This window comes from Boleophthalmus pectinirostris, unplaced genomic scaffold, assembly GCF_026225935.1.
Source record: "Boleophthalmus pectinirostris isolate CB_2022bp ecotype Guang Dong unplaced genomic scaffold, ASM2622593v1 HiC_scaffold_9, whole genome shotgun sequence".
In the NCBI taxonomy this organism is placed as follows: domain Eukaryota; kingdom Metazoa; phylum Chordata; class Actinopteri; order Gobiiformes; family Gobiidae; genus Boleophthalmus; species Boleophthalmus pectinirostris.
In genome coordinates, this window is record NW_026571541.1 from 6,099,765 (window position 1) to 6,388,122 (window position 288,358).

General features: G+C 38.5%; 9 protein-coding genes across 16 annotated transcripts in view; 5 read left to right on the forward strand and 4 right to left on the reverse strand.

Annotated features, from left to right (window-relative positions):
- Positions 1-1,106: 1,106 nt before the first annotated feature.
- LOC110162867 (vascular endothelial zinc finger 1-like) lies at positions 1,107-20,308 on the reverse strand. 7 transcript variants are annotated; one of them, XM_055166830.1, is made up of 8 exons: positions 20,179-20,308; positions 16,011-16,443; positions 13,687-14,035; positions 13,014-13,083; positions 11,565-11,742; positions 8,959-9,000; positions 7,598-7,663; positions 1,107-7,471 (listed from the first exon to the last, which is right to left on the reverse strand). In XM_055166830.1, exons 1-8 carry the CDS (start codon positions 20,209-20,211, stop codon positions 7,101-7,103), a joined length of 1,542 nt encoding a protein of 513 aa, XP_055022805.1. In that variant the 5' UTR covers positions 20,212-20,308; the 3' UTR covers positions 1,107-7,100. The 7 variants fall into 7 exon arrangements, with proteins under 7 accessions (XP_055022805.1, XP_055022804.1, XP_055022808.1 ...); XM_055166829.1 differs by having other exon boundaries at positions 13,687-14,056; XM_055166833.1 differs by lacking the exon at positions 7,598-7,663.
- kcnj13 (potassium inwardly rectifying channel subfamily J member 13) lies at positions 19,639-40,714 on the forward strand. Its single transcript, XM_055166834.1, has 4 exons — positions 19,639-20,326; positions 23,971-24,244; positions 37,073-37,590; positions 38,167-40,714. The coding sequence occupies exons 3-4, from the start codon at positions 37,104-37,106 to the stop codon at positions 38,733-38,735; spliced, it is 1,056 nt and encodes a 351-aa protein (XP_055022809.1). The 5' UTR covers positions 19,639-20,326; positions 23,971-24,244; positions 37,073-37,103; the 3' UTR covers positions 38,736-40,714.
- A 1,053-nt stretch (positions 40,715-41,767) lies between these two features.
- Positions 41,768-82,425, reverse strand: efhd1 (EF-hand domain family, member D1). The gene is made up of 4 exons (XM_055147986.1): positions 82,032-82,425; positions 52,756-52,903; positions 50,783-50,917; positions 41,768-48,795 (listed from the first exon to the last, which is right to left on the reverse strand). Exons 1-4 carry the CDS (start codon positions 82,373-82,375, stop codon positions 48,661-48,663), a joined length of 762 nt encoding a protein of 253 aa, XP_055003961.1. The 5' UTR covers positions 82,376-82,425; the 3' UTR covers positions 41,768-48,660.
- Positions 82,426-84,390: 1,965 nt separating this feature from the next.
- Positions 84,391-108,218, forward strand: nlrx1 (NLR family member X1). The gene is made up of 13 exons (XM_020927775.2): positions 84,391-84,559; positions 85,808-85,849; positions 89,782-89,897; positions 90,836-91,232; positions 91,633-91,864; positions 93,535-94,277; positions 97,551-97,975; positions 99,275-99,458; positions 101,566-101,661; positions 102,324-102,410; positions 102,899-103,150; positions 104,650-104,851; positions 105,688-108,218. Exons 2-13 carry the CDS (start codon positions 85,833-85,835, stop codon positions 105,850-105,852), a joined length of 2,916 nt encoding a protein of 971 aa, XP_020783434.2. The 5' UTR covers positions 84,391-84,559; positions 85,808-85,832; the 3' UTR covers positions 105,853-108,218.
- An 8,279-nt stretch (positions 108,219-116,497) lies between these two features.
- LOC110162874 (Na(+)/H(+) exchange regulatory cofactor NHE-RF4-like) lies at positions 116,498-132,960 on the forward strand. Its single transcript, XM_020927788.2, has 11 exons — positions 116,498-116,560; positions 118,917-118,944; positions 121,128-121,189; positions 121,617-121,846; positions 122,943-123,014; positions 123,978-124,110; positions 126,207-126,343; positions 128,034-128,241; positions 130,411-130,607; positions 132,160-132,252; positions 132,872-132,960. The coding sequence occupies exons 1-11, from the start codon at positions 116,500-116,502 to the stop codon at positions 132,899-132,901; spliced, it is 1,251 nt and encodes a 416-aa protein (XP_020783447.2). The 5' UTR covers positions 116,498-116,499; the 3' UTR covers positions 132,902-132,960.
- Positions 132,961-135,533: 2,573 nt separating this feature from the next.
- LOC110162875 (interleukin-1 receptor accessory protein) lies at positions 135,534-203,364 on the forward strand. Of its 2 annotated transcripts, none has more exons than XM_055166776.1 (12): positions 135,534-135,757; positions 147,454-147,536; positions 163,613-163,808; positions 167,976-168,059; positions 176,530-176,755; positions 181,443-181,611; positions 182,648-182,716; positions 187,736-187,862; positions 188,072-188,220; positions 189,671-189,814; positions 191,820-191,963; positions 197,303-203,364. In XM_055166776.1, coding segments are annotated over exons 1-12 (1,830 nt in total). In that variant the 5' UTR covers positions 135,534-135,755; the 3' UTR covers positions 197,740-203,364. The 2 variants fall into 2 exon arrangements, with proteins under 2 accessions (XP_055022751.1, XP_055022752.1); XM_055166777.1 differs by having other exon boundaries at positions 182,654-182,716.
- Positions 203,365-203,922: 558 nt separating this feature from the next.
- LOC129412646 (uncharacterized) lies at positions 203,923-209,437 on the forward strand. Its single transcript, XM_055166778.1, has 2 exons — positions 203,923-204,962; positions 206,509-209,437. The coding sequence occupies exons 1-2, from the start codon at positions 204,848-204,850 to the stop codon at positions 207,633-207,635; spliced, it is 1,242 nt and encodes a 413-aa protein (XP_055022753.1). The 5' UTR covers positions 203,923-204,847; the 3' UTR covers positions 207,636-209,437.
- Positions 209,438-246,071: 36,634 nt separating this feature from the next.
- On the reverse strand, positions 246,072-251,401 carry gmnc (geminin coiled-coil domain containing). The gene is made up of 3 exons (XM_020927790.2): positions 251,270-251,401; positions 248,167-248,283; positions 246,072-246,784 (listed from the first exon to the last, which is right to left on the reverse strand). The coding sequence occupies exons 1-3, from the start codon at positions 251,309-251,311 to the stop codon at positions 246,110-246,112; spliced, it is 834 nt and encodes a 277-aa protein (XP_020783449.2). The 5' UTR covers positions 251,312-251,401; the 3' UTR covers positions 246,072-246,109.
- Positions 251,402-286,876: 35,475 nt separating this feature from the next.
- LOC129407254 (uncharacterized) overlaps positions 286,877-288,358 on the reverse strand; it is a 5,659-nt gene continuing 4,177 nt past the window's right edge. The window contains exon 4 of the mRNA XM_055147851.1: positions 286,877-287,383. Coding sequence (XP_055003826.1) covers positions 286,953-287,383 — 431 coding nt within the window. The 3' untranslated portion in view covers positions 286,877-286,952. The remainder of the gene's footprint in view (positions 287,384-288,358) is intronic.

The following is a 288,358-nucleotide window of genomic DNA, read 5'->3' on the forward strand; positions in this document are numbered from 1 at the left end:
GAAGCTCAGCCCGGCCCGGGCCTGGTCTGAACTTGGATGAGAGACCACTGGGAAAATCAGGTGCCACAGTTGGGCGACAGTTCCAAAAACCGTCTGTGTGTCCATAGGCAAGACACTTCACCCACATTGCCTAGTATGAAAGTGGTGGCAGGGCAGCTGTGGCTACAATAGTACTTTACCACCACTGAGTCTGGAGTGAATAAATAATGCTCTGTAAAGCGTCTTTGAGTGTCCAGAAAAGCACTATATAAAACTGATGCATAATAATAATCAGAAAATTTTATTCTAGATTTCACAAAAATATATATATTTAATCTTCACTGTGGGAGTGTAATTGATATTGAGGGAATTCCATAATATCAAAAACCAAATTTGACATTTTAGTATCATTTTTAAAGAAAACTCCTGCCCACTGTCTCACTCTTGATTTTTCTTTTATTGGTACAACGTTTCGGTCCCTCAGATCTTCTTCAGGTATGAGGACAGCCCCTTCCACTCCCCTTATACAAGAGCAATGATCCAATCACAGCACTGAAATATAACACATTTACAGTTAGACTCCAGTAAAGCTATACACCAATATTTTAGTATCATGACAAGACTTGGGCCCATATTATACTATTTTCTGATCTTTGTTATAAAGTTTCCTCATCACAAACATACCTCGGCTGCGTCTCTTTCCTTGCTTCCTTCTTCTTGATTCCTCTCCTCGATCCTGCATTTTCTAGCTGCCAATCAAGTGCGTTATATTAAGTTGTGTCCCAAAGAAAATCACAGAAAGGAGTAAACATGAGGGAGACAGACACCAGAGAAAACAATCAAACTTATCAGTCTCAGTGAGGAATTTAGCTCTTCTCTCCTCGCCGTCTCCCCTCTGTGGGTGGGTCCTATTTCCCGCAGATTCGAGGAGAGGAATCAATGAGAAGGAAGCGAGGAAAGAGAAATAAGATACAGCTCTGGACTTTAGTTTGTTTGGGAATATGGTAAGTGCTCCACTGTGTTTTTAATCTCCATACACCTTCACTAGAATCATTTGGATAACTTCAGTCCTGGGATTGCGTGTCTACTGAATTAAATCTTATGAAGAAAGTGACAAGAATCTGTAATCATGTTTTATTGTTTTCTTTTATTTAGACAAACCCAAATAAAAGGCACATAAAACATTGCGCATATGTTTACATAATTATTTTCAATGGACATACATTTAAAAAAAATGTAGGAATGTTTAACCTTTCTGCTAATCAGAAAGCCTAACCTTCGTATATACAAAAATTACCATCGATAATGTTCTAATACAAAAAGATGTATAAAAGGTTACTTATTTCTCCTGTGTCATAGCTAACATCCTCTAACAGTTTGTACAAAGATATTACATTCAACTGCCTTCACGTTTTCTGCCAAAATCTATGGTAAAAACTTCACAGAAAATAAAAGTCTAATTATTTGGCCAAATAAATGCAGGTTTTTTCACATTAGACTTGGAAATCATAGAAAAGAAAAATGGATGTCACCGTCAAAAGATACAAAAATAAAAATTCATTCATTCAAAGGCGGATAAACAATGATAACGTTTTTAAAAATACGAGTCTGTGATGAAGGCTCTTTCCAAACCTCACACGCACAACAGGAAGCATTGGTTTTCTTTCAGGCACGCTGTTAAAACTGGGAAGGGCCAAAGACGCAAAACGAGTGGAGCAAAGGATGCAGGGGTTTAGATTATCAACAAAAAATACTTGGGATTTTCTAGTTTAAAAAAGTTCTCTGTGTAACTTTTCGGTTGTCAGTCCAACGTGAATGGAGCCTGAAGTGCCCCCATTTTCACTTTCTATTTGGAGCTACCAGGTTAGCCATGTCCTTTACCTGCTTGTTTCTATGGAGATGTCATTGCTCTGCCTGGAATGTTCCACAGTATGACATTAAACACCTCTACATTACGTTTTTCAATTACAGGTGGTTTTAGAGCTCAAAAATACATACAAAAACAAAACAAAACAAAAAAACAGGCATTCTGACTCATTTCTTGCTCTCGCGTGGGTTCGCCTCTCCACAGATCTGACCTGTAATGTGTTCTAGTTTGGTCTCCATGACAACAGAAAGGTTTAATCCCATACTGTGGAACGTTCCAGACAAAAAAGCAACAATATCTCTACCAGAAATGTGACACAATGCACCTTTAAAGATGCATTACATTAATTTTCTGAAGGATCTGCCAGCTGCTTGACACCTTGGGACATTATCGCTTTGCCTGAAATGTTCCACAGTACGGCATTAAACTTATCCATCTATCTGCATTGAGTCAAGCAGGTGACACAACCAAGACAAGTTTAAAAAGGTCAGATCTGTGGAGAGGCGAACCCACAAAACAGCAAGAATGCATGTTTACCGAGGCTTGTTTGATTGAATAAATGCGTGATAAGCAAGATTAAAGCTACACTGCGGAGCATTCCAGGCAAAGCATGACCCACCAGAAAACTACACGGTGCATAAGAATTTCTAACCAATGAAAAACTCCAAAATTAAAGTGTGTAAAAGCTTAAAGTTGCCTTGTGTAGCTTTTCTGGTGGAGGGTCTGTCAAATGTTTTTCTCCATGGAGATGTTATTGCGTCGTCTGGAATGTTTCACAGTATGGCATTAAACCTTTCTATCTCCATGGAAACCAAACCAGATCAAGTTACAGGTCAGATCTGTGGAGTGGCAACCCCACTCACAGTCAGAATGCTGTTTTTGGAGTTATTTTTGAGCTTTAAAACTACCTGTAATTGAATAAACGTAAAAAAGCAGACCTGTTTAATGTCATACTGTGGAACATTCAAGCAGAGCAATGACGTATCCATAGAAACAAGCAGGTGACACAACCGGGACAAGTTTAAAAAGGTCAGATCTGTGGAGAGGCGAACCCACAGAATAGCAAGAATACATGTTTTCCAAGGCTAGAAAACACCCAACTGAACAAATGCATGATAGGCAAGATTAAAGCTATACTGCGGAACATTCCAGGCAAAGAATGATCCACCAGAAAGCTACACAGTGCACCAATTTCTGAAAAAAATACCTAAATTTAAGTGTGTGAAACCTTAAACGCGCATTGTGTAACTTTTCTGGTGGAGGGTCCATCAAATGATTTTCGTTGTGATGTTATTGCGTCGTCTGGAATGTTTCGCAGTACGGCTTTAAACCTTTCTATCTCCATGGAGACCAAAGCAGACAAAGCTACAGGTCAGATCTGTGGAGAGGCGACCCCGCTCACAGTCAGAATGCTGTTTTTCGGGTATATTTGAGCTGTAAAACCACCTGTAATCGAATAAACGTAAAGAAGCAGACCTGTTTAATGTCACACTGGAATATTCCAGGCAGAGCAACGATGTATCCATAGAAACAAGCATTTGACGGACTCTCCCGAACCAAAAAGTCACACAGCGCTCCTCCTCTGATCCTCTGATCCACTTCATTCGCCGTCTGTGGACTTGACATCACTCATTTGACCTATTTTTTAGTGTTTTGCTTTAAATCACTATAGCATTCTACTTTCATCATTCACATGCATCACTCCATATTAAAATCAGGTTAATGCCATTTCGTTACAGAGCTACGACTCCCCCTACAGGACGCTGCCGGCATGCATTCGACGTCAGCAAGAGGCACGAAATTTTGACTGAAATGTTCCGAAAGAAAAACGTTAACAAACCGACATTGCCGACTCAAATGCCCTTAAAGTACCGCTCTCGTGTAGTGTGCACATGGTTATTCTAGCTGCAAGTGCTTCGATTTCGACAGTATATATAACGCGAGCTTGGGACGTGGGTGCGAATTTTTGTATTTTAGTATTTTTGTCGCAGGCTGCTCCATACAACTTCAACGCGATTCCAAGAGGGTACGAGAAAGACGGCCGTTTTGGACCATGCGAGTACAAAAATAGAAATCTGATGAACACAGCTATAGATTCTTTGTTTATTTTTGACATTTACTTAAAATGTGACGTAGAAAAGTAAGCGTGTAAAGTAAATTCTACGATTTTAAACTTTTAAAAGGCCCTGTACCTGATTTTTTTTTTTCTTTTATTTGAGCAGATCTTGATATCTACACATCTGCATATCATTATAAAGTGTTTCGTCAGCCAAGAATCAGGAAGTGTGTGTTAACATGCTAGCTGTTAGTCGTTAAGATTTACGGTTTCATGTAAAAATCAGGTACAACGTCTTCATTTTTCATTATTTTTTCCTTAAACGGCACTGAAGTTGTACGGATTTTTGTACAGTTTAGTTAGGAAAAGCAGCTTGAGTCAACTTGAATGGACGGCAAAAATAACGTAAAAATCATCATAAAATAAAATTAAAATAATAAACTTCTCATTACAGGATTTGGCGAGAAGATTTTATAGTGTTTTTCTCTGTAAATTAAATCGTAAAATGTAAATGAAAAGGGTGTTCTCAGTAACTGTTCCTGAGTTTGCGCGACAGTGATACGATGTGTTACAGTAAATCAAGTTTTTGACTTTAAAAATAATACAAGTTTATATTATCAACTCCCTCTGGATAATACTGCCACCTACTGGGCACTTTTAACATCTTCAACACAGGCAATAGAAAGTAGTGAACACTAATTCGGAAACCATCTCAAATCAGTTCACAAAATGTATCTGAAATCTGACAAACAAATGTGTCAGATAATTGGCACCTAGTTTTAACGCAATTTGTAATCATGCGAAATTGCGACGTTTTTGGAATTTCCCAAGTTGTCCACAGAAATTGATACTTTGCAGCTGATGTTATTGAGATAACCCTGGGAGTGTGATGCCAACTGTAGGCTCAGCTCTGTCTTTAGACTTTAATCTGTGCTTTATTTTAACTCTGTGTGAGCAAAAACAACCGACTTATCTGGAACTCCAACAGGTTCCACAGAGCTGATTTGTCCTTTTAAACACGTCCCTCTCAAATAAAATTACAGTCACAACTTTTTTTCCCCACTTTTTTACAAAAATCAAACTCTGAAACAGGACTGATCACAGGCTCCTGAAAGTGTTTTTTTTAATCTGTGTTTTATTTATTTGATCTTTAAACTTTTTTTGTCAGTGTTTGCTCATGTGTGGACCGAGTCTCCATAGCAACTGCTGGACATTCTTCCGTAGAGATACGCGTAGAACACCCCCAATGTGACGTCACTGCAAGGTATCAATTTCATTATCCATATCAAATTGAAATCCAGTTCATAAAGATCTTTCTTACTTCATGATTACATTTTTTTTTGGTGACGTTTTCGTTTTTTCGTCCATTATCGTCTATTGCCCATGTCTCTACTTTCATACATCATTATCCTGATTGACATTTGAGAAATAAAAAAACAAACTACATAATTATAAACAAATTGAAATACATTTGTGGATGAGCAGTAGTGATGACTGACTGTTTTCTAACAAAATAATACAGTAAGGGAAGTATTGGGTTCAAAGCGAAACTAAAACTAAAATCACAATTGAACCGAAATAGAGTGAAAAGAACATAACTAATTCACTCACCTTCCCCACAATGGAAGCGTCGTTTTTTTTGTTTTTTTAATACAAAATACAAACTATTAAATACTGATAAAGTCCACTAAAATAATATAAAAAAAAAAAAAGAAAAAGAAACAAAAACCTGCTTCGGGAACAGGTTAAGACTCCAGCAACACATGTCATCAGATTTTGTTAGCAATGTCTAGTTTTGAAGTCAGAGCACTGTCATTCAAAAGCTAAAAACCTATTCGAGATTAGGAGAAAGGGCGCTAAATAGGAAAACTGATCTGGCTCTCTCTCAGCTATGTGTAGTAGTAATAAAAATCTATGCAAATGTCTGAATCGATGAGAAATGGAGACTATAAAGAGACTAAAGACTGTCCAGTGGGTGAGACGCGAAAGTAAAATTGTCCTTCGAGTGGGCAGAATAATTTCCTATGACGAAATACTTGCCTAAACAAAGTACTAGTAAACGCTTGAGCAAAACTGAATACTTATACCGTATTTTCCACTCTATTGGGCGCACTTAAAAGCCTTTAATTTCGTCAAAAAACGACTGTGCGCCTTATAATCCAGACGCCTTATATATGATAGTCAGGAGCATCGCGGAGTAAAACATATTGTGATTCCTTTTAATATCAAAATGCACCTGTCAAGAGACATGCTTATAACGCCCATTTTAAACTCAATTCTATTATAAAGTGAAAGTGCGAGCTGCGTGGGAGCAGTGGATGAGAGAAGAGGGAGACTTCCTGCCAATGGATCATGGACGCCTGGGCTAAGGATCAGTATCAACTGTGGTCTGAGCTTTCACCAAGACCAGAATCATCACTGAACTGCAGGGAACAGTAACCACACTGACTCGGATAATGACGAGAGGGATGTGGACGTGCTGGACGCTGTAATCGCCCAACTGTTTGAATTATTATGAGTTATTGTGAATACTCTAACAATTTAGCGTCTCAGACGGTATTTTTTTACGAGTTACAATTGAACAAATTTGAGAGTTATTGTGAACGCATTAAATAAAGTTTGACTGACTTATCTAACTGTTATGTTTAGTTTAATGCGCTTTATAGTCCGGTGTGCTTTATATGTGAAAAAAGTTCAAAAATAGACCATTCAATGACAGTGTGCCTTATAATCCAGAGCGCCCTACAGTAGAAGTACAGAAAATACGGTACTTCATGAAATCATTTTTAATCCAATGAAGAAAATGGGAAGAACACACTTTTCTTGGCATTTTCGGTTTTCAAAATGCGGCCGTTACAAACTTTTTTTTCCTTGGAAGCAATCATTACTACACACATCTTTTTTTGATGTGTCCTTGGGCAAGGCACTTCACCGGCCTAGCCCAGAAACATAGCTTCTAATCCGCGTTATTTAGTCCGTCGGTAAATAAGGCTACGGTATCGATTTGTTTGAGTGAAGAATAAATGCAATGCAAAGTAAAGCGTCCAAAATATTGCTAAAAAAACGACAAAAATCGAGACTTAATTCGCTTCTACACGCACGCGTTGTATAATTTGAGTTCTGTTTTGCCGTGACACCCACTCGAAGGACAATTTTAGCCCGGCGTCCGCCCAAAAACCTGCCCTGCCCGTCCCCTCTCTACCAGGGCGGGGAGGAGGGCAAGACTTGGGACAAGAATGGCATGCTCTCCATCGGCCTCATTGCTATATTGAGCGGACCGGCTATATTCATTGGCATAGGGGTCGTTATGGCGACGGGGTGCGCGAGGTTCATGTGCGCCGTCGTGGGGATGTTGACCGACGCCAGGTTGACGGGCCCGGTGATGGTGACGGCGGAGGGGTGCTGCAGGTTCACCGGGGCCGTGATGTTCACCGTGTTCGTGGTGATGTTCATCTGCGCCGCGATGGTCACCGGGTTGTTGGCGTTTCGGTTCACAGTCGACGAGGTGATGGCCGCCGAGTTGGTGACGGGCGTGGTGCTGGCGGAGTTGTTGTGCACGTTGTTGGCATCTGCGGGCGGGACAAAACAAAAAAAAAGGGAAAGACGCGTTTTGAATTTTCACCGGTTGTGGAATGGAGCGGGTTTATAGCGGTCCAGGCTCTCTGTGGCGCTGTGGTGGTGTTGGAGGGACCTACCTTTTTGAGAGTAGTCAATTAGGAGTTGGAAGGAGTTATTTAAAACCTCTCCTACCGTCAACTCACCTGAGGGGTAAATTCAAAAAGCAGGATCAGTAGACTCACTCGGCTACATCAGTACTTTGCTAATATTACTACTTTAATTTACAACAGTCTACAAAATCCACGTATGTACACCAGTGTCTAGATGCACACTACAGTTACAGTGTCACCGAGTCCTGGTCATACAATCAGCCAAAAATCATTGCTTTGTGTTGGATTGGCAGCCGTGTTACTCCCAGTCCGCCCCAGGGCACTTGCGGCTATTCATGGGTTTTGAGGATAGATCATAATCCGTGTATCATTCGTTCATTTGTTTTTCAATATAAAACCAAAAATAAGAAAATGAAAAAACAACAGTTTTCTTCATTATTATATCTCCAAAACCAAAATCAATAAACAGATAATGATTAGTTTTTTCAGTTTTTGATTTTATGTTTAAATGAAGAAAGGAAAAAAACGGATTCAGTCCTGGTTCAGTCTGTATGCAGCGCAAAAGTTCGGCATCGCAGTCATGGAAGTCACGTAAACGGGAAACGGCTGTTTTTTCCATTCTTCATTTAAACACAAAATCGAAAACTGAAAAAATCGAATCATTATCCGTTTTTTCATTTTGGTTTTGGAGATAAATAATGGAGAAAACTGTTGTTTTTTTGTTTTCTTATTCTTGGCTTTATATTGAAAAACGAATGAACGTATGATACACGGATTGATCATCTTTATTTTTGCCATGACAACGGTTGTAATTTCTAATCATTCTGAAGTCCGTGAATAGGATTTGCATGGGTGATGAGTGATAGAATAAATATTGGACGTTTTCCCAATCAAAAGACATCATATTTCCTTTTTAAATGATTAATTGCCATGACAACGGTTGTAATTTCTCATCATTTTGAAACCCATGGATAGGACTGACATGGCTGATGCGTGACAGAATAAATGTTGCGTTGAAAATCTGCGTATGGATGCCACAAAATAATCAAATCCATTATTTTTTTATTAGAGAGTTGATGCAACGTGAAATCGGTTAATTCACTCTTCATTTTAGACGTGTTTCTGGCAAATCTTGTGAGGAAATTTGTGTTTTTTAAGGATTCTTTTAAGGATTCGGTTCAGTTCGTGCAGTGTGCATCGAGCCGGGGGTCCTGCTGATCCTGCTTTGTGAGATTTAGCCTCTTTAAAAATGGCAAACGCATCCTCTTGTGAATGTAAGGGCTACCTACAGCTGGCCTTCACAGTGTAGAGAAGTGCAGTGGCAAAAAAACAAAACAAAATGGGCACTTTGTGTTGATCGTGAGTTGTTTCTACTCGCTACGGTTTACCTCTTCTGGGCCCTGAGTGGTTCCACTGCCAGTCACTTTGGCCTATTCAGAGATAAGGACACAGGGGTTACACAGAGCAGGGGGAGAACTGGGGCTGGATACTACTACCGCTACTACAGCTATACCTACTACTACGGCTACTGCTAAAACTACTGATAGACCCTTTAAAATCCTACATCGTCAGAATGGTCAAAATTCTGGAAAAGAGGCAGCTAGAGGTAAAATGAAGCTAACATAATATATTCACAACGATTAACTGATGCTTTTATGACATTACAGCAAAAAATATAGAACACTGCTCCTCTTTTATGAAGGATGGAAAAATCTGCTAATTTATAATGAAATGTGAAATTATTTGTAGATGAAATGACAAAAGATTTGCCCACTAAAATGTCCCGTAATGTCATTAAATCAACAAATAACATAAAACACAATTGTCAAGGTTTAGCTGATGTCACTCACAAGTATCAGAGTGGACTTCATTTGCCATTAGGGGTGTGCAAAAAATATTGAAAAATCAATATACAGTATCATTTAATGTGAAGATACAGTATCAATATCGTGGGCTGCTGTATCGATATATCGCCAAGAGTACTTTTTGGCATATTTTACGAAATTATATTGTTACTGCACTACAGTTTTATTGCTTGTTTAGTGGACGGAAACTTGTTTATGCAACACATTTGAGATTTTCACTGTTTTGATTATTAAAATGGGCGTGTTTCACATTCACTTTGCACAAGAAGTGGTTTAACAAGGTAACACAACCATGATTTTTTTATTGAACCATACTCAATCAAAATATATCGCACTGAATTGTATCGAATCGTAAGATCGCTATATCAAAACATGTATCGTATCGTGGCCCATGTATCGAGGTATGTATCATATTGACAACTTCTTAATGATACCCAGCCCTATTTTTCCAATTCAGTTAAATTTCAATTCAATTCTTTGCCATATTTCTCTTGATTTTACATATATTGTGATAGTCCGTGACTAATTGTGGTTTCCATCACTGAAGTCAAATTATGTTTCTCTTCACTTTTGCCTCCAGCTGCCTCCACTCTTAAATTTAGACTGTTTTTGTTTACAGTTTCTTAAAGGGTCTATGGGGGTAGGCGTTCTGTGGCAAGCCTTTCACTGAGGGGACAAAATCAGAATGTGTGGATGAAGATAAAGCCTCAAGAATCTACACAACACTAAAACATAAAACTTGTTTACAGTCAGTGTAATGAGAACAGAATGTTGTTACCTCATCATAAACAAACCTGGAGTTGTTTTGTTTCATTCACACATTTGAGTAATCCTGCATTATTAAGAGCTTTTACGTATTGTTCAGTAGAGTGCTGAAATCATCTAAATGATTCTAGTGAAAGTGTATGGGCTTTAAAAACACATTGGAGTAGACATCACAAGGTGGAGGGTGAGTGTTTTCCGTTTGAGAGAAAACCTCAGCCTAAATATGCAGGGTTTGTGTGTTAAACATGTGTGAATGAAACAAAACACTTGTTCAGGTATGTTTGTGATGAGGTAATGTAATATAGGCCCTTTAAAGGTCTTGTAGTCAAAGTTTTTCCACTGTACTTTTGGTATCTGGCTTTTAGATCAGTGCCAGACACAAGCCTGCTGTTCTGCTGGCCAACTAGGGATGGAACAAGATTTTATGCCACACGGTTTTGCAAGTTAAAATATTGTTGAAATTTGTTGTTTGTCTTTTTTTTTTTCCCCTTTTTTTTTGTAATGCGAGAAAGTTCTATCTTTTGAAAAGCAGTAGGAAGCAAAAAAGGAGAGTTACGATGGCAGCAGTTACGTACACACACAAAATCTGAATTTTTAAAAAAACTTTTGAATTATAAAACTATTAAAATGACATGTAAACCACAAAACCATTAGATTTCGGAGCGCGTGTAACCGCAGCCAGTCGCCAATGAAATATAAAGTAACAAACAATTGTTTGGCCAAAACTGTGAACTAAACAGCACAATTTCTTTAGTATAAATGTGACTAGGCCTGTCACAATAATCATATTTATTTGATTTGAACTACTGAGAATTTTTAATTAGATTTTTTTGTCTATATGATGAGATTTGAGTTGGAAAAAGTTGAATAAATTACTTCTATGACTCTGTTGTTGTTTAAATCTGCTCTTGAGTTGTTCTGTCAGTGGCATAAATTACTTTCAATATTATCTCTTATCGTTTACTTTAGTGATATATCAAACTTGAAAAAGGTGTTATCGTGATGAGAGATGACTGATATTGTTTTTTTTCCATATAAAGAAAGCGATGGCAAATAAACTCTGAAGATATTTTGGGCCGCTTTTGATTATATATGCAATTTTTATTCACTAAAAACTCTCCTGAAACATTTTTTTTTTTTTAACCACATAGCTATAAGAGCTGTGTAGTCACGTCTGTGCAGCTATCGCTTCAAAACAAAATAAGACGATACGTTTAAAAAGTCCAAATCAAGACAGGCTTTCTGTTGCATATTGTGGGGATAGAGTCTTGTCCCATCCCTAACACCAACAAACGTTTTTTCAGTGGTCTCTGAGTACATTTGAGTTTGTACATGTGTAATTTGCATATAGTGCATGTGCTCACCTATTTTGTTACACTGCTGGTTGTTGCTGTTGAAGTTTGCCTGGCCGTGGGTCTTGAGGTGACTGGTGATGTAGGCGGCGCTCAGCATCTTTCCGCACACGTTACAGGTGACCTTCCCCTCGTGTCGGATCATGTGTGAGCGCAGGCGGTCTTTGGTAGCGAAGGCAGAGGTGCAGGCCTGAGGGGCAAAATGAGAGGCTTAGAGGGATTTACTGGGTTTATACGAGGGGGAAGGGTCATCAAGCTTAGTGAGTTTGAATGGGCAATAAGCCAGATTTTTTTTTAAATTGATTTGATCACAATTCATGTATGCAGGAGCTTGAACACATCTGCTTGGCTGATTGGTAGATCTAGCTGTCACTCACTCAAAGCATGACCGAGGTTGACCAATAGGAGGAGTGGGCGGGGATATGTGGGTTTGAGCATAAAGCTGCAGGTAACAGAAGCAATGAATCAAAATAGTGACACAGGGATAAACTTGTGATTAGATTTTTATCGTCACAGTGCTATGCCTCATTTGTATTCTTTATTTAGATTAGTCTGAATTTATTTTTAAGGTTCTTTGAACAAACTATTCAATTGTTCAGATAAACTCGTTATTATTGGGTAATAAAGACCTACAGTATAAACCAGGTTTCTCATCTTGATTGTTAGATTGATTGATTGATTTCGGTCACAGGTATATTCTGACATTATTTCACAGTCATATTTAACATACACAGACCGAAAAGGTGTGGGCTGAAGCTTGATCTTATTCTGCCTACACTTTAATCCTTTATCAGAGCGTCATCTTGACACCAGTTCAAATTCATAAATACAGCAAGAGGAAACTAACAAATCAGTAACAGTACAACAAAGTACTACAGCACAAACTAAGTCTCATAATTCATTAGGGGTGTAACGATATCCAAGTCTCAGGATACGATATCGTCACGGTATGAACCTCATGGTACAATATTTATTGCGATATGGTGGGAAAGCTCATGATTAGAGATGTAACAATATCCAAATCTCTCCGTACGATATTTTTACGATATACATCTCATGGTATGGTATTTATTGCAATATTTTGTGGAGGCAAAACAGCTAAAACTGTTCATATTCTACTTTTTTACTTTTTTTAACAAGACTTAATCCAACATTAACTAAGACTTAAAAGTGCTTAGAACGGTTATTTCTTCTTGTAGTTTACACTGAAATGGAGCAAAGGATCATGGTCTATGTATTAGTTCTCAATGTCTTTTTTTTTGCCATTGCAGCACCATAACTCTTAATTTAATTTGATATATTGTGATGGTCCACAAGAACTTTGACGATACGATATCGCGATATTTCAGTTATTGTTACATGCCTATAATTAATGTATCTTCCCAGAGTTAAACATTTAAACTTCTTTTTAAAATGGAAGAGAGTGGTGCATAATTTTAGGTCTTCAATCTCTCATCTTACCGTTACTTGGCACTTGAAGGGCCGCTCTGAGGAGTGGACGTGTTTGACATGACAGCTGAGATGATCCGGTCTGTGCAAGAAAAGAGGGATAAAAAACTTTTAAAAATTGTGCAATGGTATTTTATTATATAGACAATAAGAATAAATACCAGTAATAGTTAGAAAAATGTCTCTCATTTGAAACCTTTTCACACTTAATTTATGTTTAAATGTTTAGTTATGAAAATATTTGTCGCTTATCAAATGTAAACCAGGTCTCTATCGGAACTGTATAGCACATCTAAGCAAGAACTACACAATATTCCACACTCCTGGACCAATGAAAAAGAAATTATCTGATGAAAGCTTTTTAATGAAATATAGATTTGAAATAAAAATGTTGTGGACATCTGCTACCTGAGTGCACAGTGCTATGCTCTTTCAAGTTTCTCCTTGTATTTGCACCTCTGTTGGTGTGTCTTCCTTTACTACATTTGAAAAAATAAGTACTAACCCATGAATAAGCAGTTCTGAAGAAGGCCTGACTAGACACAACTACAAGTCTCAAAGTTGCACCATTTCACATTCATGACTCTAAAGCAATTTAAATACTTATCTTTTCCCCTGATGTCTGCAGATGCCACTTTAACACACAACACATCTCACATTATTATTATTTTTGAACTGTTCTGACCTGGAGAAGCCCTTGCCGCAGACAGAGCAAATGTACGGCTTGTGCACCCCTCCGTCGTGGGAGCGCACGTGGTAGGTCATCCGGTCTTTTCTCTTGAAGCGCTGCTGGCAGATGGGGCATTCGAAGGGCTTCTCGTCGGAGTGGGAGAGCTTGTGCCGGTTCAGGTGGTACACGTCCCTGAAGGCCTTTCCGCACATGTCGCAGCCGTGGTTCTTCTTCACGGGCTTTGGGGGCTTCTTGGGGATGTTCTGCTGCTGCGGTTGGTGCTGCTGTGGTTGGTGCTGGTGGTGCATTGGGGACATGACGCTGGTGCCCGTTGCCGTGGAGGTGGTGGCGGTCGTCATGATACCTGAGGGGGATATTATATGTCCTTAGACAATACAAATACTCATTAGAAAAGGTTGGAAATTATGACATCATCACAGTTAAGTCAGTTTAGACATACAAGACCAGTCAAAAGTTTGGATACACCATCTCATTCAATAATTTTTTGTTTTTCTTTATTTGGACTACTTTCTGCATTTGTTTGGCTGTGTATAACTGAAAGGTTTTTTATTCAGCACTGTCCTCTTTTAATGTTAGCTTTATGATCATTTATGTTTTGATGTATTTGTATTATGATTTTAATGTGTATCTTATTCTTTGTATAGTGATCTTAATGTCGTTCTTATTCTGTAACGCACTTTGAATTACTTTGTTTATGAACTGTGCTATACAAACTTGCTGTGCCTTCATACAGAAGCCATAAAATAGTAAGATGTATGAAATTATGTTGAAAAAGGCAAATAACTAAAATGTTTTTAAAATACATATTTTATATTCAAATCCTCAAAGTTGATAGTCAGGCTGGTGCCACCTAGTGCCTCCACTCAATTTCATTTCTCTCCAGCAACTAGGTCAGGAATCGTAACACACTAGATGGTTTGCTAAAACCCCAAAAGTGCAAGTTCTGGCACCAGCCAATCAGCAAAGAGTCATATATTCAGTGTTGTCAACGATTCCAGAGATCGAGGATTTAAAGTCGGAACAAAGAGAATGTTTGGTGAATTTTATCAAGGGGAAAGACTTTATTGTCCTTCTTCCTACAGGATTTGGGAAAAGCTTAATAAACCAGTTACCCCTGTTAGCAGCGCATTACATATGTCAAGACCAAACAGCAGCGATTGGTTAAATGATAAAAAGTACCCGCCTAACGTCGAACGAACGAATTCTGATGCTGCGAGTTCAAACGGTTTCTACGAAGTGAAACCGGCTGATGAGTCAGGCTACAAAATTGTCACCCTTTGCCTCAAAAAATATAATAGTAGAGCTATTAAAATTTTTCTTTTTACTAGACCATTCCATACATCTTATTTCGTATATTTGATGTCTTCTGTATGCATATAAAATACAGAAAGTAGTAAACAAAGGGAAAAAAAAAAACACTGAATGACAGGGTGTGTCCAAACTTGAACAACAGCAATAATACACATTCAGACACAAGGCAAGCTCATTCAAATGGAAATAATATAGCCATATAAATAGTATAATAATATAAGCATATTACTTATACATGCTACTAAACTACAGCTGATGTCATCAACACTCACTGGGGGTGTGATGCTAACTGTAGACACTGCTGTCTGCAGCTTTGTTACTCAAGTTAGACTTTAACCTGAGCTTTGTTTTAACACAATCTGACCAGAAAGAACTGACCTAAACTGACTCGAACACCTCAACAGGACCATGAATGCTCATACTGATATATTAGGTGTTTAAATAATTCCTTGAGTTTTCAGACAGACAAACTTAAATCTTCTCAGCTTGTGTTTGCTAATGTGTGTCATTGTGGAAAACCCCCAGCATCCCTGCAATGTGTCAATAAAGCCAATACCAACAGGGAAGCTAATGATTTCAAGTTAAAGAAAAATTTAAACATTTAAAGACTTGCAGATTCAGAGTCATGTGTTCATCTTATAGACAGTACAAAAAGAGGCAATACAGTGAATAAAACGTTGTAATTTAGTACTACTGCCCAGCTTTTAGTCTTTTGATTTGCCAATTTTAATAAAAGGACTGTAAAAACAGTCAGGATTCATGAACAACTTTAAATGCGATGTAAATCACAAATGGAAAAAAACAGGCACAATGATTCCATTGGTCATGTAGTTTCAAATACTCAGGAAGGTAGAAGATTGTTATGTTTCTATTTTGATCATTTGACCATTGTTGGTACCTGGGCATTTATTTTTTCTACTCCTGTTATTACAATGTATTGTGATGTGTGAGCTGCTGTGTCCACTATGTGTCCAAAATACACGCTCATGATCTAAATGCATTTGTACCTGCCACTGTGGTGATGTAGGACTGGTTGGCGTTGTTTTCTCGGGGGACGGTGGATATTAGCGGCACCATGGTGGGCGCGCTCTGTGTCTTCTTGGGCCTAGACACCATCTTGATTCCTGTGTGGGAGGATTCGTGTCTCCTCAGATGGTAGCTGTCTCGAAACGCCTTGCCGCAGTATCCGCAAACAAATGGGGTTTTGGACTTGGGCTCCTTTTTGACCACCACCGGAGGACCCCCCGGCGCGACAGAGTTCATGCCCGCCCCGCTCGCCACATTGTCTTTGAGGAGTTCGGCGGCGCTGACCGGGGGCTTCTGGTCCAGCGGGATGGGTAACACGGGCTTCTGGTCTGGAGGGTCGGTCCCGGAGTTTAGCAGTGGGAGCAGGCTGTTGGCGGACACTGGGTGCTGGTGATGGAGAGCCTCGTTTGCCTGCTGCAAGAAACAAAAGAAGTGTACAGTGTTAATAATCTCTCTAAAGGCAAGGCAAGTTTATTTGGATAGCACAATTCGTACACAAAGTAATAAGTGCTTTACAGGACAAGAAAAACATTAAAATCACAATAAAAACAAATCAAAACATTAATAATCATCATAAAATTAACATTAAAGAAAGAGAAGAGTGCGCAATAAAAACCTTTCAGTCATATATGAGTCTGGATTTAAACATTGTCAAAGTAATGGATATGAATAGAATAATACTAATATTTTTTATTTATTATTACCATTTATTGCTGCGCTTTGTCATTATAATATAGACTTAGACAAAGAGGAAAGTAAGAGAAATGACTTGGACGCAGTAGCTCACACATCACAATATAATTATAATGACTAAGAGCAAAAATATAATAAATCAGTGTCAAGTAATGCATAATTATATAATTGTATATGTACAAGTAAAAATAAAATACTAATAATATACTGAGATGTGTGAGCTACTGTGTCCAAATCATTTCTCTAAGTCAAAGTTTAATTATCAAATCACAAACTGCAAGAACAAAATACCCTGTCTTTTAAAAGTAATATCTTCTACATGTTGCATATACTTAGACCTACAATCATGCTCTGAAGTTCATGGAATTCTTGTATTAGTTTATCAGTTCTACTTCAGTCTTTACTCAAATGTCAACGCTACTGTGAACAAAATAAACATCGCAAACCTAAGCACAATTGCTGTACTTGTCAGAAAAAGATTAACAAAACAAGCACTCTACCCAAAGTGCTTTACATGTTAGGTATTAAGTGTTTGCATTATCAAAAGTCCCACATTTGCTTCATTGTTTGAGTAATTTCTTGTATCATATTAAGTTTTGGAGCCACACCAATCATTCTTAAGCCTAATTAACTTTTTAATATGCACTAAAGGCTCATGCAGGAATTTTTAGAGTGCCAGTATCTTCTCACCATGTCATTTGATCATTATGTCCCCAATTAAATGAGTTTTACAATATAACACCGACCTAAAAATAGCAACGTTTATATTACATTTTTCAAGTATGCAAAAGTAAATTATTCTTCAAAGTGTTATTGACCCCTTCACATGTTTTTATGTTTTCATATGAAGCCCCTCAGATGATTTGCACGAAACTTGCACAAACTGTTGCATGTAAAACAAAAAAGGGTCAGACCAAATCAAAATTTTAAACATTGTAAAATATTATAACAGAAAACTGCTCTAAAATGTTTCAAATCTCAATCAGTGCGTTGTGTCCAGTTGAAATATTCATAATCCCTGAGCCTGAGTCCCACTGGGGCCGGGCCGTGACCAAAGGGACAATGGCGGCGGCAGCTGCAGACTAAAGATGTGCTGTTTTATCCTCTGCTGCTGCTGCTCACTCTTTACTCGTACGTTTGCTCTGGGTCATTGTCCCCAGATTTAAGGACATTCAATGCACCATTGTCTCAGTTTATGTTCCCTTCTGCTAAACACCTGCTCCAAGTGCAAATCCAAAAAGCATACGACATTTCAAGTTCAACTGTACCCTTTGGAAATTAAACTAAACTGTGTCGGTTTATCCGCAGCAGCTCAGCGTGCTTCTGTTCAGTCTCTGTGCAGGTTTCACCAAAACAGACCTGGGCTTAGATCTCAGTCATTCAAGTTCAAGTCATCATGTTTAACTTTTTGTGTAGCATTTTCTGTGAGATTTATGTCCAAATGTAAATAAAACACATTATTAGTGTTATAAAGTTAACTAACCATAATGTTGTTCGATATATAATAACAAAAAGTAGCACTATAATGGAAATAATAAATTCAAAATAAGTAGTGAAAATAAATAGCTGAAAATCATGGGTTGAATCTAGATAAAATTAGGTTAGTCTTAATTTATCTTCACCTTTGTAACAGTAAAACAGGTCAACAGTTCTCAAATAGGATGAGCAGAATTTGAAAACTGGTCTAACAAATGTATACTTTACATCAAAACTATGCGGCACTTGATGCTGTAAATTAAACTGAAATGAAACTCCTTCAGATACAGCTAGTACAGAGACTTCCAGCTCACTCCACAAAAAACCTACTAGTATTCCAGCAACTTCAACATGGCTGTAGCTTTGGGTAAATGGCGAATCAGTGCTTTTAATTCTTCCAAAAACCCACTTCCACCAGACCACACAATAACAGTGACTGAACAGAACCACTCATGCTGAATAATGGACGTCTGCCACAATTAGGGAGAAGGGAAAAACATGCAACAGCATTCAAATCAACCAGACAAACACTTATAAAGCAGTTATGTGTGTTTATATAACTAAATACACACATTATAGAGTACAGGAGGCTCATCTCGAAAAAGAGGCCAACTCATCCATTGAAAAAACAAATATGAAGCCATTCCAGAGAAGAACATTTTTAGAAAGTTAGAGTGACCAGAATTTCAAAATAAAAAACTGGGACATCTTTGTTTTTAAGGTGGTTGGTAATAATACAATGGTGAAATGAGTAGGTAATTAAGAAAAACTGTTACGCAAAGACCATTCAGGACTAACATGTGAACCAGTATAGTCACACTTTTTTGTGTTTTGTTGTTTTTAAGCAGATTATTTGTATTTTACCTAAACAAATTACAATGTATGCCTCTCTTTATTGTTTACAGTTATCAAACTGGTCAAAAATAGGGACGCCTTGGAGATTTCTTGTATAAAACTGGGACAAATCACTTGTTTTTGATAAATCTGCTGGGACAGGGGGACAGGGCTCAAAACTGGGACTGTCCCGAATAAATGGGGACGTCTGGTCACTCTATAGAAGGTGTTTTAGTTTTTTGGTTACATGAAGCAAACAGGTGTTAAAAGGGGAAAAATACATAAGATGCCTTTACTTTTAAGTAATATGAGATCTATTATCGTCCAGAAGTAAATTGTTTTGTTGACATTTTAGGCGCATCCTTGTTTACACTGCGGATTAACTACTGAAACTTTCTCATGGCGCACACTTGCAAAAACCTGTGTGTTCGCAAAACTGCAAAGGTTTACGTATTCCAAGTCACAAGCGTGGCGCAAAATCGTTTCAGCGATCCAATATATAACCAGTATAGTGATATATTTAGGGTACATCTCCTAATCTATGTTCTCGTGTGTGGAGTATCGGTTACAGGCTGCAGTCCGCGTGTGAGCCACTCCAGTTAGCATCGGAGCTAATTCATCGAACTTCTTAGCAGAGACAAGTTTCGTGCGATCTTTCCAATCCCGCCGATCTGTACGCTACATTCCACAATAAATCTGCAGCGTGATTAAAGAAGGATTTGGAAGAAGAGCTGAGAAAGCACAGGTTAACCAACAAGATATTTAGGCAGCCGCTGACCAAGCAACTAAATGCGCTAGTACTAGTTAGCATTAGCTCCAAAATGGCTAACGCGCGCTTCCAAATTAATAGCAGTGAAAACCTGTTTTAAGGTGATTTTATTCATTTACACTAACGCATATTACTTTAGTCTTTACCAGTGCGTGCGTGTTACTTGTGATCGCTGCTTGCTGCGCGTAAACACTCCCAATTAATCATTAAAAAACAGGTTTGCGCTGAGCTAACAAGCGAGCTAATGCTAAGACCATTGTTTTGCTCGGCTAACGCGCATCACTCCAGAAAGTGAAATAAAACAATCAGATGGCGATTTTGACGCCGCGCAACGAACACGGTGGTAGATCTGACTCGTGCACGTCTGTTTCACTTACTTGAAACAAAAATGTACTCCAGCTCGGCTCCATTGCGAGAGTTAAAGGCTAAAATCTGCAGGAAACCAACAAGGACCTAAAACAAAGCAGCTAAACATGGCAGATACGACTTCCGGTGACGCTCATGGCGCAACTGTGCGTGCAGTGGGTGAGTTCACTTCTGATAATGTATGGATTTTTAGTTTCTATATGCATATTTTAGGTCTGTGGAGGCAATCATTTATCTAGCTGCTATTATAAAATACATCTATTCTTTGGGTGACCAGATTTTCAAAATAAAAAACTGTGACGTCCCCGTGTTGGTGGTTGGTAATAATAAAATTGTGAAACAAGTGCCTAATTAAAGAAAACTGTTACGCAGAGAACACTAATGACTAACATGTGAGTCAATATAGTCACATTTTCTTTGTGTTTTGGTCATTTTTAAGCATCTTTTTTTACTATTTTACCTAAACAAAGTGCAATTCATGCTTCTCTTTACTGTAGGCAGGGATCAGATTGGGTAAAAATAGGGACACGTGGGATATTTCTTGTATAAAACTGGGACAAATCACTGGTTTTGGATTAATCTTCTGGGACAGGGGACACAGAGGTCAAAACTGGTCCTGTCTAGGGTAAATAGGGACGTCTGGTCACCTGAAGTATTCTATCTTCTAGGTAATCTCAGATATACATTGTACTGGTCAGAGTTAGACTAAGTTTATTGACTCCACAAACATACAAATAAATAACAATACCTGATTTTACTGTGAAATATTAAGTCGTCGTGTAACTCAATTAGGTCATGCTATATCTGTAATGGTTTCTTCATTCTGATCAACAGAGGGCGTTGTATTTCTATTTTCTTCCCCTCTTCACTCTTCAGTCCATAATGTTAATAGACAGCAGTCTGCAGCACATTGGGCAGTCAGGATTTTTGGGCTTTAAAACCTCTTCATGTTCCAAGGGGCTGATACTGGCTCTTGTGCTTTTTCTTCATTCATTTCTGTTTGTTCAGCTTCTGATAAAAGAGAAGTCTTTATCTCATGAACAGTTTGCACTCCAAACCCACAAATAAAATATATATATATATAACTCAATCATATTTAATAGGAATATTATATGAATTCCGCTTGGACTATTTTGCCCAATTCCAAGTCCCTAAATCTCATGTTTAGTGAGCTTGAGCTTGGACATGGAAATTGTCAAAACCCAACAAAAGCTCAATCTACTGTCTCCCATCCCCAGAGACACCAGGTATACCTATTCTTATATTTACTATTTATAATAACAAATAATATTTATATTTTGAAAATGTAGGCAGAAATTGAAATCTGATTTTCCTCTGTGTGGAGCTTGTTCCTACTTATAATGAGAGTACAGAGACAGTTAGAGGAGAGCAGAGGCCAAAACTCCAGAGCCTCAGCTTCACAAAGAATCCAGCTCGTTGTGTGTGCCCCAAAGGGTTCAGAAAGTCAGTCATTTTCACCAGGTGTTTTAGGAAAAATAGGCCAAAACAATAAGGAGCTTTTAACTAGTAATCCACATACACATGTCTTCAACCTGTCTCAGTCAAGCAGGCAAATCGAAACCCCACAAAAACATTTAAAGAGCCAATGAAGTTGTCAATGTTTCACCTTTTAGTCAGGAAACTGTGGACTTTTTTATTGACAGAATAAAGGATTTTGGCCTAGCTCTAGTCTCCTCTAAAGGTGATAAGAACATGACTTAGAAGTTCACTGTAAGTTTATCTTTTGCTTCAAGGTGCATTGTGTAACTTTCTGCAGGGTAAACCACATTTTCTTTTCTTTAGAGAGATGGTATTGCTTTGCTTGACATGTTCCACAATATAGCATTAAAAGTCTATTCAGCTTTTGTTTCATTAGAGGTGATTTTATTGTACGGAAATACCTTTAAGAACATGCACTGTTGTGTGAGCGGGTCAGCCTCTCCACTGAACTGATCTGTACCTTGGCCTGACAGATTTGTTTAATGCCTTACTGTGAAACATTCCAGGCTGAACAGTTCAGTGCATCTACATGGAGACAGACTAGTTTATGGTGCACCCTTTCCAAGAAAAGTTACGCAGTGCACCTTCCAGTTTAGGTTTGACCCCGGTCCCAAGTGTCTATTGTTTATCTTTAGTTTGTGGACGTGTTGTTGTAAGTTTGAGATTAACAACAGGGTCGAAATTTTCCAACACGTGATGAGTAAAATACTTTTTACTTAAATTACATATTGTGTTAGAATATGATGATTTACCAAGTTAATGGTGAACTTCACTTACAAATCTTCAATATTAACATCTGATTCCTACTTACACAAGCACACATTGTTTATATTTTCTTATACAGCGAGTGTTATGGGCTGCTCTGACCCGTCTTGTGCATGTGTCTGTCCTTGGGCAAGACACTCACAATGAAAAATCTAAATGTAAAGGGACTGCTGTTGTACAGTAGTGGAAGAAGTACTCAGTTTGGTTACTTAAGTTAAAGTACAGATACCAGAGCAGAAAAATACTCAAGTAAAAGTGTCACATGAAAACAAGAGTGAAAGTATTGAAGTATGTGTTTTAAAATGTACTTAAAGAGTAAAAAGTAAACGTATTTCACACAGATTTTGAGGTCTCATGAAGCGTATTGATTTTGATACAGATTTGTGCTGAATGTTCTTCAGCAGAAACAAGTGAATCAGTTATTTTTTTCTTAGCTGTTTTTATTGGTATATTTTTATTTGCTCGAACATGTTAACAATAAACCCTTAGACTTTTCCATAGATCTCAAACAGTAATGAAAAATACTTTTACTTTTCAGTGCAGTTAAATGTCGTGAAGTCTAAAGTACAGATGCCTGCTCTCAAATGTAAAAGTAAAACGTATCCACTGTCAAATGTATTTAAGTAAAGTACAGATACCTAAATATTTAACTTAAGTACATAACTTTACTACTTTTACTTTGTTACGTTCCACCACTGCTGTTGTAACATGATCTTGTTCAAATATAACTTGTACACAGATCAGCAGACCAGATTTGGCTCATAAAACTAAGATTATCTTCAATATTCTTTGCAAGGGAAGTTGATTCTCTGCATGTGACCCATACTTCACCCAATGCCACTGGGTTAAACCTGTCTGCAGCAGTGAGCTTCTGTCTTACAGCACTCAGGACTCATCTCCATATAAATAGATTTTTCCATTGGAGGATTTTACTTAAAGGTGCATTGTGGAACTTTTCATTGTGTAGCATTTTCTTCAAATGCTTTTCTCCATAGAGATGTAGTTGCTTTGTCTGAAATCTTTCACAGTATGGCATTAAACTGGTTAAAATGGTATTTCTTTTTTAGAATATTGTTGAAAGTAAATGGATATTGTTATGTTGTGACTATTGTATATTGTTGCGTTGTCATGTGATGGTGAGGTTGGACTTGCATAACCAAGTTGCTTCAGCCCAGTCCTTATTTGGTTGTAATCAAGACAAACAGAAAATGTACTGTTTTGCAAAATGTGAACAACTAAAAAATACATTTCATTTATTCATTCAGATGAAATAATGGACACAGGGTTATCTGTTACAAGGCCTATCGTTTACCTTTAGTTTGTGGACCTGCTGTTGTAAACTTTAAATCAGCAATGAGGTTGAAATTTTCCAGCACACTATGAGTAAAATACTTTTATCAGTTACAGTTACATATTGTGTTAGATGATGTTATATGACGACTAAGGTAGTGGCATTATAAAGGTGAGTTGCTGTAAATGTAAAATGTGTAATGTAAAAAGTCAGTTGGAATACCTGCCTAAACCGTCATTTTCCTCAGGGCGGTGCCAAAGAGACAGCAGCGGGAATCCAACCCACAACCAGGGCCCGTGTGAGGGTGAAGGTGTCCGGGCTGCCCCTCCCTCTCCTCCTCTCTAATAGGCCTCATGCAGAGAATGTGACCGAGTGAATCATCTCAAGGCCAGATCGTCACAGACACAGACTCAGGAGCAGCACACTTTTACACCAGTGGATTTTAACTTCCTGAACCAACAACGTCTCTGGCTGGTGGTTCACTTTAGGTCAGAAAGGTGAAGAGGTCGTGGTTGACTTTGGTGAGTACAAACTCCGCTGATGGTTAAAGTGATGTTCCTGCAGCCCCCACTTTACTGCTTACTGCCTTTTTTAATGTTCAGCTATGTAAAGCGCCTTTAAGTTACTGTGAAAAGCGCCATATAAAACCATTATTTTATTATCATTATTATGTCAGAAACTTTCTTCCAATCAGAACAAGAGATTCTTCCGAGTTTTTCGACTATGCAGAACGTGCTACTGGTACTGGAAACTCTCTACACTGAAAAATGCAAACGTTCTTCAGCTTAGAATATTATAGTATTGTATTTTGAAGACCTTTTCCCATTCAAAAGATCAAATATTTCATTTTAGATTGTTAATCGCTATAGCAACAGTCCTAGTTTTTCATCATAAACCCATTGATAATATAAAACGTACCAAATATTTGAAGTATTACATTTTGTAGCCCACTTTTTTTTACTTATACATAAACATTGAGTGTTAATCACACAGACCTATGAGAGTATTTGCAGTTATCAGTTGTGACATTGCGATACAATAGCACAGTGATGTAATCAAAAATGCCTCTTTAATGTGCTGTAACTCAGTCTAACATTACCAAAAGATGAGTTCATACCTGCATTTTAATGTTTTTATATGTATCCTTTATATGTATTTTTGTCATACATAAATAAATATAATTACAAGCATAAATACAGCGATATAGTAGAGCAGTAAATATGAAGTTATTGTCATTTTTTTAATCCCAGGCCTCTCTCTCTTTCTCTCTGCACTCACGAGAGCATCATTTCTGTGTTAAACCATTGTGATGTGATTAATGATTATCTTAATTGACCGAAGAAAAATAAACTCACTAATAACTAACACAGTGGCCCGCAGTCAGCCACATATAAAAGTTTGATTAATCTGTAAATGAACCGTCAATTTTCTAACTGCTGATGAGTGAAATACACAGACATGAGCCCCAAACCAGAATGATCTAATCAATCAATCACAATACTGAGCAATTTCTAACAACTACTGAGTTTAAGGAAGTCACCAGTTTCTTAGTAATCAGTTGTTAACTCCTGATAAAGACAGAGTTCTTGTTTTTATGGTAATTATCCTGTATTCTTAAAGCAAAGAGGTAAAGGTGCACTCTGTAACTTTTCCTCTACCTGCTTGTCTCTATGGAGATGTTATTGCTTTGCCTGGAATGTTCCATGTTATGACATTAAACATATTCATCTTGCATTTATTCATCACATGTGTTTGTTCCTCAAAAATACAATCATTCCTTCTGTGAATAGGGGCGACTCCCCACAGATCTGACCTATAATGTAGCGTCGTGCTGTAACCTGCTCGTCTCCCTCGTGATAAACAGGTTTAATCTATACTGTGGGACATTCTAGACGAAGCAGTAACGTTTCCATGGAGACAAACAGAACCGAAAAGCTGCGCAGTGCAACTTTAAGCTAAGAATTTAAGCTCTTTGTGAGTGCAGGTGCTTTCTGTAGAGTATGCTGCAGTTTGAAGAGAGTGCACTTGTGGGTTTGAACGCAGTATTAGAATAAAATCAGTTAGTGTCAGTTTCTCATGACGCTTTATTGGAAGTGGTGCAGTGGTGTCAAACATCTGCGTCCAAGTGTGAAAGTGACAGAACTTTCCACAGCTGCACAGGCTCTTAGTAAAACATGACGCTTAAAGGGACAGGCTCATTTTAGGACAGGCCCCAAGTCCAGTGTTGGGAACTCACTGAATACACGCACCGAGAATACGTACTCTGAATACTAATTTGGAGAATAGAGTAGTTACTTTTCTTTAATTTAGAATTCAAGCTGCGCAGAATTAGTGAGAAAAATAGAAGACTCTGCTCTTGTGGTGAGGCATGTGTGATTTTTACTTCGCCAATCAGTGATGGAAATGCTTTACAAACTTTTTTAATACTATGTCACCTTTTTACGCTATAATTTAAATGCAACTCAACAGTACTCTGATTGGACTCATTTTCATTTGTGTATGCAGTATTCTTTAAGTCAGAAAAGACCCAAGGAAACCGTTGAAATTGTGAGAAGAAGAATGGTGCTATGGTTCAGGCTTTTGATTGATTGTGTTAAGTTTTTGTCACCTTAGATAGAGTTATTGTGGACTTGTGATGCAGTTAGGAAAAAAATGAAAACAAGAAAAAGAATATAACGGACATGCAATAGAAAAAAAAAAAAAAACTAACATCACAGGAGACAGCTATACCAGTGTTTCAACAATGATACAGTTAGAGTTACAGCGAGACCCTCTATAGAACTTTAAGAATTTTTTTCACGTTTTTACGCTATAATTTCAATGCAACTCAGTGTAAAAGTATTCAAAGTATTCAGAATACAGTAGAACTACCTCTCCTCAGGGTCACATTGACCCAAAGATTTTTTTTCCTTCCCACTCTCTTGGGGCAGTTCAATCAGACCCAAAAATTTATTTTCAAATAAATTCTCACCAGGAGAGAAAATACATTTTTGGGTTTGATTGACTCGCCCCAAGAGAGCGGGAAGGAAAGAAATGTTTTCTTCGGGTCAATGTGACCCCAAGGAGAGCGTGAGGGTTAAGAATTTGTTCATGTTTTTACACTATAATTTAAATGCAACTCAGTGTAAAAGTATTCAAAGTATTCAGAGTATAGTACTCTGATTGGACTCATTTTTATTTGGGTAATCAGTATTCTGTAAGTCAGAAAAGACCCAAGGAAACCACTGAAATTGTGAAAAGAAGAATGGTGCTATGGTTCAGGCTTTTGAACGCTTGATTGTGTTACATTTTTGTCACCCTAGATAGAGTTATGGTGTATTGTGTGTAGATATTGAGTTATTATATGACAGACATGCAATAAAAGTAAAAGTAAACCCCCAACATCGTAGGAGACATCTATACCAGTGTTTCAACAATGAGTTACACTTACAGCGAGATCCTTTATAGAACTGGTACTCACATTTAAGACATTTTTCACTATAATTTAAATGCAACTCATTGTAAAAGTATTCAAAGTATTCAGAATATAGTACTCTGATTGGACTCATTTTAATTAGGGTGTTCAGTATTCTGTAACTAAGTACATGAATATAAGTCAGAAAACACCTAAGGAAAAGAAAAGAATAATGGTGCTATGGTGCTTTTGAACACTTGATTGTGTTACGTTTTTGTCACCGTAGATAGATAGAGTTATTGTGGACTTGTGATGCAGTTAGAAAAAAAAGGAAAACAAGAAAAAGAATATGACGAGCATGCAATAAAATGAAAAGAAAATCCCCAACATCGTAGGAGACAACTATGCCAGTGTTTTAACAACAGTTACAGTTTTTTCATGTTTTTACATTATAATTTCAGTGCAACTCAGTGTAAAAGTATTCAAAGTTTTCAGAATACAGTACACTGATTGGACTCATTTTAATTTGGGTAATCAGTATTCTGTAAGTCAGAAAAAACCCAAGTAAACCACTGAAATTGTGAAAAGAAGAATGGTGATCTATTAAGTTAAGTTTAATCTTTGTGTTAAGTAAATGTATTGTGGACTTGTGATACATAGTAAAAGACAAAATCAAAATCAAAAAACAAAATGACTGACATGCAATAAAATTACAAGAAAACCCCTAACATCTCCGGAGACAAGTATGCCAGTGTTTCAACAGTGAGTTACAGTTAGTTGTAGCTAGTGGCTCAGTGGAACTGGTACTCACATTTAAGGATTATTTTATTAAATCATTCCTAACTTCTGTGTAAAAGACTGTATAAAGAAATGGACTAGGGGAGCGTGACGTCACCATATCGTTCAGCTCCAGGCAAATAAAGATCACAAGGCTGATGGGGAGGTTACGGGGAGAATTTGGAGCTGATATAATCGAGTTGAAACGATTAAAGCTTAACAAAAGTTATTTTGAGGGTATTTATTTTAACATAGAGACTGTAGAACAACTGGATATATAGTTTATACATTTATGTTTTTCTATGCTTTGTTCAAAGTGTATTTTATTTTATTTTATTTTTTGTTTTATACATTGCAAAACTTCTATAAGGTAAATATTTGTTAGTCAGGTTGGCACCACCTAGTGCCTTCGCTCAATTTCATTTCTCTCCAGCCACTAGGTCAAGAATCAGAATACACTAGACAGTTTGCAAAAATCCTGGAAGTGCGAGTCCGGGCACCAGCCAACGATTCCCAAGATTAAGGATTTAAAGCTGGAAGAGAATATTTGGTGAATTTTATCAAAGGGAAAGATGTTATTGTCCTTCTTCCTACGGGATTTGAGAAAAGCTTATATACCAGTTAGCCCCGTTAGCGGTGCATTACATACGTCACGACCAAATAGCAGCGACTTGTTAAATAAAAAAGTACCCGCCTACCATCGAGCGAATAAATCCTAATGCTGCGAAGTTCGACAGTTTCCACGAAGTAGATGAATTAGGCTACATATTTGTAGCCTATATTTATTTTCAATTTGAAAGTTTTGCTTAAATTATCAATAACAAAGTGTTTTTTGTGAGAGAAATGCTGAATAAATGCATCGTGTAAATAAAAAATAATCGTTTGAATAATCGTGATTTCAATTTTAACCAAAATAATCGTGATAATGATTTTTTCCATAATCGAGCAGCCCTAAGCTGAGTTCGATATTAGGAAAAGAAATGTATTTATGGACAAAATAGCAAAATAAAAACACCAGGATCATGTAGAACAGGTACATGTGAACATTTTAAGACCAAAATGCAAAGGCAGTTACAGGCTATGTTTTCACATAGTATGTTGAGAAACGAATATTTCCCTAGCATTGTTTTCAAAAAAGTTTTTGTTTACATCAACCCGCATGAATACTCCATCGAGCGCCGTCATAACTACACCAAACCTCTGGGCGGATTAGATTCAAACCTGCAGCATTTATTTCATTACAGTTGTAAGAATTAGTCAAGAATACCTTGAAAAACATGCATTATTGAGCGGGCTCGCCTCTCCACAGATCTGTTAAAGAAGTGTCAAAATCACTGACCTCCGAGCCTCACTGGTCTCTGGTCATGGATATGATCCATCAGCTGTGTGTGTAAATGCAAACACGTGAAAAGTGTTTGCACCAAAATAAATGTGACTGCTGCTCTGAATGCTTCATCATCATCAGAGCAAAAGGGAATAGGCCAAGAGGTGCAGTAAAGTGAGTGTACACAACTGACCATATCCCACATGACATAGAATAGATGGGTAAGTCTTCGTACAGACTGAAGCATCTCGTCAGTAGGAGCAGCAGAAGTATGCAGTGAATGAATTGTATTGGTTTAACAGAGAAGCTCCAGCACACGACTCTCATGTGATGAAGCCACAAAGACCAGTGTCTGAGCCCGGTTCACACTGGGCCCATACAGACTCCACTAACTCCACTCCGGGCTGGACTACCTGCTACGCTCAGCACTTCTACATCCAAGGGCCCATATTACTCTGTTTTCTGTTTTCTCTAGTTTATGGTGTACTCTTTCCAAGTAAAGTTATGCAGTACACCTTCCAGTTTAGATTTGACCCAGGTCACATCTTTAGTTTGTGGATCTGTTGTTATAAGTTTGAAATTAACATTGGGGTCGAAATTTTACCACGTGCAATAAGTTAAATATTTCTTTTCTAGGTTTTATTTACGATTTTGTGTTAGAATATCATGATTTACTAAGTTAGTGGTGAACTTCACTCACCAATAGGGATGTAACAATAACTGAAATATCGTGATATCCTTTCGTCAAAGTTTACCCAATAATACCATTACATTACCCAATAATGTAATGGACCATCATAATACATCGAATCACAAGTCTCTTTGCTTCAATTAAGAGTTATGGTGCAGCAGTAGCTAAAAAAACAGAGGGAACTACGTAGACCATGATCCTTTGCTCCATTTCAGTGCAGACTACATGAAGAAATAACACTTCTAGGCACTTTTAAATCTTAGTTCTTTGGATTAAGTCTTGTCAAGGCATTTTAAGAGCAAAAAGTAGCATATTCAGTTCTGTTCTCCTCCAAAAAATATCAAAATAAATAACGTACCGTGAGATGTATATTGTGGAAATATCATACAGAGAGATTTGGATATTGTTACATCTTATAATCATGAGCCTCCCCACCATATCATGAGCTTTCCCACGATATCGTAATAAATATCATACCGTGAGGTTCATACCGTGACGATATATCATATCATGAGACTTGGATATCGTTACACCCCTACTCACCAAGCTTCAGTACTAACACCTGATTTCTTAGTATACAAGTACACATTGTTTATAGTTTCATATACAGTGAGTTTTAACGGGTTGTTTTAACCCGTCTTCTGCATGTGTCTGTCCTCGGGCAAGACACTCACAATGAGAAATCTAAATGTAAAGAAAAGCCATGTGGACTGCTGTTGTAACATGGTCTTGTTCAAATGTGACGTCCATGTAGATTGCAAACCAGACCTGGCTCATAAAGTTAAGGTTAACTTTATAAAAGAGTTCCCACGATCATGGAAAACGTGGAACAGTCATGGAAAATGAATATTCCAGGTGGAAAAGTCATATAATTTTGTAAATTCAATGAAAGCTTTAGAAAAGACATGGAATTTTAGTATCTCTTTCACACAACAGCTTTTTATTAAGTTCTTATTAGGCTATTATGAATATTTCTGAACATCTGCACCTTTTATTTAAGAGACGATAATAAATGCACTGACAGGATTTTGAATGTTAAAGAACTATAATCCCAAGCCATAAGGTGAGTGGAAAGAGTTAACATTTCATATTTAGCCCTTAAAGTCTGATCAATTCTACACATGTAGGTGCAGTAAATTCATGGAAAATTCACTTTAGGTCATGAAAAAGTAATGGAAAAGGTTTGAAATTTTGTCAGTGAAAAACAGTAGGAACCCTGTTATAATGTTTTGTGAGGGAAATTCAGTCTCTGCATTTGACCCATGCTTCACCCAGTGTGTCTCAAGAGCTCTGAGCTTCATGCTTCAGTTTTATGATTCTAACTAAGCCCTGATGAAGACTGGGTTAAGGCTATGTTCAAAATATGTCAGCTTTGACCATTTAAATAAAGGCCTTTTAGCTATACTTTTTTTTTTTTTTTTTTTTTACTTTTATGGAGATCCTGGATTTAGTTTTGTCTAAAGTTTTGATCCTTTTTCCAAGAGCGCCCTCTACCTGTTATCACTGGTTGCTGCAGATGCCCCAAACAGCCTCATTTGAGTTTATTTACCAGTGAGCTTCTGCAGTACAACACTCAGGGTCCATCTTTAGATCATTGAGCTCAGCCTGGTCAGGACAACCTCAGCTGGAGGATTTGACTTAATACTTATTGTGTATGTTTTAGTGAGAGTGCTTTTGCATTTTTGTATTGTAAAAGAATGAGAACTTCGCACCAGTTACTTGTGATGGGTGCATTGGAGGAGAGGGACTAACTGAACAACATAGAGAAAAATCCTGCATACCGTCTTACCTGCCCGCTTGCCTGATGATGGCCTAATGCCGAAATGTTGCATGGTTTGTCCTAATAAATTTCACATTTTCCAAGTAAGACGGTGTGTGGCATTTTTCTCTACATTTTTGTATTTTAAACAATGTGTGGCTTCCAAAACCAATCCCACACCACACATTTCACACACCAAACATCTATGGTTAGATTAAGTGGATTCAAAAGTAAAAACAAGCACTTCTACATTGAAGGTCTTACACTATTATTATTACTACACTATTTTTCAGATTTACTGTATGTTATAATGTTGTTTCCTCATCACAGACAGACCTGGAGTTGTGTTTAGTTTCATTTACACATGTTTAACACACAAACCCTGCATATTTAGGCTGCATCCTTTTCTCAAAAAGACTCTGTTCCACTTTGTGATGTCATGTGGTAATACAGGAAGTGCTCCATTGAGGTTTTAAACTCCATGCACCTTCACTGGAATGATTTGGATAATCTCTGCTGAACTAAATGTAAAAGTAGCAGTTAACTTGAAAACTACTGCTTCATGACATCACAAGGTTGAACAGAGCATATAGGGCATTGGAAAAGTAGTAATAATAAGAGCTACTCAACCATGTGTAAATGAAACAAAACACAACTCCAAGTATGTTTTTGAGGACGTAACAGCTTTATAATGACTTAAAGCTCATTAAAATCAGATAGATCCGTGTTTCCCAAACTTTGTTTCTGAGGACCCATATTTTAAAAGTCACCAACCTTTGCGACCCAAGTCAATAGACATTATTTGTAAATCACAAAATAAAGGTGGATTTGACCATTATTGAACATTAACGAGGATATTTTATTGTTGACTGAGTGATCGTGTCTCTGAACAATTAGTATTACTCAAGTTTTAAACAATGAAAAACAGTCACTGAAGCAGCAATAAAAGGATCCATAAGTGGCCTATTTGGACATTAAATGTAGCCCAATATATTACAGACCGACATGCAGATTGTGACAAGGTGACCCACTTTAGGGTTGCGACCCAAACTTTGGGAAACACTGATATAGAACCTTTAAGTTACTATTAATTACACAAATTTTCAATGACAAATGAATGACATATAAATGTGTATTCAAGTTTTGTTTTGTTCACATAGTCATTAACATTTATGACAATGCTCCAGTAATGCTCTTCTCTGATGATGTAATAAAGAACAGATCTGCACTCTTACAGCTTATATGAATTGACTATGGAGTTGTCTATGCTTCTCGAACCTTTTTTTTGTTGTTTTTATTTATTTTTTTGTCCTTTCCTCAACAGTTTTTTATTTAATTACTTAATTTATTAGAATTGATTGAATAGTTTGATCCTATTCGATTATTCTGTTAACTGTCAGCTTCATGATTATGATTATTATGCTAAATTAATTGATGAAATCGCAAATACAAGGCTCCACCCACAAACCTATGGCACCTATGCTCCCACTCAGCAAATTTCCATAAATATATAACAGCAGGATACAACAGCACACTACAACTTCACAAACCTGATGTGATGTGCAGTAGTTTCACTAGCGGGATGCCCACGGATTTTTTTGCTCTGACTTGGCATTAGGACTGGGTATCATTAAGAAGTTGCCGACAGGATACATACCTCGATACATAGGTCACGATATGATACATATCTCAATACAGTGAGCTTTTGATTCGATATGATGTATTTCAAATGGATTCGATATGGTTCAATAAAAATAATGGCTAAGTCATGGCTGTGATATTAAAAGTCTTTGTTAAACCACTTCTTGTGCAAAGTTCGTATGAAACACAAACATTTTAATCATCAAAACAATGAAAATGTTAAGTGTGTAAACAAGTTTCCTTCCACTAAACAAGCAACAAAACTTTAGCACTGTAACAAAATAATTGAGTAAAACATACCAAAAAATACTCTTGGCGATATATCGATACAGCAGCCCACCATATCGATATTGTACCATCACATTAAGCGATTTAATGTATCGATATTTTGATATTTTTACTCACCCCTATTTGGCATGTCAAAAAACTGGAACTAATTGCACATTTTAGTAAGTTGTTTTTGGTTTAACATGGTGATCTAAATATTTTATGTGTCAACAACTGATACTGCATAGAAGTGTAACACCCCGTCTCATCCAATTATCATCACATTTTAAAACTTTATAACCACAGATTCAGTTGCAAATATGTCAGAACTGCTTCAGCGTCAGAGTTTTGGACTTTTTGTGATTTTTTTTTGTGAATGAATGCTTGAAAAGTCAATGAGCGCATACCATCGGCATTGTAGTACTCGCAATTGCATACAGAACTTTTTTTATGAACCACAATCGACATTTACTGTTCAGATTCTGGTAAAACAGTGGTCCAAGTCTCTCTGAAGCGGGACTCTGGGGGGAAATAGGTGGAAGTTTATCAAAACAGCTGCAATGTTGTGTCTTGGGGACATTTTCTATCACAGTGCACCCATACAAATATCAAGTGTAAGAACATGTAAAGGTATTATACAGACACACAGAGTTAAGCCTGGGTTCATTAGAGAGACCTCTTGAGGACAGAGCTGTTTTCAGAGGGAGTGTGTCACCGCCGGCAACAGCCCCAGGCTAAACTGTCTCTGTGCAACAAAGATATTCTGTCATTGTAAACACAGAGAAAGGAGGTTTTTGTTGGTCATGTTAGTATACTTCAAGGTGCATTGTGTAACTTTTCTGGTTGAGGGCCTGTCAAATGCTTTTTTCCTTTCGATTCAGCTCCCTCTTCACCACAGCGGTCCGATACAGCAACCGCATCACTGCCAACACTGCACCGATCATCCTATCAATCTCACGCTCCGTCCTCCCCTCACTCGTGAACAAGACCTTCGAGATACTTGAACTCCTCCACTCTCAATTTACCGGTCAGTCTTCGTTCCTCCCCTCACCTATGGTCATGAGCTTTGGTTAATGACGGAAAGGACAAGATCGCGGATACAATTGGCCCGAAATGAGTTTCCTCCGCAGAGTGGCTGGGTGCTCCCTTAGAGATAGGATGAGGAGCTCTGTTGCACGGGAGGAGCTTGGAGTAGAGCCACTGCTCCTCCACATTGAGAGGAGCCAGTTGAGGTGGCTCGGGCATCTGTTCTGGATGCGTCCTGGACGTCTCCCTCAGGAGGTATTCCTTGCATGTCCCACCGGGAGGAGACCCCGGGGAAGACCCAGGACACGCTGGTGGGACTATGTCTCTTGGCTGGCCTGGGAGCGCCTCAGAGTTCTCCCGGAGGAGATGGAGGACATGTCTGGGGTGAAGGAAGTCTGGGAGTCCCTCCTGAGACTGCTGCCCCTGTGACCCAGCCCCGGATAAGCGGAAGAAAATGGATGGATAGATGGATTTTTTTTTGCTTTGTCTGGAAAGTTTCACAGTATGGCATTATACCTTTTTATCTTCACGGAGACTAAACCTGACCAAGTTACAGGTCAGATCTCTGGAAAGGTAATCCCGCTCCCAGTCAGAATGCTGTGTTTTTTCAGTAATTGAATAAATGTAAATATTATTTAATGTTTAATGTCATACTGTGGAACATTCCAAGCAGAGCACTGACATATAGTTAGAAACAAGCAGGTGACTGATAGCCAGGCTGCCGCCACCTAGTGCTTCTGCTCAATTTCATTTCTCTCCAGTGACTAGGTCAGGAATTAGAACACACTAGACGGTTTGCAAGAACCCCGGAGCTGTGAAGCCATGACGTCAAACTCATCGCGTCTGTCTGGGTCCCTTTTGTGAAACAGCACAACAGTAAACAGAGTGGTCGAGATGGATGTAGACGAAGACAGACATTGAGTGCCTCAGCTTTTTTAACTTTGTATTTGAGACTGGTCCCTACACTGAAGAGCACCAAAAAGACAATTTTGCACAATCTCTACATCCCCCTAAAGTTTTGTACAACTCCAGGTCTGCTTATGATGAGGAAACATTATAACATCTCTTAAAGCTCACAAGAGTCAGTTTTGTGTTATATAGGACCTTTAAGTCTGTATTCTGAAACTGTATTAAGTGCTCATGTAGGATGAGTTTTGGGCATGTGTCTCACAAAGGTCAGAGTCATGGATGCTCTGGTCATCTTCGCTCTCATGTCAGAAGAGGCCCTATAACACCTGTGTAATTCATGTGTGATATAACTTCATGATATGAGTCTATATGTCTTTACCAACTCCCCCTCTCACTATTGTTGTCTTTGGGCCCTATATCTTGGTGCTCCCGCTGGTTCCTCCGTTGTACAGCTGTGTTCATGTGAAAACAAAAGCCCATAGAATGTGTGCACATGTCACTGGCCTGTCAGGAGCAGGGTGCAGGGTAATTGGTGCAGATTTGGGCCCAGAGCAGCGCAGGGTCCCACATGAGAGGCACATTCCTAATCGGACACCGCTGTTCTCGGATCTGCTTCCCACTGGGACACTCTCTAATCTCCTGGAAACAATATTGACATAGAAATACAAACTCGGGGGACAGGGCAGCGCTGGTCACACAGGTCCAGCCTGAGGTGCACTGAATGAAGAGAGTCTGAAATACTTCCTGACTTTGGCAAAGAGATGAGGAGCATGCTTGTGGGGTTACTACTTTCTGTTTGACTTCAGCTTTCAGACAAAACAAAACAAAACATCTCCAACAGCATCATAATATAACATTCATTGTCAGTATGAGACGATGGTGACACAGGTGATGTTGAATCGACCATGATGCCCCGCTCCTTCATGTCTTCATCCGAGCGTGTGTTGTTGTAGTTGTTGCAGTTCCAGATGTGTTTCAGAAAACAGAGCTGGCCCTCAGGCTGTATGTGTCTCTGTAGGGGCCTTTTACTCTGGGACCATCACACCGCCAGCAGAGACCAGACTCAAGTTCCTCTCCAGGTCATCACATTGAAGAATATAATGACAATCTAATGACAGGAAGTAAAACACTCATCCCCTAACCTTGCACAGCAAGACGGTTCCCACGATACTTGTGGTTCACAAACTCATGAGAACGTGTAGAACACAGTCCAGTGTGACACACATGTCAACTGACGTGTGCCAGGTTACCCCATGTGTAAAAGACACTGGAACAACCTGCAGTAGCTGTGGAACACCAAGGTGCCATGAAGATTCTGCAGATTTTATGCCAGGATAGAAGTATAACCCGAGAATGTTTCTATTGCACATTTGACCTATATTCTCTAGGCAGTGTTGCTGAGGCAGATTTTCAGTTGGGACAACAGGCCTAAAGGCTATTGTTGACCTACATGCATTTCAACAGTGTGTCAGTGCCACCATGTGCTAGAGAGATGTGCACACAGAGAGTTTAGAGTTTGTTGACGTTTGTGTTGATTTGATGCCTCCTGTTTTCATTGCAGGGTTGGCTTCACCATTGCACCCCACATCATTATGACCTCTAAGTCGTGCAGCCTGGCGGTTCTGGGGGGAAAGCAGTCTCTCCTGTCCCGTGCGACCTGCCAGAGGCTGGTCAGTAAAAATGGCCATTGCTCTCTGGGCTCCGGAGCCGTGGGGCAGGGCCGCTGGCTGTTGGCGCTGCAGGACATGTGGGGGCTCATGTTGGGGCTGCGCTGGAGGTGGGTGGTCCTGGCCTTCTGTCTGTCCTTCCTGTGCCACTGGCTGCTGTTCGCCTGCCTCTGGTACCTCCTGGCTCACTTCAACGGAGACCTGGATGTCCCGGACCACGATGCCCCTCCAGAGGGGCACGTGGTGTGTGTCAAGTACATCAACAGCTTCACTGCAGCGTTCTCCTTTTCTCTGGAGACTCAGCTCACTATAGGATACGGCACCATGTACCCCAGCGGAGACTGTCCCAGTGCTATTGCTCTGCTGGCGGTGCAGATGCTGCTGGGGCTCATGCTGGAGGCCTTCATCACAGGTGAACCACACAAACATCTCACATGACATTGTTCATAACAGTTTGCAACAAACATAAGCCCAGACTGAGTTAGACTTTTATGTATTCTCAGATGGGGAAAGAGTTCTATATGTAAAATACTGCAGCAGTATAGCAATGTGAATATATCCTCTGTTCTGTTTCTATGCTCATCATGAGAGTCATGGTAAACAACAGTCATATAAACAGTAAACAACAGTCATATAAACAGTAGAGTGTTGTTTAGTTTCAATGTTTTGGAGGATGATGAAGCCTGGAGCATCATGTGTTTAACACAGTCACAGACCATACAGTCATGAATACAGACGCTCTGGGGGTTTAGGATTCCTGTTACCGCATTTTCTTAATGTTTTCAGAGGAGACTTTTGGTTTATTTTATAATGTGTTTGTGTATTTAGTGGTGGTCAAAGGAATTTGCCCATTGGTGCAGACAGTCAGTCACTGTTCTGTCAGTCTGCCTTATGCCAGCAGTGGTCACAGAAGTAGTTCTCTCTTGTAAAGTAAAATATAAGTTTAATACGTGAATAAAGATGAGTTAATGATATTGTCTCATTATAGGTGCATTTGTAGCAAAAATAGCTCGTCCACAGAAGCGAGCAGGTGCCATCCAGTTCAGCCCAGAGGCGGTTGTGGGACAGCACCAAGGTCAAACATGCCTCATGATCCGGGCCACCAACCTTCTGCAGCGCCCCCTGGTGGACGTGAGGCTCAGCGCGGTGCTGTATCAGGACTGTGAGGGGCAGGCCTTACACCAAACATCTGTGGACTTTTACCTGGACCAGTTAGGATCCCAGCCCTGTCCCCTGTTCCTCTTCCCCCTCACATGGTTCCACCCTTTGGATCACCGCAGCCCACTGTTCCCTGTCCTGTGTGAGAGCTCCACAGCTCACTTTGAGCTGGTGGTGTTCCTGTGGGCGCAGGAGGGCAGTGGGGACAGCTGTCAGAAGAGGACGTCCTACCTGAGGCCGGAGGTGCAGTTTGACCGCAGGTTTGTGCCCGCTCTGGGGGTGGACAGTCACGGGAGGTTCAAAATCAGCCCTCAGCATTTCAGCACAGCTCACTCCAAACCTCTAGACAAAGACTGTGTGGTGCAGATCAACGGGGACGGAAACGACCGGACAGAGTAGGCGGGACTTAAAGGGACTGTTCACTTCTGTTAGCTGTCAATCATTAGCTCTTTCAATGTTGATCTTGGACTCAGACCTGAAAGTGGACTCAGTGCAAGACTTTTCTTTATAATATTCTGCTGTTTAGTGAATGATCTGCTGAGGATGTCAAATGGTAGAGTTGTATATCTCTGGCAGATGCTACACTAAAGGCAAAATGGTACACGACAGGAAAAGGGTGCAGTGCATTCTCAAAACAGTCACTTTAATGTATAACAACTTTAACTAATGGCCATATATTCCACTGTACTTATTTTATAGAGTGAAACATTTAGCTGCAGGTTTAAAGGTCCTATATTATGCAAATTTCACTCTTGTGAGTTTTTAGTCACATTATAATGTTGTTACCTCCTCAAAAACAGACCTGGATTTGTGTTTTGTTTTAGTCTGTCTATTGCTCCAAAGGCTGTTCCACCTTGTGATGTCATGAACCTGTAGTTTTCAACTCAACAGCTACTTTTTACCTTTAGTTCATCCAAATAATTATAGTGAAGATGCATGGAGTTAAAAAAAACACACAGTGGAGCACTTCCTGCGTTACCACATGACATCACAAGATGGTCTTTTCAGTTTGAGGGAAGAAGTCAGCCTAAATATGTAAGGTTTGTGTGTTAAACATATGTGAATGAAACAAAACACAACTCCAGGTCTGTTTGTAATGAGGAAAAAACATTACGTTTTAAACTCTTTTCTGATCTATGTTGAATATTATAATTATTATAACTACTTTTAATTGATAAAATCACATTTGCAAGACTGGCCATGTTTCAGAATGTATATCCTTCCCAAAGCAGCTTGGATAAGTCAGTGAAGTTTCATTACTTTGCCTACTGCACACTGTTAGACAGGCTGGTGCCAGCTAATGCCTCCGCTCAATTTCATTTCTCTCCAGCAACTAGGTCAGGAATCAGAATACACTAAACAGTTGGCAGGAACCCTGGAAGTGTGAGTTCGGGCACCAGCCAATCAGCGAACAGACATACATTCTGTGTTGGCAACGATTCCAGAGATCGAGGATTTAAAGCTGGAACAAAGAGAATGTTTGCTGAATTTCATCAAGGGGAAAGACGTTATTGTCCTTCTTCCTACAAGATTTAGGAAAAGATTAATATACCAGTTAGTCTTGTTATTGGCGCATTACATACGTCACGACCAAATAGCAGCGATTGGTTAAATAAAAAAGTACCCACCTACCGTCAAGCAAACAAATTCTAACGCTGCGAGGTCAGACGGTTTCTGTGAAGTGAAACCATCTGATGAATCAGGCTATCACACTATTGAAGTAATATTCAAAATAAAATATTCACTCTTTTCCAGACGCACAAACTGTTATTGTTACTAAAAGAAGTCATAGCTTTGCATTGTTCGTAGTGTTTGCATGCTCCACACAGTCACAGGTCTGTTTCCACTGTTTCAAAAGGAGCTCCTGTCCTGTGTCTGGTGTAAAGGGCATTTCTTCTGCTAAAGGCGCAGTGGTCATCTCCTGGACTCTGTAAAGGCTTTAGAGGAGCACAGCCTGTCTCTGAATGTGGAGATGCTCTGTTTTGATTTATCTCAAAGTATCACATCACAGTCTCTTCATAACACTCCACATCACTGAGTTCTAAAAGAAACCATTGAACAAGTGTCTTTTTATTGTGTAACATTGTGGACATACCAACTGTAACCTCGATTCTTTTTTGGTCTCTACTCCACAGAATGAGTTGTGTAAAAAGCTGCTAAAGTCTAGAATGAATGTATATTTTAATTCTCATAGTATGAAACTGATTTGTAGCGCTTTTATTGTAAAACATCATCTCAATAATTATGTCATTAATATTCTGTACAAGTTTTAATTTTCAGAAAGGAAGTTGAACAAATCTTAATGAATGTAATAACTTATAGGTGTATATGTTTTTTTGTTTTGTTTTAAATAAATGTTGAAATCATGAGGTGATGAGGAGAGCTGTGATTGTAAAAGTGCCTTTGTACAGTGTACAAATAAATATTTTCTAAGCAAAATCTCAAGTTTGTGGAAACTTCATGTTGATTGGGGCGAGCAAACTAACAGGGGAATGGCGGTCTCTAGTGGCAACATGGAGTACTGCAAGGAACTGTATTAGAAGAGCATGATATCATTCATGTAGTCCAGGGGTGTCAAACTCAAATTTACAGAGGCCAAAATTAAAAACTGGGACTAAGTCATGGACCAAACTAAATATTTATTGAAAAATTTCAACAACATCTGCATCTTTTCTTTTCTTTTGAGATATGTAATGTTAAACCTTTTCTTATTCAAATAAATGTTTAATAATAGTTTTGCTTAAACATTGAATCCAGAAAAAGCAAAATATAAAAGAATATCTAATATAAATAATGTTTCTATAGTCTGTAGCCAGCAAGCAGCTCTAATACATATTTGTTATGATCTCGCAGGCCAGATTAAATTGATCTGTATTAAGAAATAACAGTTTACATCACCGAGCATCATTACAGGTCAGATCTATGGAGAGGTGACCCAACCCGCTCACAGTAATAGGTATTTAATAGGCCTAGATATCATTAAGAAGTAGCCTATGCGATACATATCTCGATACATAGGCCACTAGAATGGTCAATGCCCCTTTCATAGCACATCATATCCTAACAAAAAATAAAAAATTGAAACGGCAGCCACAAATTGTTCAAAATGAGTTTACAGTAAAAACAGTGATACCATATAAGCTTTAAAAACACTGCATTTAACATTTAAACTGGTTTAAAACAGCATAGGTGACATGCTAGGGGATAGGAGTATGCGCCATTGTTTTTTTCTCCATTGGATTTTTGATTGGGGGTCCGTCACCTGCTTGTTTTGATGGTTATTTATTTATTTAGTTATTTATTTTATTCAGTATTTTACCAGGTAAATCAGTTGAGAACTAATGGAATTCAAAGCTAAAAGTTTATGATAAAAAGAGCATATATTAAAAAATTGTACTTACAGTTACGATAATTCAAAGAAAACATCAAAATTACTGTTTCAAGATGTTCTTTTTATTGCAGTCAGTAACAGACTCCATTCAAACTGGGAAAATAACACCACACATCTTCACAAGTGCCCAAAAATAGATATTTCATTCCATGTATTTTTCGATTTGGCAACTCATTCTTCAAATCTCTGCTTGAATAAAACAATGTACAAGACTCTAGATGAAAAACACATGTCACAGGAATGAACAGTAGTTTGACATGCGGAAATAGGCAAGATATGAACTGGACTTGAAATCCAGGAATAAAACTAATCTCTCAACTTGTATGAATCTCTGGGACATTTAAGCAATACACAAATACACGGAAATGGAAAAAGCAGTACTGAGAAATATACAGGTACAAAGTGTGCCATTAAGTAACTAGTTCAGCAGTTACTGTTTTGTTGTTTAAAGGTCACATATTCTGCAAAATTGACTCTCGTGAGCTTTAAGCCGTGTTATAATGTCAAAACATACCTGGAGTTGTTTTATTTCATTCACACATGTTTGAGTAACTCTTTATTATTAGTCTGTCTAAATCTCCAAAGTTCAACATGCTCTGTTCCACCCTGTGATGTCATGAAGTGGTAGTATTGTACATATATAGGCTGCACCTGAATATAAGCTGCAGGTGTCCACATCTTCAAGAACGTTTTCAAGTTCGGGTCATCTGCTTTTATCGCCTCTGAAAGCTTTTGTCGTTTTTTTACTTTGAGTCAGTTTGTCACGCTGTTTCCTTTTTGGACAGCCACATCAGTCGCCGTTAACTTAAAAGCTGCATCATCTGTATTTCTCCGAGTGTTTTCCATGAGGAGGGTGTGTGCATGAAGCGCAAAATAACTGTTCAAAACTTCCTCGGCGCATCACCCCCATCTCTCCCCTGCATATGTCTCCTGCAGAAAGAGTCTCTCTTCTGTCTGTATCATGTCAGTGTCTTGGAGGATTTCAGCAGATTTCTGACTCTCTCGGGGGCGGGGCTAGGTCTATCAATCAGGTATGAGTGGATGTCCGGCTACTGACGTTTGAGACGTTTCTTCTTGTCATTTACGCAGACGGGTAAGACGTATCCTCCTCTCTAATGTTCATTTAGCATCATAACTTCTTTTATCACATGGCGATAAACTGTTTGAGTACGCTGACAATATACTTGTGTAGCAGCTTCATGTTAACTCTAGATCCATATGTAACCGCACAGACAGCTGCGTTTTCTGCATTCAGGCATCTGCTGTGTTGCCAAACCATACACTGTATTTATGAATGGACAATGTGCCAAACAAAGAATCCGCCCATATATTCTCTGCATTGTTTTATTAGCCGCAGGGTTCAAAGTGTGAGAAAAAAGTAGCGGCTTATAGTCTGGAATTTACGGTAGTTGAATAGAGAGAGGCTGAAATCATCCAAATGATTCTAGTGAAAGTGCATGGAGTTTAAAAAGCGCTTCCTGTATTACCACATGACATCACAAGTGTTTTCAGTTGGAGAGAAGAACTCAGCCTAAATATTCAGGGTTTGTGTGTTAAACATGTGTGAATGAGAGACAACACAACAACATTATAACAAAGAAAATAGCGTAAAACGGGCCCTTTAAATAGAGAACTAACGAAACACGGAAAAGCTGTTAAAAACTGTACACTGTGACAATATTTTTTTTCCATTACTGATCAATATAATACGTTTTTAAAATAATTATCAACTAGAGTTTAAAGTGCAGTACAGCTTTTACTGCCAAATATAGGCCAAAAGTAGTGCAGTACTCAACCCAGACTGTAGAGGGCAGCAAAGCACTTGTATGTAAGTAGTCTGCCTGTCATTACATACTTGTGAACAGATTTAACAGATTTGTAAGGAATTTATATTGTGAAAAGTGCTTTGTGTTGGATTTTTTGTATGAAAAGTGCTCTATAAATAAAGTTTGATTGATTGAAATGAATGTTTGTAGTTCTTTGCGTAATTACATTGGAATTTGGAAAAACATAAAATATCTGATAATGTGGCCTCCTTAAAGGTGCACTATGTAACTTTTCTCACAGAGGGTTCACCATTTACTCGTTTCCATGCCGATGTTATTGCTTTGCCTTGAATGTTCCACAGTATGGCATTAGGCGTCTTGCATTTATACAGTTACAATTGTGTTTATGCTCAAAAATAGATTGAAAAACCAGCATTCACACTGTGCCCAGGCTTGCCTCTCCACAGATCTAACCTGTAACTCTGCCCGGTAGCGTCACCTGCTATACTGTGTAACCTTCAAGGCAAAGAAGAGACAATCAGGTCGCGGACTCTCAAACAGAAAAGTTCCAAAGTGCATCTTTAACTGCTACATATAATCTCCATGTACGTTGTATTTGCAGACACGTCCGCAGAGTGAGATGTTTGAGAGATCAGAGAACAGGAAAAACACAAGAATGACATTAAAAATCAACTGCATATACTTTTAAAACATCACAGTGAAATAGCTTTAAAGTGAACTTCAGAATTCGACGACTCCAAAAAGACGGAGGCTGGACCCACAAAACAGCAACAAAGTAAAATGGTCCTTCATGAAACATAGAAAAGTTATACAAATGGAAGATGCTTTGTACTTTGCTGATCTGGGGTCAGTTTCACCATATACGGTCAATAAATTTACACCAATCAGGCAAAACCACGGACAAATACAAGATAAGTCCATAGATTATCTCTTCATATTGGCACCTTTTGCTATGTGGGGAGCAGTGGACTAAAATAAACAATACAATATAAAGTTACAAGAGGATTTTATCATGGGAAATAAAGTTTCATTAGAGATTAAGTCACAATCTTGTCATATTAAGACCATAGGCTGTATAAAAAAGTGGACTCACAGTGCTCAGCTCCAGTCAAATGAAGTTCACGAGGCTAGCGGTTACAGGAACGAATTTGGAATAGTAATAGGAATTTATTTACAGACAAAATAATGAAATAAAAAGCCCAGAATCACGTTGAGCGGGTTAGTACGAATGTTTTAAGAGCAAAATGACGAGACTCACAGCAGCAGTTACAGAGAGAGGACTGACAGTTTTTCAATATAAAGTCAATTAGAGCCAGAGTCAGTGGAGCAGGAAGCGCCCCCATACTTACTTCCTATTTGGAACGCAGCGGTGAGCGGGTTAGCTATATCTGTTTACAGTCTGACGTGTCAAAAACTAATTTCTGACTGAATGATGCCACATTTAAACTTGATAGTAAACAAACAAATATAAACCTAGTTCATCTTAGTTGACAGAGATGTTTAAGTTCCAGTAATTCCCAAAATTACTGAGCATAAACCATGTCTTAACATAAGTATTTAGACCATAGATTGTAGGACGCTTCCGGCTCCATCGACTCTGGCTCCAATTCACTTTGTATTGAAAAAACGTCACCTCTCTCTCTGTAACTGCTGCTGTGGATGTTGTCATTTTGGTCTTAAATTTTCGTATTAAAAAACTCTACATGAGCTATTTTGTCTGTAAATCAGTTCCTACTTGGCTCCAAATACACCCTTATAACTGAAAGCCTCAATGAGCTTCATTTGACTTGAGCTGAATGCCGTGGATGACATCACACTCCCTCAGTCCAGGCTATGGTTTCGACTGATAAAAGCAAATTCGACTCAAGAATCATCCCAGTTCGAGCTCCACTTTTGAGCAGTTTATTTGGGATTATTCCGATCAAATATGAACGGCAAGGTTTGAAAATTTTATGTAAAAAAAATAATAATAATGGCAATGCGGTTTAAGATTCTCCAAAACTTCACCTTCCGTGTTTGAGTTTAAAATTGTCATCATTTATCATAACAAAATATCTTGAGAGTCTTAATGGTTTGCCTGATTGGTGTCTATAGAACTTGAAGCTGCACTGTGTAACTTTTCTGGTCTAAATGAAGATATTTTAGTTTTGCTGGTGGTAAAATAACTCAAAAATTATTCTCCACAGATCTGACTTTTAACTTGCCCATGCGGCATCACCTGCTTGTTTCCATGGAGATAAACAAGTCCAACACCACACCACACTGTAGAACATTACAGGCAACGTAATAACATCTCCATGGAGACAAGCAACCAGCAGAAAAGTTCCACAGCGCGTCTTTAAGTGACACTAACCCCAGTCACGATCGACGCCGCGGGAATACACTGTCTCCGTTTGAACGCTTCTTGTGCCTCATGCATCTGTGCTGTTTTAACACCGGATATGAATCACACACGGGTCACATGACGGGTCACATGACACTTTGACCTTTCACCTCAGGGTCACAGAAATCAGCTCGGACAAAAACACATGCAGGAGTTAACAAAGGCTGGAGGTTTAACACTGGGACTATTAAGAACAACAGACTTACGAAGAGGACCTTGGTTAGCGTTTTCCAGCAAGTTTAAATACTTTTACTGACAATACTAGACTTAAGGTCCTATATTACGTAATTTTTTAATTTTTTTTGAGTTGTGCTTCATTCACACATGTTTGAGTAACGCTGTTTATTTAGTCAAAACAACATTAAAGCTGCATTGTGTAACTTTTCTAATGGAGAGTCCGTCAAACGCTTTTTTAAATGCCTGTTTTTCTAGTTTTAGTTTTTTTTTTTTGAGGCATAAAACCGCTTGTAATTGAATAAACGTAAGGTAGAACTGTTTAATGTCATGAACATTCCAGGCAGAGCAATGACGTATCCATAGCAAAAAGCAGGCGACGGACCCTCAAAACCAAAAAGTTACACAGTGCGACGAAGCATTAATGAATGAAACCACAATGCTGATGTGTTTTTGCATTTTAAGTTAGAATTAAGTATAATATTGGAGATTTTTTTTTTCCAGATTTGACCAACCTAGCATTGATTTGCATATTTATATAATAGGCTATAAGTTTTACGTCAGATGCCCTACCTGACAATAATCTCTGTGTTTATTATACTGGCTTCAAACTGGCTCTTGAAGTTGGCCATTTTGGGGACAGAAGTGCAACATTTAAAAGGAAAAGTGGACAGCCAAAAAGATGCACTATGGAACTTTCTGTTTGGAGATCTGTCGCCTTCGTGTTTCTATGGATATGCCATTGCTCTGCTTAGAATGTTCCACAGTATGACATTAAACCACTCTACCTTACATTCATTCAATTACAGGTGGTTTCATAGCTCAAAAATGCCTAAACAGGTATTCTGACTGTGAGCGGGGTCGCCTCTCCACAGATCTGACCTGTAACTTGACCTGGTTTGGTTTTTATTAGGGCTGAACGATCTATCATTTTGGACTGAAAATCGTATAGTAATATAAATAATAATGATGATAATTTTAATATAAAAATGTTAATTGATGATTAATCGAAGACCTGGTTTGGACCTGGTGTAGTCCTGATTCAGTCCTGGTTTAGTCCTGGTTTAGTCCTGGTTTAGACCTGGTTTAGACCTGGTTTAGACCTGGTTTAGTCCTGGTTTAGTCCTGGTTTAGACCTGGTTTAGACCTGGTTTAGTTCTGGTGTAGTCCTGGTTTAGACCTGGTTTAGAACTGGTGTAGTCCTGGTTTAGTCCTGGTTTAGACCTGGTGTAATTCTGGTAGAGTCCTGATTTAGTCCTGGATTAGTCCTGGTTTAGTCCTGGTTTAGACCTGGTTTAGTCCTGGTTTAGTCCTGGTTTAGACCTGGTTTAGACCTGGTTTAGACCTGGTTTAGTTCTGGTGTAGTCCTGGTTTAGACCTGGTTTAGAACTGGTGTAGTCCTGGTTTAGTCCTGGTTTAGACCTGGTGTAATTCTGGTAGAGTCCTGATTTAGTCCTGGATTAGTCCTGGTTTAGTCCTGGTTTAGACCTGGTTTAGTCCTGGTTTAGTCCTGGTTTAGACCTGGTTTAGACCTGGTTTAGACCTGGTTTAGTTCTGGTGTAGTCCTGGTTTAGACCTGGTGTAATTCTGGTAGAGTCCTAATTTAGTCCTGGATTAGTCCTGGTTTAGTCCTGGTTTAGACCTGGTTTAGACCTGGTTTAGACCTGGTTTAGACCTGGTTTAATCCTGTTTTAGTTCTGGTACAATCCTGGTTTAGTCCTTCTGATTCAGTCCTGGGTACGATGTAAGTTTCTGTGATGTTTGCAAACGTTCATGTGCACTGAAACTTGATTTGAAAAAAATCGTGGATGAAATCGCAATATCTACCAGAAAAATCCCAATTCAGTTTTTTCTTAAAATCGTTCAGCCCTAGTCTCCATGAAGACAGAAAGGTTTAATTAGTACTACACTGTGAAACATTCTAGACAAAGCAATAACATCTCCATGGTGAACAGCATTTGACGAACCCTCTACCAGAAAAGTTACACAATGCACCTTTAAATGTCATTCATTATAAGAGCCAATGGCCAGTTTAAATCCCCTCATAAACAGAAATGCAAATTATAATTTCCTTATTATTACACTCTTATTCTAAGGCTTAGTATTTTTTAGTTGACTTGTTTAGTTGCGCTACTTCATACGCCAAGATCATCCGACAAAACCTGTAACATTTAACGTTTAAGAGGAAAAACATAAAATGGTGGTGTTGAAAATGGTTCTTACGGAAGCAGAGAAATAACATGTCTTAAAATCCTTACAGTAAAAGTGGTTTGCATAAGGCTTGGTTAACCACAGAAACACGGTAAGTTCTTCTGCATATCTAGTCACTGTTTGCAGCTATTGAACGCTATAGAACATTTAAAACAACATAAAAATACTTACAAACTCAACACTGACCGTCTCTAAAAAATCAAAACGACCGGACTGACCAGACTTCGTTATAGGCGCTTAAAACCTTCCCACATTTAGTGCTGTTTCTCGTATGTTGTGGCATTGTGAACTAAATGAGGTATTCAGGTGAGTTGTATTTTGAAGGTAAAGTGCCAATTTGTGCCAGATTTAACCTACGTTGAAGTGACGCCCGCGGATTCACGAGCAGAAGGCGGACTGCAGCTGTTTGAACGCTGCTCTGCGCTGTTTCTTGTCCTCCTCTTGCCTCTTCCGCTCCTCTTTCTCTTCTCGGATCTCCGCTTCGAACTTGCTGCCCTGAGACAAAGCCTGTGCCTGGAAAACACAATGAAAAGGTTAGTGCTCGAAATAATAGAGACAGACTGATATCTTGAGCCAATATTTGCCCTTTTTCGCATGACGGCACTGTGTAACTTTTCTGGCGAAGGGTCCGCCATATGATTGTGGCCAAGGAGATGTTGTTGCTATGTGTGGAATGTCCCGGTATGGCATTAAACATTAAATATGTTGTTTTTACTCAATAATATGGGTTTGTATTGACTTAAAAACTTGCATTTTTACTGTGAGTGGCAAGCACATAGGTTTTGTCTCAGGTTTGGCGGTGACATTATCAGCTAACCCTGCCCCATTACCAGTGTTGGGAAGGTGACTTTTAAAATGTATTCCCCTACAGATTACAGATTACATACCCTAAAATGTAGTTTGTAACGGAATCCATTAAGTTACTTAAAGTGAGTAACGTAATCTGAATACTTTGGATTACTTGTATTGTCATGCTTTTTAAAACTACATGAATGTAACAACCACATCCTGAAAATTCTTGTTTGTTCTCTTCAAACTGGCTGTTGAGCCCAAGTCTCCATGAAGAGGCAGTTGTTTGCTGTAGAGAAGCAAAGACTTGGATCTTGACATGAGAAGTTTTGTCTGCTAATAGCAATAAAACGCCCAGTCTTTCCTTAACTATATAAAAATATTATTGATAGAGAAATGCTTTATGCTATATGAGATCACCTTAAATTATGTCCACCCTACTTTTAGGTGTCATATTGTTTAGACCTGGTTTAGTCCTGGTTTAGACCTGGTTTTAGTCCTAGTTTAGTCCTGGTTTAGTCCTGGTTTTAGTCCTGCTTTTAGACCTGGTTTAGTCCTGGTTTAGTCCTGGTTTACTCCTGCTTTTAGACCTGGTTTAGACCTGGTTTAGTCCTGGTTTTAGTCCTGCTTTTAGATTTGGTTTAGACCTGGTTTAGTCCTGGTTTTAGTTCTGGCTTAGTCCTGGTTTAGCCCAAAATGTGAAAACAGGAAAATACTGCCATGTAATCCATTTATTTTAACAAAGTAACTGTAATCCAATTACCACTCACTGAAACATTAACTGTAACTGAATACAGTTACTCATAATTTGTACTCTGATTACGTAACACCGGTACATGTAATCTGTTACTCCCCAACACTGACCATTACACAAACTGATAGGTTACTTGATTAACAGATTCATTATATGAAATTGTTTACTTTTTATGTGATGCACACAGCAAAAACCAAACAGCACATCTTTATAAGAAAGGGTAAAATGGGATAAGAAGTTGCGTGTATATTTTATGAATGCTTTCCGAAAAACACACAGAGTCTGGGCAGGTCCAAAATTAGTGATAGTTGGTTTCATTTTCCATTGTCCTTCTAAAATGATTGTTTAGCCGATAACAGTGATGTTGAAGTTTGTAACAGATTTCCCGTTGCTTGTTGGTGATGAGATATTTGTGAGGTCATGTCCAAACATTTTTCCATGGAATATTGTCAGTAGAGTCGAGTTGCTGACACTGCACGACTAGGGCTCCGTTTGGGAGGTGCACTTGTGGTGATAGTCGCTTTTTTTTTGTGACGACTCATTAAAAGGCAAGTTTAATTGAAGATGAAGCCAAGTAAGGTCCATCACCAGCTTGTTTCTATGGATATGTCATTGCTTGGCTACAGTATGACTTTAAACAGCCCTACCTTTATTATTTTTTATCTACATTTATATTTATCTACATTTATTCAATTACAGGTGGTTTTATAGCTCAAAAATTCCTAAAAATACAGGCATTCTGAGTGTGAGTGGGGTCGCCTCTCCACAGATCTGACCTGTAACTTTGTCTGGTTTGGTCTCCATAAAGATAGAAAAAGCTTAATACCATACAGAGAAGCATTCCAGACAAAACAATGGAGAAACTCCATGGAGAAAAGCGTTTGACGGACTCTCCACCAGAAAAGTTACACAATGCACCTTTAAGATTAGGAGCAGAGTTAGAAGCTGTGTTGTTACCTTGGCCTCAAAGAAGTCCTTGGCCCCCATGACCCCCTCAGTGGAGACGTTTATCTCTGAAAGTCGAGCCAGAGCCATGAGGCCACTCTCCTCCTGCAGCTCTCCAGCCGCCGCACGACGGAAGATCAACAGGAACTGAGGAGAAGCAAACACAGGACAGTGTAAAGATCGTGTATCATGTATCCACCTGGAAGAAACAGGAACAGCTTTATCTTATCTAAACTTGATCTAATATGTTTTATTGTTTATTAGGGCTGGGTATCATTAAGGAGTTGCCAATACGATACATACCTCAATACATAGGCCAAGATACAATGCATACTTCGAGACAAAGGCCACAATACGATACATATCTCGATACAGTGTACTTTCGATTCAATATGAATTGAAATACGAAATTATTTAATATGGTTCAGTAAAAATAAAGGCTCAATCATGGCTATGATACAAAAAATCTTTGTTAAATCACTTCCTGTGCAAAGTTCATATGAAACACAAACATTTTAATCATCAAAACAGCAAAAATGTCAAAAGTGTTGCACAAAAGAGTTGCCTTCCTCTAAACAAGCAACAAAACTGTAGCTCTGTAACAAAATATTTGAGTAAAATATACCAAAAAACACTCTTGGCGATATATCGATACAACAGCCCCCAATATCGATACCCCTTCATCACATTACGCGATAAGGTATATCGATATTTCAATATTTTTGCACACTCCTATTATTTATGGTTTGTTATGGAGTTAGAGCAAGGGTCTCCAACCTTTTTTTTTTTCCAGTGAGCTCCTTTAAAAAATGAAAATGCCAGAGAGCTGCCAATTTCAGCAGTCGCAAAGAAACTGAGTAAATATAAGAGCCACAACAAGTCTTAGATGGGAGTTAGATGCTTATAAAACATAAACCATTCTCCATTTATAATAACATAATACAATGATGTAATTAATCAAATTTTACTTAATATGCACAATACATAGAATTCCGAAATCCCTTAATGAGCTATATGGAAAGGTGTGAAGAGCTACTGATAGGTCCCGAACTACACGTTAGAGCATCATTACCACTTGGCACCATCACCATACACCAATAAAATCTCATACACTTCATGAAATAAAAACAAAATGCCCATTCAAGAGTGACAGTCAGCTTTTTCTTATCAATATGGTAAACTACGAAATTCATAACCACCTGAACTCAAGTACATAACAGAGCTTCAGCTGTTCACCTTGAGCCTCAAGTCCTGGTTAAAAACAAACCAAAGCTGTACGCACCTGTCAATACTGTATCGTGTGTGTATGTGAATGTGTGTTTGAATGTGAGAATGTCTGAAATGAGAAAATATGTTTAAAGACTGTGCTTTTCTTAACCGTTTTGAAGTGTTTATGTAGGGAAAAGCCCAACCAGGGACAGGAGGTGAGAATCAACACTATCTCAGCATCGCATCAGCTGCATGTTCTGCCTGTGATTGTGTATAACTGCACTGTCCCTGTTACATAAATAAAGTAAATAAAATAAGTGATCACAGCCCCTAATCCTTTCTGGCTTGACTTTATATGCACATTGTGAAGCACGGACTGAAAAAGAGTTTAACATTGTCAGTGTCAAAGTCCATTACTTTTGATACTGACCACTAAAGACCCACATAACCCGACTACAGCTGCAGTTTGGGAGACGCTCTGAATCTCGTCTATAGTCATCACAACATGGTCCCTTGAACTCACCTCTTTTCCTTTGAGATTAAAATGTTACTTAGCTTAACATTTTTTTCCAAACACTAACAGATGGAGAGGTTATGGTTGTCATAAGTATTAAAAATCAGATACGAATCAAAACTAGATACTCAAGTGCAAATTACATTCTATTATCCAAATAATGAGTTGGAATCAATATTGAGTATCAACTTTATTACTTGGCATTGAATTTGAGTTTGAAGTTTCAGTATCGTGACAACACTAGCTGTCATTCCTGAATTACCTCTCTGAAGCTGAGTTTGCCGTCAAAGTCCTCGTCCACTTCCTTGATCATATTTTTGAGCCCGAGGTGAGTCTGAGGAGCCCCCAGCTTCTCCATCATCAGCTTCAGCTCCATCAGGTCGATGAAGCCATCTCTGCCTGTGTCGTATCTGCAAGACAAAATACAACAGATATTAAGTAAAAGGGACAGAAAAACACACTTTAAAAATGCAGGAACAGAAAGAGCTTCAAGGATTTTTCTTGGAATACTGCCACTATAGGGCTGGTATTTTTAAAGGTTTAGAGTGAATAAAAAATCTGTCACAGTGTTTGATTCTGTCTCATTAAAACAGATAAAACTGTTTTCTTTATTGATTTCCTAAACATAACCTATAGATTCTTTTAATTATTGCCATTTAACACAACAAATACTCCAATTTCTTCCTCCAAAGTTTGAACTTGCTATACCAACAGATTATTGACTGTACCTAAGCATTATATTCATCAGAAATCTTGATAAAAATCTGATTAATTGCACATTGTTTTAATCTAATCTGTCTGAGAATTTACACTCTGACTGAGTGACAGTGGATTTAACCAAATATAGCAGAAGCTGACCAAAGCATGGGTTCTCAATTATTTAAAGTATATACACGAAATTAAATTATATATTACATGTTTTGATAATGCCTGAGCAGAGCAGTGTCAGGTATTTTTTTTTTTTATTTATTTATTTGACAGGGACATTGCACAGTAAATTGTATGGCACAGACCAGTGTATTCCCTGAGCAGAGGCAAAGGGACAGCAGGGAACAACGTGGAGGTACTTCATAAAAATACAGCTAAAAAACAAATACCAACAACCCATCACCAGCAGAGGGTGCAGCTCATCAATGCTCCAAATACAAATTTACAAATATTTACATGCATTAGTGCTGCTCGATTATGAAAAAAAATCATTATTATGATTATTTTGGTCAATATTAAAATCCTAATTATTCAAAAGATTATTTTTTAGCTACACAATACATTTCATTCAGCATTTCTTTCTCAAAAAAAACCAAAACACTTTGTTACTGATAATTTACACAAAACTTTCAAATGGAAATTACCGTATTTTCCGCACTATTAGGCGCTCTGGATTGTAAGACGCACTGTCATTAAATCTATCTATTTTTTATTAAGTCTATTTTCTAACTTTTTTCACAAATAACACCAGACTTTAAACGAAACACAACAGTGTGATGGGTCAGTGGGACTTTGTTTGTCACGTTCACGGTGACTCTGGGCTTTGGTCAGTTGTGGCGTGTAGGGAGGGTGCTGTCTGGGACCGCTGGATTGTCGGCGTGTTCGCAGTGACTAGAAGTGGCACATTGCATTCGCTTTTTCGGTTCGTTCAGAGTGATGAGTGTGGCTGCGGGTGTTTTTCGCTGTGCGGTCGCTGTCTGCTCCGTGTGTGTTTGCGTGCTCTGCAATTGGTGCAATTGGTGCAGCTTTGTAGTTTACTGAAGTTGTGCTGGGACACCTGAGTGGATTCGTGTATAGGGCGCACTGGATTCTGGGGCACGCAGTCATTTTTTGATGGGGTTGGAGGCTTAAGAGCGAGCCCTATAGCCTGGAAAATATGGTAAATATAGGCTACAAATATGTACCTTAGAGAAGTTTTGCGATGTATAAAACATAAAATGAATAAAATATACATGAATAAGGCATAGAAAAACATAAATGTATCCAAAATAAACTATATATCCAACTGTTCTACAATCTCTATATTTTAAAAATGAAATATTATATTTATTTACAGAAAAAATATCCCAAAATAAACTTTGTTAAGCTTTAAATTGTTTCAACTCGATGATATAAGTTTAGAGATCGTTTGACACACAAATCAAAATTGCAATCAAAATTCAATTCATTGCACGACCTTAACATATTTACATTATTCCTACAGAGAGATGTCACTAATGGCTACAGCCTTGACTCTCTTTAAGCTACACTGGATTGTGCTACACTCCCTCACAGATACATGTAGGGAGTTCCAGGCCTCTGCTGCTTTGACCGAGAAGCAGTTTCTGTCCAAACGTGGTGAACCTTTAAGTTAAGTTCACGTCACAGTCTCTCTGTCAGCCCTCCTGACTCCTGCTTCTTCACACGATCTCACAAACACTTTTCACAGTCGGGGCGCCTGATTGTGAAAAATCTTACACACAAGATTAAGAACGGCCAACAGCGTGACATTCTCAGATGTTAACATTTTATATTTCTGAACAAAACTGCAATAATGATGTGACATGGGTTTCTTATCTAATATCTTGAGTGCTTGTTTGGATAAGCTCTGAAGAGGTCGCATTGCAGAGTGAGTTGCCAGGGACCATGTTGTAATGCAATAAAATAATAAAATGTGAAAAAAGTATACGTCTGAACTCTGGAAACACTGCTCACATGGATCGCAGAATTATTATATTATTGTTGTGTTTGCCTTCTGTCTGTTTTTTCAAATGTTCCATGTGGACCCTCTGGAGTGTGAAATAAAGCTCGGCTGATTTGACTGAGCATTGACTCAGAGAAGAACTGAACGAAGGGATCACATGTAAACCTTTAAACGCTACAGACTATTGTTCATGCCGGTAACTCCGCTTACAGCCATAGATTGTGCATTAGTCACGTAAAGCAGAGCGTATGTGGGGGCTGAGAGGTGAGCTCTGTGTGTGTCGGACTCTCCTCGTCTGTGCCAAGATATGCATGTTTAAATGAACTGGCTCTTTCATGTGTATCCATGTGAGAGGGAATGTTATCTAAGCATGTCTCACTGTCTCGTGAGCAACTTGTGATTGTCCAGTTAAAAACAAAACTGGCACTCAAGGAAAAACAAAGTAAAATGTGATTTATTTAAAGTGCCTATATTACAATATTTTCAGATTTACTGTATGTTATAATGTTGTTTCCTCATCACAAACAGACACTACTGGTCAAAATTATTAGAACACCACAATTTTTCCTGTCTTTTACTGTTTACTGTTGACCAAAATATATTATATTCTAAACTTTTGATTCATGAAAGTGTCCACCTTTGGCAGATATAACAGCTGAACACACTCGTGGCTTCTTCTTTTTACAATAAAAATCAAATATTGTTCATAAAGTTCTTCCCAAGTCTGTTGCAGAAGTTTCCATAAACGTGTGGCACTTGTAGGTTGTTTCAATCGTCTGTCCAGTTCATCCCAAACCAGCTCCATGGGGTTTTCTGGACACTGTGCTGGACACTCTGCGTTTTCAAGCGTTATCATCTTGTTCTTTTTTCCTGAGGTTGTTTTGGCAGAGCTTGGACTTGTGTTTTGTTCTTTTATCTTTTTTTTAACCTCTGTCTGTTCAGTTTTTACCTTTGTACCATTTCAAGTTCTTCATTGGACTTGTACGACATGAATTGCAATAAATAACTGGAAAAAATAGTGTTCTAAAACTTTTGATGTTGTGTTTTGTTTCATTCACACAAGTTTAACACACAAACCCTGCATATTTAGGCTGAGTTCTTCTCTGAAACTGAAAACACTTCCACCTTGTGGTAATACCAAAAGTGGTCAATTGTATTTTTAAAACTCTATGCACCTTCACAAGAATAATTTTGATGATTTCAGAAGTGGAATTGCTCATGTCTATTTAACAAAAGATATAAGGGAGCTGTTAACTTGAAAACTACTGCTTCATGACATCATAAGGTGGATCAGAGAATTATGAGCTTTGGAGATGTCGACAGACTAATAAACCAGGATTACTCAAACATTTGTATAAAACACACCACAACTCCAGGTCTGTTTTTGAGGAGGTAACAACATTATAACATGACTTAAAGCTCATAAGAATACATTTTGTGTAATATAGGACCATAGCTGTTCATGGATTTCAGTTTCCCATTGTTGATGACATTTGTGGTGAAGATTGCACTGAGAGAAGACTGAGAATCTCAGCCGCACAATCAGTTAGAGTCGTCTGTAGCCTCCAGTCAAATGAAGCTCACAGAGGCCAGCAATTATATTGGCGAATTTGGGGCAGAAGAATTTATTTATGGACAAAATAGCAAAATAAAAACACCAGGATCATGTAGAGCAGGTTAGTACAAACATTTTAAGAACAAAATGACGAGGTTCACAGTAGCATTTACAGAGAGGGATGACAATTTTTCAACGTAAAGTCAACAAGGGCCACAGTGGATGGAGCCGGAAGCCCCCACATACTTACTTCCTATTTAGAAAGTGGCGGCCAGTGGTTTACCATTGTCCATTTATACACAGTCTATGTTTTAGCCAGGAAGCATGGATGCAGTGTAATAACTGTGATATTGTTTCTTTTGAGCCCCAAGGAAAAGGGAAACATTTGTCTAATCTAAAGGTTAAGGCCGAGCGTTGCCACACAATACAAAACATATCCTGATAAATATAGCAATAAAAAGGGCTGCCAAAATGAACTAAATGGCTTTTTAAAAAACAGTTTTTTATGTTCTCCATATCTTTAATATCAAAACACAACATTGTAACATTGACTCTTGTGAGGTTTTAGTCACGTTTAGTCATTTTGAAACCTTCTCAAAAACAGACCTGGGGTTAAAGCTGTACAATTAATTGAATTTTAATCGCAATTTTGATTTGTGTGTCAAATAATCCCCAACTCATATTATGGAAAAGCTTTAAAGCTTAACAAAGTTTGTTTTGACATTTTTTTTAAATATAAATGAGTATATTTATTTCATTTTTTAAATATAGAGATTGTAGAACAGCTGGATATATAGTTTATTTTGGATACATTTATGTTTTTCTATGCCTTATTTCATGTTCAAAGTATATTTTATTCATTTTATGTTTTATACATCACAAAACTATATTAAAATTCATATTTGTAGCCTTTATTTATTTTCAATTTGAAAGTTTTGTGTAAATTATTAATAACAAAGTTAGTTTGTTTTTTCTGAGAGAGAGAAATACTGAATAAATGCATCTTGTAACAAAAAAATTATCATTTGAATAGCCATGATTTCAATATTGACCAAAATAATTGTGATAATGATTTTTTCCATAATTAAGCAGCCCTACCTGGAGTTGCATTTGTGGTCTTTCAACTTTCGTTTATATGATGACGATTTAGAACAGAAGACGCAAAAATTGAGTCCCGTCTTCACTTTTTATTCCGTGTTTAGACAAGCGTTTTTGGGGAGGAAATCTGCGTGCATACGGTGATGCAAAAGTGTGGAAGTCGATTGGGTATGCATGCCAGGAAGCTAGACGGTGACACCAGGTGGTGATGTAAGTGACGTAAACACGTACACAAAGTGAGCAGATCTGACCAGAGTTTTGCATCTTGGGCAGTGTAGACGGAAACGCTACAGTGGAGCGAATTCAACTTTTCCACTCTGGAAGGTGGTTTCAGATTTTTTAAACCACAAAAATGCCTTCACCGTCTAAACGAAAGGCACTTCTGATAAAATATTCTGGCGTTTTTACCTGCACCTCGTGTAAACAGACTCTTTGTTATTAGTCTGTCTACATCTCCAAAGTTCAAAAGTGCACTGGTCCACTTGTAATGTCATTAAGTGGTAGTTTTCACATTAACAGCTACCTTTTACCTTTTGTTTAATAGAGATTGAAATTAAAACTGAAATTATTCAAATGATTGAAGGTGTATGGAGTTTAAAAAGCAGAGCACTTCCTGTATTACATGACATCACAAAATGGAACAGAGTGTTTTCAGTTTGAGACAAGAACTCAGCGTAAATAAGCAGATTTGTGTGTCAAACATGTGTGAATGAAACAAAATAAAACCCCAGGTCTGTTTGTGATGAGGAAACATTATAACCTAGATCATAAAATTGTGTAATATGGACCCTTTAACTATTCTTGTGATATGAAAATCTGTTCAGTGTCCAGACCATTCTTTAGTATCAAAATCTAGAGTGAAAATGTCATATTCCTGTAACACAAGCCCTACGAGAGTTTAACCTATTTCTGTAACCTTTATCTTGACCTTCTTGAGCCTGATTTACAGTAAACCAATAGAAAACCCTGTTAGAGTGTCTTTGCTCACAGTTGGTATCAGCAGCTGCCTGGGCCCTGATAGAGCCTGTATTTATATCCTCCACAGCAGCTGCCAGAGCGCCCTCACCACTCTCTAATCTGCCCCACACAGAAAAAAAACGCTTTTGTTTTACTCAGGGTCAAGTGGGAGAGATTGTCTGAAAACTGTGTAACGTCATCGCAAAACATGCTTAAAATCTCACTAATCCACATTCAGGAAATGCACGCGCCAATTAAAAACAATGAGGTTAAGACCGACTGACCCACTTTTACAAAACGTGTTGGAGATGTGGAAAACTGGCTCACGTGTACAGGCCAGCGTGAAGTTTTCTGATGTTTGTTATAATGTTTTTTCATCACAAACATACCTGGAAATGTGTTGTGCTTCACTGTGTTTTTAAACCCCATAAGCCTTCAATAGAATCATTTGAATAATTTCAGCCCTTGAAAGGTAAAAGTACAGTATTTTTCAGACTATAAGTCGCACTTTTTTCATGGTTTGGGTGTTTCCTGCAACTTATACTCTGGTGCGTCTTATATATTAAAATGGTCTCACTGACAGCCAGAAGAGGCTCTAGTTTTATGTGTCAGTATCTGGCTGCCCCTATGACTCCTCTGCCACTGTCATGTAGCCCTTACTATGCATGTCTCCTGCAGAAAAAGCCTCTGTCCTGCTGCAAGTAGTGAAATATTCAGCCGAAAACGATAATTGAGCAGCAGAAATAAAGTATGGAGTGAGGGACTGGCAGAAAGCAGGGATGGAGAACACAGATTCACGGCAACCAGGAGGGTGCACCATGCAATGACAAAACGTGGACTTCAGTGAAAACTGAAACCATTCTGTAGGGATTTAGAAAGGCTAGAATAATTCTAACTGGAAATGATGCCGACTATGATGACACAGAAGAGGAAGTGACGTTCAGTTTACCTCATGAATCTATGGTTTACCTCCGGAGAGCACCGAGTTGCTCAGAAGTGACACCGAGAATGAAGAATTCAATGGATTTAGTGATTTGGAGTGAGATGGAAAGTTTGGTCAAATTGTTCTGTTCTGTTGTTTATGTTATAGTTTATCTGAAGAACTGTTCATATGTGACGTTAACAGTCTGTTGATCTCTCTTCTATTGTTGTTACTAGAACTTGACATTCAACATGAAATGTCGGTTCCTGGTCTCTGATTTTATAAAATAAATTTCCCCCATAAAGTGTCACTTCTGTCTGGTGCAACTTATATATGTTTTTTTCTTCTTCATTACAAATTTTTTGGCAGGTGCGACTTATACTCCGGAGCGATTTATAGTGCGGAAAATACAGTAGATATTAACTTGAAAACTACTACTTCATGACAACACAAGGTAGAACAGAACATTTTGATCTTGGGAGATGTAGACAGACCAATAATAAAGGGTTACTCAGGCATGTGTGAATGAAACAAAACACAACTCCAGGTCTGTTTCTGAGGAGGTAACAACATGATAGCATGGCTTAAAGCTCACAAGAGTCACTTTGGTGTAATATAAGACCTTTAACACAAAAAAAAACATCTAATTTCTTCCTCCAAAGTCTGAACTCTGCTCCAAACAACATGTTTTACTGACAGACGATTGCCTGTAGACAACTCAATTAAAACACCAAAGCTGATAATTGACAAGGAAGGAACAGAATCTAGATCTCGATTCAAACCAGATTTGTCGCACAGCCCTATCATTTCTAAAAGCATTCAACTGTCTTTTTTTAGTAATAATCCTCGACCATTTGTTCCAATTATGAGTAGCAGGTGGACTCTGTTATCCCCTACATGACATGCACACCCGGATTGAGCAGAGACTAGTTTTGATGAATGAAAACGTCCACATGCTTCTGGCTGAAAGAGGCAGGACCAGCTGTGCATAAGTCCAGAAGATATTGAACAGTTGGCCTTTCATTAAGAACTGGTAATCATATGACTACCTGGCTCACACACTGAGCAATTTTTGAGACTTTTTTGTTTTTTGAGGAGTTTTTAACATCCTATCATGAGATTTTAACCAAATAAGAAGTGCAGTGTGTTGCGTTCAACGGACACGAGTAAGAGACTGCTGGATTGTGAGAAATTAACTATTTGTTTGGAGACTGCAAGAAGTAGCCAAAACACTAGAGGGGAGTAAGAGCGAGACCATTCCTGTTGTGTTCACCTGGTTTCTCCTGGACGCTGTTGTGATGCTGCAGGACACAGAGGAGGGACACTTTTGTCTCTTTCACAAAATCTGCTGACCCTCCCTGACCAGTCCTCCTGTTAAACTGCACTGAGACTTTTGACTGGACATGTTGCTGCAGCAAAACTTGAATTTCCCTCGTATTTCTCTCTCTAAAAAGGGAATACAAACCTATAAATGTGTGGTGGTAAACCTAGCCTTTTCCATTTTAATACATGTTAAGATCGTTTGGTTAATCTGTAATTGTGGTTATTCAGGTAACAATAAGTGAGTAGAAAGTAAAAACAATTATCAATTCAACCCAGAAAGTAAACTAAATGTGGACTGCGCATTTGGCTGTGTATGCCACACATAAATACACTACCGCCACCACCACATTTGGATAAGTTTTGTCTTATTTTAGTTTTGTTCTAAGGAAATAAGTGCTGTTTTCAGTCTCTGCACCAGTATCAGTTGATATCGGGTATCGGCAAGGACTTAAAGCTATAGTATCGGCACTGGTACTGGAATCGAAAAAGCTGGATCAATGCATCCCTAATATTAAAAAATATACACTACTAAAACTTTTAGAACACCCTCATTTTTCCAGTTATTTATTGCAATTCAATTCGTGCAAGTCCAATGAAGAGCTTGAAATGGTACAACGGTAAAAACTGAACAGACAGAGGTTAAAAAAAGAGAAAAGCTACAAAGTCCAAGCTCTGCCAAAACTCCCTCAGGAAAACAGAACAAGATGGTGAGCTTGAAAACATGGAGTGTCCAGCAGCACAGTGTCCAGACTTAAACCCCAAAAGAACGATCCACGAGTGTGTTCAGCTGTTATATCTGCCAATGGTAGACATTTTCATGAATCAAAAGTTTAGAATAAGTTTCGGTCAACAGTAAAAAGTAGAAAACTGAAACAAGTGTGGTGTTCTACTTTTATTCTATAAAGCAGTGCCATGTAAGACAACTGAGATTATAGCTTTTACATATGACAGAACTAGGGAGAAATGGTCAAAATTGACCCAATATCTCGTGTTAAAAATAGGTTATAGAGGTTATCGGTCATCAGCTGCTCAAGAATTATTGATCTAGCTTTTTTAATTCCAATACCAGTGTCGATACTACAGCTTTAAGTACCGATACCCGATATCAACCTATACCTGTACAGTGACTTAAAACAACATTTATTTCTTTAAAACAAAACTAAATAAGACAATACTGATCCAAATGTGGATGGACGTGGCTGTTATTTATCCCTCGAGTAACTACTGAACAACAAATAAAAGTTCAAACATTATGAGGCTTTCTAGGCCGACCACGACCAGGATATCGGCTGAACTGATATCAGATCCAGCAATTTTTTCAGTATTAGCACCAATATCGGATATCAGTATCAGATCAGCGCATCTAGAGTCAAAAACATTGGTATCGGCAATAGAAAAAAAACATATTGGTCGATCTCTTAAAATAAACTAAGTACAATAGTGGATTAATTAAAATTCAGAGAGTATTTTCAGACATGCTACTACTCGGGGCTAGTAAATGTAATTAAAATGCACTTGTTGTTACAGTGAGCTGGGATGAACCAAGTCAGTCCAAACACTTCTCCCTGAATTCCTGTGCTGTTGTGCTCCTCATTGGTATGTCCCGGGCATCTCACACGGGGCCTCTGTGCCAATGAACTGGGGCACAGACAAAGCCCTCTGGATCTGTGCCACAAAAACTGTTCCCACAAACTAAACCTGCAAGAAGCCACAGCGGCCGCTCAATGGACTTCAGTGTGTGGCTCTTATTTTTCACATGGTTTAAATCCGGTTTAGTCCTGGTTCAGTTCTGGTCAGGTCATTTGAGTCTGCACGATCCAGCTTTTTATGTGTTCTGACGTTCTGCTGTTTACCTCTCAAGAACAACTTTGTATGAATAAAATTTCAAACAAACAATTTTATTCATAAAAAAAATCATGAGTTAAGTATTGTGATGTCAGGGCCTCACATAGCAGATAAAATAATATTCATCCATATATTGTTCTATCCATTTACAAACAGCTAAATCGTTAAACTGAACTTTACCACACAAGCTTTAAAGTCTCACAACAATCAAAATACAACAGGATTACTCAAACATGCAAGAAAGAATCTGATCTTTTGTATGATTTTAACAAGAAAGTCATTATATTATATTGGTTAAAACTAAAACCACTTTAGCATTAAGTGCCTATGACTGGTTAGACTATTCATTTTACTAAAAGACACTTAAGAACTTTATATTTAAGATTTTTGCAAAAACATTCACACTTTTTCCCAATTTGACCATTTTTAGGTTTAAAATTTCACTTTCTCGTGGGAAATTGTTAGTCAGCCTGGGGCCACCTAGTGCCTCCGCGCAATTTTATTTCTCTCCAGTGACTAGGTCTGGAATCAGAATACACTAGACAGTTTGTAAGAACCCCAGAAGCTGTAAACAGTGCACCAACCAATCAGCGAAGAGCTGAACCAACCCGAGTTGCGATAGCAGACTGCATACACTGTCCTCCTTTGGACTTCCTTTGACAAATGTAAATGTAAAAGCATTTTTTATTTCACCTTTAATTTGCAAGTTCACCTCGGAGAAACGACAACAACCACTGAGCGTACCGGCGCATTACATATGCGATTGGTGCATTACATACAGCATTTGGTTAAATAAAATATGTACTCGCCTACCGTCAAGCGAACAAATCCTAATGCTGCAATGTCAGACGGTTTCCACAAAGTGAAACCGGCTGATGAATCAGGCTAGGAAATTGTGACACCATACTAGGGAATTCCATAACTGTTACCTAGAAAAACTGCTCTAATGTACACAGAAATTATTTTCAGACAAATACAAATATAAGAAAATGCCTTTATTTTGTTGAAATCCTGTTCCGAGTCAGAAAAATGTGTTTGTTATTTGTAAAATGTGGCAAAATTTTGGACAGAATTCTCCACATGATGATGTCATCAGTGTGTACTGAACTCTCTACTTCCTGTAATTTTCCTGTATTTTTAAACTTTTCTTTGCAAATTGCTTCTAGATTGGTGTAAAACTATCATTTATGTTCACAATAATAGCAATTATAATCCCACCAAATTAAGTCAAAATTAGAGAATCATAAAAATCTGTCATTTGCACTTTAATAAAAATAAAAAATAGAATAAAATGCCCAGCTCCTCCTAGTTGTGCATATTTTCTTTTCTTCGTCTTATGTCTCTTGTCCAACAGTTTGGCAGTAAACAGAGGCTCAGATTTAAAGGGACCTAACCCCGGTGCGTTCAGTGTGAATTAAACATGAGTCAGCTGGGCTCTGGCTCTCTCCTCTTTCTCCTCTTCAGAGTCAACTAGGTCACTTCCTTAGCCAAGACAAAGGCCTGTTTGAGAGGAGCAGTCTGGGATATTCTGAGTCCAAGATAAGACCCGGTCCAGTCCCGGCTTCATCCCGGTTTGGTTCTCGTTTGGTCCTCAAAGTCTCGCTTAAGTTTTAGTTGAGTCCTGGTTTAGTCCTGTTTTAGTTTTGATTCAGTCACTCTCGAGTTCCTGTTTAGTTCTGGTTTGGTCCTGGTTTGGTCCTGCTTTAAATCTTGGTTTAGTCCTGGTTTTATCACCTGTTTTTAAGTGCTCTTTTATTTGATTCTGATTAGCCCTGGTTCAGTCTGACTTTAGTCCTGGTTTAGTCCTGTTTTAGTTCTGATTTAGTCAGTTGCATCCTGATTTATTTCTGGTTTGGTCCTGGTTTAGTATTGGTTCAGTCTTGGTTTAGACCTTGTTTAGACCTGTTTAGTCCTGGTTTACTCATGGTTTAGTCCTGGTTTACTCATGGTTTAGTCCTGGTTTACTCATGGTTTAGTCCTGGTTTAGTCTTGATTTAGTCCTGGTTTTAGTCATGGTTCAGTCCTGGTTTAGACCTGGTTTAGTCCTGGTTTAGTCTTGGGTTAGACCTGGTTTAGTCTCGGTTTAGATGTGCTTTAGTCTTAGTTTAGTCCTGATTTAGTCCTGGTTTAGACCTGGTTTAGTCCTGGTTTAGACCTTGGTTAGACCTTGGTTAGTCCTGGTTTAGTCCTGGTTTAGACCTGGTTTAGTCTTGATTTAGTCTTGGTTTAGATCTGCTTTAGTCTTAGTTTAGTCCTGATTTAGTCCTGGTTTAGTCTTGGTTTAGTCCTGCCTTAGTCTTAGTTTAGACCTGTTTTAGACCTGGTTTAGACCTGGTTTAGACCTGGTTTAGTACTGGTTTAGTCCTGGTTTACACTTGATTTCCCTCTTTCCATTATAGCTCGATATACATTTGATTGCCTCGCTCTTGTGCTGGTGTAAAGTGGGTCAGAGTCGGTGGATGCCCCAAAGGGTCTCTATAAACCGGATCAACAGGACTAAACCGAAACATAATCCAGTCTGGACCGGCCTTTTTCAGCCCTGGGACCTCCGAGGACCTGGTTTGGACCTGAATGGGGTCTTATCGAGTCCCATCTGTGGATAAAGGCTCCTGGGGGAAAGCAGTGGAAAACCAAACAAAGGGTCAGACTCAGCAGCAAGACTTTGATCTGAGTGAAACCAAATATAGAGACCACAGGAAGTGCCCTGAAGAGCCAGATTAAATGCGCTCTTTAGAAAAATGTCAGCTCACACAATACAGCTGCATTCACTGGTAAAGGCCATTAGCTGGGTGGTATCTTAAAGGGGCATTGTGTAACTTTTCTGGTGGAGGGTTCGTCAAATGCTTTTCTCCATGTCACGTTATTGCTTCAATAAAAGAATATTATATGATTATCGAAAAGGAATGTTTAATTTTCCTAGATTAAACAGGGATTTACTGGTATTTTTGCACCGCAGGATTTAACTGGATACAGACAAAAACAAATACACCAAAACTGAAAAACAGATCAGATTTAGGACTAAAAAAGGGCTAAGTAACTGTCAACACGTCTCCCAGGAAGTCTTTAACACAATAACAATCTCTGTTATTTACAACAAATCCATCATCTCATTAAAAAACACATAGAAATTGCTTTCAGTATTCTCATTTTCATGGTATTGTTGAAGTTTAGTTCTAGTTTAGACCTAGTTTAGTCCTGGTTTAGTCTTGGTTAAGTCCCCGGTTGAGTCTTGGTGTAGTCTTGGTTTAGTCTTAGTTTAGTCTTGGTTTAGACCTGGTTTAGTCCTGGTTTAGTCACTGTTGAGTCTTGGTTTAGTCTTGGTTTAGTCTTATTTTAGTCTTGGTTTAGACCTGGTTTAGTCCTGGTTTAGTCCTGGTTTAGTCTCGGTTTAGTCCCGGTTGAGTCTTGGTTTAATCTTGGTTTAGTCCTGGTTTAGGACAGGTTTTGTCCCAGTTTAGTCTTGATTTAGTCCTGGTCCTTAATTTCATGGTATTGTTGAAGTTTAGTTCTGGTTTAGTCTTGGTTTAGTCCTGGTTTACTATTGGTTTGGTCCAAGTTTAATCCCAGTTTAGTCCCGGTTCTCTCTCTCTCTCTCTCTCTCTCTCTCCTCGTGTAGTCTTGGTTTAGTCCTGGTTTAGGCCAGGTTTAGTCACAGTTTAGTTTAGATTTAGTCCTGGTTTAGTCCTGGTCCTTATTTTCATGGTATTGTTAAAGTTTGGTTCTGGTTTAGACCTGGTTTAGTCCTGGTTTAGTTTTTATTTAGACCTTGGTTTTAGTCCTGGTTTAGGCCTGGATTTGTCTGAGTTTAGTCTTTGGTTTTAGACCTGGTTTAGTCTTTGTTTAGACCTGGTTTAGTCCTGGTTAGGCCTGGTTTAGTCTGTGTTTAGACCTGGTTTAGACCTAGTTTAGTCCTGGTTTAGTCTTGGTTTAGTCTTTGTTTAGACCTGGTTTAGTCCTGGTTTAGGCCTGGTTTTGTCTGAGTTTAGTCTTGGTTTAGTCCTGGTTTAGTCCTGGTTTTGTCTGAGTTTAGTTTTGGTTTAGTCCTGGTTTAGTCCTGGTTTTGTCTGAGTTTAGTTTTGGTTTAGTCCTGGTTTATTCCTGGTTTATTCCTGGTTTGATCCTGGTTTAGTCTTGGTTTAGACCTGGTTTAGTCCTGGTTTAGGCCTGGTTTTGTCTGAGTTTAGTTTTGGTTTAGTCCTGGTTTAGTCCTGGTTTTGTCTGAGTTTAGTTTTGGTTTAGTCCTGGTTTATTCCTGGTTTGATCCTGGTTTAGTCTTGGTTTAGACCTGGTTTAGTCCTGGTTTAGGCCTGGTTTTGTCTGAGTTTAGTCTTGGTTTAGTCCTGGTTTAGTCTTTGTTTAGACCTGGTTTAGTCCTGGTTTAGGCCTGGTTTTGTCTGAGTTTAGTCTTGGTTTAGTCCTGGTTTTGTCTGAGTTTAGTTTTGGTTTAGTCCTGGTTTAGTCCTGGTTTTGTCTGAGTTTAGTCTTGGTTTAGTCCTGGTTTAGTCCTGGTTTTGTCTGAGTTTAGTTTTGGTTTAGTCCTGGTTTAGTCCTGGTTTTGTCTGAGTTTAGTTTTGGTTTAGTCCTGGTTTATTCCTGGTTTCATCCTGGTTTAGTCTTGGTTTAGTTCTGGTTTGATCCTGGTTTAGTCTTGGTTTAGTCCTGGTTTAACCCGGATATAATCTTGGTTTAGTCCTCACCAAAGCTGAAAAACAGATCAGATTTGTCAACACATCTCAGAGGAAATCTTTAACACCACAAACTCTGCTATTTACCACAAACCCATCATCTCAGCTCATTATGTTTTCTGTATGAGTTGTAAGAAATCTGTCATTATTCCTCCAACTAGGGGCTTTAGGCGGGGTGACCATGATGGACAACAGCCAAAGGTCCCTGGAGCACCTGAATACATAGACTGTGGACGCGGCATTCACTCTCACATTCTTGCTTTTATCTGGGGTTATTTCAGACCAGAGCCTATCTACATTTTTCACGGTTTAAGTCAAAGATATTGCACAGTTTATCTGAGGTTGTGAAAGTACAAAAGTATAGATTCATATTCTGTTAAACTGACACGACTGGCACAAAACCAGGATTAAACCAAGACTAAACCAGGTCTAAACCAAGACTAAACCAGGACTGTACCAGAACTAAACCAGGTCTAAACCAGGTCTAAACCAAGACTAAACCAAGACTAAACCAGGTCTAAACCAAGACTTAAACCAAGACTAAACCAGGTCTAAACCAAGACTTAAACCAAGACTAAACCAGGTCTAAACCAAGACTAAACCAAGACTAAACCAGGTCTAAACCAGGTCTAAACCAAGACTAAACTCAGACAAAACCAGGCCTAAACCAGGACTAAACCAAGTCTAAACAAAGACTAAACCAAGACTAAACCAGGTCTAAACCAAGACTTAAACCAAGACTAAACCAGGTCTAAACCAAGACTAAACCAAGACTAAACCAGGTCTAAACCAAGACTTAAACCAAGACTAAACCAGGTCTAAACCAAGACTTAAACCAAGACTAAACCAGGTCTAAACCAAGACTAAACCTAGACTAAACCAGGTCTAAACCAAGACTAAACCAAGACTAAACCAGGTCTAAACCAAGACTAAACCAAGACTAAACCAGGTCTAAACCAAGAATAAACCAAGACTTAAACCAAGACTTAAACCAAGACTAAACCATGTCTAAACCAAGACTTAAACCAGGACTGAACCAGAACTAAACCAAGACTAAACCAGGTCTAAACCAAAATTTAAACCAGGACTAAGACAAGACTAAACCAGGACTTAACCAGATTCAAGACTAAAACAGGACTAAACCAAAACAAAACAAGATTTAAACTAAGACTAGACCAGGCCTAAACTATGGGACCAAACCAGGACTAAACCAGGGTTAAACCAGGTTTAAACCAAGACTGGGACCAGGATTAAACCGTGGGACTAAACCAGGACAAAAGCAGGACTAAACAAGGACTAAAGCAGGACTAAACCAGGACTAAATGAAGACGAAACCAAGTCTAAGCCAAGTCTAAACCAAAATTTAAACCAGGACTAAACCAAAACTAAACCAGCACTAAACCCGGTCTTAACCAGTACAAAACCAGGCCTAAACCAAGACTAAACCAGGACTAAACTATGGGATTGAACCAGGACTAAACCAAGACTAAACCAGGTCTAAACCAAGATTTAAACCAGGACTAAACCAGGTAAACCAGGACTAAGCCAAGACTAAACCATGGGACTGAACCAGGACTAAACCATGGGACTGAACCAGGACTAAACCAGTACTAAACCAAGATTTAAACCAGGACTAAACCAGGACAAAACCAGCATTAAACCAAGACTTAACCAAGACTAAACCAGGACTAAACTCAGATTAAACCAGGACTAAACCAAGACTGTGGCGCTGTTGTTACACTCTATTGTTACACTCTTTCAAACTGCGTATCCTTGACTTTTTTCAATGTTTCTGGGTCAGGAGTTGGAAAGAAGTTTCAAATTATGGAGTGTAGATTTTGCACTAAAACTGTCCGGTATGACTTCCTGTTTGCATTGGGATCCAGAGCTATATTTTGAGTTGGGAGTGAAGAGGGAGGTGAGATAAGCAGCAGTCTCCACTCAGTGTCAGCCGCAAACCACCAGTCCTCCATTTGAGAATTCCTGTGGGACATAAAGAGACTGCTCCATCATAACAGCACGGAGACTGGGGATGTGTCTCTGCAGAAGAAACTCATTGTTATAATAAAGAAAGAGTGGGCTGTTGTGGGTGCTTTTCGGTTGAGTCGGTTAGAATGTTCCACAGTATGACATTAAACAGCTCTACATTACATTTATTCAATTACAATTGGTTTTATTGCCCCCAAAATACTTACAAAAACAACATGTGAGTGGGATTGCCTCTCCACAGATCTGACCTGTAACTTGGTCTGGTTTGGTCTCCATGAAAATAGAAAAGTTTAATGCCATACTGTGAAACATTCCAAACAAAGCAATAAGAGCTCAATGGAGAAAAGCATCTGACAGACCCTCCACGAGAAAAGTTACACAGTGCAGCTTTAAGGATAGGGTCAGGTGTCATGTAAAAGCGATTATGATTAGATTAGCGATGTATGTTTAAAACATGGATCCATAATAAAAACTGGATAAGGCATTCCCCCTCTGTCCCGGCTCAAGACCGACTAGTGGCCGCTCCAGGCACTGCAGCTCCCCGGAGCTTGAGCCCAGAATGAATTCTCTCATAGAACGCAATGCATTTTGTAGGAATTCAAACTGCCCGTGTTCGGCTGACGGGGCATTGGCAACTTTCACAAAGGTCATTTTTTGTAGGGTTTCTTTTCTATTTTCACAACATAAACTTTTTAACATTTTTGAATCCTCAAAGTGCCTAAAATTGATCTTTGTAAGACTTAGCCTCACTCTGAGCCCACGATAGTTCCACTTTAACAGCTCTCGCTCTGATTGGTCGAAACACTCCACGCCATGCACGTTACAGACGTCACGTGGGTGGGAGGAGATCGCCTGTATTGAGGAAGTAACGCAAAAGAGAAAATTATTTTTGGGCCCATGAACCAATGAGTACAGACCACTGAAAACAATACGACGTCATCTTGGGTTCACCTTCCAAATTGTTTTATAGTTCTATGGTTTAAAAGCATAACTCCAGAAGCATCAGCATTAAAAGAGTAAATTTCAAGACTGAAATATGCGTCGGAGAAATGAATACAAGTATCCTAAGTATTTCCAGATATGTTTGTAGAGGTCTGCTGTACAGGTATAAGACATTTCTATAAAAAGACAGGGTATTTTGTTCTATTATGTACACTACAGGTCAAAAGTTTTAGAACACCCTCATTTTTTCAGCAATTTTTTGCAATTCAAGTCGTGCAACACCAATGAAGAGCTTGAAATGGTACAAAGACAAGAATCGAACAGCCAGACAAAAAGATAATAGATACAAAAGACAAGTCCAAGCTCTGCCAAAACCACCTCAGGAAAAAAGAACAAGATGGTGATCTTGAAAAACAAGTCTCCAGACTTAAACCCCTCGAGCTGGTTTGGGATGAACTGGACAGAAGAGTGAAGCAACCTACAAGTGCAACACATTTATGGAAACTTTTGCAACAGACTTGGGAAGAACTTTCTGAAGAATATTTGATTTCTATTGTAGAAAGAACGAGTCACCAGTGTGTTCAGCTGTTATATCTGCCAAAGGTGGACACTTTCATGAATCAAAAGTTTAGAATACATTTTGGTCAACAAAACAGTAAAAAACTGCAAAAAGTGTGTGTTCTAAAATCGATAGTGTATATTTTGCTATAACAGCTTGAACTCAAATTCAGTTGTGATAAATTATGAAACCTTACTGGCAACTGTCTGGTTAAAGAGACTAAGTTCTGCTTCTGAACCACTGTCTTGTCCACAGCACAAGTATGAGCTCCAGCAGCTCATCCCCAGGGTGTGCCGAGAATCAAATTCCAAAAGAATGAGACAGTCTTATATTTCTGTTGTCTTTTACTTTTATACATGTATTGTTTTCAGTATGAACTCAACATTGGTTTCCATTAGTTGATAGAAACAGAAAAACTGAAAATCTTCCATTTTAATTGCTTTTTTTTTCTTTGACTTTGTGAAACAACAAACAACAACAACATGTATCCAATCCTATGATAAAATCCCATTAAATATGCAGCAATCGAAAGGTGTGGTATTAAACCTTTCTATCATCATGGAGACCAAAATAAACCAAGTTACAGGTCAGATCTGAGGAGAGGCGACCCTGCTCACGATGCTCAGAATGCCTGTTTTTCTAGGTATTTTTGAGCTATAAAAGCACCTGTAATTGAATAACTGTAAAGAAAAGCTGTTTAATATCATACTGTGGAACATTCCAGGCAATGACATATCCACAGAAACAAGCAGGTGACGGACTCCCAACCAAAATGTTACACAGTACACCACTGCAGGAATTCTGACCAACACTGATGTCTGGCTCAGTTCTCAGATGACACAAGGGAGTTCCTGGAGTGTTTTTCTTTGCACAGAAGAGTCTGTACTTGTGTCCATATTGCTTGCAGATTGGTAGCAAATTCAATTTACAGACAAAATCATTACATTGTTCTCCACTGGGACAGCAGATTTTGTGGTTTGCCGACACGAGATCCTCTCCTGGCTCTATTGTTAACATACTGTACATTTAAGGGGCCATATTCCATAATGTCTGACCATTGTTATAATGTTGGTTCCTTTGTTGTGTTTTATTTCATTCACACAAGTTCAACACACAAACCTTCATATTTAGGCTGAGTTCTTCTCTCAAACAGAAAATACCACCTTGTGATGTCATGTGGTAATGCAAGAAGTGCTCTACTGTGTTTTTAAACTTCACCTTCACTAGAATCAATTGGATCATTTCAACTGTGGAATTGCCAATCTCTAATCTGATTTATCAGTCGGTATCACTTCGTAGAAACTGTCTGATCTCGCAGTGTTAAGATTCGTTCGCTCGAAGGTATGCAGGTACTTTTTTCATTTAACCAATCGCTGCTATTTGTTCGTGACGTATGTAATGTGGCTCTAACAGGACTAACTGGTATATTAAGCTTTTCCCAAATCCTGTATGAAGAAGGACAATAACTTCTTTCCCCTTCATAAAATTAAAATTCACCAAATATTCTCTTTGTTCCGGCTTTAAATCCTTGATCTCAGGAATCGTTGCCAACACAGAATGTCTGTCTTTTCGCTGATTGGCTGGTGCCTGAACTCACACTTCTGGGGTTTTGCGAACCGTCTAGTGTATTCTGATTTCTGACCTAGTCGCTGGAGAGAAATTAAATTAAGCAGAGGCACTGCACAAAAAAAAAACCTTGATAAACTAGAACAGAGCATTTTGAGCTTTGGAGATAAAGACAGACTAATAAAAGATTACTCAAGTGTGTGTGAATGAAACAAAACACAACTCCAGGTATGTTTTTGACGAGGTAACAACTAGGGCTGGGTATCATTCAGAAGTTGTCGATACAATACATACGTCGATACATAATACATATCTCAATACTGTGCACTTTCAATTTGATGTGATATATATTTCAAAATTGATTTGATACAGTTCAATAGGCTAAATTATGGCTGTGATACTAAAAGTCTTCATTAAATCACTTATTGTGCAAAGTTTATATGAAACACAAACACTTTAATCATGAAAACAGTGAAAATGTCAAATGTGTCGCATAAATGAGTTTCCTTCCACTAAACAAGCAACAAAACTGTGGCGCTGTAGCAAAATAATTTAGTAAAACATACCAAAAAATACACTTGGCGATATATCAGTACACCCCAAGATATCAATACTGTATTATCACATTAAATGACACAATATATATTGGTATTTTGATATTTTTACACACCCCTGCACTCCACAGTCTATGGTGGAGACTAGAGTAAATGATATCTTGACAGTACAGATTCAATATGTTTCAATACAATATATTTCAGATCATGCAAAGTTCATATGAAACAGGTCCATTTTAATCATCAAAACAGTGAAAATGTCAAATGTGTTGCATAAAAACAAACAACAAAACTGTATCACTGTAACAAAATAATTTAGTAAAATATACCAAAAAATACTCTTGGCAATATATTGATACAGCAGCACACAATATCGATACTGTATCATCACATTAAATTATATGATATATCAATATTTCAGTATTTTTGCACACCAGTAGTAACAAGTTTTGGCATGTCTTAAAGCTCACAAGTATCAATAATCCGTAATATGGGACCTTGAAATCCAACAGTTTATTTATGTACAAAGTAAAGAAGTGTCTGTTTCTAATTTGTACAATATAATACGCACAAGCTTCGTATTTACAAACCAGTGCAAATGATGAACAGGCAGGCCTCGTGTCGTCACTCACATTGTTTGTTTGTTGCATCATCTGAACAAAGCTCCACTGTCCTGAGCCACAGAGGAGACTCCCATGAGAACTCCATCTGACAATAGGCCCTTATGCTCCGACCACAAATCAACAAAACAGTAACACACATCTCTCCGTTGTACACAAACAATGCAGTTATAATAGGATCTCAGCACACAGGAGTGATTTGTGTACAATTGTAACTGAACTGAAATATCGGCTATAAAAATCACAGTGGACAAATCATCGTTAACGACTTTGTGGTAGGAGGGTAAACCGCAAGCATCTACAGGCCAAGGGCAGAGTGCATTCTGGGTTGTGGGCAGTCGGTCACAAGGCTAACATTGTGACTATATTGTTGTAAAAATCAGATGACAATCGATACTAAAACTAATATTGAAACTAGATACTAAGGGTGTAACGATATCCAAGTATCACAATACGATATCATCACGGTACGATATTTATTGCGATATTGTGGAAGAGCTCACTATATGGTGGGGAGGCTCACGATTAGAGATGTAACAATATCCAAATCTATTGGTACGATATTTTCACGATATAAATGTCTCAGTACCATATTTATTGAGATATTTTGTGGAAGCTGCAAACAAAACTGTGAATACACTTTTTTTTCCTCTTAAAATGTCTTGACAAGACTTAATCCAAAGAACTAAGACTTAAAAGTGCTTAGACCCTCCACAAAATGAGAGATTTGGATATTGTTACATCCCTAATCGTGACCCTCCCCACCATATCATGATATCGTAATAAATATTGTACCGTGAAGTTTATTCCATGACAATATCATATCGTGAGACTTGGATATCGTTACACCCCTAGTGACTAGGGTTGTAAAAATCAGATGACAGTCGATACTAAAAGTAATATTGAAAATAGATACCAGGGATGTAACGATATCCAAGTCTCATGATACGATATTGTCACAGTACGATATTTATTGCGATATCGTGGGATAGCTCGCGATATGGTGGGGAGTCTTATGATTAGGGATGTAAAAATATCCAAATCTCTCCCTAAGATATTTTCACGATAAATATCTCACAGTACGATATTTATTGTGAAATTTCATGGAGGCAACAAAACTGATAATATGGGACTTTTTCCTCTTAAAATGCCTTGAGAAGACTTAATCCAAAAAACTAAGACTTAAAGTGCTGAGAACTGTTATTTCCTCTTGTAGTTTGCACTGAGATGGAGCAAAGGATCATGGTCTATGTAGTTCCCTCTGTCTTTTTTTTTAGCTATTGCTGCACCATAACTCTTAATTTAAGCAAAGAGACTTGTAATTCGATATATTGTGATGGATATTATTGTGAGAACTTTGAAGATACGATATCACGATATTTCGGTTATTGTTACACCCCTGCTAGATCCTCATTTGAGCAGATATCGATACTAAAAAGTCACATTCACAGGACAGAAATGAAGCTTTCCTGAATAGCTTTAGAATGTGCTGGAGCTGTATCAGAACAAGTAAAGAGCACATAGACTAGTGTACACCCATCGACCACTATGGAACCTACCTGAACCACTGAGGGATTACATAAAGCCACATGGGAATAGAAAAGATTAATGTTGTTTGTGTCCTGTTTGTGCTTCTTAAATCTTTTATTATCAAGTATTAAGTCCTTAGTATCAAAACTAAGTCTGAAATTTTAGTACTGTGACAACACTATTTGAGATTATATGCAAAACACAAGGATGATGTACTGTTTAAGTAGTGTTAGCTCAGCTGTGCATCTGCGTGAATATTCTACAAAGAAACAACAGGGAATTCATGTGATTCCTTTCAGATGGCCACATTTAGAGACATAAACATGGTCATAAAACAAAAAAACATTACATTAAAGTTGTGAGTCATAATAATACTTTTGATTTACATTCCTAGATGATCCTCAGAGCATTCAGTGGACCATTATTCATTCACTCTAGTCTCCACCATAGACTGTGGAGGGGATAGGGATGTAACAATAACCAAAATATCATGATATGGTATCATCAACAAAGTTCACACAGTAACATCGTGGGCCATCACAATGTATCGAATTACAAGTCTCTTTGCTTAAATGAAGAGTTATGGTGCAGCAGTAGTTAAAAAAGACAGAGGGAACTACATAGACCATGATCCTTTGCTCCATTTCAGTGCAGACTACAAGAAGAAATAACAGTTCTAAACACTTTTAAGTCTTAGTTCTTTGGATTAAGTCTTGTCAAGGCATTTTAAGAGGAAAAAGTAGCATATTCACAGTTTTGTTAGTCTCCACAAAATATCGCAATAAATATCGTACTGTGAGATGTATATCGTAAAAATATCGTACAGAGAGATTTGGATATTGTTACATGCGTAAACGTGAGTCTCCCCACCATATCGTGAGCTTTCCCACAATATCTCAATAAATATCGTACCGTGAGGTTCCTAGTAGGGGAGTACAAAAATATCAAAATATCGATATATCGTATCGTTTAATGTGATGATGCAGTATTGATATCTTGGGCTGCTACATTGATATATCGCTAAGAGTATTTTTTTGGTATATTTCAGTAAATTATTTTGTTTTGTTGTTGTTTTGCTTGTTTAGTGAAAGGAAACTCATTTATGCGACACATTTGACATTTTCACTGTTTTGATGATTAAAATGTTTGTGTTTCATATGAACTTTGCACAAGAAGTGGTTTAACAAAGACTTTTACTATCATAGCCATCATTTATGTTTAATTTTTTTATTGAACCGTATCGAATCGAAAGTGCACTGTATTGTGATATGTATCGTATTGTGGCCAACGTATCAAGGTATGTATTGTAACGGCAACTTCTTAATGATATTCAGCCCTAGTGAAGAAAGAATACTATCTGCTGCAGTCTTAATAGGAAGTGAGCATGGTGGTGTTTCCGTTTTCATCGACTTTCCAATTGACTTCAAACATACTGAAACATTGACACTCCTCTCTCAGTGACAGTCATTTTGGTCTTAAAATGTTTGTATTAACCCACTCTACATGATCCTGCTGTTTTTACTTCACTATTTTGTCCTTAAATGCATTCCTATTTTTAATATGGAACTGGCTCCAAATTCGCCCCTGTAACTGCTATCCTTGTGAGCTTCATTGGACTGGATGAAGTCAAACGCTGGGTGACGTCACTCTCCCTTAGTCCACTTCTTTATACGGCCTATGCTCTTCATACTTGGTGGTGTTATGCTTTTATAAATGTTGCCACAGCTGCCTGGGTCTGGATCATGGACATGTGGCCGCTAATCTGCAATAACACCCTTTCCCATCACTCACGCATATGCCACATTCACACTGCAAGAAGGATGAAGTGTATTGCTCATCAGCACTGACTGCAGGATTGAACAGTCAACTCTCTGGTTTTAAGGCAACAGCACCACCAAACTGTAACAAGCATAGTCTAAGAATTACTAAACCTTTCAACTGTCCACTTGACAGTCCATTGGGGGTGTGCAAAAATATCAAAATATCAATATATCATATAATTTTATGTGATGATACAATATTGTTGTTGAAGTTTTCAGCTTGTCCAAGAAAGGGTGGAAGTAAAAGGCTGGAGACCAACTGGATGTCTTAAGCAGGAGAAGTTTATTTACCATCCATAATACGGGCCCGGGGGGACGTGAAAAGTCAACATAGTATAATTTTAAAAGTGAACATAGTGTGATCTTTGAGTGTTCAAGGCCCTTGACTCTGCTTCCAGAGGAGGAGGTTTATAAAGCAAGTGTGGTGAGACTATGAAGGCCAGTAGGCACCAGTTAGACAACAATATGACACAATTTAGATAATGGTATGCCAATGGTATGCCAAGGAAAGATCATGGTGTAAATATAGCTTTTGGGAGTCAATGTTAAACTGAGATGTACGTGGAAGATAAATTACTTAAATTCTCTTACAAATATCAGTACTGGGGGCTGCTGTATCGATACATCACCAAGACAATTTTTTAGTATATTTACTAAAATATTTTGTTACAGTTTTGTTGCTTGTTTAGAGACTCGTTTATGCAACACATTTGACATACCATAATATACCAAATAATGGTCGTGTTTCAATTAACTGCCGGGTCCCCTTTAAAATGTGCAGGTGTATTTTTTGATAAATAAGCATCAGTTCCACATAAACGCAGACTAATGTATTAAAAAAGGTCAGATCAGCCTCACCTTCACTGAAAAAGTGCTGGAACAGATGACACTGCTGTGAAATCTCTATTTTGAAGTGACGTAAAAAAGAAAGACAGTGCAACATAGCAGGCAGGAAATTTAAGCACTTTTCAGGAGTTTTGGTAATATTACTTCAGTTTTACAATTCGTAGGAAGCAGCAATGTCATCGTAGCTGCTGTGGAGTAAGTTGTGGCAAAAAAGTGAGGAAAGGCAGGGGGTGAGGTGGCAGGAATCATGCCAACAAGGAAGGAAAAGTAGTCACCAGGCCATCGTATAATGGTAAAACTGTAAATTATAGTCATGCTGGTTAAAAGAAATTGAGTACCATATTTTCCCAGTTTTGCTGAGCAAGATTTTTGTGAGGAAGGAATTAATCACCTGCCCCAAACTGCCACCTGGTCTCAAATAAAGGCCTGGTCTGTTAAGTGATTGAAACAAATAAACACCCAGGCTATTATTCGGTATTTTATGGTATTCACTGTTTTGATGATTAAAATGTTTGTGTTTCATATAAACTTTGCATAAGAAGTGGTTTAAAGACTTTAAGTATCACAGCCATGATTAAGCCTTTATTTTTTATTGAACCATATCGAATCATTTTCAAATATATCATATCGAATTGAAAGTGCTCTGTATTGAGGTATGTATCGTATCGGCAACTTCTTAACGACACCTAGATCTGTATATCCCAACTCCTGTCCTGTCTGCAACTCCAAATTAGACGTTATGTGACAAGTGAAGTACTGAAAATCAGATACTAATAAATACTAAAACTAGTATCAAAACTATATACTGATTAGAAGTGACAATCACTTCCCTGAATAACTTTAGAATGATTTTGAGCTGTATCAGAACAAGTCTAACACAGTTTTTTATTATAATCATGGTATTGGAAACGGTATTGAGTATGGAGTCTATTCCTTAGTATCGAAACTGAGAAATTTTAGTTTTGTGATAATGCTAATCCCAAACAACATCACTGGACTGCTGCTACGTCTGTATCACCAGTAAAATCAATACCAGCTCTTCAGTAAGTGAGAGCCCTTTAGTTTTTATCGCCAATAAACACCGGACATCTGAGGCTGGATGGATCCCAATGGCCCTAGCTGACACTTCATTCTCTTTTCATTTAGACAAACAACACCGCCTGAGCTACTCCTTTAAACGAACACACTCCAGTACTAAAGAGAAAAGAGAGGAGAGGGATCACCTGTCGATAACTGTCCCAACACAGCGACTACACAGCCAATAATGACTAATCTACTGACTAATCGGGGTGGGACGAGGCACAATTTTCACGAGACCACACAAACCATGAGATTTGTAATAAATGAATAGTGCTATTAATTTCACAGTTTTTACTTTAGCTGTCATTGTAATACTGCTTTTTGGAACTACAGCTTCTTAAATTGTATAACTCACCAGTTCTTAACTCTTTTTTTTATCCAAGCCAAAGTTGAATTCAAAGGGAAAAAAATCTCATGAGATCATTTTCCTCATGTGTGCACGATCATATAGCAATTTAAATGTTCATATTAACGTGCTCTACATGATCCTGGTGTTTTTATTTCATAAATTCCTATTCCTAATATGGAACTGACTCCAAATTCGCTCCAATAACCACTAGCCTCTGTGAGCTTCATCTGACTAGAGCCGAACGCTATGAGTGACGTCACACTCACTGGTCCAATTCTTTATACACACTTTTAATGATTACTGAAAGCAAATATACCATATGGATGTAGTTTATAGCCTCTTTTAAAGTAACATAGTAAAGTTATGTTTTCTATAACCAAAAAAGGGAACGCAACCAAAATATATTCTGTTTTCAGTTAATCAATCAAACTTTATTTATAGAACCCTTCACAGTATTCAAGGTGACCAAAGTGCTTTCCGATAAAACCAACACAATTTAAAGAAAAATCTAAATATTAAACGACAAAATAAAACAAATTATATAAAGTGTCACTACATTACTTAGTGTTAACAGCCAGTCTAAATAGAGTCAGTTTTGAGGTAGTTTTGAGCCTGTATCAGACCGTTGTGCTGAAGAGGGAGCTGAGCCAAAAGCGAAAGCTCTCGATTTACCACTCAATCTACGCTCCTGCTCTCACCTATGGTCATGAGCTTTGGGTAATGACCAAAAGAACAAACGAAAGATACAGATGGTCGAAAGGAGTTTCCTCCGCAGACTGGCTGGGCGTTCCCTTAGAGATATAGGGTGAGGAGCTCAGTCACACAGGAGGAGCTTCGAGTAGAGCCACTGCTCCTCCATGTAGAGACTAGCAGCTGAGGTGGCTCAGGCATCTGTTCTGGATGCCTTCTGGGCACCTCCCAAGGGAGGTGTTCCGGGCATGTCCCACTGGAAGGAGGTTCCGGGGAAGACCCAGGACATGCTGGAGGGACTATGTCTCTGCACTTTTTTGCATATCGGCTATGGGCCTTAAATCTCCAGCAGTGCCCGATATTTTGTTTGGCCCAACCAGCTGCCTAAATATGCATGAAAAATATTTGCATAAAGCTTTAGTCTAAAGAGGGAACTGCAAAAAATTTGACTAAACCGCTCTCTACACATTTCGTAGAAAACATGTTTGCGGTTGAGTTTGTACTGACTTTTAATTAGAGAAATTGGGGAAAATGACCAAAATCATCACCATATATCAGTCTAAAAATATTGGTGAAGGTCCTCAGTGATCGCTTCCTCTGGATTCTAAACAATCAATATCAGCATCGGCTAAAAATAACATTTAAAAAACACAATATATGAAAAAACACATATCGGTCAATCTCTAGTTAAACCCAGAAGGAATAATATCGTGAAATAAGTTGTTTTTTTCAATCCAGTTCTTGAATAAGTTCACAAACTTACTTGCGTAGCCCACAGATCTGCTCTTAACCTACTTTTTTATTCATTTTTGGCATCTGACATTATAAGCAACTGCCTAAACCAGGGAACGCCTAATGACAATAAAAGTTGTCAGCGAGCAAATTCAAATAAGGCAACATGAATGATGACAATGTGGTACTTTCTGTGTCCCACCCGAAAATGAAATGAAAGATCCACCCACAGTTTACATGTCTTAAATGTACTACTTGACCTACTCCTATAATCTACATTCATCCCAACTATAACTCGACCCAAATGCAACAAAATATGCCACGAGTAAAACTAATAAAGATGTACAAGATTGTATGTAGCGTTTAAAAGGTCACACTGTCTTCTCTCACTCTTTCTCTTTCTCTCTTTTTCTCTCCTCTCTCTCTCTCTCTGAAGTCGTGATGGGCAATCAGGGGACAGTAATGCAGCTCTTTTACTACGCAGCATGCACCTAATTCGACCTCAGTATAAACCAAAAGAGTTAAACAGCAAAAACTGTATAAAAGGGCAATTCTCGTTTATGTTGTGTGTAGAAAAGATGCGTTTTTGGACCTTTATTTTCACTCACATATTCGCAAGGTTCTTAATAGCAGATTAATAACACAATAGCAACAATATCTAAACAAAGGAAGCCAAATTTAACGATATTTTGTTCGTTAATATGCAAGTTCTGGTCAGTACGGTGAGCATGTGGTGCATCATACGGCGTGACTGTAAATTCTACGTTTTGGACAATAAGTATTTGAGTGAAACGGCACGTTTAGCGTAATCTTTGGCCTATTTCTAGACCTGGGTAAATCTGTAATGGTGTTCACGTCGATATTTTGTTCGTTACTACACAAGTTCTGGTCAATATGGTCGGCATGTGGTCCACACGGTGCGTCATACGGCGAGACTGTAAATTCTACGTTTTCAACAATAAGTATTTGAGTTAAACGGCACGTTCAGCGTAATCTTTGGCCTATTTCTAGATCTGGGTAAATCTGTATTCGTGCTCACGTCTGTAGTAAACCTTTTATGAATGAATGGAGCGATCCGATAAGCGCTGCTTGCCCGAGGTTCACCTGCGCTCACGTCGTCACGCTGCAGCTTAATCCCCATCAGCGGCACGCAAACAACACGGATTCTCCAAATAAACAAATAAATACACAATAAAACGTCTTACCGCTTGAACATGGCCTCCATATCTTTGATCTGTTTGCGGGAAAACTCTTTAAATTCGGTGTAGGGGTTGAAGACGCGGCTGAGACGGGGGGCCGCGTTGCCGTCGTTGATGTCCAGTCTTCGGTTCAGTTTGGCGGTCAGTTCGCTGGGAGAGTCGCCCCCGTCTCCTCCGCCGCCGCTGGCCCCCTGGTTCGTGTGATGGCTCGGGGAATCCATGGGGGTTCTGGGTCGGACCGGGCTCTGTGGAGGAAGAGGCTGGCGCTCTGGAGATTCTTGGCCCGGTTCTCCCGCGGAGGTAGCGGCGAGGCGGGATTGGAGTTTGCGGGCCAGCTCGTCGGAGGCCATGGTCGGTGGTGCTGTGATGAGGAGATGGAGCCTGTGAGCCTGACACTGGAGAGTAGCACCGTCAACTCTGCACACACGTAAACAAAGGTCAGTGCGCTGCTTCCGGTACAGCGCTGCCTTCAGAATAAAAGAAGCCAATTCCTACCACCGGAAATGACAAAATTGATGCAATAAAAGCGCTTTGTTTTTCTAAACTTGGCTTTAGCAGTGAATAATTGAATTTAGTCCAATAACACATTTTTGAGATAAATTATTGTTTCTCCAAGTCAGTTAAAAGAGATTACATTCTTAAAATACATTTTGAAAAGAAAGAAATTAAAATAATTGAATAAAAAAATCTTTCCAGTTTCTAAAGTGAGGAGATGCAATTTAAAATGTTTAATAAAATTTATCTTACCAATGAATTTCTAAAACAAAAATTAAACTCTGAGACAGGTAAATGTGTGTTTTGTGACACAGGGCAGGAGGATTTGGAACATCTTTTATTTTTATGTGAGTTTGTGCAAAATTTTTGGGTTGATTTTCAGTCGTGGCTTTAGTCCAGGGGAGTTCAGTTTGCCCCTCTAACCATAAAAAAAAAAAATAAATAAAAAATTATTAATATATGATAAAAGAATGGAATTTGGTATTAACAATTTATTGATTTTGGGTATTTCATTCACAAATGTCGTTTTTTTTTTATTGTTTTTTTTTTTTTTTTTTTTTTTTTTTTTTTTTTTTTTTTTTTTAGATTAAACCAAACATAACACACTTGAAGAATGACCTGAAACTTTTTACTCGCTCATAGGGCCTAACTGAGAGAAAAGAGGCTGGTTTTCGTAAGTCCTTTTTGAATGATTTAACTGTAGCCATTTAAATTAGACCTTTGAAATTTCCCCTTTTATATGTGAATATGTTTTTCACTGTTGTGTTTTTTATGCATTCATTTTATTTTCATGTGAACTGTTTACTTTTATAAGGTGCCTCTTTTGTTTGTATCTGGAAATCTGCAATAAAAAAAAAAAAAGAGTTTAGTGAATATTTTATAGTTGGATTTGTTGTCTGCACTCAAGTCACGCTTAGAACCAAGTAATAATATAGTGATCATACAATTAAACCTATGACGGCCAAGTGTAGGTCTACCAAACCACCAGCAGATGGCCCTGTTTGTCAATTAAGGGATTTCAGCATTGTTTTCACTGTTCTATCAAAAACGTTGACGAACATTTTTATATCATAATATTATAAATTTCTACAATTAAACTTTTTTTCAAGTACAAAATTAAGGACATATTATTAAAAATAAAAAGTCCTGTAAAATACTCATATTACATGCAGTTTCAGCCACCTTATGTCTACTATAAATTGTAAAATAAAACTAAGCTTTTTTTTTCCCTCAACATTTTCTTAATAAAATATAACAACAACAAAAACAAAAACTAAAACACCTTGCTGTATAAATAAGCCTGTTTTGTTTAGCTTTAGGCTGTATGTAGCTCAAATAGGGTGACTAGACGTACCTATTTACCCGGGACAGTCCTAGTTTTGAGCCCTGTGTCCCCTGTCCCAGCAGATTTATCTAAAACCAGTGATTTGTCCCAGTTTTATGCAAGAAACGCCACAGGTGTCCCTATTTTTGACCAATCTGGTCCCTGCCAACAGTAAAGAGACTCATAAATTGCCATTTTAATTTAGCATTTAGGACTATACTGAGTCATATTTGTGCAGAATGCAGAACAAATTTCCTTAAACAATTTTATTATTAGCAACCATCCCAAATCACTTGACGTACCAGTTTTTTTATTTATTTTGAAAACCTGGGTCACCGTAACCTTAAATGTTGAATAGTTTATATGGTAAACACCCATGCTTATGTACAGTTTATGTGTACAATAAAACATTTGAAGTACACTGTTTGAACAAACTCTATAAAGCTAGATTTATTTTATTTTTTTAATAATATATTTTTATATTTATATCTTATTTTATTGTGAAAATCATTAACCGGAAGCGCTCTACAGTACCCACTAGCGGAACCTAGCGTGGGAATTCACCATGTAATATTTAACAGCCGCATTTGTCAGCGTCTTTTTGCCTTTTCCAGCCAACAGATGGACAACGCAGCGACAGAAACCACGGTCTGAGGACTAACAATGAGCTAACGCCAAAATCCGCTCACATAATCGGGAGAAGGACGCGCTTTGGGTATTTGACACTTGTAATTTCAATGACACAGTTTTTCCTCTATGGCAGCCTAAATAGAACAACTGTCAGCGGCGTACAGCATGTCCAAAGTCTACTTTTTGCGGGATTTTATTAGTGGGTTTGTTGTTTTGTGTTTGCAAAATGTAAATCGTTAACAGTATTTTCCGCATAAAGATTTGGGGAACATTTGCACTTGGCAGAGGAAGTTTGGCAGTGTCATACATCTCTTTTCGCTTTCAGATTGGTTGCATCAATATTTCCAGCACCATGCAACTGAAAGAAAAGTTAAATAGTGATAGCATTGCATAATATAGTATAGCTGTTTGCATTGAAGGAGAGTTTAGCGTCATATATGAGTAAGATATGTAGAAAGAAATTGTTGACATAGTTGCCTCTGGCCATGTATTTGCATAAATGGACAGGATGTAAGTTCCAGGCTGAAAACGTGCACAGTTGTTGAAGTGCCTATATTGCACTGTTTTCTGATCTCTGTTTAGTCTCTTATAATGTTGTTTTCTCATCACAAACAGACCTGGAGTTGTGTTTTGTTTCATTCACACATTTCTAACACACAAACCCTGCAATATTTAGGCTTCTTCTTCTTCTCTCAAACAGAAAACACTCGTCACTTGAATCATTTGGATCATTTAAGCCTTGGAATGTCCAACCTTTATGACATAGTTTTTTACTGATGCTGTTTGGCAGATCGATTCTGTTTTGTAGCCCTGACACTAATGTACCTTACAGATACAGAATAGCACTGACTTGGAAAGCACTTTAGAAAATGGAGCTGGGTTGGGGCTGTTTTTTTCAGACTGTATTTGACATACAGTATTTGAAACTATTTATTCTTATTATTTGTGCTGCTGATGACCTGGACATGAGTGCATGTTTCATTTCTGTGTATTTTTTATACTGAAATGACAAATTAATTCTGAATAATAAAGGGTTTCATAATTGAATTCATAATAATAAAGGGTTACTGAAACATGAATGAAACAAAACACAACTCCAGGTCTGTTTTTGATGAAGTAACAGCATTATAACATGGCTTAATGCTCACAAGAGTCACTTTAGGGTAATTTCACGCTAAATCTCTGAATGCAAAAATAAGGTAGAACACAATCACAAATGTTCGATATGTTAAAAACAGGCATCTAGACTTTCTAAAACAGTCCATTTTATGTTGGTGGGTACTGTCATTTTTTTGGTTTAACATGGTAAGTTTATTGTATTTCTTCTTCACAGAGCGCTCCTTGATTGAGACGCCGTCATGGGTCCAGTGCAAAGGTTGGTATTATTACTATTATTCTATATTATGTAATTCTTTCACAGCCACTTGAGACTGTACATCCTGAAATAAGAAACACAACCAACACCTATGCTAATTAGGCGTGTCACAGTAATTACTGTATCAACTTATTGCTTAATATTTGCAAGCCAGAACATCACATAACAGAACACAATATGCTTTGGGGGAACATTTTTAGTTACTTTTTGGCTATAAATATAAGTGTAATTTTTTTAAAAACGTTTATTAATTTATTATTGACAAACTCAAGGAGGTCAGGCTTCACACATCCATGAGGAAAGAATTAGTAATTATAATATAATAAAATAATAATAAAAAACACAAACCAAAATCCAAAGGTTAATTTAATGACCTCTATGATTTATTACAAATGCAAACTATGTACTAAAATCTTTTCTTCTGCTATTTATATACTACAGCTCATGATATTTTAACAGTATTTTACATTTAGAATAGTTTTTGTGGATTAAATCTGCTTTTTGGTGATTGTGTCAGTGGCATAAGGCTAGTTTCAGTGTTATAATTTATTGTCTTTATTTACTTCAGCAATATATCACTATATCGTGACATTCCTAGAGCTTCTCCTCTTTCTCAGATGTGTTATTTTGATAATAGGGATGTAACGATATCCAAATTCTCGGTATGATACTTTTACGATACCCATCCCACGGGACAATATTGCAATATTTTATGGAGGCAACTTTGAGTGCACTCCTTTTTCCTTTCAAAATGCCTAGACAAGCCTTTGGTTCTGCCGTAATCCAAAGAATTAAGATTTAAAAGTCCTTATAGCAGCTATTTCTTCATGTAGTCTGCACTGAAACAGCAAAGGATCATGGTCTATGTAGTTCCCTTTTGTTTTTAGTTATTGCTTGGGATGGTACAAGATCCAATCTCGTAAGACAAAACTGCCAGTATATCATGCACATAAGAGAAAACTTATCTTGTGATTGTTTAAATTTAGATTGGGAAAAAAGGGGATATGTCTCTTACAGGTCCAAAAAGCAGTACTAGAATGGAAACAAAGGTATGAAATTAAATAAATAACAAAATTCTGAGGCCAAAACCAGAAACTGAACCGTGAAATGTATATGTTTGGAATTATGTTAAAATCTCGTCTCGTTCCTGTGGACCCAATCTCGAATTTCGTCTCATCTTGTGGAAATTTTGTCTTGTCCCTTCGCTATTGCCGCACAAAAACTATTAATGTAAGTGAATAAACTTGTAATTCCGATATATTGTGATGTCCCAGGATATTATTATGAGACTTTTGTCGATATGATATTGCAATATTTTGTTTTTTGTTACATCCCAATCCCAATTACCTCATCCTCTTGTTTACACGTTAGGCAATTTTTATTACACAGTTCAATTCAAGTTTATCCTTAACCTTTGAATCGGCCATTGCCCACTTGATACTTGTTAACGTTACATTTACAATATGTGGTCACTTTCTCTCAGCGCTTTGACTCTGACCCCCACAGTAACACGTGGGTATGTGGTCTGACACCTGTTGAAGCACATCTGCTGGTTTCAAGACTTCACAGTGTCGCTCTAAATGTGGCCTGAACGTGGTTATATTTACTTAAAAACACCTGAGCACACATAAAGAAAGAAAATGTGAAGCATGTAGTAGATTTGAATGACTTTTTACAGTTAACGTTGGTATGACTGATTGTTTTTGGCTCTAGTAAGAGAATATATGTGGAAATTACTTGGACACTACTCATAAAACAAAGGCGCATTGTGCAACTTTTCTGGTGAAGGGTTCGGCAAATTTTTATTTATTTTTTTCCATGGAAATGTTATTGCTTCATTTGAGATGTTTCACAGTGCGATATTAAACCTTTCTATCTTTATGGAGACCAAGCCAGACCAAGTTACAGGTCAGACCTGTGGAGAGGCGGCCCCGCTAACAGTCAGAATAACTGTTTTCAAGGTATTTATGAGTTATGAAACCATCTGTAATTGAATAAATGTGACGTAGAGTTGTTTAATGTCATACTGTGCAACATTCCAGGCAGGGCAATGACATATCCATAGAAACAAGCAGGTGACGGACCCCCAAAGACTGAAATATGAACTCAAACCAATACAAGAATCACATTTCAGAGCATGTTTGTACAAATCTAAAGTGCAGGGTTAGCAGTTTTTTTGCCGAGGAAAAATATTTTTGTTTGTGGGAAATTACAGTATTTCAACAATTGCATCCTTTGCGATTTCCTAATTGCATTCATACATCTTGATTTTCATTCCAGACAAAGCAATAACATCTCCATGGTGAAAGGTGGTTGACAGACCCTCCACCAGAAAAGTTACACAATGCAGCTTTAAGCCAGTTTGAGTGATGTAAATGAGAGTTGTTATTGTTAAAAAGGTAAATAGGATTGTCTATATTGTTCACAAACTGTCCCTAAAACGTAAGTAGGTTGGTAGTTTAGAACTGGCTTGGTGGAATGGGGGATACAGTCTTAATAGCTTTTAAAAATGTGCTCTCGCTCAAACCGGGACTCCGTTTGGACTTGTTTAACGGCCTAACTGGGAAAGAGAGAGAAAAAGTCAATGTGAATTATTGCGGTTTCCCAAATAAACAAATCACTTGACTGGTGCTTTTGTGGTGTAAAATCACGCCACCTCAAAAAAAGGGAAGTTAAAAGTTCAGTTTGCTTTGTTGTTGTTTTAAAATTTTCATACATATTACATATTATTTTAACTATACTACTACTACTACTACTACTACTACTACTACTACCTACTCCTACTACTACTGCTTTCTTGTAAGTCATCCAATTTTTTTGTTAAAAACGTTTCATTTTAGGGAAACATAAAATATTTCAAAACATAAAATCACTTTGTACTTCCTCGTATAACCAGATGGGAAGTAAAATTTTCTTTTCTTTCTTTTTTATTTTTTTTAATTTTATTCAGTATTTTGATAATGTGCAATTATATTATATTTTTTATCATTTCAAATTCCTACTTCTTCCCATTTTTGGCTATTTTTCCCACATTTTTGACTGTTTCTCCAATTTCACCCGTAATTTCATCCACATTTCTGGCAATTTCACACAGATTTTTGACTATTTCTCCCACATTTTTCACTATTTGACCCACATTTTTCACTATTTCACCCAAATTTTTGGCTATTTCAACCCATATTTTTTGCTGTTTGACCCACACCTGTATCACTTATTAAATAGGATATATTATATTTTTTTGGTATTTAGAACTCTTAACATCTTAATAGAAATGGTTCTATTGACTTTTGGTTTAATTGGGTGGAGATGGGTGCAAGTGCAGACTGGAATTTTCTGAGCATTCAAGATTACTCAAATATGCATGAATAAGTCCAAATATGCTGACTAAGATAATGACGAGGGAACAGCATAATAAGATTCACATAACTTTAAGAGGCAAGGCAAGTTTATTTGCATACCAGAGTTCATACACAAAGTAATTCAAAGAGCTTTGCAGAATAAGAAATATATTAAAATTACAATACAAACAAATCAAAACATAAATAATCATAAAATAAAAAAGAGCGACATTAAATGAGAGAGAAGAGTTCCAGATTTAAACTCATTAGTGTCAGTGTAACCACATATGTTTTATTATCTAGCCATTTGAAAACCGTTCATTACTTGAATGTGTTGGTAAATTATTGACATTAAGAAATAATTAGAGGACTACTTTTACTGCAGTGTTTTTGGTTTCTCTGTTCTTTGGGCATACTGCCCGAGGTGTTACAAACTACAGCTTGTTTTTACACGTTAGCAGCTCCATCAGCAGATCCTGGTTAGACTGAGCGGGGCCTGTTGACTCTGGGATTAGGTTTACCTTTACAGTGGGTTAGAGCCTTTAAAGGTCAGAACAGTGGATGTGTGAATGTTTGTGTATGTTTTTTGTGCAGAAGTCTGATTCGGCTGATGGGGCACTGCAGGACGAAGCCCTGGGCAGAGATATGTTTTTGTGCTACAAGTGGAGCACGCTTCAGGACCTACTGCACCTCCACCAACCCCCACCCAGGTACAGCCCCCTGCAGCATGGAGATGTACAGAGAATTCAAGTCAGCACCTTAAGTCAAGTGAATGTTACTGTGGACTTTTCATTTCAAGTATTTCCTCAGAAATAACAATTAGAATTTTTTTATTTTTCCCAAGGCAAAATTATTTTCATAACAGACGTGTGTTGCAGACCAGAAGAAATGGGGCCGTCATATCTGTGTGTGTACAGTGAAAAAAATGAATAAAACTATAGATTAAAAAAAATTACCTAATATATTCAGTAGTTTCACTAGATAAAAGCTTGAACTGGTTTAATGTTTAGTGGTTGAGTCTAGGTTTGTATATTCACATGTATGTGACTAAATGTGACTAAACCATAAACCAGACTAGTGGATGTCAGGGCGTGAGCTGATGTCAGGGTGTAAGCTTGAAAGCTTAACATGGCAAAACAAGAACATATGAACAATATCCATTTGTTTCATATGATAATTAACTGTTTTGGTTAACTTAATATATACAGTTAAATATCCAAGTTATTTCTTATAAATGTACAAAAAAGGCTAGAAGAAAACCAGATTTCACATGTTTGTAAGTGTCATTTTTCCACTACACCCAGATCTGTATCTGTCCTTTGTTCAGTGTAATGTGACCTCTGGTATAAAATAGGAGGGTGACAAACTACACTTTTTTATTCCTCAAAGGAAATGAATATATTTCACAGAAAGCTTGGTGTTTTTTCCAAAAATATATAATAATAATAACAATAACTGATATCTGTCAAAGTAGACTTATCATTCATATGCAGAAATAGTAAGTCATAATGCCAATTCCCTGCAACTGACCTCTGTTCCGGTAACAGACAATTAATGCATAGTTGTATTGGTAGGATATTCTTCAATGATTAAACAAATAAAAGCAGTTTATTAAAATGTTGTCAGTAACTTATATCTTATCCTGTAGCTGACTTGGACCCTCTGGAGGTGCACAAACAGCGGCTCCTCATGTGGTTCAGTCACTTGCCCCAGGAGGAGAAGCAGTTTGGGGGGTACTTCAGCCCGGAGACCATGCACGTGGACCCCCTGATTCTGGAGAGGAAGCCAGAGGAGCGGGCAGGTCTACTCTCCTCCGCCCTCAGCCTCCACTCCCAGCACCTCTCCAAAACTGTGGAGCAGCTGTTTGAGCCCAGCCCGTCCTGGGACTCGTCCAGGGGGCTGAACGTGCTGCTGTACGGGGCAGTCGGCACCGGGAAGAGCACGGTGGTCCGAAAGCTGGTGCTGGACTGGTGCAAAGGCAGGATGCTGGGACAATTCAAACTGCTCATCCCCTTCTCCTGTGAGGACCTCAGCCAGCTCTCCAAGTAAGAGCGGATTATTCTGCATGTCTGTACAATTTTTATATATATATATTTTTTAACACAAGTTAAAACTGGTACTATAATGTCACCTTAATTGGATTTTAATTCACAAAGTAGTTTGAACTGTGTTAACAGAGAAGTAGTTGTTGACCAGTTAGTGTTTGTAGATATATTTAACTAAACAAAGACAAATGTTAAAGCACTACATTCAGACGTTAAATGCAACCTATTTCAACTATAGAGCAGCACTAAACATTTTACAACCTTAAAACTTTGTGTAAAATGTTGTGTTATTTCCATTTCCATTTTTTACAATAGCCATGTTTTTTATTTTGAACATTATTAATAAATGACTTGTACTGTGAACTATATTTTCCATAGTATTTTCCCTTGACTGTTTCAGAGTGTCTTCTCTGCGTGACCTGGTGGGCCGTAAGTACCTGCACCTGCGCAGACACCCCCTGCTGAGCGGAGAGGTGGGCCAGGCTCGGGATGTCCTGTTTCTGTTCAACGGTCTGGAGAAGATGAACCTGGACTTTAGAATCGGATCCACAGAGCTCTGCAGCGACCCAAACGAAGCACTGCCCCCTGGAGTCGTGGTGGTCAACCTGCTCCGTAAATACCTGCTGCCAGAGGTGACAATGAATCATCATACAGAAGAGAATCTGCTTTAATTAAATACTATTTAAAGATCTTGTTGATTTGATAGATTGTGCATTTTAGTTTTTTCTGCCCTGTGCATGATTTTCTTTCTCATCTGTTCACTCTTTTTGTGTGATGATTATAGATAGAGCTGCACAATATATCACAATGAAATCGAAAATGCAATTACTAAATCGTAAACTCAGCAATCATTTTTGTAATGGCATGTCTTTTGAAAACAACAAAATTATTTTTTATACATACATGAACATTCATACAGACAGTGGCTACCTCTTTTCTGTATCACAGGAAAAACTAAAACTAAAACACAACACTACCCACACCATACTAATATAAACATGTTCTCAAAAGTATTACAATTCTTGTATTAGTTGAGCAGTTCATATTTCAGTCTTCTCTGAAAATGTGCATTGTGAACTGAATCTTGATTTGAAAACTAAATCACAAATCTAGTCTATAGTCTATAATCAGGCAGATCAATCAGTGGGTCTAACTTTACCAAAGTAATAACCCAGTTTAACATTTGGCTTAAAGGTACAAGGTGCATTGTGTAACTTTTCTAGTGGAGGGTCTACCACCTGCTTTTCTCCATGGAAATGTTATTGCTTTGTCTAGAATGTTTCACAGTATGGCATTGAACCTTTCTATTTTCCTTCCTAAACCAGACCAAGTTGAAGGTCAGATCTGTGGAGATTCAGAGTCAGGATGCCTCTTTCTGAGTATTTTTGAGCCATAAGATCACCTGTAATTGAATAAATATAAAGTAGATCTGTTTAATGTCATACTGTGGAACATTCCAGGCAGAGCAACGACATCTCCACAGAAACAAGCTGGTGACTGACCTCCAACCAAAAAGTTACACAGTGCACCTTTAAATATCACACAAAATGAACTTTTAACCATGTTAGAATGTTGTTATCTCCTCAAAAACATATGTGGAGTTATGTTTTGTTTCATTTTCACTTGTTTGAGTAATCCTTTATTATTAGTCTTTGTCCATCTCCAAAGCTCAGTGTTTTCAGTTTGTGAGAAGAACTCATCCTAAATATGCAGGATTTGTGCATTAAACATGTGTGAATGAAACAAAACACAACTCCAGGGATGTTTTTGATGAGGAAAAATTATAACATAGTTCAGAAAACAGTGTAATATGGGCCCTTTAATTCAGGGTAGTCATGGGGTCTTAAAAGTCCTAAAGTTCCTAAATTAAGGCCTTAAAAAATCTTAAATTATATTGTCCAAGTCTTAAGGTCACAAAGGAACATGGGGAAGTGTAGGTTTAATCCACAGTGGCTCTTACATTCTAGATATCGTAGTTGGTTGGTCTTTATTAGAATTGGATCTGGGGTTTTTTGCCCACATAATTGGTGCAATGTTGGTCTTAATTTCCATTTAAGTGGTCTTAAAGTGGTCTTAAAAAAGTCTTACATTTGGGGTAGTCAAACCTAGGGATACCTTGTAATTAAAGTTCCAGCTCTGTCTGTATTGTTTATAAAAGTAACCACTTACGCTAACCACATATTCTTTTATTTAAATGGATTATTGGAGTATGAAACCTGGATTTTTCATCTATTACTCAAGTTTATTTATTGATCTCTACTAAATCGGTCAATCACATGTCCTCCTGTCCTCCTCCTCCTAGGCCAGTGTTTTGGTCACCACGAGGCTGTCTGCTCTGGACCGCGTTCCTCTGAAATACATCAGCCGTCACGCCCAGATCTGCGGCTTCATCGACCCCGACCGCCAGCGCACCTACTTTGCCAAACGCCTTCTCCAGCAAACCGAAGACATTGCTGTCAAAGAAGGGGCCCAGGCTCTCGTGGAACTGCTCTACCTCAACCTCCAAAGGGAAAGCCAGTTAGCCACCGCCTGTTTCTTACCATCCTACTGCTGGCTTACCTGTGCTACGTTACATTTCCTTCATTTCACCAACGCCAACACGCCCATACGAACTCTAACCGGAATATACACCAGCTTCTTGAGGTTAAACTTCGGAGGGGAAGTTTTGGGAATGGGCACGGGAGCGGGTATGCCGATCCAAGAACCACAGAACTCTCTAATGCTGTACGTCGTCCGGACCGTTGGGAAACTGGCCTTCGACGGGGTCACGAACAAACGCATGTCATTTTCAGAAAAGGAGTTGGAGCAGTGGATCGGAGGGAAAACCAAGACGGATGAGGAGCTGCGACAGTTGGCCATGTTTAGGACGGATGTTTTGGATTTTTTCTTGGCTCCGAGTGTTGAGAAGAACAAGCCTTTTTCTTCAGAACTGAGTGAACACGAGGAGCAGAGATACGTGTTTGCAGCTCCAGCCATGCAGGAGTACCTCGCTGCTCTGTACGTGGTTATGGGAGAAAACAAGTCTGCGCTGGAGATACTCACCAAGTAAGTAATAGCCCAACAGCCAAGGGAATTTCTTAGATGCAGTACCTTACATATCACAATATATTAAACAACAATAAAGAGACAAAATACAAATGGTAATAATAAATTCAAAATAAGTGGCAAAAATGGCCTTACGCAACAAAAGAAATTGGAAAACATTTGGAAACATGCGGACAACTTCCTTTGGGCTCTGTTGGCGATACTTGTAGAAAATGACCCAGTTTTCTTCATCCTTTTTTCCTTTGTAAATTGCCTATTACGGTATTTTTTGGACTCCAGAGTATAAGTCACACCAGCCCAAAGAAAACAAATAAGTTGCACTTTTTGGTGGAAAGTTATTTTATAAAATCAGAGAACGGGAATCGACATTTTATCTTGAAAGTCAAGTTCTAGTAATAACAATAGAAGAGAGAACAATATGAACAGTTCTTTAGATAAACTATAACATAAACAACAGAACAGAACAAGTTTACCAAACTCTCCATCTCACTCCAAATCACTAAATCCATTCAATTCTTCATCCTCTGTGTCACTTCTGAGCAACTGTGTGACCTCCGGAGGTAAACGGAGCGTCACTTCCTCTTCTGTGTAGCTGTCGTCAAACTCAGCATCAGTTCCAGTTAGAATTATTCCGGCCTTTCTGAATCCTGACAGGATGGTTTCAGTTGTCTTTGTTTAATGTTTAAATTTTCAGTGGTACAGAAGTAATGGTGTGATCAACTGACATGATACAGACAGGACAGAGGCTCTTTCTGCAGGAGACATGCGCAGTAAACTGAAGTGACAGTGGTACAGGTGCATGTACAGGAGTAATAGGAGCAGCAGATACTGACACACAAGCCTAGAGAGCCCTCTTGCAGCTGTCAGTGCTAATATACATTTTAATATATAAGTCACACTGGAGTATAAGTCGCAGGAAACACCCAAACCATGAAAAACAGTGTGATTTATAGTCCAAAAAATACGATAATCTGTGTATTATAATTTGTCTAACTTTTTTTTTTTTAAAGTTGTCATTGTAGAGTTCTGTTACTTTCTTCAGATCAACAGTTCCAACCAGCTGCCTGTAAGTGACATGGATTAGAGTCTCGTCCCCTGTGGAAAGCTTTGGCAGGTTGTAAAGACGCCGCAGCTGAATACAGGGTTTTATAGTTTTATCACATGCCCAGTGTCGGTAACTACACTGGAAGTCATCATCCGCATGTTTCCAAACATCATCAACCAGTAACAAGTTATAAAAATATCTCAGCTATAAGATAAGAGGTTGTTAGGAAAATCAAGGTGAAGATTATCTAATAATTGACAAGACATTTGGTTATCTGTGCCATAAGGGTGAGTTGTTGTACAGTTGTAGGGAGTATTATCTGTTACATAAGGGTGAGTTGTTGTACAGTTGTAGGGAGTATTATCTCTTACATAAGGCTGAATTGTTGTACAGTTATAGGGAGTTTTATAGTATGAATATAGTCCTGTATGTTTGAGTGGAGCTGTAGGAGCCTGTTGGAGAATGAGCTCCTCTGTCCCTCTATAGTCTGGTGCAGTGGGTGAGTTGTTGTACAGTTGTAGGGAGTATTATCTGTCCCTCTATAGTCTGATGCAGTGGGTGAGTTGTTGTACAGTTGTAGGGAGTATTATCTGTCCCTCTATATAATCTGGTGCAGTGGATGAGCAGGAATGTTCATGATGGAGAGTGGTTTGTCCAGTCTCCTCGTGTCCCTCACTGTGACAAATGTCTCCAGCTCACAGCCGATCACGTGACCAGCTTTACGGATCAGTTTGTCAATCCGCTCAGTGTCCTTTAGCGTCACTACTTCTGGTCCAAAAAGTCTATGGGACTTTTACTGAGTCATACTAAAATTAATAAAGATTTAAAGATCAGACAGTGAACAGTGAGCTGCAGGTGAATGTGCACACATAAAATAAATACTTCACCAAAGGACATTTCTGTGTTTAGAAAAGTAGAGATTTGTGTCTTGATGCTAACGCTAATTTTTGAGGCATAATAAATATTAAAACAACTCTACAGTACAAACTGAAGTATACATATATACATATAAAATCAATTTGGTAGTCTTGAATTTTATTAATTAGAAGTTTAATAGGCTTTTTATTTCATATTTTATGATTTTAATAAAAGTTTCGCTTTGAGACGCAGAGAGCTAGTAACTTTTATAGAGACTTTTATAGAAGCACATTATTGCTTTAATGATGTTACAAAAGGAGGTGGGGGCAAATAAATGTTTGTCTCTATGGAGATATTAATGCTTTGATTTAAATGGTCCACAGTATGGCATTAATCTAATCTGTCCTGCATTTATTCAACTCGAAGTGTTATTTATGGCTCAAAAATATCTTACAAAGCATTACTGGTAATTCTCACTGTGAGTAGGGTCGCTTCTCCACAAGTGTAAGGTGTAAATTGGCTTGCAAGACTCCATGGAGATTTTTAAGTTTATGGGAATACTGTGGAGCAAAGGTCTCCAGCCTGTAGCTCGGGAGTTACCAGTAGCTCTCCACATCCTTTCAAGTAGCTCACTGAAGGATTTCTGAATTATATGTACTATACTAATAACTACAGTTTAACTAATTAAATTCTTATTGCCATTAGAAATGTATCATTTTCAACTTTGTGCACTAGACGCAGATGTCCCTATTTACCCAGGACAGTCCCTGTTTTGAGCCCTGTGTCCCCTGTCCCAGCAGATTTATACAAAACCACTGATCCAACTGTGATTTGCCCCAGTTTTATACAAGAAATCTCCCTGGTGTCATTACTTTTGACCAATTTGATGCCTGCCAATAGTAAAGAGAAGCATAAATTGTCATTCGTCTAGGTAAAATACAGAAAAGCTGCTTAAGACTGACCAAAACACAAAGAAAATGTGACTACACTGACTCACGTTATTCAGGAATGGGTCAAGTGCAGAACAATTCTCCTTAACTACACACTCGTTTCACAATTTTATTATTACCAACCTCTCTAAACCGGGAACGTCCCAGTTTTTTTAAATTTTGAAAATCTGGTCACCCTATCCTAGGCACATCTCAAGTTACTCATATATCAAGTTACACAGCACCTTTTAAGTAAGAGTACAGTACTGTTACTTCAATAAAAATATTACTGAAACAGGAGTAAAAGTACGCTGCTAGAAAAGTCCTTTGAAAAGTACAATTTCTTTAAAATGTTACTGAACTAACTGCTTCAGCTACCTAACTCTGCTTATGTAAATTATGTCTCAAAAAACAATACTTATACGGAGTCTTTTCTAACAGGCAGGTGTCCAAAGCCATCGGTCAGGCCAGTGAGGACATGAACGCTCTCCTCGCCATCGTCTCAAAGTTCATCCCTCTGCGCATTTTCACCATCTTCAACCTCCTCAAACTCTTCCCCAAACTCTTTGAAAAGTTCAGTGTTCAAAACAAGGGTCGCATCGGTCGCACTCTGGCCACAGAGATGTTTCGCACAGAGGACAGTTATAATGAAGATGTCCTGGACCAGGTGGAGCAGAACCTTCTGGGGGTGCACGGTCCCCACCAGCCCCTGAAAAACGATGAGCACCCGTTTGAGCTCTACCCAATCTTTATGGGTGGTTTGTTAAACTACGGAAACAGAGTCCTGCTTCAACAACTGGGCTGCACCATCCACAACGACACAGTGGCACAGATCACCAAGGCTCTGCGCAAATATCTAGTCAGAGGTGAGGATGTTCTGTTTTTTATGATGTTAAAGGTGCATTGTGTAACTTTTCTAGTGGAAGGTCTGTCAAATGTTTTTTCTCCATTGAGATGTTATTGCTTTGTCAAAAATGTTTCACAGTATGGTATTAAACCTCTCTATCTTCATGGAGACTAAATCCTGCTCACTGGTTCTACTGATATTGGTACAGGTATTTTTGAACTATAAAACCACTTGTAATTGAAATAAATGTAAAGTAGAGCTGTTTAATGTCATACTGTGGAACATTCCAGGCAGAGTGCTGACATATCCATAGAAGCAATCAGGTGACAGACCCTCCACTAGAAAAGTGACACAATGCACCTTTTAAGTGTACTGTTTGGTTGTCCTACTACACGCGGTCCCTTTAATACATACTATGCTACAATCTATTACCGGTACCTTAAAACGGAGGTAGTACTTCTAGACCAGGTGCTCTCTGTCTGTATCCTGTGGCCAGTGGGCTTGAAGACATTTTTTTACATATTTTATTTTATTTATTGTTCATTGATTACTTAGTTTTTTGTTATGTTATGTTTTGGTTTTTTTGCAAATACAAAATATGATTTCTTGAATTAAGCAGTTTGCACAAAAATTTTGATTTATTTTAAAATATATATATAAATTAATAGAAATATATTTTTTATTTTTTAATTTGCAACATACAACAAGCATAAAGACATTAGAAAGGAAAGGATATAACACAGTACAATACAGTACAATACTATACAGTACAATACTATACAGTACAATACGATGCATACAACGCCACAGACGACGTGTATGTGTACATGTGCATATGTGCTATAGAGTGTGTATACTGTATAGAGTGTGGGGTTTCTGTGTCAGTGAATGTAAATGACAAATTTATGTATAGTAATCCGTATAATTGTTTCAACAGTATACTGGAGGGATGAACTTCAATGATAATTGTATATTAGGAACTACATAGTACTATTGAAATAATAATGGTCCATATACACATCTATATAAATACAAGTGGGAAGAGGAAGAGGTGGTGGAACATAGTTATGTTTGTTAATGAGTTGTTCAGATTGGTGTTTAAGTCTTCCATTTATTTGAGTGTCCAAAAAGCCTTACCTTAAATGACAGTGTGAAGTGTATGTGAGGTGAGGTGCAGTAAAAAAAGAAGAGATTTGAGCACATGAGAAGTGGGATAGGTCCTTGTTTTGCCAAATTAGAAAGCTTTTTTATTGATTTGTTTTTTTTTTATTATTTGTTATAATATCCATATTCCATGTGCCTGTGTGTTGTTTCTCAGAGCTGAATAAACCACAGCCCCCTGAGGAGTTGATGGACCTGCTGTTCCTCTTGTACGAGTTCCAGAACCCCAGACTCACAGCAGAGGTGCTCTCCACCATCCGCTCCATCCGCCTCAGCAACATCAGGATGACCTCACTCAAGTGCTATGTGCTCAGCTCTGTGCTGTCCTGCGCACCGCCCAGGTAATGGACTACAAAAGTGTCAATATATTGTGATACAGTATTGTTATTGTGGTTGGCTGTTCCGATACATCACCAAGAATACTTTTTTTGGTTTCTTTTAGTAATTTTTTTTGTGTGACCGCACTACAATTTTGTTGCTTAATGGTAGGAAGGCAATACACTTATTAACTGTTGTGTTGATTAAAATAGAGGTATTTCATATGAACTTTGGACAAGAGGTGGTTTAACAAAGAAATATTGTTGTTAATATGTATTTGGTTCTTAAAAAACGGCAATCTATCACAGAGTATCGTGCCATTTATCAGTTATTGCATGTATCGCCATATCATGATAATATAGTATCATGAGCCATGTATCGAGTATTGTATTGAATCATGAGGGACCCTGCGATTCCAAAATGAAATTAAATTTGATAATAAGGCTCGATATTTTACAAGTTTCAATACCACAATAGTAAAAAAATTTTAGACAATAGAATGTAACTTCCAACACAAAATAAGTTTCTTTGATATTATCATGTGGTCTTACTATTATCCCTTTTTCTAAACAGAATGCTTGACCCATCCTTGTTATATTTTCACATTCCGTAGCGTGATACTACCTTCTAACTCACTGACAACATGACATAGCATATGCAATGAAAACAGTGTCAGCAGCAAAAGCCTCTGATTCACTGGTTTATTACTTGGAGTTGGGACTGGACTGCCCATGTGTCCTTTGTATTTGTAAAATAATAACAACATTACTGTCCTGAACTGGACAGACAAGTTTTTGTAGCTGTAGTTTTGTGTGACCTTTCATGTTGTAAGTCCTTGGCTTCTGAATGAATATGATCAAGAGGCTCAATTGATTGTATTTTTGTGAGCTATGGACTGAAGTAATAGTGAAATGTAGAAAATGCTATTTTAATATGTATTTTATAAGATGAAATGTGTGATTTGTCAATATCGATTGCTTTGCTTTAATGTGGTGTGTGTCTGTGTGTGTGTCTGTGTCTGTCCACTCTCAGACACAGACAGACACAGTGTGGTTCTTATTGTTGACTATAATTACATTGTATAATTTCTGTAACTCAGGGACTGCAGATGGAAATTTGCTAGAACAATGAGTAGTAGATGTAGGTGTAGTGCTAGTATTAAAAAAAAAACTTTTTTGAGTGAATCATATTCAACAGAATGTGATGTAATGTACAAATAATAGTATGAAATACTAAAGTAGTTAGTTTGTACATTAACCAAAATTGAGTCTTATGAGCTTTAAGACATATTGGAATATTGTTATCTTCTCTTTCATTCACATATGTTTGAACAACTATTATTAGTCTCCAAAAGCTCCATCTCCAAAGCTCAAAATGCTCTGTCCCACATTGTGATATCATGAAGTGACAGTGTTGAAGTTAACAGCCACTTTTTACTTTTAGTTCAGCAGAGATCGGTGATTCCAGGGTTGAAATTATCCAAATGATTCTAGAAGCTGTGTGGAGTTTGTAAACACAGGGCACTTCCTGTATTACCACATGGCATCACAAGGTGGGACAAAGTGTTTTCTGGTTGAGAAGAACAAAATTTGCAGGATCTGTGTGACTGAAACAACACAAAACTCCATGTATGTTTTGTGACGAGGAAACAACATTATAGCATAGGCAAGAGGATACTGTTATATGGACCCAGTAAAATATAATTCCACAACATCCTATTCTTTATGTCCGTATTTGGACACCTTTACTTGAATATAATTTACGGTTATATAGTATTTAATAATAGCTATTTTAAATTTAAAAATATGTCTTGTTTATGTTGATGAAATCATGATTGAATTAATGTATAGATTTTTTATAAGAAAACAAAAAAATAATAAATAAATAATGAACAAAAATGTGATGAATTAGTTTTGCCATATTTCCCAGCCTTAAATAAAGTCATACTGTGTTCACTCAGCCCTCTTGCACTTTACCTCTACACAAATTTCTTTGGCTAATCCCTAAAGTGCCTCTGCACATGTGCTGCACTGAATGTGTCTAAACCTGTTCTGTGCTCTTGGGTTTTGTGCAGTGATTTCATGCATGTTCATAATGACGGTCATTACTCTTGACTTCTGTTTATTGCAGTTACCATCTGGAGGTGTTGGACCTGTCTTCCTGTTTGCTGACTCCTGACATGTTAAGGATTCTGTTACCTGCCTTCAGACACACGCACCACCTCAAGTAAGAGTTACTGCTGTTACTAATACTAATACTGCTCCTGCTGCAGTGTGTGGTTTGAAGTGAGGAACTAAAAGATGGTCTTATTATGAATTGTAAAACAAAGTAGGCAGTTTTACAACTGCACTTTAGATTCATTTCATTCATTCATTCATTAAATTAATGTTGGCATTTCTCCATGAGGAGACAAAATAAAAGAGAACCCGAAACCAGTTAAACTGCATGACATTCCTATTGCCATGATGCATCTTGTTACCAGATTTGGTTTGGCTACGCCAGTGTTTTATCACTCAAGTTTGAGTGGAAAAACAAACAAAAAAAAGTTCTCTCCTTGCGACTAATAGGCCCGCTTCTGGTGCTCATCTAATTAAAAAGCAAAATCAATATTGAAGTTCCACCATTAACTGTCAAAAGGTAAAGTAAAGTAAAGCCCTGATGGATACTTGGGGCATTACAGCCAGATAGTTAAAAACAAAATCTACATCCATTGTCAGTTTTTCATTGTTTATAGAACATTACAGTACAGAATCCCTTGTGCGTCTTGACTTTTTAAACTGTACTACTCTAAATAATAATAAGACTTTTGCATTACTTAAGCTGTGTGTATTTTGTGCCTCACTAACCTTTAATAACAGTGCATGATGTGATGTGTGTTGTGTTTGAAGCCTGCAGTTTAACAGCCTGGGCCCTGAGTCGTGTCTGCTGCTGAGGGACCTGCTGAGAGACCCCAAGAGCTGCATTAAGACTCTGGAGTAAGGAGCACACTTTTAAGATTTCAGGGGAATATGTACATTAGGTTATGGTAACGGTTACAAAGGAGGAGGAGGAGGAGGAGGAGATTTGGTCAGTAGCACTTTACCAATCAGCAGTAACATAGTATGAAAATACAGCAGGCTAATTACTTTAAAGTTTATTTTATTGTCCCTGTAGGAAAATGTGTCTTCTGTTATTTGACCCAGTTAAAAGTGACAACATAAATATGAACATATATGTAATACTATTGCAGTAATAATATTGGTTCATTTCCATAATATTTCATTTTGAACTAGCCATTTTGATCATAGTCTAGTGAAACATTTGTAATTACACGTGAATTTTTTTCTTTTTTTAATCACTTACTGATTTTCATTTGAATGTTTAATATTTAATAATTCATAATGACAAATAGCTGCTGAGGCTAGTGTAAAATTGTTACTCAAAATGATGAGTTTTGATCTGACTTAACCCTGTCTTCCTCCAGACTGTGTGATAACCCGATACTCGACGCCGGTGCTGTGTCTCTTTTGGAAGCGTTGCCTGAAAACCAGTCTCTGCGTCACCTGTCCCTGATGCACACGGGGCTGGCAGATGGGGGCGCTGTGGAGCTTGCTCAGGCCCTGCACACACACAGCAGTCTGGAGGAGCTCAACGTGGCCTACAACAACATAGGGGACAACGCGGCACTCAGCCTCGTGGACACCTGCCGAGAGCACCCTACCATCAATACACTGCAGTGAGTGTGATGCTAACTGTAGGGCACTGCTCTGTCTGAAGCTCTGTTAACTAAATTAGTTATCTTTTAGTTAAAATCAAACTCCTAAATGTGCTGTTTAAATCCATTTTGTATTTTTTTTTCTTACTACCACTTACCATGCACACATTAGCAGACACAGAAACATTTTAACATGATCTGAAAACTGTACGATGTGAGAAATGTTGTAATTTTCTGTAATTATGTTTTGTATTACAGTAAATATATTATTGCAATATTCTAAAATACTTTTGGTTAAATACCTTCAGTTAATATAAAACAAAAAATGCACATGCCTTCGGACTGTGTCAAAATGAAAGCTTAACAAAGACTAAGCCAAGACTAATGTACCAAGACTAATGTAGAAAGTCATGAATCAAATTTCCCTTTTAGTCTATTTCACTTTCTAAAATCATTGTGTAAAATGGAGAACTTTGTGCTGTTGCAATTTATTATTTCCTTCATACGACTAAACTTTATCTATCCACAAGGGAAATGACTTGGACACAGTAGCTCACATATCACAATATATTATAATAACAACAAAAGAAGCAAAAAATATAAATGGTGATACATTCTAAATGAGTAGCAAAAAATATAGCAAGAGAGTGGTGTTAAATAAGGTGTAATTATAGAAGTGTATATGTACAAGTGCAAATAAAATAGCTTAGTTTGCCTAGTTTCTTTGGTCAGTTGACATAATGAGTGACTGATTTCACAAAACACTTCAGTTATTGTACAGACCAAAGGGGTTTAGACTAAAGTTTGACACTTAATTTGACCCTAACCCTCTTAACATACAGATTAGAATACAATACAAGACAGCAGAAAATCTATGTGCAGGCAAAGAGGAGTATAAGTATAGAATGTATGGATATTTTTCGGTATACACGCATAGCAGAGTTCCCGGGGTGGATTAAAAAGTCTTAAAAGTATTGAATTTATGAATCAGGTCCTTTTTAAAAGACTTGAAAAAGTCTTGAATTTTTATTTCTGGGTCTCAAAATGTCAACCACCAATATGTGGTTAAATAACGTAGCCTAAAGAAAGAGTGGCAGAACCAATAATTGAGAGCCCTTGGCCAAAATCCTCCGAACATGTCACTGAAGATCACAGCACCACAAGCAACAAGTTCAGCAGAAGAAGAAGAAAATCTCAGCAGAACACAAAGTTTGATTAACACAGTTGTGTTGGTTTTTAATATTGGTTTTACCCATTTCATGCTGGGGTTATGAGGAAGAGTTTCTACTCCCCATATTCCTTGAACACAAATTCAAGGATTTTGTTTTTCTTTGCCAGTAGGTCTATGAAATAGGCTGTGAAATAGGTATTTATAAGTTTTTATATAAATGGTCTTAAAAAGGTTGAAAGACTTGGATTTAGCTTGAAGAAACCTGTAGGAACCCTGACATACACTCATACAGTTGTCCTTTTTATCTTAGTTCATCCAGCCGTACTAACACGTGTCCTTGTGTGCGCAGCTTGTACCTGAACCCTCTGACTGATGTGGGGAAGCGTTCCTTGTACGTACGCGGGGACGCACTTAAAAGTGGGCGTAAAGTCCGAGTCCTGGCCTCGGTCACAGAGGGGTCCGACCTGTCCGAGGACTGGCACCCCATCCTCAGCGTGATCCGAGAAAATGCAAAGACCTGGGACCGAGAGAGGGTCAAGCAGCAGCTCAGGGTAAAATATAAGTAATCTGTTTAAATGATCCTATAATGACATAAGTACAGTTATTCTTTTGTTGAAATATTTACCTGATACATTATAGGCATTTAAAATTGTATTATGTTTAAAGGTGCATTGTGTAACTTTTCTGTGGAGGGTCTGTCAGATGCTTTTCTTCATGGAAATATTATTGTTTTGTCTGGAATGTTTCACAGTATGGTATTAAACTTTTCTATTTTCATGGAGACCAAACCAGACCAAGTTACAGGTCAGATCTGTGGAGAGGCAACCCCATAACCCTCACAGTGCCTGTTTTTCTAGGTATTTTTGAGCTTTAAAACCACCTGCAATTGAATAAATATAAGATAGAGCTGTTTAATGTCATACTGTGGAACATTCCAGTCAAAGCAATGGCATACAGTCCCTGATGTGCTGAGGTTCTTTTTATACACACCCACTAATTGATTGATCAGTAACTGATCACAGGAGAGGCTGTAATCTAGGATTGGGTGCATCATATGACAAGGCGACAAAACTTTTGTCTTGCCAAAATCTGACCTTTCTGTGTTCATTAAATGATCAATCTTTCTTCAGTGAAGCAAATTAATTTTAGTATATTGAGCATAATTTGGGAGGGTTTTAGCTTTCATATGAGACATTTCTAAAACCAATCGATTAATTTAAAGTCAGGTTATAAGCTTTTGTTTCTACAAAATGGATAAGCAACAAGACTTTTGTCAGGGACTGTATTCATAGAAACAAGTAGGGATGGACCACCAACCGAAAAGTTACATACCTTTATTGAAATGACTTTCATACCAAACATGAGTCTTCTTCTGTGTGATTTTTAGGCTTTCTTGCGTGATCTGGAGTGGGGCCGACAGCAGCAGCCGACTTTCTGGAAAAGACTTCACTTCCGGCGCGTGGAGAGGGGAATCCGAGAGACTCTGAAAATGTTGGAAAAAGATGACGTGTCCCATGTGTGCGAAGCGTGCAACCAACCACAAGCAAAATAACTTAAACTGATACGAAACAATTACTGTTCAAGGTGCATTGTGTAGCTTTTCTGGTGGAGGGTCTGTCAAATGCTTATCCTCATGGAGATCTTATTACTTTGTCCGGAATGTTTCACAGTATGGCATTGAACCTTTCTGTCGTCATGGAGACAAAACCTGACCAAGTTACAGGTCAGATCTATGGGGAGGCGACCCCGCACAGTCAGAACACCTGTTTTTCTAGGTATTTTTGAGCTATAAAACCAAATGTAATTGAAAAAGTGTAAGGTAGAGCTGTTTAATGTCATACTGTGGAACATTCCAGGCAGAGCAATGACATCTCCATAGAAACATGCAGGTGAAAGACCCTCAACCAAAAAGTTACACAATGCACCTTTAATAAGGTTAGGGCGTGTTTTTAGGATGTTTAGGGAGACACGGGTAACACATAGGAAGTATTAGACCATAATCTGTGCAATAATATTTTTTTGTAATTTATGGAGCTCGACAGGGATCACCCACTTTCCGGTTCCAGATCTAAATATTTCGTTCATTTTTCTGTTGACTTTCTGAAAAAAAAAAGTAATAATAATAAAGTGTGAAAGCTTGCTCAGGTCTAATCAGTGACGTGGTAACTAATGACCATAAGACCTATTTAAAATCTGTTTCTGAAATGTTATAAACTGCGCAGTTATTAAATTATTTTGCAGAATCTTTTAACTTAAAACAAAAGTATTCTGGATATTAGTTTACCACATAGCTGCTTAATCTCCGCGATGTCTTTGAAGTCTTAATATTTGAAATCTATGGGAAAATGAATGGGTTTTTGACTTCTTGAACCAGAGCAGGTGGTCACTGTGCAGCTCCATTAAAAGCAATATTTAACTGTAGGTCTATGTTTTTTATGATGTCTTTAATATGAACAAATAGTGAATAAGCAGCTGTAAGAGGCATCTTCCAGCACTTTTGAGACACAAGGGACAAACTAAAACTACCATCAAAGAAACTATGCAAAAATATATGATGTGATTAATTCAAGGAAATCTAGAAGTCGCGGTTACTGGGTTTGGGCTGTGGAATGAGTCATGGTGCTTAAAGTGCAATATGTAACTTTTCTAATGGAGAGTCTGCCACCTGTTTAACTCAATGTAGATGTTATTGCATTACCTAAAATATTCCGCGGTATGGTTCATGAAAACAAAAACGTGACAACACCAGACCGAGCGAAAAGGTCATTTGTGAAAAAAACAAGTTTTTTAAGGAAATGCAAATATCCGTAACTAAGTAAATGCAAGAGAGAGTAACTATAGCAGACGTCCCCAATCCCCGGGCCAGGGACCGGTACCAGGCCATGAAAGTGCGAACCCTCGCTTCCATACACCCATGCGCCACGTCTCTAAACCAGGTCTAAAACCAGGACTAAAATCAGTATTTAACCTGGACTAAAACCTGAACTAAAACCAGTCCGCAAAGTATTGTTGGACATAAAACCGGTCTGTAGCGCAAAAGGTTGGGGACCGCTGAACTGTAGAACATTTCGGGCTGAGCAACAATATTTCCATAGAAACAAGCAGGTGGCGGACCCTCCTCCGGAAAAATGACAAAGGGCACTGTAATGTCCTTCCAAAACACAAAAACACTTTTAAATATGCTCAGATTGATATGAATGTTTTTGGAAATAGCTGTAAGCATTGATATTTTGGCTTTTGAAATGAAACTTGTAAATGCTGTTCAGATCTGTGCGGATAAACGTACTCCAGTAATGTGATCATGATCTGATTTCTGGAGACAGTTGTCAAGAGGTGTCAAACTGGCTTGTAAATGAGGCCTGTGCATGAGAGTAAACGACTGTAATATTCACAAGAGGGCGCTGTACACTCCCTTTTCCAGGTATCAAGCTGCAGAAATAAGAAGCTCGCTAAAAACAAGTATTGAATCTGCCATTTGAAATTAATATTTGTGCCTTTATTTACTCAAACAGGCCTAATTTCCTGTTAGTTACTAATGAATTAACTTCCAGTAAGCAAACTAAACCAATGCATACAGAAAATGCCACAATGCCACTAGCTGTACACAATGTAGTTCAAATGGAGCTGATAAAGAACAATGGGCTGTCTGACAACCCTTGTGAATCATTTTTGCACGTTTTAGAAACATATCATGTATTAATATTTTACATTCAAGGTCTGTACATGTCATTTTGTCTTGTTTCTGTCTGCTTCTCCTTCTGAACTCATGGATTCTCGGACTTTTAGCAAATTAAGGAATATCAAAAGTGGAGCACAGTTTTCTTAAATGTACTGCATGTCTGTGGAACGAATGAAAAAATGATGTGCCTTGTCTTGTTAAGTGCTGTTTGAAAATTAAATGTAACTCTGTGGTCCCCGTTTTGGTCCTTTGTTTTCTGATCGGTGTTAAAATGTTTTTTCCTCATCACAAACAGACACAGAGTTGTGTTTTGTTTCATTCACACATTTTTAACACAAACCCTGCAGATTTAGGCTCGGATCTTCTGTCAACACAAAACACTCCAACTTGTGATGTCACGTGGTAATACAGGAAGTGCTCCACTGTGTTTTTAACTCCATTAGAATAATTTGGTTCATTTCAGCTTTGAAATTTCCAATCTCTAGTGAACTAAAGGGCAAAAGTAACAGTTGACTTGAAAACTAAGGCTACACAACATCACAAGGTGGAACAGAGCATTTTGAGCTTTGGAGATGTAGAAAAACTAATAATAAAGGATTACTCAAACCTTTGGGAATGAAACAAAACAACTCTGTGTATATTTGTGAGGAGGTAACAGCTTTCTGACATGACGTAAAGCTCACATGAGTCAATTTTAGTACCACACTTTAAGAAACAATGATGTACTGAACTTTTGTAAATGCTGTATGAATCAGAGGCCCAAAACTGGAGGGGCCCCAAACCAATTTGCCCTCTGTGCCACTAATGACAGAGGCCTCAGAGCAATTTGATTTTCTCTTAATATAACTTTTAAACAGTAATCATAAGAAAAATAATAAGTAGTCATATGTAATGGATGTAAACAAAAATTTAATTGTACTAGCAAAAAAAAACAAAAAAAACTTTCAGTTCTGGTTATCTAGTAGGCTACCTGAATAATAAGACAAGTTTCCAATCCACCACAACCCAAATAAACAGATGTGCATGTACAAGAACAATGGGGAAAAATAGACATTAAATATGAATAAAAAATATAGTTGAAAGCAGCAATACGTAGGCCTTGCAGCGGCAGAAGAATAGGCAAGAGTAGGTTACTCATCTTGGCCCAAAGATTCCAACGACACCTCATTTGTGAAAATCAGACAAAAGGGTCAATAGTTATAAGCATGAATGCATGTCCAACTTTGACCTGTTGGTGGCGCTAGATCTCCTGACCTATTGATCCCAAATTGGCTGTGAGGGACCATGAGCCTGTCCTGAACCAATAATAATATCGGCTTCTAAAACAATGGAGTCCTGCAGCTACGCAAGGCCTCCAATTATTAATAAACTATAAATACGTATTTCCAGTCTCAAATAGGCTAAGGCTACTTTGAGGAGATTTTTCCTTTCTGGTTTTGATATCCCCACCTCTGTGAAATAGTTTTAATATCTGGTGCGGACAAGGACCTCATAGTTTATTAACGCAACTCCACTGATATTGCTTAAAATCTTACAAAATATCCCCCGTTTTTCCATCAAATCGCACATAGCCAATATATTGGACCGTGGGTGACGAATCATTTGTTAGAAAATAATTCACTTATTTACACTTAATTATTTATTATAAAGGATTAACTGAAGAATGACAAATAAAATGATTTACAACAGATAAACAATGACAATGTGGTGGCTTATTGTGCACCTAGACTAGTGGGTAAAGGTGTAAAGTCATTTTATGGTACGTCAGTTTGGAACCAAGCCTTAGGGCAGGGGTGTCAAACTCATTTTGGTCCGGGGGCCGTATCCAACCAAGTTTGATCCCAAAGGGGCCAGATCAGAAAACTCATGGCATATAAACCCCAAAAATAACAATAAGTTCAAATATTTGTACAGAGAAACGCAAATCTATTACAGAAATCTTTTTTAATTGATGAACTCTTTCTTTTACATAATATTACAATATTATGAACAACCTGAAACTTTAAGAAAAATTCTATTTCAACACAATGTGTTAACATGAACTTGTATGCAAATAGGAATAAGTCAGTTTTTCTTGGAAAATCCTGCACTCAGCATCCACTTTTCTTATTTTTAACATTTTGCTGATGAGAGTGTCACAGTCAACAGTCGAAACGATCGTTCTTTAAGAGTGTTTGGAAAGAGCCAAGTGTTCTTTTGTGCTGCTCTGGTGGGAGGGGCCACGTACAGAGGCTCTGGAGACGCTGCTATGCTCAGCACCACTGAAAATTACCAATATTTTAATAGAAAATATAATTCAAATATTTAAATAGAAAATCAGCTGAGGGCCACATTAAAGGTCTTGGAGGGCTGGATCTGGCCCCGGGGCCGTATGTTTGACAACTGTGTCTTAGGGCTATAATTTTTTCCCCAAATAATTCATAAAAATATAAAAAGAAAAATGGTTTGGGATATTTTTGTCTTAAATTGTACTATCCATAAGAGTACAAATATGAAATAAAAAATGTCCAAGACACGATTGAGGAGTAGGCTATATGCCACTCACAAGTCATCCTGCTTTACATCAGCGCAGGGGCCGTTTGAATAACACAGGATTATATTGTTCTTCATATAGGCTAAATATCTCATTAATATCTAACCTTTAGGCTACACGTAAAACGACGCATGGTCCATTCCTAATTGAATGATTATCCTCTGAAAATGAATTGCCTGTTAGGCTATGGAGGTCAAATTATTACAGCAAAGCGCCTACCCTTGCATTTGTCAAATATCTGATCAGATAAAAGACAAGTCAGAGGAGTAAAGACGTACGGTCAGGAGGTGCGTCGTGCGTCGGGGCCATAGCAACAGAACGTCTGGACGCACTATATAAGCGGCTGCGCGCGCTCACTTCTTCCCTTCTCACCTGAGAAACCTCTTGAACGCTCTGCTCACGCTTGTACGTAACTTTGGTATTCATCTCTTATTAGCTCATCAGCGGTTATAAAACATTGTCACAACACTCACTAACTGTTTTTTTAACTCTTTTTGAAGGTTTGAAAACGCTCCAAATCGCGACTGTACTTCGCCATGGCTGCCTGGCTGTACGACCGCTTCGCCTACATGCCCGACCTCCCGGAGCTCGTCCCTGGAGGTAAGATAAATCAAATAACATTCAAACATGATCGTGATGATAAATATTCATAACATAGTCCATATAGTTAATATAAGAAGTTTTGTCCACATGGGTGTAAGGTTTGGCTAACACAGGTTTATGAAAGTTGATAGTTTGTCACGTTTACTCAACGATTTCATTTTGGGTCATGATAGCTCGTGAAACTGCTCTAAATGTATCAACACGAGTGCGTAGTGAAAAGTTATCGTCACATTTATAGGAAATAGTTTGTCTTGTATTTTCTGAGCGTCGAAATTCATCAGGGTTGAGCCATGCTAGCCATGCTAAATTGGAATCATTAAAAAATGGACATTTGATCTCCATAGAAACTCCGGTGTTTGGTTGTAATTTGAGCGTTCCATTTGAGGTTTGGTTTAGGAGGAGACTCAAATCACTGCAAGAAAACCTATAGCACCCACCATATAGCCTATAAACTATAAAAACATGCTTAATTAAAGGGTTCAACTAATAATCCATAACTATATTAATAATTATGAACTCATTTATCAAAGTATCAAAACCAAGAACCCAGCAAAATATACTGTAGCCTAATGTTTGGTTATATTCTTTAAATTACAATTATGCAGTTAGAATATTATCCAAAATGCAATGCAGCCTACTCAAGTATGACACAAGTCCAAGGAGAAATTCACAGTAAGAATGGTGTGTTCTTAGCCCTGTACGTCTTTACGTGCCGTCCACCTGTAGTAAGCGTAATCGTGTGCAATGCTGCAACATAATGTGAGATTTAGGAGGAACAATTCACCCAAGTCACTTGATTTAATTTGTCCATATGCTGCACTGTAGATAATACGTAGTTATAGCTACTTATTGTACAAATAATATAGTATACTCAAGTCACTTTATCTACAGTTTATTCTTGTCCATCTGCTGCACTGTTCATAACTACAGTCAGAGCCACATATTGTGCAGTTTTGTAGCCTTATAGCTTTACTCTGCTGACAGTGTTGTGTCTATTGTATTTCTTTATAGTATCATTTATCTTGATTTTGATGGCATGTTCCTGTTTTCCTTCTGTTCTTGAGCCATGTGTTGCAGTAATGACGATATCATACACAACCAAATGTATTCAGCCAGTCTGTATTGCACCATTTGGAATACACCATAATAGATGTAACAGTAAAATTAGGCCATTTGAACTGATCAGAAGCAATTCATAAACCTACAGTTAGTTTAGACTCAAAAACAAGTTTTGTTTCAGTTAATATATTGTATGACAGAATTTGGTAGTTGCTTAAAACAAATTTTTCATTCAACAGTGAATTCATTTCTGAATAAACTAAGAGGGACAACCTGGATTTTTTTTTTTTTTTAATGACAAATGATTAACATGATCACTATAGAATAATTTTGCTTTGGTTGTAATATAAAAAAGCACTTCTCCCCTATGGACACATTAAAAGAAGTATGGAGGATGATTTTTTACATCAGATTTTGAATTTTAAATACCATTTCTTACTTAGAATTTTTTTAACTCTTAAAAACATCTTTGAATTTTTTTTAAATTCTATTTCAGTTGATGAAATTATATAATATATATAGATATTGAGATAGATAGATAGATCTTGTAATGGTTTACTATAAATAGTTCTCCCGCTTCAAAACACATAGTCCAGAATTTTTTATTTATTTTTTTAAACGAACATAACTGGCTTCTACACTCTTATCTTTAGATAATATCTAATTATGTAAAGATAAGAGTGCTTGTCATGACTAAGAATTCAAGTGGCCTGTTGAGAAAATTTCTTTTAGATGTGGTGCTTTTCCATTTGAGTTTTGGAAAGATTTCACAGATGTCTTGATTAATGGTACACAAAGCAAATTCTAGTTTGACTTATTTGTATTTACATTTTTAATTATGCTATTGTGCACTTTACTATCCACCTACCATCTATTTGCCATGGTTTCATTTCGTGTTAAATACCGGTACTAATAAACAGCACACTTGTTACATGGGCCTTACTGAACTGTTGACAAACTTGGTACAATATACTTGTAATAAAAGTATAGAAGTAACCCATTTTGTATTTGCTTTTTTTTTTAAGTCCAACCTAACATTGTTAATTTAATACTGATTCAAAATTGTTGTATTTTTATATAAGATTTATTGTTTAAATGAACATAATATTGTTGAAATTCCAAAACAGTATTGTTAATTGGTAAACGAGAGCTTTGAGTAGTCTTGAAGCAATATTTTTACTTTGGATTTAATTAACATTATTGCTTTGACTTTAGTAATAACCTGTTGCAGTTAACTGACAAAGTCTTTAACATTAAAATAGGCTTGTGTGGAATGAGTTGACAAAACATTTTTAATTAAATCCAACATCTCATTTCTTAGAGTGTAGTTCATTAGTGGTCCAAACATAGTACAGTTTGCAGTGGTCCATAAACGCTTTTCACAACTCTGAGAAACCATGGCGGAATGGCGGAAAATCCGGTATTGTGGGAAATGACGTCATAAGGTTTGGTCAACTCGTCTTGGCCCAAGTATTCCAACGACACCTCATTTGTGAAAATCAGACAAAAGGGTCAGTAGTTATAAGCATGAATGCATGTCCAACTTTGACCTGCTGGTGGCGCTAGATCTCTTGACCTATTGACTCCAAATTGGCTGTGACGGACCATGAGCCTGTCCTGAACCAGTGTGCAAAATTTCATAACTTTTTACTAAGGCATTCTATGGGCTGCCATAAACACCCCAGACATATATTTTATTAAATTATTTTGTTACAGCGCTACAGTTTTGTTGTTTGTTTAGAGGAAGGAAACTCGTTTATGCAACACATTTGACATTTTCACAGTTTTGATGATTAAAATGTTTGTTTTATATGAACTTTGCACAAAACAACAAAGAATTTTTAACAAAGACTTTTAGTATCACAGCCATGATTTAGCCTTTATTTTTATTGAACTGTATCGAATCACTTTGTAATATATCGTATAAAATCGAAAGCACACTGTATCGAGATATGTATTGTATCGTGACCTATGTGTCAAGGTATGTATCGTATCGGCAACTTCTTAATGATACCCAGCCCTAATAAATGTATATATATAGAAAAAAAATCTAACCAAAAATCTGTGTTATAATGAAGGCCCACAAATTGCTGACTGCCTTAAATACAGGATCTTAGAAGTAGATTTACCACTTCACCAAATGTCTGTACACCTGCCTATGACCATGCAACCCTTTGTAACGTAGGTTTTGGTGCCCCCTAGTGGAAGTTAAAGCATAATACATCATAGTTAGGGCTTCAAATGACCTTTATCTTGCAATTATGTATCACATTTTGTTGTTGGTGTCTTGTGTCTTCAGAGTAACACTGCTTACTTCACATTTCCTGTATGTGGTGGATGGGAGTAAATCGTGAAGTACCATCTGTTCTACATGAGTGCAGTTTTGAACTAAATGTGGGGTACATTTGAAGTACATCTTCCATCTTTGAGGTAAGTTGGCTGTACTGAGCTGGACATTTATTTGTTTATTTATTGGATTAGGAACTTGTTCTACCACCTGATTGTCTCTTTTTTAAACCTATGTATACATGGGTACGAGTTAGACCTGTGAGGAGGCAAGCTCTGCACTCTGATGAAGAATTGATCTAAAGAATGCTGCTTTTGTAACTTAGTAAAATGCAAGATAGATACGGCAGACCATCCACTAGAAAAAGTACATAGTACACTTTTAAAGGGCCCATATTACGCTATTTTTTGATCTGTTATAACGTTTACTCATCACAAACAAAACCTGGAGTTGAGTTTTGTTTCATTCACACATGTTTAACACACAAACCCTGCATATTTAAGATGAGTTCTCTCAAACTAAAAACTCTTTTCCACCTTGTGATGTCATGTGGTAATAATAGGAAATGCTCAACTGTGTTTTTAAACTCCACACACCTTCACTAGAATCGTTTGGATGATTTCAGCCCTTGCCAATTTCTGCTAGGGATGTAACGATATCCAATTTTCTCGATACGATATTTTCACGATATGCAGCTCACAGTACGATATTTATTGGGATATTTTATGCAGGTTAACAAAATTGTGAATATGCTGCTTTTGTCTTGTCATAATCCAAATAAATAAGAATTAAAAGTGCTTAATAACTGTTTTTTGTTATTTCAGCATGTACACTGGACTGAAACAGAGCAAAGGATCATAGTCTATATTGTCCCCTCTGCTTTTTAGTTATTGCTGCACCACAACAATGAATTTAAGCAAATAAACTTGTGATTTGATATATTTTGAACGGCCACCATATTATTGAGACTTTTGACGATACGATATCACGATGTTTTGGTTATTGTTACATCTGTAATCTCTACTGAACTAAAGGTAATCGGAGCTGTTAACTTGAAAGCTACCACTACACAGTTTTGGGAGTAACGCATTGTAAAAGTAACAAATTACTATATCCATTGCTTTTTACTTTAACGGCATAATGTGGCATTATAGGTGTAAAAAATGTCATAGTTGACTCAGTACAAATGTCTGTAAAGTGTGTTACAATGCTATTTTTAACCTACATTGAAGTGGTGGCTTTTCCGGTTTTCTTCATACAAATTAGCTAAAATCATATCGGGCTAATCGCAGCAGTTGCCCAATCCACGGGCTCGGGTTCTCAGGGGTGGTCCTAGATTCCAAGTCCCAGTCCAAGTCCTGGTTTGGTCCTGGTTTGGTCCTGGTTTAGACCTGGTTTAGACCTGGTTTAGTCCTAGTTTAGACCTGGTTTAGTTCTGGTTCAGTCCTCCTGGTTCAGCTCTGGCTTAGTCCTGGTTTAGACCTGACTTAGTCCTGGTTTAGACCTGGTTCAGTCCTAGTTTAGACCTGGTTTAGTCCTGGTTCAGTCCATAAATGGCACAAAAGTTGGGCATCTTCGCAGTTATTTTGGTCAGAGTAACTTAAATGTGCTGCAGTAGTCGTGTAATGTCTTACATTACAATATTACTGCATTGAAAATGTAACAAATTACTTTGAAATGACAGTAACAAGTAATGAATAACGCATTACAGTTTTGAAGTAAGTTGCCCAACAGTGCCACTTCATGACATCACAAGGTGAAACAGAGCATTTGGAGCTTTGGAGATGCAGACAGACTAATAATAAAGGGTAACTCAGACTTGTGTGAATGAAACAAAACACAACTCCGGGTTTGTTTTTGATGAGGTAATATAATATTTCTCAAAACTAAAGACGAGCTCATTTCCTGCAGTGTTTGTGTGTGTGTGTGTTTCCTAAACAAACAGGAGGCGAGGAGGAGGAGGAGGGGGAGGAGGTATTTCAGGTTGAGTGCGTGTGGACACTTTTATTAACCACTGTCAATGTTTAACTGTTTCTTTATGGTCCTTGCAGGAGTGGACCTTGTGCTGCAGCAAGACGCCAGCATGAAGACTCACGCAGGTAAAACTAAAACACATTTTGCTTTTAAATCCACTGTTTCTGCTTAGTTTTGATGAGAATTTCTTGCATTGCTACATAAATACAGTAGACAGTAGACGTGCAGATACAAACTTCACAAAAAACCTATGACCAGACTAGTTATATTCTTTGCAAACTATCTTTTATTCAAGTCTTAAATTGGACTCTTGGGCTTTTTGCCATGTTCTAATGTTATCTCCTTAAAAACAGACCTGGGGTTGTGTTTTGTTTCATTCACACATAATTAATCATCTTTCTACATCTACAAAGCTCAAAATGTTCTGTTCCAACTTGTGATATCATGACGCAGTAGTTTACAAGTTAACAGCTACCTTTTAACATTTGGTCTGTAGAGATTGGCAGTTCCAGGACTGAAATTATCCAAATGATTTTAGTGAAGGTGTGTGGAGTTTAGGGAAGAGCTGAGCCTAATATATGCAGGATTTGTGTGTTAAATATGTATGAATGGAATGAAACAAAACACACACTCTGGATATGTTTTTAATGAGGAAACAACATTACAACATAAATTAGAATAGTGTAATATGGGCCCTTTAAGCAGTTCTGTTCCCAGTATTGAAACTGTATATTAGATGTGAGAACTCCTCAAAATAATGCAGTTTCAAATGAGATAAATATAAATAAGCTCCCTGGTTACATCGGTCTTATTTTGTCTTAATGTAGATCTATGTACACACCAGTCAAAAGTTTTAGAACCCCACACTTTTCCCATTTTTTTTAACTAAAAATTATTCAGTTTATTGTGTCATTGCACTCTGAACAAATTAACAAATTTGAGTTAAAAAAGAAACCATGGAATCAATGTATAGACCAAAACATATTCTAAACTGTTGATTCATGAAAGTGTCCACCTTTGTCAGATATAACAGCTGAACACACCCGAGGATTGTTCTTTTTACAACAGAAATCAAATATTGTTCATAAAGTTCTTCCCAAGTCTGTTGCAGAAGTTCCATAAATGTGTGGCACTTGTAGGTTGCTTCACTCTTCTATCCAGTTCATCCCAAACCAGCTCGGTTTAAGTCTGGACACTGTGCTGGACACTCCATGTTTTCAAGCTTCACCATCTTGTTCTTTTTCCCTGAGGTGGTTTTGGCAGAGCTTGGACTTGTGTTTTGTATCTTTTATCTTTTACCTCTGACTGTTCTGTTTTTACCTTTGTCCCATTTCAAGCTCTTCACTGGACTTGCACGACTTGATTTGCAATAAATAACTGGATAAACAAGGATGTTCTAAAACTTGACCATTAGTGTACATAAAAGGAAAAGCTTTTGAAAATAATACAATGCTTTGCTTGTTGTTTTGTTTTATTGTTTTTGTTTTTTGTTTTGTTTTTGTCTGATAAATGCTCTCTTAAACAATCTTAAACAAAAGGAAGCACTACATATTTATTTTTTTCTTCTTAAAGGTGCACTGCTTAACATTTCTACTGAAAGGTCCACCACCTGCTTCTCTCCATGGAAACTTTATTGCTTTGTCTAGAACAGACATGTCAAAATCAGGCCAAATTTGGCCCGCGATATAATTATATTTGACTTGTGAGATCACATCAAATATGCATTATAGAGATGGCTATAGAGGCATTATTTATTTAAAATGTTATTATTTTATATGATGCTTGTTCTGGATTCAATGCTTAAGCAAAACTATTATTAAACATTTATTTTAATAAGAAAAGGTTTAACATTACATATCTCGAAAGAAGAGAAAACATGCACAGGTTGTAGACATTTTTCAATAAATATTTATTTGGCCCACGACTTCCTCCCAGTTTTTCATTTTGGCCTCTGTGAATTTGAGTTTGTCACCCGTGGTCTAGAATGTTCCACAGTATGGATTAAACTTCTTTATCACAGGGAAGACGAGCGGGTTACATCTCTATGCTACATTACAGTTCAGATCTGTGGAGAGGCACCCCTATTCACAGAACGAATTATTGTATTTTTGAGCAATAGAAACCCTCGTAAAGCTAGATGGAAATGTTTTAATGTCATACCATGGAACATTCCAGGCAAAGCAATAACATCTCCATGGAGACAAGCACTTGCGCAATGCACCTTTAAAATGTTTTGTTATCAGTTTCAGTTTTTGCGCTCAATTTTATCTCCAGTTTTGTGATTGTAGATGCCAATGCTCGCCAAAATAATACAATGTTGTTCCATATCAGATAAATGTTCTAAATCTCTTGTACAAAAAAGTAAACAAAGCACTACAATTTTTATTTTTTATTTTTTTCTGCTTCAGTTATGTTTTTTTTTTAATTCTCAAAATCCGTGAGTCAAACCCTAATCCTATACCTTTTAAATTTTGTTCTTAGCCTCCCCGGATATTTTGGACTTTCCTCGGTAAGTTTTAATTTTTTTTGTGTGTGTGATTTCATGAAACTGTTTTCTGTTTTCTAAAGTACACAGAATTACTCCGTTTCCTTTGTGGGTTTTATGAGGAGACAGTGACATAAGCTAATACTTCTTATCAGATCATTTCAAAACAACATGATCTTTATGGCCGTTCCATGCTGATAAAACTGAAGCACAGTCACTCTGCGTGTCTGGCTCCCTGCTTTGGTTTTAATTGCTTTGATAATCACTGCATGGACAGGGACACCACACCACTAGACGTCAGAATTTACTTCGTGGTATTTACTTTTTTTGTTTTTGTTTTTTTCAAGTCAAGACTGAATAAAAAAATCTGTTCTCGGATCCTCTTCCTCTGTATATTTTTATGCCTTTCTGATTGTTTTTTTAACCGAATTCTTTTACCTATGTATATTTATTTCAACTGTAATAACAGTTAACTACAATTAACAAATTAGAGGTGCATTTTGTAGCTTTTCTTCATGAGGCTGTTGTTGCTTATCATTCCACTGATAGCTTACATTGTTTTCTGTTTCTCAGAACTCGCCTCTCCACAGATCTTTTTTGTTTATTTTTTAATTACAAAATGTAAAAAATATATAGTAAACAGATTAAGTATAATTTAGCAAATGGAGTAAATGGGACACTCCTAATGTTGTAGAAGTTTTCAGCTTGTCCAAGAAAAGGTGGAAGTAAAAGGCTGGAGACCGACTGGATGTCTTAAGCAGGAGAAGTTTATTTTCCATCAAAATACGGGCCTGGGGGGATTTGAAAAGTCAACATAATATGATTTCAAAAGTGAAAAAGAGACTATGAAGGCCAGTAGACACCAGTTAGACAGCAATATGCCAAAATATAATTGTGCACCAAGAGAAGATCATGGTTTAAATATAGCTTTTGTGAGTCAATGTTAAACTGAGATGTACATGGAGCATAAATTACTTAAATTCTCTTACACCTAACACCAACCTTGACTTATAAATGGGCCCATAGCAATTTAAATACAGTCAATACATGTTACAAATGACCTGCATACTGTTACTTACCCGTTTCATTCATTATTCAAACACCTTTCCTATTACTGTCTTTTTCTGACTATAAGGCACATTTAAAATAGTTTCAAAAATCAACAGTGCGCCTTATGTTATTATTTTATATTATGTTATATATTATTGATATTGCACTTTATTATCTGGTGCACCTTATAGTCCGAAAAATACATTACTACAAGAGACCAAGAGATAAAATATTTATATTCAAATCTCTTAGGATTTTACAGGTAAGTCAACAAGACATTAAATTATTTTTTAAAAGCCATCAGCTGAACAGGGTTTTAGTTGATTGTATTTTTCTCAAAGATCTAATCTGACCTGTGACTTGGCTTCTTTTATTCATGGAGGTAGAAATGTTTAATGCATTTTCCTCCAGAAAAGTTACACAGTGCACCTTTGACCCTGTTCTGTTTTTGCCGATAAAATATTTGCATATTAAAAACAGAGTATAATGTTTCACTCACACACATTTTTTCAAATGTAGATCTGTCTCTCCTGCAGTGGTGGAAGAAGTACTAGATTGTGTTACTGATACAAGGGAAAAGATTAGTCAAGTAAAAGTAAAAGCATCGTATGAAAAAATCTACTCAAGTAAAACTACTGACATATCTGTTTAAAAATTTACTTTAACTGTAAAAAGTAAAAGTACTTTGTTTTTTTTTAAACAAAGCATCAAGTCTAGTGTTTTTGTTAAAGAATTTTACAGATTTTAAGTCATTTCAATTATAAATTTTTCTAGCTGTTTTTGTGTTTTTGTGTATTTGTTTTGCTCATAGTTGGGACGTTAACTCAAATTAAATATTCTGAAAATAAGTTTCAGTCATTTCAGTAGCTCTCAAACCATAAAGAAAAGTACGTTTTACATGCTCAAATGTAGTTAAGTAAAAGTAAAAAGTATCCACTGGAAAATGTACTTACGTAAAGTACAGATACATAAAAATTGTACTTACGTATTGTATTTTCACTTTTGTACTTCATTACCTCCCACCACTGCTCCCCTGACCGTTCTTTATTACAGTTATCAACTATTACTACTTATCAGTTCATGCTTATCTGGTTGTTGTATCAATATATTAACTCAAACACATGTCGCCGTAATAAAACTCTTGTCATATGTTTTAGCTTCACATTCAATCCAAAAGAAGGCATTGACAACCCAGCTCTGAACATTAATGATGATGATGGTGAGTTATAAAACATGTACTACCAAGTCATTGATTTAAGTTCCTATATTACACCAAAATGACTCTTGTGAGCTTTAAGTCATGTTATAATGCTCTTACCTCATCAAAAATAGACCTGGAGTTGTGTTTTGTTTCATTCACATGTTTGAGTAATCCTTTATTATTAGTATTCCAGGGCTGAAATGATCCAAATGATTCTAGTGAAGCTATATGGAGTTTAAAAACACAGTGGAGCACTTCCTGCACTTCAAGAACTCGGCCTAAATAAGCAGGATTTGTGTGTGAATGAAACAAAACACAATTCCAGGTATATTTTTGTTGAGGAAACATTACAACATATATCAGAAGTAGCATAATATGGGCCCTTTAAATCCTTTCACACTGTTTTAGAAATAGTTTTGAAATTCTCTGTGATGTTTGATTTCAGAGGAGGTTGTAGTTCCCCGGCTGCTCCACCTGCACCGTAAGGAGGGGCAAAGTTTTGGCTTCTCTCTGCGATGGGACAGTGGTCTGGGGGGTCCAGAGGGGGGACCAGAGGGGGGTCTGGAGGTGAGCACGGTGCAGCCCTGGGGTCAGGCTGAACTGTGCGGGCTGAGGCTCGGAGACAGAGTCCTGGAAGTGAACGAGGAGGACGTCTCCAACACGGAGTTCAACAAGGTGAAGACTTTTACTTACTTTACCAAACATGTTAATTTTATCTTCTTATATACTTTAACTTCTTGGGTTCTTTTTAAAGACAATACAGTAAAGTGTATTTACCTTGTTGACATGTTTCGGCTGCTGCTGCTCACTGTCACAGTTCTGAAGATAGCGTGCAGCTAGCAGCTGAAATATGTCAACATATTTAGTCACTTTAGAAAGTTACTTTTACTTACTTTCTTACTTTACTTACTTTATTTACTTTACTTACTTACTAATTACTTTACTTACTTATTAATTGCTTTATTTACTTTACTTATTTAACTTACTTACTTTACTTACATTCCTTTCCTTTACTTTTCATCACTAATATTATTACTCATGTAGATGTGGTCCTGTATGGTTTGTGTTTAGTCAGCGATGGAAGGGCACAAAGTGTAAAAGTAGAATACTTAAGTACAATTTTTAGGTATCTGTACTTAAGTATTTTCCAGTGATTACTTTTCCTTTTACTTAACTACATTTGAAAACATGTATTTGTACTTAAAACTGAGAAAACTGAGACTTATTTTTAGCACATTTATTTTGAGTTAACGTCCTGAGTAATACCAAATACACAAAAACAGCTAGAAAAATTTAATCACTTAAAATCAGCAAAACTCTTTATCAAAATCTCTTTAATTGCTCTAAAAAAATCTCTGCAAAATACTTTTACTTTTTACTCTTAAAGTACATTTTTAAACAGCTACTTCAATAGTTTTACTTAAAGAGATTTTTTTTTTCATGTGATGCTACTTTTATTTAAGTAACAATATTAAGTACTTCATCCACCACTGGGTTTAGTTTAGTTTAGCTCCAATTTTGATATGGCGGGTACTAAAATCTATACTCTCATATCATACCTCATAAAAGAATAAATCATAAAAGCATGTTTTAAAGTTTCGATTATAGTTAGAGTTTAGGTTAAGTCTAAGTGTGACAGTCACTTAAGATTAGGATTGGTCTCAAAAAAGGACTGGTTGTATTTTACTGGAGTAACTGTACCTACTCTTCCCACCTCTAAAAAAAACTTAGAAAATTGCTGCTTACTTGTAATTTTGTGTTTCGCCTGCAGGTGGTGAGAAAGATCAAATTCTGTGGTTGTCATCTGTTCCTGCTGGTTTTGAGGAAAGAAGAATATGAACAGGTGGAGCATCAATATTTGGTTCATTTCATTGTCTTGCTTTTTTAACACAACAGATAGGTGCTATTTTAAAGAGGCACTATGTATGTTTTCTGGTGACTGCTCCAACTGAATGAGCCTCCACCTAAAACATTCACAGTGCCCCTTTAGTCTGATACACAAAAAGAACAAAAGCATTCAGCAGCATGTGTTGTGAGAGCTTTTGACCTGCTCTCTCTGACTTTGTCTCTGGTCTGATGTCTTGTCTTTGGTCTCTGGGCTTATCTCTGGTCTTGTCTCTGATGTCTGGTCTTTGGTCTCTGGTCTTTGGTCTCTGGTCTTTGGTTTCTGGTCTGGTCTCTGGTCTGATGTCTTGTCTTTGGTCTGATGTCTTGTCTTTGGTCTGGTCTCTGCTCTCTGGTCTGGTCTGGTCTTTGTTCTCTGGTCTGGTCTTTGGTCTGATCTCTGGTTTTGTCTCTGATCTCTGGTCTGGTCTCTGTTTGGTCTCTGGTCTGGTCTCTGCTCTGTTCTCTGGTCTCTGGTGTCTGGTATCTGGTCTCTGGTCTGGTTTTTGATTTGGTTTCTGGCTGGTCTCTGATCTCTGGTCTCTGATCTCTGGTCTCTGATCTCTGGTCTCTGATCTTTGGTCTCTGGTTTGGTCTCTGCTCTGGTGTCTGGTCTTTGGTGTCTGGTCTTTGGTGTCTGGTCTGGTCTCTGGTGTCTGGTATGGTCTCTGGTGTCTGGTATCTGGTCTCTGGTCTGGTTTTTGATTTGTTTTTTGGCTGATCAATGGTCTGGTCTCTGGTCTAGTCTCTGGTTTCCGGTCTCTGGTTTGATCTTTGGTTTGATATCTGGTCTGGTCTGGTCTCTAATCTGGTCTCTGATCTGGTCTCTTGTCTGGTCTCTTTTCTGGTCTCTGCTCTGGTCTCTCTGATCTGGTCTCTGGTCTGATCTTTGGTCTGATCTCTGGTTTGGTCTCTTGTCCAGGCTGTGTCTTCAGGTCTGGATTTGAAGTCTTTGGTGAAATCGTTTAAAGGAGAAAACTGCTGCAGACCGAGACTGTGCCACATCAAACGAGACCCTGAACGTGGCCTCGGATTCAACCTCATCTCACTGGAAGGTATTTTGTCATGATAATCGAACTAGAACATGTTCATTATAAACTATATTACTCAAAATTAACTCTTGTGAGCTTTAAGCCATGTTAGAATGTTATTATCTCCTAAAAAACAGACCTGGAGTTATGTTTTGTTGCATTCACACATGTTTGAGTATTTCTTTATTATTAGTCTGTCTGCATCTCCAAAACTCAAAACAGCTCTGTTCCACCGTGCTAGATAGATAATACTTTATTTATCCTGAAAGAAATTAATTTTTCAGGCAGCAACAATACTTAATGACAATAACATAAGTAATTCAGTTTATAGAGATGCATTGTACTTTTTCTGACAACTTCACAATGTTTCTAGTGAAGCTTAAGATTAAAACACAGTGGAGATCATCATCACTACAAAATGGAACAGAATGTTTTCTGTTTGAGAGAAGAACTCAACCTAAATATGCAGGATTTGTGCATTAAACATGTGTGAATGAAACAAAACACAAGTCCAGGTCTGTTTTTGATGAAGAAGTAACAATGCAACAAATCAGAAAACAGTGTAATTTGGGCCCTGTAAGTGGCTTTATAACAGAAACGGCTCCATTGTCTTCCTGTTCAAAACTGCAGAACTGAAAATCCAAGCCTCTTCATCCTGATATTTAGCCTTGTTTTTTATGTTGATACCTTTACCACTACATGTATGACCCAGAGTCTGAATTTTTATAATAATCCAACATGAGCAGTGGGCGAATATAGGAGATAGGTGAAAATACACATTTTTGGAGCACTCAAGCTTTGAATGCAAATGCATAATTCAAACATGCATGAATTGAAATACAACCCTGAGTAATCTAATTATGATGGAACACTGTTATAAGATAACAACAGATGACCAAAAAAACCCAATATGACAAGATAAATCTCCTTTAAATTTATAGATGTGGTGAGAGTGATTGTCAGTGGTCTTGAGTTTTGCTTGTACAGTAGTTTAGACCAGTGTTTCCCAAACTTTTTTTCTGGTGACCCATATTTCAAAAGTCGCAAATCTTCGGGACCCAAGTCAATAGACATTATTCGTAAATTTGTAAAGTAAATTTGTGACCATTATTGAACATTAATGAGGATATTTTATTGTTGACTGAGTGATCGTGTCTCTCTGAACAATTAGTATTACTCAAGTTTTAAACAATGAAAAACAATCATTGAAACAGCAATAAAAGGATCCATGAGTCGCCTATTTGGGCATTGTTTTTCTTTTCAATATTTAATTGAAGCAGCAATATTGGAACAAAATAGTCAATAAAATAATTAAAAAAGACTAGAAATTATACAAAACATGTCTTAACAGTTCAACATTTCTAATGAGATAGGTGGGCCTGTTTGCATTTTTGTAGCATGTTCCAGTCCGGGGTGCAGGAGGAGAGAGCAGCAGCAGATCAGGTGCAGGATTCAGTCTGTTTCTGTGCTTTGTCTTCATTTTTGTGAGCACAGAAAATCCAAATTCACACATATATGTAGTAGTGAAAGGAATAAGCATAGAAAGTGATTTTGATTTTGATGTAATGCTTATCCAGAATGACAATAACTTCACAGAACTGTACATTGCAGACCTACATGCAGATCGTGACAAGGCGACCCCAAAAAATCTCTTGTGACCCACCTGAAGGTCGTGACCCAGTCTTTGGGAAACAATGGTTTAGATAGCCATGCTTGTTTTAAATTTCTATATCTGTAAACCTGAGCTGGTGTAATCCCTCATTCGTCCTGGAGTGGTTCAATGTAGAAACATTTCCATCAGTGGTCATCTGGACACTGTTTTGTGCGATTGAGATGTTTTGGCTCTCCTCCAGAAGCCGTTTCCAGTTTGATGGAAGAGCAGCTCTACGGGCCAGTCCCATCAAACTGGAAATAGCTTCTGGACGGGAGCCGAAACATCTCAATTGCAAAAAAACAGCCACCAGATGATCACTGATGACTGTCTCTACATTTCCTGATAATGATAATGTGCTTCACAGGCTCAACAAAGCCTCTTATAGTGCACATTCATACTCTACAACACTCAAACCACTCTTGCCCCACTGTTGTGTTGTTTGTATAATAGCTGAGTGTCTTGTTAGGTCACAGAAGGGAGTTCATGGTGAGCACAGAGAGCGGAGGTCCTGCAGAGAGAGCCGGAGTCTGCAGTGTAGACAAACTCATCTGGATCAATGGGACCAGAGCCTCTTCACTGTCACAGAGCGCCCTCAACAGAACGGTAAGCACACAAACATGTACACGACCACGTACAACGCACATCATTAAAGACTTTAGGAATCATTATTGCTTTTACTGACAGGCCTAACTATTTTAATGTTAATTTAATTACAAAAAAATGTATATGTTGGACAAGTTGTTGATTTGTTCTTAAGACAAGTATCCAGTCACAAAAAATAAGCAGACAGAAAGAGCTCCTCACTTTGGGTTGCCAGATAAAACAAATAAACCAGCTATAGAGAAGCTTAAGTTGATTGAATCCTCATTATGTAAACCCCACAAGATCGTGCACAACACAGTTAATGCAGTACATTATAAGTCTTATAGTTTTTTTGTTTTGTTTTTTCCAGGTTTCAGATATAACCTCCAAAAAGTGACTCAGTGCTGTTCATTACCCATAATCCACCACGGTCAACATGTGTTCCTGTCAGGTTTAGCCAAGTTGGAGGAGCTCTGTAGGAGCGACTCCACAGAGCTGATTCATAATATAGCGTGGTGGTGTAACCTGCTTGTCTCCCTTGTGATAGACAGGTTTAATCTGTTCTGTGGAACATTCTACACCAGAGTTTTGCACAGGTGCATTTATGGAGACCCACACCCACCCATATCCACGCAGTACAGCACCACACCGCCCGTTAACCTGTGATTATATCAAAGTTAAATCCGCACCTGCCCAGACCTGTTAACATTCCACTCGTTACCCGCCTGTGCCCGTGATAAATCCGGGTCAGCCCATTAGTCCAACAACCTGGACTGAACCTACACCATGTCATTAGAGGATTATAAATATATACACGCTGCAAACCGCCGAGCAGATCATCAGGACTGGACTGGACCAGGACTGGACCAGGACTGGACCAGGACTGGACCAGGACTGGACCTGGACTGGACCAGGACTGGACCAGGACTGGACCAGGACTGGACCAGGACTGGACCAGGACTGGACCAGGACTGGACCAGGGACGCAGCCAGTGAGTTGATCTCCTCCGCTGATGGTTTAATATAATAAAAACACTAAAGTATCTCTCAGCTTGGCCCATCTTTCCAGGAAAAGACCTGGAAATGTCACTTGTTTCCAGGGCAATGGAGGCCCTGGACACATGTCAAGTATTTTTTTTCCCATTCTTCGTTCATTTGATTCACCTGACCCGCCCGTGTGTAATCACTACTCGCCTGCATACCCACCCGCAAAATTCAAGAATGTTAAAAGCCGCCCGTTCCAGCAACTATTTGGCAGGTACCTGACCCGGTGCAGGACTCTGTTCTAGACAAAGCACAGGAACAGGGGTCTCCAACCTTTTGCCTCTGGTGAGCTCCCTTAACAAAATGAAAATTTCTGAGAGCTAATCATTTTCACCGTCACAAGAAATGAAATCAATATAGAGAGGCAAGAGGCAAGCCTTAGATGTTGTACAGTTAGATGACTATAAAATATAAAATCATTATCAATTTATTAGTTCAAAATAAATTGATAATGGTTTCAAAATAACAAAGTATAAAAAAAAAACACATTTACAATGGTAATTAATCAAATTTGAGTTATTCAGTATAATATATATAATTCATTAAATCATTGTAAGGGAGTGGAGTTACAGGCTGGAGACCCCTGAACTAGAATATTTAAGTACTGTTACTTCAAAATAATGAGTAATTCAAACTGATGAGGTGTGTGTTTGTGTTTGTGTTTTCAGATGAGAAAAAACCCAGACTCAGTGACTCTGCTGGTCATAGACAGTGTCAGCGAGAAGTGTTTTATAAAGAGGAAAATGCCCATTGTCCCTGATGTGGCCGAGTGTTGCAATTTCCCACACAAAGCCAGGACCATGAACCTGTCCAAAGGGAAAGATGGATACGGGTTTCTACTCAGACAGGAGTGGGTTGCCATGAGGGAGAGAACAGGTAAGAAGTATTACACAGCACTACCTATAAAATACTATATGGTGCTATTGATAGTTTGCAGTGACATTTCAAAATAAAAAACTGGGACATCCCCGTTTTTTTGGTGGTTGGTAATAATAAAATTGTGAAATAAGTGTGTAATTAAGGAAAACTGTGATACAGAGACCATTCAGAACTAATATGCATTTGCATTTTCTTTGTGTTTTGGTCATTTTTAAGCTGATTTTTTGTATTTTACCTAAACAAATTACAATGTATGCCTCTCTTTACTGTTTGCAGGAATCAAATTGGTCAAAAATGGGGATACCAGGGCCACTTTTGTATAAAACTTGTAATCACTGGATTTCTAGTTGCCCCAGTTACTAACGCAGCTGTAATATGTAACATGTTCATCTAAAGTCAATAAGTTACACATAACACCAGATGATTTGTTTATTCTCTTGTTTGTCTGTGTAAAAGTTTAAATATTTAGAGTGAAAAAAGAGTGTAAAAGGATGTAAATAATTCCAAAAAATGGCAACACCTTCTTTCATCAGGGCGTGTTAGGGTCACATATAGTATTTGTCCACTGGGCACTCTAAGCTCTTAACGTAAAGAAATCATTCACACTCTGTCTGCAACTGTCTTGCCTAAGGACACAACAATAGACTTCACACAGGTGGGGTCCATAAATAACTTCCATCCTGGTTTATCATTACCCGATCTCAGAAGCTCAGCAGAACAGGGCCTGGTTAGGACTTGGAAGTGGGTGTTACAGTGAGGCAGCGCTGGCTCTAGTTGAAACTGTTGTTGTGTCCTTGGGCAAGACCCTTCACCCACGCTGCCTGTGACTGCTGTGTCCTTGTTTTGTCTGATAATGCGTGTGATTAATACAGAGCTTTCTGGACACTCAAGGACGATTTACATTGCGTTATTCATTCTCTCCATTATCGGTCACATCCACTAACCCACAGGTTGGCGGTGCGATTCCTGCTCCCACAGATGAATGCTGCTGTTGTGTCTTTGGGGCAAAACACTTCACCCACCTCGCCCCCCAGTGTCTGTGGTGTATGAGAGTGTGTGTGAATGGGTGAGTGGTTCCTTATGTAAAGAGCTTTGAGAGTCTTTAAGATGGAAAAGCCTTGTGTAAAAATTTGACCATTACCGTATTATTATAACTCTTTACAGGAGGTCAGGGGTCTTCAACCTTTTTCCTCCAGTGAACTTCTTTTACAAAACAAAAATACCAGAGAACTACTAATTTTAGCAGTCGCACGAAATTGAATATATACAAAAACCACGGCCTTAAATGGTTTACAGTTAGATGCTTATAAAACATAAACCATTTATTACTACACAGAGTTCAGCATCATGTACAGTGGTAATAGCCATTTAATTAACCAAAATTTTGTTATTCAGCACAATGCATATAATTCAGAAATCTCTTGGTGAGGTATTTGGAAGGGGTTAGAGAGCTACTGGTAGCTCCCGAGCTACAGGTTGTAGACCCCTGATGTAGATTATCCTCCTAGGACCCAAACTCTTGCATGGCTTTATTGATTTCTTTTTGTTAATTCTCCTGATTGGGACCTGATGAGTGCAAAAACAATTATATTTGTATAATATTTGTATATTTTTTATATTTATATGTCCACATATGATAAATAAAACATTCTTTGATGTTTTAATCATTTTGATGGAACACAATAAAGTCACAATTGAATAATAATTAGCAAAAAATATTTTTTAAGTGTCTGAACAAACCAAAATGTGTTGGACATATATGACCACATATGTGGTTGCCAGCTCTTAGGAGGCTACAAACTTACTTAAAGGTGCACTTTATAACTTTTGGTTGGGGACTCCCCACCTTCTTGTTTCAGTGGATATGTCATTATTCTGTTTAGAATGTTCCACAGTATGGCTTTAAACAAATCGACCTTGCATTTATTCAGTTACAGGTGGATTTATTGCCCAACAATACCTAGAAATTCTGACTGAACAGATCTGACCTGTAACTTGGTTTGGTTTGGTCTTCATGAAGACAGAAAAGTTTAATGTCATACTGTGAAACATTCACGACAAAGTAATAACATCTCCATGAAGAAAAACATTTGACAGAAAAGGTACATGTTGCACCTTTAATGCCCAGCTTTGTACTACAGCTGTACATGTCTCTGCTCTGTCCAGTGCACGTGCTTCGAGAGGTGGAGAGTGGCAGCCCAGCGGAGGAGGCTGGGATGGAGGATGGAGACCTGCTGTTGGCTGTGAACAGTGAGCCAGTGGAGGGTCTGGAGCATGAGGACATAGTGAAACTGATCAGACAGAGCGGAGACAGGGTCAGCCTCACTGCCCTGTCTGTGAGCGGCAGGGACTTTTACAGACAGGTGAGTACATTAGGTCAGATTTATTAAAGGGCCTATTTTATGCTATTTTCGATCTGTTATAATGTTGTTTCCTCATTACAAACAGACTTGAAGTTGTTTTGTTTCATTCTCACATCTTTTAACACACAAACCCTGCAGATTTAGGCTGAGATCTTGTTCCACCTTGTGATGTCATGTGGTGATACAAAAAGTGCTTCACTGTCTTTGTAAACCCCATGCACCTTTACTAGAATCATTTGGATCATTTCAGCCCTGGAACTGCCAAATATCTACTGAGCAAAAGTTAAAAAGTAAACTGTTAACTTGAAGACTGCCACTTCATTACATCACAAGGTGGAAAAGAGCATTTTGCATATAATAATAATAATGCAGGATTTCTCAAACATGTGTGAATGAAACAAAGCACAACTTCTGTTTTTGATGAGGGAACAACATTATAACATGAGCATTACAACAAAAAACCTCACAAAAGTCAATTTATGACATTTAAATTGTCAAAGGTATTAACAAATTAGAGATTAATCGATACTAAAACTAATCAAAACTAGATACTCATTTGAGCAAGTATTGATTCTGCAAAAAATCTAATTAACAGGACAAAATTTGAGCTTTCTTGAACAATATCATTTTTAGCTTTAATTTTAACTTTCATTTCATTTAACTTCCTTAAATTTTAGTTTTGTGACAACACTATAAAAGCTTGACCTGGTAGGAGACAATATTACATGCTAATCCTGAAATGTGTCAGTCACAACCAGGCCTGTCGACAGAATTTTGAGGGTCCAGGGCAAGAAGCCTCACATGGGCCCCCCCTCTAATATTCATTAATAGGAAGAGGGTTTAATTCTAGGCCCCGGGACAACAGAGCCCTTTGTCACCCCCTGTCTACTGCCCTGAGTACAACGTTTAAAAAAAGATAAAACAATCCCATATACAAAACAATAAAATACAAGAAAGCAGTGTGTACAACAGATAACAAAAGGGCAATGCAAATAGTTTATTGATTTTAACATTCTACAAAACACAAATAAGCACACATTTAAAGGTATAATTTTACCTTTTCTTTTGTCTGCTGGAAGGTTCACTACCTGTTTGTCTCCAGGGAGATGTTGCTTTTTCTGGAGTGATCCTCAGTACAACATTAAACTTATCCATCTTGCATTTAGTCTTTTTTTTTTTATTGCTAAAAATACCTGGAAAAACATGCATTACTTTGAGCAGGTTCACCTCTTCAAATGTAACTGTGTCACCAGCTTGTCTCCATTGCAGATAGGCAGGTAAAATGCCGTATTGTGGAACATAAAGACTTTTTTGTTCAGCTGATTTTATCTCCAATACCTGCCTTTTATTTGTATTTTGCCTCTGTTGTTTTTAACGTTTTAATGTTGTGTAGCACTTTCAGATATTGTTGTAAATGTAAAGTGTGTTATAAAGAAAATTTATTATTATTATAATTACCTTCTCAAAGCAATACAATCTCCGTGGAGACAAGCAGGTGACAGACCCTCCACAACAGAAATGGCCAACGCTGAAATCCTGTTTTTGTCTTTAGTTGGGTCTTCCTCCCCTGTTATTCCATCAGGATGCTGAAGAAAGCTGCAGTGAAATCACAACTGGACCAGCAGACAAACTTGGAAAAAATAAGGTGATCTTTTTTCCACAAGTCAAATGCTCTCCTGAATAAACAGAACATTTAATAGTGCATATTAAAGTGCGTTTGACAGGTTTTGATCATTCTCTAATTTTGACTTTGTTTGGTTGGATAATGCATGTTGTAAATATAAATTATAGTTTTAGACTGATTAAAAAAGTTGAAAGAAAAGTTGAAAAATGTTTTGAAAATTACAGACAGTAGAGAGTTCTATTTCAGTAGGAGAGAAGAGTACAGTAGTTTTCTGTTACTTTAAAAATCGTTTCTACAAAATAAAGGTGTTTTGTATTATTATTATTATTCATTTCTGTGTACATTTAATTTAAAGTTTTGGTATAGTGTGCAATATGTCGCAATTTCTATACAGAAAGTCAAATTTCAAACCTGAAAAAATGGCCAAACCAGTGAAAAATGTATACAGTTTTTAGTCAAATCTTAAATAGAACTTACAACTTACATGTGTTTTAGTAAAATGAGTAGTCCAATTTGTCATAGGCACTTTAAGGAAGGCTATTTTTTCATCTGTAGTCCCATGACAGATGTTAATGTCGACCCAAAACAACAACAGAAAAATTCTGATGTATTATTGATCATATTGTTTTTCTGTTTTTAGACGACACCGAAAACTGAAGTCTTTTTGTGATGAGAGTGTGACGAGAGGAAAAGAGGAACAAATCAATTTTCTTCGCAAGCCAAGGAAGTAATACATGTCAAAATTGTAAAATAATAAGTTAAATGTTTTACCAAAATATCAGATACCTATAAATTGTAAATAGTATATATGCATTTTACTAAATTAAAAAGAAATGTCATTCAATGCAGCTGAATCTGTGACATTTATTTGTGCAATGCTTCCCTCTAGTGGCTCGATACTTGAATGACAAACAAGTGCTAATTGGTTGTACTACAGACCTAATGTTGTAATCATCTGTGACCGTAACATTTTGGCAGAGCATTTTACGTCACATTACAGACGGTGATCGCGTGACAACTTTCTAACACAGAGGAAGTTAAAAGTTCACTCTGTTCCAAGTAGTTGCAATGTTGTCTTGAAGAAATCAGGTTTTACCAAGGCCTTTAATATTGGGCCCCTAAACAGAGCCCCTTGTCCCCCCACCAGTCTACTGCCCTGATCAGAACATTAGAAGAAAGATAAAACATGCCCATAAAAGCTAGCATTCTAAATAAATCTAGATTCAAAACAATAAATACAACAAAACATGTGTACAAATGTGTGTACAGCAGATAACACATGGACAATGCAATGCAGATACTGTAGTTTATTGATTTTAACATTCTATAAAACAGTCAGAAACACACACATTTAAAGGTATCATTTAACTTTTTGTTCTTATAAGGCAGGGGTGTCTAAATTTTTTCATCAAGGGCCACATATCTAAAGAGGGCTGATCGAGGGCTGTAAACTGGAGTTCTGTACAGTGAATAATTGAAATATGTGCAGGTTTAACACGTTAGAATGAGCCATCAGTCTTTTATTTATGCTAAGATCCTTAAAAGCACACACTAAATATTAAATATTAGCTTTATCAAGGTAGATTTTCAAAAAACTAAAGTAACTAAGTAAAAAGTAATTTTTTTAAATTGATGCAAGGCAATTTGGACCAATTCACCTGAAAGCCTGAGGGCCAAGAAAAATGTGTCTGAGGACCACATTTGGCTTAGCAAGGTTTAGACATGCCTGTTATATGGTCTATATTACATTTTACAGGCTATTGTTAAAGTAGTCTAAAATGCATAAAAGTTAGTCCCACACACCACATGAAATATAAGGACTAAAGTGTGACTCAACGCAGAACTAAATCAGCGACTAGATGAGGGCGAAACCTAGATTAATATATTCTGAATGGGCAAAAGTCCTTGACATATGAAAGCTAAAACCTGATGAATAGGCCCTATATTACACAAACTCTTGTGAGCTTTAAACCATGTTAGAATGCTGTTCCCTCTTCAAAAACAGACCTGGAATTGTGTTTTGTCTCATTTACACATTTGAGTAAAACTTTATAACTAGCATGTCTACATCTCCAAAGCTCAAAATGCTCTGTTCCACCTTGTGATGTCATGAAGCGGTATTTTTCAAGTTAACAGCTACATTTTACCTTTACTTGAGCAGACATAGGCAATTCCAGGGCTGAAATTGTCAAAATGATTCTAGGTGAAGGTGTATGGAGTTTTAAAAAAAACAAAGGAGCTCTTCCGGTATTACTACATGACATCACAAAGTGGAACAAAACAAACATGCCGGGTTTGTGTAAATGAAACTTACTTAGTCATTTCCTTACTTACTTAGTAGTAGTTTATTAGGTCATTTTGCAGCACTACAAAACAAAACAAAACAAAACCTAGACTGCAACCACGTGGATCATGAATGAAAGGAATTACTCTGAAGTAAAAAGTACTTCTAATGCCAAACCCTATTAAACAATGACAGAATTCCAAGAAAGAAAAGCAGCATTTGAACAGCAAGTTTGCATTTACAGTTTCACTTGTGAGATACTGTATATATAAGAGACAAAATATCAGTTAAAACAAGCAAAAATTAATACATAATTCCTTAATAGCTTTCAAAACATAACGCTTTATACTCTTTTTTTTTTCTTAAAGCTTCTACAGTGTTAGACTTTTTTTTTATTTTATTCATTTCTGAACATATATTGCGCTGAATTACTTAGATTTGATTAATTAAATGCCTATTAGATGCCTAACTTTGTGCACTAATAAATTGTTGTACATTGTATTATGTTTTATAGACATCTAACTGTACCTCATCTACAGCTTGCCGTGACTTTTATTATATTTACTCAGTTTCTGGCAACCTTAAGATGAGTAGCTCTCTGGTATTTTCGTTTTACAAAAAGTAGTTCACAGGAGGAAAATGTTGGAGACCCCTGCACTAACCCTTCTAACAGAAATACAATCACTTTTTAAAATTCTTATAATTTTTTTAAAGATGCCAAACACAACTCCAAGTACAGTATGTTTGTAATGAGTAAATAAAATTATAACAGAAATCAGAAAATAGCGTGATGTGGCCCTTTAATACACTGAGACTGCGTGCCCTCACTCGTTCTTTCCAGTTCACGCTTTGCACGTTTACTTCTCTTTGGAGTTAACCCCGAAAAGTCACACTCCTCGTACATACCACTATCTTTTTGTTTATAATATTAGGAAATGATCCATCGTCAGCTCGCAGCGCGTGGAGGCGGAGCGTCTACCGGAATCCACTCCACTCCCACTTCCTCCGTTCACAAGCCCAGAGCGAACTTCAGCCCCGTGTCTGCGCGCACTGTCCCCGCGTGTCTCCTCTCACAGCCCGGGACCGTGGCACCGTTTACCCCGCGGAGGAGAACAACGCACCGGAGCTGGCGTCCGTGCGTAAAAGTGCCCATGTGCGAGTGTGGGAACCGGCGCTTAGTTTTGACAGATTGGAAAATACCTGAAACATCTGGCAAGTCCGTGCAGCTACTTCTGCCCCCATGTAAGTGACAGCTTCTGATTGTTTGTTTGACATTTAGTGAACGCTTCTGTTACGATTTGTGCGTGATCGTGGGAACAGTTTAACCTCTGCGTTTCCTTTACTGGCACGTGTTTCAATTTTCACTGTAATTTATGACTATGAAAAAAGTTAGTGGTTGATTTTTGCTTAATTGGCAGCTCTGTGACTGCTCGTTTTGGTTTGTAGCATTAAGAATGTCACTATAGCACATGTCGCTGCTACGATCATTTATCATTTATTAGGCTCTTTTCTGATCTGATCTATGATATAATCTTATTTCTTCATCACAAACAGACCTGGAGTTGTATTTTATTTTATTCACACATGTTTAAGACACAAACCCTGCATATTTAGGCTGAGTTCTTCTCTCAGACACCTTCACTAGAATGATTTGGATGATTGTAGCCCTGGAATTTCCAAAGTCTACTAAACAAAAAGTAAGGTAAAGATAGGTGTTCACTTTAAAACTACCGCTTCGTGACATCACAAGGTGGAACAGAGCATTTTGAGCTTTGGAGATGTAGATAGACAGAGTAATAAAGGGTTACTCAAACATGTGTGAACTCCGGGTCAGTTTTTGAGGAGGTAACTGCATTCTAACATGACTTAAAGCTCACAAGAGTCCATTTTGTGTAATATTTGTGCTTTAACAATCGTGAAATCTTGAATTCTTTGATTGTTTACACTGTTAAATAGATCAACATTTGTTATGCAATCACCTGTTCTGAATTATAATGAGAATGTGACATAAACAGTCAGTTAAACACACCCTCTCCCTTCAGTTTGTCACTACTGGTGAATAGATTGAACTGAAATGATTCTCGTTGCTTCTAAAATGATTAAACCTATGTTCTGTTTTATTGTAACCTGCAAAAGTGCAATGAATCTATCCATTAAAGATCCACTGTGTAACTTTATCTGGTGAAGGGGCCATTGAATGCTTTTCTCCATGGAGATGTTGTTGCTTTGTCTGGAATGTTTCACAGTATGGCATTAAACCTTTCTATCTTTATGAAGACCAAAACAGACCAAGTTACAGGTCAGATCTGCGGAGAGGCAACTCCGCTCACAGTCAGAATACCTGTTGTAGGTATTTTTGATTTTAAAAAACACCTGTAATTGAATAAATGTAAGGTGAAGCTGTTTAACGTCATACTGTGCAACATTCCAGGCAGAGCAATGACGTATCCATAGAAACAAGCAGGGGACAAAAAAGTTACACGATGCATCTTTAACAGAAACATTTTAACATCCGTAGTTTATTTATGAGTGAGATTGCCTCATTTTAGCTCAGGTTATTTCTTTAGATTGTCATTCACTATTAGTCTGTCTACATCTCCAAAGCTGAAAACGTTTTGTTCCACCTTGTGATGTCATGTAGTGGTAGTTGTCAAATTAAAAGCTACCATTTTTAGATTGTTATTGTACATTGATTTGGTTTAGTCTGGTTTAGTCTCACGAAATTACTGTAGGCCATTTCTCACGTAGGTGTGTCATTCATTCAGATCTGGTTTTGGCCATACTCGGGCTAATCCCTTTAATTACTTTAATTTATACTGGGATGCACATTTACTACACCAAACTATAATAGGGCAATAATAACACTGATTTTACTGTTATTATAAATGTTGTAAAGCTCTAATTTTTATAATCCCTTGTCCTGGTAGTTTTGGACTTTATGTTGGTTTGTTTTAACCTGAAGTTTTTTCAAGATTAAAGGTGATTAAAGGTGCACTGCATAACTTTTTGTTTGGGGACTCATCACTGCTCTGCTTGGAATGTTCCACAGAATGACATTAAACAGCTCTACCTTACATTTATTAAAGTACAGATGGTTTTATAGATCAAAAATATCTAGAAAAAGGCATTCTGACTGTGAGCGGGGTCGCCTCTCCACAGATCTGACTTGTAACTTGGCGTGGTTTGGTCTCCATGAAGACAGAAAGTTTTAATTCCATACTGTGAATCATTCCAGACAAAACAATAACATCTCCATGGAGAAAAGCATTTGACGGACCCTCCACCAGAAAAGTCACACAATGTACCTTTAAAGGGACAGTCCAGAATTTTGAACATAGGACCTCATTTCCTAGTGATCCAGAGTGTTGGAGACGTGTGGAGACACTTTTTGAAATATTCCATCCAGTCCTTGTATTTACAGAGGTCACTGGCGCTAGGCTAGTGCATGTCAATGGCCATAGTTATCCTGTCACTAAAAACAGTCTTACCTAGGGGTGGGCGATATATCGATATTTTAAATATATCGAGATAGTTTTTAAACTCGATATGAATTCTGACATATCGTATATGTCGATATAATGCTTATATTCAATTTTGATTTTGCCGCTTCGCTTGTTTGTCTTCTCTCTCGTCGCCTCCGCGCGCCTCCGCCTCCCTGATTTTGTTCGCTCGTGTCTCCTTCACTCGTCACTACCACCGTGAATGCAGAAAGTTGGTGCCAGTGAAAAGCTTCAAGCACCACGAACCTTTTCCACCATTTACAGACAAAACCATCAGCAGCACATCCTCATATTCCACTGAGTCGCGTCCTTTTGCCCGAAAGAAGCTAAACGAGCTGAGCTGCACGAGAAGTGCACTGTTTATGCAAATGAGCCATGCATTTCTGTAAAATGTAAACACACGTGCGCAAAACTGCATTAAACACATTATTATCTCAAACAGGCTGATGTGGCTCTACAGTCCTTATGCTTTATATATTGTAAAGTTTAGCAATGTAAAGTTTATTTATGCAGAAGATTTTAATTAATAGTCTGCTGCAGTGTCACTTGTACAATAGTGTTTGGAAACGTTTGGTTTGATCTGCAGTGGATTGTGGGATTAAACCTCAGAGCTCCTTACTGCTGGAACATGGATCTGTTAAAATAAGGAACATCCTGAGCTTCTTCTGCTGAAGGAGCTTATGGTTCTGGTTCTGGTTTGGATAACAGAGTTAATGCAAAGATGAGCTTGTGTTGAGTTGTTTTATTTATGAATGAAAAGAAGAAAATATGTTTTATTTATTTTATTTTACAATTAAATTATTATTTATGTAATTAGGGTTTTTTGTAATCTTAAATGTTCCTATATGAACTGCCGACCTCTTACACTTCAATTAAAAAAAAGGACCTTGTTGTATTTGGCAGATTTGTTTTTGCAGTTTTCAGTTTTAGGGTGTTATTTTTTCTTGAACATATATCGAGATATATATCGTATATCGAGATATAGCAAAATATATCGAGATATATTTTTTGATCCATATCGCCCAGCCCTAGTCTTACCCACTCCACAAAACACCTGAAGAAAATCTATTATTACTCCAGACTGTCCATGTGAGTGTCTGTGTTCATAGAATAAAGTTTGAAATAAAATTAACCTTGCACCGCATGAATTGTCGTATGTTGAGGGACTATTTTTTTCAGCAGCAGCGGAATTTTACTTTGCCGGTAAGATAGGTGCTAGGTGACATCAGTCCACTGCTGCCAAACTTTCTATCAGGAAGTACAAATCGCTGCTGATGCTCAGACATAAATCCTTCAAATGCAAGGTGTGTTTACTTCTAAAATGATTCTATCAACACAGACACTCACACGGACAGTCTGGTGTAATAATAGTTTTTCTTCAGGTGTTTTGTGGAGTGGGTAAGACTGTTTTTAGTGACAGGCTAACTATGGCCATTGACATGCACTAGCCTAGCACCAGAGACCTCTGCAAATACAAGGACTGGATGGAATATTTCAAAAAATGTCTTCACACGTCTCCAACACTCTGGCTCACTAGGAAATGAGGTCCTATGTCCAAAATTCTGGACTTTCCCGTTAAGTAATCAGATGCTTCTGTTATTTCTTTTGGATTACTATATATTGGTTCATTCCTTAATTCATTAATTAAACCAAAAAGCTTGTCATGACAACAAATTTTGAAACATGTTACATCACAACAGAGATAAATTACGATAAACAATGATAATTGAAATATACTTTATACCACTGACATAAAACAGAAGAATCAGAGTAAACCAACTTTTAATTAGACGGAATCATTAAAAGGTCAGAGGTGCAACAAACAAACAGCAGAATTAACCAATAATTAGCCGTGAAAGTTATTTATTCTACCCTCTACGCTCAAATCTTATTGTATTACATTAAAAATCGCTAAAATCCTACCCACAATTGTAAAGAAATTATACACGATAAATATTGAGTCCCTATACACTGAGTTCAAACATGTTATAGTCCTGTGTGTTTTCATTTCTCAAAACTACCGCCAAAACTTGGATTCTTACTGCGATCAGGTCCACTTCTCCACAGATCTGACCTGTAACTTGGCCTGGTGATGCAGCCAGCTTGTCTCCATGGAGATAGTAAAATGAAATGCCGTACTGTAGATAGAACACTCAAGGAAAAAATAATAACATCTACATGAAGTCAAGCAGGTGGTGGACCCTCTGCCAGAAAAGTTACAAGGTTTTTCTTTGCTTTAGTTCAGATTTTAGTCTTTGAAAACCATCCAATGTCTCCATGGAGATGTTCTTGCGTTGCCTGGAATGTTCCACGGTATGACATTAAAACGCTCAAAAATATAATAATTCTCTCTGTGAATAGGTGCGACTCTCCACAGATCTGACCTGTAATGACGCCTATAGTTGTCTTCCTTGAGATTTTTAGTTTAATCTCTACCATGAATCATTCTAGACAAAGCAATCTCCATGAAGACAAGCAGGCAACAGATAATCTACCACAAAAGTTGCACAATGCACCTTTAAATGAGTCATAGAACATTTTATGGATTAAATTGCATCAAATAGTCAAAAAATAATGAAAAAAACCCTCAAATTTCCCAGCAGTGCCAATAAAATGTACACACGATAAATACTGACACCAAAAATGTATCGTTCCTTCTTTCACGTATTGAAGGATAAGTCGATCTAGTCGTTATGGTGACAGGTCCAGATACATGTAGAGGCTTTTTCACATCGATCACCTGGAGCTGTTATGGCTCTTAATGCGCTTTTACTTTGGGCTTGTTTCTAAGTAAATATGGCTGCCTGTCACTGCTCTGACTGATAATGTGATTACACTCAATCTCATCTCAGGGTGCGCTCTGCTGAGCTCTGCACAAACTCCACCTGCACCCGTCCTCCTCCTCATCCTCCTCCTCATCCTCCTTTTCTTCCTCCTCGTCCTCCTCTTCCTCCTTGTCCATGTCAAACTGCAGGTCCCATTCATTTTACAGTTGAGTTTTGGAGTTAAAGATTATGGCAATATCACACTGGCTCTAGTTTAACTGATGTAACCTGTATTTTACCGTATCAGACGTCAACAAGTGAAGTGTATAGAAACAAACATAATACTTTTATCATACTTGTATTTAAATAATGTACACAATTTATATAGAGCTTTTTTGGACTCTCATGAGAACGCTTGTGGGTAAAAACGACAAAATATTTTCTCCTAAGTGCCTTTCGTTTAGACGGTGATTGCGTTTTTGGGGCTTAAAAACGCAAAAATCTGAAACCAGCCTCCACAGTGGAAAAGTTGAATACACTCCGCTGCAGCGTTTCCATCTACACTGGCCAAGACGCAAAACTCTGGTTAGATCTGCTCACGTCACGTACGCGTTTATGTCACATAGATACAGTACATAGAAACAAACATGTCAGATCATTTCCATGCGTTGAATTCCACACACTGTGTGCACGCAGATTTCCTCCCGAAAAGGCTCGTCTAAATTCAGAATAAAGTGAAGACACGACGCCACTTTTGCGTCTTCAGACCGCCATCATATAAACATAGCCAGAGATGCTTATCTGGCTCACGATGATCGATTAAGAAAATTTTATCAAATGCCCATCCCTAATATCGGTGCATCCCTGCCTTTGAGTAAGGATGTAAGGATGTAAGGATGTAACAATAACCGAAGTACTGTGATGTATCTTATATATATATATAAGTCTCTTTGCTTAAATTAAGAGTTATCGTGCAGCGATAGATAAAAAAAAAGACAGAGGGAACTACATAGACCAGATTCAGTGTAGACTAAATGAAGAAATAACAGTTCTAAGCACGTAGTTCGTAGTTCTGGATTAAGTCTTGTCAAAATATTTTAAGGGGAAAAAGTAGCATATTAACAGTTTTGGCAGTCTCGCAGTATCACAATAAATATCGTACCGTGAGATGTATATCGTGAAAATATCGTACTGAGAGATTTGGATATTGTTACCTCCCTAATCGTGAGCCTCCCCACCATATCATGAGCTTTCCCACGATATCGCAATAAATATCGTGCCGTGAGGTTCATACCGTGACCATATGGTATCGTGAGGCTTGATATCGTTACACCACTGACACCACATTTAAAATAGGCAAGATGAGTGTTACGTTCGATAACGTTAAAGCTATACTGTGGAATATTCCAGACAAAGAAATCCTAGATAAAAGCAGGCGGCATACTGTCCATGAGAAAAGCTGCATAGTGCACTTTTTAAGCAGTAGTAAAGTTGCCACCTACAGGTCACCTTGTTTAACAGCCCCAGTGAACAGGATTTAACGGTGCTCTAAATATGCTCGAAATGACTCTAAAGCTGCACATGGTCAGTATTAAGAAAGCAGTGATGTGGCTGAGAACAGCGGCAGAGACCCGGGTCCTGCTTTATTTACTGTGCCGTCCTTTGACTGGGGCTGGGTTTGTGCCTGTGTGTAATAGATTGGTCCTGCGCAGCTCCGTGCTTTATGTCCCTCCAGGGCTCCACTACCACTGCCTGATCATCACCACGCCACATTAACTCTGTCGCTCCGTCTCATCTGCTCCATCTTTCTCTGTTTATGTCCCTCCCTCCTTCTGTTCTCGCCGAGTTTAGTTACTTTAAAATGTATACCATTAAAACCTAATTATGTGGTGTTATTTAGCAGTTTTTGCTTGGTGTGGTCTATTCGCTTAGAGACGGACGCTGAAATGGTTCATCAGGACTAACGGTGATCATTATTTACGCCCAAATTCATTCACTTAAATCAGAACTATTATACAAAATTGACCTTTCAGAGCTTTTAAGCAGAGTTGTTCCCCTCACCATTTCCCATCTTGAAGTTGTATTTGGAGTGATTGTGCATGTTTGAGTGATCTTTTATGGAGTCAGAAAGCTTTCAGAAATATGTGTGTGCATAGGATAGAAGTCCATTCATATTTGTGAAATCTGTGCAAATTTGGCTGTAGTTGAGCATAAAATAAATATTCGTAAACACTCAAAGGAGTCCAGTCGTACATAAAATGTATTGTGTGTATTTTATCCATCAGAATATGAATTGAAAAGTTACGGCATCAAGAATTACAATCATGAAATGAAAATGTATGGTTACGCTTTCTTCAGTACAAATACAAATTCACAGGCGCGACTCAACTGTCAAAAATATGTCGTCACTTCAAGGCATGATTTATTGAGCAGAAGAAACACCGATTGAGATGCCAAATTTTTGCACCATATATGGACTGAACCAGGACTAAACCACCAGGACTGATCCCAGGGCTGATCCCAGGGCTGATCCCAGGGCTGATCCCAGGGCTGATCCCAGGACTGATCCCAGGACCTGGTTCAGTCCTGGTTCAGTCCTGTTTTAGTCCTGTTTTAGTCCTGGTTCAGTCCTGTTTTAGTTCTGTTTTAGTCCTGTTTTAGTCCTGGTTCAGTCCTGTTTTAGTTCTGTTTTAGTCCTGGTTCAGTCTTGGTTCAGTCTTGCTGTAGTCCTGGTTAGTCCTGGTTTAGTCTTGGTTCAGTCCATATGTGGCGCAAAAGTCCGGCATCTCGATCGATGTTTCTTCTGCTCAATAAATAATCCCTGTGAAGTGATGATGTATTTTTGACAGTAAAGTCAATTTGTATTGAATTCAATTTGTATTGAATTTGTATTCGTCCTGAAGAAAGTGTAATCATACATTTTCATTTCATGCTTGTAATTCTTGATGTCGTAACTTTTCAGTTCCTATTCTGATGGATAAAATACTTATACAATGCATTTTATGTATAACTGGACTCATTAGAGAGTTTACGAATATTTATTTTATGCTCAACTACAGCCAAATATGCATGATTTCCCAAATATGCATAGATTTCTGTCCTATTAAACAGATATTTCTGAAAGCTTTTTTAATCCATCATCTTTAATCACTTATTTTCAAGATGCCATATTGCTGATCAACCCCTGTTTTCACTGCCACAGACACACACCCACTGCTCTGGACTTCATCTGTGATACATACAGGATTAGGCGACTCTTGTGAGCTTTAAGCCATGTTATAATGTTGTCTTGTCATCAAAAGGAGACCTGGAGTTGTGTTTTGTTTGATTCACACGTTTCAGTAAGCCTTATTCGTCTGTGTACGTCTCCAAAGCTCAAAATACTCTTTTCCAGCTTATGATGTCATGGTATTTTTCAACAGCTGCTTTTTATCTTTTGTTCTGTAAAGATAAGCAATTCGAGGACTGAAATGATCCAAGTCATTCTAGTGAAGGTGTATGGAGTTTAAAAAGGCAGTGGAAAAAGGTGAAAACGCATTAGTTTGAGAGCAGAACTGAGTGTAATATGCAGGATTTGTGCATTAAACATGTGTGAATGAAACAAAACGCAACTCCAGGTCTGTTTGTGATGAAGAAACATTATAACATAGATCAGAAAATAACAAAATATGGGCCCTTTAAGTAAGAATTTAGGAATAAACCAGATTTAATCAAGATATATAAATAGTTAGAAATCTTCTTTACTAAGATGCCACCAGTGTGTTGTAAAGTTCCATTGCCACTGCTGAGTCTAGAGCCATTTAATAGATACACATTTTCATTCTAAACAACATTGGGAGGAGGCCAGAGGATTTAAATGAGTTCCTCAGTTATAACGTGCTGTAAAACCAAAGTGATGACAATGTGAATTTCCCAAAAGTGTTGATTCATTCTCTAGCAGAATACAGTATATGGCAGGAATGTGAATCAAAGTGAAAAATACTTTCTGAAGAAATTCCTTAAGTCAATGTTTTGGTATTTATGTTGGACTTGAACTTTGGAGAAGAGGTTGCTATATTGTGCAACTCTGATTCTTGTAAGATTTAAGCAATGTTACAATGCTGTTACCTCCTCCAAAACAGACCCAAAGTTGTGTTTTGTTTCATTCATGTTTGTGTAAAATTAGAGATGTAACAATAACCGAAATATCGTAATATCGTATCGTCAGAAGTCTCTCAATAACATCGTGGACCACCACAATGTATCGAATTACAAGTCTCTTCGCTTAAATGAATAGTTATGGTGATCTTAATCCATTTCTTTGTAATTTTAATGTGATTTCTTATCCTGTAAAGCACTTTGAAGTACTTTGTGTATGAACCTTGCTGTACAAATAAACTTCCCTTCCCTTGTTATGGTGCAGCAAAGCTTAAAAACAGATAAAACTACATAGACCATGACCCTTTGGTGTTATCAGTGCAGATAACGTGAAGAAATAACTGTTATTAAGCACTTTAAAATTGTCATTCTTCACTTTGTAACCCTACCAAAGGCTTTTCAATGCTTTTCCAAGACTTTATAGAAGGAAAAGTTACATATTCACTAGGGATGTAACGATATCCAAATCTCTTGGTATGATATTTTCATGATATAACATCTCATGGTACGATATTTATTGTGGTATTTTGTGGAGGCTAACAAAACTGTGAATATGCTACTGTTTCCTCTTAAAATGCCTTGAGAAGACTTAGTAAGATTTAAAAGTGCTTATAAAAGTTATTCCTTCATGTAATCTGCATTGAAATGGAGCAAAGGATCATGGTCTATGTAGTTCCCTCTGTTTTTTTTTAGCTATTGCTGCACCATAACTATTCATGTAAGCAAAGAGACTTGTAATTTGATATATTGTGATGGTCCACGATATTATTGTGAGAACTTCGCAAGAAATATCGAACCATGAACTCCATATTGTGAAAATATCGTATTGAGGGATTTTGATCTTGTTTCATTCCTAGTAAACATTTAATATTATTCTGTCTATATTTCCAAAGTTGAAAATGCTCTGTTCCATCTTGTGATGTCATGAAGGGCTAGTTTTCAACAGCTTCAGTAGATATGGGTAGCCAGGCTGGCGCCACCTAGTGCCTCCTCTCAGTTTCATTTCTCTGCAGCAAGTAGGTCAGGAATCAGAATACACTAGACGGTTTGCAAAAACCCCAGAAGTGCGAGTTCGGGCACCAGCCAATCAGCGAAGAGCCATACATTCTGTGTTGTCAGCGATTCTTGAGATCGAGGATTTAAAGCGGGAACAAAGAATGTTTGGTGAATTTTATTAAGGGAAAAGATGTTATTGTCCTTCTTTCTACGGGATTTGGGGAAAGCTTAATATAACAGTTAGTCCCGTTAGCGGTGCATCACATACGCCACAACCAAATAGCAGCGATTGGTTAAATGAAAAATAGTACCTGCCTACCATCGAGCGAACAAATCCTAATGCTGCGAGGAATCAGGCTAAGAGATTAGCAGATTGGTCCGAAATCATCCAAATGATTATAGTGAAGGTGTATGGAGTTTAAAAACACAGTGGAGCACTTCCTGTATTATCACATGACATCACAAGATGGAACAGTGTGTTTTCTGTTTGAGAGAAGAACTTTGTCTAATAATTATGCAGGGTTTGTCTGTTAAACATGTGTGAATGAAACAAAACACAACTCCAGGTCTGTTTGTGATGAGGAAAAACATTTTAACATAGATCAGAAGATAACCTAATATGAGCTCTTTAACTGTACTATGAAGCATTCTCCATATTATTATGATGTGTGTATAGGTTTATTAATGTTATATGCTGTAGATTGAGTCAAGGGCATTTTTACTGTGTGTTTTATAGGACTGTGCAGAAAGCCAAAGCCTAATAAAAATCATTGCTGTAAGTTTTGAAAAGAAATCTCAGGGGGATCTTCTTTCCGGCGTCCAATCAGGAGAGTGTAGAATGAGAACCATGCAGAAATAACTGTCTATAACTATACCAGAATGTTGTTTGAGCATTACGGTTTGATATCAGAGTGAGAGAAGGGACTAAGTGGGCGGAACTAAGGCTACGTTCAGACTGCAGCCTGAAGTGAAACAGATCCAATTTTTTTCAAATGCAACCCAGGCCACTTGGATATGTGCTCCTAAAACTGATACATATCTGATCTTTTGACATGTGACTTCAGTCAGTTCAGGTCACATTCATCCCATCTACACATCATAAATGTACACAAATGTTCTTCTCGTCATATGAAAATTGTGTTTGAACTTTGTTACAGTGAAGCAGTGAAGCACATATCAGTCCCACCATTCTTGGCTCCGACTCTGCATCCACACGTTCCTTTCTACGGACGTTGCTGCCACTGCCCCACAAAACACCACGGCCAAAAACCTCGTCCTTCTTCTTCTCAATCTCCTCCTTAAAACAAATAAAACTGTACATGTTCTGGCTCCAGTACGACAGGAACTTTAAAATCACATTTAAAGTTCACACTGGAGATCACATACAATTCTCATTTAATTGGAAATGAAATTGGAATAATCTTTACTTATGGTTTAAAACTGAAAACAGCACCTTTATACTTTAATTTTAAGTGTTGTGCTTTGTAATGTAAAACAATATTCTTTACCTTGATATTTGTGTTGTTGTGTTTTTCCATAGGACGTCCTCCATCCCTCCTCTCCTTGTTCTTTTGCTGGTCCTGGGTTCACAGACAGCCCTGAGTCAGTCCAGCGAACCGTCAGGTGAGTACCAGTACATACTTTGATTGGAAAGTAGTGCTTTCTACATGAGCTGGGAGAAGGCCTGTCATGATAATTACAATAGTGATCTGTCTTTCAATACATGTTAGATGCAACATTACTTTTTGGTAGTCGTATTTTCCGCACTATTAGGTGCTCTGGATTATAAGACGCACTGTCATTAAATGGTCTATTTTCAAACTTTTTTCACAAATAAACTGCACTGGACTTTAAAGGAAACACAACAGTTGGATGGGTCAGTGGGACTTTGTTTGGTGCGTTCACGGTGACTCTGGGCTTTGTTCAGTTGTGGCGTGTAGGGAGGGTGCTGTCTGGGATCGCTGGATTGTCGGCGTGTTCACAGTGACTCAGTTGTTCAGTTGTGTCTAGAAGCGGCACATTGCACTCGCTTTTTCGGTTCTTCCTCTGTTCCGTTCCTTACCTGTGTGGAGTGATGAGTGTGGCTGCGGGTGTGTTTCGCTGTGTGGTCGCTGTCTGCTCCGTGTGTGTTTGTGTGCGCTGCGGGTGGTGCGGCTTTGTAGTTTACTGAAGTCGTGCTGGGACACCTGAGTGGATTTGTGTATACGGCGCTGTGGGTTGCGAAGAGCGCAGCCGTTTTTTGATGGGGTTAGAGGCTTAAAAGCGGAAAATACGGTATTAGTGAGGATTTTTTTCAGTTTTTCTCTATTGTGGCTCATTATAGGTATAAACTACTACTAAAGTGGCAAAAGGATAAATTCACTTTGTCAACTGGACAAAAGTTTATTTGGTTGAATTGCTTTGTCTGTGCCTCTCCTCAAAGCTACTCCAGTCTCCTCCATTCAGTGTAGACTGCAGTGAGTGCTTCATTGTAGAAACGAAACAGCCACTTCTCAAGAGGATGTACCAACACAGACGAGAGAACAATAGTGGACCTCAGTCTGCTGTACACCTCCACCTAAAAGCCACCGGCCACTCCTTTGAGGATAGTGAGGTACAGATCTGAGGCAGAGAAAAGAATTGGTTTGAGAGAGGAGTTAAAGAAGCTCCACTGAGGGATTAAAGTGTTTCAATCTGCTGGTTATTTATTGCCGTTTGTGTTTTTGTAACTATATTTTACATTTAGAAAGGTTGTCGGGGATAACTCCGCTGTAGTGTTTTTGTGTCAGTGGCATAAATTATTTTCAATATTATTTTTTATTGTCAATATTTGGGAAACTGCGGTTGAACTGTAGACAGAAAACCCAGTCCATGGGTTTCAGAATGATACAATAGTTGGACTGTTGCCATAGCAATTAATAATGGAAGTGCAAATTGCTACTATGGCAGTCATAATTCTGAAAGGGATAATTTTCAGTACTTTTCACCATTCAGATTTTGATTGATTGGTTGATTTGAATTGTTAACTGCCATGGAAACGAAGCCGAAGCAAATGGATAAGAGGACCAAAACAGATTTTTAATTTTTTTTTACTGGTTTGGAAACCTTTCTTGACCATTTTGGCAACACTGGACATACGGGTGTAGAGAGAGAATTTATTTTTTGTTTAAATCTTCTTCTTGTTCTTGTTTTATGTAATGTTAAAATCAATAAAAATATATCTAAAAAAGAAAGATAATTTTTAATGGAATCCGCTAGAAACAGTAAAAAGGCAGGACGCTCTGTAATTGATGGTTTATCTAAGATTCATTACAATTTCCATAAAAGAAGTAGAAACAATTTATACAGAGCCTTCAACACATAGATACAAATGTTTAAGCATAAAGAGCATTAGTAGAGGGCTCTTGTTGCAGTATTGAGTGTAGTTTGTGTGTGGCTCCGCAGAGTCTCGTCCAGTCACTCAGTGTTCCCTGGTGAATGATGATTATACAGACTCGGGCCACAACAGTCCACAGTGTGCGACTGAATATAATGCAACAGTCCATTTGAGACAGATGGTGTACCCGGGATTTCTTAATCAAATTTGCATCTTTTAAACAGCAGTCACAGTGTTGTCAATACTTCTGCTGTACTGGCCACACTTAATGATCTGTATATACCAGAGGTGGGACCAAGTCGTTATTTTGCAAGTCTCAAATAAATCTCAAGTCCAAGTCAAGTCCCAAGTCAAATACAGGAAAGTCCAAGGAGAGTCTCGAGTCACTGGCCCATAAGTCATTTCAAATCTTTAAACCAAAATACCAAATACAGCTTAGATTTTTGTTATTTATATGAATTTTTATCTAAATTGTACTTAAATTATTGAGTATATAAGAGTTGTAGAAATGTGATTGTTTCCTTTTTAAATGTTCGGGCAAGATCTTAGTGTGAATCATTACAGTGAGAATAGAAAGAATTCAGATTTAAAAGTGCTTCTCAAGTCTTCTCAAGTCACAGGCCTCAAATCCCAAGTCAACTCCCAAGTCATTGACCTTCAAGTCCAAGTCGAGTCCGAAGTCTTAGTCCATTTTATCAAGTCTCAAATCCTAAAAATAGTGACTCAAATCTGACACGAGTCCTGAAGTCCCCACCTCTGGTATATACTAGGGATGGGACAAAATCTCGTGCCACAAGATCACGCGAGACAAATTGCCACAAGACTGTGCACCCATCCATCCATCCATCAATTTTCTTCAGCTTATCCAGGGTCGGGTCACAGGGGCAGCAGTCTAAGTAGGGATTCCCAGACTTCCTTCACCCCGGACACTACCTCCAGCTCCTTCGGGGGGATACCAAAGCGTTCCCAGGCCAGCTGAGAGACACAGTCCCTCCTGCGTGCTCTGGGGTGTCCTGTTGTCGAATACTGTGCACACATGAGGAAAAGGATCTTGTGAGATTTTTTTCCTCATATTTTGACATTTTTGGTGAAAAAAAAAAAAGGGGGGGTAACTTTGCTTTATAATTCCTCTTGAGAAGCTGTGATACCCAAAAGCAGTGCTCCAATGACAGCTAAACTGTCAAATTAAATAAAGCAAAAATTATGAAGCAAAAATGTATGATCAAAAATTACATCAGAATCTCATCTTGTCTCGATCTCGTGGACTTAATCTTGACACATGTCTCATCCCATCCCTACTATATATTGAAGTTAACAAGTCTGTAATACTTTTTATATATTGGGGTAATAAGTAGGCCTGCACTATAACAAATTTTGAATTGCGATATAACGGTGAACTAAATATAGACAATAAACGATCAAACTGAAACCAAACCATGAAGCAGAATTATCCCCTAAAAGTATTCTAAATGTGCAGTATTCACAAAACACAGACTACAATAAATAAATAACAGAATGCACAACTTACACAGTAGCTCACACGTCATAATGTATTATAATAACAAAGAGAAAGAACAAAATTATATCAAATGAATCATAGTTTAAACCTCTAAAAAAGTATTTAACTATGCAGGAAGTTGATATAGTGATTACTGTGCCAGGCTTAGTCATAAGTCTAGGACTTGTCACGCAGCCGTCGTGGTGGTTAGACAAAGTGGCACGACATCAGAGATAATGACGTTGGTTCCAAAATGTGGAAATTTCAGCGTTGCAACAGAAATTTCAAGAACCACCAAACATAAGAAAGAAAGGTTAATGGGCCCATGTTACGCTATCGTCTGGTCTATGTTCTAATGTTTCCTCATCACAAACAGACCTGGAATTGTGTGAATGAAACAAAAAACACGTGTTTAATACGCAAACCCTGCATACTTCACACTCTGTTCCACCTTGTGATGTTATGTGGTAATACAGATACAGGAAGTGCTCCACTGTACTTTTAAACTCCATACACCTACACTAGAATCATTTGGATGATTTCAGTGCTGGAATTGCCGATCTCTACTGTACTAAATGTAAAAGGTAGCTGTTAACTTACTGAAAACTACCGCTTCATGATATCGCAAGGTGGAACAGAGCATTTTGAACTTTGGAGATATAGACTAATAATAAAGGGATACTCAAACGTGCGTGAATGTTTCTGAGGAGGTAATAGCTAGGGCATGACCTCGGGCAAATATTTAAAACTTATGTTCGGGCTCGGGTCAGACTCGGACACAGGAGTGCGTCAGCTGTTTCCTGTCAACAGTAAAACTGTAAAAAGTGTAAAAGATCGGCGATAAAGTCCACAGGAAGTAGAGTCACTATCGCAAATCTGCAGCTTCACCTCGATCTGCGTTGTGTGGATGTAAACAGACACACATGAGGAACTACTCTGAGCTTTTTACTTTTAAAGAAAGCTTCAAACTAGATTAATAGTGCTGTTTTGTGGACTGGCGTCATTCAGGTCAATTCCAGCTAGGACCAATAGACTCAGGGACAGCTTCTTCCCCAAAGCTGTCACCATACTAAATGACAAACAATATCCTCCATGTGTCATTAGGCCTGTGAAAATAGTGTGATTTTAATTGTGCCGGGTTCAGTCAGGTTCGGACACAAATATCTTAATGCCTGTCGGGCTTGGGTCGGATTTGATCACTGCTCTGTTGGCTTTAACTTCTTGGGTTCTTTTTAAAGACAATATAGTGAAGTGTATTTACCTTGTTGACATGTTTCGGCTGCTAGTTGCAAGCCATCTTCATAACTGTCCTCGGTGTTGGTGGTGACGTAGGTGTGGTCAGTCTGATGGACCTGGCAGGTCGCTCAGACTGACCACGCCTCCTGTCGCCCGATGTTCTCTGGAGGAGGGTGTCCCAGGTGTGTGAAAGGAGAAACACTTCATCATCACGGTTAATCCTGTCCGTGCCTCGTTTCCTGATTTCACTGTCCTCTCTGATCCAGCATTTGAACTTGTTGTTTTCCGATCCAATGACCCGAGCCCCGTCCCAGTCCATAATTATGGTGGGCTGCACTGCTCTGTTGGACACGGACGCTCTAGTAACAACATCATAACTTGTCAATTTTGCCTTATATAGGACCTTTAACAGGTAACAAAAATATAAATGTTAAATACATGAAAATGATCTATAATATAATATCATAATAATAAACTAAAACCAAATATATTTTAGTCATAATTTGAAAACATTATTTGTGAATGAAATGACTGTGTGTGTGAAAGGTCTGCTGTAGGACACTGCAGAAAGGTTTTTAATGAGACGTCAGCCCTGCTCTCGTGGGACGCCCGGTGAATGTGTCCTGGGAGGCACATCAGTAACACGGGGAGCGACAGGAGCAGAGACAGGTGCCGAGACAGGGCCACGATGGATGGACCAGAGACAGGGCCGTAGATCCTTGGGGCTTAGGCTAAATGAATGAGACGATTGAGCTCTTTAATGTTCTCAGACAAATGAGCTGTAGATTTTTCACCATGTTTGATAATTAAAGATCGACAGCCAATCAGCAAGCAGGATTTAGGACTGTGTTTCTCAAACTGTGGTATGAGTACATGGCTGACACAGATACATACTGCTACTACTATAACCTTTGCAAGTCTAGGATTCTAAGACATGCCAAAAATTAATCAAACGCCATTTCCTTATAGAGAAATTATTATTATTTTGATTTTAAATTTTTTATTTAGTTGTCTTTTGTTTCATTCACACATGTTTCAGTAACCCTTCATTATTAGTCTTCTATATCCATGGAGTCAATATGATTAACTAAGGTTCAGAAGCTGGACCATGCCTCAACCTTTTCTCCAGCCAACCACAGCTTATCCCAACCACACCTTCAATTATTCAGAAGGTTTATTTATACGGCCTGTCCCAACAACACCACCCGCATCAGCTCTCTCAACCCCCTCCCATCATGTGTCTCTCGTCTGAAGACATCATCTTCAAGGAGGCAGAGTTCTGAATCAGCTGGGTGACCATTATGGATTAGAAACGGACAGTAGATAGAGCCATCACATCTATCCATCGTCAATAAATATCTTTATCTTTCTTGCGCTCCTTGTGCGTCCATAGCTTCAATTTATTTCTCCACAAAGATGGTTCCAAAAACAGAGTAAAACTGCAAAACAGAAAAGAAAACTATAACTGAAGTTAGCTTAACTACACAATCAATCCACACACAAATATGTAAACAAAAATGGCTGACTTCCTACCATAACATCCTGTCTGTAATCAGGCCTTCAAAATAAAAGACTGTGACACAGCTAAATGCAATCTAATGCAAAAACAATTATACAGAACACATTTTTTTATATATATATTCAGGGCAAAATATTATCATATTCCTTTGTTGTAGTGTGGTCCTTGCTGAACCAAAGACTAAAATGCTCTGTTCCACTTTGTGTTGTCATAAAGCGTTAAAAAATTACTTTTTAACTTTCGTTCAGATTGGCAGATGGACTGAAATTATTTAAATGATGCTAGTGAATGTGTATGGAAGCTAAAGGGACAGTCCAGAATTTTGGACATAGGACCTCATTTCCTAGTTAGTGCATGTCAATGGATATAGTTATCCTGCCACTAAAAACAGTTTTACCCACTCCACAAAACACCTGAAGAAAATCTATTATTACACCAGACTGTCCATGTGAATGTCTGTGTTGATAGAATAATGTTTGAAATAAAACTAAGCTTGCATCACATGAATCATCACATGTTGAAGGACTATTTTCTCAGCAGCAGTGGAATTTTACTTTGCCGGTAAGATAGGTGCTCGGTGATATCAGTTTGCCGCTGCCAAACTTTCTGTCAGGAAGTACAACTCAGTGCTGCTGCTCAGGCATAAATTCTTCAAATGCAAGGTTGGTTTTACTTCTAAACTTATTCTATCAACACAGACATTTACACTGACAGTCTGGTGTGATAAGCAACCTCTGCAAATACAAGAACTGGATGGAATATTTAAAAAAAGTGTCTCCACACGTCTCCAACACTCTGGCTCACTAGGAAATGATGTCCTATTTGCAAAACTCCAGGCTGTCCCTTTAAAAACACAGTGGAGCAGCCTAAATATGCAACATGTGTGAATGAAACAAAACACAACTCCAGGTCTGTTTGTGATGAGAAAACATTATAACATAAATAAGAAAATAACATCATATGGGCCCTTTTAAAGCTGTAAGAAGCATATTTTATTAATAGAAAATTCCATCATATTGCTTTACCTCTGCTACACGTTGCTACAATCATTACATTTGCAAAAACACACAACCATTTCATTCACACAAAACACACAAACTCACAAGACTGAGTTCTCTCACACGGAAGCCATTTTTTGTATCTTGTGATGTCATACGGTAACACAAGAAGCGCTCCACTGTGTTTTTAAACTCCACACACCTTCGCTAGAATCATGTGGATCATTTCAACGTCAGGCCTGCACCAACATCTACAAAACAAAATGTGAAAGGCAGCTGCTAACTTGAAAACTACCGCTCCGTGACATCACAAGGTGGAACAGATTTGCAAAAACGCACAGCCATAACATCTCATTGCGGCGGAGAGAACCCGGCGAGGTGAAGGTGACTGCGGATGAATGGATGCAGGGGGAGAAGTGGAGAAATAGGACACGGAGAAAGAGAAGAGCAGAGCCGTGTACGAGCAGGTTTTAATGGGAAGACTAATACTGTAGGGCTGTGGAAGTGACAGTTCAATTACCCAAGCCCCACACGAGCTGCAGGTGGAGACAACAGCATTAATCCTGACTCTCCCACCGTTTTACATGTTCAACTAGACTGGGGTACACCATGGATTTCCTGTTTATTAGCGCTGGGAATCACGGGGTCCCTCATAATTCGATACGATACTCGATACATGCTGATATTATGCTCTTTTCTGATCTATGTTTTAATGTTGTTTACTCATCAAAAACATACATGGAGTTGTGTTTAGTTTCATTCACACATGTTTAACGCACAAACCTGCATATTTAATTTGTGTTCATCTCTCAAACTGAAAACACTCTGTTACAACTTGTGATGTCATGTTTTAATACAGGAAGTGCTCCACTGCATTTTTACATTTTTAAACACACCTTCACTTGAATCATTTGGATGATTTTCGCCCTGGAATTGCCACCCTCTATTGAGGTAAAAGTAAAAAAAATACCAGTTAACTTGAAAACTACCTCTTCATGACATCATAAGGTGGAACAGAACATTTTGAACTTTGGAGGCATAGACATAGCCTGATTCATCAGCTGGTTTCCGTCGGACCTCGCAGCATTAGGATTTGTTCGCTCGACAGTAGACGGAAGCTTTTTTTTTTTTTTTTAACCAGTCGCTGCTATTTGGTTGTGACATATGTAATGCACCAAATCCCGTAGGAAGAAGGGCAATAACATCTTTCCCCTTAATAAAATTCACCAAACATTCTCTTTGTTCCGGCTTTAAATCCTCGATCTTGGGAATCTTTGCCAACACAGAATGTCTGTCTTCGTCTACATCCATCTTGACCACTTTGTTTACTGTTATGTTGTACCACAAAAGGGACCCAGACAGGAGCTTGAGTTTGATGTCATGGCTTTACAGCTCTTCACTGATTGGCCGGTGCGTGGTCTACAACTTCCGGGGTTCTTGCAAACCGTCTAGTGTATTCTGATTCCTGACCTAGTCACTGGAGAGAAATTAAATTGAGCGGAGGCACTAGGTGGCACCAGCCTGGCTAATGTAGACAGACTAATACACCAGGATTACTCAAACATGTGACTGAAACAAAACACAACTCAAGGTATGTTTTTGAGGAGGAAACAACATTATAACATGACTTAAAGCTCACAAGAGTCCATTTTGTGTAATATAGGACTGGAAATATAGGAAATATTTCTATATTAAATCACTACTTCTTCAAAGTTAATATGATATCTATTTTAATCATCAAAACAGTGAATATGACAGGTGTATTGCATAAAGAACTTCACTTCTACTAAATAAGCAACAAAATTGTAGTGCGTTCACAAACAATGCTCAAAGATACAAAAAATACTTTTGATGATATATCAATACAGCAGCCCATAGTAACAATACTGTATTACCAAATTTGGTATTGATATTTCAATATTTTTGCACACCCCTACTTTTTTGCATTCAAAAGAGGTCATGTAATCATCAACATTTTTTAAAAGTATATAGTATCATTGAATCTAGTGTAGTTGTGTTTTACTCCCATTCAAAAGAGAATATTTGCTTTGATAACAGGCCTCAATTTTCATCATTCTGGACCCATGAATAACACTGTTCTAACACAGAAAATGTCATTTAATTGAAACAAAAGAGGGATGGGGAAATATAATACAAAATTAAAATATCTGTACATTATATCAGTTTGAAAAGGCTGCAAAAGAGAAGTTTACTAATATAAGAAGCCCCCAACCTAAAACATCACAATAGGTCAAATCCTTCAGCTGAGGTAGTCCTGACCAAGACTAGCAATGAGATCGTGGACATGGGACCCTCTGCTCCTGACAGGTTGCCCCAGCAGCACTGAACAATGGGTCAAATGCAGAGGACAAATTTCCCTACGGGGACAATAAAGTGTACCTTAGCCATAACGCTGTAACTTTTTTGCATCACCACTCCATAGTACACTGGGGGTTCATTTTACAGTCCAGTCACTCATGAGGTGTCTCTGGTCTCCACCTCCTCTGCCTTCAGGCCAAATTCAGACAGAGCAGTGTATCAGGTTAGTTTATTTCACTAAGACAGAGGAGCTCAATGGTCATCTATTATTTAAGACCAGTCATTCCCAACATGTGGTCTGGAGTTTAACCCATACATCCTCAAAGGTCTCCAGGGCTTCTTAAAGAGATCTAAGATAGAGTGCATGAGTTTTAATGTATGGTAGGTATGGTATGGTATGGACTATTAATTGCTTCTTCTGAAAAGTAATTTATTATCATTTCTGTTCTGTAAAATCTTTATTGATCAGATATATATATATTTTATATACATTTGTCCTAAGTATAAGACAGTAGCTCCTCAGTGGGGAACCAAAATCAAAACTAACAGCATTTAATGCTTCACTCATTCATTTGCGTGTCTCTGATTGGCTAATCTACCTGTCAGTCATGCATACTTGAGTGTGGGGTGTCCGTGTCCAGATTTGTATTTGTAGTGTAATTGTGTAATTGTAATCATTTGTGTCAAAACAGTGGATAGATTGCTAAAAATATGTGATTATCGTCATCAAGAAAATACAAACAAATTACTAATGATGCACCAATCTGATATGTAACAATAACAGAAATATCGTGATATCGTATAGTCAAAGATCTCACATTAACATCAGGACCATCACAATATATCGAATTACAAGTCTCTTTGCTTAAATGAAGAATTATGGTGCAACAATAGGTATAAAAAGACAGAGGGAACTACATAGACCATGATCCTTTGCTCCATTTCAGTGCAGACTACAAGAAGAAAGAACAATTCTAAGCACTTTTAAGCCTTAGTTCTTTCAAAATATCGCAATAAATATCGTACCGTGAGATGATTATCATAAAAATATCGAGAGATTTGGATATTGTTACATCTCTAATCATGAGCCTCCCCACCATATCGTGAGCTTTTCCAGGATATCACAATAGATATCATACCGTGAGGTTCATACCGTGACAATATCGTACCATGAGACTTAAATATCGTTACACCCCTAGTATCAGATATAAATGCCAGTATTGATATTCTTTGGTGGATTGGATATCAGCTTCCAAGATATTGATTCATCTGATATCCAACTTTTGTCTACAAATTGGTGTAATAAGATGATTTAGTGTTGGCTCAAAAAGTCCTGTAATATTCATTTTACAAAGCTATTCTGTAGCACAAATTTTGATATTTTTGCCATATGCTGTTTGCATTTAAAGGAGAATAAATTATAATTTCAGTCTCTGCCCTAATATTGGTTACACTGGATACTTGAAGCCAAAATATCAACATCAGTATTGAAACAGAAAAACCTGGATCGTTGCTTGACTACAAATCTGAGAAATTAATTTTGTCACGGTCGTCTCTCTCTACCATTCACTGCTGTACTGTTTTCCTTTGCCTTTTGGATTAGCTGACTAAGATTCTTTCCTCTTATAACCTGCTTGACCTTGCTTGCTAATTACTTCCCAGCTTAAGTGCTCACCCATTGAACCTTGCATGTATCCCTGTTGCCGGGGGTAACGCTGCTCCCAGGTTCTGTCTAGAGCTCAGATCATTACAATCACCCTCCAGCCTCAGGAACACTGAGCTTTTCACACATCATATTTAACCCATTTCTGATAGAGTTTTGTAAATATGGAATAAATTATCTCTCAATCTTTAATGTCCTTTGTAAATGCAAGACAATTTATGATTTTATTCATTAAAACTAAAACAATATCTTAATTGATGGTTTACAAAAAAAAGTAAAATAATAAAAATACCGGTGCAGAATTGATACTTTGTAGTGATTTCACAGATGTTGGGGATGTTCTACATGCATCTCTATGGTGGAATGTTCAGTAGTTACCATGGTGACACAATGCACACATTATGTCTTAAAAACCTTAACCTTCTTGGCTAATTACGTTCCATAAAGGTGCACTGTGTCACTTTTTTGTTGGGAGTCTATCACCTGCTTGTTTCTATGGATATGTCATTGCTCTGTCCGGAATGTTCCACGGTATGACTTTAAACATCTCTACTTTACATTTATTCATTTACTGGTCATTTTATAGCTCAAAAATCCTTACAAAAACAGGCATTCTGACTGTGAGTGGATCACTTCTCCACAGATCTGACTTATAACTTGGTCTGGTTTGGTCTCCATGACGATAGAAAGTTTAATACCATACTGGGTAACATTCCAAACAAAACCATAACATCCCCATGGTGAAAATAACTTGTCGGACCTTCCACCAGAAAAGCTACACAGTGCACCTTTAAACGCGCGCCCATTGGACTCTTACATTTATCCCTGTTGCCCGGGGTAACGCTGCTCAGATCATTTCCTGTCGGCCGTCAGCACCCAGCCGCCCTCCAGCCTCAGATACTCTGGGTCGTTAGCAGGATCATCACATAGCGTCCACTCATCATCTTCTGCCCTTCTTAACGAGCTCCATCCATTAAAACATCGACCCAGCTGACGGATCCTGCGCTCCTCCTGGCACCACGGCAACGACAAATTTAATTAATATTTATTGGAGAATTATTAAGTCCGGACACAACCCCCATCCGAGAGTTTAAGGAGGTACAACGTCGATTAGCAGATAGTGTCACTCAATATCAACAGCTATAATCAAGCTTTTGTCCCATATTAGGCAATTGTCTGATCTATGTTATAACGTACACAGCAAAAAGTGGAGTGTTAAAATGGACTCTCACAGAATCAATTTTATATGAGACCAGTCTGTTCTAGAGTTGATTTAACATTTTTTTGGAAATGTTAATTAAATAACCCTGGACCATTCCTGTTTAATCCCAAAATCAAATTATATTAACATTTTGAGAGTAAACAGATGTTTTATTTTTACACTTTATTTTAGTTAATTTAAGATGAAATTACCTACACAGCTGGTTCAAACTGGTTTTCTCTTGGAGATTTGTAGTGGTGGGTGCCAAAGTAACACTAAGGGAAGCTGAATTCCCCCTTGCCACACACACACACACACACACACACACACACACACACACACACACATACACACACACACACAAAGGCGCCAGCCAAGTAAAAATCTGTAATATTTTATGTTTTTTTACTCAAAATGATGCGGAATCATATTATTAACATTAATGCGGCTCATACCTACTTCATCACCTAGAGAACAGAAATCACAGGCTGCAACACATGAACCAGGACTAAACCAGGATTAAACCAGGTCTAAACCAGGTCTAAACCAGATCTAAACCAGGACTAGACCTAGGATTAATCTTGGACTTGAGAGAGAGAGACGGGACCCCGAGCCCATGGAGCAGGGTGTCCCCAAAGCACAATCAGGTGGTGGCTGTGCTTAGCGATGTGGGGCACGGAGCTCTGTGCCAGTCCTTTCTCCTGTGGTCACCTGACAGTCTACGCAGGAGCACCTCCGGGCCAGTCCCGACGCTCATTCCTGGTTCAGTCCTGGTTCAGTTCTGTTTTAGTCCTGTTTTAGTTCTGTTTCAGTCCTGGTTTAGACCTGATTAAGTCTTAGTTCTCCTGTTTCAATCCTATTTTAGACCTGGTTCAGTCCTGGTTCAGTCCTGGTTCAGTCCTGGTTCAGTCCTGGTTTAGACCTGGTTCAGTCCTGGTTCAGGCCTGGATCAGTCCTGGTTAAGTCCTGGTCCCTCATGTCTCGGGTCTCTATAGGACAGTACTGCAGATGCGCCTATGCAGATTTTTTTCATCATTGCCAGTAGCTCTGGTTTGACATTTAACTATTTTATATTTATTATTTTTTTATATGTCACGTCGGGAGAAGTGGGTGGACAGTGTACCCCCGCGTACCACACCCACCACACCCCTGGTTAAAAACAACTATTTTACCCTGAAATTTAACCCTCCAGTTTTTAATGTGTAATTTCCTCATCAAAAACAGACCTGGAGTTGTGTTTTGTTTCATTCACACAAAACAAAACACAGCTCCAGGTCTGTTCTCAGGAGGTAACAACATTATAACATGCTTAAAGCTCACAAGAGTCAATTGTGCAATACAGGACCTTTAAAGCTGCTCTGGTGGGTTAGCCTGCTTGAGATGTTATTGCTTTGACTGGAATATTCCACAGCACGCCATTCAATTTAGTCAATCTAAATGGATACACATATTTAAATGTTCCACAGTATTGCATTAAACCTCTGTAAAGACTAAACTAAACCTGCTTGTCCCTATACTTAAGTTGTGCTTGTCTCCATGGAGATATACTGCTTTTACCCAGAATGTTCTTAAGTTTTGTAGCTTGTATGATTACAGCTTCAGTGTTATTGCTTTGTCTTAAATGTTTCACAGTATGGTATTAAACCTCTCTATCGTCATGGAGACCAAATCAGACCAAATCACACGTCAGATCTGTGGAGAGGCGACCCTGCTCACAGTCAGAATGTTTGTTTTTCTTGGTATTTTTGAACTGTAATTTAATAAAAGCAAGATAAATGTAAGATGGAGTTTAGCTGTTTAATGTCACACTGTGGAACATTCCAGGCAGAGCAATGACAAATCCATAGAAACAAGCAGGTGATGGACCTGAATCGAAAAGTTGCACAGTGTACTTTTAATGTTGAAATGAGTGAGTGTAATGGCAGTGTCTTTAATGAGCCCGGTATGGGGGTGCACTGCGCTTTGAATCTTTCTGCCATAAAAACATTAAACACTGCAGTTTGGCTCGGGACCAAGGACAGAGGTGGAGATGTGCTTTTATACAGGCCACTGCTGCACTGCCCTCCTAATATGAGCCTCCTTCAGTGTCTTTGTAAATGTGAGACTAACGCTCTTAATACTGTAGGCCTATAGTACATTAGTATTGCAGATCTGAATAGTCTCGAAATGGAAAAGAATCTATTTAGTGCATTAGTCTTATACTTTTCCAGACGCTCAAAGTCGCTTTCCAGTTTCGTGTATCATTAATTCACTCCACACTCGGTGATGGTAAGATAATGTAGCCACAGCTGCCCTGGCAGACAGACAAGGCTTCCAATCTGTGCCATCAGCCCCTTCAACCGCTCACACCACTTTTATACTAGGCAAGGTGGGTAAACTGTCTAGCCTGAGAACACAATAACACTTTTTACCACTAGGGATGTAATGAAATTCGGATGTACAAATTTCGATCTCACGGTACGATATTTATTGCAGTATTTTGTCGAGGCTAACAAAACTATGAATATATGACTTTTTCCTTGGCAAGACTTTGGTTCTGTCATAAACCAAAGAGCTAAGATTTAAAAGTGCTTAATAAGTTATCTCATCATGTAAATTGGATTGAAGCAGAGCAAAGGATCATGGTCTATGTAGTAGTCTTGTGACGATAATCAAGTCTCACGATACAATATTGTCACGATATGAACCTCGCAGATATCGTGGGAAAGCTCACGATATGGTGGGGAGTCTCACAATTAGGAATGTAACAATATCCAAATCTCTCGGTACGATATTTTCACATATACATCTCACAATATGATATTTATTGTGATATTTTGTGGAGGCTAAACAGCTAAAACTGTTAATATGCAACTTTTTCCTCTTAAAATGCCTTGACAAGACTTAATACTAAGAACTAAGACTTAAAAGTGCTGAGAATTGTTATTTCTTCATGTAGTCTGCATTGAAATGGAGGATCATGATCTATGTAGTTCCCTCTGTCTTTTTGCTGCTTTTGTCTGTTGCTGCACCATAATTCTTAATTTAAGCAAAGAGACTTGTAATTCGATATATTGTGATGATCCGTGATATTATTGTGACAACTTTGACAATACAATATCACGATATTTCGGTTATTGTTACATCCCTTCTATGTAGTTCCCTATGTTTCTTTTAGCTATTGCTGCACCATAACAATGACTTTAACCATTAGTAGTGTAGTGTTGTAGTACTCCAGACTCGAGACTCGTTTTTTTGGGGTCTTGGTCTCTTCTCGGACTCGACCGTGTTTGGACTCGGTCTTGTCTTGGTCTCAAGATCTGACACTCGCCAAGTGATAAAATGGAGATAGATTTATAAAAACTTTGATATATGTGCCAAAATCACTTTAAAATACAAATAAATGTCAAAAATTACAAAGATGGTCTCGATTTGGTCTCGATGGGCCGTGGTCTCGGTCTTGTCTCGGTCTCGGCCTTTAAAAGTGTTGGTCTTGTCTTTGTCTCGACCATCAGACGTCTTGGTCTCAGTTACTGCAGTCTTGACTAACACGTTACCAAAGAGATTTAAGATTTGATATATTGTGATGGTCCATGATATTATTGAGAAACTTTTGACGATACATTATCACAATATTTCAGTTATTCTTACATCCTTATTTGCCACTGGTGCCCCACTGTGGACCCTGGTATTCCCAGCGGTCTGTCCAAGCCCTCACCCTGCTTAGCTTCAGAGATCTGACGAGGTTTGGTCACTATTCGTCTTAAAATGGAAAAGAATGTTATGCTGCAGTGCTATGCCTTGTATTTGTATAAAGTCCGGGTTGAAAACACCACTAAAACATGCTTGAATCACTCTAAATACAGCTTTGAATGGGTAAAAAAGTATATCTGTCTCTTTTTAAAATGACTCTTCTTCTGTGTCCTGTCAGAGCCCATGTGTTATGACTGGGGGGAGTCCAGTGAGGCTGCGGTGCACGTTTTGGTGGGACAGTCTGGCTTCCTGTCCTGTCCACTCTTCTCTCACCCGTCTGTCTACAACTACTCCTCCACCCAGAGCACCGGACACAACCTCTTCTGGTACAGGGTCCTCGAGGGCCACGACCTGGAGCAGCCCATCACCAACAGGTACGAGGACATGTTTAAGGTGAACTGTGTCACTTTTCTGGTGGAGGGTTCATCAAATGCTTTTCTCCATGGATATGTTATTACTTTGTTTGGAATGTTTCACACTATGGTATTAAACCTTTCTATCTTCATGGAGACCAAACAGGACCAAGTTAGAGGTCAGATCTGTGGAGACGCGACCCCATTTACAGTCAGAATGTTTATTTTTCTTGGTATTTTGAGCTATAAAACCAACTGTAATTGAATAAATGTAAGGTAGAGCTGTTTAATATATACTGTGGAACATTCCAAGCAGAGCAATGATGTAGAAACATAGAAACAAGCAGGTGACGGACTCTCCACCAGAAAAGTTACACAGCGCACCTTTAACTTTTCAGGTTGGGGGTTCACTGCCATGGAGATGCTATTGCTTTGCCTGTAATGTTCCACGGCATGGTGTTAAATGTATATAAGATGCATTAATTAAATTATGGGTGTTTTTATAGCTCAAATTAAAAATAAATAAATACATAAATGCATTCTGACTGTGAGTGGGATCGGCTCTTCACAGATCTCAACTGTAAAATGGCCTGGTTGCATCTCAGACATGTTTGTATGGACATTACCATATTTTTCGGACTATAAGGCACACTTAAATTTTTTCAAAAATCATCCTTATGTATTAAATCTGGTTGTGTTTACTGACCTTGAACCAATTTTATATGGTACACAGCGCTCAAAAATCTGTTAAAAATGTTTTGGTACAACTTTGGTAAACTATGAAGCCGCGCCGCTTGATGGATTGTCGGAGCATTACAGCTACCATAGTCAGGAGCCTCGAGTAGTAAGTAAATCCGACAGAAGCTGACTGCATCAGGGCACTAGGAGCGCTTATAGTTTGTGCACATTAGCCATGTACTTTTAAGTTTCATTTCTGTAAAACGTAAACAAATGTACGCAAAGCTGCATTAAACACATTATGACTCAATGTATATTTGAGTCGTCATTGTGGGAAAAAAATAAAAAAATTAAGAAATGATCCACCCACATTCACATTCATAATACACATTCACCAAGACAGGGAGGCAACGCCAGGCGAATTATGCCAAGACCAGCCAATTGATCGTGGATGTCTGGATTAAGGATCAGTCTCAAGTGTTGTCCGTTTGTTTCGCTTAATGCACCTTATAATCCAGTGCACCTTATGTATGAAAATAGATGAGAAAATTCAACATTATTGCACCTTATAATCTGGCGCACTTTATAGTCCAAGAATACAGTAATATGTTTAATACCATACTTTGGAATATTGGAGGTAAAGCAATAACATCTCCATGGAGACAAGTAACTGGCATGCCCGCTGCCAGAAAAGTTACACAACACACAACATAGCATATACTTTAAATGGACATATCTAACCTGCGAGCCACCACGTTCCATATAGGAAGCGAGCATGGGGCAGGAAGTGAGGATGGGGCACTTCTGGCTCCATTCAATCCACCTGCAATTCACTTTGTAATTTCTGCTGTGAGCCTCGTTATTTTGGTCTTAAAATGTTCTTAGTAACCCGCTGTACATGATCCTAGTGTTTTCATTTTGCTATTTTGTCCTTAAATAAATTCCTCTTCCTTATATGAAATGCTGCTCCAAACTGCTATCCTCATGAGCTTCATTTGACTGAATCCAAATGCTATGGGCAACGTCACACTCCCTTAGTCCACTTTCTTATACAGTTTATGAGCACTATCAAAACTAAATCATTCTTATGCAGGAAAGTTTTTTCAAAGCGTGTGGTTCTGGCTGGATAAGTAAGTAAAATGTTGGCAGGAAGGTTAGAGATGCATCTTGAAGTTTGTGGGGCTGGTCTATAAATTCCCTGTGGATGTAAAGTGAAGTGGTTGAAGCAAAACAGATGGAGCGTTGTGTAATGATTTCCACTACAGCGCCTCGATTAGCGTCAGTCTCTAAGTTTGTACGGGCTTCTAATGGGCTGACCCACATTTCACCTGTGTTTGCTTACTTGACCAGCCAGAACCACGCACTCTGACAAAACTTTACGAAGACCAGATCTGGAGCTCTATCCTTTCTAAGGATGGAAAAATAAACAGTAATATTGTTTATTATGATAAAAAGGGTAGACAATAATCAGTCATGGGACATTTTATATACCATACTTTTCAGACTAGAAGTCGCTTCGGAGTATAAGTCACACCAGCCTAAAACTGCATAATGAAGAAGAAAAAACATATATAAGTTACATCGGATTATAAGTTGCACTTTTTGGGGGAAATTTATTTTATAAAATCAGAGACCAGGAACCAACATTTCCTCTTGAAATTCAAGTTCTAGTAATAACAATAGAACAGAGAACAACAGACTGTTAACATCACATATGAACAGTTCTTCAGATAACTATAACATCAACAACAGAACGGAACAAGTTTACCAAACTCTCCATCTCACTCCAAATCACTTAATCCATTCAATTCTTCATCCTCGGTGTCACTTCTGAGCAACTCCGGAGGTAAACGGAGTGCTACTTCCTCTTCTGAATATCTGTTATCAGATACAGCATCAGTTCCAGTTAGAATCATTTCGGTCTTTCTGAATCCTGACAGGATGGTTTCGGTGTCACTGAAGTCCAGGCTTTGTCCATCCACTTCCAGGAAAGTTGCATTGTGCATCCTCCCGGTGTCACGTTTCTCGCTCACTTCAAACTTTCTTTCTGCTGCTCGATTACCCTTTTCGGCTGCATATTTTGCTACTTGCAGCTTGTAAAAAATGCAAAATGTTTTTTTTTTTTTTAGTACTGTAGAAGTAAAATGTGATCGACCTGACATGATACAGAGAGGACAGAGGCTCTTTCTGCAGGAGACGTGTGCAGTAGAGCCAAGTGACAGCGGTACAGGAGTAATAGGAATAGTAGATACTGGCACACAAGTCTAGTGCCTCTCATGGCTGTCAGTGTGAACATTTTAATATATAAGTCGCACTTGAGTATAAGTCGCAGGAAACACCGAAACCATGAAAAAAGGGCCACTTATAGCCCAAAAAATACAGTAATTGTGATAATCGCCAACAAAGATAATCAATGTTGTGTCACCAAAATGTGTAGAAAAAAAGCTACTGATCCATCATGATGTCTGCTAGATCATAGTTGCTTTCTCTAATAACAAAGTACAGTTATAAAGAAATTGTTTAAACATGGAACTTATTCATAACATTAAAATTGTAACTATTTGTATCCATAACATTTTTAAACTGCCAGCAACTTTAATAAATATCATGATGTAGTTAATCGCAATTATTTTGGCCGTGATAATCATAACACCAAATTTCAATATCGCCCCATGCCAACAGGTTCTATTCACGTTTACGTCACAAACCAGGAAGATGTTTAGAAACATGTCATGACAACTTCCAGTGTAGTTCCAAACACTGGACTCGCTGACCAACTGTGATCAAACCCACTGAAGTAAATGTGATCAGCGGTAAAATGAAGACTAGTGCTTGGACTCATCTTGAATTTGGCACCTCATCTCTTCTAAGGCATGTACCCAGTGCACTCAGCGTTGTGTGTCAGTAGGGAAATGATGAAAACTGAGGTATGGTTGGAATTGTTGATCAACCAAACGCAACGGAACAGTACAATAACATGGAACAACAACAAGAAAACTGGGACATTTTCTCATTTTTCCTAGATTTTGTCAGACTTACCACCGCAAACAGAGCCCACCGGAAGTTGTCATTCTATCTTTCCAAATGTCTTCCTGGTTTGTGATGCCAGCTTGAGCCTATTCCTATTTCCATGATTTCAGAGTGTGTGATTGACAGGCCAATTAACCAATCAGAGAGATACATGGTCTGTTTGTGTCAAAAACAAATATGGCTGCTTACAAAAGGGACAAAAATCTACATAAAGACTGACAAAAAGAATCAACAATCAAATCACAAACTATTACTTATTTCAGGTAAAAGAACGTTATGAGAATTTTCCAGAGATGTCTTGCATATTTGATAGACACATGCTACAAATGAGCGGCTGTGGTTGGATGGTCCGGTTCCAGTCCCTTCTGGATTCAGTCAGAATGTAGAGGGGAATAGCTGGTCAGACAGGTGTTTTGTTTTGTTTTTTTCCTTTTTTCCTTTTTCTCTTTTCTCACTGATCTGTGGTTTTGTGTGTTTCAGCGCCAGACTCAGCAAAGACAGAGAGCGCCTGTGGCTACAGCCGGCTAATGCGAATGACACTGGACAGTACATCTGCATGATACGGTATACTACAGTACACAAGTACACAAACACAAATGAAGTACAGTTTATCATTACTGACGTCAGGATTAGTCTGTTCATTAAAGGTGCATCTTGGAACTTTTTGGTCTGGGGTCTGTCTCCTGCTTGTTTTCTATGAATATGTCATTGCTCTGCCTAGAATGTTCCACAGTATGACATTAAATAGCTCTACCATGCATTTATCTTATACATTTATTAAATTACAGCTCAAAAATACCTTGAAAAACAGGCATTCTGACTGAAAGCAGAGTCTCCTCTCCACATATCTGACCTGTAACTTGGTCTGATTTGGTCTCCATGGAGATAGAAAGGTTTAATACCATACTGTGGAACATTCCAGACAAAACAATAACATCTCCAAGGAGTAAAGTATTTGACGGACACTCCACCAAAAAAAGTGAATAAATGTAGATATGAATGTAATACAATTATTGTCACAATTTATAGATTTTTTGTCATCTGCTGCTATATTGGCTGTAGTTGCTAATGAAAGGAAATATGCAATAGTTGCCCAAATGATCAGTATTACAGATACTTTGCAGTGACATCACTGTGTTCTGCATGTATCTATATTGATGAAATGTTCAGCTGTTACCATGGGGACATTATACACACACTAACACAGAAGTATAAACATTTTGGTACAACTGCCTAGTTATTTTGGTACCAATGAAAAAATGTTGTGATGGCCAATGTTTTTTAACATGGAAGTCGGCAAACTTGTTTCAGCTGCAAAATATCAATTCATGGAAAACCGTTTCGATAGAACCAGTGTGACCATGACTGTCCTGGTACTGTCCTGGTCTGCTTATCTGTGCTGATGCCCTGTTGTTTAAATTCAATTAAATTCAAGTTTGTTTATATAGCACATTTAAACAACTTCAGCTGACCAAAGTGCTTCACATACAAGTCAACAAAAACAGAAGAAAAAATTACATACACATATATACAGATAACATGTGAAAACTACAATAAAAACACCAAGATAACCTGTCTAGCTCGTACTAAACACCAGGGAGAAGAGTTGAGTTTTCAGTCTAGTCTGAAACTGCGTTACAGACTGAGAGGATCTGACAGGAAAAGTTGTTCCACAGTCTGGGCGCTGGCAAAGAAAAAGCTCTGTCACCTTGTTGTGAGCCTAGTTTTGGGCACGACCAACAGGAGTGATCTCAGGGCTCTGGAAGGAGTATAGGGCTGCAGTAACTCCCTCAAAAAGACTGGACGCGCAGAGTGCAAACATTTGAAAACAATTAATAACATTTTAAATTGCACCCTATTTAAGACAGGGAGCACAGCACAGGTGTAATGTGTTCACATCTCCTAGTATTTGTCAGCAGAGGAGCTGCAGCATTCTGATGTTATTTGGTAAAAAACTATATATTTTTTTTTTGTAAATGCATAAACAATTGTATTATAAAAGTCGCACTATCAGACAGAATCAGAGAGAGGTGTATGTTGTTACTCCTTCACTTCACTCTTGGACAAAATGAGCCAAGAAATAATTAGTGTGAATACAAATTGTTCAGATCATTTTGTAGCCTACTTAGGAAGCAAAAACAAGTTTCAATTCTATGTTATTAGGTTATTTTTTCAGACCAAGACAAGAGTTTGTTTTCATACCTGACTGTTTGGACTGCTCACTAGAGTCTTCCTCAAAGTGTTCACGTGATGTTGCCGTGACATGTCAGCTGATTTATACAGGTTTTAGCACTGTCTTCCTACCGATGGAGGCAGAATGACAGCGCCATCTGTCATCCTGCCACAAAACGCAAAGCAGAACAGGAACAACTTAAATCGGCCATTTCTGACCATTGTAAAAGAGAGAACCACATTATGGACTGGGACAGAGCAAACATCATTGGGACAGAGAAAAACAAATATCATTGCTGGATCAAAGAGGCAATCGAAATACGGAAACGTGCCCACGGGACTATAAACTGGGACGAGGGCACATTTTACTCTCACACACCTGGGATACTGTCTTGAGGAAGTGGGACTGCAGATGGCGCTGTCGTCCTGCCTCCTTCAACAAGAAGACAACACCAAAACCTGTTTAAATCAATTGACCGGCCACATCGCAGCAACATCTCGTGACACTCTGAGAAAGAGCACTAGTGAGCAGAACAAACTGTCATGTATAAAAACAAACTCTTGGTCTGAAAAAAGAACCTAATAACATAAATCAGAAGACCAGATGAACCTTATTGGACTAAGTTTCAATTCTATCTCCTATAGGGATGTTTTTCTGTAGCAATATACACTTCCAACTTTGTTACTGTGATAATTCTTAGTTCATTCCACATTGGCAAAATCAGTCTCGCACAAGTTACCAGTCTAGCACTTTAATTCCTTCATTGTGCTGTGTAGTTTACTCAGATGGTTACTGGAAATACAGGAGTGGTTTTAACCCAGGACAGTATGGGTAGATAGCATCACCCAGTTTGCCTCGGTTCGATGCTTCTTTGTGCATTAATCAGTGTAAGTGGCTCTGAGTGGCTCTAAAGACCTGCTGCTGCCACTGTGCTGCTGCAGATCCTCTCTGAGATGTGGTGTTTACTGGACCGCCACCAACAACACAGGGCTGTGTGCTGTGAAGGGACCAGACTGTACTCTAGGGCACCGTATATCACAATTGAATTAAAAGGCTGCAATTACTTAGATAATAGAATGTCTGAAAAGAACCATATATATTTTATTTTTATGGAAAAAACTTTAGATTAGTTTAGATTTCCACAAACGTTCTGAAATTCATTTTTGTATTTGTTTATCAGTTTCTGTCTTCTCTCGAATGCTCCTGAAGTTATTTATTTTAGACTACTTTTTTAAGGTGCACTGTGGAACTTTTTAGTTGGGGGGTCCATCACCTGCTTGTTTCTGTGGATATCTCATTGCTCTGCCTGGAATGTTCCGCAGTATGACATTAAACAGATCTACTTTACATTTATTCTTTTACAGGTGGTTTTATAGCTCAAAAATGCCTAAACAAAACAGGCATTCTGACTATGAATGGGGTCGCCTCTTCACAGATCTGACCTATAACTTGGTCAGGTTTGGTCTCCATGACGATAGAAAGTTTAATACCATACAGACCAAGTAATAACACCTCCATAGAGAAAAGCAAAGTCACAAAATACACCTTTAAACATAATGTCGCTAATGTAACTGCAATATGATTTTTGCAGTTTGATTTTTTTTTTTTCTAAATTGTACAAAAAATATATACAAAATATAATAACAAAATTAGGTAATACTCCAAATTAAAATCTTTTCTCACCATTCTAGATATCAGAACCACTTTCCTGGAGCTGCAGCAGATGATTATGATGATTACTGACCTAAAAACTTGCATTCTTACTGTGAGTGGGCTCTCCTCTCCACAGATCTGACATGTTACTAGGCCCCGTGTCATCACCTGCTGTCTCTGTATAGATAAATAAGTGTAATGCCATACTGTTGAACTTTCCAGGCAATGTCTCCATGGAGAGGAGCAGGTGATAGACCCTTCACTAAAAGACACACCGTACATCTTTAAGACACAAAACGTAACTTTTTTTGAACAGTCATTAAAGTGTTCAGAAAATTTTTGTGCACTACATTTTCAACTTGTTTCTTCTCCAGCAGGGCTAAAGTGTGTGCTCTGGGCCGCTGTAGGACCAGAAAGTAATGACTAAAACAGCCTCTTTATGAGGTAGAGTCCAGCCAGAGCCAAACTGAACACTTCATTACGATCACTTAGGTGCTCATCAATAAATTACAACACAGTGGAAAGTAGAATTATGCCGTTATATATCATAATCAAACTGTACGTCGTATGAGGAAGTTTCCACACACACACGCACCCACATGCATGTACACACACAACTACACACACCTAGACACACTTACATGCACACACATACACACATACAAGATGGCATCATAAAAACATATATTAAAAGGTTTGAAAACAACTGTCATAACACATAAAAATTAACATAATCCACTGAGCCACATGTTGGCAGTGCAATTCCAGATCTCACAGATGAATACTGCCATTGTGCCCTAGAGCAATACACTCACTCACACATGAGTGTGTGTAAGTAAATAGGTTCGTGGTTCCTTGATGTAAAGAGCTTTTTGTACCTTGAGAGAAAAGCTCTATATAAACTCTGATTAAAAATGAAAAGTTCTTTAATAGAAAAAAATGGGACACTAATGCGTTTTGACTTATAGGAAGAAATTCTTCAGGAAACAGCTTCTTCATAAACAAATATACCTACGGGTACGATGAAAGCAACCTAACCTGACCTGACCTATTTAAAACAGACAAGTGTTCTTACTAGAGAGCATCATGTGAGATGATTATGTGGGCCAAGGACATCTTAGTTTTAAAGGTGCATTGTGTAACTTTTTTGGTGGAGGGTCTGTCAAATGCTTGATGTTATTGCTTTGTCTGGGATGGTTCACAGTCTGGTTTTACCTGGGACTGGTCTTATTGCTGTGACACTCTTACGAGGACCGGAGCTTTGCTGTTGCAGTCAGCACCTTTAAAGGCTACTGTACTCATAGACCATGTGTTTACGCGATCACTATTTCACATTTACTCTGGGAAAAGGCTTGTGGTCGCTCTGGCATTGGGCAAAAAGAGAATCCAAGAGAACTTATCCAGAGCTTTCACTACTTTTAATGATACAGAATACTCACAGCCTCTAGAGCTATATCATGTGCAGTCTGAGCTCTGAGCCGGGGTTAAACATTTCTATCTTTATGGAGATCAAACCAGACCAAGTTACAGTTTAGATCTGTGGAGAGATGACCCCACTCACAGTCAGAATGCTTGTTGTTTTTTTTTTTTTTTTTAGGTATTTATGAGCTATAAAAGCAGCTGTAATTGAATAAATGTAAAGTAGAACTGTTTAATGTCACACTGTGGAACATTGCAGGCAGAACAATGACATCTCCATAGAAACAAAGAGGTAACAGACACTCAGATTCACACCAGAAAAGTTAAACAATGCACCTTTAAAACAATTTTTAGATTTTGTTATTGTGTCTGAGTTCTTTCTGTAGTAAACATGAGAAGTTCAAGTCTTGTGAATTCAAAAGTGAAAATGTCTAGATCTAAATATTTAGACAGTTTATGGGGTCAGTTTGTGCATCTCCAGACCGGAGATGGAGAAATGCAGATTGGCCCAACGCACTGAGCTTCCTGTGTGGGCACGTGTCCCGCCTACTTCCTGTTTCTGTTTTGTCCCAGAAAAATAGATCACGTGTTTAGCGGTCTCCCACTCATGTTTTATTTCACCTTTGTTTCATCTCATTGACTTTACTGGAGATAAGGACTTTTTTTTTGTAGATAAGTCACAGATCAGTCACAACATCAACACACAAGAATAACAAGTGGTGGATGAACTACTCAGTTTTGTTTCTTAAGTAAAAGTACAGACACTGAGGTAAAGAAATACTCAAGTAAAAGTCAAAGTATCACATAAAAAAATCTACTCTAGTACCTGTTTAAAAATATACTGAAAGAATAAAAAGTGGAAGTATTTCATGCAGATTTTGAGATCTAATAAAAGTTAAAATGTAGTTATTTTGATGAAGAAGTGAATTAATAGGATTTTTTTTTATATATATATTTTTAATTGAAAATATAAACATGTTCAAAATAAGTCCTCAGCAGCCTATACAACAGGTCTCAAAATATAATGAAAAATACTTTTACTTTTCAGTCCTGTTCAAAATTGTACTTAAGTAGAAAGTACAGATATAGACTTTCAAATTTCAAACGTGGTGAGGTAAAAGTAAAAAGCACCAACTGTAAAATCTTTGTTTTTGTTTTTTTACTATTATTATTATTTTTATTATTATTTATTTGAGCAAGGTAAAACTAAATCAACAATCCTAAAAAACAAAACAAACAAACAAACAAAAAAAAACAACACATATTTGGAACCTGGTGCTTAAAAGGAGTAGGATGAAGTTAAAAAAAAAAATCTTATATTGACCTACTCCAATTGTTTTACATAATCAAATGGTTGACACTTTTTTCCACCTTTGGAGTGCTTACCTGTTGTATGCATTTCATAAATCTACACATGACACAAACATATATGTATACAAATGCATATATATATTTATACACACACACATGTACACGCATAGGTACACACACATGCTCAGACACCTAAAATGTATACTTAAGTGCAGTATTTTGCTACTTTTACTTTGTTATGATCCATCACTGTTAATAAGAACTTACAAAACCAGTTACATGAAATAAATTTGAACTGTCCTGATAGAAAATGCACGAAAGGGTCAGACGTGAATCACAGTTTTCACGGTAAAGTCACATTACAGACTGTTCTAAACATGCAAAAACACACACATATCTCCCATAGCAACATGACGGCCATGCCGGATTGCGATGTTTCTAGTATCAAACGTGGATATACAGTAAATCACCAGCTCAATCTATGAGTCATACTGGTAAAACAAACCAAACAAAAAAAACACCGTCAGCAGTTTCATGACCTTATTATGAGGCATTTGCACAGGCAGGTCTGCACACTTTGTTGCATTGACAAAATCATGTGTTGGTGCTTTAAAGATCCTAAATTCCACACACATACACACAAAAAAAGACTCTTGTGAGCTTTATACCGTGTTATAATGTTGTTACCTCCTCACAAATATACCTGGAGTTGTGCTTTGTTTCATTCACACATGCTTGAGTAATCCTGGTTTATTGATCTGTCTACATTTCCAAAGCTCATAAAGCTCCGTTCCACCTTGTGATGTCATGAAGTTGTACTTTTCAAGTTATTTTAATCTTTTGTTCAGTAGATATTGGCAATTCCAGGTCTTAAATCATCCAAATAATTCTAGTGAAGGTGTGTGGGGTTTAAAACACACACTTCCTGCATTACCACGACATCACTATGTGGTACAGAGTGTTTTCTGTTTGAGAGAAGAGCTCAGCCTAAATATGCAGGTTTTGTGTAAAGGTAAATGTGTGAAGGAAACAAAACGCAACTCCAGTTAATGATTATTAGTCAAAAAGGAAAATGACATACACATCAGTCAAAAGTTTGGACACAAAATATTTGGACACTCAAATATTTAGTTAGTTATTTAACTTTTTCTTTCTTTACTGCCTAATTCCATATATCTTACTTCATATATTTGATATTTGTCTCCTGTATGTATATAATAATGTAGAAAGTAGTAAACATGAAGGAAAAAACACTGAATGAGAAGGTGACTGGTAGTGTAAATACTTTTTTAAAAATTATTATTATTCTGATTAAAGATCACAGAAAAAAAGTGTTTATTTAAGGAGGACTGAAAATGACATAATTAGAAATAAATAAAAGAATACATGTTGGAAAGTATTCAATTAAATATATACACCACCGATCAAAAGTTTTAGAACACCACACTTTTTGCCGTTTTCTACGGTTTACAGTTTACTGTTGACCAAAACATACTCTAAACTTTAAATTCATGAAAGTGTCCACCTTTGTCAGATATAACAGCTGAACAAACTCATGGCTCATTCTTTTTACAATAAAAATCAAATATTCTTCAGAAAGTTCTTCCTAAGTCTGTTGCAGAAGTTTCCATAAATGTGTGGCACTTGTAGGTTGCTTCACTCTTCTGTTCAGTTCATCCCAAATCAGCTCGATGGGGTTTAAGTCTGGACACTGTGCTGCTGGACACTCCATGTTTTCAAGTTTACCATCTTGTTCTTATTTCCTGAGGTAGTTTTCATTGGACTTGCATGACTTGAATTGCAATAAATAACTGGAAAAATTAGGGTGTTCTAAAACTTTTGACTGGTAGTGTATGTATATGTATGTAAATAAACAAATGCTTTTGCACATGAATTCAAACATTCTGGGGAATTAAAAAGCTCAAATATGTGTGGTTGTACATACTTATATACATTTATTATTTATTATTATATTTTTTTACTTTTATTTATTTGTACATTTAATTATTTTAAATATATTTATTTTTACAATTATTTATTTCTATATTTTGTTTATTTTTTATATTTTCTTTTATTACAGTAAATACATTATATTAAGGGTTAGTAAATACACAGTAGCTCTCATGATTCAGTTTCCATTTTGGCCTCACTTTTTTTTTATTATTTGATTTAATATTTTGTGTCCATTCTAGTATTGCTTTTTGCAACTGTAAAAGATGTAACTCACCAACAAGCAACCCTTTTTTGTCCAATCCAAACGCGAATACGTAAGATCATCATTTTTCTTAATAATTTTTCAGTCTTGTGGCACGAGATCTTATACCGTCCCTACTGGTATCGTATCGGTGCAGCCCTAGTTTGGATAAATAAAAAATACTGCTTGTGTTAGGTTTTATTTTATGACAGTAAATACATTATATTTAAGGGTTAGTAAATACACAGTCACTCTCTATAATAAACCCTTTGTTGTGTTTCCAGGAATAAGACGTCTTGCAGTAAAATCGCGATGCGTCTCACTGTGCTGCGGCCCGAAGACGTCGCCCACCGCAACAGCTGTGCACCTGCGGTTGCCGTGGCAGCGACACACAAGGAGATCCCGTTTCAGAATGGCGAGGTCCTGGACTGCCCCGACGCTCAGGAGGCCGCCAAGATGGCCGACAGCACCCCCACTGTGACCTGGGTTCATCTGGGACTACGGAGCAAGGTTAACGCTTTTTTACGATGATTATTTCAGATCTCAGGCGCGTTTTTACTGGAGCTTTTACTGGAAAAAGTCTGTCAAAACCTCAATAACAGTCTTTAAAAAGTTATGGTGGCAGAAGGGTCCACAGTAAAACCTGCTAAACACACTTGATTGATTCACTGCATTGATTTCTGAAACCCAGGGCGCTGCCAACTGGACTTTTATTATGAAGGCTCACTCTCCCACCACATCAAATTTATGACATTCTTTTTTTAAAGTTGCACTTTGCAGCTTTTCTGGTGGAGAGCCTGCAACTTCTTGTACATGGGGATATTATTGCCTTGTCGAAAATGTTCCTCAGTACGGCATTCAATTTGTAAGCTTGGAGATGTTGGATGTGATGACACCAGGCCAAGATACAAGTCAGATCTGTGGACAGGTGAGCCCGATAGCAGTCAGAATCCATGTATGTCTGAGTAATCTCCGTGGAGACAAGCTGGTGACAGACCCCCCACCAGAAAAGTGATGTAGTGCAGCTTTAAATCCACCCTCCCAAATCTAAACTTGGTTACGATTAAGATTCACCAATCCAGGTTTTTTTGTTCTGATACTGATACCGATACTTTGTCTTGAAGTGTGTGGATTTCAACCAATATCAGGGCAAAGATTGAACATATTTTTTACTTCCACAAAGGGCATAACGTATAAAATATCATAATATAATAATAAAACTGGGCCTCATTCATGAAACGTTCTTTTCAGATTGGTACTCAAAGCCTTCTTACAAAATCCTATGAACAGTCAGGAGCACTCGTAAGAATAAAGAACAACACTGTTTTAGAATATTATCACTCTGATAATGCAGCAGAAAAATGAAATTCCTCTATGATTGTAAGTTATATATTTTCATAAATTATTTCCTATAAACATATGACTATGTGATCCAATAACATTTACTAGTTGTTTTATAGAGTCTGTGTCTATTGGGTCTAACAAACTTTCTCCAGGCTGCAGTGAGCCTCAGTCTGTCCCAGCCCCAGTGCCTCCATATGGGACACTGTTACAGCCCTGCACCTGGTCACCGCGCTGGACTCGACACAGACATTACCCCCTCATCACCTCCATCACCTCCATCACCTCCATCATCCCCCTGGCCCCCCCATGACCAGAGCACACTCTTATGCACCCCCACTCATGTGAGTTTGGACATTTGAAATCACCGCTGAAGCTGTAAAACAGTCGTAGTCTGTAGATGCTCCACCTCACTTCCTTGGTCATTCTCTCCCTCGCACTTTCTCACGTCATAATACTAAAGTGTTTTTCTAATCTATTTCAGTTTCTATGTAAGTGAAATATAAATGAGTGTGAAGGTGTTTGTATCTGGGTTTTGGTGTTTGTTAATTTGGCACAACTGTCACTTATGACGGAATTCGGCTGCATAAGAACTCTTTGTGAATCTGGTGCAGAATTCTTACAGCATCATCTTAAAGTGGAAGTTACAAACATTTTTAAAGACAAAAAAAATCACGAATGAGGCCTATTGTTATTTTGTAACTATGGAACAGCATTTGTAGAAATACAAATTTAATATTGAGACATTCTGGCCCATTATTGGCCTTATTACACCAGTTTATAGACCAAAATGGGATATTGGTTTACTCAATATCTGATCCACCAAAATGTTTAGTATTGGTGCTGATATCCGATACCAGTATCTAAGGATGTGACAGGACACCATTACTGCGAGATGAAATACAAGATTGTGCCCGTGAGAGCAAGACATGACAAGATTTTCCCATAAATCTATATATATATAAATTTCCATTTCATTTCCATTTTGACCTCACTTTTTTTTATTATTTGATTTAATATTTTTGTGTCCATTCTAATACAGCTTTTTGTAACTCACCAACATATGACCTTTTTTGTCCAATCCAAATGCGAACACGAGATCACAAGATCATTTTTCTCAATAATTGTGGCAATTTTGTCTCACGAGATCTTGTAGCATGAGATCTTGTACCGTCCCTACCAGTATCGTATCGGAGCAGCCCTAGTTTTGAAATGAAAAATACTGCTTGTGTTTGCCAGATGATTAAAGTCCTTGGCGTCGCATGTGGTTAACTCTGATTGATGATGTGTGAAATTCACTCCGTGCAGTGTCACTTGTAAAATCTGGAATTCAGCCTTGAGTTTGAAAAGTCCCTGAACAGACCGGCTTACTGTACATTTCATCTCATCTGTGTTTACACCCAAGCACTCATGTCTATAGGTTTTCTACTCACAAAGTATGACTAAAATGTACCCACTCTATTACTTTGTTACTTAAATGAATGGTAAAAAGATAGAAAATTGTATTTGTTGAGTGTAAATTGTCCCTCATTTTTAGAAGAAATTTTGTGTTTTGGTAATTGCTGGGTTTCACACAACATCACAACATTCAAATATTAATTCATAAAGATAGTGGTAGTTCAAATGAATATTGTTAAAATGCTAAAATATGTTGTAATACAGTGAATTATTACGTTTAGTCAATAACTGGGTAAAGTCAAATACATTTAGTTTTGTTTTTTGTTTTAAAACTCAGCTCACTTCTGTATTTTTCAATTTATATTTTTCCACTTTGTCACAAACTGTTTCTTAACTGATATAAACTATGAGTAATATCTACCACAGAAACTATCTCAGCAAACCAAGTCATACCAGATAAACATGAGAACCACAGTGTCGTATGCACTTTAAGCATTTTCCACAATACGTCATAGACTTTTTAGTATTTATACTTTACAGTGACATCGCGCTGTGGGTGTTCTACATGTATCTAACAAAAATGTTTTAACAAAAAGAACACAGATCATTATCTCATGTCTTTATTTTTAGTTCTTGTAATTTTGTCACCTCTTCCTTGTTGGATTGTGTTAAAATAAAGCTCAGATTAAGTCTAACTTGAGTAATAGAGCTTCTAACAGAGCAGTGCAGTACATTCCCTAGGGTGTGATGCTATCAGCAGCAAAGTATTCCAGCAAATTGTTACACACCATAACACAAGGAGAACATTTAGTTTTAATATCCACATACAGGAGAAAATACAATACTCAAAAGATGTAAGCAGAAGCAAAAGCTTATAGAGCCTATCTCGTTTCACATGGAACAATTGTTGGATAAATTATTAGTTACATCCACTACTGTACAAGAAGAGTGTCACATTTAATACCCTATTTTGATTACAAAAAAAGAATATATATAAATGTACGTAGCTAACACACAATCCGCAGCATTCCAAAGAGGAAGTTTTCTTATGTGGGCTCTTCCAGCTACAACTGACCCTGGCTCCCTCCTTGACATACATTGTGATCTTGTGGCCACTTTTTCTGTAACTGCTGCTGTGAACCTCGTCATTTTGGTCTCTACATGATCTCTACATGTTGTTGTTTTGGCAATTTTGTCCATCAAAAAAATCCTATTCATAATATAGAACCTGTTCCAGATTTGCTCCTGAAACCATTACAATCACGAGCTTCATTTGGGTTCAGCCAAACGCTACGGGTGATGTCACACTCACTTAGTCCCCATTTTTATACAGTATATGGTGGCACCCATACCCAGGCCCATATACACATGGTGTGCGTGTGCCTGTTTATGTGTGTGTGTTTGTATAGCACACATACACAGGCCCATACACACAGTATCAATATGTACCTCTACTAGTCACACCAACCAAAAAAATGCATAATAAAGAAGAAAAAAATGTATAAGTCAAATTTTTTGGGGTGAATTTATTTTATAAAATCAGAGACCAGGAACCAACATTTCATGTTAAAAGTCAAGTTCTAGTAATAACAACAGAACAGAGATCAACAGACTGTTAACATCACATATGAACAGTTCTTCAGATAATTATAACATAAACAACAGAACAGAACAAGTTTACCAAACTCTCCATCTCACTCCAAATCATCCATTCAATTCTTCATCCATGGTGTCACTTCTGAACAACTCCACGACCTCCGGGGGTAAACAGAGCACCGCTTCCTCTTCCGTCATCAAACTCAGCATTAGGTTCGGTTAGAATTATTCTGGCCTTTCTGAATCCCAACAGAATGTTTTCAGTTGTCACTGAAGCTCAGGCTTTGTCCATCCATCCAGTGACTTCCAGGAAAGTTGCCTGGTGCACCCTCTCGTTTGCTGTGAAGCTGTGTTCTCCATCCCCGCTTTCTGCCAGTCTCTCACAAGTTTCTCGCTCACTCCAAACTTTTTTCTGCTGCTCGATTACCGTTTTTCGACTGCATATTTCACTCCTTGCAGCAGGACACATGCAGGAGACATATGCAGTAGAGTGAAATGACAGTGGCACAGAAGTAACAGGAGCAGCAGATACTGACACACAAGACTAGAGTCTCTCACGGCTGTTAGTGTGAAGATTTTAATATATAAGTCGCAGGAAGCACCCAAACCATGAAAAGAGTGCAACTTATAGTCCGAAAAATATGGTACTAAAGACCAGTGTTGGTTCTTTAACTGACCTTGTATAACTTATCCATGGGTTTCAACTTCCTGTTATGTGTGAGGACTTTCCCCCATTCAAAAGATGGAATACAGCAAAATATTACCGTGATAAAAAGTATGAAGAAGTGTGACCTTCTCCTTCTCCAGTTATCTAATCTAGCAATTTCTAAAATATGTTTTTCCTGTTTTTTCCACTTGACAGAAATGCCTGCAGTTCCCAATCCGAGCCCCTGAACGACAGGTGAAGGGCCTGTCGCTGCAGGTGCACATCATGATGGAGTTTTTCCAGGGCCTGTACTTCTGCTCTGTTCAGTACCAGCGCAAAGGACGAGCGCTCACCTTCACCAGAGTCATCAACGTCACCGCAGTCAGTAAGTGCTTCAACACAACATCACATCAAATCATTTCCCCTCATGGATCAGTAGTTTATCCAAGTCTGATATTATTTCAGCCTGGAGAGACTTAAGTCCTATTCGCACAGGAATAGTTTCAACTCAGGATGTCTGTAAAGTTTAAATGGAGAATGTACAGTATATCTATCACAAGAGAGGCAGCACTATGTTACATTACAAGTCAGATCTATGGAGAGTCACCCCTAATCACAGAAGGAATTTTTGTATTTTTGCGCAACAGAAACATCCTAATGAATAAATGCTAGATGGATATGTTTAAAGTCATGCCATGGAACATTCTAGGGTCAGCAATAACATCTCCATGAAGACAAGAAAATGGGAGACTCTCCACCAGGAAAGTTGCGCAGTGCACCTTTAAGTCTAAATAGTAGGGATGTAACAATAACAGAAATATTGTGATATCATATCGTCAAAGTTCGCACAATAATATCTTGGACCATCACAATATATCGAATTACAAGTCTCTTTGCTTAAATGAAGAGTTATGGTGCAGAAATTGGAAAAAAAGACAGAGGGAACTACATAGACCATGATCCTTTGCTCCATTTCAGTGCAGACTACAAGAAGAAACAGTTCTATGGACTTTTAAGTTTTTTGGATTAAGTCTTGTCAAGACATTTTAAGAGGAAAAAGTAGCATATTCACAGTTTTGTTAGTCTCCACAAAATATCGCAATAAATATCGTATCGTGAGATGTATATCGTGAAATTATCATAGAGATTTGGATATTGTTACATTCCTAATCTTGAGCCTCCCTTCCATATCGTGAGCTTTCCCAGAATATCGCAATAAATATCGTACCGTGAGGTTCATACCGTGACAATATCGTATCGTGAGACTTGGATATCGTTACATCCCTACTAAATAGGTTTAGTACCATCTAAATTAGATTACACCAAAATGGTACCATCTAAATTAGTCAAAAGTATGCTGAATTGAACTCCTAACAGTGGTGTTAAACTGGTGCTTTGATGTTTTTCTTTGTGTGTTTGAGACTCAGTGGGATCTAAAGAACCAACCATTTTGCAGCCGACCAAAGATTATGTATTCAACGTTAAACAAGGTAGGTTCCTTTTTGTAACTGTCTGCACATATACACAAATACCTCTCCTCAGGCCCGTCTACAGAAATATGGGGCAAGAAGACTCACATGGGCCCATCTTAAATATAAAGTAATAGGAAGCGGGTCCAATTCTGGGCCAGGGCAAACCCCCCGGTCTACTGCCCTGCTTCTCCTTTTTCCACTTAACTGAAGCATGATCCAGTGATAAGATTACATAGATCTCTTTAGTGCAATTTCAATCCTCCAAATAGATTACAGTGTTGGCCACAAATCCAGCTCAGACTTGATGAAGTGTTGCATTTTTATGTTTTTTACCTTTTTATTTATTAGAATTTTTTCCTCTTATTTGATTTGACTAGTTTTATTGTCTTAAAAAGGACTAGTGGAGCTAACTAGAGCTTTATTTTATATCCTCATTCTATTGTTTTATTTGTATAGTGCAGTGCTTTGGAAACTGTTTTGTTTATGAAATGCGGTATATAAATAAAGTGCTGTACTTTTTGGACTATAAGGCTCTCCAGATTATAAGGCACAATATCAGTAATGTTGAATTCTCTCGTCTATTTTCATACATAAGGCGTACCGGATTATAAGGAGCATTACATGAAACAAACAGATTACACTTGAGACTAATACTTCAGCCCAGGCATCCACGAACTATTGGCAGAGTGTTGCCTCCCTGTCTTGGTGAATGTGTATTATGAATGTGAATGTGGGTAGATCATTTAACTTTGTTTTTTTTGTTTTTTTTTCTGCGAGGAGAACTCAAAAATACTTTAAGTAATAATGTGTTTAATGCAGCTTTGTGCAAATTTGGGGGGGATCCATGTGTGGTCTGAAGGAGAGGGGGAGGTCGAAGGTCAATCCAAGGTTTCTGATCTGAGCTGAGGGGGTGACTGTGTGGCCATCTATGGTGAAAGTGAAGTTCTCTGCAGGGAGGAGAAGAAAATACAAATATATCTCCACTATACAAGAGGAGAAAGAGTGCAAAGATGATATTATGATTGACAGGACGTAGCGTTATCTGTTACATAAGGGTGAGTTGTTGTACAGTTGTAGGGAGTATTATCTGTTACATAAGGGTGAGTTGTTGTACAGTTGTAGGGAGTATTATCTGTCACATAAGGGTGAGTTGTTGTACAGTTGTAGGGAGTATTATCTGTTCCATAAGGGTGAGTTGTTGTACAGTTGTAGGGAGTATTATCTGTTCACATAAGGGTGAGTTGTTGTTACAGTTGTAGGGAGTATTATCTGTCACATAAGGGTGAGTTGTGTGTGTACATAAGGGTGAGTTGTTGTACAGTTGTAGGGAGTATTATCTGTGACATAAGGGTGAGTTGTTGTACAGTTGTAGGGAGTATTATCTGTGACATAAGGGTGAGTTGTTGTACAGTTGTATGCAGTATGATATGAATTAGGGTCAGATCGATATGATAAAACAGGAGTTGGAGGTGCTGATATAAAAGCTGATATATTGAGTGATGTAAAAAATCACTTTGAATCTTCAGTTGATTATAAAACTTAGGTTTGGCTCTACTGGATTTTAAATTGGGTTTGTTTAGGCCACATTTATTGTTATTTTGCCTCTTTATGTCATATTTAAAGACAGTAGGTCGGCCTAATCGCATTTTTGCATTACATTCTAGCCAGTAAACAAAGTAAGTAAACTACCGCTATTAGCCTTTAGCAGTAAATGTTTGCATACTGCGGTAATTAATTATATGTGTAAATGCAAATCATTCACACCTCTATTCACAGCTCATTTACATATCAATGCTGGTCCAGTAATGTGTGTACAATCACTGTAGTCACTTTACAGTGGCCAATGTAAGAAAACAGGCTGTTTATGTGTGGGAGCTACAGCGCTAACCAATGAGAAAGAACCAAAAGTAGCTTCAAAACTGACAAATTTTCAACACTCACCACTCACACAGGCTCTTCTCAGATCGCAAGTCTTCACAAATAAGTTTGAGTAAAAACAAGCAGTAGTTTTGTTGCTCGCCTAAACTGCACTGAAGTTCAATTTTAGTTATAGTCCGTATCGTGGATCAGACACAAGAGTGAGTGACGTGACTCTGGGGGTGTGTTCAGGGGCAGTATGGCGTTGCAGACACAGAAAAATTACTCAGCAGATAAATGTCTATGTGGTGCCACATATTAGGACATTTATCTGTCTGGATTAAATTGACATAATATAGAGAGTCTAAGCTTTATAACGAGGTATAACATGCTCACGTGGACTATCGGCCCATATCAGCAAGATTTAGGCTGATATGTCTTAAAGTGCCCATATTGGCAGATATATCGGTTGGGCACTAGTATGACTGTAGTCCTGTATCTCTCAGTGTTTGAGTGGAGGTGTAGGAGCCTGTTGGAGAATGAGCTCCTCTGTCCCTCTATATTCTGGTGCAGTAGGTGAGCAGCAGTGTCCACGATGGAGAGCAGTTTGTCCTCCTGTCCCTCACTGTGACAAATGTCTCCAGCTCCTCTTTAGCGCCTCTCCATCTCCTCTTCCTCTCCTGCTCCAGGAGTGTCTCATTCTTGAATCTAAATTGGTTTTCTGTAAGAGCACCTTGCATGGAGACTGAACATTTCCTAAGTTAATCGCGCGCTCTGCATTAGTGGATTTTCCCACCCAGCGCTCATAAAACCCTGGTACCAGACCTGAGTTTACGGCCTGTGACTGTGTGATGAATGGCCCTGACACTGTCCCAGCCCATACTCTTAGCTTTAGCCCCGACAGCAGGTTTTATCAGCACCGATTTAAGACCCAAATATGATTCATTTGCTTTTATTCAGAATGAAGCTGCCACAAATCAAATGAAGACGCACAGCTCGGGCCAAAGATACAAGCGCAAAACACAAGCAACAGAGCCATACATCTAAACCTGATTCAGATGACAAAGTACACCGTCAGTATTCTCTATTGCAGTCTAGTTTACCAATACATAAAGGTTTAAGGTACACTTTACTGTCACAGTGGAGACAGTGCTTCTCTGCATTTTGGACAAGAGCAATGAAACACATCTCCAGATCTTGAGCTAGTCTTGGTCGGGACTAACTACCTGGTTATAACAAATTTAGAAGCTCAATGTATTCCTGAAGTAAACATTGATGGTAATCCACAAAAACTTTTCTAGATGTTGAATATTATAAGTTATTAATTCAACCTCATACAATTTAAATCTTATCGTATAGCCTAAAAAATAACCAAAAATGTCCCAGTAGTGCCACGAGAATGTACAAACAAGAAATATTAACCCTTAATAAAATGTTTTCAGCTTTCATGTATTGAACAAAATCATAACACTCGTTGATTTAGCCTATTGTCTTGTGCGCTTTTTAATTTCTCCCAGGTGAGATAAATGGTCTTTATATAATACAGTGTATTGTAAAGAAAGAAAAATGAGACAGAAAGATATTTTTTTAAAGCGAGAAAGAGAGTTTTACACAGTGTTTTGTTGGCACTATCTAAGGATGTAACACTAACTGAAATATTGTGATATCATAGCGTCAAAAGTCTCTCAATAATACCGTGGTTCATCAAGTTTATTTGCTTAAATTCTTTATTATGGCACAGCAACAGCTAAAAACAGAGAGAACTACATATACCATGATGCTTTGCTGTGTTTCACTCTACATGATGAAATAACTGTTATTAAACACTTTTGTGAATCTTAATTATTTGAATTATGACAGAAAAGAAGCATTTTCACAGTTTTGTCAGCCTCCTCAAAATAAATATCGTACTGTGAGATGCGTATCATGAAAATATTGTATCGAGGGATTTGGATCTTGTTACATTTTGAGTACTATCTAATAAAGAAGCTATTGGCAGGGTCAGTTGTTTCATGAATTGATCCCAGACAGTTGTTTCTGTGTTATGTAATATCAAAATGATAGAAAGGACAAAATGGGTGGAGCTATACACTCAAACATGTTTCTCACGCTTGGTTCAAAATCATGTACAAGCCATTTCATTACATACACTACCAGGGGTGCAGTGGGTGTGGTACACGGGGGCATGCCATCCACCCACTTCTCCCGCAGTGAGATATAAAAAGTAAGATATATAAAATAGCTGACAACTTAAATGTCAAACTGGAACTACTGGCAATGATGAAAACAACCTGCATCGGCTCATGATATCTGCACTACTGTCCTATAGAGACCTGAGACATGAGGGACCAGGACTAAATAAGGACTGAACCAGGACTAAACCAGTACTGAATTAGTACTGAACTAGAACTGACCCGGAGGTCCACCAGCTTAGACCGTCAGGTGACCACAGGCGAAAGGGGCTAAAGCGCAGCCGTCACCTGTTCGGACTTTGCAGACACCTTGCTCCTGTTCTCTCTCTCACTCTCAAGTCCAAGATTAGTCCTGGTTTAGACCTAGTTTAGTGCTGATGTAGACCTCCTTGTTCAGTCCTGGGCATATTGTGTTGTAGCCTATGATATATGTTCTGTAAGTGTTTATGAATGGCGTTAATGTTAATAACACAATTCTGCATCATTTTGAGGTCGCTGGGCTGGCACCTTTATGTTTGTACTGGAAGTGATTTTTTTTTTTTTAAATAAGCAATCTATGTGACACCTGTGTGTATATCAGCATGTCAAGTTATGGCTTTTGGGGTGGAGGTGGATGTAAGGCGGGCGGGATTCATCACATCGATGATGTCACAAATCTCATACCCCCACTTAAAAAATTCCCCAATTAGTTTTTTACTACTTTCTACATTTTAGATACATATGGAAGGCATCAAATATATGAAGAAAGATATATCGAATTATGTAGTAAAGAAAAAAGTCATCTAAACATTTCTGAACAAAGTGTGAAAATTTAAATTTTCTACATAATGCCATATATCTTACTTAATATATTTGATATCCTCTGTTTGTATGTCATATGTAGAAAGTAGTAAAGGGAGAAGTAAAGGGGAAAAAACATGAGAGGGTGTGTATCAAATGTGAAAGAGAATATTAATGTAATTCTGGTTATGAAATGTTTGTTCCTCAGGTGAAGAGGCCAGTCTGGTGTGTACGGCTCTGTTTCCATATCTGAACTCTCCCTGGGAAATGTGGTGGAGCATCGATGGAAAAACAGTGGAGCAGCTCAATGACCCAAGGTTCACTAAAACAGCCAGGTATGGAACTATGGAACCTTTTAATTGGGGGTTGATCATGTGCTTGTTTCTATGGATATGTCATTGCCTTGCCGGAAATGCTATAAAAATAAAAAAAATAAAAAAATAATAATAATAATAATTGTTAGTTGCAGCCCTACGTTACACATTCTGTATTCCTTTCATTTTTTCACGTACACGTTTTGAAACAGTTTGTGTGATTTGTGTAGTCAGCTGAAGCTGGACTATGGGGACCGCACGGAGCAGAGTATCTTGGTCATTGACGACTTCCAGCCGGAGGATCTGAACCACGAGTTTAACTGCTCTGTGAAGAACGCCCTCGGCCACCGGACTCGACGCGCTCTCATCAAACTCGAGAGTATGTACTTCTTCTTCATTGTTTTATGTTTTATGGCGCCACCTACTGTGGTGGAGTGTGTGCCAGAGTATTCCAGACCAGAGTACTGCTCAGGTCCATTTTTGGAGACCCGCGCAGTACAGCACCGCACCCGCCTGTAAACTCGTGATTTCATCAAAATTAAACCAGCATCCGCTCGGACCTGTTAACATTCCACCTGTTACCCGCCCGTGCCCATGATAAATCACACACAACTTAAAAGCATTCTAACTGAAGATTACGAATTGAAAAGTTGCGACTTCAAGAATTACAATTATGAAAAAAAATGAAACGATTACACCTTTTTCAGTACGAATATGAATTCACAGATGCGACTCGACTGTCATCACTTCAAGGCTTTATTTACTGAACAGAAGAAACATTGATACCGGATTTTGCGCTGCACACACTACGCACTGAACCAGGACTAAACCAGGACTAAACCAGGATTAACCTAGGACAAACCCAGGACTATCCTAGGACTGAATCCACGACTGAATCAGGAGGACTAAACCAGGACTAAACCAGGATTAACCTAGGACAAACCCAGGACTATCCTAGGACTGAATCCACGACTGAATCAGGAGGACTAAACCAGGAAACCAGGACGAAACCAGGAGGACTAAACCAGGAGGACTAAACCAGGAGGACGAAACCAGGAGGACGAAACCAGGAGGACGAAACCAGGAGGACGGAACCAGGAGGACGGAACCAGGAGGACGGAACCAGGAGGACGGAACCAGGAGGACGAAACCAGGAGGACTGAACCAGGAGGACTGAACCAGGAGGACTGAACCAGGAGGACTAAACCAGGACTGAACCAGGACTCACTTTTGGGGCGTGCCTGGAGGTGCGTCCATGTACACCATGGTCTAGTATAACACTCTATAACGCTCCAGTGACCACCATTAGAAATACACACACTTTCCACATATACAGTACAATCTTCATTAGTACAGATACACATTCTAATAAATATTTACATTAAAAACACGTCTAGATAGTTTATGGTCATTGCACCATGTCAACTTTTCTGGTGGAGGCGTTGTCAAATGCTTTTCTTCATGAAGATGTTATTGCTTTGTCTAGAATGTTTCACAGTATGGCATTATTAGATCTTCCTGGAGACCAAACCAGACCAAGTTACAGGTCAGATCCGTGGAGAGGCAACCCCATCAAAGTCAGAATGCAAGTTTTTCTGTGTAATTTTGAGCAGTAAAAGTAACTATAATTTAATAAATGTAAGGTTAATGTCATACTGTGGAACATTCCAGGCAGAGAAATGACATAACCATAGAAACAAACAGGTGACTGACACTCCACCAGAAAAGTTTGACAATGCAGCTTTAAGCTTAGTACTATTCATATTGTTAAACAGTTGTTGTTTTATGTGTACCCATGTTAGTATTTCTCATGTACTGTGTACTTTCAGCCCCCCTGCCGTCTCTGGAGCTAGGCTGTGGTCTGGGGGTCACACTCTTCCTCATGCTAATCCTCTTCGTCGTTTATCATGTGTTCTGGCTGGAGCTGCTGCTGATCTACAGGTCCTGGTTCGGTACAGACGAAAGACACACAGGTGAGGGCAGCCATTTAATTTTTCTGTTGTTGTTTTTTTTCATGTAAAAGGTGTAACTTTTCTGTTGGAGGATCTGTCTGTTAAATGCTCTTCTCTGTGGAGATGTTACTGCTTCATCTGGAATGTTTCACAGTATGGCATTAAACCTTTCTATCTTCATGGAAACCAAACCAGACCGAGTTACAGGTCAGATCTCTGGAGAGGCAACCCCGCTCACAGTCAGAATGTCTGTTTTTCTAGGTATTTTTGAGCTATAAAACCACCTGTAATTGAATAAATGTAAGGTAGAGCTGTTTAATGTCATACTGTGGAACATTCCAGGCAGAGCAATGACATCTCCATAAAAACAAGCAGGTGAGGAAGCTCTGTGATGTTACTGCTTAGCCTAGAATGTTCCACAGTATGAAACTTACAGTATGTATCCCTCCCACAATAAAAATGCATATTGTTAAGCCATTTTTGAGCAATAAAAACTCCCATAATCGGATAAAATCAAGTTAGATATGTTTAATGCCCTACAGTGGAACATTCTAATCAAATCAATAACATTTCTACAGAGACAAGCAAGTGGCAGATCCCTACAGAAAAGTCATATAGTGCACCTTTAAACAGACAGTAAACAAGACAGTGGACCTAACAATAACATAATAATAATTTAGGGGAGAAAAAATAAATAGATAAAATAAATGAAAAATAAAAAAGCACAGTAACACAGACAAAAAAGTAGACTTTGTTGTGTTCGTCTCCATGGAAATGTTATTACTTTGTCTAGAATGTTCCAGAATATAGATTAAACCTATCAATCATAAGGGAGACAGGTAGGTTACAGCAATGGTTTAGTCCTGGTTTCGAATTGATTTAGTCCTGGTTTCATCCTGGTTTAGTCCTGGTTTCGTCCTGGTTTCGTCCTGGTTTAGTCCTGGTTTAGACCTGTTTTAGATCAGGTTTAGTCCTAGTTTAATCCTGGTTTAGTCCTGGTTTTGACCTGGTTTCGACCTGTTTTAGACTGGGTTTAGACTGGGTTTAGAATTGGTTTAGTCCTCGTTTCGAATTGGTTTCATCCTGGTTTAGACCTGGTTTCGTCTTGGTTTAGACCTGGTTTAGTCCTGTTTTAGACCTGGTTTTAGACCTGGTTTAGACCTGGTTTAGACCTGTTTTAGACCTGTTTTAGACTGGGTTTAGATCGGGTTTAGACCTGATTTAGTATTGGTTTAGAATTGGTTTAGTCCTGGTTTAGTCCTGGTTTCGTCCTGGTTTACACCTGGTTTCATCTTGGTTTAGACCTGGTTTAGACCTGGTTTAGACCTGGTTTTAAACCTGGTTTAGTCCTGGTTTCGTCTTGGTTTAGACCTGTTTTAGACCTGTTTTCGACCAGTTTTATACCTGGTTTAGACCTGGTTTAGACCTGGTTTAGTCCTGGTTTAGACCTGGTTTAGTCCTGGTTTAGACCTGGTTTAGTCCTGGTTTACTCCTGGTTTAGTCCTAGTTTAGTCCTGGTTTAGACCTGGTTTAGTCCTGGTTTACTCCTGGTTTAGTCCTAGTTTAGTTCTGGTTTAGACCTGGTTTAGTCCTGGTTTACTCCTGGTTTAGTCCTAGTTTAGTTCTGGTTTAGACCTGGTTTAGTCCTGGTTTACTCCTGGTTTAGTCCTAGTTTAGTCCTGGTTTAGACCTGGTTTAGTCCTGGTTTACTCCTGGTTTAGTCCTAGTTTAGTCCTGGTTTCGACCTGGTTTCGACCAGGAACACCCGTAGTGAATAAATGCTAGATGGAAATATTTATGGAACATTCCACGCAAAGCAATAACATCTCTATGGGAACTGTTAGGCAGAAAAGTTGCACAGTGCACAAGTGACGATAACCAACCAATTTATTTTATTTTTGTCTCGCTGGATAAGATCAATTCCCTGTAAGACTAGTCAGCGATGTTTCCACTCGATAGTGCGCAGCTTCCTGTAAAGATGATCGTTTCTGATATTTCTTTTCACCTTGTCTTTTCCTGTTCACAGATGATAAGGAGTTTGACGTGTACATCTCGTACGCCCGAAACAGTGAAGAAGAGCAGTTTGTTTTGTCCACGCTCAGAACCGTGCTGGAGAATGACCTGGGCTACTCCGTGTGCATATTTGACCGGGACAGTTTACCAGGAGGAAGTGAGTGCATCTACTGTCCAACTGAAACACCCATAAAACCACACTGGCTTAAATCATTCACACATTCATATTCACGTATACAGTACTGTGGAAGGATGTGATTTGAATTTTTGATTTGATTTCTGATCTGTTAGAATTTCCTCATCACAAACAGACCTGGAGTTCTGTTTCGTTTCATTCACACATATTAACGCAAAAATCCTGCATATTTGGGATGAGTTCTTTTCCCAAACTGAAAACACTGTTCCACTTTTTAATGTCATGTGGTATATATAATACAGGAAGTGCTCTGTCTTGCTTAAACTCCATGCTATTCACTAGAATCATTTGGATAATTTCAGCCCTGGAATTGTCAATCTCTAGTGAAATAAGGCTACGTTCAGACTGCAGCTTGAAGTGGCCCAAATCCGATTTTTTTCGCCCCTGATCTTTTAATGACAGTCTGAACAACACAGATCAGATTTTTTCAAATGTGACCCAGGCTACTTGGATATGAGCTCCTAAAACTGATACATATCCGATCTTTTGACATGCGACTTCAGTCTGAATGGTCAGGTCACATTCATCCCACCTACACGTCAGGCTCAGAGTCTAGTCAATTGAGGGAAAGCGAGGTTAGCGCGTTCATTCATATTTGGAGGGATCACTGTATTCAGGCCAAATTGGAGTTGGTTTCGAATAAGACAAATTTTTTAAATGATTGCCAAAGAAATGTCTGAGTGCGCCGACAGGCACTCCTGGCTCTAATGTCATTGAAAAATAAAGAGCCTGCGAGCCAAATCTAAGGCTAAAGACTCAGACTACGTTTACACTGAATCACCGTATCACTGTATCGGAAACAATTTGCATCCAGACATGTTGTTTCTGTGTCCGCAAACCTTCTCTATCCACACAGCTTTGAGCACATTTGTTTGCGTTTTACAGAAACTAAACTTAAAACCACAAGGCTAATTTGCGTAAACTGAGCACTCAGAAAACAGCTCGCTATTGTGCGCTGATGCGGTTCAGTTTCTTTTAGACTAAAGGACACGGCTCAGTGGAATATGAGTGTTGAATATGAGTAGACCTACAGCAGTGTATCAGCGTTTTCAGGCGTTCACACAGTGCCGGATCAGATCTGTACTCAGATGAATTTGTGGGAGCTGGTGGCACCAGATCTTTCTGGAGCTGTTTTCAATTGGATTAATGTGGACCAACACTGCATCAGCAGCGAAAACGACTCAAATACATACTAGTGTGGATGGTGCCTAAAACGAACGAAGCGGCGGTGGACGTGTAACCTGTCCATTTTTACCAAGAACTGGACCATATTTTGGGAGACAAGCCCAGCGTTTAGGCGGCTTCCGTAAACACTGAGCACGCTCGCTGTGCGTGACGTCATCATGTCCTCCAATGCTCATGTGGGACACTTTTGGAGTGTTAAAGTTTACCCTGGAGATCACATACAAGTCGCATTTAATTGGAAATGTGAACGACCTAGAAAAAAAATCGGAATTGAGCATTAAGCCCTGCAGTCTGAACTAATAATAAAGGATTACTCAAACATGTGAATGAAACAAACCTTAACATAACTCCAGATATGTTTTTGAGGAGGAGATAACATTCTAACATGCTTGTACTTAGAGCTCATTTACAGCACTTGGACTTTTAACATACAACACAGAGCAAAGGAGTGGGATGACACTGATACAAGACAATTACAACACTAAAAACTGAGATACATGTTAGAAAAAATGCAACATGAATATTAAAAAGTAAGATCGATAGTCTACTTGGAGAAACATTCCAGATAAATGACATAACGTGGTCATGATTTTTTTAAGGTAGTGAGGACTTTTGGGTGGACTGGCTTTCAGGGCTGCCATCCCAAACTAAAAATATATTGTAATTGTTTTCTATGATTATTAAATTTACCTAAGTGTGTGCCTCCATGTCCCGCCACATTCAAAAACACGTCCTTCTTCTTTCACCGTCAGAGGTGGTCACCCCAGAAGACCCCAGCGTAAGTAAGATTAGAGTAAGAGCATTCGCCATTATAAGACTTCAGTGCTTCCTCTGTGCTTTCTCTTCATCCATCCTTCCATTGGAGTCATTTAGGTTAAATAAAGATGGACTGGTGTAATTCTGCAGCTATTTTAAGTAGAGAAATGAAAGTGTCTTACAGAGAATGTGGCTCTTGGCCAATGTAGTTACAGACACATGTCCACTTCTCAGAATATGCTTTAAATATACTGCATTTATGGGAAATTCATCCTTAACCTTTTTTAACCTAAGCTTGTGGTTGGGGTGTTTTTAAAGGTTAAAATATTGATACTTTACTACTAACAGCTGATTTTGTTAGAATTGCAACACGTAAAATTACAGTCAGTTTTTCAGTTAGTCACACTCAAGTTTTTGTTGAAAATCAAAAACCTGAAAAGAACTGTAAACACTTGTAATGATCACACACGCCTGAAAATGTTCTGTTTAAATCCAGTTTGTCTTTTTTTTAACAATTTAAAAACTTTTTTGGCAGTGTTTACTAATGTGTGCACTAGGACCCGACCGTTATGGATTTTTTTGTGGTGCCGATAGCTGATATAAAAGCTGATAGATTTAGTCACTGTAAAACTTCAGTTGATTATAAAACTTAGGTCTGGCTCTAGTGGATTTTAAATTGGTTTTGTTTAGGCAACATTTATTGTTATTTTGCCTCTTTATGTCATATTTACAGACATTAGGTTGGCCTAATGGCATTTTTGCATCACATTCTAGCCAGTAAACAAAGTAAACTGCCGCTATCAGCCTCTAGCAGTAAATGCGTGTGTGCGGTGGTAATTAAATATATGCTTAAATACCGATCATTCACACCTCTATTCACAGCTCATTTACATATCAATGCTAGGCCAATGTAAGAGAAAAAAAAAACATTTATTTGTGGGAGCTACAGCAGCAAAGAGCTAAACAATGAGAAAGAACCAAAAGTAGCTTCAAAACCGACACATTTTCAACACTCACCGCTCACACAGGCTCCTCTCAGATCACAAGTCTTCACAAATAAGTTTGATAAAAACAAGCAGTAGTTTTGTTGCTCGCCTAAACTGCACTGAAGTTAACTTTATTTATAGTCAGTAAGTTTTGTGGATCAGACACAAGAGCGTTTAAAGCAGCGCCTCAGTGTTGTGCAGATGAATCTTGTAAACAAGAGCACGTGAGTGACGTGACTCTGGTGGTGTGTTCAGGGGCAGTACGGCGTCACACACAGACAAATTACTCCACAGATAAATACTGATGCGGCACCACATATTAGGACATTTATCTGTCTGTAAATTGGATTAAATGGACATAATATAGAGAGTCTTAAGTTTTATAACGAGGTATAACATGCTCACATGGACTATCGGCCTGTATCGGCAAGATTTAGGCCTATAGCTGATATGCTTAAAGTGCCCATATTGTCCAATAATATCAGCCAACCAATATCTATCGGTCAGGCCCTAGTGTGCACCATGGTAACTGCTGAACATTCTGCTAATAAAGTAAAAAAAAATAAAAAAAAATACATGTAGAACACTCCCAGCGTCACTGTAAAGTAGCGGAGTGAATGACAGTAAGTGTGCTCTTAGTAAAATTGACTCAAGCTTTCAAATCATGTTTTCAGAAGTGTTTCCTTATAAACTTCCCCACAGTCGTATTTCAGATGATTTGTGCAGGTTTGAGTAATGCTGCACTGTCCCACATTCTGTTTTCACCTACCCCCTATCTCCACCTATAAAGTGATCTTATCAATAAACAGTCAATAAACTACAAATCAATAATTATTGGCTTGTTACTGCACATAAATACAATTTAAAAACATTTTACACAAAACACCACACTTTATTTAATATTTTAGCAGCAAAACTTTTATCCAATTCTCTATTTAAAGGTGCACTGCGTAACTTTGTGATTTGGGGTGCATCACCTGTCACCTGCTTGTTTCTATGGATATGTCATTGCATTGGTTCATGTACCACTTGTTCTTTTGAATTTCAGTTAAGAATGAAAAGCAATAAAATCGGAAAACAGTTTGTTATTTCATTATACTGTTTTAGTGTAAAAAAAAAACCAAACAAACAAAAAAAAACAACTGATTTTGACCTCTATTTTCAACATTTACTTTAAAGTTTATTTCAAATAACACCAATCAAAAATCTCGGTCCCTATTACAATGTTGATATTTTATTCTCTCTGGTTTATTTGACCCTGGAGGTTCTGCTGCTAGAAGAGAATAAAATATCAAAAATGAAATAGGCACAGAGGTTTTTTTGTTTTTTTTTTTTTTTTTGTGTGTGTTATTTGAAATAAACATTAAATATTGGAAATAGGGGTTGAAATCTGTTTTTTGTTTGACTCTAAAACGGAATAATGAAATGACAGTTTTCAACCTCTATTTCTAATATTTAATTTAAAGTTTAAAGTCTCAGTGACTATTTTAATTTTGATATTTTATCCTCTCTGATTTATTTGCTCCGGAAGTTCTGCTTCTCAACCATGGATCTATAATAAAACTATTTTTATTATAGTTCTGTGGTGTCAACTGAGCAAAGTTTATCGCTGCTACTTGCTTCTCGTCATGGAGTTCAACAATTACTTTTTAAGACACGTAAGTAAACGCGACAACATGTTTGTCCACAAAATTGCAGCAATTTTTCAGGTAAGTCCTTCTAGCAGCATAACATCCGGGGCAAATAAACAAGAGAATAAAATATCAAGATTAAAATAGGCACAAAGACTGTTTGATGAGTGGTGTTATTTGAAATAAACTTTAAATTCAATATTGGAAATAGAGGTCGAAATCTGTTTTTTTGCTTGACACTAAAACGGAATAATGAAATAACAAACTGTTTTCCCATTTTATTGCTTTTTGTTCTTAATTGAAATTCAAAAGAACAAATTGTACATCAGCCCTCTGCCTGGGATGTTCCACAGTATGACATTAAACAGCTCTACCTTACATTTATTCAATTACAGGTGTTGTGCCGCCCCCCCAAAAAAACAAAAACAGGCATTCTGACTGTGAGCAGGGTCGCCGCTCCACAGACCTGACCTGTAACTTGGTCTGGTTTGGTCTTCATGAAGATAGAAAGGTTTAATGACATACTGTGAAACATTCCAGACAAAGCAATAACATCTCCATGGAGAAAAGCATTTGATCGTCACTCCACTAAAAAAGTTACACAATGCACCATGTTCACAATCCAGCTTTGTGGCATTTAGAGACAAAGAATAATTATTAGTTTTGTAAATTCTTTCAAGTTTTTGAGTCCAGTCCATCTTTAAACCCTCCATTCTCCATCACTCATCCCTCTCTCCCGCAGCCATCACAGACGAGACTCTGGGTTTCGTTGCACGCAGTCGGCGCCTCCTGGTGGTCATCAGCCCCGGTTACGCCTCGCAGGGGTCCCAGGCGCTGCTGGAGCTCAAGGCAGGCATCGACGGCATGGCTCTGGGGGGGCACCTGCGGGTCATCCTGGTGCAGTACCGGCCCTTAAAGAGACAGGTGTGGGTGAAGGAGCTGAGGAGGGCCAGGGTGGCGTTGGCGCTGGTCCGTTGGCAGGGGGAGAAGTCCAAAGATCTCACGTCGCGGTTCTGGAAGAGGCTCAGGGTGGAGTTGCCTTTGCAGAGGAAGAGCGTGGGGATGGAGGGCGGGAAAGATCTGATGAGGATGAGCAGTCAAAACAGCACCAGCTCCCAAACTGGACTCATCTCCCAGACAACCAAGAGCCCTGAGACTGTGTACAACTACGCAGCGTGATGTCCACTATTCTAGTGTTCATGAGTTTCAGATTGATGAGAAATTTTGATTGTTTTATAGTGATTAATGACATCTTTGAATGAGAAAAAGTCTTCAAAATGTTGCCAAAGAAACCCATGAGAGTACCATTTCAGAAAAGACTCACTATTTGAAACTCTACTCTGTACATATATGGACTTTTTAAAGACCAAAACATACGCACACATGCCTTTTAATATATGCAGCCAATTTAAGATGGAACAGTGGAAATGGTGCCAGTAGGTGCTCGAGTAGCTTACTAATGGAGTAGCGCAAACTTAAAGGGACCATATTATCCTATTTCTGATCTATGTTATAATGTTGTTTCCTTGTCAAAAACAGACCTGGAGTTGTGTTTTGTTTACATTTTTACATATTCAACACACAGACCCTGTATATTTAGGCTGAGCTCCTCTTTTAAACAGAAATCATTTGGATAATTTCAGCTCTGGAATTTCCAATCTCTACAGAAATAGAGGTAAAACGTAGCTGTCAACTTGAAAACTACAACAATAATAAAGGATTTCTCACACATAACACAACTCCGGGTACGTTGAGGAGGTAACAATGTTCGAACATGGTTTAAATCTCACAAGAATCAATTATGTCTAATATAGGACCATTAAAGGGGCTGTACCTGATTTTCTGTTTTGCCGCAGTACAGATGTATCCTGAATGCAGATCTTAAAGCCGCCGCACACTACAGGAGAAATTGCCTGATTTTGGCTGTGATTTGCTTCTCCCCGTGACCCAACGTTGTCTTTGTGTTTGATTTTGAAGCTGTTGTGTTCCTTGTGTGTGGTGTCAGTGTGACTCTGAGCTGCTCTGTCTGATCTTAACCACCAAACATCAGCAACACTACAGTAATGGCCAAAAAAATGGAGCATCAGGGGCAGCAACTTCCAAACTCAGGAAATAGTGAAAATAACGAGAAGACTTTATTCCTCACCCCTCGTAAAGTGGTAAATTTAAACTGCAGCATATCATCCACATTATCTATAGAAATTGTCCTCTGTAAACCATGACATCCAGTCCACAAAACTGCACTGTTAATCCAGTTTGAAGCGTTCTTTAAAAGTAAAAAGGTGAGAGTAGTTCCTCACGTGTGTCTTTACATCCACACAGTGCACAGATCGAGGTGAAGCTGCAGATTAGTGATAGTGACTCTACTATCCTGTGGACTTTATCTCCAATCTTTTATGCTTTAAAAATCTTGTATCTGAAGTAGGGATGGGCATGAGTAGTTGATTAATCGATAATTGATCATTAAGAATTTCATCGATTACGTTCATTTTAATCGACAAACCGAATGTAGGTTGTTGTGCGTAGTGTGACCAAACAGGGGTCCGGACATGTAGCTCTCTGCACTCAGAAGGAGCGAGCAGACACAGTTGGTCAGTCTGCAACGTACCGAAGCGCAAATGCGTACTTAAGGATGACTTGTACAAGAAATCCCACGCTTTCCATTCTGGTTAGGACAAGTGTGAGTCCATGTGCACAGTGTACAAAGCAGCACATATGTTTCGGTGTCCAGTTGGAAAAATATTTGCCAGGTGAGAGAAGCGCAATGTCGATGACGAGTCCCCACCTCCCACCCCCCGTACGGTGTCCTGGGTTTGACAAAAGCAAATATGATCACACTAACCTGTATTCCACTGAGTCGTGCCGCATCAGCACACAAGAACTGTTTTTTTTCTTCACTTAATTTATGTAAATTAGCCATGCGGTTTTAAGTTTTGTTTCAGTGAGAGTTGCACAAATCTGCATTAAACACATTATAATGTCAAATGGATTGATGTGGCTCTAGAGTGGTTACGGTTTACATTGCAGATTAGTAGTGCAGATAGTAATAATAATGATGATCATTTTAATATAAAAACGTTAATGATTAATCTATAATCGATCGTTAATTCTCCCGATGATCGATTAAGAAAATTTAATTGAATGCCCATCCCTAATCTGAAGTACTGCTCCACATTTCACAAATAATAATAGCTCAGTTTTGACTTGTATCTAAACTAGAAGTGCAGTGCTCTGATCTTTTCAATACTTAAAGAGTCTTAAAGCGAGTCGTTTTTCAGTAGACGGGAAACAGCTGACACGATGGCGCTCACAACTCTTAGCTTATGGTCCACAGACATATCCCATTGTAGTCTTTGAGATCGGAGATTTTAAGTCTCATTCTCCTCATGTCTGTTTTGTGCACTTTTTGTCACACGTTTAATAATAGTTTGAGACCAAAAAATCCCATAATGTGTGGCGGCCTTTAGGCTCAAAATGTGACTGCTGTATGCAGTCTGCATCTAATTCAAAACATTTTACCGTCTGCAAATCAGGACGAGTAATTCTGATTCCCCATTAACATCCTAGTTGTTTTTAGTATTCCCGTGATAGTAAAACTTTGCTCTGACCGTATAAGCTCAAGTAAAGTGAGGAATAACTTCGGAGTGCTTCAAATGAACTAGGTCTGTTTTTCACATTTTAAGGTAAAATCAGGTACAGCTCCTTAAAGCATTCAAGTATGTGTGTTTGTTTTGTCTGCAAAGAACTGAATTGTGGGGAGTCCTTTTTTTTTCAAACAAGGTATATGCTAAAATGCTCAGAATGATATTGGCCATAACAACAAACTTTGGCCGGCCAGATATTTCAAGTACTTATATTGGTGGACCCTGTTTAAAAGTCCCTTGATTTCACAATAATTTCAATCTTCAGACATGGACCATCTCCACAAATCATTAAATATAGTAATGAAGAGTCTAATAATAATAATAACTAATGGATGTTTCAGACAGTCAAAAGCCCAAAGACTGAGTTATCACCGGGCTTTAAAGGTGCACTGTGTGACATTTCGGGTGGAGATGTGCCTTGAATATTCCACAGTATAAACCATAAACCTATGAATCTCCATGGAGACTTGCAAGCCAAATTATAAGTTAGATTTCTGGAGAGGTGACTGAACTTTTTTTTTTTTTTTTTAGATATTTTTGAGCAATAAATGACACCTGTAATTGAATAAATTCAAGAGAGATTAGTTTAATGCAGGTGTCTCCAACATTTTTCCTCTGGTGAGCTCCTTTACAAAACGAAGATACCAGAGAGCTACTCATTTTAGTTTTGGTCACAAGAAATTGAGTAAATATAAGAGTCTTACATCGGGAACAGTTAGATTTTTATTTATTCCTATTATAGATACCTATAAAACATTTACACAATTATTATCGATTTATTAGTGCACAAAGACAAACATTTAATAGGCATTTAATTAAATCTAACTTAACTTATTCAGCACAATACATATGATTCAGAAATTCCTTGGCGAGCTGCTTGGAAGTAGCCTGATTCATCTCGCAGCAATAGAGTTTATTCACTCGACAGTAGGCGGGTACTTTTTTTAATTTAACCAATCACTACTATTTGGTTGTGACGTATGTAAAGCGCCGCTAACGGGGCTAACTGGTATATTAAGCTTTTCCCAAATTCTGTAGGAAGAAGGACAATAACGTCTTTCCCCTTGATAAAATTCACCAAACATTCTCTTTGTTCCGGCTTTAAATCCTTGATCTCGTGAATCGTTGCCAACACAGAATGTATGGCCGGTTCGCGATCTACAACTTCCAGGGTTCTTGCAAACCGTCTAGTGTATTCTGATTCCTGACCTAGTCACTGAAGAGAAATGAAATTGAGCGGAGGCATTAGGTGGGGTGGAATGGGGTGGAGAGCTGCTGGTTGCTCCCGTTTAATGCCATACTGTGGACAATGTGTTAATATCTCCATGGAGACAAAACAGGTTGCGTACCCCCTCAAGAAGAGTTACACAGTGCACCTTTTAAACACAACAGAAAATATATATGTACATAAATATTTTTTGCCTCCAAGCTTTTACCAAGTTGGACGGTATCCATAATTTTCTCTTAATCATTTGCACAAGATTTGCATTAAATTTAATCCTACCTACTGCAAAGCCCATTTTATCAAAAACTATTTACTTTTTAAAGGGCCCATATTACGCTATTTTTAGATCTATGTTATAATGTTTCCTCATCAAAAACATATCGAGTTGTGTTTCGTTCCATTCACACATGTTTAACGCACAAACCCTGCACATTTAGGCTCAGTTTTGTCTTAAACACAAAATGGTCTGATCCACCTTGTGATGTCATGTGGTAATACAGGAAGTGCTTTGGTGTGTTTTTGAACTCTGTATGCCTTCGCTAGAATCATTTGGATCATTTCCACCCAGGAATTGCCAATCTTTACGGTAGCTGTTAACTTGAAAACTACCACTTCATGACATCACAAGGTTGAACAGAGCATTTTGGAGATGTAGACAGACGAATAATGATGATTCCAGCATGTGTGAATGAAACAAAACACAACTCCAGGTCTGTTTTTGAGGTAACAGCATTATAAGATGGCGTTAAGCTCACAAGTAATATAGGACCTTTAAACGTGTAAACTTGAGTGTGTTTTATAACCCACACTAACACGAGACTGGGACCATGCAGTGTATACATTTTGCACCTCAATCCCTCAATTTTAATATGCTCTACTGTTTGAGACACTTTTATACCTTTTCAGTTTTACTTTATACAAACCTGTGGTATTTTCATTTTATAAGGGATATTTGCTGTTACTGAATGTATTTGTGTTATTTTATGCTCCCTGTTAGCAGAGAGATTTGAAAATCTCTGAATTCATAACATAAGTTGGGTTGTAATTTTACCATAAACTCTAATAATGAGATTTTAAAGGGCACATATTACATTATTTTCTGATCTATTATGTTATAATGTTGTTTCCTCATCACAAACAGACCTGGAGATGTGTTTTGTTTCATTCACATGTTTAACGCACAAACCCTGCATACTTTAGCTGAGTTCTTCTCTACATTCACCCCTCTCTACTGAACTAAAGGTAAAAAGTACCACTACATCACATCACCAGGTGGTACAGAACATTTTGAGCATTGGAGATGTACAGACTAATAATAAATAGTTACTCAGATATGTGTGAATGAAACAAAACACGACTCCAGGTCTGTTTTTGATGAGGTAACAACATTATAACACAATTTAAAGCTCATTTGTTGTAATATAGGAGCTAAAAGTGGTTTCAGACATACTTATACACTACCAGTCAAAAGTTTTAGAACTTCACACTTTTTCCATTTTTTTACTGTTGACCAAAACGTATTCTAAACTTTTAATTCATGAACGTGTCCATCTTTGGCAGATATAACAGCTGAACACACTTGTGGCTCGTTCTTTCTACAATAGAAATTAAATATTGTTCGGAAAGTTCTTCCCAAGTCTCTTGCAGAAGTTCCTATAAATATGTGGCACTTGTAGGTTTCTTGGCTTTCACTCTTCTGTCCAGTTCATCCCAAAACCAGCTCGATGGGGTTTAAATCTGGACACTGTGCTGGACACTCCATGTTTTCAAGCTTTACCATCTTGTTCTTTTTTCCTGAGGTCAATTTCATTGGATTTGCACAACTTGAATTGCAATAAATAACTGGAAAAATTGGGGTGCTCTAAAACTTTTGACCAGTAGTGTATACTTAAAGGGACAGTTCGGAATTTTGGACATAGGGCCTCATTTTCCTAGTGAGCCAAAGTGTTGGAGACGTGTGGAGACACTTTTAAAAAAATTCCATCCAGTCCTTGTATTTGCAGAGGTCACTGGTGCTAGGCTAGTGCATGTCAATGGTCATAGTTATCCTGCCACTAAAAACAGTCTTACCCACTCCACAAAACACCTGAAACAAATCTATTATTACACCAGACTGTCCATGTAAATGACTCTGTTAGAATAATGTTTGGAATTAAACTAACCTTGCATCACATGAATCTTCACATGTAGAGGGACTATTTTCTCATATGTCAGGCCACTCCTGCCAAGCTTTCTATCAGGAAGTATAACTCACTGCTGCGGCTCAGACATAAATCCTTCAAATTCAAGGTTGGTTTTACTTCTAAAATTATTCTATCAACACAGAAATTCACATTGACAGTCTGGTGTAATAAAAGTTTTTCTTCGGGAGTTTTATGGAGTGGATAAGACTGTTTTTAGTGGCAGGAAAACTATGGCCATTGACATGCACTAGCCTAGCACCAGCGACCTCTGCAAATACAAGGACTGGATGGAATATTTTAAAAAGTGTCTCCACATGTCTCCAACACTCTGGCTCACTAGGAAATGAAGCCCTATGTCCAAAATTCTGAACTGTCCCTTTAAATTTTTAACAATTCATAACAGGTGAACAGTCCTCACCAGGGTGTTTCTTCTTTTGTGGATTAAGTGTCGTTTGTATGCTAAAATGTATGTAATTATGTGTGTATTCTAGCTATTTCTGTATCATTATCTTTAAATCACTGCACTTTAAGCTTTGGAAAGAGTATTTGCTTTTCATATTGTGGCCAATGATAATTCAGAGCTAATTCACAGTATGCATAAAGATAGTATTGTGACATTATTCAGTGTATTTTATTCAGATGTATTCACTGTCCCAGACACTGCAAATGAGACCTTTTTATCACTGTAATGCTAAAAGTTTTCAGGCACTTTGTATTTCTGCCAGTTCTCATGTTATAATTTACTTTGTATTTTTAATAGTCCAAATGATCTTGTTTTTATCTATGTTATAATGTTGTTTCCTCATCACAAACAGACCTGGAGTTGTATGTAAATGTTTAACGCACAAACCCTGCATATTTAGGCTGAGTTCTGCTCTGTTTCCACCTTGTGATGTCATCTGGTGATATAGGAAGTGCTTCAATGTGTTTTTAAACTCTATACACTTTCACTCGAATCATTTGGGAACCGTGGAATTGCCAGTCTCTGTGAAAACAAAAAGTAAAGCGTGGCCATCAACTTGAAAAATACTGCCTAATGACATCACAAGGTGGAACGGAGCATTTTAAGATTTGAAGATGTAGACAGACTAATAATAAATGATTACTCAAACGTGAATGAAACAAAACACAACTCCAAGTCTGTTTTTGAGGAGAAAACAACATTATAACACAACTTAAAGCTCACAAGAGTCTATTTTGTGTAATATTGGATCTTTAATGTTATGTATGTTTAAATGTTTGTACTGCACAAATACTTGGGAGAATCACTTGAACACTTTGTCAATAAAATGTTTAATTCATATTTAAAATCATTTCAGCTCCATGTCATCTCCTCATCCATGACATCAGGTACGGCCACCATTTCAACCTTCCATTACTCACAAGGGTAAAATATTGTCCTTTAAAGTCATTGTAATTTTACTTCTATTGTCTTATAACCACCAGAACAGACATAATTGTTTTTTTGGTAACATCTGCTGGTAAACATATAGATTGTTACGTTACTATTACTACTACAGTCACTAGTGGTACTACTATTACAGATGTGCTAGTATTTAGATCAGACTTAACGCTATTAACAACAAATTATTAAAGGAGAATATTACACTGTTTTCTAGTCTGTGTTATAATATTTCCTCATCACAAACAGACCTGGAGTTGTGTTTTGTTGTATATTTAATGCACAAAACAGAAATATTTAGGATGAGTTCTTCTCAAACAGAACACACGGTTCCACCTTGTGGTGTCATGTTTTAATACAGTGCTCCAGTATGTTTTTGTACTCCATACACCTTCACTAGAATCATTTGGATCATTTCTGCCCTAGAATTCCTCATCTCGATGGTGTAGATTAGGGGTCCCCAATGCCAGATTAGAGATTAGGCAAAGATTAGAGCCCTGCACCCATGGAACCCAACGCAAAACAGTGAGGTGCGGGACACATTTTGAAAGCTCTTTGGCAGGTGGGTGGGATGATGAACTGCAGTCCCACAAATTAAATATGAGTGTAAAGTTAAATATACAAATGATTAATGCATGCCTATGATACATCACTTGTGCTGGATATTTTATTTAGCATTAATAAAAACATTTAAAGCAGCCTATATTTGCAAACGTAATCTTATCTCGCGCACATTTTGGACAATTCCTTTCCAGTTCTCCATGTTTGATAGAGCATAAGAAAGCGAACGTCCCCATTTTGCAGGATTTGCGGGCAGGAGCAGGGTAAAATATCGTAGATACAGGTGGAAGTGGGAATGAAAATTCCGATTCTTTGCAGGCGAGAGTGGGACTGCACAATGCGGGTGTGGGCGGGAGCGGGACTGAAAATTCTGTCCTCGCAGACCTCCAGCTGAGATGACTATTTTAGTTCAATTTTGTGCAGAAATCACTATCAAGAAATTGAACTATCCCTCTAAAAAGATCAATAATTAAAGACATTTTATTGATAAATATCACATTTATACATAAAAATTATTAATAGGTTTGACTCTCAGGCCACTGATAGGTATTCATGTTGGCTCGTGGAGGAAAGAAATTTAGGCACCTCTTATGTAGAACTACTAATAATGAAGGATTACTCAAACGTGAATGAAACAAAACACAACTCCAGGTCTGTTTTGAATGTGGTAACAACATTTTAACATGGCTTAAAACTCACAACGCTGAATTTAGGGTAGTATCGGACCTTTAAGTGTTTGGCCCAATGGCACAATAGTAATCTAAGGCTCAAACAGGATTCAAACCACCAGTCTTAGGGTTATAGGACAACTTCTACCACAACTGTAGTACAAATAATTATAGCATATATAGTACCTTGCAAAAAGTATATATAATGTTTATTAATGTTGGTATTTATTCATTGTTTTGCTTTTATCTTTTATCTCCAATGCAGATTTATCCGAGTGTGTGCTCCGGTCGATGCAGAGAAGTCGACGCCTTCTTTTCGTCCTCAGTCCGGAGTTTTTGGCGGAGAAAAGCTTCAGTTTATTTGAGTGTCGCTTGGGCTTGTACCTGGAGCACGCACAGAAAGCAAACATCGTTACCGTGGGTTACCGTTCTGTTAGCAAACTCCCCTGCGTTGAGGTCGCCCAAATCCGCAAAGCAGCCAGCGCTATGGTAACGTGGAGGGGGAAGAGATCCGAATCGCCACGGTCACGTTTTTGGCTTCGTTTACGGTTGGCGCTCCCCGTACGACCGCTCGCTCTGGGTCGCAGGATGATTGACAGCACCTCCTCCCATTCGGATCTGGCGGCGTTCGTGCTTCAGAAGCACTACCGAGAAACAGCCAATCAGGGAAGAGCTCTCAGGAAGTCATTAACCAGTCAGAGTAGAGGGAGCAGGCGGGCTTCAGCGAATACGAGTCTGCGCCGGGAGAGGCAGGGCGTGGCTACGGAGGCGAGGAGGAGGTGTTCCGGTTGGGTCGAAGTTGAAACCGAGCAGTCACGGGATCGACCGGAAGCGAGGCCCGAGGCTGTCAATCAAACAGGCCCCGCCCCTTTGACAGATGTGACCAATCAGGTGGGGATTGGCTCTTCTGACCCCTCCCCTTTGCCTGACGCTTCTGAAATTGAGCAGTCGCAACGGGAAACAAGGTCCGAACCTGTCAATCAAATTGGTCCTGCCCATTCGACAGATCCGACCAATCAGACGAGCCACGATCCGGATATTGACAAGTCAGAGGTGAAATCGATGTCCGTCCATCAAGACGGCCCCGCCCTTTTATCCGACCCAGCCAATCAGGTGTCCTCTGGTAATCCTGACCCCGCCCCTTTACCTAACTCCACTGAAACGGATAAGGCGGTGATAGACTCCACCCCTTTCACAAATGACTCCGCCCACAACCCTGACCCCACCCTTTCATCCGAGTCCCCGTGTGCGATTCTAACAGACTTAACTCATTTAAACAGTAAAGACCTGGACCCCACCCTGTCACCTGACTCCGCCCCCTTCACAGACTCCACCCACTCTGAAGGTCAACAGGAAGTCGGAGAAATACAGCAAACCAATACAGCAGCATAACAGACGATGGTTTTTTGTATTATTATTATTATTATTATTCTACATTGTTTACTTTCATATTGTTCAACAGACACAACTTACAGTGTACATTGGGAGTTTTAATGTTTACAGTGCTTATAATCTTTAAATATTTGCCATCTTTTATATGTAATTATCATATGTTTATGTGGATTGTTGAATTTCAGTCTTAACATGCAAAAAGGTGACATCATTTATTTATTAAGAGTCAGTATTTCTATTTTGTAAATGCTGAAGTCAGTGTCCCCGGCAGAGAAACTTTGTAATATTTTTTTCTTGCATTAGCTTGACCAGCCAAACTCCTTTATTATTGTTGCAAATTGAAGTTAAAACTTTTAAAATGGAAATTCATGTTTAATTAATCCCTCAAGTATTTAAATGGTGTGTATTTTTATTTATTTATGTATTTTTATTTATTTATTTATTTAATTAAAGCTCCTATATTACGCAAAATTGACTTATTGTTGTTAGCTCCTCATAAACCTACATGGAGTTGTGTTTTGTTTCATTCACACGTTTATGAAAACCAGAAATGTCAAAATCAAAAATTATCCCATGATATAATTCTATTTGGCCCGTGAGATCATATCAAACATGTATTAGAGCTGGCTCACCGGATACAGATAGACTATAGAGCAGGGGTCTCTAACCTGTCGCTCGGGAGCTACTGGTAACTCTCCAACCCCTTCCTAGTAGCTCACCAAGGGATTTCTGAATGACATGTATTGTGCTGAATAAGTAACATTTGATTAATTAAATGCCTTTTACTTTTGTACATATATCATTTTGATGCCTGATTTGTGCACTGACTCACCTCAAGGGGCTTTTCCTTAATACATAAATGTGAAATAACACTAATGAAAGGATAATGGTTTACGTTTTATAGGCATGTAACTGTACTTCATTTAAGGTGTGGCGTGGCTCTTATATATGCTCAATTTCCAGTAGCTCTCTGGCATTTTCGCTTTGTAAAAGTAGCTCACTGGAGGAAAAAGGATGGAGACACCTGCTATAGAGACAGTATTTATTTTAAATGTGTTATTATTTTATATTATGCTTGTTCTGGATTCAGTGTTTAAGCAAAACTATTATTAAACATTTTTCTTAATAAGAAAAGGTTTAACATTACATATCTCAAAAAAAAAAGAAAACATGCACACATTTTTTAACAAATATTTAGTTTGGCAGATGACTTAGTCGCAGTTTTTAATTTTGGCCTCTGTGAATTTGAGTTTGACTCCCCTGATGTAAACTATTAGTCTGTCCAAATCTCCTAAAATCCAGATTTGCTGTTCTACCTTGTGATGTCATGTAGTGGTAGTTAACAGTTACAACAGCAAGTTTTACCTTTAGTTTAGTAGAGGTGGCAAATCCAGGACAGAAAACATCCAAATGATTCTAGTGAAGGTGTATGGAGTTTATTTCTTATGTTACCACATGACATGACAAGGTGGAACGGTGTGTTTTATGTTTGAGAGAAGAACTCTACCTAAATATGCAGAGTTTGTGTTAAACATGTGTGAAAGAAACAAAACACAACTCCATTTCTGTTTGTGATGAGGAAAAGTATTATAAGTGTTATAACACACCAAAAAATAGCGTAAAAAGGGCCCTTTTTTATCTATTCCCCTTTTTATCAATCAATTAATACATCTTGGAAATCCAAACAAGGACTTGAATTATTCTTTAATATAGTGAGATAACTAATATACAACTATTACTATACAACAATTGTAAATTCAAATACTTACACATGTATCTGAGAGACGTGTAGAACATGTAAAGCAGGTTATTTTAAATGCATGCTTCTTTTCAATGTCATACAGAATAACAGTATTAATGAAGATGCATGTTTTGATATTTTTTCTATTGTACTATTGAAGAAATAACAGTAATCTTTACACTAACCACTGTGTCTGGATTGCAATTCTTGTTTCTTTGTTTCAGTTTTGTACAGATGATTCGATGCATTTTGTGAAATACTGGGTTTAGACTGTGTGCTTCTCAGGTGAGTCTCCAGTGAGCTCAGGTGATCAGCAGGTGTCAGTGTGGGACCAGACTTTCTATTCTCCAAAACAAGAGGACCAGAAAGAAGGAATATTCTGAGTACAAGAAAGAAGATACATTTGGCTTTTGTCATGAGATATTAAAGGTCTTATTTTATGCATAATGGACTCTTGTGAGATTTAAAGGGACAGTCTGGATTTTGGACATAGGGCCTCATTTCCTAGTGAGCCAGAGTGTTGGAGACGTGTGGAGACACTTTTTTGAAATATTCCATCCAGTCTTTGTATTTGCAGAGGTCACTGGTGCTAGACTAGTGCATGTCAATGGTCATAGTTATCCTGCCACTAAAAACAGTCTTACCCACTCCACAAAACACCCGAAGCAAAACAAATGTAACGCCAGATTAACGATGTAAATGTCTGAGTCGATTTGAAGGATTTATGTCTGAGCAGCTGTTACGGCTCGCAGCCTGGCTCCGCCTCGTCTGGTGCTCGCGCTTTGTTTTACGGCTTGTGCCTTCCATATCTGCATATGCTGTGTGGTACCTGGCACCTGATTGGTGGGGTGTGGTCCCGTCGCTGTTGGGCTGGCTCCGATATTTGTCTTGCCTGGTTCGAAGATTGATGTCCCACTCCTCCAGTCCCCTTCCTTTAAGTCATGTTATAATGTTGTTACCTCCTCAAAAACAGACCTGGAGTTGTGTTTTGTTTCGTTCATATGTTTGCGGAACTCTTATTATTAGTCTGTCAAGTTCCAAATGCTCTGTTCCACCTTGTGATGTCATGAAGAGGTACTTTTCAAGTTCCTTTTAACTTTAGATCAATAGAGATTGGTATTTCCAGAGCTGAAAGATCCAAAAGATTCTGGTGAAGGTGTATAGAGTTTAAAAACACAGTGGAGCACTTGTATTACCACATGACATCACAGAGTGGAAGGGTTTGTGTGTTAAACATGTGTGAATGAATCAAAACACATCACCAGTTTTGTTTGTGATAAGAAAATAACATAACATAGTCAGAAAATAGTGTAATAATAGGCCTTTTAAAGAATTCAGCCTCCAGCGTCGGTTTCACTTGAGTTCTAATATCAAATGTAAAATATCTGAACCAAGCGGACATCCTCGGCCCACTCTGATTATGGGGTGTGGGTGTTAGGGGACTCAGGTTTTCCTCGGACGTCCTCCAGAACAAAGCGCTGGTTCAGTTTCTGTGTTGAAGGCGTCAGAGGGGCGTTCGGTCTGGTTTTGTTCAACCTAATGTCCCTGAAATCAGATTTGTGTCACACTGCAGGGAGACAGTAATACAACAGCGCTCACGTTACGCTCAAATATGCCTTTAAATGTACAAGACTTACTCATACAGACCACAGGGTCACAACCAAGGATTTTATATACACTTCCAGGAATTATAAACTATAATTTTTGTTGATCTTTTTTTATAATAATAATTCTTGACCAAAAATAATTTAAAAAAATATACTTTTTATAATAACTACAACAAAATAATAAAGGACACCTGAGTTCTACTAAGATTTTAAGATTTGTAGGCTTTAACTTATATAGTTTTATACTAGACTAATATACGTTCCTCGTTGTAAATATCTTTGCCCTGTTTTGGACACTTTGGATTAGTGCAGGGGTCAAACTATGGCCCGCAGGCCGACTCCAGCCCACCAAGTCCCTTTGACCAGCCCCCAGCCCCTCTGCCCTCCACCACTTGAACTGGCCCTATGAGGCAATCCTCAAAAGTTGTCATGGCCTATTCTTTTTTTTATTACTTTTTGGCAAATAATAACACATCTGCATTTTATATTTTGTTGATTTTTTTCAAAAAAAAAAAAAAAAAAAAAAGTATATACAGTATATTATATACAATTATATGACATATTTACATTTGTATCCGAATTTGCCACCAAATGTTTTGTCACCTGACAAGCTTGAGTTTAAACAGTGGAGCATGTGCAGAGTTCTGTGGTGCAGTTAAAGACAGTGAAATGACTTGTGTTAAAGTACGAAAACTTGACAGAGAGCGTTGAGTCGATGACTCATTATTTTTTGTTCAGTGTAAGGAGCGTGCAGTTTGTCTGGTATGTAAAGAAAGTGTGACGGTTTTCAAAAATATAATCTGCGTCATCAGGGTCAAACAATTCTGTTATAAGGCCTACTCGACCCCGGCCCCCATCACAGTCAGGAGCCATAATGTGGCCTCCATAGAATAAAGTTTGGTGACCCTTGAATTGGTGTTTTAGATTTTGTGCCTGCATTTGGAAAAAACTTTGGAACTTTGGAAAACTTTATAAACTGCACCTTAGTTTCCGATGAGATATTTAGGTGTTGGAGCTCCCTCTGCTGTCAGCAATGTGTGGATGCTAGTCTAATAGAGCCATGTGTTTGACCACAGATGATGGTTTATGGACATGTGTAATTCCAATCACTACCTATCCTTTTTTTTTTAACCCTGTCTTCCGATAACTTATGTTATTAGGTTCTTTTTTCAGACCAAGAGTTTGTTTTCATATCTGACAGTTTGGACTGCTCTCTCTTGGTCTGATAAAAGAACCTAATAACTATCGTCTACTACTCCATTCACCTTCAGTAGGATCATTTACATGATTTCAGATCTCCACTCTCTACTGATAGTATAGTAAAAAGCATAGTTAAAAGCTATAGGTGTTAAACAAAACACAATTCAGCATTATAACAGCATTAAAACATGTCTTAAGGCTCACAAGAATCAATTTTGTATAATATAGAACCTTGAAATGCATCATAGGCTTTTTCTGTGTTACCTCCCTCCAGCTCTGGTCTCTCCTGTAGATTCACAGTGGCTCTCTGCACTGACCCTCACCGAGGTCAGGCCCAAATGAATGCAGTAGATGTTGTTGTTTGTCAAAGTGTCTCGTATCTCACTGGATGACCGATGGTTTGTGAGCCTCGGCTCGCATTAATAAACGCTGAGCAGTCATTTCCCATCAGCCACCACTGCTCATCACTCCAGCAGAGTACGGAGAGTCAGGAGGGACAAACTGCCCTGTCATTCTGAGGCTTCTCCTCCATCCTAACAGATGATGTAGCGTTGCTCTTAAGGGCAGCCTTCCCCCAAGTTTTCAGTGACACAAGAGTCTGGCTCTGATCCATTGTGATGCAGTCGTCTCAAAGCTAAATGGAAACTATTATACCAGTTACTCAATTCTTATTTCCACCTTAAAACATTGTCATTTATGAGGAAGTAATTCATTCTACAATTTCATTCTCAGATTTCAGCTCGGGTGCCATAGCTGCCCTGAGACTGACTGACACACACGCAAGATATGCATGTATGTGGGCTGTAATTCATGTATGTTTATGATGGAATGTTCAGCAGTTACTATGGTGACACAATGCAAACATTAGGAAACACTGCCAAAAAATTCAATTAATTTAAACAACATATTTTCAGGAGGCTGCGATCATGGTACTGTTGAAGTGTGTGATCTTCAACACACTCAGCATCACACCTCTAGAGAATGTCGATTATACCAGTGGCAGTATCAATTGCACTTGTCTTTGGACACTTCAGATTTCTTATCTACTGTATTTTTCAGACTATAAGTCATACTTTTTTCATGGTTTGGGTGGTGTTGCGACTTATAAATAAAAATTTTCACACTGACAGTCGCAAGAGGCTCTAGTCTTGTGTGTGAGTATCTGCTGCTCCTGTTCCTCCTGTACCACTGTCACTTCACTCTACTGCGCATGTCTCCTGCAGAAAGAGCCTCTGTCCTGTCTTTATCATGTCAGTCAATCGCACCATTACTTCTGTACGACTGAAAATTTAACATTCAAACAACTGTATAAAGACACTGAGAAGACTGAACACAAATGCCTCCAAAAGAAAATCATATTTTATAGATTACAAGCTGCAGGTAGCAAAATCTGCAGCTGAAAACGATAATCGAGCAAAAGAAAGAACATTTGGAGTGAGTGAGAAACTTGTGACACCGGAAGGATGCACCATGAAACTTTCCTGAAAGTCACTGGATGGATTGACAAAGCCTGGACTTCAGTGACACCGAAACCATCCTGTCGTTCAGAAAGGCTAAAATAATTTTAACTGGAACTGATGCTGAGTCTGATGACAGCTACACAGAAGAGGAAGTGGCGCTTTGTTTACCTCCGGAGGTCTGGAGTTACTCAGAAGTGACACCAAGGATGAAGAATTCAATGGATTTAGTGATTTGGAGTGAGATGGAGAGTTTGTTAAACTTGTTCTATTCTGTTGTTTACATAGCATTATAGTCCGGTGCAACTTATATATGTTTTTCTTCTTCATTACGCATTTTTTGGCTGGTGCGACTTATACTCCAGAGCAATTTATAGTCTGAAAAATACAGTAGATAAGAAATCTGAAGTGTCCAAAGACAAGTGCAATTGATACTGCCACTGGTATAATCGACATTCTCTAGAGGTGTGATGCTGAGTGTGTTGAAGATCACACACTTCAACAGTACCATGATCGCAGCCTCCTGAAAATATGTTGTTTTCTAATGTTCACATTGTGTCACCATAGTAAGTGCTGAACCTTCCACCATAAACATACATGAATTACACTCCCAGTGTGATGTCACCGCAAAGTATCAATAGTAGCCTGTACAACTTTCAAGTTCGAGAATGTGTTTGAATCCATGTTGGTCCATTTATATTCTAACACTGTAAACACAGCTACTGACTCTGTGGACGTGCACACCGGAAATCTGATCATTATTTGATTTCTGGAGTTATTGGATTACTGTAATGTCATTTAAACAGACACATCTGATTTCTTTCACATATAGGCAGCACATGTGACCTTTCCATCCACTGATTAACTGATAGATTTCTTTTGTGCAAGTAAACAAGCACCAAAAATGAAATCCAATTACTTGGTTATCTGATTATTCTAGTTATCTGATTAGGTATTGTACTGATGGTGAGGTGAGATAGGGAAGGACTTTAGCTAATTATTTTACACCACAACATTTTGCTGATGAAGTTTTGATGCTGCAGTAAAAAGGGGCTGGTCTACTGTGCCAGAAATCATCCAAAATGTAATTACAGCAACTCTATCTATTCATTCAGATTTGTGGGTGTGTTTGTTTTGTCATAATATAACCAATGGCCAGAAGTTAAGTTGAGCAATTTATGTTCTATATTTTAACTGACTTTAGTTAGTAGTTTTAGGTTTTCCTTGAAAAGAGGTGTTAGAGTGGGTTAACTTCTGGTTAGGACGCACATTATCACTATATTTACATGATCTGTGTTTATTAATTAAAATAGCCAACTTGCCAGTGGTCGTTTTCATGAAAAAATTCTGAATATTTTTAAAACTATTGCCTGTTTTTTTTCTTTTTATTTCATTTTTTGAGTCCTAAGTGCGAGAGCCTTGGTTGAGTTGACATGAAATGATTAAGCTTTGTTATTTTATTGTTGCACATGTTGCATGTGCGTTTGAATTTAAACTGAACAAAATTTTTTGCTTGTTTTTCCTCAAAGACTAATAAATATTCAAATCCTTGTAGCTGATACAGATCTAAATGTCGTTATTGTAGAATAGAACCTGTTTTTTCTCTCACTTATGTATAGAAATAACATTTACTTGCTCAGTTCAAGGCAGTCGGTTTCCATGGTTTTACCAAGTAAGATGAACTTACTATTAAAGTAAAGGTAACTACATATTTCAGATATGAGGAACTGTTTGGTTTAGTTTAGTTTTATTTATTTATTTAATGAGGCAGGAACAGTGCAAATAGGGCTGTGCAAAAATATTGAAATACTGATATATTGTTTAATGTGATGAGTCAGTATCAATATCGTGGCTGCTGTATCGATATATCGCCAAGAGAATTTTTGGGTATATTTTACAAAATAATTTTGTTACAATGCTACAGTTTTGTTTCTTGTTTTTTTGAAGGAAAATCATTTATGCAAAACATTTGAAATTTTTACTGTTTTGAGGATAAAAATGTTTGTGTTTGATATGAACTTTGCACAAGAAGTGGTTTAACACTTTTGGTATCATAGCCATAATTTAGCCTTTATTTTTTTATTGAAACATATCGAATCGATTTGAAATATATCAGCTCACTGTCTTGAGATATGTATCATTTTGTGGCCTATGTATCGAGGAATGTATTGTATCGGCAACTTCTTAATGATACCCAGTCCTAATGCACAATCTACATTACCCTTAACAAAATAGATGCATTGTATCAGGTTATAGCATCAGTGCTCATTTCCACCTGTCGTCTCTGGGAAAGTTGATATTATTGTTCATAAAATCAAACATTTAAAAAGAATGTCTTTATAATGACTGGAGCATCAGAACAATTCTGTATTATCATTCACACCAAGTTCTCTCAGCATCTTAAAGTCATCATCATTCAATTCATTCACTCCAGAACATCACACTCTCTCCAGACACTCATCAGTCCACATTATGGGTGCAGGTTTGGTTTCGCCAGGCGTGAGAAAGTGCCGTAGTTTGTACATATGATCAGCTCTGTTGGAAATGACTGATTCGTTGGCACAGCTCCACAACATGAGTTCTATAAATGAAAACTAAAGTTAACTTAACTTGCTGTGCCTAGTTAGATGAAAGAGGAATTTACTGTACACTACACTGAGGAATTAATCAGGCTGGCAGCACAGGAGTCGGAATACACTAGACGGTTTGCAAGAACCCCTGAAGTTGTAGACCGCGCACTGGCCAATCAGTGAAGAGCTGTGAAGCCATGACGTCAAACTCAAGCGTCTGTCTGGGTGTCTTTTGTGGTACAACACAACAATAAACAAAGCGGTCGAGATGGATGTAGACGAAGACAGACATTCTGTGTTGGCAAGGATTCCTGGGATTGAGGATTTAAAACTGGAGCAAAGAGAATGTTTGGTGAATTTTATCAAGGGGAAAGACGTTATTGTCCTTCTTCCTACGGGATTTGGTGCATTACATACGTCACAACTAAACAACAGCGATTGGTTAAATAAAAAAACCACCCACTCTTTGAGTGAATGAATTCTAATGCTGCTAGGTCAGACGATTTCCATGAACTGAAACCGGCTGCTGAATCAGACTACTGAGGAATTACTTGTAAGATCAACTTTAGATTCACACTCGACTTTAGTCCGATTTTTGAAGGCAGTTTCCTTTCAGTGTCCTAGTTTTTTCCAAATAACATTAATTTATTAGATTTTACAATGTACATTTATAGAATTTTGTGTGATTTGACCGCAGTCTCTTGATATTTTTGCTGCTTATTTTGAATGTATTATTACCATTTATATTGTTGCTCTTTGTTATTATAGTATATTGTGATGTGTGAGCTACTGTGTCCAAATAACTCCCCTTGTGGACTTGTGGATCAATAAAGATGCTCTAAAGTTGAAGTCTAAAACTCAGATTCACTCATTGAAATTCATACCTTACACAGTTATAGATTTGATTTCTTTATATTGCAATTAGTTCAATATCATTTCCACCTTCACTGTTGTTTTAACAGGCAGCTCCGGTGATGGTACAGTGTGTGGAGGAATAATGTGACCGTAAACTGCTGCAGATTCAGTATTGATCTGTTGCTGTTCCTTTAAGTGCTTTAATCAACAGTGCCATTTTGTATTGATCTGGTCGAACACGCACACACACACGGGAAACACGGCCAAGATGGATGATGCTGGAGGCTCTGAATAATGGCACACTTTTTTTTATTAATGCTTCGGATAGAATCCCAGTCTCTCCATAGGTTTCCTGGACTGTACAGGGAAATATACAAGTTGTGTTGCATTTATTGTGGATATTAAGTTTATAATGTGCAGTAGAAGAGTCCTTTGTTATCTCGGGACACTGAATTTCTTTCACATCATCGCATTTGTGGGTGAATTGAACTGTATGGGAAGCTATTTGTTTCATTTTGTTATACGTTAACAGCTACTTTTTACCTTTTGATCAGTAGAGGGTGGCAATTCCACAGCTGATATGATCCAAATGATTCTAGTGAAGGTGTGTGAAGTTTAAAAACACAGTGGAGCACTTCCTATATCACCGCTTGACATCACACAACATGGAATGGAGTGTTTCCTGTTTGATAGAAGAATCCAAAAGAAAAAAGAATGCACAGACATCAGACAAGTGCAGGTGCAGAACCAACAAGATTAGATAAAACAGAAATAATAAAAGGTACGCACACTGCTTCAACACTCCCAATGTGAAATTTATTAGCATAATGTTTTGGACTACAGGTGTAGAGGGGTGGGGTATATACAGTATATGCGTGGAGAGGGGGGTGTTGCACATGAATGGGAGATATATATACAAGTGGGGGGCATCTTAACCCAAACTATATACAAAAAAATAATAACAGTTAGGAGTATGTGACGTAGGTTGACCGTAAAGCAGGTTGGGGTTCAGTGAGTAAGGTTAAATAATCCAGACACAGACAGGAAGCAGTGTTCCACGGTTTACTTTTTGTTTTCCAATAGTTACAAAAAGTGCAAGTGCAAAAAAAAAAGTGCAGGGTGCAAAATGGAGGCAGGCAGTATTTTCCTCTCCAGCAGTAGAACACAGACTGATGTTTTGAGGCGCCTTTTATGCTGGTCTTACTGATTGGATAAAACTACTATAACTAAGATAGGGATGGTAAAATGATCATTAGCTTAAAATCATAATCTAAACCGCCATAAAACAACCCAAAACCAGATAACTATTAAAATCACCAACTATATACATAAAAACCCTAAAACCATTACACCAATTAAATTTGAAAATCCATAAACCAATAAAACACCAAACCTAAAACCCCAGTACAAAATAATATACACGGCCCTGCCCGGAACCTTAAAAGAGGGAGCTCGTTTCCGGGGGACTCTTTTAAGACCGGGACAGAAGATAAAAAAGGAGGTAAGTAAAAGCAGATCCACACCATTCATTAAAATACACTACTAAACACATCAACTCTTAAAACATTCCAAAAACAGATATTGCACCATATATTGCACTAATTCAATTTAAAATGTAATTGGTTAATTGTCTCCTTTTCCTCCAGGAACCAGTAGCTTCCAATGAAAGTGCTACTGTGCCTCAGGATTACACATTACACCAGGTTTAAAATCACTGCATTGGCTCCCTGTGAGTTTCAGGATCTCTTACTGGTTTTTAAATGTCTTAATGGTCTTGGGCCTCAGAACTGCTTTTACCCTATGAACCCTCGCGGACCCTGTGCTCCTCCGGCAGCAGGCACCTGGTCATTCCCAAAGTCAGGACACACACTCACAGAGAGGCGTCTTTCCAATACTACGGCCCCCGTCTATGGAACTGCAGCCGGAGGACCTCAGGGCTGCAGAGAATGTTCATGTTTTTAAGAGTAGGCTCAAGACCCACCTTTTTAGTTTAGCTTTTGAATGAAATATCATATTTTTTTTTACTTGTTTCTACTGTACACATTTTAATTATATTTATTTATTTTAGGCTTATTTTTAGGTTATCCAGTGTTTCCTCTGTAGGAGCCTCTGCATCAGGAGCGGGAGTCGGCTGTAGCTGTCGGGTCTGTCCCATGTGGGATTGTTTTTAATCTCTGTAAAGCACTTTGTGTTACATTTTTGTATGAAAAGTGCTTTATAAATAAAGTTTGAGTTTGATGAGGATTAAAAAGTGGTAAAAAGGAAAGACAATAAATATATTTTTTAAACCAATTGTGTGCAGTTTCTTTTCTCATGTGCAAATATGTTGAAAGTGCTGTGTGCTATCAAAGTGCAGTGTTTTAAAGTGTCCTAGTGAGGGGTGAAGGTGCTTAGTGTAGTTATGGGTAACAAACCACCAGCCTGTTTGTTAGAGTATTAAAAAACCTTTCCTTCAAGAGTGTTGTAACACCTGGAGGATCCACAGGTAGCTTTAATAACAAAGTAAGCCAGTCAATGTCTGGGTCTAACAGCCATACAGCAGCTTTTATTAACAAAACAAAACGTTAAGGTTGCGTTATATGGAACAAGTGAGGATGCTACTGCAGGGGTGAGGCTCCATCTTAAAGCTGGGGTGAAGGAGACATACTATAAGTGAAAAACAGGCGAGATTAATGCAAAGAAAACCATTATCACAACTGAAAACACCCAGTTACAAGTGCCTCCACCACCGATAATTATAAATAAGGTCACCCTCTAAAGTGAGCCCCCTCCACACCCAGCTACCTCCAGCCCACACCCACTGCAGAGTTACGATAGACTGACAATAGTAACTCAAACTCAAAAACAGCAAACAGCACTGAGCCTGTAACCCAGTATGGTTAACATAAAATACATCAATCAAAGTTAATAAGATAAAAGTTAAAACCATACCTCTGATCTGGACTGTTAAGACCCTTAAAACTATATTTACAAAAGTTACAAATGAGTTCTTTTTAACAAGATACAAACAAACAAACAGATTTAACTCACCAGAAATAACCCTGTATTAGGCCTGTTCAGGAAGAGGAAGTGAGCTGGTTCACCTCTGAGATCACATGATCAGCTACCTCTGCCACAGTGTATATACAGTATATAATATGTACCAGAAATAGATTGTCATACACTTGTTCACTAAAGATTATAAATCACAAGGAAACATTATGAGCTTGAAGAGAGTCCAGTGACAAGAATACACAATTATGACATAGATATCAAAAACCATGACGAAACATAGATCTATAAAAATGGTTTTATATCTAACTCTTCATTTAAATCTGCTGCAGCCATAGTGTTGAGTGTGTGTATGTACCGTATTTTATGCACTATAGGACACTCTGGATTATAAGGCACACTGTCATTGAATGATCTATTTTCAAACTTTTTTCACATATAACCTGCACCAGACTATAAGGCGCATTAAACAAAACACAACAGTTAGATAAGTCAGTCAAACTTTAATTAACGCATTCACAATAACTCTCAACTTTGTTAAATTGTAACGTGTAAAAAAAAATAAAGTTTGAGACGCTAAATTGTTAGAGTATTCACAATAATAGTTCAAACAGTTGGGTGATTACGGCGTCCAGCACGTCCACATCCCTCTCGTCATTATCCGAGTCAGTGTGGTTACTGTTCCCTGGCAGTTCAGTGATGATTCTGGTCTTGGTGAAAGCTCGGACCACAGTTGATACTGATCCTTAGCCCAGGCGTCCATGATCCATTGGCAGATCGTGGTGTAAGTCGCTCGGCGCTGTCTCCCTGACTTGGTGAATGTGTGTTCTCCTTCTCTCATCCACTGCTCGCACGCAGCTCGCACTTTCACTTTATAATAGAATTGAGTTTAAAGTGGGCGTTGTAAGCTTGTCTCTTGACAGGTGCATTTTGATATTAAAAGGAATCACAGTATGTATTACTCCGCGATGCTCCTGATTATGGTCGCCATAATGCTGCAAGTGGTGCGGCTTTGTAGTTTACTAAAGTCGTACTAAGACACCCCAATAAATTCATATATAAGGCGCTCTGGATTGTAAGGGGTGCAGTCCTTTTTGGTTGAAACTGAAGGCTTTTAAGTGCGCCCTATAGTGAGGAAAATTTCACGCTATAGTAATAAACGTTTGTGATTATTGCCTCTAGAGGGTTTGTCCACGTTTTCTATACCAGTGTATTGAAAGCAGTAAAGATTGTGTCCAGCCTTTTTGAAATGTGTCGCCACAGGGTTACGTTCATCACCGCACCTGATGTTACTTCTGTGTTTGCTGATCCTGATGCACAGAGGGCTAGACGTGCATCCAACATAAGCAAAACCACAGGGACATCTGATCAAATAAACAACAAATGGAATGTTACAAGTGATGATGCCATGTATCTTAAGTGTTTTTCCATTATGAAAGAAAAACTCAGAATTGCTGTATTTTTTGAGCAATAAAAGCATATGAAATGAATAAATGCTAGATGAATATGTTTAATGTCATACCACCGAACATTCCAGGCAAAGCTATAACATCTCCTGGAGCCAAGTGGGCAGCAGATCCTCCTTCAGAAAAGTTGCGCAGTGCACCTTTAAGCCTAGGCCAGAACCCTCTTCCCCCAAAACAAGGAAAAAAAAATAGAATTCCCATTGAGAATTCCCATTCCCATAGTAAATAATGAGAAAACTCTTGTTGAATGGGCTGGAGCTGCTTGGACTTGCCCCGGGCCCCCAAATTTCTGCCGACGGGCCTGCCTATAGGTGCCGTCGGGAGCAGTTGAATAGTTCCACGCCTCATTGTTTTTGTGTGGTCCGTTGAAGTTGGCTGGAGTTCGGTCCATTGTTGGAAGGCAGAGTGGAGCGTGCCGCCACCAACGCGATTAGGCTCCGATTTCAACAACGAAATCTTAAACTCCCGCCAGCAGTTTCTGTCACAGGTTTCAGTTTAAAGAAGGCCACGAGGAAAAGAAAATACAAATGAAAGTGCGATTGGCAAGGTGGCTTTAAAATGTACTTTTGTGATGTATTGTGACATCTGATAGGATTTGAGAACATCATGTGGAGAGTGATTTCATTTAATGTCTTTTTGTTTTATTATTATGATATTTGAGCATGTTGTAATGGAATGAATGGGTGAATAAAAAGGTCTATGTTATAATGTTGATTTCAGCACTGGAAGTGCCAATCCCAACTGAACAAAAGGTAAAAGGAGCTGTTTTTGATGAGGTAACAACATTCTAACATGACTTAAAGCTCATGAGAGTCAATATTGCATAATAGGAGCTCTAAGACTAAGTTCAGACTGCAGCCTGAAGTGACCCAAATCCGATTTTTTGGCCCCGATGTGACCTGTATCTGATCTTTTAATGACAGTCTGAACCACACAGATCAGATTTTTTCAAATGCGACCCAGGCCACTTGGATATGTGGTCCTGAAACCGATACATATCCGATCTTTTGGCATGTGACTTCAGTCTGAACGGCCAAAGCGCATTCATCCGACCTACACGTTATCAACAAGACACAAACGTCACTATTCTGCACTGAAGTAGGCAAAAATTGTTAATGAACTCCGTGTCACTGAAGCAAAGCACATCACCACTCACCACTCTTGGCTACATCTGCGCATCCACACATTCCTTTTAACGGACGTTTCTGCCGCTGTCCCACAAAACACCATGGCCAAAAACCTCGTCCTTCTCCTTCTCAATCTCCTCCTTAAAACAAATAAGTTGTTCATGTTCTGGCTCCGGTACGAGAGCAACTTTAGAATCTCCAGGTGCTCAATGCTCGCGTACATTTTTGGACAACTTCCGTAAACACAGAGCACGCTCGCTGCGGTTGACGTTATCGTGTCCTCCAGTGCACATGTGGGACACTTCCGGGCCATTTAATGTTCACACTGGAGATCACATACAAGTCACATTTAATTGGAAATGTGGACGACCTCCCAAAAACATCGGATTTCACAAAAAAAATCAGAATTGAGTATTAAGCCCTGCAGTCTGAATGTAGCCTAATACACTGATGGGTGATTTAATAAAAGAGATAAATAGATAGATGGATAGAGGGATGGGTGAAGGCGTGGATGGGTGACATGGATGTCGTAATTGACTTGACCAGGCTTGGACTTGTGGCTCATTTTCCAGGTCGCTTCGGAAACTTATGACTCTATCGCCATTATCTGAGAGTCAGTAGGCTCACGTCACAAGCCTGTATGCGGTGTAAAACTTTGGAACAGCCTGGATACACATCTCAACCAATGCCAAAAAAATCATAAATTCAAGTTGTTATATAAAAACAATATATAGAGAGTGGGTCTTAGAACAATACTGCTTCTGTAGTGCTGCTTTATGCTTGTTGTTTCCACACCATTGCTGGTTTGTGCCGTCTGTTACCATTGTTGGTATCTTTAATTTTTCTAACCATTGTTGGTATCCTTATGTATTATTGCAATACAGTTATGTTACCAAACTATAACAGTGACTCTTTGTCTGCACTTGAAACTAGTTCATATAGTTTAATGTGAAATATCTGAAAAATTCGAAAGAAAGCTCTTTGTGTTAGAGTAGAAGAGTGGGGGAGGGATTAAATAAGTTTTCTCCTTCCAACTCTTTTTTGGGCCAATTTTTTTAGTTTATATTAATTTTTTGTTGTTATTTCTGCTATGATTTCATTAATGTTATTCCATTATAAAATAATGTACATTTCTTACACATAAACCAGAAAGAAATTTGGAAAGATGCAATGACAACTTCCGGTGTAGTTCCCGACACAGTGCTCACCGACCGACTGTGGTCAAACCCACTGAAGTAAATGTGAGCATATGTATGTGCTGTTTGGAATCATCTGGAATTTGGCGTCTCATCTCTTCTAATCACATGTACCCAGTGCACTTGGAGTTGTGTGTCAGTGGGGAAATGATGAAAACTGAGGTGTGGTTGTAATTGTTGATTCACTGAACATAACGGAACACTATAATGACATGGAGATGAAGAAAACTGGACCATTTCTCATTTTCCTTAGATTTTGTCAGACTTCTTACCGTGAACAAAGCCCACTGGAAGCTGTCATCGTAAATCTCTAAACATCTTCCTGGTTTGTGACGTAAGCGTGGATAGAGCCTATATCACAACATCCCAAGTCCTAAGTCTTAAGTCCTCATACTGCTGACCTCTGTGCATCTGCTTTATAAAAGACATTTTAAAATTATGATTTTGAGTTCAAAGTTAGTTTAAAGTGTTAGTTAAAGGTGCACTGCGTAACATTTCTAGTGGAGGATTCGCCACCTGCTTGTCTCCATGGGAATGTTATTGCTTTGTCTAGACCAGACCTGGACATTGTACAGCTCCGGGGCCACATACGGGCCTTTGGGTGACTCTGACCATCTCGTATAAGATCAGTTGAAATGACAAAATAAACATATTTTATAATTTTACCTCATGCATGGACTAAAGCTGCATTGCTTTTATTTTAGGAGTTTTTTTTATGACATTTTTGGTAAGGCAGCCTCACTTTTTCATTGCTTAGTCATAACATGAATTCTTACCAGTCTGACCAGCTTGTCAAAACAAGGCTATTTACTGCTTTATTATTTTATTATTATTATTTTTTAAATAAAGAAATACAATAAATATTATGCAGAATTGTTAAGCATTTTGGTCCAGCCCTCCACAATATTTTCTGTTTCTCATGTGGCCCCATGGGGAAAAAAAAAGCCCACCCCTGGTTTACAATGTTCCACAGTATAGATTAAACCTGTCTATCACAAGAGAGACTGCACAATGCTACATTACAGTTCAGGTCTGTGGGGAGTCGTCCCTGTTCACGAAAGGAATTGCTGTATTTTTGAGCAGTATATACACCCATAATGAATAAATGCTACCATGGAATATTCCAGGCAAAGCAATAACATCTCCATGGGGACAAGCAGGTAGCAGAGCCTCTACTAGAAAAGTTAAACCTATAGGTTAGAACCCTTTTCTCTAAAAACAAGATGAAAAAGTGCTACAAAAATGGGCAGCTGCCAGTGAGAATTCCCAGCAGACCCACTTTTCAAGGAACACAGCAAGTAAATAATGAAGAAAAAAACTCTTGTTGAATGGGCTGGAGCTGGACTTGGACTTGGCTTCAGATGAACATGACTCATCTCGGGCTGGAACTTGCACCAGGAGCCAATGGACATGACGTGGATTCATTGGAAGTGACTTGGACTCCACTCTGAGCCAAACCATGAGGACGTGAGCATGACTTTTGAGGGAAAAAATCTTGACTCATTAATGGATGGATGAATTGGATGAATAGATAGATGGGGAATTAAGAGAGAGATGGGAGGAAGGATGGATGGTTGAATGAATGATTTAGCTCACCACACACTTTTTTGATTGAAAAGTTTCCCTCGCACACCACCTGTTAAAATAAAATACCAAATAATACCAAAAATGTGGTACATAATGGTGAACATTGCAAATTTCTCTGATATGACCAAGATTTTAAAACTTATATCAGTTTATTCATCTTGTTTTCAGATTTTTATCTACTTATTAGACCAGAGGCTGCTTAAATCTAATCTAGAGGTAGTTTATTTTAAGATAACTTGTCAACTAAATTTATCCTGCTGCATGGATAGATAATTTCACTACTTTTAAGTCATTTTCTCATAGATTTAAGTGTTTATATCTTACATTTAGGCCAAGCTGATAAATGGTCACATTTTTATACAGCGCTTTTCCACCTTCAAGGCACTTAAATCAATTTCAATCAATTAACCACTTACCTATTCACACACCCATTCATACACCAGTGTACGCAGACACCAGGAGCGAGGTGGGTTAAGTCTCAACCTGTGGGTCAGTGGATCTAACTAAAGAGGTACTGATTAAAGTATTAAAAAAAGAGAAAATGGCGCTTTATTGTCCCTGTAGGAACATTTCTGGGGCATCTCCTCAAGAACAGTGGGCAGGTCTTGGTGTGCCCTGGGACGCATCTTCAGATCTCGTTTTTAAGCTTGGTCATGACTTCCTTAGCTGGTGGATTTGACCTATGGTGCATGTTTTGGGATTGTGAGGGAAACCAGAGTGACCAGAGCAGCGGTTTTCAATAGGTGAGGCCTGCCTACCCTGGAGGGTGCCAAAGAGCCCCTGGGGAGGCACGACACACACAGACTAAACCAGGACTGATCCCAGGACTGAACCAGGACTGAACTCGGACTAAAACAGGACTAAACCAGGTGTGAGGGAGCTCATCAGGTGTATACCTTCATGTTTTCAGTTATATTAATTTGATGCCATGTTCATTTTCCCTGCTTCACTCCTCTTTTCCTTTCCTTTGAGGTGATTGGTGGAGGCACTGATTTGGAGGTGCGCCCTTATCAGTGCAGGCCAGGTGCATCCCATCACCCTGATTTGGACTCTGCCAAGTGCTGCTGGGGGAGGGGAGGTTTAACTGCCGAAATGACTTTAACTATCTATCTATACATGAAATAATATTTAAAAACTGATAATCCTGATGTAACAAAGTGCAATATTAGTTTATGAAATGTAAATAGTTGTAAACAGTATAATCATGTATTTAGTAATTTTTAAAAGTTCAAATTTACCTATCTGGGGCTTAGTGGTTTAGGCCAAGCTATATAAGGGGAATTTTTTGTCACTGTGTTTGTTGCCTGTTGTCTGTCATGGGGACATGCTGTCTGATCTGCTCATGGTGTGGCCAATTAAAATAAGGTGAAGAACTTACTTTCTTTTCTTCGTTTTTGCTGACCCCTCGGGTGCTACGGCTTTCCTGGGCTAGTAAGAGGCCAGAGTTACATCCGTAATCTTACACCAGGACTGAACCAGGACTGAGTGTCGAGACAGGCCTGGAGGTCAGGTGACCACGGGCGAAAGGACCGACTCAGGGCTCCATGCCCCACAGAGCTAAGCATAGCCGTCACCCAATCAAGCTTCGCAAACACCCTGAAACACACACAAGAAACACACAAATCCAAGATTAGTCCTGGTTTAATTCTGATTTAATCCTGGTTTAGACCTGGTTTAGACCTGGTTTAGACCTGGTTTAGACCTGGTTTGGTCCTGGATTAGTCCTGGTGATGTACTGATGTTCAGCGATGTTAAAATTGGCTCGTCTGTCTTTACCTACTCTAAGAGGAGGCTCACATTCACCCAATTTGAAAGCCCCTGGTTCAGAGGAAACCCACCCAGACAAGGAGAACATGCAAACTCCACACAGATGGCATAGGCACCAACTGTGTTGAAACATTCTGATACTAGTCCAATCAGGTTCAGTTGGTTGATAATTTGCTGATTTAAATAGGTTTTGGCGCTGTATTCCTACTGATGGAGGAAGGACGGCAGCAAGTACGACAGCGCCATCTACAGTCTGACTTCCTCAGGACAGTATCCCAGGTGTGTGAGAGTAAAAAAGCCCCCTCATCCCGGTTTATAGTCCCGTGGGCACGTTTTTGGGTTTCAGTTGTGTCCTTAATCCAGTGACGATGTTTGTTTTGCTCTATCCCAGTGATGTTTGCTCTGTCCCGGTCCATAATGTGGTTCATTCTCTTACCATGGTCAGAAATGGCCGATTTAAGTTGTTCCTGTTCTGCTTTGTGTTTCGTTGCTTGTGTGCACGCCTTTGCTGTTTCCTTCTCGCATTCTGTCCTACGTTCCTTTTTTCGTGTACTGATCGCCCTCCCTGTTTCCCGATATATTTTATCTCAGAACATGCAGGATATTCCGTATATGACATTACATTTATGCTCTGGTTCTATTTTATCTTTTGGGTGGATGAGTAGTTGCCTGAGTTTTCTGCACGGTTGTTGATATTGCCCTGAAAAATCGGAAGGAAGAATCCACTATACATGCAGTTTATATCAAAAGGGACAAATCATACATGGAGAAGACACTGTTATGCAACCTGAAAAAGTAACAAAGCTCAGTGTTGCGTAATAACTTTCAACAATTCTTCGCAGATTTAAACTATTCTTCTTTGTTTTAAGGGTGTGTGCCAAGCTCAGATTCTTATTACAACTGGCCTGGTCTGTTGTTTTGAAGGTGAGTCCAGCCTGGTGCCAGAGGTGTAGAGTGACGGTGGCATGGGGCCAGTGCACGGCGGCCCTATCGGTTTACGCTGCATTCCTCACACGCTTAACACACGCGACCGCCACCATTCACTGTTAATGAGCAAACCCCAGGAAGTTGGCCGCACCAAAACACAACACTGTAAAGTTCTAATGGTTTTACTGCTGTCGATGGAAGTGACACTATAAATAACAAAGGAATGATACTGGATTGAAATGACGATAATGCTTTTATTTTTACTCTTCTGTTTTCAAAAAATTGTAGATTTTACACAGAGAAGTGTTGATATAAATCGTAATCGTTTAATGTGCTGATACAGTATCGATATTGTGGGATGTTGTATCGATATATCGCCAATAGTATTTTTAGGTATATTTTACTAAATTAATTTGTGTAAGAGCTACAGTTGTGTTGACATTTTCAGTTTTCAGTAAAATGGGTGTTTTTAATATTAACTTTGTGGACTTTTAGAATCACAGCCAGGATTTAGCCTTTGTTTTTCAATGAACCGTATGGAATCAGTGTGTAATATATCGAATAGCACTGAACTGAAAGCTCACTGTATCAAAAAGGGTATCGTATCGTTGCCTATGTATCAAGGTATGTATCATATCGGTAACTTCTTAATGATACCTGGCCCTAATAAAGATGTGCAGTATTGAAAAATGAGAACAAAGAGTTTGAATAGCTGGTCTCAAACGGTGGTTCTTAAAAGTGCATTGTGCCTGGAATGTTCCACAGTGTGATATTAAACAGCTCTACTTTACATTTATTCTGTTACACATGGTTTTATGGCTCAAAAATATCTCAAAAAACAGGCATTCTGACTGTGAGCAGGGTTGCCTCACCGCAGATCTGACCTGTAACTTGGTCTGGTTTGGTCTCAGTGAAGATAGTTTAAGAGTTTAGATAAGGGGTGTCAAACTCAAATTCACAGAGGGCCAAAATTAAAAACTGGGACTAAGTCGTGGGCCAAACTAAATATTTATAAAAAAAATTTCAACATCTGCATGTTTTCTTTTCTTTTGAGATATGTAATGTTAAACCTTTTCTTATTAAAATAAATGTTTAATAATAGTTTTGCTTAAACATTGAATCCAGAGCAAGCAAAATATAAATGAATAACAAAATTTTAAATAAATAATGTCTCTATAGTCTATCTGTGGGCAGCTCTAATACATATCTGAGTTTGACATATTTGGTTCAAAGGTTTAAGGGTTAATACCATACTGTGAAATATTCCAAAACAACAAAACAATAATCCCCATGGAGAAAAGCATTTGATGGACCCTCCACCAGAAAAGTTACACAATGCACATTTAAATTAATTTATAGTTGTAGCATTTCTTAATTAAAAAGTACTTTACAGAATAACAAAGGCATTAAAATCACAATACAAACATAAATGAAAACATAAAGATCATCATAAAATCAAAAAAGAGAGAGATATTAAATGAGAGAGAAGAGTGCTGAAGAAGATTCCTCGTGTTTAGTTGTGACTCTGGGCTCCAGCAGGAGTCTGGTCTCTGAGCTCCTCAGAGTGCAGATGGTTCATATGGCATTAGCATGTCAGATTTGTTGCTTAGCCATGGAGAGACTTGTGCACAAGCAGAGACGCTTGAAAGTCTCTGAGTCACAGGAGCCAGGGCAGAGACCTGAGCACAGGACACAGGATGTGCTCGTAATTAAGATCTAATTAAGATTCTTGAATCTAATCCACAGTTTGTCATCTTTGTGTTAACCGTTCTTTATAACTGTGATGGTGTAGTCCTATTTTAGTCTCGGTTTATCCTCAACTAGTTTTGTTATAGACCAGATTTAGATCTGGTGAAAAGGTTCTAAGTGCATAAAATACTGCTGTTCTACTGAAATAAAAGCTATCCACAAACAGAGAGGGCACTTTTAGCTCAGGGTATAGCTGCTGCTCCTTCATAACCATAGACTGAATGTGTCTAAGGGGTGGCACGTAACAGATTGGGGGCTTGTCCAGGAACAAAACACACGTTTTTGCTTAAATTTTGTTGTGGCAAATGGGTGCTCGTGGTTGATCTGTGGCCCATTAGTTTATGACTTTGGTCATCCGGTCTGTATGCTTCGACTGTGTAGGTGATACAAGGATTATCTGTTTAGTATACTTTGATAAGTAGTAGAGCATGTTTATTTGGTGAAGCTTTAACTTTTTGATGCAAATTTTGTTTCCATATACATTTGGTACACTCAGTTAGGTCCAACTCGCTAGTAGCTGTATTTCAAATAGGAAGTGAGCATGGGGGTGCTTCCGGCTCCATCAAATCAGGCTCCTGTTGACTTTATACTGAAAAACTGGCACTCCTCTCTCTGTAACTGATGCAGTGAGCCTTGTCATTTTGGTATTAAAATGTTTGTATTAACCCGCTCTACATGATCCTGGTGTTTTTATTTTGCTATTTTGGCCTTAAATAAATTCCTATTCCTAATATGGAACTTGGTTCAAAAATTTGCCCCTATAATTGCCAACCTCTGTGAGCTTCATTTGACTGGAGCTGAACACTGTGGATGACGTCACACTCCCTTAGTCCGCTTCTTTATACAGTTTGTGTTCATAACACAAAAAAAAAGAAAGCTGAAATTTTAATATATCACTGACAACGCGCAATAAAAACCAGTCACTTGCATCAAAAGGTGATCACCCGGACATGTGTGTGGAGAGGAACATCTGGGCGTGGCCTCCTCTCCCCCCTCAGAGCCTCAGAGCCTCAGAGCCCCAGAGCCTTCTGCCGCGTGTGATGGTTAATGTTTGGACACTTTGGTCTGTTACTGATCGTCTCTCAGAGCTCCATAAATCTGTGTTAAACATTAGACTCTGTCAGACCTGGCTCCAAACAGATTCATTGAAGACACTTTTATGGCTGTCTTATAGCTTTCCACATATTTTAGTATTTGATTTATTTGGAAATTAGCTCAAATAATCTTGCCACGATTCCCATCTAATCGCCTTTTAGATGGTAAATAAAAGTCCACTTTATGCAATGGCTACAATTTATGAGAGGATTTTCAACAACTATCGATCATCTCCAAGCTAAGGTTAAAGATGCACTGTGTAACATGTCTAGTGGAGTGTCTGCTACCTGTCTTTCCTATTAATTTGAGCAACAGAAACACACATAATGAATAAATGCTACATGTGTATGCCTAATGTCATACCATGGAACATTCTGGAGACAAGCAGGTGGCGAACCCTCCACCAGAAAAGTTGCATAGTGCACACTTTATTTATCCTCATGAGGAAATCAATACTCAGATTTGACCAGTTCTGCTGTGTTTGCAGTGTACAGTGCCAGACAATTAGCATGATTCATCAGCCGGTTTCACTTCGTGGAAACCGTCTTACCTCGCAGCATTAGAATTCATTCGCTTAACTGTAGGCGGATACTTTTTATTTAACTAATCGCTGCTATTTGGTCGTGATGTATGTAATGCGCCACTAACGGGACTAACTGGTATATTAAGCTTTTCCTAAATCCCGTAGAAAGAAGGGCAATAACGTCTTTCCGCTTCATGAAATTCACCAAACATTCTTTTTGTTCCAGCTTTAGATCCTCAATCTTGACAATTGTTGTCAACACTGAATATATGGCTCTTCAGTGATTGGCTGGTGCCCGAACTCGCACTTCCAGGGTTCTTGCAAACTGTCTAGTGTATTCTGATTCCAGACCTAGTTGCTAGAGAGAAATGAAATTAAGCAGAAACACTAGGTGGCGTCAGCCTGGCTACCAGACAATAGAACCCATTGCCAAATCTATAAGCGTGGTCAGGACTACCTTTTGCTGGACGATTTAAAAAGCATCAAAATCTCAGAAAACCCATGTAACACGTTTAAGAATTTATATTTTAAAAGTCTTATATTATGCAGAAATTCACTCTTATAGTTTTTAAGCCATGTTACAATGTTGTTTCCTTCCCAAAAACATATGTGAAGTTGTCTACATCTCCAAAGCTCAAAATGCTCTGTTCCACCTTGTGATGTCATGAAGCACTAGTTTTCAAGTTAACAGCTCCTTTTATGTTTAGTTGAGTGGAGATTGGAAATTCCAGGGCTGAAATTATCCAAATGATTCTAGTGAAGGTGTGTTGAGTTTAAAAACACAGTGGAGTACTTCTTATATCACCACATGACATCACAAGGTGGAAGGTGTGTTTCCAGTTTGGGAGTAGAACTCAGCCTAAATATGCAGGATGTGTGTGTTAAACTTGTGTGAATGAAAGAAAACACAACTCCAGGTCTGTTTGTGATGAGGAATCAACATTTAAAAATTAGGGTGACCAGACGTCCAGAAAAATTTGGGACAGTCTCGAAAACTAAACTGTTGTCCTGAATCCAGAATCTGGCCGTAAATGTTCTGAAAATGACACTCAAACAGAATACTGAGTAGTTATTTTCTGATAAACATTAAAAAGTTTTGGTAAAGAGATTGAGTCGACTACCCCGGCTACAATCTATCTATTTTGTTTATTTTTTGACATTCTACAATTAGGCGCGAATATGCTCGATATGGCTAATGTACCAGAACCCCAACACGTCGCTAAAAAGCAAAAGTGTCAATTCAGATACTGGGAGGAGTGGGTGGGGAAGTATCCGTGGATTGCCAAAGCCCTAAGCAAGGGGTATTCAACATTTTCTGGCCCTGGAACCCCCAAACTGATGGACAGCTGGAGCAGGGACCCCCTACTTGTATATATACGACATACAATTGTGTTTTATATTAAACTGGGTCTAGTGTTGTGTATAAACAGCTACTCTGTTATTGTACATTCAGTACTAGGGGGGTGTTCCATTGAAGCCTCTTAACAAGTCCAGGCTTATCCTGAAATCCTGAACTGAAACTTGCTCCATCTCCAGTTGAAACCTCAACTCGTTCCATGACAGAAATAAGCTTGAGTTTGACCATAGCTAATTCACACCTGAAGTTTAAGATGTACTTTGTGCTCACGGTGACTCTGAGAAGGCCAAAACAATGGAGCAATGACATGACGGGAGTGGAACTTTTTTTAATGATCTGACTAAATGAGAGAGGAGGCACAGAGCGCCATTCAGAGTGAGAGGAAAGACACGACAGACGTGATGAAGAAGCACACAGTCAGAACCCACTGACAACCAGTTCATCCTCATCTTTCAAAAATGAAGAAAAAAATAGTCTACTCATTAAAGATTTTGCGACTCTCCCTGTTGAAGACTAGCCAGACTGCCACCACCTAGTGCCTCTGCTCAACTTCATTTCTCTCCCGTGACTAGGTCAGTAATCAGAATATACTAAACAGTTTGCAAGAATCCCGGAAGTTGTAGACCATGCACCGGCCAATCAGCAAAGAGCTGAACCAACCTGAGTTGCAATAACAGACTGTACACTATCCTCCTTTGGACTTCCTTGGTCAAATACAAACTTCGCATTTTTTATTGCACCTTTAGATCACAAGTTCACCAGAAATGACAGTGATCGTTGACACACATGTTCACTCTCTGCTTTGTTTGCTGTTGTGTTACATGGACACTGAGTGTTCCGGCGCATTACATACATCACGACCAAACAGCAGTGATTGATTAAATAAAAAAGTACTCTCCTACTGTCAAGCGAACGAATCCTCATGCTGCGAGGTCAAATGGTTTCCACAAAGTGAAGCCGTCTGATGAATTAGGCTAGGTGAAGACCTCTGTCACAAGAAATAAAAGCATTGCAAGTATTTGAAAAGGGTTTGGAAATATTGCCTATGTATAATCAGCAAGAAAAAAACATCACCCTGAACTTCAGGCAATCTCATCTGGTCACCCTATAAAAAATAGATTAGAAAATGTTATAAAATGGGTCCTTTAAGCACTTTGACCACAACTGTAGATGTTAGTTAGTTAGAAATAATAAAAATCTATTTGTAATAATAATATAAAATAGTTAGTCATAATATTGGCAGTACTTTTACTTGAGTAGTATTTCTATCTCATTTATTACTTCCTTATGGTTCTTTTGAGTGCTGTGTTTTCCCCGAACTGCCCACCTCAATTCTAAGGTCAAAGTTCAGCAGCATCTTCCACTTATACATGACGCATTAGCCCGCTGGACCATTTCATTAAACCAGTGAAGCCATTAGTGCAGACCACCACAGACTGTCAAACTGTAACCCACCGCCTGCCCAGGGCCTCTTCTTTCATCACTAAATCATTATAATGTAAAAAAAAAAAAAAAGGCTCTCAGTTAAAGACACAGTATGTAACTTTTAGTTTCTATGGATATGTTCAAACAGCTCTGTCTTGCATTTATTCAATTACAGGTGGTTTACTGTTTACAAATCCCTAGAAAAATAGGCTTTCTGACTGTGAGCGTGGTCACCTCTCCACAGATTTAACCTGTAACTTGGTCTAGTTTGGAATCCATCAAGATAGAAAGGTTTAATGCCATACTATGAAACATTCCAGACAAAGCAATAACATCTCCAGAGACAGAGGTTAAAAAAAGATAAAAGAAACAAAACACAAGTCCAAGTTCTGCCAAAACTACCTCAGAAAAAAAGAACAAGATGGTAAACTTGAAAACATGGAGTGTCCAGCACAGTGTCCAGACTTAAACCTGCAACAGACTTGGGAAGAACTTTCTTAACAATATTTGATTTCTATCGTAGAAAGAACGAGCCATGAGTGTGTTCAACTGTTAGAGGTGGACACTTTGATGAGTCAAAAGTTTAGAATACGTTTTGGTTTATAAACTGATTCCATGATGTCTTTTTCAACTCATATTGCTTATTTGGTCTATGCTTTCATAGAGCATAGCGCGATGACACATTATCCTGAATCATTTTCAACAAAAAAAAATGGAAAAAGTGTGAGATTCTAAAACTTTTGACCAGTAGTGTATATTATTGCTTTGCCCCAAATCTTCCAGCGTATGGCATTAACAGGTGATGCCACCATGATACTGGGAAAATCTGTGTAGATAGATATAGGTAAAATAAGCAAAGGTAAAAGCAAAAACACTACCTATTATCAGTAGAGATGGGACGAAACAAAATTTCCGTAAGATGAGACGAGATATGAGACTGGGTCCACGAGAATGAGGCAACACGAGATTTTAACACAATTTAGTCTCCAATGTTGGCCTCACAATTTTTTATATTTTGTTTCCATTTTAGTCCTGCTTTTTGGAACTGTTAAAGAGATATATCTCACCAAGATGTGACCCTTTTTGTCCAATCCAAACATAAACACTTGGGGAAAAATCTCACAAGATTCTCTTGTGTGCACCATCTTGTAGCAGATTTGTCTCACAAGATCTTGTGGCACGAGATCTTGTATCATCTCTAACAATCAGTCTTTTGCAAATTACAAAACAAACTTTTACTAAGTGTAGCAGTGCGCGTCTGCTGCTTTCTCCTCCTAGTGTCTCGTTCTGTGACCTCGGTGCACTTCTGGGATAAGTTGTTGTGCACTGGTAAACAACCGCTCTTCTCTAAGCACAACTTGCAAGTATAATTTAACGTATATCTTTTATTATAGTGCCACCGAGTCATTGAGTTATCACTCATTATGTAAAGATCCTGAGTGTATTTGATGTTCATCTCTACAAGTGCTGTTGTTATCCACTGTCCACAGCGGTTTGGCATCAAGCCTCGTGGATTGAGAAGGTTGAGTTCTGTTGTACTTTGGCTGGCCACTTTTTTAGGTTCCTGTCACGGGCTGCTAGCAAGTGAAGCATAAATTATAATGTTGGTTTTAACGTCCAGGGTGGTCTTTGGCACGTCATCTGGTGGAGCGGTGGCCCTGTGAACCAGCTATGTTTTATATAGCTATATGTTATTATATTTTAAGGAAAAAGTTATTGTACTGCCGTTTTAGTGAAACTCTTAATTTGCAGTTATGTGAATCTACTGTTGACTACTCTGAAAGTTAATTTAGCAAAAAGAAACAAATGAATAATGGTAGTAATAAATAATTTCACGTTTTGTAAATCACTTGTCTCTGTCAATTAACGAACCGGTGAGCCTTATTTTAGTTTAGTAAATTTAGTTTTAGTTTCTTTGCTATACCCAGTGGCGTTGGGTTCATTGTAATTTGTATTATATTCAGTTACCCCTACCTACCCCCCTCTGCTACATAAGAAAAACAGTCAAGTGCTCCTTAGTGTATGTGCTGATGTAGAAAAGCCTTTGAGAAGCTGCAGTGCTAGTGATACTGGTAACTATCTGTCCCACTCCATTGTCCTGCTTAAATACTTAAATCCTCTGGTTTGTGGTCAGTCTCTGGTCAGTGGATCATACAGCTCTGTGGTTTTCTCAGGAGCAGGGGATTATGGGACGTGTAGTTCCCTCGGGACTGGACCGTGGCCTGAAGGTGTTTGAATGTTACACCTGTTTGATTGACAGGTCCTGGTCGCTCAGGTGTTTGAATGTTACTCCTGTTTGATTGACAGGTCTTGGTCGCTCCCTCAGGCTCTTTCAGGTTTAAAGACCCTTTTGACCTTTGACCTCAGGCTGATGGGAAAACAATTCAAGCCACTGCGTAATTAGTTAGCAGCTAATTAGTGCAGGTAAAACAATAATTAATAACCTCCCAGAACTTTAGAGAGGCTTGAAAGGTGTTAAATATTGCATTATTTTCTGATTTATGTTATGTTTCCTCATCACAAACAGACCTGGAGTCGTGTTTTGTTTCATTCACACATGTTTAACACACAAACTCTTCACATTTAGTCTGAATTCTCAAAAGTAAAACACTCTGTTCCACCTTGTGATGCCATGTGGTAATACAGGAAGTGCTCTACAGAGTTTGTTTGTTAAACATTTGCATGAAATGTAGCAGAAGAGGGTTATACGGGGTCCCCACTGACAGATATTTAATTAAAACACAGGCAAGTTTGGCCAAAACGTAGGACAAAGACAACATTTAAAAGTACTAATTTAACATAACACAGCACACTGGAAGTAAAACATTAATCAAACCAAAACAACCAGTTGGATCCCAGATTTCAATAATCAAGTGCTAGCCAGGCTGGCGCCACCTAGTGCCTCTGTTCAGTTTCATTTCTCTCCAGTGATTAGGTCAGGAATCAGAATACACTAAACGGTTCGCAAAAACCCCAGAAGTGCGAGTTTGGACACCAGCCAATCAGCAAAGAGCCATGCATTCTGTACTGGCAACGATTCCCAAGATCGAGGTTTTAAAGCCGGAACAAAGAGAATGTTATCAAGGGGAAAGATGTTATTGCCCTTCTTTCTATGGGATTTGGGAAAAGCTTAATATACCATTTAGCCCCGATAGCAGTGCATTACATATGTAATGACCAAAGAGGAGCGATTGGTTAAATAAAAAAAATACCTACTGACAAGCGAACGACGTTTCCATGAAGTGAAACCATCTGACGAATCACGTCACTAGTGCTGTGCAAATGAATATAAAAGGTGCTGTAGTAGTTTTTATTTTTAGATGTAAAGTAGTTAGGCATGCGGCCTTAAAGTGCTCTGAGGTATTAGATGTTTAAAGTGCAATGTGCTACCGTATTGTACTATATGCTTTTGCTACTATCCCAGCCAATGCATATAAGCACCATGAAAAACTACACTAACTACCGAGATGAAAGTAGATTATGGGCGAACTTTGAGATCAGACTTTGAGACAGAGTTCAAGGGAATTTGAGAGAGAATTTGAGAGCAGGAGTAACAGCAGCAACCCAATCTATAGATTCTAAAAGGGGGCACCCTACATGGGGCCTGGAGCGTGTTAGGAGCTGTCACCACAGCCCGCTCCAGACAACACATACGCTGCATCCACTAGCCCCCGAAAGCCCTGACTACCACCCTATGACCAGGAGGAGTGAGCGGAGAAGTACCCATGGATTGCCAAATCCCTAAGCCAGGGGTGGGGTCTTCAATGTTTTTCTGGCCAGAGACCTGCAAACTGATGGAGAGCTGGAGCAGGGACCCCTACTACATATAAGGCATACATTGTGTTTTATATTCCATTGAGCCTAGTGCCGTGTATAAACATAGCTACTGTTCTTGTACATTCAGCACTAAGGGGGTATTCCATCGAAGTCGTTTAACAAGTCCAGGCTTATCCTGAAATCCTGAGCTGAAACGAGTTCCATCTCCAGTCCTCAACTTGTTCCATGACAGAAATAAAACCTGAGTCTGATCAAAGCTAATTCAGGCTTGAAGTTTAGGATGTACTTTGTGCTCGCGGTGATTCTGAGAAGAGTAATGGAGCAACGACATCATGGGAGTATGACTTTTTTTAATGACAGACGTGATGAGGATGAACTGGTTTTCATTGGATGCTGGCTGTGTGCTTCTTCATCTTTCAAAAATGAAGAAAAAAAAAAGAAAAGTCTAATCAACCAAAGATTTTGCGACCTTCTCTGTTGAAAACTAGCCAGGCTTCATTTTTCTCCAGCGACTAGGTCAGGAATCGGAATATACTAGACAGTTTGCAAGAATCCCGGAAGTTGTAGACTGCACACAGGCCAATCAGCAAAGATCTGGACCAACCCAAGTTGTGATAGCAGACTGCATATGCATGTATAGCAGACTATGGCGTGTGCACCCTTTTCTAATCTGTAATCTGTGACGATGGGAGCCAAGCACAGCGATGCAAAGGCAGATGTATTTGCAGACGCATTACAGTGGGAAAATATAGTCCCTGCTAACCACCCTTTACAGAAACAAACACAACTCCTGCTCTGTTTGTGATGAGGAAACTACATTATAACATAGATCAGAAAAAGTGTAATATGGCCCTTTAGGACAAACTTTCTATTGTCATTAGTAGCTCCTTCATCGTCACAAGACTTAACACACACTTACCTGAGTATAACCAATTTCTGTCTCACGTTCATCTCCCCCTAATTGAGAGCCTTGAACAGAGGTAGCCTGCTGGGTCCTCATAATATCATCTCACCGCAGAAGAGCCCACCCTGAAACCTGAACTCCCACTTTACGGATCAGGGCAAAGTGGACCGTGTTGGAAACAAGTGTAAAAGGTGCAGGAGACAAAAGCTGTTCACCTGTGCGCGCTGTGACTCATTAGAGAGGCTGCTGAGGCGAGCCAAGCTGTCAAAGTTGTGCGAGAACATGTGAGCAAGGCCTTTCCCCTGAACCCGAGCCCGGATTGAGTTTCAGGTCCCCGTAATGACCCCTCTGTTACATTCCCCCATCCCAAAGAGCTCCAATCTGTCGGACATCTGCACGGGACCGCCACTGTTATTATAGATAGACCACCAGCTCGGACACACGGCTCAGCCCACTTTCCCTGGCCCCCCTCACCGGTCTCTGGGGAGGCGTGCAGGCCCGGGACCCCAGGTTTAGATGCCCCGGGGATGCTTCTCACCTGAGGAGGCGGGGCCTGCAGTGGTCTCAGGGGGAGGGGGTCGGGGCCGGGCTTTTGTTCCTGTGAGTTAAGAGGATCAGAGTAGTTAAACAGGAGCAGGATTTAACAAGTTTCATTTTGGTGGTTCTTTGTATTAACTTAACTAAGCTTAGGAAATACACTGAAGTCAGGGCTGAGAAGTTTTGTTGACTTTTTTGACTTTGGTAGTGAGGTGCCAGTCACAAAAACTGTCCTTGTGTCCTTAGGCAAGACACTTCATCCACATTGCCTAGTATGAAAGTGGTGTGTGTGTGATGGTGGTTGTCGGAGGGACCGATGGTGACGATTGGCATGGCAGCTGTGCTTCTGTCAGTCTGTCCAAGGGCAGCTGTGGCTACAACAGTAGCTAACCATCACCGGGTGTGGAGAAAAAGAATAATGAATCTATAAAGTGCTCTGTAAAAGCGTCTTTGTGACATATGTCTGTGAAAAGCGCTATATAAATAATTACTTACATATCCGATCTTTTGACATGCGACTTCAGTCTGAACGGCCAGGTTGCATTCATCCCACCTACACGTCACAAATGTACACAAATGTTCTTCTCTTTATACAAAAATTGTGTATGATCTCGGTGTCAGTGAAGCAGCGAAGGACATATCAATCCCATCACTCTTGGCTGCAACTCTGCATCCACACGTTCCTTTCTACGTTGCCACCACTGCCCCACAAAACACCACGGCCAAAAACCTCATCCTTCTCCTTCTCAACCTCCTTCTTAAAACAAATAAGCTGTACATGTTCTGGTTGATGTACGACATCAACTTTAAAATCTCCAAGTGCTCAGTGCTCGCTGCGTGTGACGTTGTTGTGTCCTCCAATGCACATGCGGGACACTTTTGGTCAAACCGGGAGAAATAGGCTGTGACAAGATACAGAGAGGAGGAAATTAATGATTGCTTTTATTTCATAGAATTAGACAAAAATATATCAATTTCTGGGACCAATCACAAAAAACAGTGGAGCTGAGGCTAATCAGTAACACAAACTCATAAAGAGCTGTGGCTAATCCTCACAAGATTTAGATGGATTTATTCTGGTATAATGCTCTGGTGTCCTTGATCCGTGTCTTTATTTCCAAACTCTATGGTTAGTCACCCGCACGTATCCTGCAGCCGTCACGTCCCTGAAGTCACTTTCTCCTGCCCCCCGATGGTCCAATATAGAGCACTGTCCCATATAATATATAGAATGCAAAATCCAAACATTGCTAAAATCGGATGCATCTTAACAAGTAACACATCAGGTAGGGTCTTTCCTTTGGCCAATAGACGAGCATGATTTTTACTTTGTTGTTGTTTCCGCACAATTTGCGATGCAGTGCTCTCTCAGGCCACGGTTATATTCTATCTTCTCTTGCTTCGGTTCGTTTGAGCTGGAGTTTGGGGAGAATGTGATTCACACCAAATGAAAACAGCAACAGTGTTTCAACTTCAGTCCCCAATCGAACCAGTAAACTGGACTAACAGGTGTGAAAGCACCCTGAGGCCCAGGTCACTGCAAAATATGAATAAGACAATGCAGTGTTATTACTATGTGGTTCACTACAGTATATCTTGTGTTTGTGCTCATTTGACATGTGATAAGTGAGTGTGAGTATAGTTTTGTGTTTGTTAATGTTTAGAACACACATTTCTGGGATTCCCTGTGTTACTTTTTAACATGTAAAGAGCATTACCAAGTCAAACATTCAAAGACAAGAATGTATGTATTTTTCACTAAAGATCTGTAGTTTTACAGTACATCTGATTAGTCACCAACGTGTTATTCACAGTGGTGGAAAAAGTAGTAAAAGTATAAATTTTAGGTATCCATACTTTGCTTTTGTAGATTTTAAAATGAATACATTTACTTCACTACATTTGAGAGCAGATATCTGTACTTTCTACTTGACTACATTTTTGAACAGGTCTGAAAAGTAAAAGTACTTTTTACTATTGCTTAAAAAAAGCTGAGTGTTTATTCTTAATACATTTGTAATTTGAACAAACAAAAATATACAAATAAAAACAGCCAGAAAAAAATGACTTCAGTTGTTTCTACTGAACAAAATTCATCACAAATGTTGAAAATCACATTTGAACATTTTACAAATTACATTTTAAGTTTTACTTTTACTTTTCACTCTTTAAATACATGTTAAAGGTGCATTATGTAACTTTTTGGTTAGGAGCCTGTTTTCTATGGAGGTGTCATTGCTTTGCCTCAAGTTTCAAAATTCAAGTTTTATATAGCTCAAAAATACCTAGAAAAACAGGCGTTCTGATTGTGAGAGTGGGATCACCTGTAACTTGGTCTGGTTTGGTCTCCATGAAGACAGAAAGGTTTACATTCTAGACAAAGGAATAACATCTCCACGGGAAAAAAGCATCTGACAGACCAAGTTACACAATGCACCCCAAAGTAGATGATACTCTTATTTTTTTGTGTTCCGGTATCTGTACTTTTACTCAAGTAACAAAATGAAGGTTATATAGGCACTGTTTATTTATTTTTGACAGTGTAGAAACAGATTTACAGTACAAAACATGGCCCATTTAGTAAACAACAAGACAAAACTGAAGTGATCCACAGCTAAAAGTGCTTTGTATGTATAAATAAGATCATCCACTACAATCCCCAAGAGACATACAGTATAACGAAATTACACTACAGTCTACAAAACTCACACTATCCATGAATCATAAATTATTAGAATATATTATAATTTGGTTCAAAACGTGGATTTCAAAACAACTTCAAATTCCTGGTTTCTTTGGCAGTTGTGAAAAGGTTAAGGCAGTTTGACTTGAGTCTTTCATAAAGGTGCATTGTGTAACTTTTCTGGTAAAGGGACCACCAGTTACTTGTAACCATGTAGATGTTATTGCTTTACCCAAATATTCCGAAGTATGGCATTAAAGTTTTTAGTCTTTGGCGAACCCACTCACAATAAGAATGCATGTTTAAAGGTGTTTCTGAGCTATTAAAACACCCAGAATTGAATAAATGCATCTTACTATACATAAGTTTAACACCATATCGTGGAACATTGTGGAACCCCCAACCTGTAAAGTTATGCAATACACGTTTAAGGGCAGTGTTTTCATGCCTCTCTCCAGTGACTAGGTCAGGAATCAGAATACACTAGACGGTTTGCAAGAACCCCGGAAGTTGTAGACTGAAGAGCTGTGAAGTCATGACGTCAAACTTGTTGTGCCTTTCTGGGTCCCTTTTTTGGAACAGCACAACAGTAAACAAAGCGGTGGAGATGGATGTAGACGAAGACAGACATTCTGTGTTGGCAACGATTCTCAAGATCGAGGATTTAAAGCCGGAACAAAGAGAATATTTGGGGAATTTTATCAAGGGGAAAGATGTTATTGCCCTTCTTCCTTGGCGCATTACATACGTCACAATCCGTGTATCATTTGCTCATTTGTTCACCAAAAATAAGAAAACGAAAAAACTACAATTTTCTTCATTATTTGTCTACAAAACCAAAATGAAAAAATGGATAACAATTTATTTTTATTTATTTTTTTTCAGTTTTCAATTTTGTGTTTAAATGAAAAATGGAAAAAACGGATAACATGACTTAAACTACGATACCGGACTTTTGCGCCACATACGGACTGAACCTGGACTGAACCAGAACTGAACCAAGTTCGGGACCAGACCAGAACCAGACTGGGACTGAGACCAGGACTCAGACTGGGACCAGACAAGGATAGGACCAGGACTGAGACCAGGACCAGACCAAGACTGAGACCAGGACTGAGACAGAGACCAGTCCAGCACTGAAAACGGTCCTGGTTTAGTCCTGTTTTAGTCCTGTTTTAGTCCTGTTTTAGTCCTGGTTCAGTCCTGGTTCAGTCCATATGTGGCACAAATGTCCGGCATCACAGTTTAAATCACAGAAACGGGAAAAGGCAGTTATTTGTTTTTTCCATTATTCATTTAAACACAAAATCAAAAACTGAAAAAATGAATCGTTATCCGTTTTTTTCATTTTGGTTGGAGACAACAGTTTTTTTATTTTCTTATTTTTGGTTTTATATTGAAAAACGAATGAACAAATGATACACAGATTCACAACCAAATAGGTTAAAGTGGTTAAATTTTAAAAAGTATCCACCGACCGTCGAGCGAACGAATCCTAACGCTGCGAGGTCAGACGGTTTCCACGAAGTGAAACAGGCTGATGAATGGGGCTAGTGCTTTCAGTTCAATTGCTGCATTTTTAAAAAAAAAATCTTAAAGTCAGATTAAGGTAAAAACTATACCATAAATAAACATTTAATAAATATAAAGGTAAGAATATTTAAAACAACAAGAGTCAGGATCAAATCTGATGACATGAGGTCCAAGACACTATTGAAGTCAGTATGAACATTTCAAATGCACTTTTTAAGATTATTACTAAGGAAATCCAATTTTACTGAGTGCACAAAACTTTAAAAATACATCACAAATAAAGCTTACATTTGTGTAATTGTTTAAAAGCATGACTACTTCCTGAAAGACATTTGTGGTCACTCCGACATTTCGCTTTTATGTAGAGACAGTTTCTATGGTGATCATTTAGACATGTTTTTGTGATCAAAACGCTCCATTGGCTCCATTCCAGATGCCATTTTCTATTTTGATTTCAATCACCTCGAAACAGGCTTGGACCAGTGAAAGATTACACCGTCCCTTTAGCTTTTACATGTAGTTCTAGCTTTCCTGGGTAACACTTAATGCTGCACTGGGCGACTTTTCTGGTGGAGGTTTCCGCTACTTGCTTGTCTGGATGGTGATGTTATTGCTTTGTCCAAAATGTTCCCTGGTATGATATTAAACATACCCATCTGCATTTATTCATTACGTATGTTTATAGCTCAAAAATACAATAATTCCTTCTGTGAAAAGGGGTGCCTCTCCACAGATCTGACTTGTAATGTAGCGTAATGCTGTAACCTGCATGTCTCTCTGTGATAGACAGGTTTAATGTATGCTATGGAACATTCTAGACAAAGCAGTAATGTTTCCGCACCAACTACAATTTAATTATTCTTTGCAAGGTATGAAGAAAGTCATAATGAACCATTTTTTTTAAGATTCAGGATTAGTAATTACTTAATTAATACCCTAAAATCCTTTAATTAATAACTAAGCCTCAGTCATTCTTAACTAATTAAAGAGCTGTTAAATTAAAGAGCTGATCTGTGTTATAATGTTTTCTCATTAAAAACAGACCTGGAGTTGTGTTTCGTTTTATTCATTTAAGACACAAATCCTCCATATTTAAGCTGAGCTCTTCTCTCAAACAGAAAACACTCTGTTCCTCCTTGTGATGTCATGTCATAATACAGGAAGTGCTCCACTATGTTTTTAAACTCCTTACACCTGCACTAGAATCATTTGGATGATTTCAGTCCTGGAATTGCTGATCGCTACTGAACTAAACTGCCCTACAAAGGCAAAAGAGCCTAACTCGCCAGAGTGTAAAACTGAGAAAAATTACTTCAAAGTTTCTGTTTTGTCCAGACAAAAGTATAATAGGTCAGGCTCCCAAAATTTGATAACTAGTTGCTATAATGAAGAAATATTTGTATGCGAGAAATACTGAGCTCAGGATTAACCTTTGGCTGTTATTTGTCAGTTCCTCTACTCTGCCTTTGTATCATGAGCCAAAAATAAGGAGCGGTGTAAAGGCAAAAGGCAGTAACTGACACTGTTACTGCCTTTTGCTTGACATGATATAAAGGTAGAGTTTTACAATATATAAAACAAGGAGGTCTCAAATACCCTCAAAATGACATATTTGACCAAACATGATGATACTGCCTTCTGCATTTGTAGGGCAGTAAATGTAAAAGGTAGACAGGCTGGTGCCACCTAATGCCTACCCTCAATTTCATTTCTCTCCAGCAACTAGGTCAGGAATCAGAATACACTAGAGTTTGCAAGAACCCTGGAAGTGCGAGTCTGGGCACCAGCCAATCAGCAAAGAGCCATACATTCTGTGTTGGCAACGATTCCCGAGATCGAGGATTTAAAGCTGGAACAAACAGAATGTTTGGTGAATTTTATCAAGGGGAAAGACGTTATTGTCCTTCTTCCTATGGGATTTGGGAAAAGCTTAATATACCAGTTAGCCCTGTTAGCAGCTCAATACATAGGTCATGACCAAATAGCAGTGATTGGTTAAATTATAAAAAGTATCTGCCTACCATCGAGCGAGCAAATCCTAATGCTGCGAGGTAACGAAGTGAAACCAGCTGATGAATCAGACTAGGTAAAAGGAGCTGTTAACTTGAAAACTACAGTTTTGTGACATCACAAGGTGACACAGAGCATTTAGAGCTTTGGAGATGTAGACAGACTGTTAATAAAAGGTTCTTCAAACATGTGAAAACTTAACTCCAGTATGTTTTTGAGCATTCTGTCATGGCTTAAAGCTTATTAGAGTGCATTTTGAGCAATATAGGACCTTTAATCAACTACTTAACTGCTTGTTTATACTTTATTAACTCTAATTAAGGCGTAGTTATCATGAAGTGGTCCCATTTATTCAGTACATATCGCACACTCGAACTGCCCATTCACTTTCTATGGTCGGTCTCGAGGCACCCAGGTGAAACTGCATCTCCCTTGGGCGTCTCTCCTCACGAAGGCTTGACCGTGTGCGAAACTGTGCGTCTTGAGGCTGTAGTTGGGACTCAGAGACATGCTAAACGCCAGATCCGGCCCACTGTTCGGAAACCTTATTGGACTTGGGACATTTCCGGCATTTTGATCGGACTCTTTTGGAGTCGAGCAGGGAATGGCCGAGAAGTTCAGTCGCTCCGTCGGACTGTAACTGATTGTCGTCTGGAAATGTGAAGACCACTGACTAACTTCTGGTTGGGCTTTTTCCGTCGTAAGAGATCTGTTTGGTGACTGTCCATTTGAGGAATAACGAGTTGAATTGTAATTTTTGGTAGTTGGGAAATCTGTACTTACATTTTCAAAACCGATATCATTTGTATTTTGGTTTTCGCTGGTAGTATTGTCTTCTATCGGTGAAAGGTACTGATCAGTGGTAGTATTATTATGTTCTGGTTCTGTGTCTATAGTATCTTTGTCCTTTAGGCCCAACATTTTAAGGACCCATAAATCCAGACTGGTTTCAGATGGTTCAGATTCAGAGCAGAACTCGGCGGTGAGATTTCGACAGAGTCGCTTGGAAATGGGTGGAGTGAAGGATGACAAGTTTCTCTTCCTCTTCCCATCGAAACACAGCTTCTACAAAAGAAACGGAAATACATCGTTCACTTTTTATGATACTTTTTCAAAATCATCTTCTGCTTTTGGAGTTCCTTTCAAATAAGATGGGTTTCAGTTCCTAAGTGATGGAAAACTAGGACCATTGCCATTTAACTTTACAAAACTGAATATCTTCTAAACAGCCAAAAGTCCTCAAAATGGCGCCCATACACAGGAAATTACATTTATTCAATTACAGGTGGTTTTATAGCTAAAAAATTTGTGTTGTAATCAAGACAAGACCAAGACCTCTGAGAGTCAAGACCGAGACCGAGACAAGACCAAGACTTTTAAAGGTCGAGACTGAGACAAGACCAAGACCATGGCCTATCGAGACCATATCAAGACCGTCTTTGTAATTTTTGATATTTATTTGTATTTTAGAGTTATTTTGGCACATCTATATCGATGTTTCTATAAATTCATCTCCATTTTATCTGATTAATGTCATCCAAACTGGAGTTACATTATCTTAATGGTTTTTGCAATGATATGCGTGTGGGTTTGTGATGTGCCGCACAGTGTCTGCTGACTCCAGACGAGAACACAGACTACAGTGAGATGCCCCAATCCCACCGGTACAAGACGAACACCATCAAAAAAAAAAAAAAAAAAAAACGGTCTTGAGTACTACGACACTACCAAAAATACTTTGAAAAACAGGCATTCTGACTGTGTGCAGAGTCACCTCTCCTCAGATCTGACCTGTAACTTGGTCTGGTTTGGTCTACATGATGATTAAAAGGTTTAATACCATACAGTGAAACATTCCAGACAAAGCAATAACAATCTCCATGGAGAAAAGCATTTGATGGATTCTCCACCTGAAAAGTTACACAATGCACCTGGCCATCTTTAACAACTGAAACTTATATTGGCAAAGAATGTAATAACATCACATATTTATTTGAAAATTATGTTTTTGAAGGAATATCTGACAACAGTAATGTGTGTTTATTCAAAGAGTTCATGACACCACAAAAATCTGTTCACAGAAGTTTCACTATTTCGAAACTAACCACAAAACACCACTATTAAAAGGTGCATTATGTAACTTTTTGGTAGGGAGTCTGTCACCTGCTTACTTCTTGTTTAATGTCATAATGTTCCATAGTATGAGATTAAACAGTTCTACCTTACATCTTATCAGTGACAAGGCATTCTTAAAGTGAGTTGAGTCACATCTCCACATATCTGACCTGTAACTTGGTCTGGTCTCCAGACTGCAAAACACTCTAGACAAAGCAATAACATCTCCATGTAGAAAAGCATTTGAAGAACCCTCTACTAGAAAAGTTACACAATGAACCTTTAAAGTTGTTGTTGTTGTTGTTGTGGCTTGTGACTGTGTCCACACTCACCTTGGCCTTCTCCTCCAGGTCTTTTACAAACGATGAGTTCAAGAACTGTCGGAGTTTTTGGTTTTCTTCCTGGAGTCGGGCCAGTTCCTCTTCACGCTGTAGAAGTGTGTCGTGCAGCTGAAAACACCACAAACACTTTTTATTGTTATTGTCAGACAGAGGTGGGACCAAGTCATTGTTTTGCAAGTCTGAAGTCTTTGACCTCAAGTCCGAGTCAAGTCCCAAATAAAAGACAGGAAAGTCCAAGTCAAGTCTTGAGTCATCTGCTTTGAGCTTCTAGTCACTTCAAGTCTTTAAACCAAAAAAGTACCAAATATAGCGTAGATTTTAGCAATTTATATGAATTTTAAACTAACTTGTACTTAAAAAGTCATGGTATATTTATAGTAGTGCTGTCATGCGATTAAAAAAATTGAGAGATTAATTAATTATGATCTGTAATTAATTAATCTAATTAATCTCATTTTAATCTCACCTAAAAATTGCTGAGAAAAGCCTTCAATTTGAGGTATTTTCATTTAAATTCATTATTACATTATTGTGGCAGATCAAAAGACTGATATAGATTTAAAAAAGTGACTTTATAAAGTCATTTATTGTTTAACAAATCTCTCCAAATTGGCTGTTGAGCCCAAGTCTCTATGAATAAGAAACTGTTTGCTGTAAAGTAGCAAAGACGAGGAAATCTGAACATAATAACTTTTGTCTACTTAAAGACAATAAAAAGTCCAGTCTTTCCTTAACCAGATTAAAAATATTATTGATAGAGAAATGCTTTATATATGAGATCACTGGTTTTAGTCCTGGTTTAGACCTACTTTAGTCCTGGAATGGATTAATCCTGGTTTTAGTCCTGGTGTTAGTTCTGGTTTAGTCCTGATTTAGACCTGGTTTAGTCCTGGTGTTAGTCCTGGTTTAGTCCTGGTTTAGTCCTGGTTTAGTCCTGGTTTAGTCCTGGTTTAGTCCTGGTTTAGACCTGGTTTAGACCTGGTTTAGTCCTGGTTTAGACCTGGTTTTAGTTCTGGTTTTAGTTCTGGTTTAGTCCTGGTTTAGACCTGGTTTAGACCTGGTTTTAGTTCTGGTTTAGTTCTGGTTTAGTCCTGGTTTAGTCCTGGTTTAGTCCTGGTTTAGACCTGGTTTAGACCTGGTTTTAGTTCTGGTTTTAGTTCTGGTTTTAGTCCTGGTTTAGTCCTGGTTTTAGTCTTGGTGTTAGTTCTGGTTTAGAGGCGCACAGGAGGAAGCGCGGTTTGCGCCGCGTACGCGAGAAAACACGATCCACACGCGGCTCACGGGAGGACAGCGACGTCCGCGCAGTGTCTACGGAAGGAAACGTGGTCCGCGCGTTCTCAGGGTAATGACGATGATGAAGGTGTGTGTTTGTGTTTGTGTGCGTGTCCCCTCATGTGGCAGGTCACTATAGGACAGTAGTGCAGACATCATGAGCCTATGCAGGTTGTTTTCAGGCGATATTATATTTGTTATTTTCTTTTATATTTCACGTCGGGAGAATAATTTCCAAGACACGAATGTGTTTTTACCTGTGCACTGCTGGTTCTGTTCTACTGGCTCTACGACCTCGTCCACTGTGCGACTGATGCCGCCAACGTTAACATGACGTTTACATCGCTCTTACTGCGCGCGTTTTGTGTGGGTTTCCGGCAATGAGTGGAATTACCAAAATAAAAATGTTTATAAATGTGTTTTTTGTATGTGTGTTGTTGTCCCAACAACACATAAAAACAGGTTTTATAATAAAGAAACTCACATACAGAAACACTAAAGTTAGAGATTAAAAATGAGATTAACGCGATTAAAAAACATAATGCGCTAAATATGGCTGTAATTAATTAATCGCAATTAACGCGATAATTTGACACCCCTAATTTATAGATGAGTATTTATACAAGAGTTGTAGAAATGCTCGGTTTTCCTTTTAAAATGTCTTGACAGAATCTTAGTGTGAATTATCACCATCAGAATAGAAAGAATTTAGATTTAAAAGTGCTTAATAACATTTATTTTGTTGTGTGTCTGAAATGGAAGGATCATATTCTATGTAGTTCCCTCTTTTTTACTGTGTTGTACTGTATAATACTGTATTTTATTGTATATACCATATTGTATTCTATATTACTGTATTGTACTGTATTGTACTGTATTGTACTGTATTGTACTGTATTGTACTGTATTGTACTGTATTGTACTGTAGTACATTTGAGGATACCATCTCACAGTACTTCAGTTACAACCAAAGTAACAAACAGAACTGGGGGGGCATGTTCCAGTGTGTTCCAGTAAAATTAAGCGCCACATTTATCAACTGTAAAGAGAGAAGTATTTTCTATAAACATCTTTTTTAGGAGAAGCATCAAGTCTTCTCAAGTCACAGACCTCAAGTCCGAATCAACTCCCAAGTCACTGATCCTCAAGTCCAAGTCGAGTCCCAAGTCTTGTCCATTTCAAGTCTCAAGTCCTAAAAATAGTGACTCAAGTCCAAGTCACGACTTGCAAGTCCCCAGCTCTGTTGCCAGCATTAATGTAGGGTCAGTGTGAGTGACTTTACTCTCAGATTTACATGAATTTAAAACTCCTATATTACGCAACATATGACTCCTGTGAGATTTAAGACATGTTTTAATGCTGTTCCCTCCTCCAAAACAGACCTGGAACTATGTTTTGTTTCATTCACACGTTTGAGTAATCCTTTATCACTGGTCTCTCTACATCTCCAATGCTCAGAATGTTCTGTCTCACCTTGTGATGTCATAAAGTGGTAGTTTTCATGTTAACAGCTCCTTTTTTCTTTAGTTCAATACAGATTGGTAATTCCAGTGCTGAAGATTTCCATGTGATTCTAATGAAAGTGTGCAGAGTTTAAAATCACAATGGTGTATTTCCTGTATTACGAAAAGACATCACAAGGTGGAACAGAGTGGAGGAACTCAGCCTAAATAAGATGGGTTTGTGTGTTTAACATGTGTGAATGAAACAAAACACAACTCATCACAAAACACAAACACAAGGTCTGTTTGTGATGAGGAAACTACATTATAACGTAGATTAGAAAATAGTATAATATGGGCCATTTACCGTCTTTTCTTACCTGTTTGTTTCTCTGTAGATGAGGAGACAGCTCTGTCCACATCGCACAGGACACTGAAGGGGCACTGCTCTCAACATAGCGGGTTTCTGAAAAGACAAACAAGCATTACATTAAAAATGAGTTCACAAATCAGATTTGGAATGTGAAAGAAAAGACAGTAATGTATGAAAAACAATCTTCTGTATGCAACTGCAAGATTTTGACCTTGCTCTAAGGGCCCATATTATGCTATTTTCTGATCCAGGGACTAAAACAGGATTAAACCAGGACCAGGACTAAACCAGGACTAAATCAGGTCTAACCGAGGACTAAACCATGACCTGAAACTAGACTCTAAAGCAGATCTAAACCAAATCTAAACCAGGTCTAAACAAGAACTAAACCATGACCTAAAACTAGACTCTAAACCAGGTCTAAACCAGGTCTAAACCAGGACTAAACCAGGTCTAACCCAGGACTAAACCAGGACTAAGCCAGATCTAACCCAGGACTAAACCAGGTCTAAACCAGAACTAAACCAGAACTAAGCCATGACCTGAAAGTAGACTCTAAGGCAGGTATAAACCAGATCTAAACCAGGACTAAACCAGGTCTAACTCAGGTCTCACCCAGGTCTAATCCAGGACTAAACCCGGTCTAAACCCAAACTAAACCATGACCTGAAACTAAACTCTAAACCAGATCTAAAGCAGGTCTAAACCAAAATAAACACTTTTAATGTCTGTTCCCAGTTGCATTTTGGACTATTCCGTTTCGGCTGTTGTGGCAGCCGCTGTGGATGATTCATGTTATAACGCTGATGTTTCCTCATCACATTTCCTCTTGAGAATACAGAGCGCAGGGTCACTTCACACCTCACACCTCACACAGATTCAATGTAAAAGTGCTTTTCTCCACAGGGACAGTGTCTGATCTGTCCCACGGGAAACACTGACGAATCTGGACATCCGAGATCAATCACAGGAGACATGTTTAAAGTCTGCTTTGAATGGGTTGGAAGGACAGTGACAGGGGAGGTGACGGACATTGATTACCTGGTACCATGACGGGAGGGGGAGGGAGGGGTTTGTCCTTGAGGATTATGTGTAAGAAAAAGAAAAATGGACACTAAAGATGAGCGGCTTTGAGTGAGGTTACAATGGATGGTTTTGGTTTTGCTGTTAAATGACAGAGCTGTTGTCAGAAGCGGAAGGAGAGCTTGGAAAGTAATCGCTATGGACACAGGAAGCATGTAAGGGCAAGTAGAGGTCTGTCAAAACATTTCATTTTGATTTAGTAAACTGTTTACAATATCATTTATTTATTTATTTATCCATTCATTTCTTCTGGAGGCGCGTCTTTCATAAATCTAAGACAAATAATTACACAAATGTTAAAACTTTTGTGTCAGCTGTAAATTCATATTTACATTTTGGAGAATAGTATCAAAGGGGAAAACTATTGCTGGATTGCAGATGACACAACATTCTATGGGCCAGTGTTAAAATGCAATTTTGTTGTGATGCAGAGTTCTACGCAAAGGTTGTATTTATGTATTTATTTCGGGCAAGTAGATATTTACATTCTTATACAATGGACCACATAACATAAGGGAAATCATAATAGAAATGAAAATAACCACAACTAAAATTGCCCAAAAAGAAGTGGGAAGAAGAAAATGTATTTAATCCCACAAAAGGTTGGAGGATGTGCATGTGTGTGCATGGTGTGTGTGTGTGTGTGTGTGTGTGTGTGTGTGTGTGTGCATGGGTGCGTGTGTGTGTGTGTATGTGTGTGTGTGGGTGTGCGTCTGTGCATGTGCGTGTGTGTGCATGGGTGTGCATGGGTGTGTGTGTGCATGTGTGTGTGTGAGGCTTAATACAGCTCTGTGCAGCTATAGTATCTTACCACCTCTGAGAGTGAAGTGAATGAATAATGACACAGAGTAACAATTTGACAAGCATGTAAAGCACATTAACACATTATTGTTATTATCATTATTATTATTAGAAATACTTGCATGTTTTAGTGAATTTACTTTTTAGATAGCGTATTTCATAATGGGGGTGGGGGAAAATGTCTCTTGCCCCAGTTTGGAGATGATGTTATAGAGTCCAGAGCACTAAGAGTTGGACATAAACTTAAGAACAAAACAGGATGTGTTTGCATTCAGTGACCTCTAGTGGATGTAGATGAGACTGCAGCCTGTGAATATAGCGTGTGTGGGCAAAGGGAATGGACTCAAACTAATGCAGATTTGGAAAGACTTCATAAAAAAATAAGGACTTGGTCAAATATTGTGTCACCCATTCAAAGTCCATCACTAAAAGCGCTTGCTTTAAACTCACCCCAAAGTGAGGACGCCTCATGCCGACTCTGACCCAGGTCACAGGGGACATGGGACCAAAATGAGGCCAGCGTTTCCATGAAGACGACAACGGGAGCAAAGCCAAAAAGTCTCTAAAATCTGTAGAACAAAGTGTTACGTTTTCATGTTATAATACAACTACATAAAAGTAGAATAATAGAGTCTAAATGCATGGATCTCTGTGGCTGAGGGCGGTGGAGTTTCAACCTGATGGCACGAAAGCGAAATAACCTAAAATGTTGCAGTTTCCAAGTATGTTACTGGCTATTTTAATTTCATTTTTATTTTTATAACATATCTTACTTTGCCTTGTTTCCAATCTTATTCCTTATTCCTGGTTGCAAGAACTCCAAGTGAACACCAACTGATCTGTAGACCTACATCAAAATCAAGTGCATGAAAAGTAACCTACAATTTTGCAAATGGTAGGGTGACCAGACATCTATTTACCCAGGACAGTCCCAGTGTTGAGGCCTGTGTCCCCTGTCCAAGCAAATTTATCCAAAACCAGTGATTTGTCCCAGTTTTATACAAGAACTGTCCCAGGTGTCCCTATTTTTGACCAATTTGATCTAAACCAGGACTAAACTAAGACTAAACCAGGACTACATCAAGACTAAACCAGGACTAAATCGGGACTATCACAATTTTTGACTAGTCTGGTCTCTGCCAATAGGAAAGAGGAGTATAAATTGTAATTTGCTTAGGTGAAATACAGAAAAGCTGCTTAAAAACTACCAAAACACAGAGAAAATGTGATTATACTGACACGTTAGTTGTGAATAAAATCATGAATAGGCCGAGTGCAGAACAATTCTCCTTAACTACGCGCTCGTTTCACAATTTTATTATTACCAACCAACCAAAACCGAGGTCATCTGGTCACCTTGGCAAAAAGCTTACAAGAATAAACCATTCATTTCAGTGCACAAATGAAAGTACGTATTTCTTTAAGGTCAAGTTAAGTTTCTTTGCCAACAACAGAATGCATAGGCCTACATGATATATTTACTTTAGCTGCATATAATCAGACAGGGTTATTACGTGTTTATAAAGCGCTCATACATATATTTTATTACATTTCAGAGTTAAACTGTAAAGTGTCAGTGATGCAAAACTCACCTGCGCTCAGCCTCTGCGTCTCTCTGCGTCTCTGCTCCGTGTGCGACTGTGCGTCTTTGCGTCTGTGCGTCAGAGCTCCTCCACGCTCCACGCGCGTGCTGCTCTCTAGAGTCGCGTGCGGCTCTGGGTGAAGTGAGCCGTCGCGCGCACAGGTGAGAGGGCTTGTGTGCGTGGGCACCGTCCAATCAGAAGCGAAGGGCGGGGTTTGGGGAGCCCCTGTTATTAGTGCGTAAATGGGTGAGGAGGACGCACATTCTGGGGGCGCTTGGTTAAATATTCTAGGGTGCCTTTTCTCCAGGGGTGGAAGAAGTACTCAGTTTTGTTACTTAAGTAAAAGTACAGATATCAGACCAAAGAAAAACTCAATTACATTTGTTTTCAAGATGTGTCGTCCAGGTAAAAGTAAAAATATCCAAGTAAAAGTAAAAATATTGCATCGAAAAAAATCTACTTAATAGTAAAAATATTAAAGTACTCATTTAAAATTGTTCTTCAAGAATAAATAGTAAAAGTATTCCACAGATGGTATTCCAGATTTTATGCTCTTGAAGCTGCAAATGTATTGATTTTGATTAAGTTTTTGTGCTGAATTTTGTTTTTGTTTTTGTATTTTTATATTTTTGTTTGCTAAAATTATAAAAGATAAACCCTCAGCTTTTTCAGCAGTACACAACAACAAATATATACTTTTCAGTCCAGTTAAAAATGTAGTATAAAGTACAGATACCTGCACTTAGGTGTAGTGAAGTAAAAGTAAACTAATGTACTTAAAGGTTGTATGGAGGATTTTTTTTGTTTCAAATTGTCAATGATAGCATTATAAAGGTGCAGTAGCCTTGTAATTATGATGACCAAAAAAAAGATAATAAAAATTCATCAACTCTGGACGTGGTGGAGCTAAACATTTGCCAATAGATAACCACATTGCCTCGTTATCTGTTAGCTGACAGGCTGTCAATCAAACTCCCTACGTTTCTAGCGTAACTGACCTGCCTGCGCGCTGCCGTTACGTGGTTTACGTACGCCTGTCACGCAGTCCACAGACGCAAGACGCACAGACGCTGTTTACTCCACCAACGCAACAGTTCTTAGCGGCTTTTTTTGAGCTATATCTTCCTCGCAGTTAGCACAAAGTTTGTTGCAATGGTGACAAGAATCCAGGAGCAGTTAGCCGCAAAAGAAAGTCAGTTTTTGAGGTCGCTGAAAGAAGAAGACAAGGGGAAAAGCAGCGAAGGCAAACTAAGGTGATTTTTGTAGATTCATTCCAGCGATGGTGCGACTGAAGCAGACGAAGGGTCTAAAGACTGACGCATTGGCGACCAATGCGTCAGTCTTTAGACCCTTCGCCAAATTACTTCTGGACAGGTCACTTCTGCTTATTATGAAAACGTACTTTATTTCCAAGAGCTAGTCAAACGTTTTTCAGGACACGAAAGCGATATCCTTTGTCTGAAAACGTAATTTTCAAGACAAAGAAAGAGTCTGCTTGCTGCTGCGTGTTGTAGCTAGTTCATTCGCACGGAATCTCCGCACACCCTTCTCTGCACCCCTTTCCTGCTCCTGTCCCCGCTGCCCGTTCCGCTCTTCCCCCTGCTCCTCACTTTTCCGGGCACGGAATCTCCGCGCACCGCTCCCCTCTCCTCTCTCCTTTCCTCTCTCCCTGCTCCGCTCTTCTCCCTGCTCCTCACTTCTCGTCCGCGCACGAAATGTCTGCGCACCCCCTCCCCCCGCTCCTCACTTCTCCGCCTTGCCTAACCAACACTGTAGTTAGTTGTTTACAAGTCATGTGCAGCGCACTGGCTGTAAACAAACCTGTTTCTGGCGTAAGGAGGAGGAGGGAGGAGGCGTTTCTACGTAGGGAGCTGTAGGGGAGGGGGGGTGGTTTCACGCATGCGCAACATTTGAAAAAGGACAAACAGTCGCTGGATTTCTCGTTCCTTGGAAAATCCTCTATACAACCTTTAAGTCTAAATGTTTTGAGAGTTCTTTTCATTTCAGGTTATGCTTATTATAATTTAGACACATGCTATTTCCGAATGTACTTTGAATCTGTGAGGGTGGGGACAGCTCAAAATAAAATACATTTCATTTTGAGTTTTAGGAGTTTGGGGACATTAAAATGACATAACTTGAGCTAAAGTTAAAGTGTAATCTGATGTTGTGTTGGTTTAAATGCAGAAGTGATTAGTGTCTAATGCTCTGAAGCACATTCCTCGATTCAAACATTAACAAGACACAGACACCACAGTCAGACACGGACCGACACATCACAAACATCACACACATCGCACACATCGCACACATCGCACACATCGCACACATCGCACACATCGCACACATGATTTGTAGAAGACAGAATCAAAGTCAACTGTGGCATAATACAAGAATCAGTATAGATGTAAAAGAAAAAGACAATAATTAATTCATTCCTTGCATAAAATGTGAGGCAGTTTTATTTTCTTAATCGGTGATATGTGTAGGATTCTGCACAAATTAAAAAAATATATATAAAAATCTGCTTCTTGTGATATGTGATCTGCAGCTATCAATTTCTTTTGTTTTGATGATTGTTAAGTTGTTTTAGATTTAAAATGTTCAAATGATAACACAATGATCCATGGACGTTATAATTATAACTATAGAGCCGACACAAGCACAATGTGTCGCCTTTAACATTTTACTAAACCTGTATTGAAAACCAAACCTGATCTTTCTTTCAACTCAGTGCTGAGTTAATCCAGTTAATCCCTCATTTAATGAACATGGTCTGTTTAAAGGAACAGACCTTCATCCAGTCACGGACCCCAAACCCTCACCCAGCCCTGCACTCTCACCCAACCCTGGACCCCACACCATCACCCAAACTGTCACCCAGCCCTGGACCATCACCCAGCCCCGGACCATCACCCAGCCCTGCACCTCAAACCCTCATTCAGCCCTGGACCCCAAATCCTCACCCAACCTCGGACCCCAAACCCACACCGGACCCCAAACCCTCACCCAGCCCTGGACCATCCCCCAGCCCTGCACCACAAATCCTCACCCAACCCGGGACCCCAAACCCTCACCCAGCTCCTTTCAGGCGCCTGTCAGGCTCTAGTCCAGAGCTCCTGTCAAGCTCCTCTCCCGAGCTCCTGTCAGGCGCCTGTCAGGCTCTAGTCCCGAGCTCGTGTCAAGCTCCTCTCCCGAGCTCCTGTCAGGCTCCTGTCATGCTCCTGTCAGGGATCAGTCGCCCACAGAGGAGTTCACAGGACGCTCATTAACCATTAAATCTGACTTTTCCCGTGAAGTCTTTGTGTTTGAGACGTGATCTCAGAGGGAGGGGCCCACCTGCAGACACGGAGCACAGAGCCACACCCGCCTGCTCAGTGTCCACTTAAAACAGCCTTACACCTCATCTGTGAATACACTATTTACAGCCTTAATAAAAGCATAAGACTTGAACACATCGGGTTTTTTTTATGAATGATTCAGGCCTAGTAACTATATCATGAAAATGTTATAGTTAGGAGTTAGAGTTAGAGTTAGGCCATAAACTGACTGACTGAGCCTGATTCCTTTGTAGTAAAATATTGGTTTATTATGAATCATTATGGAGCCTTTAACAAGCAAAAATGAAAATACTTTGCACACCCATTGTTTCATCTACAGTACGATGACGATCACACCAGAGACAGATTTGCTGTACCCTCCTTAAAGAAATATCAGGAATATTTTCTTAGCTTTTAGATACTTGTTAACCAGGAATTGATACTACAAAAGTAAAAAGATTCATACATTTCAATATCCCAAAGCAATCCAATGAAAAAAAAAAGAATACGCAATTTATCCAACATAAACCAGCCAGCCTGTTTGGTCTATAATGAGCATTTCTTTGTTGACTGAAGTCTGCCGAGATGAAAGCCCAGCTCCAAAAATGCCATTTCAGAGCACAAAGGCTTCTGGGAGTTGCAGTTTGTGTTGTAGTCTGGGCCATGTGGCGGTACAATGGTGGCGTGTGTGTTTTTGCTCAGGGGGTGTGAGGGGGCTGGACTCTCCTGCTGGGACCCCGCGTGGACCCCATCACATCAGGATTAGACCAGGATTAGACCCGTGTCCGGTCCGGTCTGATCCAAGTTTAGCAGCTGGACCTGTTCAGACCTGGTTAAGTCTTTATTCATCCCATAAGTGACTGCTTATTGTTGAGGGATAACACTCTCCCCTGGGTCCACTTCCACAGCTCTTAAAACTCCACAGGGTCTTTATCAGATAGAGCTGCACTTTGTCCACTCGATAAAGACTCATATTCACTGATATGATGGTTTATTGATGAGAGAATTGTGCTGGGCTATTACCTCATTGAAGGTTTCAGGCATATTAACAATCTTTAAAGCAACATCATACACGTTTTTATTTTCACTTTAAAGCTCCTATAATACACAAAATTGACTCTTGTGAGCTTTAAGTGATGTTATAATGTTGTTACCCCCTCAAAAAAATAGACCCGGAGTTCATGTTCATGTTTCCTGTTTTTTTAGTCTGTCTACATTTGTAAAGCTGTTGTTCTGTTGGTAAAAATAGTAAATGGTCACATTTTTATTTAGCTTTACATACTGTACATAAAAGGCAGTGCCGCCGTCAAATTAAAGTGACATTCAACTTGTGACTACAAATCATTTTGCATATGGGCAAACTGAACACAACAACACTCCTCAAAAGTAAACTGTTGAATTTGTCTCCACCTTTTGAATTCAACAAACTAATGGACCTCCCTTCAACTCCATCACATCAACAGCGTTTCTCTGCATGTTCTGTTTGTGACAATGCTTATGAAGTATGATTAATGAATAATCAACAGGGAGAATGTGTGATGGAAATGTATATTGTAGAAAGACTTCTCTCAATCTGTCTTTGTGTAAATGAATGTGATTTCTACCTGAGACCAGACCAGCCATTCGCATGTGTAAAAGTTCAGCACATACAACTGTCTCCTTCTTCAGGAAACTGTATGTTGTCTTAGTTGTCCTCAAATGTATGACAAGTTGATTAACACCAGCCTCTGAAACAAAAGTCACTCTGCTTTGTATGTAACTTGTAGTTCTGTATAAATACTCAGAGCTCAGACACGGAGAGACGCAGAGATCAGATGCTCCGAGGAGATGGGGGGAGATGGAGAGAAGGTGTCTTCAAGAGAGGCTGTTGGTCTGTGGCCAGGGCAGGCCTAGGTCCTGTCCATATCTGCTGTAATAAGAATAAACCTTTGTCTATATCCCAAAAACTCATCGGGCTTTGCATATGGATTCATTATTTATCATCAAGATATATATTTTTTTTCCACAACAACATTCAAAGCACTTTACACACTTTCGCATTCACCAGTGTACACAGGCACTGGGGGAGAGGTGAGTTAAGTGTCTTGCCCAAGGACACAACAACAGCACTTTTTTGTGGGAGCTGGAATCACACCAGCCAACCTGCGGGTCAGTGAATCTGAGCGCTCAACCTGTGATATTTACATCGAGAGCAAGATTGGAACTGCCAACCTTCAGATCAGATTTTCTATCAAAAGATTTCTGAATTTCTCCCCCAACTATGAAAAGGAGCATTTGTGTCCATCGTTTTTGATGAGATTTTTTTTATCCTTTTCAGACTGAACACATTACTCCTCCAAAATATAACAATACTTTACATTACAAAACATTTTTCGCATTAAAAAATTAATTTCTTCCCCAAAAGAATATTCAAGTTTACAATATCCCTGCTGAAATATTCTTAATTACAAAACCAAAACCAAGACAATCAAATTCTTTATGTTACAATTTGGTGTTTTGGTTCCAGGCGAGTATCTGGTCAGAAAGCAGAATGAGCCTCACATGACTCTCTCATTTGGGTTGCCAGTTTCAATGCTTAAATTAAAACCTAAAAGCACTCCGGGTCTAAATCCTCACCACCTCGCTCAACCAGCACAAATCTGTAACTTGACCTGGTGCCGTCTCCGTGGAGATGTACAGTAGGTTTAATGCCATACTGAGGGACATTCCAGGTTAAGTAATAACATCTCCACAAATTAAAGAAGGTGGCCTGCACTCACAAAGTTACACAGTGCATATTAAGCATATTTATTACAAAAGATGCGGGGAAAAAAAAGAACAAATTGACCAGTTGTTTTAGACATGTTATGATGTTTTTCTTGCTTCTACAATTTAGATCTTTCCCATGTTCAAATCTTTATAATTGCAATCTGTGTGTAATAATAGCAATAAAAAGTCACATTTCTATCGGAAGGGCATCTTACTTAAACAGACACCAAATAAAGAGCCGTGTGTAAAGTGAAAGATCAAACCGGGTGAGTTGTGGTCAGTATTGTTCTCTCGAGTTCTAATGACGGATTCCAGCCCAAACAAAAGCTCACAGTGGGAGCAGAGGGAGGGCCAAAAGTCACGTTTAGACCCGAGGTGTCAGTCTGTCCGGCCTCATCATTAAGGTCTCAGCGGGGGGCGGAGCCTAGAGTCCAGGGGGGCGGGGCCACACCTGCTCCGGGCCCGGTCGGCCTCAGGTAAAGCCCACCTGGGGAGGAGGAGGGGCTAAGAGATGCAGATTATCGATAAACACAGAGACAGTACACGGGTTTGAGAATGGTGAAAAATGAGGACTGTTGCCGTGGTGATTGACAATTTAAAATCCAATATTATATGAAAGAGAGAGAGGAAGAGAGAGAGAAAAAGAAATAGACAGGAAGAGAAATAGAGAGAAAGAGAAAGAGAGAGGGGGGATAAAGAGAGAAGACAGGAGGAGAGAGGGAGAGAGAGAAAGAGAAAGGGGGATAAAGAGAGAAGAGACAAAGAGAGAGAAAGAGGGAGGGGAGAGAGAGAAAGTGAGAGGGGGATAAAGAGAGAAGATAGAAAGAGAGGGGGGGTAGAGAGAAGAGATACAGAGAGAGAGAAAGTGAGAGAGAGGGGAAGAGAGAGAGAAAGAGCGAAGGAGAGAGAAAGAGAGATATAAGGAAAGAAAGAGAGAGAAAGAGAGACGAGGGAAGAGAGAGAGAAAGGGGGAAGTAAAAAGAGAAGAGATACAGAGAGAGAAAAGGGGGAGAGAAAGAGAGAGAAGGGGTTTAAAAGAAAGAATAGACAGAAAGAGAGAGAGAGGATGAGAGAGAGAAAGAGAAGTGGGAGAGAGAGAGAAAGAGGGGGTAAAGAGAGAAGAGACATAGAGAGAGAAAGAGGGGGGTAAAGAGAGAAGAGACATAGAGAGAGAAAGAGGGGGGAGAGAAAAAGAGAGAGTGGGAAAGAGAGAGAAAGAGAGGGGGAGAGAGAGAAAGAAGGGGGGATGGACAGAGAGAAAAAGAGAGAAAGGGGGAGAGAGAAAGAGAGAGAGAAAGAGAGAGGGGGAGACAAAGAAATAGAGAGAGACAAAGAGAGAGAAAGAGAGAAGAAAGTGAGATAGAATTAGATAACAAGAGCAAAAAAGATTAAAAAAAAGAGACTGGGGGTGAAACAAAGCGAGAAGGAGAGAGAGAAAGCGTGAGAAAAAGAGAGAACGAGAGCTAGAAAGAGAGAGGGTGCATAGAGAGAAAAAGAGGGAGAGAAAGAAATAGTGAGAGAGAAAGTGAGAGAGATAGATAGATAGATAGATAGATAGATAGATAGATAGACAGATAGATAGATAGATAGATAGATAGATAGACAGATAGATAGAGAATAGTGTAATAGAGAAAAGAAATGTCTTGAATATGTTTAAAAAAATGTATTGGCTCCAAACTGTGTGTAACAACAAATGGTCAGATTGATTGTTACCTGATGCACTAACTATGACTGTGTGTGTTTGTGCGTTGGTTTAGCCCCTGCAGTCACACTGGTGCACAGCAGGATTGTGTGTGTGTGTGTGTGTGTGTGCAGTTAATGACACGTTGCTGAGCGTGAACATGCAGACAGACGAGTGACACAGACTGAACCTTTAACTGTTTTCTGAACTAAACGACAGACACTTTATACTTCCTCATAACTCCTCATGTCTGTTGTCATGTCATGTTTAAGGACACGACACGTTTACATGGTTTTCTGATTATGACGGGGTTTGACGGAGAGAAAGACATGTGGACAATGTTTATCACACTTTTAACGAAGAGACAGTTTGAGGAAAAGAGAGAGGAGAAAAGTAAAAAATATATATACAGAGATACAAAAAAATACAGAATACTAATCAACACTATATCAAGAGAGAAAGAGAAAGTGAGGGAGATAAATAGAAAGAGAAAAGGAGACAGAAAGAGAGAAAGACAGAACAAGAGAGACGGTGAAAGTGAAAAAGAGAGAGTGGAAGTTATTAAAAGAGAGACACACAGAGAGACAAAGAGAAAGACAGAAACAGAGAGTGAAAAAGATCAGACAGAAAGAGAGAGATAGAGTGAAAGTGGAGAGAGAGACAGAGAGAAAGAGAGAGCGCCAGTAAGAGAAAGAGAGAGAGAGACAGAGAGAAAGAGAGAGCGCCAGTAAGAGAAAGAGTGACAGAAAGAGAGCGAGTGAGTGAAAGTGAAAGAGAGAGTGAAAGAAAGAGATAGAGCCACAGAAAGAGAGATAAAAAGAGAGAGTGAAAGAAAGAGATAGAGCCACAGAAAGAGAGATAAAAAGAGAGAGTGACAGAAAGAGAAAGACTGACAAAAATAGAGACAGAAATAGAGAGACAAAAAGAGAGAGACAGAAAGAGAGAGACAAAAAGAGAGAAAGAGAGACAGAAAGAGAGAGAGACAGAAAGACAGAGGGAAAGAGAGAGACAAAAAGACAAAGAAAGCGCCAGAAAGACAGAGAGAGAGCGACAGAAAGAGAGAGCGTGACAGAAAGAGAGAAAGAGCGATAGAAAGAGAGTGAGCAACAGAAAGAGACAGAACACAGACAGAACACTGATAATTCCATAAAAAATACAGTTTACACAGACATGTTTCTGTTTGTTTAAATGATCATTTAACAAAATAAAGGTGTTGTCATTTATTTCCATTAGTCTTGTACAATCTCATCTGTTGTGTCATTGAGACATGTCTTGGCTCTTGTTAACATCATGGTTGCTTGGTAACAGTTAAATAATTACCTCTACATGTGTCAGATCTGCTGTCTGTGTCCAACTACAAGAACCAGGAAGTCAAATGACACACTCATTTGTAGAAAATGTTTGTACATAAAATCTTCAATAAGCTACAATTATGTTAACTATGTTTTAGTGAAATGAATAGTCTGATCTTTTACATGCACCTTAACTCTTCAGTAATTTAAATTTAACTTATCTTTTCATCTTTTTATGCATATTTAGGCTTTAGAGTTCTTCTCTCAAACTGACAACACTCTCTTCCACCTTGTGATGTCATGTGGTAATACATGGGCTCCACTGTGTTTTTAAACTCCATGCACCTTCACTAGAATTATTTGGATAATTTCAGCCCTGGAATTGTTCATCTCTACTGAACTAAAGGTAAAAAAGGAGCTGTTAACTTGAAAACTACCACTACGTGACATCACAAGGTGGAACAGAGCATTTTGAGCTTTGTAGATGTAGACAGACTAATAATGCAGGACTACTCTGATGAGGTAACACTATAATTTATCTTTAAACCAAATCTTCAGATTTAATCCCAACAGGAATGCTGCAACTTTGGATGACACAACTTTTCATTATTTTGCTCACTGATGAATGCTCCAGAACAACAAATTCCATTTTCAATTTCAAAGGGATTTTGTAATACATCACTCCAAATGTATATCAGAGCAAAGGTCAGATGAGACAGTTCTACAGTCTTAAACCATAGGCCTACAAAAATCCTTTATAACAGGGGTGTCAAACTCATTTTGGTCCGGGGGCCATATCCAGCCTACTTTGATCCCAAAGGGGCCGGATCAGAAAACTCATGGCATATAAACCCCAAAAATAGCAATAAGTTCAAATATTTGTGCAGAGAAACGCAAATCTATTACAGAAATCTTTTTTAATTGATTAACTCTTTCTTTTACAAAATATTATAATATTATGAACAACCTGAAACTTTAAGAAAAATGCAGTTTCAACACAATGTTTTAACATGAACTTGTATGCAAATAGGAATAAGTCAGTTTTTCTTGGAAAATCCTGCACTGGGCTCCACTTTTCTCATTTTTGACATTTTGTTGATGAGGGTGTCACAGTCAACAGTCAAAATGATCGTCCTTTAAGAGAGTTTGGACAGAGACAAGTCTTCATTTGTGCTGCTCTGGTGGGAGGGGCCACGTACAGAGGCACTGGAGACGCTGCTATGCTCAGCACCGCAGAAAATTACCAATATTTTAATAGAAAATATAATTTTAATATTTTAGTAAAAATCAGCTAAGGGCCAGATTAAAGGTGGGGTGGAGGGCTGTATGTTTGGCACCCCTGCTTTATAGCTTAGTAGATGGGTGTAAAAGGGTGCTCCACAAACCCTCTGCAGTGACTCTACTCTGAGCCTATGTCAAAAATGCATTTAATAATGTATTAAAGATAGGGATGTAACAATAACTGAAATATCATGATATCGTATTGTCAAAGTTCTCACAATAATATCGTGGACCGTCACAATATATCAAATTACAAGTCTCTTTGCTTAAATGAAGAGTTATGGTGCAGCAATAGCTAAAAAAAAAAAAAGGACAGAGGGAACTACATAGACCATGATCCTTTGCTCCATTTCAGTACAGACTAAAAGAAGAAATAACTGTTCTTTGGACTTTTAAGTCTTAGTTCTTTGGGTTAAGTTTGTCAAAGCATTTTAAGAGGAAAAAGTAGCATATTCACAGTTATCCCCCACAAAATATTGCAATAAATATCGTACCTTGAGGTTCATACTTTGACAATATTGTATCGTGAGACTTGAATATCATTACACTCCTAATTAAAGATTCAATTTATTGTCTTTTTTATGCACATTTAAAGGTCCTATATTATCGTATTTTTTGGACTATAAGGTCCACTCCAAATCCTTCGACAATCAACAGTGCGCCTTATAATCTGGTGTGCCTTATGTATTCATTCTGGTTGTGTTTACTGACCTCGAACTGATTTTATGTGGTACACAGCTCTCAAAAATCTGTCAATATGTTTTAGTACGACTTTAAATTATGAAGCCACACCACTTGATTGACTGTGGGAGTCAGGAACCTCACAGAGTAAATTTAAACAGTTAAACATGTGTGAATGAAACAAAACACAACTCCAGGTCTGTTTAAGTCAACTACGTCAATGTAAGCTAATTCATGTTGTTAATTTTTTTTCTTTAATCAAAGCTATCTGAGAAAACCATTACAGCAGAAAAGTGAAATGAGCATGTTTTGGTGAATCTGATCTGAACTCGGGCCAAGCCTGGAGGGGCCACAACACCACGGTCTCCACGGCAACCACAGAGCTCGGAGCAAAAGACAAACTCATTCATTCATGACTCCAGTGGTTATTTATGAACAAGGGCCAAGGCGGTGCAGACTATGGACACGAGTAAGGAAGATGTTAACATGTCTAATTAAATATACTGAATTATATCTTCTTACACTGTACTGGACACACATGCAGGTGGATTCAGAAATCACCATAAAAAAACAATTCATTTCAAATTCAAAAAGTGATGTGAGTTTGGAGGCAGTACAAAAAAATTTATGTAAACCTTGTAGAAGATCAACTTTCATAAATGTATCATAATTGGTGTTAAAACTACTATCGAAACTAGATCCTCATTTGAGCCGGTATCGATACTAAAAAAGTCACATTTACAGGATAGAAATGAATCTTTTCTGAAGACAGATCTGGAGCTGTATCAGAACATCGGAATATACAAAAAAGTACTATGATTTATTGTTGAAAATGACACAATGTTATTGAAAAATCATAAATAAAGTGTGTTTTTAATTATCAGTGTCTTATCGGAATTGGTATTCAGTAGAGTATCAAGTCTGTTCCTTTATTTATTTATTTATTTATTTGGTTTATTTAGCAGGGACAGTGTACATTTCAACATTTCTATAAATGCACCAGAATTAGCCAGAGAGGTGATTTTTTCATCTGTAGTCCCGACATGGTCACCCTAAAAGCACAACACAACAAGAAGAATTATACAAAAAAGTGCAATTGTACATAACAGTTCAGTTAAAAGGCAGTGAGAATACAAACAGACACAAACATAACCACAGTGTACACAATGAGAAATAACACACACACTAGAGCAGTGTTTCCAAAACTTTATTTTAAAATTTACAAACCTTCACAACCTAAGTCAATAGACATTATTCCTAAATCACAAAATAAAGGTGGATGTGACCATTTCTGAACATTAATGAGGATATTTTGTTGTTGTTAACTGAGTGATCATGTCTCTGTGAACAATTAGTATTATTCATCCATCCCAATCCCAGGCCAGCCGAGAGACATAGTCCCTCCAGCATGTCCTGGGTCTTCCTCAGGGGTCCTCCTCCCGGTGGGACATGCCCGGAACACCTCCCTAGGGAGATGCCCAGGAGGCATCCGGAACAGTTGCCTGAGCCACCTCAACTGGCTCCTCTCAACGTGGAGGAGCAGCGGCTCTACTCCGAGCTCCTCCTGTGTGACTGAGCTCCTCACCCTATCTCTAAGGGAGCACCTAGCCACCCTGCGGAGGAAACTCATTTCAACCGTGATCTCGTCCTTTCGGTCATTACCCAGAGCTCATGACCATAGGTGAGGATTTTAAACAGTGAAATAACAGATATAACAGATATTGAATCAGTAATAAAGGATCCATAAGTCGCCTATTTGGACATTAAAGGTAGCCCTGTATATTACAGACCTACATGCAGATCATGCCAAGGCGACCCCAACAAAATCTCTCGTGACCTACCCGAGGGTCGGGACCCAGTCTTTGGGAAACACTGCAATGTCTGTGTGCTCTGGCACAGATAGGAGACATAGACTTAGGCAGGGAGGGTGGCACATTAATGATTGCATGTTTGATGTGATATCGCTAATGTTTCCAGGGACTGAGCTCCACGGCTGAGGGCACTTTTCCTCAGGGGAACGATGAGTCTCCACGAGCTGCCCTTCAAGTGAGTCACCCTGTGGTGGTTCTAATCTTGATGAACTGACTCAGTGGAGGAGATGACTGGCCATGGATGATTTTGTAAATGAGAGAGTTTTGTATACTTGATGAGGTTTTCCCAGCTTAACAAGTTGTGCTTTTGTAAAATATTGCAATGGTGATATTTCTCTTAGTATCGAAACTGACTTTTAGAATCATGACAACACTACAATCCATTATTAAAAAAAGAAAAAAAAAAACAGAGCCGCTCTCTGATCAAAGTATTGCTCTGTCTCTTATAAATACAAGTTCTATCTGTGGTGTCCTGGTTTGTGCTTTGGTGTGACAAGAGCACGGCGTCTCTGATGGCTTCTAATCCCGTCTTTTTGACAGTGATGGGAGGAGATCGTTGGGTTGTCCTCAGATCACACCCACGTGAGTTAAATGTTTTTGGCACGAGATGAAACAAACAGAGGCTTCAAGGATTTTATCTCTATTTACAAAGGTTTGAACAGAATAGTGGAGCTCAACAGTGACCGCCTACTCCAGTTCCTGAAGTACATTTCCATTCATTTTGTATTAAACCTTTCTATCCTCAAACCAGACCAAGTAACGGGTCAGATCTGTGGAGAGGCAACCCCGCTCACAGTCAAAATGCAAGTTTTTCTAGTTATTTTTTTTATTTTATTTTTTATTTTTTGAGCTATAAAACCACTTGTGATTAAATAAATGTAAAGTAGAGCTGTTTAATGTTATACTCTGGAACATTTCAATCAAAGGAATGACATATCCATAGAAACAAGCAGGTGATGGACCCCCAGCCAGAAAGCTCCACAGTGCAACTTTAAGTCCAAAAAGCACATTTAAAAGATTAAAAGATTTGGCGATAAGTTTTCAAAAACTAAAGATCTTGTGGTCCATGGTTAAAATTCATCTGATTAATTCCGAGCAAGATTTCAGATTTAATTTTTTATTTTTATTTTTTTTTCAGAAAGTCTATGGGAAAATTAAATGAAATTTCATTCTAGAAGCAGGGGTTGGAGGTCACTGTGGATCTCCAGAGTTCTAAACCTATTGTTACGACCCCAGGCCTTAGATTGTCATTTGTTCTGTGTGTTCTAAATTATTCTGCTGATACATCTGGATTCCTGCTGTGGGAGCCCTCGTTTGTGATTGGTGGGGCAAGTCTACGCCCACCTCACCTGCAGCCCCCACCCTCTATTTAAGGAGATTGCCTGCACCTGTTCGGGGCTGCTGGACTTGTTGGTCAGTCTGCCATTTTGCGTTTGTGTGTAGTTTAGTTTAGTTCTGTTTTGTGCCTTTTTTGCTTTGGTCACTCGATTCTGTTTGTGGGTTTATGTGGTTTAATTTGGGGAACTTGTGTTTTGGTTTAGTGTGTGTCCCTTAATTTTACCACTTGTTTTTTTTGTAAGCCTGCGTGACCCCTTTTGTGGCACAAAACACTGTTTATTCTGATGTTCTGTTTCTTAGGTTAGGTTGTTTTCTGTATATTTTTAGTCTTCTGTTAATTTACCTTTTAACTTCCTTCCCTTAATTTATTCCATTTCACATCTTGGCTTTATTTTTGTTACTTCCCTCACCCCAACGAGCTGGGTCGTAACACCTATAATAATAAGATTTAGCGTCAGTACAAGTTCATATGTGGTGTAGGAATTTGATAAGAACTGTGCATACTAAAGAACAACAAGTAAGTAATTGGGTGGGGAACTATGCAGTTTCACGCTCTAAACCTAATCTGACAATGAGTGTGTTTCCATGCACACCAGTGTCCCGGTTATGAGCCTCATTCTGGTTATGACAGTATTCTGGATCAGGTGTTTACATGTCCTCATAGAAACCAGGAGATTCATATTCCTGTGTACATCCACAGTCAGAGGATACCAGATATTTAGACTGGTTCCTATGGTAATTATGGCACAGATATTTCAAGGACATGTAGAAACTTTGATCACTTAAGGCTTTTTAACAGGTTTATAACAACAAAAAACACACAGCTACTGGGAATGTGCAAAAATATCGAAATATTGCTATATTGCATCTTTTAATGTGATGATAGAGCATTGATATCATGAGCTGCTGTATCGATATATCGCCAAGAGTATTTTTTGGTTTATCTTACCAAATTATTTTCTTACAGTGCTAGTTTTGTTGCTTGTTTAGTGGAAGGAAACTTGCTTATGCGACACATTTGACATTTTCACTGCTTTGAGGATTAAAATGTTTGTGTTTCATATAAACTTTGCACAAGAAGTGGTTTAACAAAGACTTTTAATGTCACACACATGATTTAGCCTTTGTTTTTTTACTGAACCATACTGAATCCATTTGAAATATGTTTTATCGACAAAAAGCTCACTGTATTGAGATATGTGTCGTATCATGGCCTACTGTATGTATGAAGGTATGTATTGTAGCAGCAACTTCTTAATGATACCCAGCCCTAGTAGTTACTTCCATTCAAGTAAGAACATAAGACTGTGGAGCTCTGTCACAGCTTAAAGGTCAGTTTAGTTTAACAGCAGCACAAACAGACACAGAAGTGAGCCTAGTGTTAAAGGATAGTTGTATTAAACAGGGATGTAATGATATCCAAATCTCACAGTACGATATTGTCACCATATATGCATCTCACGGTACGATATTTATTGCAATATTTTAAAGAGGCTGATATAATTGTAGATAGGACATTTTTTTGCTTTTAAAATATGTTGACAAGATTTTGGTGTGAATTATTTCTGTCATAATCCCAAGAATTCAAATAAAAAATATATCTCTTCATGTTGTCTGCAGTGAAATGAATCATGGGATATGTAGTTCCCAAATTATATAAGTTGTTGCTATTATAAAAGTCTGCATTTAAGCATTTAAGGAACTTGTGATTTGATATATATTGTGACAGCCCATGGTATTATTGTGAGACTTTTGATAATACAATATCACAATATTTCGGTTATTGTTACATCCCTAGTATTAAATAGTAAACTATTTTGTTTATAGGCATAAGATATTATTACTTAAAAGTCCAGGTAGAATTGTGGGTCATTTTGGGAAAGCTGACACTCCTACCATATCTGTTACTTAAGTTCGCACATGCTCAGTAAGCCCCAGGGTGAAAAATCAGGATATTGCGTCTACATGCCACAGTATTCTGGATACTATCAGAAAACCCCAGTGAGAGTCTCCCGGTTCTCTCATAATCGGAATACTGGCATATGCAGGATACTAAATTCAGGATACTGCGTTTACATGGACACACACTTAACCAGGATACTCAAAAAACCTGATCCTGAACCGGGATACTCAAACACATGGAAACGCACTCAATGAAAATGAAAACCCTTGATTGTGTGTTTACAGGGCAGATATTCCATCAAAGGTACTAACTGTCCCTATAACACAGAAGACAAATACAAAACAACAATACAAAAAGACAGGAGAAGAAAAACATTTTACCTAATTTTGTATTCAGCCAACTGCAGCCACATATCACCTTTGTTTTTGTTTTTTTCCCCGCTCCAAATGGCTTTCAGTTCAAATTAATAACAAACTTTGACAAATGACAGTTGGAAGCTGAAAACAAAAGTCAATGCTATAACTTACTGTGACAGATGTGAAGGTAAAATTCAACTAAAAGCTTTATAATTAATCCAGTTTACTAAAGAAAGAAGAAAGTGAAATGACTATAAAATGTGATAAAGCAAAGGGTGGCTACTTTGAGGATTTGAATTTGACATTTTTTTGCCACATTACTTCATATATTTGATATCATGTGCATATAAAGTATTCAAAGTAGATAAATGAGAGGGTGTGTCTAAACTTTTGACTGGTAGCGTAATTTTGGGAAAGACTGGTTTGTGGGCTTTTAGAGAACGGAGATTGACACAAGAAAACAAACAAAAGTATTTATATTTTTTTATTTCTCAATCACAAAAAGTAACGATCAGTGTTGACTTTGCCTAATTTAAACTGTCTGTCCATGGCCCTGATTATGGGCCCCCTTTGTCACGCAGACTGTTGGTGAGTTAGTTTTACAGCGGGAAGAGCATAAACCCACTGAACATGTTACTGTCAAATGTAGAGCAGATCTTGCGTCCCGACACGAGGCGGAGGTAGACCTGGTTCCCTTTCTCCAGCAGCAGGATCACATACTGAAAACACAAAACAACATGACTTTATTGTGACTTTAATGTTCCTGTATTACATAAAATTGACTCTTGTGAGTGTTAAGACATGTTATAATGTTGTTACGCTGTCAAAAACATCCCTTGAGTTGTGTTTTGTTTCATTCACACATGATTTAGTAACTCTGTTATTAGTCTACATCTCCAAAGCTCAAATGCTCTGTTCCACCTTGTGATGTCCACCATGTAGTGTTAGTTTTCAAGTTAACAACTATATTTTTTACCTTTTGTTCAGTAGAGTTTGGCAATTCCCAGGCTCAAATCATTCAAATGATTCTAGTGAAGTGTATGGAGTTTAAAAACACAGTGGAGTTTGTGTGTTAAACATGCGTGAATGAAACAAAACACAATGACAGGTCTGTTTGCGATGAGGGAACAACATGATAACTAGAGATGTGCAAAAATATCAAAATATCAAAATATATATATATGGTGGAGGATTTTTTGGTTCTTTTAATTCTTTATCTCTTTAGGACACTACAGTTTTGCCACTTATTTTGTGGAAGGAACCATGTTTGTGCAATAAATTTGACATATTTATGGTTTAGCTTTTCTTATTAACTTATTGTGATTAGATTTTGGTTTAACAAAGAAATATTGCCTCTAAAATGCATCTGATTCTTAAAAAGTAGCACCACATCAATCTCAATATATCGACTGCTGCATGTATCGCCATATAATATCGTATCGTGAGCCATGTATCGTGTAGTATGGTATCGAATCGCGAGGGATCCCGTGTTTCCCAGCCCAAATTCTAACATATATCAGCATAAAAAACAGTATAATTTGGCCCTTTAATGGTTTGATGTCAGACCTGAGTGGCACTGTCCATGGAGTCTTCTCTGTTGTTCTCCCAAACAGTGACCACTGGTCCTCCCTCTGCCACCAGGTCCACCTGAAGAAGCAAAAAGTAGTTTTGTTTTACATATATATATTTACACATACAATACTACAGCATCTCCAAGACCAGTTACTTAAAATATATTCAAAAGCTTATTACCCTTGTGCTACATTGTAATGTAAAGTGTTTATGTTATTCTATTCAAGGTGCATTGTGTAATTTGTCTGGTACAGGGTCCGTCCAATGCTTTTCTCCAAGACACTATTGCTTTGTCTGGAATGTTTCACAGTATGATAATAACCTTTCTATCTTCACGGAGACCAAACCAGATCAAGTTACAGGTCAGATCTGTGGAGAGCGACCCCGCTCACAGTCACAATGCTTGTTTTTCTAAGTATTTTTGAGCTATAAAACCATCTGTAATTGAATAAATATAAAGTAGACCTGTTTAATGTCATACTATGGAACATTCCAGGCAGAGCAGTGACAACAAACAGGTGAAGGACCCCCAGCCAAAAAGTTACACAGTGCACATTTAATTGTGGTATGTAAAAAATATATATTATTATTATTATATCTTGGGTTTCTGAAATGGGTTGTTCCACAGCTGATGCATCTTTATGGACATTTTGTTTACCACACTGCAGAAAGCAATATGTAGGTAAATGACTTAAATTAAGAACATTTGACTTGATTTGAGAAGATTCAACTTGATGAGTAAAATGACGAGCTCTTACCTTAAGTGTAGCAAGATCTATTTTCATATTTTAAGAACAAAAAGTTGTTCCATTGATCCGATCATTTTACTTGTTCAGTGAAATTGACTCACATCATGATCAAACTTTCTTAATTCAGAGAAAGTTTGATCATGATGTGAGATTTTATTCAATGTTTTTATCTATTAGATGTAACTCTGATGAGATGAGTCTGATTTGGTCTCCATGAAGATAGAAAAGTTTAATACCATACTGTGAAACATTCCAGATAAAGCAAAAACATCTCCATGGAGAAAAGCATATTACAGACACTCCACTAGAAAAGTTACACAATGCACCTTTAACTTGGTTTCACTCTGTTTTTTTCCTCCAGATGAAATCCTTGTTATATTAGTCAGTTGTTACCTTGTGATACATGAGCTCATTCTCTTCTACCATAGAAGTGATGGTGAATGAAAACATATAGGCTCCAGTTCTTGGTGCGGTAAATGTCCCTGAAAGAATAAGAAACAACAATAGAATCCTTGGTTATTCATTTGCAGAGGTGGAACATAACAAATAAAAGTAGTAAAGTATCTGTACTTTACTTAAATTGATATTTTATACTTTACTTTGCCTACATTTGTATCTGTACTTTTTATTCCACTATATTATTTTGGGGTCTGTCTTGTGTAAAACAGTTCATGTTTGAGTTGTATGGAAACTTTGCAGCTGATGGCACTGATCATTCCCTGGAGGTCTGATGCTAACTGAAAGCACTACTCTGTTAGAAGCTCTGTGACTCAAAAGTGTTGCTTAAATTCATTTTTGTACTATTTCTTGAGTTTTCAGACTTCTTAAAACTTTTTTGGGTGTGTTTGCTTGTGTGTATTGTGTCACCATGGCAAATTCATGCAGAACAGTCTCAATAGAGTCTTACCCAGAAACTTGTTGTATCCATTGTTGTCATTGAGCAGGACATCTCCGAAGGGGATGGGAACATCAATGTTGAAGGGTCCAAAACAGGCCACACGTCCAGCAGGGGGAGCTGTGACAATGTTGTTCTCCATACGGGCCTGGAATGCCACTTTCCTCACAGCTAAAGATAGAAAATACAGACTTATTCAGATTCAGATTCAATATGAAAAAATATATAGCAAGTTGAGGGAAAATCTTCAAAAATGTCAATATGATTCTTTATTTGTTGATGCAGCGTCAGTATAGCTGAGGGCAGAATTGGTAAACTAGAGTTTGAGTGCCCAAATGATCCTGGGAGCTATGTTGTCAGGGACTTCATGCCCCTGGTAGGGTCTCCCAAGGCAAATATGTCCTGGGGACGGGTCAAAGTGGTTCAGAAGCCCTTATGATGAGTAATTGAGCAAGGCCAGGTACGTCGCCCAGATTGATGTTACCAGGGCCCCACCCTGGAGCCAGGCCTGGGGTGGGTGCTGAACATTGAGTGTTGGCCCATGGGACTCCTGAGGCAGATGACAGGTACCATCAGGCCAAGCACACTGCAGCCCGTGCAGTCGCAGAGGCAAAAACTCTGGGTTGGGAGGAGTTCAAAGAGACCATGAGGAGGACTATCAAACGGCCTTAAACAAATTCTGGCAAACCGTCCAGTGGTTCAGGAGGGAGAATCAGTGCTTCACCAACACTGTTTTCTCACACAGAATAGGTGACTTACCCTCTCCAGGTGGGTGGAGAGTCCCTGCCAGTGGAGGAGTTTAAGTATCTCAAGGTGAGATTGACAGGTGGATCGGTGCAGGTGGGCAGTGATTTGGTTGCTGTATTGGACCATTGTGGTGAAGAAGCACTTGAGCCGAAGGGCAAAGCTCTTGATTTACTGTTCAGTTTACCCTGCCCTCACCTATGAGGTTTGGGTAATGACCAAAAAAACAAGATCGTGGGTATAAGCAGTCGAAATGAGTTTCCTCCACAGAGTAGCTGGGCACTCCCTTGGAGATAGGGTGAGGAGCTCAGTCACACAGGAGGAGCGTGGAGTAATGATGCTGCTCCTCCATGTTGAGCACCGGGCATCTGTTCCAAATGCCTCCTGGACTCCTCCCTGGGGAGGTGTTTCGAGCATGTCTCTCAGCTGGCCTGGGAATGCCTCAGGGTCCCCCTGGAGAAGCTAGAGGAAGTGTCTGGAGTGGAGGAAGTCTCGGGGTCCCTGATTAGACTGCTGCCCTCACGATCCAGCCCGGATAAGAGGAAGAAAATGGATGGATCCTCCATGTTATAATGTTGTTTCCTCTTCACAGTCATACCTGGAGTTGTGTTTTGTTTCATTCACATCTGCATCTCTTTTCTTTCATTCATAGTTCTTTTCTCAAACAGAAAATACTTAAAATAACACTAAAAACTCCACACACCTTCACTAGAATCATTTGGATAATTTCAGCTTTAGAATTGGCTATCTCTACTAAACAAAAGGTAAAAAGTAGCTGTTAACTTGATAACTACCTCTTCATGACATCACAAGTTGGAACAGAGCAACATGTGTGAATGAAACAAAACACAACTCCACGTATGTTTTTGATGACGTAACATTATAACATGACTTCAAGAGTTAACCTTGTGTAATATAGGACCTTTACAATTTAAATGCTGATTTGAACCTTTTAACATGACACAGACACACAAACACAGACGCACAAACACATGCAGCACACATATACAAGAAGCAGCTTTACTTGTGAGCTCCTGCACTTGTGTCTTGAGCTGGTGGATTCTCATGTAGATGTCCTTCATGCGTCCGTACACGTCATTCTCGGTCTTGTACATGTCACTGGCTCCACAGCAGCAGCCGCGCTCGGACGTGAAGGCGCAGTCACAGTTCATGTTAGAGCAGGACAGAGGATCTTGCATGCCCACTGAACGAACACACAACAGACATTTTTGGTTGGAGGTTCATTGTGTAACTTTTCCTGTGGAGGGTCTGTCAAATGCTTTTCTCCATGGAGATGTTATTGCTTTGTCTGGAAGGTTTCACAGTATGGTATTAAATCTTTCTATCTTCATATAGACCAAACCAGACCAAGTTACAGGTCAGATCTGTGGAGAGGCAACCCCGCTCACAGCATTCTGACTGTGAGTGTTTCCCTGGGTATTTTTAAGCAATAAAACAACTTGGAATTGAATAAATGTAAGGTAGAGCTGTTTAATGTCAGACTGTGGAACATTCCAGGCAGAGCAATGACATCACCATAGACACAAGCAGGTAACGGACCCCAAAGAAGCTTCGCAGTGCACCTTTTAACATGTTAATTTAGAACTTTTTAACAGTGGAGCATATTCTCACCTCCTACCATCTTTAAATATAGTTGTAGCATTTCTAAAAGCTTAAATGGAATTACTGTTTATATTGTAGACTCATTTTGAACAGTGTTTTGTGGGCATTTGAAAAATAAATCTTTGGTGGTGCAGAGGCTAGTGCTCCCTCAAGTTCCTCCTCGTGCCGCCCCTGGGAGTACACTGCAAAAAGTAATACCTGAGTAAGTTCCCGTTACTCAAATTAAGAAGATTTCACTTGATTTGAGTTGATTTCAGTAGATTTTACTTGACTATTAAAATGATCTACCAATGAATTAAGTATTTGTTTTCTTAAAAGTGCATTGTGTAACTTTTTGAGTGCATCATCATGGAGACCATACGATAGTCCAATGAGGTTCATTTGGACTTCTGATAATTTATGTTATTAGGTTCTTTTTTTCAGACCAAGAGTTTCCCAGTCTGGTCTCGATCTCAGTCCTGGTCTCAATCATGGTCTGGTCATGGTCTGATCCTGGCCTCAGTCCTGGTCTCAGTCCCAGTCTCAGTCCTGGTCCTGTTCCCGGCCTCAGTTCCGGTCTCAGTCCTGGTCCTGTTCCTAGCCTCAGTCCCGGTCTCAATTCCGGTCTCAGTCCTGGTCTCAGTCCTGGTCTCAGTCCCAGTCTCAGTCCTGGTCCTGTTCCCGGCCTCAGTTCCGGTCTCAGTCCTGGTCCTGTTCCTAACCTCAGTCCGGTCTCAGTCCCAATCTCAGTCCTAGTCCTCTTCCCGGTCTCAGTCCCGGTCTCAGTCCTAGTCTCAATCACAGTCTGGTCATGGTCTGATCCCGGCGTCAGTCCTAGTCTCAGTCCTGGTCTCAGTCCTGGTCTCAGCCCTGGTCCTATTCCCGGCCTCAGTTCCAGTCACAGTCCTGGTCCTGTTCCCAGCCTCAGTCCCGGTCTCAATTCTGGTCTCAGTCCCGGTCTCAGTCCTGGTCTTGTTCCCAGCCTCAGTCCCAGTCTCAATTCCGGTCTCAGTCCCGGTGTCATTCCTGGTCCTGGTCCCAGACTCAGTCCTGGTCTGGTCCAGGTCTAAGTCCTGGTCTCAGTCCCAGTCTGGTTCCGGTCTGGTCCTGGACCTGGTTTAGTCCTGATTCAGTCCGGCATTGCACTTTAAGTAACGTAAACAGGAAACGGCTGTTATCTGATCTGTTTCCATTATTTATTTAAACACAAAATCAAAAACAGAAAAAAACGAATCATAATCCGTTCTTTCATTTTGGTTTTGGAGACACATAATGAAAACTGTTTTTTCATTTTCTTATTTTTGGTTTTATACTGAAAAACGAATGAATGAATGACACACGGATTAATGACATCTCTACAGAAAGAAGAAGGTGGCGGGTTCCCAGCCGGAAAGTTACACAGTGCACCTTTAAGAACTGAGATTTTCAAATATACAAATTACAGCAAAAAGCTTTTGAGTCTAGGTTTTGTGTATTTTAATTAATGCAACTCACATGCAAGCTCTTTCAGTTCTACAAGATCTGCAGTAAGCTGACCCCGCACCAGGCCAAAGACACACAGCGCCCCCAACAGGAACAAACTGGACATGGCACTCATCTGGAAAAGAGCAGTCACATTCATTAGAGTTTAGTTTTTTTATTTTATTTTATTTAACATGTTGTTTCAGCCCTCTTTTTAATATGGTTTGCAATAAGCTCTTTTAGATGTATTATTAGACTTCAAACTTTCCTTTATATTTCATATCCTTCTAAAAACTATTGTAAGATATGTTTTATTTTTATAAGAACATGTTAGACACACTTCTTCAGTACTTTACAGAGGTCAAATGGGCGTGAGTGACAGGTGAACCAGCTAATCAGGGACATGCAGAGTACATTGTCAGTCTGTATAGGAAAAAATAAAGGGAAAACAAACAAAAAAAATCACAGGGATCTGAAAAAACATGACAGATTTCAGTAGAATTGATGAGAATTTTGAATTTTATTTGTCAATGAGAAGGGACCAATGAGCCCCTTCGCTTCACACATCGCTGAAATAAAGAAATCTGATTGGACGATCACATTTGACCAGGTTTATTCTGAATTTTCAGTTGAAGGGAAATGCATTTTAGGGCGATACATTGGTAAACTGCAGTCACTAATAGTGAGTTAGTAAGTTTCTCAGATTTTTACAGTGTTGTACTACACAGCTGATTCTTGAGCGTTTTCTACAAAGCACCACGTCACAACCTGAAGCTTTTAACAGACTGAAAAGAGACAGAAGTGAACAATGAAAGATTAAAAAATAACCATTTAGCTGCACCAGAGCAAGATCACAACATGCAAAAACTCATTCAGATTATACCAAAAGTAAACTAAAAGGTGCACTGCATAACATTTCTTGTGGAGGGTCAGCTATCTGCTTGTCTCCATCTAGATGTTATAGCTTTGCCTGAAAAGTTCCATGGTATGACATTAAAAACATCTATCTAGCATTGATTCATTCTGAGTGTTTCTATTGCTCAAACATATAGTAATTCCTTTTGCGAATGGGGCGACTCTCCACAGATCTAAATTGTAATATAGTGTAGTGCTGTAACCTGTTTGGCTCCGTTGTGATCAGATGCAGCACTACCATTAGGTAAAAGTAGGTGGCTGCTTAGGGCCCCCAAACCTGGAGGGACCCCCAACCAATTGCCTGCAGTGCCACTAATGACAGAGGCCTCAAAGCAATTTGATTTTGTCTTGATATGATATTAAATGAGAGTAGTTTAAACAATAATCATGATCATAAGTAATGGATGTAAACAAAAATGTAACTGTACTTGCAAAAAATAAAACTACTTTCAATTCTGGTTATAGGTGATGTAACTAATAAGACAAGTTTGCAATTCACCATAATTCAAATAAATAGAGACAGAGATGTACATGTCTCAAAACAATGGGAAAAAGGACAGTAAATATATAAAAAAAAAAAATTAAAAAAATTAAAATGGTGCATTATAGTGAGGGCTCCAAACTCTAGTTCGCCTAGTGCCCCCAAATTTCTAACACTGCCACTGCAATGATAGATAGGTTTAATCTATACCAGACATGTCAAACTTAGGCCCGGGGGCCAAATTTGGCCCGCGATATAATTATATTTGGTCCATGAGATCATATCAAACATGTATTAGAGCTGCCCGCTGGCTAGAGATAGACTATAGAGACATTATTTATTTAAAATGTTGTTGTTATTTTATATTTTGCTTGTTCTGGACTCAATGTTTAAGCAAAACTTTTATTAAACATTTATTTTAATACAAAAAGGTTTAACATTGCATATCTCGAAAGAAGAGAAAACATGCAGATGTTGATGAATTTTTTTCAATAAATATTTAGTTTGGCCCACGACTTAGTCCCAGTTTTTAACTTTGGCCCTCTGTGAATTAGAGTTTGACACCCCTTATCTATACTGTGGAACATTCTAGATGAAGTAATAACAGTGCCTTGAAGACAAACAGGTGGAAGGTGGAAATGTTACACGGTGCACCTTTAAGATCTAAACCAGGACTGGATAGTTTTTAATCTTTTTTTCCCCCATTTGCCAGTAACCTATTAGGCTTGTCTCTTATAGCAATATTAGAACATATTTATCATATATCTGCATAATGTTTGAATAATTTTCTATTATGTTAAAGGTGCACTATGTAACTTTTTGGTTGAGGGTCTATCACCTGCTGTTTTCTATGGATATGTCATTGGTCTGCTTATAATGTTCCACAGTATGACATTAAACATCTCTACTTTACATTTATTCAATTACAGGTGGTTTTATAGCTCAAAAATACCTAGAAAAACAGACATTCTGACTGTGAGCGGGGTCGCCTTTCCACAGATCTGACCTGTAACTTGGTCTGATTTGGTCTCCATGAAGTTAGAAAGGTTTAATACCATACTGTGAAACATTCCAGACAAAGCAATAACATCTCAAAGGAGAAAAGAATTTGACGGACCCTCCACCAGAAAAGTTACACAATGAACCTTTTAATTAATCAATCACAGTATTATTATGAACTTACGGTTGTTATTGATCTCCTTTCTTCTCGAACGATTGTGAGTTTGATCTCTGCTCCGTCTCAAATGTTATAAACTTTGAGTGATTTTGGCTTTTTCTCAATATTTTCTTACGGACACTCCCCTCGGTTTAACTCAAGCTCCGCCCCCGTATCCCACCCAAGCGTCAACTTTCAAATCAGTTGAGAATTTGTGTTTTCTGAGTTTGACATTCAAGCTACTTTCATTGTCCCCGTCACACAGAAAAAGTTAGCGATAAAAGCTTTTGTGAAACCGTGGAGTTCAGTTGCAGTTTTTCTCCCTAAACACTGATTCTATCTGGATGTCCTATATCCGAACCAATGGGACAAAAACAAGAATCGCCATGGGAGCGAAGAACTTTTGCTGGCCCTGTTTGAAACAATGTGTGTTACGATTTCTCAAGAATTCTTAGTATAAGCTTGGCAAGATATCTGTGTGATGCCCCAAGACAGTTTTATCAAATATAGTTCATTCTGGTAGGACACTCTACACAGTTGGAATCTAGATGAGTTCTCAAAAGTGTTCAGAGTTTCACATAATGCAGTTACATGAATAGAAACATGATGATTATTTGAGTTGGGAGTGATAAAAATGAAACTAAATATGATATTGTTTTGAGAATGTTCCGCAAAATTGACTCTTGCGAACTTTAAGCCATTTTATAATGTTATTACCTCATCAAGAACACACCTGGAGTTGTGTTTTGTTTCATTCACATGTTTGAGTAATCCTGCATTATTAGTCCGTTTACATCTCCAAAGCTCAAAATGCTCTGTTCCACCTTGTGATGTCAGGCTAGTTTTTAATTAGTGTTGTAGTACTCGAGACTGGTCCTGGTCCCGATAGGTCTAGATAGGTCTTGTCTCGGTCTTGAAGGCGCCTGGACTCGGTCTTGTCTCTGTCTTGAAAGTGCTTGGACTCGGTTTTGTCTCTGTCTTGAAAGTGCTTGGACTCAGTCTTGTCTCTGTCTTGAAAGTGCTTGGACTCAGTCTTGTCTCTGTCTTGAAAGTGCTTGGACTCGGTCTTGTCTCTGTCTTGAAAGTGCTTGGACTCGGTCTTGTCTCTGTCTTGAAAGTGCTTGGACTCGGTCTTGTCTCTGTCTTGAAAGTGCTTGGACTCGGTCTTGCGTCAGTCTTGAAGGCACCTGGACTCGGTCTTGTGTCAGTCTTGAAGGCGCCAGGACTCTATCTTGTCTCCGTCTTGAAAGTGCTTGGACTCGGTCTTGTCTCGGTCTTGAAGGCACCTGGACTCAGCCTTGTCTTAGTCTTGAAGGTGCTTGGACTCTGCCTTGTCTCAGACTTGAGGTCTAACACTCGTCTAGTGTGATTATACTTAATTACGGCTGCTGCTGTTGGCAATTAACTTCTTACCGTGGCATGAGGTTATAGTTTGCCTAATAAAAGTGCACAAATGCATCTTTATTTGTCACGATGTGTATTTGGTAAATGTACAGAGGTAAATCCCACTGCAAAACCTGTAAGAGAATGTAACTTCAATTTAGTACTTGAAAAAACAGGTTTATTACCCAGCTTATCCACTTTCTTCACAGTTTTCTGTAAAGTACCAGTGGAAGTTCTCTTAAAAAATGCTTCTCAAACTGTGGGTGAGCATCCACAAAATGGGCACAGAGTGTTTATTTTAGGCCTAAATGAACATTAATCAGATAAAATGGAGACCCTCAGAAGTCTTGGTCTTGCTCTGGTCTCGGGACCCTGTGGTCTCAGACTGATCTTGGTCTTGATTAGTGCGGTCTTGGCTGCAACAGTAGTAAAAATGGACAATTCCAGAGCTGAAATCATCCAAATGATTCTAGTGAAGGTTTATGGTGTATTTACACAGTGGAGCACCTCTGTTACCACATGACATCTCAAGGTGGAATAAAGTGTTACAGAAGAACTCAGGCAAAACATAAATCCAGGTCTGTTTGTGATGAGGAAACAAAATTATCATAAGACAGATCAGAAAATAGTGTAATATAGGCTCTTTAAACTTGTCTATTTTGCATTTATTCAATCAGAGACTTTTTTTGTTGTTGTTGTTTTTTATTGTTCAAAAATACCTAAAAAAAAACCATGCATTGTTTCTGTGAACCTTCACCATGGCCTGGTGACGTCACCAGCGTGTCTCCATGGAGATAGATACGTTTAATGCCATACTGTGGAACACTGAAAGCAACATGGGGACAAGCTGCCACCAGAAAAGTTGCATAGATAATTTAGCAATTTTTTCAGTTTTATTCTTGCTATTTCTGACATTTTGAGGACTTGTCACCTAATATTCTGTTTTAAATCTTTGCTATGGCAACAGTTGTCACTTTCCTCATTGTGAAACCCATGGGTAAGATAGGTGGCAGTATCACCTCGTACCATGTGGACTCCCCATTGGTTAAGTGATTTGTGTTTGGTTCACTTCAACAGCTTGTTTCCCAGTAAGACTGTGATGTATTATTTTGTATTATTTGTTTTAAAGTTGGTTCGTGTCTACAGTCCCCCGTCAACTGCCCTGCTTCCTTATCTCCTCATCAGACACTGCACAGCTAAAATATAATACTGGGCGGTTCGACATGAATCTGTGAGCCTTCCCTTGATCATAAGAGCTTTGACATTTCAACACAAAACACTGGAGTCTAGAGTTACTGCCCTGAAAGAACAGTTTGAATGAAGCAATAGGTTCAGATGTTTTAGCGATGAAAAGTTGTTTGGAATATACAAAACTTATGCTTTGTAAAGAGGCTGGGTTGTGTTCACATGCTATTACCGTACAAGTTTAAGTGGCTCTACCCAATTTCTCTTTGTATTTGCGCAAAACCTGTCTTGGCCCAGTACAGATATAGTGTAAAAGCAGCTACAGAGATCAAAATGAGTGTAAGAGGCTGATCTTATATTAATGTCTTGATGATATGGTGTTAAAGGGACAGTTCGGAATTTTGGACATAGGACATTTCTTAGTGAGCCAGAGTGTTGTAGATGTGTGGAGACACTTTAAAAAAAAATTCCATCCAGTCCTTGTATTTGCAGAGGTCGCTGGTGTTAGGCTAGTGTATGTTAATGGCCATAGTTAGACTGCCACTAAAAACAGTCTTACCCACTCCACAAAACACCTGAAGCAAAACTATTATTACACCAGACTGTCCATGTAAATGTCTGTGTTGATAGAATAATGTCTGAAATAATATTAACCTTGTATGTTGAGGGACTATTTTCTCATATATCAATCCGCCTCTGCCAAGCTTTCTATCAGGAAGTACAACATGCTGCTGCTGCTCAGACATAAATCCTTCAAATGCAAGGTTGGTTTTACTTCTAAAATTATTCTATCGACGCAGACATTCACATGGACAGTCTGGTGTAATAATAGATTTCTTCAGGTGTTTTGTGGAGTGGGTAAGACTGTGTTTAGTGGCAGGATAACTATGTCCATTGACATGCACTAGTCTAGCACCAGTGACCTCTGCAAATACAAGGACTGGATGGAATATTTCAAAAAGTGTCTCCACATGTCTCCAATACTCTGGCTCACTAGGAAATGAGGTCCTATGTCCAAACTTCTGGACTGTCTCTTTAAATAAAATGTCTGAGGCACATTGACTATAGTGTGGGGTCGAAACATGTTGTGTCCCATTTGTAAGAATTTTATTTTTGTAATCATTGTGTCTTAGTTTAACACTCATCATGATATAAAAGATGCGAGTCTGGACACCGCTCAATCTCTTGGTTTTCAAATGGCTGTGCTTGATGTGGATTAGTCAATCGGGGACATGCATGGTCTGTCTGTAAAACATGGTGAATTTCTGCAGAATGAATGAGCAAAGCATTAAATTTTGTTCAAATGTGATTTTATTTGTAAATGATATGTGACCAGTAAGCTGCATTTCACATTTGTCACTGTAAAAACAAATCTAATGCACGATCATGTTTGGCAGGACCTGAGGTGAGACAGAGGGAGTGCTGATGGATTTCCAGGCAACTAGATTCATGGTTAGATCATCAAATTCAGTGTGTTTTGTTCAACAGACTAAGCAGGGACTCCCAAACTTTATTCTACGCGTATATCCGCAATCTTATCCTTTCGGTCATTCCCCAAAGTTCATGACCATAGGTGAGAGTAGAAACATAGACTGACTGGTAAATGAAGAGATTTGCCTTTGGACTCAACTCCCTCTTCACCACAACGGTCCGATACAGCGACCGCATCACTGCAGACTCTGCACAGATCCACCTGTCAATCTCATGCTCCACTGTCCCCTCACTCGTGAACAAGACCCAGAGAAACTTAAACTCCTCCACTTGAGGCAGGGGCTCTCCACCCTCTCCACCTGCACAGGGCAAGTCACCATTTTCCGGTCAAGAACCATAGACTTGGATTTGGAGGAGATAATCTTTATCCCAGCCGCTTCACACTCGGCTGCCCCAGTGCATGTTGCAGGTCCTGGTTCAATTTGCCCATCAGGACAACATCATCTGTAAACAGCAGACATTTTCATCACTAACAGACATACCTGACACTTGATTCATGATTATTTGTTTTCCACCAATGTTAGCTGTCCAACATTGAAATATGTTCAGTTTAATATGTCATTTTATTTTCCACAATATTAGACTATGGCATGTAGCAATGTGTTATTTTCTAAGATTAAATATAACTTAAAAAAAAAGAGAAAAAAAAAATCTATCTATCTATCTATCTATATCTATATATATATATATATATATATATATATATATAATATATATATATATATATATATATATATATATATACACATATATATATATACACACACACACATATATATATATGTCTGAATATGTTATATTAAAATGATAGTATTACATAGAAAGTCACTGTTGTAGCACAGGGAGTTTTCATCTTTGGCTCTGCCTCTCATGGCTCATTTCCCCAGGTGTGTGGATGTGTGTGTGCGCCCAACACTCTGCCGTGGAGACGTGTGTGAATGAAACTGTCAGGACATGATCCTGATAGGATTCTCCTCTCCTTCTTTGGTGGTGGTGTGTGAGAGTGGCTCTTATGAGGCACAGTGTAAACCAGAGTCTTTATGTAACAGGTGCAGTTTGCTTCACTGTTCTCAGACACTCTGGCATCTAAATGTGACTCAGTTTCAAAGGTGTTATAGTATAGTTTTATTGTGATGAAACTTACTTGAGACATGTTATGTTAAAATTTTAAGTTTCTTATTCTGAAGGCACCAGATCATGTTACAAGTCACAGTAAGAATACATGTTTCTCAGTGTATTTTATGAAGATAAACACCTGCCAGTGAATACATGGAAGATCCATGCTAATGCCAGACTGTGCAAAAGCAATAACATCTCATAGTAAACCTTTTCATTTAAAGGTCCTATACACACGATTGACTCTTTAAGACTGATCTTTAAGCCATGTTAAAATGTTATTACCTCATCAAAAACATATCCAAAGTTGATTTGTTTTATTTATATGTTTGAGTAACTCTTTACATCTTCTGTTTATATCTCCAAAGCTAAAAATGCTCTGTTCCACTATTGTGATGTCATGAAGTGGTAGTTTTCAAGTTAACAGCTCCTTTTACCTTTAGTTCCATAGAAATTTGCAATTTAATTCCTGAAATCATATAAATGATTCTAGTGAAGGTGCATGGAGTTTAAGAACACAGTGGCGCACTTCCTGTATTATCACATGACATCACAAGGTTTTCCATTTGAACTCAGTCTAAATATACAGGGTTTGTGTGTTGAACATGTGTGAATGAAACAAAACATAACCCCAGATCTGTTTGTGATGAGGAAACATTATAACATAGATCAGAAAATGGTGTAATATGGGCTCTTTAAATTACTAATTCACTGCCAAAGCTATATTTGCTGCCACGGTTGCCCTGGGGCTGACTGATAGAAACATGACTGTTAATCTACACCAATCTACGGTACATACAAATTCCCCCCGAAATAACACAATTGAGTCCTTTACCGTTTTATCTTTATTATTTTCATGAACAACTTCTACAGCAGCTGATTTCAACAACAGATTGCTTTAAGCTTGGTGATTTGTTACAGCAGGTTCATCTGGTTTGGAGCTATTCTTCAATCATTTTGGGGTTAGGAATAAGAAACAGGAATTTAACATTTCACTTCTCACTAATCGGCATAAAGCAGGAAGCCACTGAATACATTGTAGTGGTCCTTTATCATGCAGAGTAGGCAGCCAGCTTGGAGTTGCACCTTCACCTGGTCACCTGTGTTCAGATGGATCGTGATGGACACTGTAGTGCTGTCTTCATGGTCAAAGGTGTGGATGTCATTAGAACCCGCCAACATGGCCCCATTCACATAGAGAAGCACACAGGACTGCTCATCGGACCCTTGTCCCGCATCATGAAAAACAGACACGGAGAAGCTGTAGACCCCATTGTAGGGAGCAGTGTAGATGCCAGTGGCGGGGCTGTAATTGCCCCCCAGGTTAGTGAAGACTTTCTTATACATGATGGTTCTCGTGTCTGAGAAGCGGCCCAGGCAGTTGAGGTTGTTCTTGTTGTCAAATAATGCAGCGGTGAAAGCAGAGCGCCGCGCTATGAAACAGAAGGGAAAAAAATAATTAAATAAAAATTTATAAAAGGAATTTGATTTGATTATAGTAAATTATTAATATACGTAACAAAACACTGTAGAATCTTCCCTTTGTCATTCTCTGGTAATTTGTTACTCTATGGAATTTTCTAGAGGTGGCATGTCAATTGTAGCCTGATTCATCAGCTGGTTTCACTTCATTTCACTTTGTAGAAACCGTCTGACCTCGCAGCATTAGAATTCATTTGCTCAACTGTTGGCAGCTACTTTTTTTCATTTAACCAATAGCTGTTATTTGGTCGTGACGTATGTAATGCGCCACTGTGATAGAGATTTAGATTGTGGAAAGATTTCTCTCATTCTGTCTTTGTGTAAATGAATATGATTTCTACCTGAAACCCAGATCAGTCATTAACATGTGTAAAGGCTCATCAGACACAACTGTCTCCTCCTTCAGGAAGCCCTTTGTTGTCCTCAACTGTTTGTTAATTTAGCACCAGCCTCTGAAACCAAAGTCACTCTGCTTTGATATGTATGTAACTTGTATTTCTGTATAAATACTCAGAGCTCAAATGCTCTGGGGCAGATACTTGGGCAGAGACTCAGGTCAAATGGAGTAGGGACATGCTGGAGGAGAGGCTGTTGGGCTGTGGCCAGCGCATGCCTAGGCCCTGTCCATATCTGCTGTAACAAGAATAAACTTTAGTCTATATTCCAAAAACTCATCGGCCTCGCAAATGGATTCATTATTTATCTTCAAGAGATATATAATTTTTTCCACAACACCACTAACGGGGCTAACTGGTATATTAAGCTTTTCCCAAATCCCGTAGGAAGAAGGGCAATAACATCTTTCCCCTTGATAAAATTCACCAGACATTCTCTTTGTTCCGGCTTTAAATCTTCAATCTCGGGAATCGTTGCCAACACAAAATACATGGCTCTTCGCTGATCACACACACATTTTTTTTTTTTTT

Bases quoted from the DNA above. Each gene is read 5' to 3' on its own strand.
- LOC129412646 (XM_055166778.1), top strand. From the start codon at position 204,848: ATGTTTGTACTGCACAAATACTTGGGAGAATCACTTGAACACTTTGTC. The intron at 204,963-206,508 runs GTACGGCCACCA...TCTCCAATGCAG, and splicing joins CTCCTCATCCATGACATCAG to ATTTATCCGAGTGTGTGCTC.
- nlrx1 (XM_020927775.2), top strand. The intron at 102,411-102,898 runs GTAAGGAGCACA...GTCTTCCTCCAG, and splicing joins AGCTGCATTAAGACTCTGGA to ACTGTGTGATAACCCGATAC. The intron at 104,852-105,687 runs GTAAAATATAAG...TGTGATTTTTAG, and splicing joins GGGTCAAGCAGCAGCTCAGG to GCTTTCTTGCGTGATCTGGA.
- LOC110162867 (XM_055166829.1), bottom strand. From the start codon at position 20,211: ATGGAGCCGAGCTGGAGTACATTTTTGTTTCAA. The intron at 16,444-20,178 runs GTAAGTGAAACA...TGTTTCTTGCAG, and splicing joins GGAGTACATTTTTGTTTCAA to CAGGCAAACGAGGCTCTCCA. The intron at 13,084-13,686 runs GTCAGAACAGTT...TTTCTTGCACAG, and splicing joins TGCGGCAAGGGCTTCTCCAG to ACCGGATCATCTCAGCTGTC.
- gmnc (XM_020927790.2), bottom strand. From the start codon at position 251,311: ATGTGGACAGAGCTGTCTCCTCATCTACAGAGAAACAAACAG. The intron at 248,284-251,269 runs GTAAGAAAAGAC...TGGTGTTTTCAG, and splicing joins ATCTACAGAGAAACAAACAG to CTGCACGACACACTTCTACA. The intron at 246,785-248,166 runs GTGAGTGTGGAC...TTTCTTTTGTAG, and splicing joins ACCTGGAGGAGAAGGCCAAG to AAGCTGTGTTTCGATGGGAA.
- LOC110162875 (XM_055166776.1), top strand. The intron at 163,809-167,975 runs GTACGAGGACAT...TGTGTGTTTCAG, and splicing joins GAGCAGCCCATCACCAACAG to CGCCAGACTCAGCAAAGACA. The intron at 187,863-188,071 runs GTATGGAACTAT...TGATTTGTGTAG, and splicing joins AGGTTCACTAAAACAGCCAG to TCAGCTGAAGCTGGACTATG.
- LOC110162874 (XM_020927788.2), top strand. From the start codon at position 116,500: ATGGTCCTTGCAGGAGTGGACCTTGTGCTGCAGCAAGACGCCAGCATG. The intron at 121,190-121,616 runs GTGAGTTATAAA...GTTTGATTTCAG, and splicing joins GAACATTAATGATGATGATG to AGGAGGTTGTAGTTCCCCGG. The intron at 128,242-130,410 runs GTAAGAAGTATT...TGCTCTGTCCAG, and splicing joins TGCCATGAGGGAGAGAACAG to TGCACGTGCTTCGAGAGGTG.
- kcnj13 (XM_055166834.1), top strand. From the start codon at position 37,104: ATGACCTCTAAGTCGTGCAGCCTGGCGGTTCTGGGGGGAAAGCAGTCT. The intron at 37,591-38,166 runs GTGAACCACACA...GTCTCATTATAG, and splicing joins GCTGGAGGCCTTCATCACAG to GTGCATTTGTAGCAAAAATA.
- efhd1 (XM_055147986.1), bottom strand. From the start codon at position 82,375: ATGGCCTCCGACGAGCTGGCCCGCAAACTCCAATCCCGCCTCGCCGCT. The intron at 52,904-82,031 runs GTAAGACGTTTT...TTTGTCTTGCAG, and splicing joins ATGGAGGCCATGTTCAAGCG to ATACGACACAGGCAGAGATG. The intron at 50,918-52,755 runs GTAATTCAGGAA...GCTTCTCCTCAG, and splicing joins GCAAACTCAGCTTCAGAGAG to TTCCTGTTGATCTTCCGTCG.